This window comes from Pezoporus occidentalis, unplaced genomic scaffold (genome assembly GCF_034315485.1).
Source record: "Pezoporus occidentalis ecotype Australia unplaced genomic scaffold, CSIRO_AGI_Poc_V1 ctg22, whole genome shotgun sequence".
Taxonomy (NCBI): domain Eukaryota; kingdom Metazoa; phylum Chordata; class Aves; order Psittaciformes; family Psittacidae; genus Pezoporus; species Pezoporus occidentalis.
The window spans coordinates 2113301-2349602 of NW_026914072.1; the positions used below are offsets into that span (position 1 = coordinate 2113301).

Here is a 236302-nt window from a genome sequence, read left to right on the forward strand (position 1 = left end):
TGGTGAAATTTTAGGGAGCTCAGGGGTTTCTAAGAGACTCCCTCCAACTCCTAGCATAGAGGTAAGTTCTGGAACTTAGGGTTTAACCGATGTTTTACCTGGGGATGTTCTTTTCTATTGCTGTTTCCTTTGAGAATGTCCACAATAAAGGATCCAAATGTCCCCTGTACTACCAGCAAGGACAAGGGTTTACTTGCTGGGGAAATGAAAAAAAAACAATGGCAAGAAGCTTGGGGGAAAATTGCTTGTCATCTTTACATGGATATTCTTCAACTCTTGCATTTATTAGAAAGATGAGCAAGGTCACTTTGTGTATCAGGGACTAATGGATACCATATCAAATGTTTTTTCCAGATTTTAGTGCTACAGGGAACATGATAGGTTTTAAACTATCTATGAAGAGAAAACGTTTTCCTTTGTACTTTATTTTAAAGACGTTTCTCTATAACACGCAAAAGTTGCAGAACAGTTGGTTACCTACTAACAGCTAAAAAAGCGTGAGTGCAGGCAGGGTGCAGCAGCTGAGTGTGCCATTAGCAACACTGCCCTCTCGTGGACAGAATGGAAACGCTTTCTTCAGCGTGCGGCCATCGTGTTATCGCCAAGAACACAGCGGATAGCTTTGCTTTTGCTACTGAAACCAAAAAATACGGGATGCCTTATTCATATTGTTGAGGACCAAATCTTTCAGGTGTGTGAAAAGAACACAGATAGCCAAAAGGCCTACTCCTAAGAAAAAAAGATACGAACAAGTTGCCATGGAAATAACACAGAGTATGACAGAACCTTTCCACAGTCACTCCCGTGTCAGCACAGAGACACTGAGCCATGTTAACCCTGTAGTAATCCTGACGAAATCAGTGAACTGTGGTTGTGTGAAGGTTACATCTGGACTGTGATTTGGCTAATTTCTGTGTTGAATTTAAGTGTTGACAGATGAACTCTTACAGATTTAGAAAGAATGCTGTAGGATGTTACCAACTTACCTGTTGACTCCTCCTCTCAGCTAGATGTCACTGCCACAAATACTGAACTGCATGAATTAGGCATATGAGCCTTTCTAATGAGCTGCAAAGAGTGTCAGATTTTTAGCTGGAATAAAAAAAATGGAAACTAGGTCTATATGAACAAAATTTATAGATAATTAAGATAAATCAGGTATAAGTTACAAGTAGATGTAGTAATGATTCACAGAGTATCTTATTCACACAATAGCACTTACATCAGTGTTTCAATGTAGTAATATAAGCTTAACCTCCAAAATCATATATCTCCAGATATCTGTTCAATACAAGATTAGACTGTGTTAAACTGTTCCTTATTCGTAATGGTCTCATGATTTTAATGGAAATAGAACTTTAAATACTTTTAAACCACGTAATTAAAAAGCTTTTGAAAATGCTTATCTTTCACTTTTTTTAGGACTTGGGCTATATCACGTGACCCAATATATAAGAGTTAAAAACCATTAATCTATGTTAAAGTAATTTTCTCACTCTTTACTCAGTTCCTCCAGTAAAAAAACAAAACAAAACCCAAAACAACAAAAAACCAAACAAAACCCAAGAAACCTCCCCAAACCAAAACACACAGAAAACAAAATCTCTGTCATGAGAATAACATTTTACTTGTATATCTTTTATGCTAATCCCCCTGTGTAGATTTGCTTTTATCCTGAAGGATATAGTTTGATCCTTAGAATATCCTTTGTTTCAGTTATCTTCTGGAATTATCCTTCAAGCAGCTTTAAACTGCAATCCCAGGAAATTCTTAACTCTCCTCCAACATTCAAAGCTAACTTTGTCCTCTGCTAGCCTTACAAGGAGTGGACACAACTGCATTTTGTGACATTTTGTCAAGTGCCATTTTGTCGTAGCACAGGAAACTAAATCCAATCAAGCTGCAGAGAGCATATGCTGCAGGTGCTGTGTGCAGAACACATGATTTCCAGACATAAACCAAAAAGAAAAAGAAATCCCTGACCTGTTAGATTTTATTATCTTTAGCAAATACTAAGGAAGCATTAAAAGCACAAAGTATAAGAAGTATTTTAATAATAAAATTAAAACCTTCTCTACTGATGACAGAAAAGGAGATAGTGGCATTCCAAAGAAAGTAAGAGGCTGAAAAATTTAAAGAAATTTTACATTAAAAGTCAAAAGGAAACAGTTGCTTGAGATTTGACATCTCACTACCCATGTGTACAGTGCATGATCAAGAAAAGAGGACACAACTGTCTCTAGGAAAAGATTGAGCAAAACCTGATGAGGTTGGTGAAATTAAATGAGGGAAGTAGGAAGAATGTAGGAAGAGAAAGGAACTCTTTCACTTGGAAAAAAGATACCTTTTGGTTTTCCTTTAGCCAATGTAAAGAAACAAAAAATAATAATTACTTTTAAATGGCCCTTACAGTAATTTACCCCAATTTAAGTATAAAGAGAGGTAGAAGGGAATGGAGCCACAAGAAGAGAAATAGTACTAAGTGGAAAGTAAAAGGGCTGCAGAATCAGGGGACCTTGTCACCCTGGATTAGAGGAATCCTCATAACCACTGAGTATGACTGTGGTATCAGTGGGACTACACTGAATTTATAAAGTAGACTGTAATGTCTATCTAGGGCATATCTGCACAGCTAGGTAAAGTTGCAAAAGCAATGAGGATAGACACATTTAAGCTCCTTGTAATTCAGCTACTTAATATAGCAAGCATAATGGTGGCCTGGTGGCATGAGCTTCACCATGCTGTGGCAGCCCAAAACCAAGCCCTCTGAAGATGTTGTTATTGATGCTACTGTAGCTTGAGCTAGTGATAATAAAGCTGGTGTGGATGTGTAAAATGACCCCTTCTCTGGGCTGGATAGGCATAGGTAATTGGTTAAGTGCAAATCTCAACAGGATTGATTGAGAGTGTTTATTAATTTGGGAATGTTATTAAAAGCATGATGAATATGACTCTGAAAGCACTTAGAATAGAATTCTGACAGAAAAAAATAATTACCCAAGGAACTGGTATGTATACTTAAGCTAAATATGTATTATTAAGTAACAGCTATTTTATGATAATTTTTTCAGGGTTTTTGCATTTCCTCCATAGAATCATAGAATAGTTAGGGTTGGAAAGGACCTTAAGATCATCTAGTTCCAACACCCCTGCAATGGTCAGGGACACCTCACACTAAATCATCTCACCCAAGGCTTCGTCCAACCTGGCCTTGAACACCTCCAGGGATGGAGCATTCATAACCTCCTTGGGCAACCCATTCCAGTGCCTCACCACCCTAATAGGAAAGAATTTCCTCCTTACATCCAATCTAAACTTCCCCTGTTTAAGTTTTTACCATTACCCTTGTCCTATCACTACAGTCTCTAATGAAGAGTCCCTCCCCAGCATCCCTATAGGCCCCCTTCAGATACTGGAAGGCTGCTATGCGGTCTCCACACAGCCTTCTCTTCTCCAGGCTGAACAGCCCCAACTTTCTCAGCCTGTCCTCATACAGGAGGTGCTCCAGTCCCCGATCATCCTCGTGGCCCTCCTCTGGACTTGTTCCAACAGTTCCATGTCCTTTTTATGTTGAGGACACCAGAACTGCACACAATACTCCAAGTGAGGTCTCACAAGAGCAGAGTAGAGGGGCAGGATCACGTCCTTCGACCTGCTGGTCACGCTCCTTTTGATGAAGCCCAGGATACGGTTGGCTTTCTGGGCTGCGAGTGCACACTGAAGCCAACTCATGTTCATTTTCTCACCGACCAGCACCCCCAAGTCCTTCTTTGCAGGGCTGCTCTGAATCTCTTCTTTGCCCAACCTGTAGCTGTGCCTGGGATTGCTCTGACCCAGGTGTAGGACCTTGCACTTGTCATGCTTAAAAATATCCTAGATCTAACAGGCCAAGGATGCAGAACTGAATGCAAATGTGATTTTTCCATGATGGAGATGTAGTTATAGAATCATAGACTCTAGAATAGTTAGGTTTGGAAAGGACCTTAAGATCATCAAGTTCCAATCCCCTGCCACAGGCACGGACACCTCACACTAGACCATGTCACTCAAGATTCCATTCAACCTGGCCTTGAACACTGCCAGGGATGGAACATTTATCACTTCTTCAGGCAGCCTGTTCCAGTTCACAGTTTTCCACTCACTTATACAGATTGTAGCATCTTTTGATTCTTTTCACAATGTGCAGATTGCCCAAGATGTGAAACATACGCAAGTCTTCCTAAATATAAAGTTAAGGACATGGGGGGCTTGCTCTATTTCTAATTCATTACATGTTTGTCCTGGGTTCAGCAGTAGCAGTCATTTTTCTCCTTTGTGGTAGCTGGTGCAGTGCTGTGTTTTGACTTCCAGGCTGGGAACAGTGCTGCTGAAACCAATGTTTTCGGTTGTTGATAAGTGATGTTTCCCCTGACCAAAGACTTTGTGAGGCTCACGCTCTGCCAGGGAGGAGGGGAAGCCAGGAGGAATCAGAGACGGGGCGCCTGACCCAGGCTAGCCAAAGAGGTATTCCATACCACAGCACATCATGCCCAGGGTGGGGGGTAACTGGGGGGGTAACTGGGAGTTACCTGGAAGGACAGGGGCTTCTGGGTCGGACTCATTTCTTGGCAAGTGGTATTGTATTCTCTTCCCTTGTTATTTTCTCTTGTCATTGCTGTCATTGGTGGTAGCGACGGTGATTTGTGTTGTACATTGGTTGCTGGACTGTTCTTGTCTCAACCCGTGGGAGTTGCACTCGTTCGATTCTCCTCCCCATCCCTCACGGGAGCGGGGAAGGGGAGAGCCCCGGGTGGGGGGCTCGATTGCTCTCAGCCTGGCACCACTCACTGGCAGTGAGTGGAGTGAACAAGCTGTCTGGCTAGGGTATAAACCACGACAATGTTAAACCAAGGTACTCTAATAACCGTAATTTTGTCATTTTGTTTACGCAAAAGAGCTGTCAAGTCATGTAATACCTAGCAATTCCAACAATCCTCTATCAGATACTAACTAGATAAAACACAACCTTACAAATTATCAAAATGGAAATAAATGAGGCTTACTGCTTGCAGAAGGATGTCTAAATGTACTCAGGTGGATGCTAACGGTGGAGTACTAGTACAGATTGTTGCTAGTAGAAACGCTTAACACCTGTCTGGGGCACCCAAATGTTCAAGCATGTACAGCAACTGTAATCATGCTTCCAGAGAACTGGAAGAAAGACTGCATCGTTCTTCAGCCATAGGTGTCACAAAATGATTATACTTTTTTGACAGTTGATTTCTCACATCCTTCTCTCTGCAAGTCACTGGAGATTTCATACCATATTGCAATAATTAACAGTGTAGGAGAAAAAATATCCCTTAATATGGAGAAGTTTGAGATAATTTTTTGAAAGCATTCTCGAATTCAAAGTTTGTCAGTTTATTGTGATCTTGGGTGCGCATAGCCTGGTATGGGGCAGGTTATTTGCCTCTAGATGGTGCTGTCATGTTGAGATTAAAGAGTTCCATTAACTTTTTCATTACAACTTTCATAATTCTCCCAAAATCAACATAAACCCTCTCAAAAGAGCAAGGCACAGAACTTGCTAGAACACATACAAATGTACCATATGTCAGTTTCAGATAACTGATATCCCCCAGATTGTATAAGAAAGTGATAATAATTCTAAGAAAATTAGCACTCAAACTATGCAATACTCTCCAATGATGTTGTGGTTTAAGCCCAGCAACTCAGCACCACACAGCTGTTCGCTCACCCCCTCCACACCCCCTCCAGGTGGAACGGAGAGGAGAATTGGAACGTAAACCTCACAGGTTGAGAATAAGAACAGTCCAATAACTAAAGTATAATACAAAACTATTACTACTACTACTACTACTAAGGGAAATAACAAGGGGAGAGAATATAAAACTAAAAGGGAAAAGGAAAAAAAAAACAACAAACACAAGCAATGCAGAACACAATTACTGACTACCGGTTGACCAACACCCAGCCAGATCAGAGCAGCGATATCTTGCCCTAGCGCAGCAGCCCAGACGGGTTTACTTCTTTGTTGCCAGTTACTCTGCTTCCATTGTTGCATTGCTGCAACACCCCTACAGGGTATTTGCCACCATCCATTAGTCAGTATAGAGGTAAAGTATTGGCTATTTTTGTCTTTCATCAATGTCCAAGGGCAGCTGTATGGTTTTCACCTCTGCAAATTGACTCAATTCACCCTCTTCTTCAGCAGTTTCTGCAACTTGTCACTGGGGACTCCATACAGCTGCATTCCATCTCTGATGATTTCCCAGAGTATGGCAGGACCCATCAGTAAACACAGCATATCACTTGGGGCATGAAAGGTTGAGATAATGACAGATCTGACCAGAGTGTGTAAAAATGAATGTGTTCTAAGCATTCATTGTTTTGGATTAATAGTCATCCATCACAAAGTTGATTTATTTGCTCTTGAAGTTGTTGCGCTTAGTCTCAGAGTTTCAGCATGTCATACCTTACTTGCAGCCGTTATTTGTTGTTTTAGTGTTTATCAGCTTTGGGGCCTGGGTTAAGGTTCTCCTTTTGTTGTACTTTATTAATGGCTTGTGATACATTACAATTACTGATCATGCAGCTGATCTGGTATGAGTTCTCAGCGTGACCATCACCTCTATACTTTGGGAGCCATGTAATGAAAATTATTACCAATTACATCTCTTTTTTCCCCCTCTTCTCCCCAGAGGGCCAACCTATGAAGGAGACATCCTCCCGCATCTTCCACTCCCTCAGAAGGCTATTCACAGCAGCATCATTTGAGAATTTTAAAGATTTTGAATATCCTTTGTGTACCATTGAAACCAGCCTGCTCCTTTTGCTAGGAATCATCATGTTGAATATGGTTCAGGTCTTGTTCAAGGTCAGACAACTATCCAGAATACCACCAGGAGATATTCTCTGAGGCTGGACAGTTACGAGTGGCAGGATGCGTGGGACAGTATGGGCAAGTACTGAGGCCAGTGGGCCCCTCCAGTGCTTTGGAACTTCACAACTGAACAAGTGTGAAATCTGGAAAAACTAGTAAAATATTTGGAAAAAGTGTGATGTCGTTCTACCAATACCAGAGAGGGACAAATCACTGACTGCAACATGGTGGGGCTTGGACTATACCAACAGAGTCCTGATCAACACTACCCAGTACCTTCAAGGTGAAAAAGATGTCCTGGATCTGATGGCAAAGCAACACATAATGCTGCTACTGTGTCCCTGACCATAAGCACAGCAGCTACCCCAACTGCAGTGACAAGCACAACAGCTATTCCAACTCCGGCAACAGAGACTGCAGCCACTCCAACCCCAGTCACAGGCACTGCAGCTGAACCAAAGGACTGATGCATTCTGCTATCAGCTTTGTGTAGTGAAGGAAGATGAAGAAGGGTCAGTGCCAGAACTAGAAGGGGCAACACCAGAAAAACAGGAATCAGTACAAGAAACAGGAAGAGGCAGAACAAGAGGTAACTTCTCAATCCCTGTCTTTGACTGAGCTGCACAGTACGTGAAAAGATTTCACCTGTCTTCCAGGTGAGCACATCACCACCTGGATGTTCTGATGCTGGGACAATGGAGCCAAAAGTCACAAACTAGAAGGTGGGGAAGCCAAGCAGATGGGATCACTTGCTAGGGAAGGAGGAATTGACAACAGCAATTGCAAAAGAGAAACGCATTCTCAGCCTTGGCAGCTGTGAAGGAAAGGTTTCCCTGCAAGTGCAATGTTATGAGTCGCTCAGACAAGTGGACCATGATAGAGAAAGGCCTCCAGTACCTAAGGGAATCAGCCATTCTAGAGATGATGTATTGTAGGCCAGGTGCCAGGATGCACCCATAGATTCAGATGAAGCTGAATCCATGTGGCAGAAATTTACACGGAGTGCGCCATCATCATATGCCAACTCACTGGCATCAATGAGCTGGAGGGATGCAGTGGCACCAATAGTGGATGAAGTGAGTCATCAGCTCTGGGAGTTTGGAGATTATCTCACCCCTTCCATCATTTCAGCTGTGGAAAAACTCCTGTCCCAGGAGTTCAAACAACTGAAAGACAATCTCTCCAGCTCCCCACATGTACAGACCCACATCTCAGCTAGTAACAGTAAGTGTCCTGTTGCTCAAGAGGATAGATATAGGAGGTACACACCACAGGGCACTCTATGGTTTTACTTGCAGGGTCACAGAGAAGACACAAGAAAGTAGGAAGGAAAACCTACCTCAGATCTGGAGGAACGGGTATGTGAATTGCAAAGAACAGTGAATGGGGATCCTCCCAAGAAAGTTGCTGCCCTCTTGTGGGCAATTTACCAAATGGAGTGGAAAACTGATTTTACAGTGATTCCTATGAAAAAGAATCCTAATCCCTTGTACAAGAAGTGGAGAATCTTACTAGCACTGTTTGAGGGGCCCTGCCTCCAGCCAGGTGGAGGTAGGGAACAATCAGATTTACTGGACTGTGTGGATCAGATGGCCTGGCACATCAGTCCCACAGGAGTGTAAGGCTCTAGTAGATACTGGTGCACAGTGTACCCTGATGCCATCAAGCTATCAAGGGGTGGAACCCATTTGTATCTCTGGAGTGACAGGAGGATCCCAAGAGTTGACTGTACTGGAGGCTGAAATCAGCCTAATTGGGAAGGAGTGGCAAAAGCACCCTATTGTGACGGGTTCAGAGGCTCCATGCATCCTTGGCATAGACTACCTCAGGAGCAGGAGAGGGTACTTCAAAGACCCAAAAGGGTACTGATAGGCTTTTGGTGTTGCTGCTTTGGAGACAGAGGAAATTGAGCAGCTGTCCACCTTGCCTGGTCTCTCAGAGGATCCTTCTGTTGTGGGGTTGCCAAAGGTCAAAGAACAACAAGTGCCAATCGTGAACACAACAGTGCACGGGTGGCAATATCGCACCAACTGAGACTCCCTGATTCCCATCTGTAAGCTGACCCGTAGTCTGGAGTGCCAAGGAGTGATCAGCAGGACCTGCTCACCCTTCAGTAGCCCCATATGGCCAGTGCAAAAGTCTGACAAAGAGTGGAGACTAATAGTAGACTATCGTGGCCTGAATGAAGTCACACCACCATTGAGTGCTGCTGTACCGGACATGCTAGAACTTCAGTATGAACTAGATTCAAAGGCAGCCAAGTGGTATGCCACGATTGATATTGCCAATGCATTTTTCTCAATTCCTTTGGCTGCAGAGTGTAGGCCACAGTTTGCTTTTACTTGGAGGGGCGTCCAGTGCACTTGGAACCAACTGCCCCAGGGGTGGAAACACAGCCCTACCATCTGCCACGGACTGATCCAGACTGCACTGGAACAGGGGCAAGCTCCAGAACACCTGCAATACATTGATGACATTATTGTGTGGGGTGATACAGCAGAAGAAGTTTTTGAGAAAGGGAAGAAAATAATCAAAATCCTCCTGAAAGCCATAAAACAGAGTAATGTTTTTCAAGGGAACTACAAAGGAACTCTGCCCTGTAGTGACAACTATGCATGGTCTATCTTGTCCCTTTCATTCTAAACTCACATTAGAGTAAGCTCTGTTGTGACACAGAATCATAGAAAGGTTTGGATTGTAAGGGACCTTAAAGATCAGTCTTTAGCCCTTCCCTTCCTTTTCTTAAGGTTAAGTCTCTAATCATACAAGCTCTTCTAGTTCTAGGTAAAGTGGAACAGCCAGTTGTTCATGATGAACATCAAGATGCCAAATTCTTTTTCAGCAGTCAGTGTTCCCACAGGTAAAGAGTGCATTTATTTTCAGATAGCATGAGGTCAGAGCTGTAAACTGCCTGAAGATGGTGTTTAGTGTGCCCTTTACCTTTAACATTGAACAAAAGGAGCTGAGACTCTTAATTTGTGCTAACCCTTGTTAGCAAAGAAAAGAAAGCTGAAACTTGGAGGTTGCAATGTAAGAGATTCTAGAAGGTACTGTCTGAGGCATTGTTTCATGACCTGAATGACTCAACAGCTGCTTTGCTAGCTGTAACACTGATAGGGAATAAAGCTATACATAGGCAATGCTCAAGAATATTTGTTCACTGTGCTTCGAGTATTGGATTTTTTTTCCTGTAAGACCTGATACTAGGAATAACTTAGCTTCTGTTCTCTAGGATCTGTTCCATTAGCCACTTTTAAAACAGATTATTTTTGCTCTAAGTTTTCCTGCCAGCAATAATTTAATATGCTAAATCATTTAAACATAGTAAAATTGTAAAAGCAAAGTCCCAGACAAAGTTACCACTGCATTAAAAGGTATATGCTTCTTATGAGCATGACAGACATCTCCTTAATTCACCATACACAAATCTTTTTCATTTTTCAGGGTTCAAAAATGTCAGGAAGTCAGTGCACACAGAATTGTGAAAGTCCACACTCCAATATCAATATTTCCTCTAGCAATGACTGATGTCAGAGGAACTATTACCCTGAATTCTTTGTTTGAAAAAAAAATCAAATGGAAGCTAGAAATCTATTGAAGTATTTCCACCACTCATAGTTTTATCTGTAGAATTACAGATTTCATGAACCAAGAAGTCTTTTTTAGAAAAACATCATTATGAGAAATGGCTACAGATTGGATTATTTTTAACAGTAATGTCTTTAGCATAACATCAATCTATTGCAGTATCGTCCATAACAGTAACTTTATTAATCATCTTTCCAAAATATTTTCATAGTTTTCTTTACATGAAAAACTTAGATGGCAGACACCACTTACATGATTGAAACGTTGATGCCACTTCCTCACCATGCTGCTTCCCAGATTTGCCTCTAAACTGCTCCACACAGTACTATCCCAGGTTATTCACTAGCATGGCTTTTCTTGTGTTCCAGGCTGGAATTTGTCCAACATTATGGCTTCTCTAACAGTGGTTTCTATTTTATTAATGCCACTGTTTTCTCTGTTCTCACATTCTCTCTGTCCTCCGTGTCCTCATGGCTGCAGGAAAGACTCACAGACATCATGGAGTGAAAGAGTTAAATGTCAGTCACACATTTCCAATCTAGCAAGTAGTCTGTGTGCAGAGGGAGCAAGTAGGAAGAAAGGGAGTAGAGGTGAGAAGTAAATCGATACCATGAGACTGGTTCTGTACGGTTGCACTTGCATTCACCATCAAAAGTGGTAGCTCAGAGCCCATCACAGAGGAGCTTTCCCTAGTTGGGAAAGACAGCACAGGTCTGAAGCAAGTATAAAGTTCATACATATAAGCCAGATGTAAAGAGGTAAATTAATGACTTCAAGGTTTAAACTACAGCAAAAACTCCTTGCATCCCTCTGCCTACATATGGACAAAATGCATTAATGAGTAAACTTCATGCTAGAGTTGTTCCTCTAGCTTCTTGCCTTAACGTATCACATTGGGCAATGTATTTATCAAGGCAAAGGCAATGTGATTCATGTTGTCAGTGATAGTTTCTTGCAGTTAACTGCTGTTACGCTAACAAGTTAATTTAAAGGCAGTGGGAAAGAAGGAGCTGAGGCCTATAAATCATGTTAAGTGTCGTATGAACATGCTTTATGATATGCATAGCCTTTTTCTGAGTCATCTTTGTGAATGGAAAGATACTACTTTTCTCCTTTCTAAGAAAGAGGTTCATAATTTCCTTGAGAAACATGACATTAGTACTTGGTATTTAGCATGACTCATACAGACATTCAGGTAGCCATTTCATTGGATTCTATTTTCCTATCATCAGTACATAGCACAGAGCATAATTTATTTTCATTAGCATTGAGTTTTGCCAACAGTAACAATCCACAACATACATTTTGCTCTACATGTAACTAGCCTGTTCATGAATATGATTTATGGTATTCCTGTACCGGAATGGCTCTATCAGGTATACCACTTCTTGTCACTAATAAATTCGACAGATCAAAATTAATTAAGGAAAATTGACATTCCAGCTACTTTTCTGGTCTCTGGACAAACCCTGCCCTACACTCTGTTGGCTGGGAGAAAGCAAATGTTTTCAAACAGAATCACCTTTTAGACTGAGGCAAACAAAACAAGATATGTCTTGTGTGAGAGGACACACAGTCACTTTTGGACACACAGAGCAAAAACAACTCAGATGCTGCTCCATCTCTACTGAAGAGTCCTTAGACTTGAAGTCATACTATTAAAATGGTTGAATGTGCACTCAGCACACTAAGTTCAGTGGTGTGACAAAGATAGTCCATTTGCACAACTGATTCAGCTCTGCTTTTCATTGATGCGGAATATTTGGAGAGATAACCATAAAACCACTACAGGAGCCTGTGATTTTACAAGCCCAAATAATTATCACGTATCTAAAGTATGGAATCTCACTGAAGCTACAGTCACTGCATGCTATTTACTTTCATGCAGAATGGATGAGTTAATAGAATACCATTTATAGCCCTGTTTAGGCGTCATTCTTTCATCAATTTCCCGAAGTTCTTTTTTTCTTAATGCCTAAAAGAAATATTTCATCCTTGTATGAACATCTACAATTAAATCGGTGTGTTTAGATATCCACAATGAAACCAGTGTTTGCAATACGTGCAAACCAACTGTCCTTAGTTCAGCTGTAACAGTTATTTTTCTCTGTCCTACTAGCTGGTGCAGTTCTGTGTTTTTGCTTTAGTCTGAGGACAATGCTGATAACACACCAATGTTTTAAACTGTTGCTGTGTAGCGCTTACCCTGATCAAGGACTTCTCTGTCTCTCATGCTCTGCCAGTGAGGAAGGGCACAAGAAGCCCAGAGGCAGCAGAGACAGGACACCTGACCCAAACTAGCCAAAGGCTCTGTGCCCAGTATATAAACTGAGGGAAGCACCTGGAAGGCCCAGATCGATGCTCTAGTTGAGCTGGGTATCAGTTGTTAGGTGATAAGCATCACTTGTGCATCACTGCCATTTATTGGGATTTTTTTTCCCTTCCCTTTTTAGTTTTATTTTCTCCCCCCTTGTTACTTCCCTTACCATTATTATTAGTGGTAGTAATTGTAGTTTTATATTATACTTCATCTATTGTACTGTTCTTATCTCAACCTGTGGGGCTTATATTCTTTCAATTCTCTTTGCCATCCCACCTGGACAGGGTGAGGAGAGGTAGGGGTGAGCGAATGGCTGCGTACTGCTGAGTTACCAACTCGGCTTAAACCATGACACCAACACACTCTAAAATGCAATATCATGCTTTTTCTTGTATGTAGTATTTAATAAGTAGAGATGGTAAGTTTGATTATACACAGACACAAGCACACACATATATCTGTGACTGTGCCATGGCACAGCAGAAACTGCTCTGTAAAGTGAAACAGCTGATTCTGTGGGCCTGACTTCACTCTACATTTGTATTGGGAGGGTTTACTCCAGCCTAACTGCAGTGCTGTCAACTGAATTAGTTGTTGGGGCACATCAGGAGGGCTCCCAGGGTAAATTTCTCATTTCACATTCCTCCATTGCATAAACCCAAGCATGATAACAGGAGAGGATCGGGAGATTTACTTTGGAAGTGCATGGCTAGTCAGAGGTAAAACGCTAATGTAGCTGTACCCTACTTTATCACAACTCCTACTGCTTCTAGGTGAACATATGAAGGCTGAGCTGAACAAGATTTGTTTTGATCTATACTCTCCAGAGGAAACCTAAATATCACATACCATCATACTTCGAGTTATGAAATTATGCCTTCAGTTCTAAATAAGAAAATAGGTTTCCAGATATCAGAAAGGTAAGCGCTGAGATCTAGCATACAATAAGCAAGTCTTACTCAGTGTGGTTCCAAATATGCAGTTGGCTTTCTCTATATGCAGTTGGCTTTCTCTATTCAGTTTGGACTCTGGAACATGGCTTTGGATATGGCACATCATTCTTAATCAATTTTGGTTTGTTTTTTTTTTCTCCTGGTGGAAACAGTCAGCTTACTCTTATTTTCTTACATTTTAAGCCTGCCAGGAAAATCAAGAATCTAAGTCCTCCCTAATTTTGTCACTTCTTCCACCACAGAAGGATTTAGACAACTTTTGTTAAAGAGAAAATATTCTGTGAACCAAAAACCTCCTTATCCTCATGCAAGAACTGGAATATCTAAGAAAATAAGTTCCATCAACTCTCTAGGATCTTTTATTGTTTAGAGCTTCCTGTATCAATTGTTTTCCACAGGGTACTCTGTACCAAAGCTACATGTGTATACCTTCCATTTGTAACTGGCAACACTGAGAATTTCTCTGTGAGGGGCAAAATTTTCTTCCTTTCACCTAGAATCAGCCTTAACTTCTTTATACTTCCCTCAGTGTGGACTAGGCAAATTCCATCACAATGCCATGTGCAAGAAAATATACACTGACGCATGACAATTTTCTAACTTGCCTTAATGAAAAGCTCTATGGATTTTACAAGAAAATTAGACCAACTGTTTTATTGAGAAACTTTTTGGTAAGAATTAGTAGAAAACTGTTTTCCTTCTATGTAACTCCATTCAGCAGTGATGAATCTTTTTCTGTGTTTTATGAGGCATTTTTATAAACACAATATTATGTATTTAGTATTTACCAAAACTGGCAAGTAACAGCTTTCTGAGAGATCTGTCACCCTTAAAGAACAATATCCCCTATTTCAAGGGAGGAGTGCTTTATTTAACATGAACAGCCACCTGAAGTATTTCAATGATACTTATATATTTTCAAATGAAATATTCATTATTATTTTCAAAACACAGCATTTTCTGTTTTTATGTTCATTTGACACAAGTGAGCCACCACTGTGAAAATTTTAAAAGAAGCCATCATTAAATATAATCCAGATGTGTGTTTTCTAAACACAGGATTTAACAAATGGGAAAATCAGTATAAATGCTTCTTTAATGTGTTTTAAAATGTCAGTGGGAACAAATGAATATTTTATTACCTGAAACATAAGCTCTTCAGCATTCAGCTGGGATTATATAACTTTAAACTGCATCTGAGCAAAAGTCTTATGCTACTGTCTAGGCAGTAGAAATAGCCTAACTTGGGAATAAAAAAGACAGACCCCAAATCCCAGAAGCACTGTATTGCCTGTCACAAGGAAACCACAATCAAAAAAGGGTTCAGGAGATACAAATGAAGTGGCTTTACAAACAATACAGTATTCTGGAGACAGCTCCAGGGTATGGTAAATGCATCTGAAGAACTCGAGGAGTATGCCTGGAATAATCAGCCTGCAGCACTTATTAAAAGAGAGTATGTAAGAAGCTTTGACATTCAGACAGAAAGACACAATTCCTAAATAACACAACATCCTGGAGAAACTGAAGATAGCAGCTCAGGCAAAGACTGAGGATGCTAATGTGCATGGAGAGATTCCTCCAGCAACTGGAGTAAATGAAAGTGTACAGGTTGGTAATTTGGGTAGTCTGGCTAGTTTTGAAAAGTGAGGCTGACCTTATACTAAAGGATAAGACTGAAGATATCAAATATGGTAGCCTCGACTACCCTGAGAACTGCAATATAAAAAGGTAGCCACTAATGCACCAGGGACTACTAAAAGGATTATTACAGCTAGGACAAGCAAAGCAAGCCTTGTGAAATAAATGCACTGCTACAGGATAAATTCTTCTAGAACCCCCAAAACAAATACTTTTGATGAGGAACTAGGATACGGCCCCAGATATAAATTATAAGCAAGATTAGCCTGTCAAAAAGTAATGCAAAACCAACAAGCAGTAGTACCTTTGACTAGAGAGAAACAAAGAACACTCATGAAGAAATACTCTGATGGTTGGGACAAAGAGTAACTGCGAGTTGCCTCAGAAGAAGATTAAAGAGATTGATGAAAGACTATGGGTGAAATCGTATGTTGCGTATGATACGTGAAAGCCAAAATGAAAAATAAAAAAATCCAACTGGTTCTCAGCCTGGAAAAGCTGAAGCATTGTAACAGAAACACAAATTTTTTTGTGTTACAGTAGGGCTAAAAATAAAGAGGTTTTTCACTTTGAAAAGACAGACCCATACGCATAAACAAAGGAAGAAGAATAAAAGCAGATTTTCTGTTGTCCATCTTTGGACAACTTTTGGGTGCATGAAGACTGGAAATTGGTTTTCATAAATATTCTGAAAAACTGGAAGTTAGTAAAAAATTCTAGAAAGGACCTTCTCTGTAGGAACTAAAAATTTTAAAAAAATGTAAGCAGAAAGCCATGGAGAGTGTTTATCTTCAGTCTATACTGAAGATGTGCACTGTGGTGAACCTCAGAGTCCTGTACCTTGACTGCACAGATAAAGAAGTTACTGAGTGCTGCAGCCTCTTTCTAACGCACAGCTCCCAATTTTATTCCCATGTACACCAAGGCATGAGAGAAAAGGAGAGAAGTGATGAAGCACAGCCAAGTCATACCCTGATATGGAATCAGGATATAGAGCTCACAAAGGCATTCCCAGACCATCAGTCTACGCACAGATAGAAGGACTGAGAATCAGCCAAACCTTCTGTGTGTCTAGAAGGCAGCAAGTTTGATCAGTGGAGAAAGCCTAGCACCATTTCTTAGTCCCATTATGACTAAACAGCTAATTCTGTCATCTATTTTTTTCCAGATTATGTCATATTGAAATGAATATGCAGCTTTGTCCAGAGCACAGGGTTTGGGGAGTTCATTATTTCTGCTGCAGCATTTACAATTAAAAGATTGCATTGAGTGATCAGTGTTTTTCAGACTTTCAGATAAAATGTATTCCTTCCACTGAGTTAAAAATTGTGAAGGGAGGTAATTAGGCCAGTGTCCCTTATAAGGTAACTATACGTCTGTCTGTTCCAGACTACTGAGGTATCAGGTAGCCCAGCTGGCTGTGCTAACCTCAGAAATGGAATCAGTATCATTGCATCCTCATGGCACTGCACTCAAACTAATTAGCTGGGTGATGAGAGACAGAGCTTTTTCAGCTTTGCCATGTGTTTTATATTATACCCTAGCTTAAGCTAAATGTGTCCACTCTGCTTGCTTCTGCAACATGTGTTTCAGCCTCCTGGGAGTTTGCTTAGGGTTCTCTGCATGCTGTCTCCTGTGGGGTGCAGACAGGCCCTGAGCAGACAACCCTGGGTGATTTGGTACCCCCTTGGAATGGAAAAAGACCTCTAAAGGGGAATGCAAGAAGAGCACAAGGTTGCCTGTGTCTTCAACTGGAGGCACAGCTCCATTTAATGACACATCTAAGGGAAAGTAGGTATTGATCTGCTTGGAGCTCTCAGCATAGCTGGCTATTGTCTCCTAAATCACTGACAACCATCTGATCCTGGTAATAAGGCCACCAGGACAGTGCAGTTGCTATGCTTTGAAAACTGTCTGCATTCTTATCTTCCCCCTGTCAGTGATGTAACAGAGAAGCAGAGGCAGTTCATGTTGCTACATGAAATTTAACCAGAGATCACAAACCCTAAAATGTCTTTGCCTGCCACTCCCATCATTTTCGCCTGGTATCACCACTGAGTGACAGAGCTGCATTGCTCTACCCTGACATAGTTTGATTTTCTTTTCAACATAACTTTTGTTCTGAACTTTCTTGTTTCGTAATACTTGGATTGAGTATTAATTTCAAGATCTCTGTAGTGTATTTTGTCATAAACTACTGCTGGGTGCACTTATCTGCATTATAATATAGGATTTGGAAATTATGGAGCCCTACAGTAGTGTGGTTATACACTATCCTTTGTTCATAAATCCATGGCAGAACTCACTACCTACACACTATGGCAAAGAACAAATTGAAACACTCAAGCACAATGCTTATAGTGTGCCTAGGTTAATTCCAAACCAAATACAGCTCCTTTACCGTGCATTTATAAACAACAGAGATCAGATCAGTCTAAATTAGTGTCCAGGGTTCAGCAGTAGCAGTCATTTTTCTCCTTCTTAGTAGCTGGTGCAGTGCTGTGTTTTTGACTTTCAGCCTGGGAACAGCACTGATAACACCAATGTTTTTACTTGGTGCTCAGTAATGTTTACTCTGACCAAGGACTTTGTGAGTCTCAGGCTCTGCCAGGGAGGAGGGGAAGCCGGGAGGAAGCAGAGACAGGACACCCGACCCAAACTGACCAAAGAGGTATTCCATACCACAGCACATCATGCCCACTATATAAACTGGGGGCAGTTACCTAGAAAGGCTAGATCACTGTTCGGGTTGGGCTGGGTATTGGTTGGCGGGTGGTGAGTGATTGTATTCTCTTCCCTTGTTATTTCCCTTATCATTATTGCTATTGGTGGCAGCAGCAGTGGTTTGTGTTATACCTTAGTTACTGGACTGTTCTTATCTCAGCCCGTGGGAATTACATTCTTTAGATTCTCCGCCCCATCCCTCCAGGAGCGGTGGGGAGTAAGGGGGGGAGTGACAGAGCAACTACGTGGTTCTGAGTTACTGACTGGACTTAAACCATGACAATTAGATAACAGAAAGTGGGGGGAGGGGGTTGCAGCAAGAGCAGACAGATTTATCTTTGAAGTTGTTCAAGCCTTGAAGTTGAGTCTCCTTTGAGTTGGGGGTTGGACCACATGAGGTCCCTTCCAACTGCGATTCTATGATTCTAAGAGATTCCAAAAGATTGTAGCACCCAGTCAAGTAAGCTGAGGAGGAGAGAAGTGAGTAAGTAAATAAGAATGGGAAATGGAGGAAATAAAAGGTTAGCCTCTTTAAGACCATATGGAAGCTTGATTTATTTCAAATTCTGTCTATCAAATGCATTGCTATAGTTCAGGCAAAATTAATGTAACCAAGTGCTATAGTTCTCATTTCCATGAAGTACTAAGGAATGTGAAGGCAGAACTAGTTCAGCTAAATGCAGCTGACATAACATCTGGGAAACCAGGATTCTACAGAACAAACTCACAGTAAAAACCAATATTTTATGCCATTAATAGTTTTGTCAAAAATGTGTCCTGCATCAAGCAGGAGAAAAACAAAGAAGAAAAAAAAATTTAGATTCCAGCTGCTTCCCAAATGTCAGATCCAGAGTATAGCCAAAGGCCAGTCAAAGAAGAGTAGCTATTAAAATATCTCACATAAGAAAAAATACTCACTTTGACTTCTTCTACTCTTGAACCTCAAAGTTCACCAAATCAATGACCCTTAGGCATCTGAAAGCTTCAGCTTCTAATGGGAAGCCCTGGATCTCTAAGCAATGCATTCAAGTCTAATCCTACTAGATGGTCCTGCCAAGAGGAGAGATAAATGTAATTATACCAAAAATGACAAAATGCTGCTTCTCTCCTTAGGAGAGTGGGATCAGTTTTCCCACTTAGGAGTATCCTTAGGAGGAGGGATGTATTTTCTAAGCCACATTCTATCTCTCACCCACTTCCCTGTTCTGAAGAATCTGTTACTCAAAGTGAAACAGTGCAAGTAGGAGATTTCAGAACATTGACACCCAGGGTGTACAGCAGCCTGCTGTCGAGGCCATTCTCGTGGGCCATAGGAGAAAGAATTAACAGTGAAGTTCCTAATCAAGCAGAGTGAGGACTGAAATCAGGTCTATCAGCACCAGAATGAGTGCCTTAATTGCCAGATTACTGTATCTTTAGAGTTCTCCAAAATGAGATCATGGCTCAGAATTATTTCTGAGTCCTTCTGTTGGAGTAAGGACTATAGCATTTGGACTGATATTCTTAGGTTGGGGCTCTTCTGTATCTGCCTGGACAGAAGTAGATATACATCCACTAAAAAGAGAGCCCAACACATCAGTCTGAGGTAGATCACCTCTAACTATTATTCATGGGCAAGCAAGGCATTTAACTCCAGCAAGCATGGATTTGCTAGATTTGTTGGGCATTTGCAAACCATTGCTAGGGTACAAGCACATAATGTCCCATATCCTTAAATTCTGCCCAGCTGAAATATCTATAGAGTCATCTGCAAAAAAGAAGCTGTATCCTTGGGAATGTGAAGACCTGATTACTCTGCTTTAAGAGTCAAGTCCTGATGGAGATTGCAGAAATATTGTAGCAATACTACAGCTGCAATCAAGTATAGATTATAAATTCAAGTGTTTCAAAAATAATTTCATGGCAGCAAGTGTTACAACAGTACACTTGGTAGAGTTTAAGTTTACTGTGTTGCCAGAAATATAATATTATGGCATAATATTAATGTTAATATGAAGATTAGGCAGCTCTGTAGTATGTGACTCCACTGACTACAATTTACCTGAACAAAGCATTTTTCTGTGTTAGAATTCATACAGTTCATTGCTTGATGAGAAATTAATCTTAACAGAGGTGTCTCAGCATCAGCAGCATCTTGCAGTTGTGTTTCATAAGCTTAGATCACATTATTCAACAGCTGTAAAACTGCCTAGTGGATATTAGTGAAGATAAGTTAGCTGATAGTTTGCCGATGACACCAAGCTGTGTGGTTTGGTTGATATGCTGGAGTGAAGGAATGCCATCCAGAGGAACCTTGACACGCTTGTGAGGTGGGCTGATGCCAACCTTATGAAGTTTAACCATGCCAAGTGCAAGGTCCTACATCTGGGTCGGAGCAATCCCAGGCACAGCTACAGGTTGGGCAGAGAAGAGATTCAGGGCAGCCCTGTGGAGAAGGACTTGGGGGTGTTGGTTGATGAGAAAATGAACATGAGCCGGCTTCAGTGTGCACTCGCAGCCCAGAAAGCCAACTGTATCCTGGGCTGCATCAAAAGGAGCGTGACCAGCAGGTCGAAGGACGTGATCCTGCCCCTGTGTGCAGTTCTGGTGTCCTCAACATAAAAAGGACATAGAACTGCTGGAACAAGTCCAGAGGAGAGCCATGAGGATGATCAGGGGACTGGAGCACCTCCCATATGAAGACAGGCTGAGGAAGTTGGGGCTGTTCAGCCTGGAAAAGAGAAGGCTGTGTGGAGACCTCATAGCAGCCTTCTCTGCTATAGTATCTGAAGGGGACCTACAAGGATGCTGGAGAGGGACTCTTCGCTAGGGACTGTAGTGATAGGACAAGGTGTAACAGGCTAAAACTTAAACAGGAAGTTTAGATTGGATATAAGGAGAGAGTTCTTTACTGTGAGGGTGGTGAGGCACTGGAATGGGTTGCCCAGGGAAGTTGTGAATGCTCCATCCCTGGCGGTGTTCAAGGCCAGGTTGGACAGAGCTTTGTGTGACACAGTTTAGTGTGAGGTGTCCCTGCCCATGGTAGGGGGCTTGGAACTAGATGATCTTAAGGTCCTTTCCAACCCTAACGATTCTATGATTCTATGATAATGACTCCCAAACTGAGCCAGTATTCTTTTCTCAATGTTACCTTAAGTAGGGTGAGTAGCAGACACTCAAGGAAACAGAGTGTAAGAAACAAAGGCAGGGTGTTTCTCTTCTTTTAGCATCTTAATCCTTATATGGTCCCTGGTTTGTACAACTGATAGCACAAATTCATAAATATAGTAAAATTCAGACAAAAAAATATGCCACAGATGAGTTAATTGCAAATACTAATCTCACACTCAGCATTCACAGGCCCTCACTATCTTTTTTTGTTACTAATGACTTGTGGCTCTATATAAATAAATAAGTACATTACAGGAAGTTACACAGTTTCTGAATGTGATCTCTCTCCTATTGCTACCACCATTTTTCTAATTTTTAATATCTAAACATGTTCCAAGTCATACCACTCAATGACTCACTTGTGATTCTAAAGCCAGTTTTAGGCAGGTGGAAGTAACATAAAAAATCTCAGAATGGGTACTGAGACCATGCCTAAGAGCCAGAAGATGAGCATATCCCGCATTGATCCTTCTTTGTGCTGCTGTACCTGCTACAGTACCAATTAGGGATAGTTTCCACGCTTTAGCAGAGATGCTGGCAGAGTAAGCATTTCACAGTAGCAATAGGAATCACTTTTACATAACATTTTCTTCATTGTGATGTAGTTTCCTGAGGTAGGATTTGCATTTGTAGATACTTTAAGGGTGTTATAACCTGGTATCTTCAGCATGTATCTTGTTCTTATTCACCTGCTGAAGGTGTAATTTGCCATGAGTCTGAGGCTTCTCTTACAGACTTTTTGTATTATGCCAGGCTAAAATCCTTGATGAAGAATAACAGAACATTGCTCAGTAGCATAACTACATCACAAGTGCTGACAGTGCAACTGTGAGGTAAGACCTGTATTTTTCCTCATCCCATTCAAGGATTCATACTCAAAATAAAGGAAAGTTTCTATGATTCTTCATTTCCATGCGTGGTGGCTTTTCTAAATATTTCTCCCCCTCCGCTGCCTGAAAAGTCAATGGCACACAACAAATATGTTCAAGTGTCATGTCAACAACTCCATTTGCTGTTGATGGCCAGTCTTCAGCTCTTCCTCATATATCTACACATCTTCATCTTTGAAATCATTTTCCCTGCCCTACTTTCTGTTGCCATTCCTCCCTCACTGATGCCCTTCTTTCTTTTATTACATTTCTTTTTTTGCTCTTTATCTACTTGCTTCTGTCATATCAACAGGTATCTTCCCAAGTTTAGAGAAATTTCAGAGAGGTGCAACACGGAGCCTTAAGAAAATGACACTCCTTGTGAATCTGTGTCAAAAGAAAGCCATGTTTCTTAGGTAGCCCAACTACTCCATGGCAGTATTAGATGGTTGCTAACCACACAACAACTGCTGAGTTTGAAAAGACTGTTGTCTCCATAAATTTGAATGAACGAATGCAATGATCTTGAAGACCAAGAACGGTAACTACACTTGGGGCCACACAACAGATGCATCAATAACAGAGAGCTTGAAGGTGTTCTCAGGTGGGAACACCCTAGCAAGCTAGCAGCTCAACTGGGCTTCTGCACTCTAAGTCCTGTGGTAACTACACAGGAAAATGTGGAAGAATGTGCACCTTCCCATATCACTTCTGGGCATACAATTCCTAATCCCACAGAAAACTCTGCAAGGGTTTTCTCCCCACCAAAACCAGCATCAGCAGCTGCTTATATCAGCACACCTGTCTGAAAGGAAAATAACTGTAATACTTTTTGAATGTGTCTTTAGGGTGGAAAGCATGGGGCTTCTGGTGGAATAACAGCAATTAGCTCAGAGCTCTGGAGAAGTGATATACATTGCTGAACTGTTCACAAGACCAGAGCTCTCTGTGCTATCCCAGCAGCACTGAGTTTGCATAGGCAGTAGCATCGTAGAACAAACTGATGGCCAGCAGTCATGATACACCTTGTCTATGCCCAAAGACCTCACCCAGTAACTATCGCTGGGGTCAACTGAACAAGCAGGAGATTTTGACCTGCTCTTCATTCAGTGTGGGCTGCAAAAGATAAGGGAGCCCAATTCCCTGCTCTCTTTCTCCTCCTTTGCAGATGCCTTTTACCATTTTTTACCATTACCCTGTTACAAGCATCCACAGGAGACAGTTTCTTAAGTCACCATGCTGCCAACAGCATCGAGGTCACTTATCAATCTAGGTGGATCATCATCTTCAGAACTTGACTTCACCCATCCCTCTCATCAGACAGTCAAGACAGAAATAGTTCTGTCCCAGTTCTTCCAATACTGAAACTTGTTCTTGAGAACCTGGGCACTGTGGGGATGGAGACCATGGGCAACAGAACAGTGCCCTTTATTTGATAGGCTTGCTTTTCCCACCTCTGCTTATTCCTTTAAGGAAATGAAGAGAGGCCACACTGAGTGCTTCAGTCTTCTGATCAGCCCGTTATGCCAAGTTGCAATGAATATAATGCAATATTATCAGTCAAAGACTAAAAGATCCAATAAACACCAACAAACTCCAAATTTTTTAAAGATACTATTTTATTTCACAGCTGAAAGCATGAAATGGCTTATTTTGAACAGATTGAATATGGGAAACATTAATTATTTTGAACCTATGAAATCAGAAACACTAACCTAAACCAAAATTACTTTGGAGAAAATACCATTGTGGCAGGATGTTCTGCTTATATTAAAGGATATTATTAAACTGCTTAATAGAACAACAGCAAAAATTATGAAGTAATCACTGTGAGCAGTAAGACAAGAACTTGCATAGTTTATATAATTATATGGGTGGAGAAATGACTGTTCGTTATGTGAACTGGATGTTGATTGTGCGTAATCAGTCCTAGAGAACAAATTATGGGGCTTATTCAAGAAAAGGGTAACTAAAACAGAAACAGAAGGGAGAACTGACCATGAATTCAAAGGTATCAAATCTCAGGGTATGTTATGTAACTGCCAAGCAAAAGAAGTAAGCACATTTCATCATTTTTATATGGAAAACTAGTAAGATACACAGGAAAAGTGAAACATGAAAGGAGCTGACACAAAAGGAAATGGCTACAAGTATTGTTGATGTATGGATATATGCTAATGAAATTCACTGCTAAAGTGCGGAAACATCATCAACACAAATAAATAATAATTACCAATTATAATTAATACCAAGAAAACCTATAGCCTAGACTAAGAGAAATGAGAAGAAATGTTATTTACAAAGAAATATGTAGTTTTGTGCTTGGGAACAAATAGCAACATTATGTGCTAGAACCTCAACTGTCTGATATGACAGAAGACAGAAGAGGAAAACAAAATATACTTATCTAAGTCACACTTTTGAATTGACTGTCAAGTGAAACTTCATCTGGCATATTGTATAAAATTATTAATTGGATCTAAAAAAGGTGCAAAGATGGGCTCCTGGAATGATTAGGAAGAGCTTCTCTACACAAAAGAAACAGAATATGGCTGCTCTAGCCCAATAAAATGAAAGCTAAAATGGGGTAAGACTGCTTTCTATAAATGTATCACTACGGGAATGGATTATTGAATAAAAAGGCAAGTCCTGGCAAAGAAACAAAGGCGTATATTGGTAAATGAATTTAGTCTGAAAATTAAAGGACAATTAAGAGAAGGTTAGAAGAAGTACAGCTGTGTTTGAAATGGAACACAATCATTTTACAAAGGGAATTCTGTGACCCACTGCCTGTAGTAGTTGGGCAGCAGCACCATGTGGCTCCCTTTAATCCTATGTTCATAACAGGGCTACCTGTCTTAGAACTTTTTTCAGCCAGTCTGTTGTTCCTAATTGAGCAATAACTTTCACACCTTTAATATGTTTCCTTTCAATGAGTCTATCCTGTACACAAGTCGTTCTTTACTGAGCTGGTTTAGTTTAGGCATATGATCCAGACAGCCACATTTCTTAAATGGTGTGACGACCTAAGCCTCACACAATCAAGTTGTAACTAAGCCTCTGTCCTTCCTCTTAAAGGATCAGTTCACCCTGGAGCATGCCTCACAGGTAGCACTCATGGGTTTATCTATATACTCAATATAATAAAATGTAAACAAATGGATTGATATGCAAAAATGATTCCACATACATATACATCAGAAAATTTCTATAACAAAGACGAGAACATCTGTGCAGTATTTTTTTGTGAAACAGCCTATGGTGTTGCTCTTTAGCCTATTTGTTAACAAATGGCAAGGGGAGCGCAATGATTTTTGTAGCACAGACACGTAATATGCTGATAATATTGACGTTGCACATGCAGCACTGCTCGGGGTCCCCAGGCATTTGGCTTGTAATTAGAAGCTGCCAAAAACGTCTCCGGTGTGGCGGCTGTGGCAACGCCAGCTCCGTGGGAAGGGCTCGCCCTAGCCCGAGGCGTTCTGCTCCCCTCACGACAGGGCTCGCTCTTACGGAGGCCGCGGTTGCTTTCTACATCCTCGGTTGGGTTTGGATCTTTTGGCTGACTGCAACTGGCAGGGACTTATTATCTCCGAATTTCAGAAACGCAACCGACGCCACTGAAATCCGCGTGGCAGCTGGCGTTGGGCGTCCCCCTCGGCTGCTACACGCACGCACACGCCAGCGTGCGGGGCCCCTTTGGTTCGCGTGCGGCGTGCTCCGCAACGCAGCCTCCAGCAGGCCCAGCGGGGTCCGCGAGGGGGCGGCTGCGAGTCACCACCACCGTGGCGGCGGGTGGGCCGGCCTGGGAACGCCGCGGGGCTGGAGGCCACCACCGGCCCGCTTTGGTGCCCCCGCCGTGGGCGGGCCGCATGGCGGCGGTTGCCGGGGGCACGCGCGGGCCCTCAGGCGGCGGCGCAGAACTCGCCCCCCCCTCCCCGCGGCACTGGGCGGGGTTCCTGGCAGCCGCCAGCTCCCATCTTCCTCGTCCCACCGAGCGGCGGAGCGAGGAGCCAATGGGAGGGCGGGTGCCGTGTGCGTAACGGCCAACGGGAGCGGCTTCTTCAGCACCGCTGCCCGAGCCCCTCAGAGCAGCGGGGTACGCCGCCTGGAGCAGGTAACGGCAGCCTGGGCTGCGGCGGGAAGTCGAGGCCGGCTCGGGCTGAGCCGCTCTATCTCCATCCTCTCCTGCGGGTCGTGAGGGGACGCGGAGGGAGCCGGCCACCGTCATGCGTTTTCGGGAGGCTGCCGGAGGGGGAGGGAAGGAGGGGCGCATTCGCTGGAAGCGCGGAGCTCTGAGGTGGGGTGGTGGCGGGCAGACCGCCAGGCCGCAGACGCGTTACAGGGCGGAGAAATCGATGCTTGGCAGAGGGGGAGCACCGAGCGGCCGTCAGGGCCCCACCGGGCTGCGCTTCGCGTGGGTGAGGCTGGAGGCCCCGGAGTCCGCACCAGCCGCTCCACCTGCCTTGGGGCCTCGCGCCAGGCGTACCACCCATCTGCCCCTGCCCTGCCTCGCCGCCCGCCTCTGCTCCCTGCGGCGCTGTATGGGCCTCTTCTGAGCAGCGGCTCGGCCGCTTTTCCTGCGGAGCAGCTCAGACTTCCCCTAGCTCCGGCCGTATCCCCACGGCACTTCCCCTTTCCCAGAGCCTGTATGGTTGCGGCTAGCGCAGAGAATAGTCTTACAAGAAAAGGTCACAAGTTTTTCTCTCCCGCGCAGGAGAATGTGCGGGGAAGAGAACCGAAGGGGTCCGTTTCTTTATGCAGGAGCCCCAGTTGAATGGGTCCGTGCGTCAGGAAATCGTAGATTAAGAACTGTCGTAGCTCTTGGTGTGTGCAGCCGCCCGTGACTCTGGGTGGGGGCTTGGGAGTCCTTGTGGAGCAGGAGCCGCGTGGGTCTGCAGAAGGAGTTCATTGAGTGGAGTTTAAAGTGTGTCTAATCGCAGAGATGTACTGATAGGTAGCAGACTTGTAATTGAAACCAGCTTGAATCCCGTGGAAATAAAAAACGTTAATTTGATTTAACCTACTTACACTTAATTACATTTAACCTACTATGGCTTTAGCTATTGGAAGTTTTTGATATTTTCATAACAGCTTCAGTAATAATTAAAGTAGAAGTGGAGCATTGTTCCATTATTAGTGGGAGTTGTATTCCACTGTATTGTAGCAGGCTAGAATTTCTTGACCCCCAACTTCCCCAGTTTGTGTGTGTATTCATACCATTATTTTGGCAATCCGGATATTAGGTATATAATTCCAGGATCTTCACTGCTTTTCTACCCTGTTTTTGAGCCCTCCTCAAATATAGATGGCTTGAAAAATCCACCATTTCCCCATCAAAACCCTCCCACAACCGGATATGAAAGGTTGACTTTGCAGGTGTTGGGTTTTTTTTTCTCCTAGCTATTACAGAATTATAAAGCAATATGCAAATCTAGGTGTAACTTTTTGTTGCAAGTACTTAATCTTTATTTATTTACCTTGTGCTGGACTGCAGCTCTAACAGAGTTTTGCTAGAGACAGTTTTAACAGTAAAAGCCCAGTGTGGCACTCACATAGGCTAATGTAGAGGTATGTTTTAGAAATTATCAATATTTTCCCTTCCTATAGCTACAAAATCCCTAACCTGTTGATATCTTCATTATCCTAAGCAGCCAATACTCATCAATAAAAAGTTAGTATTGAAGCAGAACTGTATCTGTAATAGAAAAGGGGTTATTTTTATTTGGCATTTATATTGCCTCAGACTTTGAAAAGGTACAGGACATCTACTAGCCAGAGGTGGTTTCTAACACTAACCAAGTGTTGGTTTCACAGCGCAAGTCCTGACAGCAAGCCATGTTTCTGCTTAAGAGAAGTGATCTTTGACAGCTGAAGTAATAGACTCTTGAAATACCTGTATTAACATTAATCCTGCAGATGGAGAATCACGCCCTCCATAGAACCTCTTAGCTCCTGAAAAGCCAAACTGAATCTCTTCCTGACTGCTATAAAGCAAAGGGTCCTTTATCATCTTGCTGAGTTCTAGCTCTTGTAGGAATTCACAGTTCTGCACAAGCGCTGTGCTTCCAGTGCTTGGAAGGGCTGTACAACAAAACGGTTATCCATCAATTTGGGAAGTTTAATCAAGCGCTAGGGAATGTAGAGATGTTGCTGAGGACACAGCGTTATCATTGCAGTGATTTTGGGTTTGGTTAACGTCTCCAGCTAGAAACTGTATTTTGTGTGCACGTTTGGGGTTTTGTCTTTTGTCACAAAATAGTGTTTGCAAGAGGGCCTGTGTTCAGTATGGTATGCCTGTTACTTGTCTGCAGGAAGCAGAGCTGAAGCAGCAAAACTAAAGCAAGCAAACAAAATCTTCTGAAACAGAACCAGTATCATCGAAACTTGTACTTGGGTAGTTTGGTACTTTGTCTATAGGTGGAAGACTTACCTTATGTAATCATTTAATGGTTGGGCTTGATTAGTATCTTCATATATGTCCATATTGTTTCTTCCAGTTGCAAATTCTGAGCCTTGAAGTAATACAATCCTCCAGCTATTCTTTATTTAGCCTCAACACTTCTAAAGTTTGGAAGCTGCAAGCTGTGCTAATAAATACCACCTCCCTGAATAGGGTATTTGCCTTTTCTTCTGAGTGTCTTCAACCCAGGGTTTATAGTAATGCCCTTTTTGTAAAATGTCCTTTGCCTTTTTTCAGCTTTCTCCAAACTTTCTCAAAGAATGTGTGACTTTATTGATGTACTTTCTTTCTTAGGGTGTGGTTAGAAAGGCTGTGTGTAATAGATCTTGCTAAGCTGCCGTTTGGTAGCTGTGTCATTATGCCAACCTTTTTCCATGTCGTTCAGCTTCATGTTTGCAAATTTATAGGGTTTCTTGTGCAATAGACATAATTGAGAGATCTAAATAACGTTCATTAGCATAAACAGGACTTAAGATTGAAGCCTTCAGCATCTACATCATCAGTATCAGCTACGGGAGTGGAGTGAATACCTCTGCTCTTCCAAGAGAGGCTTTAGGCATCCTGCTTAACTGACATTCACTTCTGTTTGTTCTGTTTGTAGGACAGATTGGCAGTCTGTTAGTAAAATTTGCTTTAACTGTCTGTATTTAAGCTATTCTTAAAGTTAAGAAGATTGTGAAAATGGGGTTTTATTTTTTGACTGTTTTCCCCCTACATTTGTGGAAAGTGTGTGGGTGATGATTCTTTTTGTTTTAAAGAAGGTGGTTAGTCAAGTACAACTTGATAGAGCAGTTGTCAGATAAATGAGTTATTTTTAGGTTTCAGAAGAATTACCAGTAATTTCTGCAGGAACGTAATGGGAGAGGAAATATCTGTATCAATTTGCATTGGAAAGCCATTGAATTGCACCCTGTTAAGCAGCTGTATTGTTTGCAGTTTTGCATGAAGTTTTCAAGTGGCTCACTTAAACATTAAGGCATCAAGTTCTTGGTTATAGTTATGGAGGACTTAAGATTTAGAACTCTTAAATTACAGTTAACACTTTTACAGCTGACAAACAATTAGCTCACCAGCTGTAACTGTGCTTACTATAGGTGTCCTTTTCTGGGGTGGCACTAGAAGTTGGGATGTGGGGAAATATAACTGGGGTATTTGGGTATTTTGTTACAGTATTATAGTGAGTAAGTTAGTATTAAGCGTTCACGTGTATGTGTCAAATATGCATTATGGGTTCTTTTGTGTTTGTTGGGGGGGGGGGGGGGGGTCGTTGTGTTTTTTTTGTTTTTGTTTTTTTTTTTTCTTCCCTGTAAATCTTTAGCTAAGAAACTCTTTTAGAGGAGCTGAGAGGATCAGCAAGGCTGATTTTGGATTTCCTTTTTCAGTTGTAAAAGGCATGGGCAAGTATGGTAGGAGTCTGGAAATGTTGATTCCTAGGATTTTAAAATCATTGTGTAACTAACATGTGCCATAAAATATGGCTCAAGCCTTCTAACTCCATAACAATGTAATTTAAAACGAGGGAGAAATGTGAGTTTTGGGTGTGCTTGTGGTGAGGTGTTTTGTTTTTATTTTGTATTATTTTGATTGTAAATGCTTAAATTTAATCATACATGCTAAGGCAATTCTAGTAAAGACTGGTTCAGATGGCTTATTTTGGCCTTCTGATGTTTTAAAGAGAATGCAATTGCATGTACAGTTTTTGGGTACCTCTCTTTGTCCTGTCTGATCAATGAGAGGGACATGAATCTGGGTTTTTATTACCTAGATTTGTGTCTTAACAGTGAAACTAGAAAAACTGATGAACCACTTGGATGTTTGCTGTTCCCCATCCCCCCACTCCCTCCCTCCACTTGGGTTTTGGCTTTTCTCTCCCAGCAAAATGACAATATCACAGTAACAACTGGAGGAATAATCCTGCTGTTGCTGCTAAGGCTTTTTCGAGTGGCAGCCTGGACTGGATATTGGCATGCTTCTGTCAAGGCCGAATTGGTGCCTTTGACTTAATGCAGTGAATAAGAGTTGAGTGATTTTTGTCGCTTCAGCAGTTTACGCAGTAGCCAACTGTGTTACTCTCTGCATTATGTTGTAGGTAAGATCTTCAACCAGGTTTTGTTCTCCTTTCAGGGTTAATTCGTGTCATGGTTTATGTAGCTGCCTTGATAAACAGTGAAGCTTTATTTTGTCCTTTCATAACTAAAAGCACAGGTGAGTTTTCAAATGCAGATTTCTAATTAACTTGGATAAAATGATCTGGAACTGTGATCCTATTCAGCAAATCTTGAATCTGCCTGCTTCTTGTTATCTTAAACGTGTTTGAGAGCTGTCTGGATATGTGTTAAACATGTTTTCACATGAAGTGGGGATGGAGTGTAGTGAACGTTCTTGTGTGGTATGTGGCTTTACTATAATAGCTTAATTTCTGAACTGTTTCTGTGCTGCTTGGAGAAATCAGATTAATTACACCAAAAGAGATTTTTTTTTTTTTATTTCCCCCAGTGTGCGCTTAAGACTAAGTTTGAACAGTAAAAATTCAGAAAAATGTCAACTCATAACCTAATTACAAAGGGATGCTAATATCCTTTTACTTTGTTTTAGTTCGTTTTCAGAGGAGGGACTTACTGTGGAAGGCATGTAATTACAGTAAAGCAAGGGGCTGCTCTAGTACTTCGAGAGCAGATGACTTACTACTCAAAAGCAATGTTAAGTCATCTGGAACAGAATGTCTCAGAGTAGAAGCGTAAGTGAATTGCGATTTGTAGTAAAATCAGAATTTTGGCTGAAAGAGCGTGTCTGAACACGTACGTAAGAAGTATCTGTGTAGCCACATTCACTGAATACCTCTAATAACAAAGTTCTACTGGGATCAACTTGGCAGTGGCTCACACTGAGTCAGGTTCCCCTCAGTAAGACTAAAGGATTAGAAAAGGTTAAAGACACCATGATTTCAGGTGCAGCTCTGACTTCAAAGTATCTTACTTTCACAAGGGTGTCTTCAAATGGCAAATGAAATAGTTTCTGGGTTGGGCTGAATTCTGCTAATAAATTATTGGGTAGTCATGGGTTAGTTGCTCCAAATTCACCATCTTCTTAAAGCAGTTGAGTGAATACGGTACTTTGATATTGTCATTTTGGTCTTAAAGGAGGTTACAGAACAGCTTCTGCCATCAGTCTAGGTTTTGGTATCAAAATGCTCTAGTGCTGTTAAATAGTTAATATGCAGTATTAGTTAAGTCTCAGCTGAATTTGATAATGCTCCCCAACTTGAATGTATAAACTGCCAGAGATAGTATTATATACAGAAGTAATGTAACTGGAGCCTACTGCAAGGTTGTTGTTTTTTTTTTTTTCTCTTTTTTTTTGACTTTCTGGCTTGTTTCAGTGGTAAGAATAGTGAGAACAGTTTTTTTTTGGGTTTTATTAGTTACTCTACCTGGTATTGTGTTTGAATAGATGTGACTTGAAGTGGACAAATCTTTTCATTGGTAGTAATCTCACTGAACATCTTCAAGATTGAAGAATATAGTTTGAAAAGTCTGTTGTTAGTTTTAAAAAATTCTCTTAATATACTGAGTGTTGGCCATATTCCACATACAGCTTTGGGTCTTCTGGTGGTATTTATGCTACTGTTGTGATGACTTGGGTATAATCTTTCAGATTGATTTAGTTTTGTTGTGTTTCACTTGTCTTTATCAATGATCTCTACAAGCATGCAGGTATACATGTGAGAACTTGCTATAACCCTGAATACACTGTAGTTAGTTGTCTAGAACGTGTGTAGTGCGACACTTGTGTCTGGTGTACTAGCTGGCATAAGCCAAAGTCTGGCTAGCTAATAAATTAGTGGACTTGCTTTGATTGTTCTTCAGAGCTTGGTTGTTCTGAGTAGCTTCCAAACCTGGCAATGTGTTTTCCAGCTCCTGGAGGTGTGTTGAATTTTCTGAGGAGGTTTGTCTTGCAGGGGAACTGTGTTTTACAGCTAGTAAGGAAAATGACCTTGCAAAGAGTAGATAAGAATGTAGATGAAACATGGATAAGCTTGTCTTTCTGCTAGATGTGGGAAGATTCCCAAATCTTTCATGCGATTGTCAAGTTCGGAACAGGTATGCTTTAAGGTTAACTTACACCAAAAGCAGTTTAGAGCAGGAAATACTCTGTTGAATCATTTCAGTCTCTACACATCTTGTAAAATGGTATCTTTTGTAGATAAGGTTTCTCAATGGATATAACCTTGGACCGTGAAGACAAACAATCATCTTTTGGTGATATGCTGAATAGGTATTGTCCAAATAGGGCAGATCATTGACCCTTGTGGTGGTTGAAAATGTGGACATTCTACTGATAGCATTCATCGATTTACTTTTGTGGAAACAAGGCATCAAAACAAAATCGGACATGATATGACCCAGGCTTGACTTTCTGGCAGTAGCCTTGTTTAGATGAGTTAAAGGTTACTTCCTTTGTTGCCTGAATTCTTCAATCTCTCCAGTTCTTATATATATATCTTTTTTTTTTTTCTTTTTCTGTTTGCTGTAGTGTCCATGTAATGTGGCAATTGAAGCTCTGTATGAGGGACTTCTATAATGATTTTTGTCTGGTGTGGATGTGTGCCTGTGTGATGTTTAAAACAAACGAGCCACCACCTGTGATTCATTCAGGTTTGGTGTCTAGATGGATTTCATCTCCTGAATATACATAAATGTTTCTTCTGCTGTTTAGACTTTTTTGTTCTATTGCTGCTAGTACTAGGTTGAAGCTGGTGGAAGGAGAGGGGGAAACTGGTGTGTCAGATTGTATTTTTGCAGAACTTTGTGGCTTATTGCTGATGCTTGAGAGATTGGGAAATACATGTTTTCTGTTTCCTGTGAGTGGTAGTTGCAAATGATTGAATTTGGAGGGAGCATCTTGTTGACCTAATGTTTGTTAGTGATAAAATAGAAACCAGACCATTTAATCTCTAACAAGGAGATATACTCATTCTTTCTAGTTGCTGGAGTTAGCATTTAAGCATGCGATAGAACTGCAGCAGGCTTTCCTGCCACTTGGAAAGCAAATTTTTAAGCATCTTGATTTGTGTTTGGACAAATCTGAAAATTGGTCTTTTTCCTTTTTAAAAGCAGAATTATCTCTGTTTTGAGATTTGGGCCTCTGAAGCAATGAGTTAAATATTGCTGCAGTAGCTCTGAAGGCAAACAGAGCTGCTGTTGTTTGCTCCATAATAGCACTTGCTCAGCTTTGAACACTAGAATTTCTTACAAGATGCAGAATGTTGGCTAAGATCCTAGAGTGTGGGGTTTTTTTTTTTTGGTTGTGGGCTGGTTTTTGTGTTGGGGTGTTTTTTGTTGTTTAGTCAAGTTCTTAAGAACTCTTGATTTATCAAAGGACAGCAGCCTTCAAATAAGCTGTATCTTATGAGTGTCACTGTTGATTTGGCCGTGAACCTGTGAATTCAGAAGTAACTAGCATCAGTTTCTCTATAGCTGCTTAATAGAAGCTTCCTCTACCAAAGGCTGTTTATCCCTAATCTGGTAGTTTCAGTTATCCCTCTTCTGGAGCAAGAATCCTTTACAGAACTTCTGTTAATTCATTCTACTGTCAAATTTCTTTTTTCATGGCAGTTACTATTTGCTGGGTCAAAGAAGTAGCTATGGTATAGGGATTCAGATATTCTATTCCAGACAATTTTGTGATTGCTAAGAGTTACCTGTCTGAATGTTTGAAGAGACAGCTGTTAGCAAGACATTGGATAGCTAGCGGAAATACGTATTGCTGGTTAATAGCTACAACTCAGCTGTTGCAAACATGCAAAAAGATGCTCTCCAAAACTAGATAAAACAATTGCTGACACTTAAACATCAACCTTCAAAAGCTAAATTTGATTTTACTGTAGGTAGGTCTTTATTTCTGGATTTACTCAACCTGTTACGTGTTAAATGTAGTTCCTAGTGGAAATTTAGTTTGACCTTTGACATTTGTTTAACTTCTTTAAACACAATTATGAAGTAGTTCTTTGGTAATTTGCCTCTATAAAGAACTTGAAAAGTTGACACAGTTAGTATGCTGTACCTGTAAAATAAGTCCCTTCTGAGTTTGAAATAAGGGGTTGCCAGCAATGCTATGCTACCTGGCGTGTGGAGCTGCCTTCTCAGAGAAGGCAGGGAAAGATAGGTGGAGAATGGGAACATTCTTTCCTTTTTCTTCAATTGAGATTGGTTTTGTTTTTTTTTTTTCCACTGCTAGAAACACAGGGTGTTGATTTCAGACTTTGTTCACACCTAGATTCCATGCGTTGTTTTCGTCCTTGATTCACACTTGGTGCTGCTAGGCAAACCCCTCATAATCCAAGTGTTTGTTGCTGTAACCTTGGCAGCAATGTATATATCTGAAAGGGTCTCCAATTCTGTTTTCTAGCTAGAATCTTCTACAGGAATGGAAGTAGAACATAAAATTAGTATGGAAAATTGCTATGAATAAAGTCTGCCAGAGGTTAGTTGTTGCAGACCAGGGTAAAGGGAATTGGTGTTTTGTTTCTCAAAGGAAACCTTTTTGTCTATCATGTAGGTGTTGCTGCCACTCTAATGTGAACATAAGTTTGCTGTGTATGTTTGTGTTTAACTGAACCCATTTCATCATTGTACATAACCATAGCTTTTGATCTGGACATTTTGTAAGTCTATCATTCTGTAAGAGTTTCAGAAGAATGACTTTTGGTCAGGTATCAACCTCATAGTTAAAGGAGTATGGTCAGAAATAATTGAGCCAGGGAAGTTTCTGATCTCTTCTAGCTGTTTTGTTTATATCTTTTGACCCTAAATACTGTCAGATTTTTCAGCTGAAAAGCTGGACCATAGCAACACAGATATTTCCACTGACAGCATAACTACTTTCATTTTTTTTGACTTCTAGAAACAGATGTTGGCCTGTAGCACATGTACTGGGTGTTGTGGCAAGGTTCCTGTGTTTCCGTAGCCAAAGGCTGTCCACGTGAATGGGTTTGCAGACTGAGGACGCAGTATTGTGTCAGAGGTAGTATTAATCTTTCCTTTGAAGAAGGGCTAGTGAACTTGTGCAAAATAGTGTCATAGTCTTAAGGGGTAACAAATATGAATTATGGCTAATCAGGTAAATTAGTGACAAGATTATGTAATAACTGTAACAAAACTGAATCTTGGTTACAAAACCAGTGCAGTAATGATTGCATGAGTTCTCCCTCTTTTGAGGGAACAGTGGTCCTATCCTCTATGTGGGAGCTAGCATGCACGTTTTTAGGAGGAAATGAAGTTGAATGGTCTATGCAAAGTTTCAGAAAATGGAAGTTGCAGGGAGGACGTATGTGAATAAGCAGAGGGTGTTAATTGTGACTTTAAGAACCACAGGGTCTGTATCTGATACACAGGGCTGTATCTTACATTGAACAGGAAAAAATGATTCGTAAGCATGCTGTATCTTGCTGTCTGTGCTTTATTGCAGAAGGTGTGCTTTGAAATTTACGTTAAAGTCTTAAGTATGTGGTGAAAGTGGTTTAAGGTAAACAGCTTTTTTCCCCTCCGTCCATCTCTAAATCTTATCAACCTTCAGAGAAACCATTTTGGATGATATATTGTGGCCGATTTAGATGGTATGCTTGTTCTTTTCTTAACTTGGAACTGTATCGCATTATCAGTTTTTAGGTGCTTCACTAATAAATTTGGGAGCTAATGTTGTCAAAGAAGGAAGTCAAAATATTCAGTGTGTTGGACCAAAAAATGTAAGACTTTGTACCCCAAATCCTGAAATGGGAGCTTGTGCAGGTGATGACTTCTTTCTGGCAAAGAATCATTTAGAACTTGTTCAGAGGCTTTGTTATGGTACAAGCACACAAAAAGCACAGCCCAATTACTTTAATATGATTGGTACCTGAGATGTTGACAAATGTTCCAAAGACTTTTACTTACTTTTCAGGCAAAAAATGCAAATTAAGCCTGTGGTTCTTTACTGCTAACATAAATCCTGTGTATCCCCTGGTAAGTTCCTGCTTGCAATAGGCTGCCATTTCAAAACAACTAAGCATATTTGGAAGCTGCATTTCTTTTTCTTCTTGGGTAGTACATGAAGAAAGGCTCTCTTCCTGTTTAGATATTCAGTTTTGTAATTCTTAAGAAATGCTACTCATCTGTTTTAAGGGGACTCATTTTTCTGGGTTTTCTTAGTATCATGGTTTTATGGAATAAGCCTCTCTTGGTAGTGATTTCAGTAATGTGTTGCTTGGGGATCTGCTATAGGAGACTGTGGTGAGACTTTCAGTACATCAGTCTTAAGTCTAGACAGATTTGTAAAGCATGGCGGAAGTATATTCATAGGCTACAGTCTATTACAGTGAAAGTAAGCTGCTTGTGGGTTATAGTAAAAATTGGTATATTTTACTTACTAGAATGGGTTTAATTTGGTCTGAGGCGCAGGTTTAGTTCTAAAGGCCTTAAAGGTCAAGGTCCAAAGTCTGCATTAGTGTGAGAAATAGCAGCATGTTTATGCTTAGAAAGTCTTTGTTTCCAGTAGAATTGGACATAATATCCAAGAGGTTGATTAAGGTAGGGGAAAGAAATGAAAATTCTTGTAGTTAACTTAAGCAAAACCTGCAACACTTCTGAGCTTTGTGCTGAATTTGAGTAACAAATTTGAGTAACAAACGTTTTATTAGGAGGTGTATTTGTGTCAAACTCAGATTGTGTGAGACTTTGAATCCCTTACTTGGCAGGGAAAACCTGTCAGACTTAATTGATGACTAGGTTGGAAACCAGTATCATCTGTGGAACTGCATGGTGTTTTTTTCTAATCAGTATAGAACCAGCAGATCTCATAGAAAGCAACTAACTGTACCTCCTCCTTGGTCTAATCTAATTTGTAAGAAGGCTCAGCCTAATACTGACAGGGAACTTTGCTGACACAGGCAAAATACCACGGCCAGCAATTGGCAGGTGCCTCGCTCGCTGTCTTCTGTCAATGTATTTGAAGTATCTGCTTGTGATTACATTTTACTGATATGACCTTTGGTTTATGTGGAGCGGCCACTTGAAGTGGTAAAGAGGTAAAAACAGACTGAAGTTGTGATATTTTCCTAGACTGAGTGGGTGTCTAATTCCCTAAAACGCTCTTAAGAGGAGCAGCTTGCAAGAAGATCTGGGATGACTGTAGTGACCCTGTGGAACTTTTCTTTGAATGCAAAAAAGACATCTTAAAATACTAGTTGTAGGTTAGGGAAGGAAAAAAAAAAGCAGTTAAGCATTTCTTTCAGGTGTGAGGTTGGGTGTTTGCATCTGTGTCACTTACTTATATCTTTTGCAAATCTGAACTCTTAGAAGTTCTTTAATATCCTTTTTTTTTTAATATATATAAACTTTTATTAAGGTCATAATGGTTTCCATCCCCAAATACTATGAAGGAAAGAACATCCTCCTGACAGGAGCTACAGGCTTCATGGGAAAAGTGCTTCTGGAAAAGCTGCTCAGATCCTGTCCTAAAGTGAAAGCAGTGTATGTCTTGATAAGACCCAAAGCAGGGCAGACAGCTGAAGCACGAGTAGAAGAAATTACGAGCTGTAAGGTATGTGTCATTCTCAAAGTACATTTTTGTCCTTTTTCATGTTCTCATTTCATTTTGAGAAGAACTTTGCTTTGTCTAAAGTAAAATACTGTTTTTGAATATTTGTCTTTGTTATTGTTCTAACAAATATACAATCCAAGACCTGGAAGTGCTTTCATAGCTGTTTTTCAAGCTGTTAGCCTCTAGCAAAGACAGTAGTGAAAATTATCCTGTATTTAATTTAGGTGGAGGATGGGAAATAGCCCTAGAGGGCAGGGAGGCCCAAGACTGTTGGTTGATATTCAAGTATCCCCTTCTACAAGCTCAGGAATGTTGCATCCCAACTAGAAGGAAGGGCAACAGGAGGGCCAGGTGACCTCCTTGGATGGATAAGGAACTGCTTAGGAAACTTTGAAGGAAAAAAGAGGCTTATAAAAGGTGGAAGCAAGGGCAGGTGGCCTGGGACGAATACAGGGATGTTGCCTGGGAAGCTAGGGATGAAAGCTAAGGCCCAGTTAGAATTAAACTTGGCTAGGGATATGAAAGATAACTGGAAGGGATTCTATAATTACATTGCAAATAAAAGACAGACTAGGGACAATGTGGTCCCTCTCCAGAAGCTATCAGGAGAACTGGCTACCCTGGATTTGGAGAAGGCTGAGGTTTGGAATGACTTCTTTGCCTCAGTGTTCGCTGACAAATGCTCTAACCACACCACCCAAGTTTTGGAAGGCAGACGCAGGGACTGTGAGAACGAAGACCTTGGGCGCGCTGTAGGAGTGGATCTGGTTTGAGTCCATCTTAAGAACCTGAATGTGCACAAGTCCATGGGACCTGATGAAATCCATCTGCGGGTCCTGAAGGAGCTGGCAAATGAAGCTGACAAGCCACTGTCCATCATATTTGAAAAATCGTAGCAGTCAGGTGAAGTTCCCAACAACTGAAAAAAGGGAAATATAACCCCCATTTTCAAGAAGGGGAAAATGGATGACCCAGGGAATTACAAACCAGTCAGTCTCACCTCTGTGCCTGGCAAAATCTTGGAGCAGATTCTCCTGGAAGGCATGCTAAGGCACATGAAAAACAACAAGGTGCTTGGTGACAGCCAGCATGGCTTCACTAAGGGGAAATCCTGCCTGACCAATTTGGTGGCCTTCTGTGATGGGGCTACAGAACTGATGGACAGGGGTAGAGCAGTTGATGTCATCTACCTGTACTTGTGCAAAGCATTCGACACTGTCCCACTTGTCTCTAAATTGGAGAGGCATCAATTTGATGGATGGATCGACCACTTGGTGGATAAAGACCTGGCTGGATGGCTGCACACAGAGTTGTGGTTAATGGCTCAATGTCCAGCTGGAGACCAGTACCGAGTGGTGTCCCTCAGGGATCGGTGTTGGGACCAGTCTTGTTCAACATCTTCGTCGCTAACATGGACAGTGGGATTGAGTGCGCCCTCAGCAAGCTTGCTGATGACACCAAGCTGTATGGTTCGGTTGATGTGCTGGAGGGAAGGAATGCCATCCAGAGGGACCCTGACACGCTTGTGAGGTGGGCTGATGCCAGCCTCATGAAGTTTAACCATGCCAAGTGCAAGGTCCTACACCTGGGTCAGAGCAATCCCAGGCACAGCTACAGGTTGGGCAGAGAAGAGATTCAGAGCAGCCCTGCAGAGAAGGACTTGGGGGTGTTGGTTGATGAGAAAATGAACATGAGCCGGCTTCAGCGTGTGCTTGCAGCCCAGAAAGCCAACCGTATCCTGGGCTGCATCAAAAGGAGCAAAGGAGGTGATCCTGCCCCTTTACTCTGCTCTTGTGAGACCTCACCTGGAGTATTGTGTGCGGTTCTGGTGTCCTCAACATAAAAAGGACATGGAACTGTTGGAACAAATCCAGAGGAGGGCCACGAGGATGATCGGGGACTGGAGCACCTCCCGTATGAAGACAGGCTGAGAAAGTTGGGGCTGTTCAGCCTGGGGAAGGGAAGGCTGTGTGGAGACCTCATAGCAGCCTTTCCGTGTCTGAAGGGGGCTTATAAGGATGCTGGGGAGGGACTCTTCATGAGGGACTGTAGTGATAGGACAAGGGGTAATGGGTTAAAACTTAAACAGGGGAAGTTTAGATTGGATATAAGGAAGAAGTTCTTTACTGAGAGGGGGTGAGGCACTGGAATGGACTGCCCAGGGAAGTTGTGAGTACTTCATCCCTGGAGGTGTTAAAGGCCAGGTTGGACAGAGCTTTGTGCGACACAGTTTAGTGTGAGGTGTCCCTGCCCATGGTAGGGGGGTTGGAGCTGGATGATCTTAAGGTCCTTTCCAAGCCTAACTCTTCTATGATTCTATATTCAACTGTAATGCAGAACTGAGAAGTAAAACACCTGAGTTAAAACTTGCTAAGAGAATAAGTTACCAAGTGAAAGAGTGTGGACTGGAAGTTGTAAGGTAGAATCACAGAATAGTTTGGGTTAGAAGCATAACTTCATCACTGATTATGTCCATAGAAGTCGGTAACATAGTAGTATTCCTAATGCTCTTTTCTAATTTCCTGTATATCTTGAGAAATACGATGGTATAACTCTGTAGGCAAATAGTGTTTCCGAACTGAAATGAAATGTGTATCTCTTCACTTCCTATTAGTTTGAATTTTTTACTCCTTTTGTTTGACAGCTCTTCGACAGGTTGAGAGATGAGCAACCAGACTTCAGAGCAAAAATAATTGTTATTGAGAGTGATCTTACACAGCCTGAACTGGACCTCAGTGAACCAATCAAGGAAGAACTTATAGAATGCATTAATATTATATTTCATTGCGCTGCTACAGTCAGATTCAATGAAACACTAAGGTGAGTCTAAAATTCTGTAGCCTCTGCTCTGGTAAATCAATTGTGCTCAAAGGAGGGGGTAAATCAGGTGTCTACATAATCTTGCAAATATTCAGCCTGTCAGGCTACTTTATGTATTCTGGTATTTGTGTGTTTGGTCAATTCCATGATGCCCCTTAAAGTAATAATCTTTTCCTCAAAAGTTATCTTAAGCTTTTAGGTTTTCAGTTTTTCTTTTTAGGAAGGTGGAGGCATATTATAAGACCTGCTTTGCCAGAGGTTAGAATTACTCTATTCAACTTGGAAAAGTTCTTATCTCTTTAAAGCTGTAGGCAAAAAGCCAAATCCATTATTATGACTTAGCAAAACTACAAGAGTATTTTATTTAGTTGCTACAGCCCCTCTAGGTTTTGTGTGGTTGGGTTGGTTTGGTGTGTGTGGTTTATTTGGTGGCTTGTTTTTTGTTGTTTTTTTTTTTTTCTTTTAAACTAAATCCCATTGCCTGAATTTCAGTCATTTTGAAGGGAAGCTGTTGAAGGGACTAAGGAACATGTTGCTATTCTGAGTCTTCCTTACATCATGTGTTGCTCTGATATCTAGGATGGTTAGAAAGGATGCAAACAAGCTGTAGCTATATGTGCTGTGCAAACTGGTAATATTAGAGCTTTTTTCCTAATGTGCGAAAGGGAACGCAAAGTATTCCTTTAAATTACCTTATCAGAAGGGGAATGCACCTTTCAGAGGATAACTTTTGGGCAAAACTGTATGCTGAAGTACAAATTCTCCCAATTCGTAATTGCTGTGTACTTCTTTATCCTGAAGTGGTGCATACTGATTATGCATGCCTTCCTTTGACCTCTTGAAAGAGGCAGTGAAGGCTGAGAACAATACTTTTATCTAAAAAAACCCCAAACAGATGAAAGAGGGTAAAAAAGAAAAAACCCAACCAAAAAACCTCAAAATACCTCTCCTCCCCATTTCATTTAGATGTAATATTTTCCATTTATACTAACTGCTTTGGAATAGTGGCCTCCTTCTCCTGTCACCCCAGTGCTTCAGTAATAGTGTATTAAATCAGACTTAATGCTTATTTGGGGGAATCAAGAGTGTTTTTGTGGGTTGTTTTGTGTTTGGGTTTTGTTGTTGTTTTTTTTTTTTTTTATGTAACACTTCGTTGTAGAGACTTTGAGAATACAGCCAATAAAGTTTTATTAAAGCTTATTGGATTAGTAAAGTGTATACAAGACAACTAGCTCCCATAGTAAGTTTTATATGCTGGAAAGGATATCTGAATTATATAAAATAATCATAGTAGTTAATCAGTAAGCTGTGTTCTGGTGGGGATTGTAGGGAAATGCCTATTCTTCTACAGTGTCCTTAAGTATTCTATTTTAATAAAAAGTTGTGAAGTTGGAGGGTGAAAGTGGGGTTCTTCTTTTCTTGATCTAGGAAGTTGAGGTGCATCTTATGGCAGCTGGGTGATTCATTGCATTATTCCCATTTAGAATTAGGATTTAGCTTGAGGAGAATCAAAGGTATGCTGACTGTCCCAGTCTGGTATTTGAGTGTGAAGAAACCAGGGTAAAACTTGGGAAAGTAATACTAAATATTTAGAGATGCTCTAGGTAAGGCTGTGTAGCATGTTGTTCGAAGAGGGTTAGGATGCTGTCCGTACTGCTTTTTTGGGGAGGGTGTATTTAGGAATATTTTATTTACCCATCACTGAGGCATTTAGGAGTGAATTGAGTAGTTGAGCTTTTGTGGCTTGTTTTTTGTCTTGCGCTCTGCTAATCAAGTTTCTGTTTAATCAACAGAGATGCTGTTAAGTTAAATGTGACTGCCACACAAGAGCTCCTCTTCTTGGCACAGCGAATGAAGACTCTGGAGGTGTTCATACATGTTTCAACTGCATATGCATATTGCAATCGAAAACAGATTGAGGAAGTAGTATATCCACCTCCTGTTGATCCCAGGAAACTGATGGATTCTCTTGAGTATGTGTTGCATTTTATGAAGCTATTGCAGTAATCTGTAACAACTTGTTTCCTAGTAATGAAGTACTAAAAGGTGCTTAGGAACCTGAAAGACTAAATACGCTTACACTGACCTGTAAGTCTGGCAGCATGGCTGACGCTTCTGTTTTCTGTTAAGGAGATGGTTTAAGGTTTTATTGTCCATTCCGTGTAAGAGAAGTGTGAAATTAAAAGGAACTAATAAAAAAGTAAATATCTTTTAGCTTGCTATTATAGATGGAAGAGCACTAACATTAAAAGCAAATGAGCTACTACCTAGAATGCACGTTGAACCAACCACCTTATTTTTCTTTTTTTTTTTTTTTATAATGTTGACTTTATATACGCTTTTGAATGAGAATTTTTTTTATTTTCTCTTCACAAGCAGGCTAACTAAAACTGGTTGGTTTGGGTTTGGACAGCTGTCTCTATTTTAGAACCCATGGCAATGAGGGGGGGCTTTTCTAAACTTACAGGAGAGTGATCTGTAGCCAACAGCTGACTGAAACACATAGAAACAGATCTGTTGTGTCCCTTTCTGGGTTTTTCTACCCCTCTTCCTAGCCCAGTTCATATCATGAGGTAGTCTGCATGTCATCTTTGATTATAAGAGAGCACTGGTGAATAACAAAGTTGGCTAAATTCCATTTATGTAATTAAGATTTTGGGTGACTGAGGCAGATAAAATCCAAGCCTGTTTTGAAGTAGAGAACACCAAAGTAGCAATAGTTAGAGGCACATCTCTGTTGTGCTTGTGTGCTATGACAATGTTGTTGCAGTTTTAAGTACAAAATGCTGAATGAATTGGGAAGCAAGCTGAATTTGCAAAACTTCACTAAACTAAGGGAAGTAACAAGATGATCAGCTTGCTTCAGAGATGATAGGTTAACACCATAAAGGAACAGGTGATGCTTGTAATGCAGCCGAGACTGACTGTTTTGCAGTGGCATCACTTTCTAAATCATGTAATGCTAACTGAGAAGTGGTGTGCCTGTGTTCCAAAGACTAACTTGCTGTGTCTGCACTTCTTGTTTGAGAACTTGGTTGATAGAATTAGTATTATTGTAAAGGAATATACAACTTGCTCTATAGTTAATGTGTAACAAATTATTTTGCTTAAGTAATTAAGTAATCTGCCCAAGAAATTAAGGAAGTAAATAGTAGCATACCACTCTTAGTGGACACCAAAAATGCAATTCTCCTTTCTTTTACTGAGAAACTTGTTTTAATTTCACTCTGTATCCCTTTTTATTTAAAGGAGAAAGAAATTTGTGATAACTAACTAATTACGTGTGCCCTCAACTGAAGTAGCATGCAGTAATTTATACTTGCCTCTTACTTTGTTTCTTTAGATGGATGGATGATGGCCTGGTGAATGATATTACTCCAAAACTGATAGGTGACAGACCCAATACTTACATATATACAAAAGCCTTGGCTGAATATGTAGTACAACAAGAAGGTGCAAAATTAAACACAGCCATTATAAGGCCATCTATTGTTGGTGCTAGCTGGAAGGAGCCTTTTCCTGTAAGTCATTTTCACCTGACCATCTTGCTTATGAACTGTAGTACATACTGACTATTTATCCAGCATTGTAATGGAAAGTATTTTAGACTATGAAGTTGTGTCAGTTTGCTTCTGGATAACACCTGTACAAAAGCTGGCAAGTACGGTATTGTTATGTAAGAAACTTAAGGGTAACTTACTTCTAGTCGTAGAACGCCTGTCACAGTGTGAGATACTATTCTACCTGTGAACTGAATCGTCAGCTTTTTTTTGTTGATGGTTCTGTATATCTTCAACTAATTTTCTCTTCAAGATGCTTTGGTATATCAGTACCTGCAAAGGGTGATTAAGAAAACTGAGGACTGCAGGATGTAAAGATGCTTTGGCTCCACTTTTAGTCAAACTGTGTAGGCTTGAGTTATATGACGTAAGTTCTAAGTACTGTGTGCTATACTGATAACACATATACTTCCTTCTGTAAGGGAGGTCAGTGTTGGAGTAATTTCTCCACTTCAAGACTGAATATCTCTCAATGTCTATTAAATAATTGCCTTTCATACCTTTTTGAGTAGTACAGTAAGTATATAGCATCTAAATGCTGTCGTTGAAGAATCATAGAATAGCTAGGGTTGGAAAGGACCTTAAGATCATCAAGAAGAATATCTCCTGTTTGAAGAATGAAAAAACTAATGAAAGATAGCAAAACTGCTTATCTGTTTTCTAGGAGTTGCTAGAAGCTAGTCTAAAAAACTTGTAAGCTTGAATACTTTCAACATAAACATGTTTATACAGACAATGCCCTACAATTTGCTCACTAGGAAATAAACAAGCTAGCATCTCTCTTAAAAGGACCTGTGAATCTACAGGTAGATCTTTTTTTGAATCATAACAACTTATTATACCACCAAATATTGCCAGGGAACAACTTAATTTAGAGATATGGAACTTGGTATCTTTCTCCTCTGTGTTCTCTTTTCTTTCCACCCATTAAGCTTGTAGAAAGTTTAGGTTTTCACTTGAAACTCCTGACTTCAGTAATCTCTAACCAAAACCTTTCCCTTCCTGCTGTTTGTAATAGGGATGGATTGATAGCTTCAATGGACCTAGTGGTGTCATCATTGCTGTAAGTACTGAATGTACTTAAATTTTTTTCTTCCTTTTGAAAGGCGAGAAAGCTTCATATGTTTTATTGGTGGATCTTCTGTCTCTTTTATTTTTCTTGTTGCTGTTTTTTTTTCTTTAAGGCAGGAAAGGGAATTCTTCGAACAATGAGAGCTTCCAACAATGCGCTAGCAGATCTTGTTCCAGTAGATGTAGCTGTTAATATGACACTGGCCGCAGCCTGGTATTCTGGAGTTAATAGGTATAACTATATATACACCTATATAGGTTTAGCTATATAGGTGACAACAGAGAGTACGAAGTATTTTGAAATTATATTGTGTGTGTGTGTGTGTGTGTGTTAATAAATCAGTCTTTGAACTTATAATCAGTGTTCTGCTGTTCCCCCAGGACAAAGAAATTTAAGTTTCTAACGCTGTTAGCCCCTCAAAGTGTAACTTCCTTATGGCAAAGAAGACATCACCTACTGATACTGTTGTACAAGCTATGCCTGCAAATTTCTTCCTGGGTTTTGTATTCAGTACATTTTACAGTAAAGTAGGTGATGATTCTCCGAAAGAAAAGAAATACAGGAGTTAAAGGAGAAAAATACTGGATGATATAGAAAGCAAAAAACCCAACATGATAGGAGCTTTCTGCTTTATGTAAATGATGCTGTTGAGGGAAAGGGTAACTTTGATAAGGGATAAGTTGTATCTTGCCTCTTTTTTCAAAAGGTAGGTTGTCTTCTAACTTCACTTTTGTCTTTCCCTCCAGACCGAGAAATGTCATGGTATATAACTGTACAACAGGTGGCACCAATCCTTTCCACTGGGGTGAAGTTGGTATGCTATGTTTCTTTTTTCATATGCTTTAATAGAAAAGTAAGGTTGAATAATACAAGCATGGGCTATAATCAGTAGGTGATAGTGCTTTTTTATTATTGAAATCAATATAACAGGCATACCTCTCAATTTTGTAGTGTATTGTGCTTTTTCATTATCTTCCACTGTTAATTCTCTCGCCTTGCAGCATTATCACATTTTCATTTTGTTCTTGATTGTGTGTGTGGGTTTTTTGCTTGGTGGGTTTTGTTTGGTTTTTTTTGTTTTTTTTTTTTTTTTTTTTGTTTTTAATTTCATTATAATTTGAATTACGGGATCACTGATTTTTGTTTGGTGCCATGACATAATCTGCAGATTGTGGGTAGTGAGCAGAGTAAAAACATTGCACAGAAGAGCGATAGTGATGTTGGGTTTAACGTTGACCTTAACAAATGCATGTGGATAAACAGCCCACAATCACATGTTATGTATATCTGCATAAATTGAGAGGTATGGGAAGAATAGTTTTGCACTTGTGTAGCTCTTTGTTTTTGTCTTAAGTTGATTTAATATTCAGATAGTTACATGAGACTTCAACTGTTCATGTACGTGGAAAAGTAATTTTTAAGAAAGAATGGCTACCTATTTTCAACTCTTGGATATGCTGACTGGAATGTAACCCAGATGCCAAAAGCTTTGAAATAGTTTTCGTTATAAATAGCAATACAAGCTATCTGGCATGGTAAATCTGTTTTATTTGCTTTCAGTTTTTTAGAAATAGAATTCTTAAGATCAGATAATTATTTTTTTCTTTAGTACTTAAATCTATTTTACTTCTCTCTACTACTTTGCTTTTTACTTGCTTTTACCCATTTTATATGTATTTATTTGCTATTGCTTCAGCCAAACTTGGAAAATTGCTGACTTAATTTATATCCCAATTTGAGCTGGGTGTTTAAACACAGTCTGTAAACAACAGCTTGATGTTATAAGCAGTGGATTTCAACAGGGCTTCTTAAGACACTGGTCCTGCATATCTGTTGTGAAGTATTTTCAGGTGTCGGCAGGAGTTTCACATGGAGTCCCATCCTGATTGCCTTTTTCTTAACAGTTAAATATGGATAACTTGTTTTAAATTGCTGTCAGTTTTTTAAAACAACTTCTGAGATAGGGAAGAGGAACAGAGAGAGAAGCTACAAGAAAAATATGATACTGAAGATGAAGACATAAAAGACCTCTTGATTATAATAGGAACCAGTACAACAGCCTTTCAAGTTAGGCTTATGACTTTGTTTTAGTTTCTGAGAATCTTAGAGAAGTTAGGGTGGTTATTTACATGTTGTACTGACGTAAATATTGTACACTGTAATGTACTTTGAAAACCATTACATTTTACATGGTTATTATCAAAGCTGTTACGCAACTTTTCTTTCTCAGAATACCATGTAATTTCTACTTTCAAGAGGAATCCTCTCGAACAGGCCTTCAGACGGCCCAATGTAAATCTAACTTCCAATCACCTTTTATATCATTACTGGATTGCTGTAAGCCATAAGGCCCCAGCATTCCTGTATGATATCTACCTCAGGATTACTGGAAGAAGCCCAAGGTAATGGTGACTAGATCTGTCTTGTCTGTTCCTCTGACTTTTAAACAAAGCTATGCTTACACTATGATTTATGTTGATGATTTTTAGGTTTTTTTTTTTCCTTCCCCTGAATGCTTTGTGACTTAAATTTTGGCTTTTTTCTCCTGAGAACAGGTCCTTGAATTCAAAGTGACTGAATTTTCTAGGAAAAATGAGGATATCTTTGTTGGATAGTTTGGGGGTTTGAATAGTTAAGGTAGACTAAATTAAAGGATCTAGAAAGTGATGTTTATTCTTGAATAATAAACAGTCAAAATATGTTGATCCTTATTTTTTCCCACAGGACGCCACATTACTTTGAGTTTCCAGATAAATCCATTAGAAAGTGCAGTAAGGCACCCTAATTTAACTTTTCAATCCAACCCCCTCTTGTATCAGTACTGGACTGCAGTCAGCCATACAATGCCTGCATTTTTGCACGATCTTTTGCTCAGATTGACAGGTCATAAACCATGGTAAGAAGGACAGGCCTAAAAATACCTTGCTGGCAAGGTGGTGGAGACATGTGAAGAAGACATGGCATGAGCACTGTCTAGATTTACTAACTGCAAGCAATAACAATCCAATGGCTGCGTTTCGAAGAGATTAATGACTGGCTCAACAATGCTGTTCAACATACATCTTGGTTTGGTGTCCCAGTCAGTCATTAAACTCTAGAAAGTGGCTTGCATAAAGATTGTTGTTGCTCTTATAAACTGAAAATGGAACGGGAGATGGAGTTAATTACAGGTTATTCCTGTAGATGATACAATTTGATCTGTTGGTTTGTATCATCTTGACATTCCGTTCAGTTTATAATATTTACGCTAGTATCTGCCTAACCTCTTGAGTGGTGAAAATGACATAGTTCTGTTAAATAGGCTAAATGAAGTTATATAGAAGGAATATAAGGTGTCACTTCAGTTTGTTTCAGATTTGCCAAGCCATACGATTGTAACTCATTACATATGTTTTCAGAAGTATTTGTCTTCAGAGTCTATAAAAAAATCTTCACTCTGGTGACAGTGTATTAACACAAGTGAGTATTCATTCACTGTCCTGTAGTTCAGGTCAGTTGTTCTGTAAGAACAGTCAGTTCTCTAAGAGGCTTGGCAGTGGATCAGTAGAAGGAAGCCATGTAAGTGGTTTGTAGGAGAAAGCTTCTCAAAGTGCTTGGGTTCTGTTGTTCAAATCCTGCTCAGTAGTGTCATACAGCAACAGTAATGGCAGGAGGCTGTGCTAGAGGCTGTGGGAAGCTGTGGGAGGCTGTGGGATATGTCCAAAAGATGTAAGCTTTTCAGAACAAAAGAAGGTTTTGAATGTACAAGTTCCTAGCTTTTAGGTTCTTTTGAAATTTAAAGTTATTCTTAATAAAAAAATGATAGGAATTCTGGCAGATGTAGAGACCATTAGTCACTAAAACCAGTTACAATATAAATGCCAACCCTGCTGACCTTCAAATGGTTAGGAAGTAGAGCTTCCAGAATCCTATAAATCTTTAAAAGGTGTTCAGTCTTTTAAGTATTAGACTAGTAGGAGTAAAACAAGCTGAGAATAATCATGTTGTTTAGAATGCTGTTAGCAGTGGGAATGTTGAGTCTTGTTTTTGCTTTTCCTGGAGTTCTTGCTTGATGTCCGAAGATGGAATTTAGGACTTTATCAGTACTAGTACAGTTGGTGGCATTAAATATGTATTTTCTAGCCTATGAATTATTAGTTAAGATTATTTCAAATTAGTTTAATATAACAGTGGGTGGGTGAGTTTCCTATCATGCACAAGATTTCCAGTTTGGAGGAAATGTGTGAGATTCAACTAAAGCAAGCTGTTATTCATTCACAAAAGTTACTCAAATGCACTTGAAAGAAAAGGTTTCAGTTTGATACCCAACCCACTTACAGGAATGTACCTTTCATTATTACTCTTTTTTTTTCCTTCAAGCATTTAAAAAATGGGAACCTGCAATAAAAGCAGCAGAAGAAAATACATAGACACAAGCAGGACATAGACACAAGCAGTGTTAAACCCTAGTGGGCTTTAATAATAGAATAAATTTGAGACAGATCTTACCTACTTTTTTTTTTCCCCTAGTCTTCTGACTCCAACTTTGAAAGCTGCTTTAACTGATGGATTGAAGACAGTCATGGTATAAGGATGTCCCACTGTTGCTGTGGTCATTCTGTCCAGTTGGCATAATGGTCTTAATTGCCAGGTAGCATGTACTGAGAAAATTCTAAAGACTTGGAAATGCTAGTGGCAATTCTTAAACTCAGTACAATGCTGTTCTGAGAGAAAAAGGGCTGGCGTAATCTGAAATATGATGTTTTCCATCACTATTTAGCAGAAAACTTGAGCAGTATAGTAAAAATGTAGAATTAGCCAAAACTTAACATCATGTGGTCAATGGCCTGCCCTCTCTGTGTTGAGTCAGAATACATTTCTGAGGTGTTTGTGTGCAATGTAGGAAAACCTCTAGGTAATGCAATTACTGAGTAGGTTTAACTGCACTGTTGTCATACTGTCACAATACTGTGCTGCAACTGAGTAAGAAATTTTTAACAAGTAGAAGAAATAGGTTGGGCCTATGACTCTTTAGAACTAAAGGCTCATAATCAAAAAGTCTTCCTGTTCAGGTTTTTTTGGAAACTTCCTGTTAACTTTCTGCAATATGAAATCATTCTTTTGCACATTACTTGTGGAAACAATGTTTGGTTTTTTTTTTTTTTTAGTGAGGTGGAAAAAGTTCTGCCTTTTTTTTTTAATCTCATTTAAGTTCCTTAAATTTAACAATTCTGTGATAGGAAGAAGTAATGAATATAATCTGAAATTTATAGGAAAAACAGGTACAATAACGATTGTCATAATGAAGAGTTAATATTTTGTACTGAATACTGTTATAGCATTGTGCAGTTACAGATATAGTGGTGATAATCCTTAACATCTAAGTTTAAGGATAGTATTATCAGTTGCTTGCCATGCATATACATAATTGCATAGCAAAGCTTGCTGATTTTCTAATTACCTTTAATATTAGGCATAGATCTTGCTTTTAACTTTGCATAGAGCTTAGCACAGCAGAACCATGTTATTTAATACTAATCCCGTATATTTGAAATCTAAAGACCTCTAAATATACTCCCAGCAGTGGGGTATATTTACTGGAAGAACAGAATGTGGCATGAAGTATTTAAATTTGTAGTTCGGTGATTTCTCCAGCAATTCATGTTCTGTTACTCCTCCTTAAAAAGCAAAAGGAAGGGTGTGGATCATGTATGTAGAATGATGTCAAGGCCATAATTTCTTATCTGTCAATTTAAAACTGCTTCAAACTTAATATAAAGCATCTTTTAATCATTTCGGATCTTTTTTTCATGAGAAGAAAGAGGCATTTTTCAGTATTCCTTTAGATACTGAGATGCCAGCCATTAGTGACAGTAGGGGACACTAACGTGATACATAATACTTCCTTTAGACTAGAGTTTCTGGAACAATGTGCTATATCACTTCTGCAAGTATCCTGGGCTGTATCAAAAGGAGTGTGACCAGCAGGTCGAAGGAGGTGATCCTGCCCCTCTACTCTGCTCTTGTGAGACCTCACCTGGAGTATTGTGTGCAGTTCTGGTGTCCTCAACATAAAAAGGACATGGAACTGTTGGAACACGTCCAGAGAAGGGCCACGAGGATGATCAGAGGACTGGAGCACCTCCTGTATGAAGACAGGCTGAGGAAGCTGGGGCCGTTCAGCCTGGAAAAGAGAAATCTGTGTGGAGACCTCATAGCAGCCTTCCAGTATCTGAAGGGGGCCTATAGGGATGCTGGGGAGGGACTCTTCATGAGGGACTGTAGTGATAGGACAAGGGGTAACGGGTTAAAACTTCAACAGGGGAAGCTTAGGTTGGATATAAGACGGAAATTCTTTCCTGTGAGGGTGGTGAGGCACTGGAATGGGTTGCCCAGGGAGGTTGTGAATGCTCCATCCCTGGCAGTGTTCAAGGCCAGGTTGGACGAGGCCTTGGGCGATATGATTTAGCGTAAGGTGTCCCTGCCCATTGCAGGGGTGGTGGAACTAGATGATCTTAAGGTCCTTTCCAACCCTAACTATTCTATGATTCTATTTCTGCACCAAGGCAGCTTTCAGAGAAAAATCGGTGGTTTGCATTTCTTCTATGACTCTTGCTAAACAAAACTTACCTTAAGAAAGTCATTTCTTGTTAGTGCTGGGTTGTTCTGCTTTCTTTGTTTCCCCTCCCTTCCCCCGACTCTGCTTAAAATGACCAGTGTGTCCTGCTGTAAGGATCGAATTGGAAGCAGATCTGTGAGATGGAACTACCTTGAGCACCCAAAGCAGGAATATAACAGCATTAGGTTATGTGATGGTAACTTAGTACTTACTAAAGTTGAGTGTCCATTTCTAGCAGTGTAACACCTGAAACAATTTTCTTGTCATAAATGTGGGGCTTTGCATCTGAGTAGCTGGATGACTCATGTTTTTTGGGTGCACTTCAGATAAGTTTCTATTTTGATCAGACTGCCCAGATTGGTCCTTACAGCATGATTTTTCTGTACTTCAAGTGATGATTTTAAAGAATTGCTTCCTATGTGTAGTAAAGGATGATGGAAGGTATTTCTGCGTATTTTGAAGTAGCATAGAACTGATCACCTAACTTTTAGGAGCTGCTATTGTTTATCTGTGCTCTTAAGTATTTTCTTGCCCTTTGCTGAAGAAGCAGAGGGTTAAGAGCCTAAGCTGTATTTCTGATGGCTTTAAGCCTTTCTCTCTTAGTGACCTTAATAAACCAATTTTGGTTTGTTAGAGATCTGGTTTTGCATAGTGTTCAAAATGATCAGGGAAACTTACTTCTTTGCTTAAAGTTAGTTATTGTGTGTATTTTCTGCACTGTGCAGTTTAACACTTGTCAGGTAAAATTGTTCAGTGCAGTCATATTGTTCAGTACCAGATATTCCGCTGTGCTGAAGGGAAAAGTGGTGTGTGTGTGTGCAGAACTAGGGATTACCAATGGAAAACAATGGTTTTCTTCCCTTTAAAAAAAAAAAACAACAAAACAACAAGGGGGGGGGGGGGAGAGGTGGTAACTTACTATTGCAGTGTGAAGTATGATGAAGAAAAAGGGACTTTCCTGTAATTTCTGATTCTGTATAAAGATTGGACAGCCAAGATCCATTTCAGTAACATGCAGAAATACCTTCTTGATGGAATATAACATCCTTTGGGTACAGAGCAAGATGGGATGTGTTAACATAGGGGTGTGGGGTTGGAGGGTAAAAAAAATTACAATCTTAGTCTGCTGTTCTTGTTTGAACTAATTATTACTACCATGTAACCTGTACATTCCATGCCTTGGACTATAGGATGATGAAAACAATAACACGTCTTCATAAGGCCATGATGTTGTTAGAATACTTTACAAGCAATTCTTGGATTTGGAATACTGAAAATATGACTATGCTAATGAACCAGCTGAGCCCTGAAGACAAAAAGGCAAGTTAACTGTGTGATCTGGGCATGGAGACTGAAAGTAAAATATAAGCTTGTTTATTCAAGATTGAAAAAGGACATCTGTTGGGACTGCTGCTTTACTGTACCGTGGAGCTATCACTAGTACTAACTTGGCACTAGAGATTCCTGTCATATAGAACAGGACTGTGTTATGTGCTAGATCATTGGTGTGATCAGAGACAAGGAAAGGCAGGACCCCCTGGAAGGAGGCCTGATATAAAAGATGGTTGTCTTTGGAGTTGCCTGATCATGTAATCTGGTGTTGCCCATATATTGAGCTGTTAGTTTTACCTACATCATGAATAAAACAAGGCTTTAGTTCTTGACAGTTAATCTCTTCTGAGGAAACAGGAAGTGGATTTTGAGGGACTTTCTTGCTTGTTTTTAAACTGATAACAAATTTTATGTACTGTTCTCATGGTTTGGCCAGAAAGCTGTGTGTAAGAAATATAAGTGTAAATTCTCTCACTTCTTTCTGAAGCATGCTTTTGCTGTGTGACTGAAGCTGCCCTGTGCAGGGGGAGAAGTGTAATGGAAGCAGCATGACAGAAAAGCCCTGGAGGATCTTAAGGAGGAAGGAAAACTTGAGTGCAGGGTCTGAGTAAGAGGGAATGAAATACCTTGAATGAAAAAAACCTTAGTCTTCCCACTGTGTGTGGTTGATTATGATAGTCTATTTTTGTACCGTATTTATCAAACACCTGTGTGGTGGGTTGACCTTAAAGCTGTAGTAGCATTCTCCCTCCTTGGCAGGACAGGGGAGAGTAAATATAACAAAAAATAAAAGAAGTCAGACATAGTATGTATTCACTGTGGTCCCCAAAATTCGATTAATTTTATTGGATTTATATCTCCTGAAGATACATAGGTTTTGGTGTTTGGTTTTGTTTTTTGTTTTTTTTTTTTAAATACAGCTGTATAACTACAAGCACATCTAAAAGTCCTGTTTTATCAGTGAACTTGGCAGAGAGCAGTCTTTGTTCTGTAGCATATTAGAACTGTCTTGTTGCTTAAAAGGAAACAAGAATAGAAATAGTTATTTCTAGAGTGGAATTCCTTACAGACAGATGAAATGGGAAAGTGGTGCATTTTGAAGTGCAGGGAAGAATATTACCACTGAGGAGGAAAAATAAGACATGAAATACTTGGAGTTTGGAAGAGAATATGTAAGAAGCTGGCAGTTGAGTCAGAAATGGGATCTAAATCTTGTGATTAAGGAAATGATAACTTTCTTGCATCAAAGACAAATTTGAGTTATCTGGTAAAAGCATTTTTTCTTCTCCTTTAAATTACTATATATAACAACTGAATTTTTAGGCAACTAACAGGGAAAGCTTTTATTTTATGCAGGTGTTTAATTTTGATGTTCGACAGCTACATTGGGCAGAATACATGGAAAATTACTGCATGGGAACAAAGAAATACGTGCTGAATGAAGAAATGTCTGGCCTTCCCGCAGCTAGGAAACATTTGAACAAGTAAGTATATATTTTTCTTCATTTGTATTTTGTGTTTTCCAGCTCTTGTCAAGTCCTATTTTTCCATGTTACAACTTAATTGTTCTTTATAGCACCTGCTCACGTCTTCCAGAATTTTTCTGTTCCAGTCCAGTGGCCTGAAGCGTTTTCTGAAGCCAGATGTAATCTTTCTTGTTTTATTTGTCACTCCTGAGTCGCTCTCAGTACTGACAGTTACAATATTAGTCTGGTATTAGGGTTGGAGCTCCTACTAGTGTATGCTGCAGTCCAGATTTCTGATTACCCAAGTGTCTTTTGGAAGTTACAAAGGTAAGCAGTAACTCAAGGTCAGAATGGCTTGTTCAGTTAGGAAGGTTTAATAGAACAATGGTTATTTCTTCTGGGAGTGAGACCTTTGCCTCCAAGAGCAGGCGAGTAAACAGTCATGGACTCTCCACCTCAGAGCTGAAAAATCTGATTTTGGTGTTCGAAGATGACTTTTCTTACCACTTCCTCTGTAGCTGCTAGTGTCCGGAGTTTTACTGGCACAGTTGTCCCTGGTTTATTTTTGGCTGATTTATAAAGATGGTTGTAGACATTTTCTTTTTACCGCATTAAAGAGACAAAAGTGATTATTCTTGTCGTGCAACACTACCTCACATCTGCTATCCTGACAGCACAAAGAGAAGTGGTCAAGGTCATTACTTGTGTCATTCTTCTAAAGACAATGATTTGCAGTTGTGGATTGGATTGGAATGATACATTACAATCTCAAATACGCTTTTGGAAGATGGTAATCTTTGATAATGGTGGGAATAGCTGAGGAGGTGTTCCCTTCTGGTTTTGCTTTAAGTTTATTCAGATGCTGCTAAATGGGACTTAGTTTACATTCTCCCTACAAAGGAGTGTACCAAAAATAACATGAGAAATAGCCTTGTATTTGAACAGTATCTGGTTGTCCTCAGTGCTCAGTTTATAAGTGGATTATTTTAGCAAGAGGTTTAGGTTCTCACCTATATTCACTCTGAAGTATTTGGTCTCTTCTGTTAGCATCTAGCTTTTAACTCTTTAACTCTTTAACTGAGTCCAGTGCTTCAACATTAGCCAGATCTGGTAGGCTAGGGGATGTGGCTTCTCTAGGAAGCTACTGGGTGAATTTTTTTCTCAAATAGAAAAGTGAGCTTTACTTTTGTAATACTGAAATTTAGACTATTTTTTTTTAGTGCAGATAAGGTATGTAGATGAAGGTCTTGCTATAATAACAGTGAGCCTACCTGTAAAACAATGGCAGTGAGCATTTCCTTAGATCGAGTTGTCTCTAAAATACAAATGGTCATAATCTACTGAACCAAAGAGATTGCTCTGGTTCTAAGAAATCAGAGTAAATTCTGGTTGCTCTTTGTCTTGAAGCTTCCGTCTTTTCCTGTGAGATTATTACTAAAATTCAGAGTTGCCATGAAAGGACACTTGGTTTTTCCTAATCTTTAAAATACAGTTCGCTGAGAAAGAATGAGTTTAAAATTGCAGGGAAGACTGAGCTCTGTGGCTAGAAAATCCTATGATGTTTTTGTGTGTTGTCAACAGCAGTTGGAGTTACTTCTACATATATATCAAGTTTTACAATCTGGAGGAAAGGAGGGGATTTCATAGTGTTAAATATTTCCTTGGTTTTGGGGTGGATGGCAGCCTTCCATAGCTAAGTAACTGTGTGTGTGACCTTGGCTTTAAGAGGCTTTATCAACCAACTTTAAAGCAGAAATACCTGTGGTTAGCTATACGGCTGGCTCCATTCTTTAGGTATCGTGTGTTTCACTTTTCAGCAGTGAACTATGGAAAAACCTTCTCTGATCCTTTGCTTGCCAGCTTACTTCAATCATTCAGTTAATACCACTCATAGTACATTTTGAGATGAATAGATGTACAAGTTAAATTCTCCATTAGAAGTTAATTTTTGAGTGTTCTTTTTTTTTTGCCACAAGTCTTGGCACCTTGGCTTTTAATTATTATTTTTTTTTTTCTTCTTAGGTTAAGAAATATACGTTACGGCTTCAATACAATTCTTGTGATCCTGATCTGGCGTATATTTATTGCAAGATCACAAATGGCACGAAATATCTGGTACTTTGTGGTTAGTCTGTGTTACAAGTTCCTCTCGTACTTCAGAGCCTCCAGTACTATGAGATACTGAAGAAGAGAATTTAGCATTAGGACATCTATGCATATGGTGGTCTAACTGCACAAAGCCTGTAACATGTAGTCATCTCACATTTTGTAAAAGCGTAATGTCATCTTACATTGACGTACAAAATATACAGTATGGTATATGTAATGTTAGTTGTGTGTCTTCCTGGAAACAGAATAAAATGGTCAAGTGCCAGGATGAATTGGCATTAGGCAAATGTTTAAATAACTTTAACTCTTTGACCTGGGGAAACATTTTAAACCGCTGACCAATGTAACTGTGCAATTTGGAACGTGTTTGTTTGAAATCTGCCTTAACTTTTTTTTCTTTTAAGTTTTACTCCACATTGAGCAAGATAAATATTGTGACTTAGTAGTTGTTAGTTTCTGTAAACCTGTTTATTTGAAATTCTTCTAAATTACAAAGGGATTTGGAAGTTGCAAAATCATATAAATGATGGTAGATCTCCTGGGGAAAAAAATCTGAGGACTTTTGTAATTTGCCTTTTTGCCACTTCTTCCCTTCTTATCAAAGTAGGGATGCAACAATGGTGCCTACTTTGCTTTAAAAAAAAAAAACCAAAACAAAAAAACAGAAACAAAAAAAAACAAAAACCAAAACCTTCCTTAATTACTGAAAGGCCTTTTGTCCAGTCTGGTTTTCAGAATACACTTGGTGATTCAGTTCTGTGCTTGAAATTGTCTGTGTCTAACTTATATTTATGTCAGCATGAGCAATTTGCTTCTCTGAAATCAGAATGGATCCTATCATAGAGTAGATAAAAGGAAATATAATCCCATCCCCCTGGGGTACAAAAGGTGTAGAGGGCTGGGGGATAAGACTGAAGTCATTGACCATCTGTTTGGGTTTTGGTGTGGGGTTTTTTTTTGTTTTTGTTTTTAATGGTTCTTATTGGCAACACAGAGCCAGCCTTTTATTGTTACACTTCTGACTTCAGAAGGTATTTGAAAGGAATTTATTATGCTTAGTTGCTATTTATATTACTGGTAATAGTAGTTGGACAAACTATAGGCTTTCATTGAGGTATACCTGTTTTTAAATTCTAAGCAATGCTAGTGAGTGCTTCATGAATTAATAATGTTTTAAATCTCTGACCTATGAAATTTGATATACGGAAAACACCAATGCATAAGCACACTCTCTTATCCCTGCTCCAATAAACTCATTTCACTGGGCATGCAGAGCAAGATGTACCTTGCTTCAAAATGAAACTTTTAACTGAAACTATTAGGTTTAATTATGAAGAAACCTGTTTTTTTTCTCTGCATGTTACTTTGTTTCAGTAGGGAAGATAGTTAAAAAACCTAGCAAGTTGTAAGAAAAGATTGAATCCTTGTTTAAGGCAATATATGACGATCCCTTTAAATTTTGATTGCACAGAATTCTGAGAATACTGTAATGTTCCTCTTAACTGATGCACTGACTGGCACCTTTGCCCAGTGCTTGTTCATTAAAATCAGTTTATACTGATGAATATGTCTTGAATCTGCTTGGAGAGGCAAATAAAGACTTAATTACACAAGAGCTATGTTATACTTGCCCTTGGTAGTTTTTTGGGTTTTTTTTGGCCTATTTGAATTATGTAAAGAACTTATTTTGCTATTCCTGTGAAAACTCTTACTTTAAAAAGAACGCCTTTTGTGAAGATGTATATCTCTTTTTGGAAAGATAAATGGCTTCCTTGTTGAAGCAAAATATTCTGTAGTAAGTAGTTAAGTTGTAATTCCTTTTTAAAATTACCTGTGTATATATAAAGGTAGTGATGAAAACCCTAAGTGGTCTAGGACCACACCTTGTGTGAGAGACCTCTGACTGTGGCTGAAAATAAATTATGGCTTCTGTGATTGAAGATGTTACGCTTTAACAAATACATTAGGTGTATTACATTTTTAGTTGCCTGCCCAAATATCTTACTAGACCTGAAAGTATGCTTAAGCATTCCTGAATTGTAAACTCTTTTTCCAGAGGTGCCTACTATCCAATGACACCCTTTGTCCTGTGTTGGCATGTGGCTGAAGTTTGCAAAAGACAAATACATCATATTCAGAAAATGATTCTGTGAAGCAATTCACTTAGGAATTTTAGTTGTTTATTAAACATGATATTCTTAATGTTGATTTGTTAATACTGAAAACTATGAAGCCAATGAACTGATTCTGGTCCAAAACACTGCTTAGAAATCTATTATTTTGAATAAAGAAGAAAAGGATTGCTTTAAACATACGGATATTTAGCCTTTACTCTTTAAACATTTGCCAATTAAAACCCCCAATTTTTTCTCTCCTTAAAGACCATGGTTCTGTGCACTATTGGTATCTTGCACAAATTCATCAGTCATCCTATTCAGCTAACAATAGATTCAGTGTCACATTTATACATTAGTTTTGTCACTTCCTGTGGTCAACCTGTGAAGTTCTATCTGAAACTACTGGGGGTTTTTCCATATCAGAACCCTGTGCTCTTGCAGTTCTTCATACCAGTGTTTGCACATAATGGATGTTGATCAAAAATGTATGGGAACTGTATTTTGATACAGTAAGCTAGACTCTACTGACTAGCAAGTTGCAGGAGGTATTCTAGTTAGTTAAATAGGGGGAAGAGCAGTCTGAAACAACAGGATCTCTTAACAGTAACTGGTATTTAAATTTGGGACCAGGAAAAAAACATGTTTTCCTGTAATGTCTTTCTCTGCTGTAGGAACAAATGTTTGGAAAAAAATGCTAAATCCGTGAGCTTTTATAAGACATAAACAGAAATATCGGGTGCCTTTGTTTGTAAACCAAAAATAAACAAATCCCTTGAAAGTGGTGTTAGTGTTTTGTATTTGTACATGTTTTCAATCAGATTTGTGGAAAAAATCGTGTAGTGTAAATGCCATCTCAGTATTCACAAACATGCTCTTTCTTTTGTGAAAGACTTTGAAAATTGAGTTGACTGGTGCTGCATTTTGAAAAGCAAACCAAAAACCTTCACAATCACACAACAAAAAACAGGCCCAACAAACAAAACTGTCACAATCTCGAGGTCTGTGAAGTGATATCAAAACACATGCTTGGTCATGGTGACTTTCTTGTATGTCAGCTAGTTTACTCCTTGCTGTCATTTCCTGTTCATTCCTAGCATTAGTTTCAAATTTAAATAGCTGGGTGCCCTTTTGTATGGTTTAAAAGGGTACTGTGGATTTGCAGTTGCTTTTGGAATAATTTCAAGCAATTGCAAGCAGCTTTAAAGTTATTGTTATTACCTACATTTTGTGGTGAGAGAGGAAAAGGTAACATTCAGTGTATCAACAAAATTGCTTGGTTTTGTTGTTTGTGGGGTGTTTGCTTGTTAGTTTTTTGTTTTCATTTTTTTGTTGGTTTGGGTTTTTTTGTTGGTTTTTTGTTTGTTTGGGGGAGAGAATGGTGATTATTTTTAACCATAATTTCTTGGAATCTTCAGATTGCTTCTTTTATCAAGAGCACAGTGCTAGAGATCATGCGTGATCTGTTAAGCTGTGGTTTGGGGTCTGTCAGATTTAAAGCATAAATTGTCTTTTACTTGACTTTAAGGCTTAAATTACTAAATACAGATGTTTTGTTGGCATCTTTAGTTGATTCAAAACCAGAAAGAACACGAAGTTTTAAGATGTTATATCCCTTACATATCTTGCGCTGTTAAGCATCTTGCACTTTCTTCATAGTACATTATTATGTTATAACCTGTTCAAAAACAAAGAACAGATTTCTAGAGGTAGCTTGGATCTGAGAAGCACCCTTCACAGACCTGAGAAGTATAATTTTGTCATAGTATTTTGACATATTTCACAATCTGCTGAGCAGACTTTAAATCAGAAATAACAGTCAACACAGAATGGCTACTCTGGAGAAATGTAAGTAGATTGTATACTCTTGCTGTTTGTCAGTCTTTTTGTGCTGAAATATGTGCAATTTATTTTGTTTAGCCTGGTGATACTCACTGTGTGAGTAAATCTCTAGAAACTGTAAAATAGTTTCAGTGAAGTTGAGACAAAATATTTGCTCTTGCTTTTATTGAGCTGTACCATCATAAATTTAGAAAGCAAAAATTGAATTGTCTTGCTTATTATCACTTTAAATTCTAGGTTTTCTTGCTCCCTTCTAGAGTGTTCTCCAGAGCTTCTTCAGACAATGCTGTCCTGCTTTCTGTCTGTAGATGACTGCAAGTTAAAGGTTACATAACGAAACTGTGAGCTGCTTCTTTTCCATCTCAAACTAAATTTAACCTTGCTTCCACTTTCAGGATATTTATAAATGCTTTCCTCCTTAATGTTATCTTAGTACTTTTCTTCACTGTAGAGTTGACGTTCATTTTGGCTTTCCCTGCTCTGCAACAAATGATTCACTATCGATAATCGGCAATTATGCAACCGTTCTGGAGTACGGAACAGTGACAGCTTTGAGCAGCTTTTATTCTTATTATGAGAAGCAAGAGAAACCGTGACTAATCGGTGAAAGCAAAAAGTTCCAGCACATTAATGCACTGAATAAAATTGGAATGCTTGGAGCCACGCGCTCGAGGTAGGGTGAATGGGACTATTTTTATTCTTGATTCAGTTACATGCATTAAGTACAAGTGTAGTGACTATTATCAGAAGCTTTAATTCCATTCTAATTGAATTGCTGTACCTTTTAAGATGGTAACTGTAGCCACTGTCACTTCTGAAAATTAATATTTTGTCATGAAGAAAGGAGGTGTCTTTTGTTTCTTTGTGAGCATATGAAAAAACTAAGAATTTATAGTAAGATTCTTTGAAATAAGAAAATTAAACTAAACTGGGATATAGAATGAACATTAAATCTGAAACGGCCCCTGTCTGAGGTGGTTGGAATTTCTTCTACATCCTTTGTGTATGCCCCATCCCTATTGTAGAAACATCGATTTTGTCTACCATGAGTGTGGAAAAGTAGTTGTAGTATTCATATTTTAATCAACATACATCTGATTTACTATTTAATAGTGGCTAAGTACCGAAATATTTTCACTTTTATGTATTATGTCAGACTGAATCTTGATTCTAGACAGTATCATATGGTTGAATATCTTTATGAAACAAAATAGCTCATTCTTTCTGTGGTTCCTGATGGAATTGTTCCAGAACTAGATGTCTAGGGACACAAATTACATTTACTGCTTTAGTCACTTCATTGGAGTTCAAGAATCTAAACTTAGGCTTGATTTCCTCTCTACAGTTTTCTCAGTATGATTCAGAATCATAAGGCAAATACTTAAAATAAGCAGGGACTTCTCAAAAACAGTCACATTGTGGTGTGGGGAGAGAAAGACCTGTGGAAATGATAGGTAATGGTTAAAGTGTAAGAAGAGTCTTAGTATTGTTAATACTTGTTTTTATCTTAGTTTGTAGGCAGGATTGGGGCTGTATTGACACTGTTGTGTCATGTGGCTCATGATCTGCATTGTATATAAAGCTTGTGGTCCAAAACCATAAATGAGACAGGAACTTTAAGTGAGCAAGTCTGTCATCCAGCACTTCTCACTTAATGTACTCTCCTAGGACAGTGCTTACTCAAAGATTCAGATTCAGTTTGGATCAGGACAGCAGCTGAAGAGATGTTTGAAGTGTGCTTGACAGTATATGAAAGTTTATGGAGTCCATGGAAGATGAGATTTTTCTTTGCAATTTACAGGATAGAAATCTTGGGAGTTGTTTACATGACATGAAGTGCAGCTGTGTCCCACAGACATACATTAATCACTCCCATGATTAGATTTCCATGAACAGACTTCAAAAAATTTCTTGTACTTTAAGGAGGTAACTAATTTTACACAAACTTCATAGGCTTGAAAGAGAGGACTTGATAGAAACTATAAGGCCTTAGCAGGAAGAATGGAAATTTCCTGGTCCACTTGCTGTGCTGTAAAATTTCTTGCTTCATGTACCTTCAAGGACTCTTTATTTGATATGCTTAGCTTTCAAGTTGTGCTTACTAGTGGAATTCTCCAGTTGTATGAAGTTACTTTTACTTTGTGAGGCTAGTTGTTTTTTGCTTGCTTGTACATTTCAAGTCGATCTTACCTTTCCTGTTTCATAAAGGCTGTCCCAATTTAGGTCAGATACCTGCTATTTGTTGCATAAAGCAGATGGCAAATACTTTCAAAAATCTTGTGCCTAGTAACTAGGGTAAGGGTTGGAGTCTACTTCAGGCCAGAGCAGCACAAATCTGAAGCTTCTGAGCTTTCACTGAGTAACTGTGAATTAAGAGCATAGGCTGTTGTGACTGTTAATGCAACCTTCAGGCCTGCAAATGAAAGGCTGTCTTCCAACTACAACATTGGAGGACGCATAAATGGATTTCCCCCTGGCATTCTGTTTGCTGACAGAGCACTTGTCTATAATCACCTACTTAACCCAATTTAATAAAGCCTCATAATAATCACCTCTTTCCTCTGTATCGTGTTGCAAGAGTGATGCTCCCTTTTGTATTTGGGTCTTAGGTTTAATCTCCCCTTGCTGAAGAGACTTTTTTTTTTTTTAATTTATTGAAGACCAGAGCTCTGGATTTAACTATCACTATGATTTAGCTATGATTCAGTAAGATCTGGTATCTTTGGAGTATTTTATGGCAGGTTAGTTTGCACTGAGCAAACAGACTCTTAAAAACTGTTGGCTGCTTTGTTTGCCTCCTCCACCTGGGTGCTACCATTGGTTCCCCTGCTCTTGCCACCCACTCAGCTCACTGTAGTTAGAGCTAAGACTCTTGAGATGAAAAGATTGTATATTCTTGGTTGTAAACACTTTATTAATGCCAGGCACTGTAGATATCAGGGAAATAGCAGCTTTGCTTTTTAAGAATACTGTATTCTGATTCTTGGAAGCAAATGAAAGGCTTCTAGTTCTTCTGTAACAAGGTCCTGGGTTCAGCAGTAGCAGTCATTTTTCTCCTCCTTAGTAGCTGGTGCAGCACTGTGGTTTTGCCTTTCGGCCTGGGAACAGAGCTGATAACACGAATGTTTTTGGTTATTGCTCAAATGCTTAGGCTGACCAAGGACTTTCTGAGCCTCATGCTCTGCCAGGGAGGAGGGAAGCCGGGAGGAAGCAGAGGCAGGACACCTGACCCAAAACTGACCAAAGAGGTATTGCATACCCACAGCACGTCATGGCCAGGATGTAACTGAGAGTTACTGGGAAGGGCTAGGGACTGCAGGTTTGAACTAGGTATCATTTGGTGCTTGGTCTGGCTGGGTGGAGTGAGTTACTGGTCAGCAGGTGATGAGGTGTTGTATTCTCTTCCCTTGTTATTTCCCTCATCATTACTATTATTGGTGGTAGCAGCAGTGGTTTGTGTTATACCTTAGTTACTGGCCTGTTCTTATCTCAACCCTTAGGAGTTACATTCCCTTCAATTATCCTTCCTCATCCCTCCAGGAGCAGGGGGAGGAGTGAGAGAGCGACTGTGTGATTTATGGCTGACTTTGTTTAAACCATGACAAACAATATGTTACCGGTCTTAGTATTGCATTTGAAAGATTTCTTGGTGGGCAGAGCATATCTTGCTATTCTTCAATCCGTAGGTGTGGTTTTAAGCCACAACTAATCTTTCCTTGTCTGTGACAGCCATGGTTTTCCTCTGTTAAATATTTGATCTGGAAAGAAAAACAGGCAAGGTAACTTCCACTTAATTTGCACCAATACAGGAGTTCAGAACCCGTGAAATGTGACTTGAAATTCTACAGAACATTGGATGGATGAAGATATTTTAGGGACTTAGATTCCAGTGGTATTCTGTGAAGGGTTTCCTTGTAGCAGACCTCTCTGGTTAGATGTTGGGTGACCTTGTTACATCAGTCTCCAGTTTTACTGTAGAGAAAGAGGAAAGTACTGATACGATTTAATGAGTATTTCTTACCAGTGGTTTATGTCTGAATTAATGAGCTAAATTATTTTTAATAGACTTGATAGAACAGTATGGGAAAAACTCAGAGCCACAGAATATAAGAGCAGTAAAGCTTGGGCTAATACCTATCAAATAACCTTGCTTCTCATTAGCATTTATTGCTTACAGAAGTTCCAGTAAAGTTCTAAGATGAGAAAATAAGTGCAAAAAATCAGCCAGTTCTTTTTGGCACTTCTTTTTTCTTTCTTTCTTTTAGAATTAAATGCAATCTTGTCACTTTAGTCAGTCCGTTGGAAACTCTTTAGTTTTGTGCTGCTTGTTTGTCTTCTGTTGAAATGTCATGAGTTATTACCCTGGGTGCCAGCAGTGATGAGTGTAGCTGAGTAGAAGTTGAATAGGGAATCTGGAAACAGATGCTCCCTTCACTCATTGTAGCTTTAGAGGTGCTTGGCATGCAGATTTTGTAATAGAACTTTTAATGTCAGGCACCTTTAAAGCATGAAATATCCTTACAAATCATCTTTTAATTCCTTGTCCCCCCTATGAAACATTTGCTAGCCCCTCTTTTTAAGATCCCCCTCTCAGAAACCCAGGTGGGAGAGTGTAGAACAGGTAGTTATTAGCATGTGGTGCTGCAAAAAGACACAGGTGTTGCACATAAACTGCCTGGGGCTTTGGAGTAGAAAAACAAGCTCATTAGGGCCTCCAGCGATCATGCAACCACTTAGCTTGTAAGCTGGGAGCACCTGGTGTCAGTTGTCTTGCCCAGTTTGTTTCCAGTTCCTTTCATGGGACTTTTGAGGGTTGATGCTGCTGCATCTTCTGGAGCAGTCTTACAGAAGTTTTTGCCTGTTCTCTGCAGCAGCAGCAGCTGTAGGATTCCTTAGGAAGTTGGTCACAGATGGAGATGGACACAGATTTCAGGTAAGGGAAAATGAGAAATGAGCAGTTTCCATAAGGAGAGAACAAGGAAGGCTCAGAGGTTCCTCTAAATAGTTGCTTGTTTGAACTGACCCACAGTGAACCTGTTGTTCTACTTATTCATCTTTTCTGCGTTATCAGTGTGCCCTTCCATGTTGGCTTGTAAACACTTCCAGAAGGACTGCTTGTAAACACTTCCATGTGCACATAGTCAGCACTCCAACTTGCAAAGTAAAAAAGTTACTTTTATTTATTGCTGGCTGTATGAAAGAATACTGTATGGTCAGAGGAGAAGACATGAAGCTAGTCTAGATACAGCATTTGAGGTTCTTGGAGGCTGCCGACTGGTGCTATGTTTTAGAATTAAATGCTGTTAAGCTTGTCCTGGTGAATTTGTAAAGGAGGCTCTTGAAGTATGCACTGATGATAGATACTAAAATATAATAGATTTGACAAGCTTGTAATTTGTCAGGGGGCACCAGAACTCAAGTGTATGACAGCTGTCAACAGTGTCTCTGCATAGATGTGGGAGATGGAAAGAAACATTTCACCCTTATTGCAGAAATTACTTCTTGAGGTACATCTAAAACCTTCTGCCCTACAACGTTTTGAAATCAAGCAGTACATGTGCATAAAAGGAATGGGAAAGTGGTGAAAAGTGTCAAATTTTGTGTAACTGCGTTAAATAAATCTTGCATGGCTTGTGGTAGTATTTGCACCTGTCTGAAAGAGAAATGGAAAATGAGAGTTAAAACAGAAGGTGGATGATGAATCACTGCACTAAAAATCTTTGTACTGTTGCCCTTTAGGGTGGAAAGTGTAACTGCTTTTAGAGATTGTGTGTTGAAAGTAAACACTTTTACTAAGTTAATTGCGGACACTGGGTTTTGTTTTGTTTTTTCTCCTTCAGGAATTGGTTATAGTTTATTGGTGAAATTGCTGTAGGATGATATCCCTTGGGCTGTTTAATTCTGTTGTGCTAAAAATGAAGTATCTGAGAAAAGATAAAAGATACAAAGGCTGAAACTGAACTATTGGTTGTAGGGCAGGTTTTGAACAGCAGAATCCTAACCGCTGCCTGGGATGTCTTGGAGGTAAAGACATTAAATACATGTGATAATTGGTACGCTCTACTTAGATTTAAGTTCTGCACTAACATTTTGAACTGTGCATTAGTAAGCTTACTAGAAAAGCAGCAATACTTACTGTTCCGAAGAAGTGACAATTACTCTTTCTGTACTCAGACTATAACGTTATTGTCCTGGGTTCAGCAGTAGCAGTCATTTTTCCCCTTCTTGGTAGCTGGTGCAGTGCAATGTTTTGACTTTCAGCTCGGGAACAGAGCTGATAACAAGCGATGTTTTGGTTTGGCCAAGGACTTTGTGAGCCTCATGCTCTGCCAGGGAGGAGGGGAAGCCGGGAGGAAGCAGAGACAGGACACCTGACCCAAACTGACCAAAGAGGTATTCCATACCACAGCACGTCATGCCCAGGATGTAACTGGGAGTTAGCCGGAAGGGCCGGGGACTGCAGGGTTGGAGGAGGTATCGGTCAGAGCTTGGTCGGGCTGGGGGGGGCGAGTTATCGGTCGACTGGTGGTGAGATGATGTATTCTCTTCCCTTGTTATTTCCTTTATCATTATTATCACTGGTGGTAGCAGTAGTGATTTGTGTTATACCTTAGTTACTAAACTGTTCTTATCTCAACCCGTGGGAGTTGCATTCTTTTCGATTCCCTCCGAGAGCAGGGGGAGGGCAAGAAAAAGGGGGGAAGTGAAAATTACCTGACTGGGTTTAAACCACGACAGTTCTTTTTGGCGCCCAACGTGCACGAAGGGTTGAGATCACGACAGATCTGACCGGATTAATAGTCACTCGTCACAATGCTGATTTATTGGGTCTCAGAGTTGTTTTGCTTGATCTCACAGCTTCAGAATGTTGTAACTTACGTAGAGCCGGTATTTGCTGTGATAGTGTTTATCAAGTATGGGGCCTGGGCTAAGGTTCTTGTCTCACTGTGCTTTATGGCAATGGCTTGTAATACGGGCGGGCTCCAGCAGCAGGGCGGGACGGACGTGGCCGTGGACTTGTACCTGGCCGTCCGGCTGCTCTTCACCGTCCTGGCCCTCGCCCTCGCCTCCATCTTTGTGAGGCTGCGGGGCGCCGAGGGGGAGCGGCCCCGGGAGCCGGCGGCAGCCGAACCGGCCCGGGAGAGCGGCCCCGGGGACCAAGCGGCGGCGGGAGCGGGGCCGGAGGCCGCGAGGGGACGGCTGCCGGTGGAGGAGGTCGGGGCGGTCGAGGAGCAGAAGGAAGCGGCTGCCGAGCAGCGGGAGAAGGCGGCGGAGGAGCCGAGCCCCGCGGCCGAGCCGAGCCCCGCGGCCGCGCCCAGCCCCGCGACGGCCGAGAGCGTTTCCCGGAAGCCGCCCGCCGAGCCCCAGGAGGATGCAGGAGACCACGCAGCATTTCCCAGCAAGGCAGAGGAGGAAGAGCTGGACTCAGGAAAAGAGAATGGGAGAGCCGGCAAGCACAGCAGCTACACCAGCCCCAGTGACAAGTACAGCAGCTACACCAGCCCCAGTGACAAGTACAGCAGCATCGTGTGAGAGTTCTGAAGGTTTTGAATGGCCTTTGGGTGTCCTTGGGACCTGCCTGCTGCTTGTGATGGGGATCAGCATGTTGGCACACACACAGACTGTGTTCTACCCACAACCATTTTGTCTGATCTCAAAAGTTAAGCAGAGTCAGGTTTGGATCTTGTCTGGGGTTAGACGACGACATGGGGGGACCAAGAGATTTTCCCCAAAGCTGGACAGTGATGAGTGGCAGGGTGTGTGGGACAGTATGGGCAAGTATCTAGTCCACTGGGCCCCTCCAGTGCTTTGGAAGCATCGGAGATGGAAGGCAGCTGTATGGAGTCCCCAGCAACAAGCTGCAGAAACTGCTGACGGAGAGGGTGAATCGAGTCAGTTTGCCGAGGTGAAAGCCATCCAGCTGGCCCTGGACATTGCTGAACGAGAAAAGTGGCCAGTACTTTATCTCTATACTGACTCATGGATGGTGGCAAATGCCCTGTGGGGGTGGTTGAAGCAGTGGAAGCAGAGCAACTGGCAACGCAGAGGTAAACCCATCTGGGCTGCTGCACTGTGGAAAGATATTGCTGCCAGGGTGCAGAACCTGGTGGTTGTCATGTAGATGCCCATGTACCCAAGAGTCGGGCCACTGAGGAACACCAGAACAACCAACAAGTGGATAAAGCGGCTAAGATTGAAGTGGCTCAGATGGACTTAGATTGGCAACGTAAAGGTGAATTATTTTTGGCCCGGTGGGCCTATGGCACTTCAGGCCATCAGAGCAGAGATGCAACACAGAGATGGCCTCATGATCGAGGGGTGGACTTAGCAATGGACACTATTGCCCAGGTTATTCACGAGTGTTGCACACAGTCTCTCCTGCTCTGGAAGACTGTTAGAAGAGATGGAGCCTGACATGGACCAGATGGATGCAGCAGCTTTATAGGGACTGGTCCATGCACTAAGTTAAGAGTGCACCGAGATAAGAGTGATGGTATATTGAAAATGTGGGCTCTGAGCATGACGTGAATGGTATGGAATAAGGGGTGGATAATGTCCTGGGTTCAGCAGTAGCAGTCATTTTTCCCCTTCTTGGTAGCTGGTGCAGTGCAATGTTTTGACTTTCAGCTCGGGAACAGAGCTGATAACAAGCGATGTTTTGGTTTGGCCAAGGACTTTGTGAGCCTCATGCTCTGCCAGGGAGGAGGGGAAGCCGGGAGGAAGCAGAGACAGGACAACCCAAACTGACCAAAGAGGTATTCCATACCACAGCACGTCATGCCCAGGATGTAACTGGGAGTTAGCCGGAAGGGCCGGGGACTGCAGGGTTGGAGGAGGTATCGGTCAGAGCTTGGTCGGGCTGCGGGGGCGAGTTATCGGTCGGCTGGTGGTGAGATGATGTATTCTCTTCCCTTGTTATTTCCTTTATCATTATTATCACTGGTGGTAGCAGTAGTGATTTGTGTTATACCTTAGTTACTAAACTGTTCTTATCTATTTTCCTCTCCGTCCCTAGATAGGGGGAGGGCAAGAAAAAGGGGGGGAAGTGAGCGAACGAATTACCTGACTGGGTTTAAACCACGACAGTTATCATAGCAGATTTTCTGACACTACTGTTCTTTCACCTCTTTTATCTTTAGAAAAGAATGCCTGAAGATTAGTTTTTTGTTGGAAACTAAGAAACAAAGAGCCCAGATCATTTGCCTGAAAATTAACTTCTTTAGGAAAGAGGCTTGCCTCAGGAGACTGCTTGTAAGTGGTGCATGTCTACCAATTTAGCATTTTGAAAAGTATTGACTGTATGGATTGTTTACACAGTACTTTTTAATTTAAATTTAACACTGTGCAGACAATACCTGCTGTATTGTGATACTTAGCCAGGCTATTTCAATTGTAATAGAATTAAACATTTTCCATGTCATTGAATAGAATATTAAAAATACTAGCCCCAGTTAAGTATTTCCAAATAAAAACGCTCTTAATAATCCTCTCTACCTAATTTTTCTTTGTGTGAGCTCTACGAGCATATGTGGGTATATACACACGTGTTTACAAACTGTGGATGGCTTTTCATGTCAATCTCTAGCAAAAACTTAAAAAATCCTCTCACACCTTGCACTGCAAGCATTTATCACTTTATAGAACTGAAAGGTATATCATCTCCGTTTCATCACTGCAATATGCAGTATTGGTGGATGCTTTAAATGAAGTATGCAGTTTGCAGCCTTAGAGTTCTATTTCTATGAAGTGATTAGTTACTGCATATAGATAAGCTGGTGCATGTATATCGTCAAGAAGTTATGCTCCAGAAGAATTGAATTTTGAATAGAAAGGGATAATAGAGACTGAAAAGTTAAAAACAGTGTTGTAAGAACTGTTTTTGAGTGCATTAAAGCGTGTAGACTCTAGCTTGTTTACTGTTGGGTTTGAAAGCTTGACTCGTAAATGAACTTGCAGAGAGATGGTATCAGTCTTAAAAATACTCTGCGCATGCTTGAGCAGGTAGCAATACATGGAAAGGTGAAAAAAGGAGCAAGTTCAGTTGCATTCCATGAAAGGCACTATCTTGCTCCCAGGTTGTTTTCATTAACTGGAAGGTTGTAACTGCACACATTTGGAGTGGGGTAATAATTTTACTTCTACAGCTCTGTAGAAGCTGTGTTTTAGAGTTAACTTTTAGAGCAAACTTGAATGCACAGCTAAGCAGCAGTTGAGTGAAAGAGCTGATACACCATTAGTAATGATGTTGTAGATTCTGTTGCTCCAGTGAGTTTATGGACTGACAGTTCATTTGAATAGAGAGAGTAAGCCAAGAGAGGAGGCTTTATAACAGGGGTCATACAATGGACTGTTATTGCATGCAGACAGTTAGGTAAGCAGTGATAAATAGAGTGGGTGTTGATGGCAATTACTGTGTGCTCTATTTCTGAAAACTTGATTGTCTTCTGACAAATAGTGGTACTACTGCAGAGGCTGTTATTGGCCCATTGTCTAACTTGTGTAACATAATTGTGGTTAGATGCCTTGAAACAGATACCTAATCTTTTGTTTCACATGCCTATTTATCTCTCTTGTTACATGGTAATACTGCATGCTGTCGGCATTGCTCCGAGTGCTCTTTGTGCAGAGATAGGAAGCATGTGAAATGCTGATGGCTAGCTCTAAGCTGCTTGCATTCCTGCAACATAACTCAGAGCCCCTGTTGTTAGGAGACTGTCCGTGCTTCCATAGTAAACTCTTGGTTTGCAGCCTGAAGCCCTTCAGGGTGGAACTTGGCAAACAGGCCAGGCTGGATTTTGCTGCCCTTGGTCTCCTTCACAGGTTGACCACCCAAGAAGAAGAAAAAAGATGTGTAATTGCTAAGCACTTTTATTATATACCTCCCAAAGTATAAAGGTGGTGACCACACTGGGAACATAAGCCAAATCAGTTTCATGATCAATGATTCTGTTGTATTACAAGTCATTGCCATAAAGTACAATGAGACAAGAACCTTAGCCCAAGCCACACACTTGAAAAACACTAATACAGCAAATACCAGCTCGAGGTAAGGTGTGATATACTGAAACTGTGAGATCAAGAGGAACAACCTTGAGAGCCAATAAATCAGCATTGTGATGAGTGACTATTAATCCGGACAGATCTGTCGTTATCTCAACCCTTCATGCCCCACGTTGGATGCCAAAAAGAAATGTCGTGGTTTAAACCCAGCCAGACAGCTCATTCACTCACTCCCCCCCCTTTTCCTCCCTCTTTCTTTCCTTCCCCCCCACCTTCCCAGCTCCCAGAGGGATGGGGAGGAGGATCGAAAGAATGCAACTCCTACGGGTTGAGACAAGAACAGTCCAGCAAACAATGTACAACACAAATCACCATCGCTACCACCAACGACAACAGTGACAAGAGAAAATAACAAGGGAAGAGAATACAATACCACTGGCCAAGAAATGAGTCCAACCCAGAAGACCCCATGTCCTTCCGGGTAACTTCCAGTTACCCCCCACCCCGAGCGTGATGTGCTGTGGTATGGAATACCTCTTTGTCTAGCTTGGGTCAGGTGTCCTGTCTCTGCTTCCTCCCAGCTTCCCCTCCTCCCTGGCAGAGCATGAGACTCACAAAGTCCTTGGTCAGGGTAAACATTACTTAGCAACAGCTAAAAACATCGGTGTTATCAGTGCCGTTCCCAGGCTGAAAGTCAAAAACACAGCACTGCACCAGCTACCAAGGAGGAGAAAAACTGCCTGCTACTGCTGAACCCAGGACATGCACACACACACACATACACACACAAAATGTTTTGTTGGGGAAGATAATAGTTCTACTTAAAGAGAATTTTGCCAAAAGGGAAGAATGTCTGAACAGCAAACTTCCCACCTGTGCTGCAGCAAATGATTTCGTATGCAACAAACCTCAATTCTAAAAGCAGCATTTCTTACTTAGAGAATCATGAACTTTCTGTAGTGCTTTACACTAATGAAGGCTGCAGTGCTTGGTGGGGAGTTTGGGTGCCAGCAGCATTCTAGCCCTGGCAAAATGGAGCTTCCTCTAGTCTCAATTGCTCTGCCAAAAAAAATGAAGATTATTGGCCTCAGCAAACCAGGTATTTCAGAGTGTGGAATGAATGATTGTAACTTAAAAGAATAAAAAGAAATAAAAATCTAAATCTTAAGTTTAAGCTGAAGTGCACCAAAATTTTATTATCAAGGATTTTCCACTTTTATGAAGTTTAGACAGTTACTTTGTGTGTAACAACTTTTAATCTGGGAAGTGGGAGAACCTTGGCTGAATGCGGATCACAAGTGATAAAGGTTGTGAAAGCACAGAAAATGGGGCTGTAACCAAAAGCTTCTTGTGCTCAGTGAGTCCTGGCCCACAGGACAGGCTTTGTGGCACTGCAGTGTTAAACACTGGTTTATCTGCTATTTTAAAAATGACTCGCGTTGAACACACCTATTAAGTAACTACTAGTTTCTTTCATGATTCTTTCCTGCCTGTAACAGTGACAATATTGGAGACTACTTGAATTATTAACTCCATATAGTCCTCAATCTGGCAGCCTTCCTGTAAGTTCAGAGGGTCTGAAGCTGCAGAAACCTTTTGGTTTGTTTTCTTGCCACATGGGAGCAGTTCAGGATTCTAAAGATGGTGTGAGGCCCATGGAAGACCTTTAACATTGCACATAGAAAAAAGTGCAGAAAGAAAATGGGTCTGTCTTGGTGAAGAAAAGTATGCAAAAGATGCAGAAGCTGCTAAACTGAAGGAGTTGCCCTTTGATAAGTTCCTCCTGAATGTCAGTGGCAGTGCTTCCATTGACTGGCTTGTGATGTTAGTCCACAGCCCTGTAATGTCTCTTGTTCTCAACACCGTGCATAGTTTCAGCTTCCAGAAGCTTCTTTTTTGTCTTGTTTAGGTGGGTTACTCTAGAGGTTAAGATGTGTCGTACTGAAGTTTGCTGTACTTGGGTTGTACATTTTTCTACCCTACCCCATTTCCTTTCACCCATCTGTCCATACACACATGTACCACTCAGGCTTTGTATGTTGGGGCTACTTTGAATGAAAAGGTATCAAAACCTACAGTTTACCCCTGACCTTTGCCTCTAGAGAAGGTAGAGAGTTCTTAGATCATGAATTAGTAATGCAACCTCATACATATGTTAGGACAAGCAACAGTGCAGCAAGTGATGTGTAGTAAGTCAGTATAAACTAGCACTGAGTGGCACAAAACTATAGCATTCTGCAGTATTTGTGGACTGCAGTGTTCTGAGGGCTTGACATGGCACTTTCCTACATAAAAAGGGTTGCATTGTGCACAAAGTTGTGAAAGAATCACTGCTGTTCAATGTGTTTCAGCTTTTTTTTCTGTAGGGAGTTAGTATTTGCTGTCTAGTTTGTTGGGCTTTTTGCTTTTTGGTTTGGGGCTTTTTTGGGGGGGGCTGGGAGGGGTTTGTTTTGTTTTGATTTTTTGTTTTTTTTTTCAGAACTGGCTAAAAATGTTGCATGATCAGCATGGTGCTGCTCATAACTATGTGGCCAACCCCCATGGCAATGAGATCTTAAGCATGTATAGGATTTGTAGGTGGTTTAGTTCTATCTCCTGTTTATATCAATAAAGCTTATTCATTTTAATATAGCACTATGACCATATTAATTGAAATCACATGTCTTTTTGAGCCACAAATTAATGTCAGTCTCCTAGTGCCACATACAATTATTTTTATGTTTATTTTAATTTTATATTTATTTAATGGTATTTTGATGAAAGAGGGCCAACCTTAAAACTTGCTTGCTTGGCTTAGGTGGACTATGGCAGTTGTTCTGGTTGAAAAGAATTCAGTAGCTTAAGCTAATGCTCATTTGTGTGGAATATTATGTATCTGAGGATGAATAGCAAAAGCCACTTCCTGTCTTTGAGCATAATATGGTTTTTGCAGTGTTTTGGGATGTTCGTTAAAGGCCTCTAATTTTTGACTGAATTGCTGCAGGAGTTCACCAGTGGCATGGTTTTCTACCTACTAAAGTTTTACATCAGCCCTGAAACTCTTTTAAATTCATTTTCTAAAGCTATTAAGATTCTTCCATGATCATTTTGTTGTGATGCGCTGCTTCGAGGTTGCTCTGGCCTGTCTAATAGATATGATAGCAGTAACCTAAACCCTCAGGCTCTGTCAACTTTGCCAAATCTTGCTGAGCCAGTTGAAATTAATTTCTTCCAAAGCTTTACATCCATGTCTCCACAGTATGCATGATCACATTACTTAGGTACAAAAATGGGGTTGGTCGGGTTTGGTGGGGGGGTTTTCTGGGTTTGTTTTTCTTAGTAGCTCCATTATTTAGCTTTTTTTTTTTTTTTTTGCTTTGGCTCTTTTTGACTTTTCTCTTTGCCACAATTATTTTTAGAAAGACTTCAGTTGTGGTGGCACATTCAAAGTACTGCATATTTTGTAAGGCAAACTTCTCATGTGTTCCTTACTATTTAGTGAGGCTACATCTGCCATTGCACAAATGGGGAATCCCCTCAGCTTCAATAGAGAAGTTTTCTACTTAACCTCTTTTGTCCTGCTGTAGCACAATGTATGCTAGGAAAGAGCTAGTAATTTCACTGCTGGCTGATAATACCTAAGCAGTGAGTCCCCTGTGGCAGAAGATATTGCAGGTAGTTGCATTGATACAAGCTTCTTGCAGAGTCTTTGCTGCTTGGAGGCAAGAGGCTAGTAATGAAAGTGGGGAAAATAGGCATACTAATTCAACTTCAGAATTCTAAGCTAGCTAAAGCTTAAACCCAGATGATTTTGTATCAGTGCGTATACCTGTACTAGGATGAATCCTACTTAGGTCTGCTGTGGGGCAGAAAGGGTTTACAAATTAGTGTCCCTTGTGCACTCAACATTGATACAAAAATGAGAAGCAAAACTGGAAAAGCCACACAAAAATCATGCAGCAAGATCTGTGCTGTGTGCCGCAGTTACTCATAATGTGGTTGCTTATTAGGAGTAGATAATGTAGCAGATTTCTTGGTTTTAAGCCTTCTCTGCAATCATGAAAGCAGTTTAAAATTTATTTCTGCAGTCTGTTAAGAGGTTTATGAAGTAAACTTTCCGATGTGACTTTAGATATCTCACTGGATTTGGATGAGGTTTATTTTGCAGTACAGAGAGGAAACAGTTGGTTTTTATTTCTACAGCTATTTTTTTGCATGGCTGCATGTTTACTATACCTGGTATTAGCCGACTTTCAGATGTGGATCAGTTTCCCTGCATGACAGAAATGGCGTTACTCTGCCATCTTATGGCAGAGCTGAAAACGAAACACAATGCTTCCTCACTTTCAATGGATGTTACTGTATGCATATTAATGTGGGGCAGCTATAAGAATAAAAATGAAGTTGTTTCTGCTATTGGCTGCAGTTTAATTATAAAGAAACAAAATATTCCATCATTGTTTAGTAATCTAGTTTGCGTTAGCTTTCTCCATCTCTCTGAAATTGTATTCTCCTTTGGCTTGGGCTGACTGCTATGCTGTGCTTTTGCTCTCGTAGCTGTGTAAGTCAGCAGACAGAATGCTAAGTTCTGTTTTGAACTTGGTTGCAGTATTTCTTTCTGGCTCTCTTTCCTCGGTGTCTCCATATTGCAATCTTTCTTTCACAAACTCAAAACCCACTATGCAGATTTCAGCCTGGAAAGTACCCCGAAAGATTTTAATTTCACCTTTCTACAGTTCTGGCACAATATAAATATCTTTGTGGGCATGCTGAATTGTCACTGTTCTCTCATGTTTTCTGGCTTGACCTCTCAGTCTCAACCAGTAGCTGAGGGCTGTAAACCTGCTCTCCAATTTTCCCTGTGCCGATTGTGTTTTCCCCTGGGTCCTTAATACAAGTTATTGAGCCCATGGAGACCAAGCCTGGCCAAGAGCAAACAGACTATAGTTATATGCCATTTTTCTGTAACAGTGGAAGCTGGTCTCTGTTGACTGATCAAGAGCAAATACATTAATTACTTTTGGACTTCCTTCTCCTGAACTTCTAAGCTAGTTTGACAAATAGTTCCTCTCTGATCACCTACCATTTGGACTCTGGTCTGTCTCTTCAGGGTACCCTCTGTGAAACAGCCTGTGCAATGATACCAGAAGTTTTGGACTTAACGTGCTCACCTAAGCAGGCACCTGCAGTGCTGTTCTTTTAGTTCTGTTCTTGATGTGATGTGACATACAGATGCTCTGTTGGCAGCATAGCTGTGCTAACAGAATGCATTTTTATCTTACATATGCTTCTGAAAAAGCACACAAGAATTCATATCACTACTGTTTGTCTACCATGTTTATGTATTTCAAGCGTATTCTCTAAGCTTTGGAATAGTGCGAGTGGTTTTCCCCATGTTAAAATTGGACATTAAAATGTATTCACTTTGGTCTCCAAAAATCACATAATTGATTGAATTTAGTTTTGTCCATGTGTCTTGTGCATCTATTTATTTAGAGTTGTGCAGTTGATTCAGTGCAATTATTATGAATGTCTATGTGGCAGACAAATTCTCCTTCTATAACTTGCTCTGTTACTCTGTTTTGAGCCTTCTTGGAAGATGACAGTATTGTGATGGGTTGACCCTGGCTGGACACCAAGGTACCACCAAAGCCGCTCTGTCACTCCAATCCTCAGCTGGACGGGGGAGAAAATACAACAAAAGGCTAGTGATTTGTGGTAAGGACAGGGAGAGATCACTCGCCAACTGTCATCATGGGCAGATATTGTGGTTTAAACCCAGCCAGCAACCAAGTACCACGCAGCTACTTGCTTGCCTCTTCCTCCTCTCCACCCTGGGCAGGATGGGGAGGAAAAGCAAAAGAATGTAAAACTGACAGGTTAGATATAAAACAGTTTAATAACTAAAATATAATACCAACAATAATGATACCAAAAGGCAGCAAGAGAAGAAATGAAAGTTCAGAAAATGCAAGAGATGCGCAAGACAAATTGCATACCACCTGCTGACAGATACCAGTGTGACTGATACAGCGATCATCTGCCCTTCAGGGTGACTCCTCTCAGTTTCTATACTGGGCATGACGTGCTGTGGTATGGAATACCCCTTTGGCTAGTTTGGATCAGGTGTCCTGTCTCTGCTTCCTCCTGGCTTCTTATGCACCTCCTCACTGGCAAAGCATGAGAAACTGGAAGATCCTTGATCAGGGTAAGTGCTACTGAACAACAACTGAACTATCAGTGTGTTATCAGCATTGTTCTAAAGCCAAAACACAGCACTGCACCAGCTACTAGGAAGACAATTAACTCAATCCCAGCCACAACCGGGACAGTAAAACTGACTTCACTTGAGGAAATTATTACTGATCAAATCAGAGTAGGGTAATGAGAAATAAAACCGAATCTTAAAATGTCTTCTTCCCACCCCCTGCTTCTTCCCAGACTTAACTTTACTGTTTCTCTACTTCCTTCCCATCAGCAGCATGGGGGGGATGGAGAATGGGGGTTGTGGTCAGTTTATCACACATTGCTTCTGCCACTCCCACACTGCTACAGTGTGGATCTGCCATGGGGTCACAAGTCCTGCCAGGAAACCTGCTCCAGTGTGAGGTTTTTTCCCTGCAGGACCACAGGTCCTGCCAGGAGCCTGCTCCAGTGTGGGCTTCCCACAGGGTTGTAGCCTCCTTTTGGGTATTCCCCTGCTCTGGCGTGGAGTCCTCCCTGGGCTGCAGGTGGAGATCTGATCTGCTGTGGCCCTTTATGGGCTGCAGGAGAATCTCTGCTCCAGAGCCTAGAGCGCGTCCTGCCCACCTCCTTCACTGACCTTGGTGGCTGCAGGGCTGTTGCCTTCACATATTCTTACTTTTTTTGCCAGGTGCAATTGCTTCTGCACAGTATCTTTTTCCTCTTCTTAAATACGTCAGAGGCACTGGTACCGCCTTGTCCAGCAGTGAGTCCATCTTGGAGTTGGCTAGTATTTGCTCTATTGGACATAGGGAAAGTTTCTAGCAGGTTCTCAAAGAAGCCACTCCTTTAGCTCCCCATGCTACCCAAACCTTGCCACTGAAACCTAATATAAGTTTATAGTAACGGCTTGCTGGTAAATGTGTATCTGGGACAAGATTACCTGAAGTCGTGAGGTAGACAGGACTGTAACCTCGCTCATGTTTCTTATCAGTGGCAGGGAAGAGTTTGTACGGCCCCTTCTCCTACTTGATGTTCCTGGTGCATCTGTCACCAGTATATACCTCATTTATAGTGCCAGGTGTAAAAAAACAATGCAATTATCAAAACAGCTATGCCAGAAGTGGTTCCTTATGTTTAGCTTTTATGTTCAGGAGTTGTTTGTGTTTCATGATGAAATGCTAATGCCATATAAGAAATGCTTAACCAGAATGGATGTTTAGTCTTTGACAATGTGGCATGTCCAGTTACGATTTTATAGTAACAGGCCAGAAGATGAGAGAAACTGTAAGTAAAGCACTTAAATGAGCTGGAGATTTATTCCTATGAGGTGGTCAATATAGACATATCAGAATGATTCTTACCAGGAGGATGCCGAGGTGACAAATGATCAATCTTAGTAGGTGTATATATATTTTAAGTGCTTTAAGTAGTTACTGGAAAGCAGTCTGTTCTTTATTGTTGGTTATGCTTGGAGAAGAAATTACATTCTTGGAAAGAAGGCTTCTGTCTCCAAATCTAGAAAGCCTGCTTGATGAACATTTGTTCAGCCAAATCGTGCGGATTGCACTGGTATCATTTCAACTCTCTGCGTTGAAATGTGGTATGATATAAAAATGTGCTGGTTAACTTGAGTACTTGTCTTGCAGCAGTTAGCTATATAAGGCATTCTTAGGGCTTTTCTCTGTGCACGCTGTACTGGCAGTGGGAGGGATATTGAGGAAGAATGGATGGAATCTGTTTTCTGTGCACAAAGCAGTGCAACATTTGATGGCCTGTTTCTCCAGTGCCTTACATATCGTGTGATCAAGGTGCCTGCTGAGTGAGAAGAGCCAGGACCTCACACCTTTCTGCTTATAATAACATCTCTGTGGTACAATGCCTCATGAACTCAGGTTCATTGCATTTCCGGATTTATTCTTTTGGATGTGAGAGAGTGCTAAATATAGGATCTAGATACCTGCAAAACAAACCCAGTAACTTCTACAGTATTAGCATAAAATAGTGCAGTCACACAACATGAATGCTTTAGTGTTCCTCTACTTTCAATGTATATTTACACTGGGGAGCTGCCCCTGTGCTAAAAACCATAATTTCATTAGCAACAAAGCATTCCTGAGGGAATGCTGTATGTTTGTGAGCTAAGCAAGCAACATGCTTCTGATTGTTGCTGATTTTCTTAAAGTATATGCCAGAATTCCCCTAGTATTGATATTTCCTTACAAAGCAGTTTGAGATATTCAGGCCAAAAACCTCAGCTAAGCACTAAGTATTCCCTTTCTCTTCCTTCGTCTTTTCCCAGTTAATCGGTTATGCTGTAGATTCAAAGCTGGGCTCTATCCGGGGAAGCTTTGGCCTGTATATTATTAACACATTTTCACAGCCTGCAGTATTTTTAGTGTTCATCATCTTGTTTACTTTGAAAGGTAGAATTTTGGTCCATGAGAAGACTTTGCTACAAAAGGAAAATGTATGCCATAACATAAATCATTACACATGTAAGTAATTGAGCCTCTATCTACAACTCTCATATTGGGGAGCTCTGAAAGCAGGAAAAATAGAGGAGTTGTGAAGAGTGGGGAAAACGCCAGCAGGTGTTGTTTCTTCTAGTTCTTGGTTACTAGTTGCTTTTGGCTAATGTAGCAGCTATTGTGCTTTGCTTTACGTAATGAAAAAGAGCTTAGGTCATTTTCCCCTAAAATTGTGCTCCTTTTTTGCACAGGAGACTCAGCTCTTGATGCATATCCAAAAGCTTGAATGTCCTGGGAAACAGTGTTGTGGGGGGTTCTGAGAGTTCTTATTCCACCAAGTACTCTTCTGAACATTCTTGCTATTGTAGGCTTTGTTCTGTGCCCTGAGAGGTCAACTGAAGAATTTAGGACGATGTAGCAAGTTGAAGTAAAAACATTACCAAAAGCCAACTATTTTACTGTTCCCTCTGAGTTCCTGCTTTAGTTAATTAGAAGCAGTAAAACGTAACTAAATATCTCTGTGAGGCCAGAACACTGTCCTTCTCAGTTATGTGGAGGGCTGTAACGGGAACACAGTGGTAGCGGGGGAAGAAATGCTAAAAGCACGAGGTCCCATAAAGTAGACTGCATTAAGGGAAATGATACATTAGGGTGACTCAGGAAGATGTGGAGTGGACTAAGTTGTGTCGCAGTAGTGGCAGCTATTTGAACTATGGAGTTACTAGGAGACTGTATCTTTTAACTTCTGCAACGCTCCTAAAAGTCTGTAAAGATACTTTGCCCTTTCAGGGATCTTCACACCCTAAGAAAAGGGGCTTCATAACCCCCAGAATGTGATAGTTGGTGCTTAAATATTGCAAAACATTTGGCTGAGACAAGTTTACTAACCAGAACCAGACTGGAGATTGGAGCAAAGATTGGAACAGAACTGAAAAATCTGGGCCTGTTGTTAGGACAATATGGTGTATAAATCCCTGTCTGGATGAGGTTTCATGATTGCTTTAGACACTATAAATAGTAAGTGGAGGCTGCAAGCAAAAGGAATGGACTGATCTGTCTAGTGCATGCATGCGTTGATTCCTCCTCCTTTGTATTTGCACTAGCATTCAATTTTTTTATTGACATCATTAATCAAGAAACCAATCTAGCTATAAAAGCAAATCCAGCTACATTAAAAAAGCAGAGTATTCAGCTCTCCACACAGCCTGACCAGAACTGAGGCTGGAGCAAGGGGAATAGCATCAACAGGCACTTGCATGTGAGATGAGGCACAACTGCCCTCTTGGTAGCAGCCTTAACTTGGGTTGTTTAAAGCTATCATGAACCTACAAACACTGTGGGGTCATGCATCAGTTTGCTGGATTACTTGTGAGGCATTTGCCTTGTGTGCTTTCAGAAGTTTGTTCTTGTATAGTAGCAATCGTCAGCACTGTTTTATTAATAGTTGGATATTAAACATGTTCAAAAGAGTACTGGCTTAAAACTTTCATCTCAGAACTTCCAATAAATACTATTTGCTTAATTTTCAGGCAGACATTTTTCTTCCCCGAAAATGTCTCAGCAACTGAAAAATCATGCATACGAATACTTCTGGAAAATTAATGGATGGCATTGTGAGCATTATTGCTGCAAAATTTTAGTTTGCCAATCTTTTTTTGCAGCGATTACCTAAACCTAGCTGTAATCCTAAACTCTAAAACTAGCTTAACCAGGATTCATGCGGGAAGGTTTAGGTGAAATTCGGTAGCTTACATTCTGCAGGAGGTCAAGCGGATTTGTCAGTGATCTCTGCTGGTCTAAAAAAGTTCAATCATACCAGCTAAAGGCATATAAAACAGCAGAATGGCATGGTTCTGCTGAGACTATAGTTGTAGAGGGGGGGAGGGAAAGTAACATTTGTGAGTTGAAGAGTTATTTTTGGTTTTGGTGCTAGGAATTGAGAATTTCAAGGAGATAATTTCCCTCAGCTTTTCAATACACTGATCTTAGCTATAACAGGAAAGCTTTAGATAGAACCAGTGAATGAATCTCAATACGTGTGTGGTAGTGGTGGGGTTTAAGCATTTTAAAACTGACGTGGCTTTTGTGCTGCTGCTATTCGGGGTCTTTTGTATACGTCACAATGTCTTCTTTCATTTTTGGGAAACGGGCTTATCTTGAGAACTAAAGTTGAATTTCTTGTTACATCAAGCTTGGATATAATTTGATTCAAGTCACTGGTATTACAATAGGTAAAAATTGGTGAAAAATTAGTTTGTTGGAAAATAAAAATTCATGTGCAATTATCAAAGTATAAATACCTTTAATCCTTATTAAAACTAAATCTGCTTTCAGGTAAGACCTGGATTCGTAAACACAATAGATGAATGATATGATTTATGAACTTTATTATTTCAAGACATCGCATCTTGTTTAAAATAGGAAACTGTTGATTTTATTGAGCTAATAGGTTTTCCAGCAGTTTTCCAACCAATTCACATCCAAACTTAAAAGCAACAGTCAAATTTAAATATCTTTTCTACTGATGTAACAGGTTGTTTACTAACCAGAATTTGCAGCTTGTTTTACCTTCTCCACCCTCTGTCTTTCACTCCTCCTTCCCTCTTTTAAACTTCACATTGTCACTAGGTGCATAAATTTTCCACCTTTCTTCTTCCTCAGTCAGGAAGAGCAACATGAAGCAACTTTTCCAGCAAGAACAGAAAGTGTTTTTTCTTACCTTACAGTCTGGCCATTTCAGTGGTCCACTAGTCACTGAAAAACCACCCAGCAGCCCTCAAACCCTCTTTAGAAACTCCTCAATACCAGAAGAACAGAGCAACTGTTCTGGAAGGTGCAAAAGAAGGGACAGGCCAGACTGGCTAGCATTGATTAGCACTGATATTTTGGGGCTGGCTCTACCTGCTAAAGCGTGGATCCAGCCATTTTGACCAGTTAGTGATTTAATGGCTTTTGGTTTTTTTTTTTCCAACCACACAGGCACAGGGCACTAACAGGATACACAGCCAGCTCTTCATTGACATTCAGAGTAAACCCGTGAGTGGAGATCAAGTTGTAAGATTTGACCTTTGCCAGCCTTTAAGGGATGATGCTGGCGGTGCTGTCTGCCAAAGCTGTGAGTTTTAAGAGCAATAGCAGCTATCCAGTGGGAGAAGTAGGTAAGGTCGTTAGTGTCTGTCTGCACAAAGTATAAAGATAACGGCTTCAGGAGAATACGTAGCAGAAAAAAAAAAGGAGAACAAAGAATAGCAGGACAAGGAAGCCTGCGCTTCTGTTTTGCTGTCGCAAATAAAGAGCAGGTTGTACAGAACATGCCCTTCTGTGCTTTTTCTTTCTGATCTCTTTGGCTGCTGCACAGTAAGTATTGCCTCTGTCATAGGTTTGTAATGAGTTGATTGTTTCTCCATTTGCCAGTGGGCTGGATGTTCCTATTTCTCATGGGTAATGTGACAGATTTAGTTTGCACAGCGTCACTTATAACTGCGAGGTTTTTTATTCTTGGTTTTATTTCTTCCTGTTGAATGGAATCATTCCAAAGGAGGTCATTGTGGTGGGTGATCAGCTCTACTGTACATGGAACTGATTTTGGGGATTTGGGGGTTTTGTTTGGTTCCTGCAAAATAAGAATTAATTCATAAAGGAAAGCAGCTTTCCAAATCTTTCATTAGAGAGGGGATGATATAAATGATGCAGGTATTGGAAGGTGCAGAATTAGGGACCTATAAAGGACCAGTAGGAAAACTGCAGACTTAAAAAGTTCTGTATGTTTATAACAAACAAGTTTCTTGGGCACCTTGAAGTTTCTAGGACACAAATTATATTCAGTTGTTTGTTTTGAAACTGCATATTTAGAGTAAAAGCTGGTTTTTGTTATCCTCTGACCAGCAGAGGAGAAGAAAAACAAAACCCTAGAATTGAATAAATAAAGAAGTGATTTTTGGGATGTTGACTGGTGGTGGATTGGGAGGTTATTGTGAAATCCTTGGCCAAATAATAGAATGTATTTAATAGACTGGAGTTAATGAGTCAAATACAAGATTGTTTTCACTGGGAGCCTGAGCAGAATTAAAAAACATGAGTCTTGTCCAGTTGCGATGGCAACCACAGAAAGAGAAATTGTTTAATTACTTTTGCTGCTTCTTTCAAAAGAACAAGTATTTTGCATTTACCCATTGGAATCTTGGAAAAAAAAAAAATGATTAGTTTTGGTAAGTGTTCAGGACTCAAATTTGAATTAACACGCATGTGGTGTTTACTCTGTGTTTCTGCTTCAAAGCTTGCTGCATTTTTCGTGAAAACTGTGGGCTTTGTGGAAATATTGAATTATTTTTTACAAAGGCTGGAAGCTGAGGATCTCAACCACTTAAGCCAAGGGAAAAAACCCACAAACAAATGGTGGTTTTCCCTGTCTTGTGTAAATATTTCTTTGTTTCCAGGTATAAATGTTGCTTGCCCTTTCTGGTACAAGTGAATCTTGTGGCTTCTGTTATCCACAGTAAATCTCTTGTTTCTCTTGATGCCTCAAATGTATCTGTGCTTATTTCGAATAAATTTAAGAGAGTTCATACAGTATTTTAATTGTATTTACCACTTTGTTCAGTCATTTCCAAGCCAGGCCAATACTTGCTAGAACTGATAAGATGAAACTTTCAAGTGGCAAATTTGCAGGGTAATTTAACTTATGTTTTCTATTTTGTGAACTCTTTTAATTCAGCTGATGAGTTCCTTATTTAGGATTTGAATAGCTTTCTATGAGACTTGCACTTAAATTGCTATTAAAAGTGGAGTTTAGTCATCATAGTGACTTGGAACTGGAGGTGCAGCAATACTGGAATACTTAGAAAGCTGAACCCTGTTCTCCTTAGTTGCCTTTCAAAATTGGGATGCAAACACTGGGCGGCACTTTGATGCACAGAGAGTTATCTTTGTCATGTACAACACTGAGCATGCTGCCAACAAAATGGTCAACTTTTGGCATGTCTCTCAGATCTGTAAAGCTGGGTAAATATAAAATGTGCAGAAAATCTAAAGTGTTGCCCCTTCAGAAGCTATGTCAATTGCTGTTTACCCCTACAATTTCCATTCTGTTCATGTGTGTTCAATGTGTGCATCAGCCTGGGTAAGTGTTGCTAGCAAAGAATGCAATGTTAACTTCATTTTCTCTGAAGAAATAGTAGTCTAGGCAGGGCTTTAGCTACTATTTTACAGCAAAGACTTCAGTAATGGCATATAAAAGAATCATGCTCCATTAAATTTGGAAAACTTACTTGTGCAGGTAAGTGCTTTATGGATGGATTAATGAGTAACTTGTACTTCAATTAGTTGCTGTTCTCCTGCAGTGGTGTATTTGGGTTTCTCTTCCCCTATAAAACCTCTCCTTGTTTTCACTCAGTCATTTAGCCCTCCAAGATGCACATTGTCCCCAGTAAGCTGCAGTTACTCCTGATGGGGATAGTTTGTATTACTGAGTTTCATGCTGCACCGTCCACTCTTCAGAAAGGTAGGATGAAAATTTCACATCTAGCTTAACAGATTTCTAAATTTTGTTCTTCGGCAGTGACAAGCATGGGAAAGAAGTTACACTAATTTTACCCTCTGAAGTTTTTTACTCGAAGAGTTCGTAGACCTAGACACAAGGTAGCATTAGAATAATTGGTTTAGTTTTTCATTCTTTACTTTTATTACAGTCCAAGTCTGAGATTTATTTTTTAATGAGTAATTCTTAGGAAACTTTTGTCAGATTCAGAATAAATAACATTAAATATAGTTTATAATTAAATAAAATTAAATACACTTAGATTTGCAGCAAGGTAAAGATGATCATGGTTTAGCATGTTACACATAGGCTGCAAACAGAACACAACAAGTCTTCTCTTCCATTGTCTGATATCTCTTTTTTTCCCGGAACTGTTAATGATTGCAATTATTCCTGTTTCCTTTATGAAGATCTACTGATTTATGACAAACTGGTATGGAAATCAGATTTGGCTGTTTGCATAGCCTGTTTGCTTCTGTTTTAAATATGCAGTAGTAAAAAAGGAAATTTACAGTCTAATTTCCAAAGTGCTGCAAATAAATTGTTTTCACTGTAAAAACTCTTATTTTGACTGTCAAAACAGGTGTGGTATCTAAATCATCATAACAAGTTGCCCATGTAATCAGTAGAAAGCGTAGTATTCTATAGAACTGTATTCACTGGGTTCAGTGTTGTGCCGTGCAGGTGGATGTGGTGCAGTTTGCATAGAAATCTGTCATTGAATAACATCTGTCCTGAAGCAGTCTCTAAAGCAGTTGGGAATCTCTTTGGCTTACAAATGCCAAAGAACAGAATGTTTTAGAGTTTGTCAAAATATAGATAACATAAATTTGGTATAATATTACTATAAATATCAACTTGTAACTTTTAAATGATCTTGCATATGTTATTCAGTGCTGAAACTAAAAAGGAAAAGTTTTAGTTTCTGAATCTGATTCCCCCACCAGCACCAAACTCCTTTCGGTAAAACCTAGATCCTAGTTTTTAAAATTTTGTCTCTGTTGCATTTTTCCCCATTCTTCACTGTATCTTTGCACATGGGAAATAGGTGGGTGCAGTGAGAATTAGGGAAGAACAAAAAAATCAGATAAATGAACTAGAACATTTCTATATAAAGCCCTCTTGTTTTAAAAGCTAGGGTAAGTAGCGCTGTGTCAGCATTATTGTGACTCTGTAATCACTTCCATCAGCCATGCTAATCCTGAGGATAATTGCAAAACCCTTTTTCTAGGTGTTGTAAGCTGCATTTTACAGTTTGCAGGTTTCCATGTTTTCCAGGCAGTGCATACAACTATTGGTCATCTATCCTTTGAATGCGGCCACTTGTCCGAGAAAACAACAATAAAATATTCCAAGCTTATGGATGCTAAATTTTTCTCAGTTTCGCATTGAAGAGAATTTGTACTAAAATGAGTTTGAGGTACATTTGAATTCACTGAGTTTTCATACAGGGAAAAAATAAATAAATTGTGCCCACTGTTGAGCTTGGGAAATGCGCTACACAGAATCCCTCTGGTACGATGGGCTGCTTTGCTTCTTTTCCTGACAATACTACCAAATCAGTACTTACCCAATTATTGGTACTACTGATTTTTGTTTCTAGAAATATACTCCTTACCAAACACATAAATATTATCAGCTCTACTTAACCGTAGATGATGATAATGATGAGTTAAGAAGAAACAAACTTGGCACAGTAACAGATGTTCTAAGAAATTAAGCCACTGTCATTGGCCATCCAAGTCTGTATGTTGTGCGTTTTGACCCTGTTTGTCTAACCAAAGCATTCTAAATACAAGTGCTGGGTGTGAAGGCATTTCTAAAAGCAATAGTGAAACTGTGATTTAGTCCCCAAATAATTTCAAAATTTGCTTTAAAGAGAAGGCTGACATTCAGAGAGCTCAAGTAAGCATGGACTTAATGAGAATATTAAAATATGTGTACACACACACACATTCACTTATGGAAGGCAAAATTTGTATCTGTGGTACAATTGGTCCAAAAAGTGCCCATTTGGAGAACTTCCACAAAATAAAGTACATTGCCTTTTTCCTGGCCCAGTTTAGCCTTATTTTTTGCAGTTTGTATTAGGAACTATAAGATGTGGTTGCTGTCATGGCAGAGAGACTGCCCTAACTTCTGTGCCAGACCATGCCTTCCAATTCTGTTACCAAAAGAGTAGAAAAACTTAAACCCAGACTGAATCCTTCCTTATTTTCCCCCTTTCACTCCTCAGATCCTAAATGTGGGCAGAAATTTCAAGAAACAAAACCGTGGAGTTACCTTAACCTTTTCACTCGGATTGTTGGGGGAAACCAGGTGAAACAAGGCTCGCATCCATGGCAGGTTTGCGCAAGCAAATGTGTTTTCATCTTCAGAACTAAGTCCTGACTTTTCATAGAAAGTACAAAAGAGGAAAACAAGAATACTTTGTTCTTACTGACACTTGTGGTGTATTGTTGAGCTCCACCCTGCTTTTATGAAAAGCAGTGAAGCAGGACATGAAACCTGTCTTGCTCCCTGACAGCTTATAATCTTTTATTCTGTTTAGCATTATTTCTGAAAGAGCAGCTGTGAGTATTTTAAAGAGGCATGAGTGAAACTATTCAAAAATGAAGCACCTAACCAGGCACCAAGTCACAGCTGAGGGAAGAAGAGCAAGAATTAGGAACTCTTAGATTCGAGGACTGTAAGAATGCTGTGGAAGTGTGTTTGCTTGAAATGCAGTGTGTACTTTAGCTATGAGAATCTTCAGAGAGTGCCTGCATTTAGTCTCTCCTTTCTTCCTCACATGCAATCAGAGCAGATAAAAAGATTTTCCTTTATTTGACATGCCTCTTTATATGATGCAGGTTTCCTTGAAACGGAGGCAGAAGCATTTCTGTGGAGGTACCATTGTTTCTGCTCAGTGGGTGGTCACGGCAGCTCACTGCGTCTTAGACAGGTATGAATGTGATATTTCAGTAACAGGCTGCAGGAGCAGAAAAGCATAGATTTTAAAAGTGTACTGGAGCATCTTTTTATGGTGATTACTTATAGGCTATACCCTTTTGGTTTAACCAGTATTTTCCATGTTTTAATGGAAAGGGAGAAATAACAATACCTTTGAATATCTCAGAAATTAAGAGTAAAATGAACTTACAGGGGTTGGTGGAGACTGATTTTGGGAGTGTAGGTAAAAATCTGTACCCAACTATAATTACCAGGTGACCAATTTTTTTCTTTTAGCAGTAAAAACTGGCAGAGTATGTGCACGTGCAATTAAATGGTGAATGGATATAGTACTGATCTCTCGCATGCTGATGATTTCAGCCTTAGCGCTGATAAAAAACAAATAAACCCAAGATGTCTGTGAACGTTCTGTTGAAGGTTTCAATTCTGATGCTGTGGTGGCTTCACTGAGGTTCTAATTCCCATATAGTTGATAATGAATCTTCATACTAATAGATCACCTGCAGTTATAAATTCAATCTGTATCTGGCATTGTGTGTGATCACATCTTGGTTGAATTAGCCAAAATCTGCAGAGCTTTTGTTAACTACAGAAGGACAGGCAGTATTTAAATCAGCATAAAGCCTCCTGACCCAAAAGTGATTCTTCAAGTCTGGGGAATAAATTTGAAGCAGAATAAAAGAATCTATAATGATTGCTTTTGTGTTATCTTGCTGCACATCTGATCTGGTACTAAAGCAGAATTCACTATGTTTGTAAGGTATAAACTGAAAATGCTTGAGAAGTGGTCTTATTTTCTCTGTATTTTTTTTTAATGTCCAAATCTTCTGTCCTGCAAAAAGCAGTGTGACTGAACATTTTTTAACGTTTTAAAGTAAGAGGGCCTGGTTCCTCAATGGACCCAAAGCACAGTCAGGAGTGTAGCTAAATGATTTTTCTTCTCATTCCTTTTAATTTCTTGATTTCTACTGCATGGCATACTCAGCTCTTGCTGACTGTATGTATTAAGTGTTCTAACATCTGAAGATGAAAGGTATTGGATATTATTAGTCAGATCTTCTCTGTTTAAAAACACCGATATTTTTTCCTTTCAAGATTCTGTAGCTGAATTTTTATTTTTCTGTTCTATAGGAATATCCTCCAGTATTTGGATGTCACTGCAGGAGAGCATGATTTGAGGATCAGGGAGAATAGCGAGCAGACACTCCCAGTTAAATATGTCATTAAGCATCCAAATTTTGACCCCAGAAGGCCTATGAATTATGACATTGCCCTTCTGAAGCTGGATGGAGCCTTCAACTTCAGTAAGGCTATAGTTATCTCTGATCTTTTGCAGTGGGGAGATGTAAAGCTTTGCTTCTCCCAGAAGCTGTGAAAAGTCTCGAAACTCAGTTTAAACCCATTTCACAGCTGTCAGTTATACCATTTCCAGAGTAATTTGCAACAGAAGTATTTTAAAATACCAGAGGTAAGTCAGAGAAATTTATCAGTTGAATTAAACGGTCGTATTCAGACTTAATACTCCCTTGAGGAAAAAGGTATTGTGCTTTGTATGCAGGAGATTAAAATTTGAGATTTCTGCCTCTGGTGAGCAGTAATGCTAGTCAAAGCAGACCAGAGCTTGGAGTGTACGACAGTACTGTCTGTACCTTACTAACACCTGCTCTGCTGTTTGTCCTTTCTCTTCCTGCAGGCTATGGAAAGGAGCATGGAATTACCTTCAGTAGTGGCAGAGTGGTCCATCTGGGGTTAAAGGGGAAGGGGAGGGGAGTGTAGCCATTGCCTCTCTGTTCCCTGTCCTGTGAGCCAGCCATTTCTCAGCTGTACACTAACTTTGCCGTACGGTGAGGTTTTCTGGGAGGTTATTACACACAATTTTTACATAACATCGAGGTGCACAGGAGAGTCCACCCCAAACTTTGCTCTTCCAAAGACTCCAGCTCACTTCATTAGGTTGCTCTAATAGCAGATAAATTTAAGCTGAATGGCAAGGCCTGGGCCTAAGTTTGTGGTGCTCATGGCTTTCTTTTTCCATTCCAGAACACAGAAGTGGAGGCACAGATAAGTTGTCAAATGCCAGATTATTTTTTCAGATGCCAGAAAAATAATACTACTTTTAGTTTAAAAAAAAAAAAAAAAAAGAAGAAAAAAGAAAAAAAAACCCTGATCTGAGAAAGCAGGCTTTTCGTTGTTGTTCTTTCAAATGCTTATCAATAAAATTCATGTCCATGTGTGGCAGGTTCATCAGTTTTGCCAGCATGTCTTCCTGATCCAGGTGAAAAGTTTGAAGCGGGATATATCTGCACTGCTTGTGGCTGGGGCCGTTTAAATGAGAGTAAGTGACTCCAATTGTCCTTTGACATTCGGGCTTCTCAGTGTCTTTATTTCTGAAGCAAAGAGCTTGATCTTGTAGGTCATAGACAGACCAGAAGAAACCGTCAGCTGGTCATAAGAATTGTAATCTCAAAATGGAATCTCTGCTAGCTTCCATGCCTACCTGTGAATTACCTCAAAATCGATCATTACAATATATAGACCTGCATTTCAATTTTGAAACATTTTGAGATTTATCAAAGTAAAACTGCTTATATACACAAAACTGGACGTTTATCAAAACATGCTTGTGACCATATGTCTTGGAGCAAGTTTCCAAGTTAATTTTTATTGTGTATTAGGTGTGACATTACGTTCGCCTTTCAGCATTTCTTATTAACAATTTTTTTGTTTGTTTTTCAGATGGAGTACTCCCTCAGGTCTTATATGAAGTCAATCTACCAATCCTAAACAGAAAGGAGTGTTCAAGAGCATTATCAACTTTAAATAAACCTATCCAAAGTGACACTATAATGTGTGCTGGATTTCCAGATGGAGGAAAAGATGCCTGCCAGGTCAGCTGAACAGAGGGTCTTGTGTACTTACAAGTTTTTCCTCAGAAGCTGAAGGCTCTGTGTGCCTAAGTGAATATACACACTGTAAACTGTGATATTTGGAATTAATATATTTTGATCTGTGAATTTCAGAGGTTCTGTATGGGCCAGTGCACTCAATTACATGATTCCATTTTAATTATTGTATGAAATGTTTGACAGGTTCCCAGTATTGAAATGTATCCCAGTATATGGGTACAAAAGAGACCCCAATAAACTCTTTAAGGCTTGCTCAGTGGCATTCGCATACTTGTGGGTTGCGGACTTTTACTTGTTTTCTTACAGGGAGACTCGGGAGGCCCTCTTCTGTGTAGGCGTAAGCATGGTGCCTGGACGCTCGCTGGTGTGATCTCCTGGGGCATGGGATGTGCTCGTGGCTGGGCAAGTAATAACAAGAAGAAACATTATAATAGAGGGTCTCCAGGAATATTCACAGACCTCAGCACTGTGCTTTTCTGGATTCAAGAGAACATGAGTGCGGGTATTAAATCTCCACAGTAATGTGTCCCATGCTTGTGACAGCTCTTCTGTCTCATAGTATTTCATTTAATTTTATGCTTTTCAAGATACAGCGCTTAGATCTTTCCTGTTTCTCCTGGCAAAGCACTACACCTTTTCACAATGCCTTCAAGCATGTGGTACTAATTGGTAGTTGCCATAACCAAATTGAGAGCATTGCAAATGCTTGCTTCTCTTACACTTTGCTTCCTACTTTGACTGTGTGTGTGTATGTGTAAGTATATGTATATGTATTTTTTTTTTTAACTTTAAGAATGGTCCTTTTATCCAGCTAGTGAGTTAGCTTTGTTTTTAGGTGGAAATTCACCACTGAAAGTTGAAAGTGTTGAAAATTCCATACCTGATAACATAGGGAAAATGCTCTCCAGAGTGCTTTTGCTTACTTTGCCCAAAAGGCAACATATATGCCCTCTGTGCAGGGGAACAGCATGAAAATTATCCCTCACTTCCAAACTTACAGAGGTGGAGATATAAATGACAGTCTATCCAGAGATGAACTTCACTGAGAGTATTAAGAAACTAAATGCATATTTTCCTCCATTTCAGGCTATTTTCATTAAAAGGTCAGTTGCTCAGACTGAGTAGTGGCCTGTCAGTGTATGATCAGTTCTAGAAGTGGCTACTCCAGAATTGTCAGTCAGCATTGCCTGAACTTGCCTGAATTGTGTTTTAATTCTGATCCTACTTTATTGTAGTCACTGTGTCCCCAAGAAGCATTTGAATTTGCCTCAGTTCTAGCTGTATAAAATTACCATTTCACACAGATAAAAATAAAACCTATGTTGTGAATGTGGAACTGCAGTTATTTATTCTTCTTTTTTCCACCCCCTTCCCTATCCCTCCTTTATTAGATCTGAAAATGAAAAGCTCCCCAGGTGAGTACAGTATGTTTTCAGTATCTTCTGTCTGTGTTGGAGCATTAAAAGACCCCCCAAAATAGTCAAATACATAATCTATGAAAGAAGAAATGTGAAGAAGTTTGAATCATCAAAGCACTTTTAAATGTATACTTTAAAGATCTGTTTATTTCCATCATGGTTGTGTAAAATGAAAAAAAAATAAAATTACTTATGTAGAGTAGTACTTATGTACTGGTGGCTTAAAAAGGAATTCTCCTCAGCTAGCTACATATATAAAGCTGTATTTTTATTGAAATGCAAATAAAATGAATGGGAAGAATATAGGGCAGAACCTCAAGCAGTGTATGAAACCTAGTTAGTGGTGTTCATTCCGTATGAAAATATAGATCTAAATAGAAAGTTTGAGCTAAATTACTAGAACTTTTGCACAGTCTATGATGAATCTGCTTGTCTGCTGTGTATTCCTCTGAATAAAACAACTCCCAACAAAACATGAAATCCAACCCTAAATGTAATGTATTTTAAAACCAAAGCCTTACTTTGATCTTGCCATCTTTATGTTCTTGTTGTACACTTTTCTTCTAAGTACAAGTTCACAAATACAAGATACTAGAAATAACTCTAGCGAACTAGATCTTAAAAATTTAATTTTAGTAATCTAGAGTGAGATTTCTCAGATGATGAACAGGCTTGGGTACATGATCAGTTTGGATAGACTTGCAGTGGCCAGTGAGAATTGGGTATTTAAGTGCTGTTTGCATCTTTGAAGTTGTTTAGTGGTCTTTCTACTAAGGTAAGATAATCTTGTAAGTACATGAGTTGTTAAATCATTGTCATATACATAGTTGTTAATAAATGCCTTGTTTGCCTTACTTACCTTGCTAGGAGAAAGAAGGCAACAGGGGTTAATTTTTGTAAGTGTGTTTCTAGAAGTACTTGCACTGCTTCATCTACTCGAGTATCTCTAATATCCCATTGTACTGTTGCAAAATTCTCCTGCTGTAACATGGCTGCAATGAATATGTCCTGAGGCATGCATTTTTCCTCCCTGAAAAATGTTTATGCTGAAATACTCATTTAACAAATAGTTTATTTGAGGTGAAAAGCATTTTTACCATAACAAATGATAGCGCATTGGCGGTACTTCATTTCTGCTCCCAAATTATGGGGTTTAAAACTGACTTATCATAATTCCAAAAAAGAAAGAGAAGACAGAGGACCCAACATCAGTCTGACAGCAGAAACAGGGTACAGCTGAGCAGTCTTCAGTCATGCAGTATTCTCTAGATGTTTGAGACTTTTGGTGGAACAGATGCTTGTTTATGTGTCAGACCTTATCCCTTCTATTTTGTTTTAACTCTACAATGCAGCATTTTGTAGCATTCAGGATGGCAAACTTCCTGACAGTGAAGGAGATTTACGTTTTCCTGGCAGTCCTGAGCAGTTCTATCAAAACCACCAGTAAGTAGACAAAACACAGTCTTTCCCCAGAAACTGTTCCCTGTACCAGTGTAGTTGGGGTTTTTGTTACAGGTTTGTAAATGTGAAGTAATTTGTTGTTCCAGATTGTGTGTATGGACTCTATTTGTGCCAGAAGGGAACTATATATTGCTTCGTTTTTCCCACTTTGATATAGAGCCAGAAACGTTTTGTGACTATGATTCTTTATCAGTCTATTCAAAAGACAACAGACTTGTTGGTGAGTTGCCATCCCCTTCTTCTTTGACATATTCTGTCAGTGTAGTCTTTCATTCTAACAGCAAGTACACTCGATGAGGACATTGTGTTTGATTATGTCTTACTTCCACTTTCATGCTGAATGCATTGTGACATATGACTTAAAATAAAAGAGCATGGGAGTAGAAAAGAATGGAAGATGCCTTGTAGGGAACTGTCTCAGCGCACAACGTTCTGTTGTCAAGGATTTTTAATAGTGTGCATTCATTTGGGCTAATAAATTAATAGGGAATGTAGAGGAATGAGTAGGTGATTTCATCCCAAAATTTTTATAGCTAAGGGTTTTTTTTAGCTATATATATTTTAAGCTGTAATTAAAAACGGTGCATTCAAGTTTTCTCAAGCGACTAAAGACTTGAAGCAGTTATTGTGCTCTAACACTATATTTCAGGGAAGTTCTGTGGAGGAGATCTTCCGTTACCTATTTTGATTGGCTCCAGTAGTGTAAGGCTGAAATTCATTTCTGACAACAAGGATTATGGAACTGGTTTTTCCATGACCTACAAAGCTATTACACCAGATATTCTTCCTGGTAAGTCTAAGTCTGGTAATATGTGTCTGCACTCTTGGGTGGTGACCTGAAAAAAATTTCAGGAGAAGGCCTAATCAGAGGGAGCCCCTTTGATATTTCTGTGTGGATGATATAAACAAGTGAAGTGTGGTTAGGCTGCTGTGTGACATAGTGCAGAAACTGGGATGCCAGAAGGAGATACGATAGATGCTGTTGAGAGAAGCCTTCCTTTAGCTTTGCCTCTCCTGCATCCACTTTATGCAAGATCTCATTTCCTTCCCTAATGCCAGAATGTTTTAAAGCTCAATTAAAAGATAATCAAATGACTAATTTGCAGAATTTGCAGATGAAAGTTGCTTTGCTAGTCCCAAGCCTGCTTTCGTGAAGGAGCCCTGAGGGAGGCAGCTAATGCTATGAGATACATCATGGAGGACTGCTTTCAGTTTTGCTGTGCAGAGTGGTTCATCATCAGGGAGCAGGCCCAAGAGCCAGCTGCTGACTGAATGATCCAGCTACAGGCACCTGATGTTCCTGTTTCTGCAGCTTTTCCAGATAGTTTCTTTCCTTTGAAGAGCGTAGGGAGGAATCCCCTCCGAGGGGCCTTGCCACTGCATAGCCCATGAGGAAGACATGTCCTTTTATGTCTCAACTTCCCAGCCAAGGAAGGTTGGCAGATGTTCTGTCATGCCCATGTCCTAACCCCACAGAAGGACCTGTGCCTGCAGTGTACTGCCTGTAGCCACAGGGGAATGCTATAGTTATTCTTAAATTGTTAAATTGTTAATTGCGTTAAATTGTTGTTCTGCCTTATTAGAGAATTAAAATTCCAAATTTTCTTTGCAGCTCTTTCCAACGCAAGGATCTGCTTGCTGCCCTTGTCCTATTCTGTTTCTCAGCTGTGTGAAAGCGCTACAGGATTATTATGTTTTTCATTTACTTTTTTTTTGTGTGTAAATGATTTAATAGGAAATCAGAGTGCCTCCATTTTTGTTTTCCTGGATTTCCAGATTCCGGCTGTGAGTCCTTAGCTGTCCTTTTTGAAGAAGGGGTGTTACAAAGTATGCACTATCCAGAGCACTACAGCAACATGGCAGATTGTCAATGGATTGTTTGTGCACCAGAGAGCCATGTAATCAAGGTATAATATGAGCCTTTCTTGTGTCTATGGAATGGAAGTAAGCACCATTAAGTAAACAAGAAATTGTTTAGCTAAGGAACAGCAAGATCAAACAGCATAAGCTTGAATAATGCTCCTGGGTGCAGTTAGAGAAATTTCTTTCCATCCCAGAAGCCAGATAAGTTTTAATTTCTCCTTTAGATTACAGTAAAATAGAACTTCTGGCTTAAAATTTTATCATGACAGGTTCTTCTAGCAAATGTAATATGTGATGTATCACCTGTGAGAGGCTGGAATACCACAGAAATCAAACCCTAAAGGAATCATTGAGAATATTAAAGACCTTATTATAGATCTTTGGTTTGTTTTGGTGGGTTGTTTTTCTTTCTTTCTGTGTGAATTTAACAACAAGGTTCACTTTTTAATTGTTTTTTTTTTTTAAATTTCTGTTTATTTAAAGCTGACATACCAGTCTTTTGAAGTGGAAGAGAGTGAAGATTGCTCTTATGATGCTGTAACTCTGTATAAAGATGTGGGGAAAGAAGAGGAACTTGGTGTGACTTTTGATTTTTAACATTTTTTGGGCATGACAATCTTTTTGGTTTTAGGACTTTCACTAGCTGTGTTTTACAGTGTAAAATAAAGTTTGCCTCTAGAGTCTCAGGTGTGATGTTTCAGGTACTAGTTTCAGTAGCTTGAAAAGAATACTTTCAGATATTGCTGCATCTGTTCCACTTACAGAGGCAAAAGCACATTGAACAGAACAGTTTTGTGTGTGTGTGTGTTCGAGCTCTATATGAAATGCACTTCTGAAATCATGTAAATGAAGAAGAGGGCATAACACAATAATCGATTTTTATAGTAATGATCAGACACAGAAAGCACCCAAGATGTCTCCTTTCCAGAGTCCAGTTCTTTAGATGAACATTCATGTAATTCTTGCTACCTTGCTGGAGATTCCCCTGGCTTACACTGAATGAGAGGAAGACCTGTCCCAGTCAACTAATTTCAGCACTTGCTAAATACTGGTGCTTAGATTAGTGCTAGTGCTGAAACATTAACAAGGGGAAATCAGGTTTCCAGTGTGTTCAGTATGTAAGGGCAACCTGTGAGGGTGAGTGCTATAATAAGCTCTCGCAAAATGCAAGAGTCTCCTTGTTCTTACGAGACTAATTAGTGAACGAGGACAGACTGTCAGGGATAATAGAACAGTCCTTCAGCCTTAGTCCACTTATCTTTGCTCCTCTCTTGTGCACAGTTATTTTTTTTTTAATCTTCTTGTGTGAGCTGGAAATACTCTGTTAGAGCATGTGTACCTACTCTTGAAAGAGAGAAGGATGAAAAAATACACGTTAAACTGCAATGACCCTTTCCTTTTTCATCTTCAGCTAAGTCTTGTGGATTTGATCTACCAGCACCTGTTCTAAGCTCTTCTGCTGTGATGCTGGTTGTCTTTCACTCTGATGAAACAGAGACCTTTGGAGGATTCAGAGCTACAATCTCTTTTGTTCATGTAACAGGTAATAGAAGTAACTTGGGAAACTGCCTCTTTGGCACAGCACAAAAGGCTCTTTGGTGAAAATGACTATTCAGAATTATTTTGCTCTAGGAGATTCTAATCTAACAAATTGTTTCAGTCAAAAACCTGTATTGTGAACCTATTGAAGCATTAAACAAAGGGCTTATTGAGTGGGTGAAGAGGAACAATGAATCTACCTAAAACCTGAGAGTTTTATTTTGTGTAAGAGAATTCTGGTATATTTTAAATGGCATACGCTATCACATGAAGATGTAATAGCACAGATCTCTACTGTAGAAATCTATTCCTTTTATAAAAATTATAATAAAGGAAATAAAAGTGATTTTGTAATCAAAATATCACACAAGGCAGCCTGGTAACACATTTTCTATTTTCATTTGCTAGATTTAGATACTTTAACTAGTGAAGAAGAATTTCAAGATAAGGAAACAACTGAAGAAATACAAGTTACAACAGGTAAGCCAATCTGAATTTCCAGTCCTATTCTTCACGGGAATAAGGATTAACTTCTAAACTATAATTTAAATGGTGTTTTCTTCAAGTATTTGATGGATGGAATGGTAACACTTCTATGCTCTGGCTTTAGAATAGCAGAACCTGTTTTCTTGTTTCATTTATCTTTTTAAGTCCTTTACGGTAATGCAGTGGCATTATTTCAGCTTGTATGTCAGTTTACACCTACTTGCTTTGCAAAGTGTGCAGAGTAGTTGAAAATAATAACCAGCATTTTAAAACTTCCCGTTTTCCCTTCGGTACTTTATGGAAAACAGGGTGAGTCCATATTCATTGCTAAAACTTTTGCAGTTAAGCAGTTGATTTCATTTTGGTGAAGCTGTTGTTGCTAAGATTATCTCCTAATGCTATTTCTAAACATTTGGTTCCATTGTAATGAGGGAAGGTGAAAGATTTGGCAAGAAAGGGGAGGGAGGAAGCTTTAGAAGCTGTGGGGTAGCTTGTAAATAGACTATTCTTTGTTTGTCCAAATCTTAACTTTTAAAGACTTCTTGAAACATCAGAGCTTTCTGTTTCAGATGATATTTGTGGAATGCCTTCAAATCAGCCCAGGTTCATCTTCAGTAGGATAATTGGAGGTGAAGAAGCTGTACCATACTCATGGCCTTGGCAGGTCAGCGTACAAATTTCAGATGAGCATATCTGTGGAGGAGCAGTTCTTGCCAAAGAATGGGTTGTCACAGCTGCTCACTGCTTTAATTCCAAGTAAGTAGTCTGGGATGAACCCTTCCCTGGAAATGTATGTAATTGCATAGTGCATCTCTGCAGCATGGTGGTTCTGCCCAGGGTGGCTGACATAGTTTCGGCCACCGCCTCTTTACAGCTCACGCTGGCACTGGATTCCTTTGCTCCACACACAAGTACTAGGATTGTAGTGGTTACTAAGGAACTAACTAGCCTAGGTTTGGTTTTCATTCAGTTCTGTTTTCAGGAAAGATAACAGGATACTAATTCCATTGTGATCTACCACTTCCTCTTAGGGAACTCCTTTGTGTTTGGGTCATTTATAGATCATGTTTTCATCCAGGCAGAATCAGCCTATCAAGAAATTTTAAAACTAGTGTATCTGTGTTGATTTTGGAGGACATACAGGAGGCTTTTGTGCATAGTGTTGATGCCATTCCGTCATTAAGAACCTATCAGTCTGTTAAATGAAATTACATGGAAATTTTTCTGTCTTTATTGAGAGGGGATAAAGGGATAGTATATGTGACTTTAAGGTTCTTTAAAATACTTTCTAAGTGCAACTTCTTTATTCATCTCTTAGGCTGGACACCACCTATTTGGAAGTTCAAATTAATTACAATTATGTTAATTTAAAGTTCATGTACATTGGGTCATTAAAATGTGTTTAAAAAAATCCTCCCAGGATTGCTGATAATTTGGTGTTCTGGCTGGTTTTCAAGTAAAGTTGCAATTACTTGAAAATGCGAATAACCTTTCAAAAGTCCCAGATGTCAAAGATGCTCAGACATCTATATTCTCAATTTCTTTGATTCTCTTCCCCACCCTCACAGAACTGGGGACCTGAAATGCAAGTGCTGGTTTGAATTTTGGACTTTGGCTTTTAAGTTTCTAAATATTAGTTTGAAAAATTTTATATCAGGAGCATTGTTGTGCTGTGCTGAAGGTGCTGTTTTTAGAGCCATATTAAGGAGGATTTCTCTATTGCGTGTTGCCATCACATCAGAATTTGTGTACATGGCTTAATGATCTACACAGCTAATTTCATCAGGGAGTCATGACAGGTTTTCAGGCAGTGAGAGGCTTTGGCTAAGAAACCAGAGTGAAATGAAATGTTTCTATTGCATTTCTTTGTGTCATTTGATAGGCAGTAATGTTTTAGAGGTCACACCTTTTTCATTAAGAAGGTAGGGGCCAGCACTGTCCCTGGGTGATATGGACCATGCAGGCCTTGTATTCTCCATCAGGCACCCCCAGTCCTTATAACATGACTTTTCTCTCAGTTCATTGTGTTCAAGAGTTCCTGCTGTGCCTCATCATGAGACTATTTCATGCTCCCTAGAAGTCAGTGGGAAGATTTCCATAGATTTGTATGGGAGAATGCCTCAGGAGTTGTTGGTCCCAGAATATGTAGGGTCCTAGTATCTTTTTGGGTGGGGGAGGTTTCAAGATGTGCAGGTTTCAGGAATGCTGTTATATCAGTCTAGGAATGTACTTCTCTTTTTTTAAGGGAACTGTACAGAGACTTATGGATGGTGGTAACGGGACTTCATGATCTTACAGAGCAAGAATACAGACAGGTACTATAAGTTCTACTTAATAATAAAATAGAAATCAATCTTGCAAGATAGTCTTTAATGTAAATGCCTCTCCCAAATTGTGCATGATCCAGAATTCTAATAGCCTGCATGCTGACTTTAATCTGCATTTGCACAACAGCTTTTGTGTGACTGACAGAGAAATTGTATCAGCACAGGTCTGTGTCTTCACCAGTAATGAACTCCAACACTCGGTATCCTGGAGGATGTGTGAGTGAGGAGTGTATTGTCTCTCTATTCCCTGGTGACTACTGCCAAGACAGAAATAATTGGAGCACAAGTTTCCATTTTGCTCAGACTGGACAAATGTTTTTCCAAGACCTTCTTCCTGCACTTGCTGGATGGAGTTTCTGGCATGTTCCCGGACCCATGTCCAAGAGACATAATCTTGATTTGCTGATATAAGAAAGCTAGTGATTTCAGTAGGTGCTTCTAAGTGTGTACTCCTCTCAAGGTGTCTTGCATATGGCCTGAATATTTATAACATCAAAATTAGTTTGACTCGAATTCCCAGGTCATTCAGAAAATGTCCATGTCCTTGCTTTCCTAGGAAAGATTGGTAAAGCAGTATATTATACATCCAAGCTTTAACAGGACCACTATGGACTCTGATATTGCCTTACTGCAATTGGCTGAGCCCTTAGAGTTCAGCCGCTACGTGCGCCCGGTGTGCCTCCCTACCAAGGAAGAGGTGGTGCAGCCCTCCAGCATGTGTGTTGTCACAGGATGGGGTGCACATGATGAAGGTATACAGTCTTTGCTGTTTCCAAGTTGAGAATACTGTAGCTGTGCTTTAACTACTATGTTCTGTGTTGTAACATTCATTCCGTCTATACACTAGGTTCTGGAGAGCAGATGTGTTAAAAAAGTTTTCACTTGTGTAAGCTCAGCTAGACGTGCAGGGAAATGGGTTGGAGGAAAGAAATTGGATAATTTAGATGAGACCACTTGAAAACGGGAAGAGTAAAGCTTCTTTCTAGAATCATTAATTCCTGCCTCTACTGGTTTCTGAAATGTCTTTTACTTCAAGACAGAGAAAAGGGGAAAAAACTGCATCAGCTGGAAGTCCCCATCCTGGTGCTTGACACATGTCAGAGTTATTACGTAAATCTTCCTAGTAAAGTGACCCAGAGGATGATCTGTGCTGGATTCCCACTGGGAGATGGCAAGGACTCATGCACTGTAAGTTGCATGCTTCACCTTTGCTTTCTGACACCTAGAGTATGGCCAGGTGGGTTCTGAAAAGGAAGGGGAATGTTAAAACTATTTTCTTGCAGTTTTGCAAACAGGCTGTAGGTGCTTTACAGTAAGTGACTCCTTAATAGTAGGATTTTAATTACTCTTATTACAAAACGAGATGCTTCCCTTGAACAAGAGTTACTTCTTTCTCTGCCTTTTAAGAACAGAAACCCCCAAACACATGAGCAGCTGGGACCCCTTGTAGCTGAACTGATAATTTAGAAACATAGGGAGTGATGACAGCTTATAAGAAGATTCTTTTATCCTTGTGCAGGGTGATTCTGGTGGCCCATTAGTTTGTCCTTCAGAAGATAACTCGGGATTTTACACCCTTCATGGAATCACTAGCTGGGGTTTGGGATGTGGAAGGAAGAGCTACCCAGGAGTATACACAAATGTTGGTGTTTTTGTTGACTGGATCAAGCAGGCAGTTAATGGTAGTGGTATGTATGAAAAAAATGATTAAATGAACCTTCGCTATTGCTAGATGCTTAACTTCAGGACTTTTCCAGGGTGCCATTTTTATATTTTGCTGTCCAGCACTTCCTGAAATCTTGGCTGATTAGGTATTCAGCTAGGGATACTTTAGAAATGATCAAATGAAATGAAATCAGTAGTCACTTCTGAAAATCTTATTTCTTCTGGATGTGTTATTCCCCTCTCTGTTGCATTTCTCGTGCTGATGAATATTTTTTCCTTACTGCTTCTTTGCTGCTTTGTTTCTTAGGGTTGGGAGAAGGTAGGGAGGCACAAACTGACACATGGTGGCAGTTGAGCCAGCTTTGACAAATTTACAGCCTGACATTGATGATGATCTTAGCAGAGTTTACTCTGTTCTATTTTTCTCCTTTTAGCAGGTCTCCCCATTTTCATGGTGTGACTGTCAAAAGCATGGTTCTGATGGACCACACTGTAAAACATTTCCAAAGCACAAATGTCACTGAAAGCAGAATTTGATGAGAGTGTGTTAGCTCACAATTGCTGAATAGATTCCAAAGTAGCTGATGTTTCCCCTGGTGAATTTACTGCTGATTTACATGAATTGAGACTTTGGCTTTACATATGTGTGCTTGAGGCAGACAGTTACTTGTAGGTTTCTGACTGTCTATCTGTCTCTTCTGTTAGTCTATCTTAGAAGGAAAGAGATGGAAAACCAGCCACTATATATCATATGGCAAGCATATTTTAGAATAGTTTGGGTTGTAAGAGACCTTCCGAGGTCAGCTAGTCCAATGCCCTTGCAATGCCCAGAATCGCATCCAGCCTGGCCTTGAATGTCTCCAGGGATGGTGCATCCACCACCTCTCTGGGCAATCTGTGCCAAGATTTTACCACCCTCATTGTAAAAAAGTCTTTTCCTCGTGTCCAGCCCAAACCTCCCCTCTTTTAGTTTAAAACCACCACCTCTTGTCCTATCACAACAGGCTCTGCTAAAAAGTCTCTCCTGTCTTTCTTATAGGCCCCTTTTAAGTACTGAAAGATCGCAGTAAGTTCTCCCCAGAGTCTTCTCCAGACTGAATAACCCCAAGTCTCTCAGCATTTCCTCACAGGAGAGGTGTTCCAGCCCTCTGATTGTTTTTGTGTCCTCCTCTGGACCCACTCCAACAGGTCCCTGTCTTTGCTGTACTGAGGACTCCAGAGCTAAATGTAGTACTGAAGAGGACATAAACACTGCAGAAGCGAGATCAAATAAGTGCCTGCGTAAAACAATGGAACAGGCAGTCAGTCATCCTTCCATTAAGGGAGTGTTACCTGTGGCTCTGACAGGACATAGGCAGTGGCAGTAATAGAGCATCGCTGAGAAGAGGAGAATATTATGTACTCGTTAGTGATGTGAATCAATACAATTGCATGGGAAAGGATAGTTTTAATACAATTCCTGTTTTACCAAACGCGTGTTGTTTAAACAGTAGTGTTTGAAAAGACAGGCCAAGGGCCTTTGGCACCATGGAAGAGCTGACAGCTGTCCTAATTAATCTACACATGTAATTAAAGAGCTACTTTAATCCACACACTGCAAACTGAGCATATTTACTTGTAAACAGCAATTTGCTTAATATCCAAATGTCTGCTTAAACAAGAAATTGTGGTTGTGGGCTCCAATTATCTTTGCAGGCTGTTCTGTACACAGCCTCAGTGTTCAGAAATTGGATCAGTATGATGGTACAATAGGTAACACAAGTATAATCCTTCTTTGACATAATAACTAGAAAGTAAGAAAGATACCTCATTTTGATTCCGTTTATATCAACGGCAAAAGTCATTAGAGGTGTGTTTTCCATACATGTGTTTGATGTCAGTAACCCTGTTTTTTTGATGACACTGGCTTAGAACTTCTGGGTTGGTTTTGGTTTTTTGTTTGTTTGTTTGGGTTTTTTCACAAAATACAATTTTATTTGTAGTTGGGAAAAAAAATAACCCCTCTAACTTTATTCCCCAATGAATACAGTAAATGTTTTTCACCAGTTTCTTCTCTTCACTGTAAAGTTTTAGGCAAAAGCCCAGAAAATAATCTGGAGCACGAGCTTTCTGTGAAAGTATGGCTATGCTTCATGGTGGAAGGACTATGGACAAATTGAGATGAGGTGTAAGACACAGCTGTATTACATTATTGATACAGTATGCTTGTTCTGTTTTGGATAAGCTCCCTGAACTGGTCTTTGGAGAGCAATGGAAGGAAAATATCCTTTCTAATTTTTAATTGTGGAAGTCTGTTAATGTTCAGTTATGGTGGAAGTTGCTATGAGCTGACAATACCAGTTTAATTGTGCTGGGAGCAAGCATGTCTCATCACTTCGTTGCTATTTTATTTTGCTTAACAGTAACAAGGTGGCTTAAAATACCTGTAAAGTTTTTATCTGCTCATTAATTTAATACAAGGATATCAACTGGGTGTGTTCAGAAAAATAAAAAGGTGGGGGAGAACTACAGGTGGTATCAGCTGTGCCAGCCTTATTGAATGCAGGGGCTATATGCTGAGAAATTGACAGCTCCTAAAAAAACTGCTTTCGTGTATTTGAAGTGCTGTCTTAAATTGTTTGTCTTTGAATTGATTGTTAGGGTACTTTTTGTTTGACTGTATGATACAGACCTTTTGTGTTTGCCCTAGTATGGTTTTACAAATAGTTTAGTTTTGTCTTTGTTTGTTGTATCTTTTTAGTCTATTGTAAGCTGTCAGTATCTTTTAGCAATATTGTGAACTGGTTTGTGGTGTAAATGAATTTTGATTTTTAAAAAATAAAAAAATACTTTCAATAGAGTTCATGTAATGGAATTGTTTTTTAGTTTTTATAAAATTTATTAAAAGCCCACTTTAATTCTTGACAGTTATATGAGACTTTCCTGAACCCTACAGTCAAAAGGTAGGATTCTGGTAGCCTACCTGAGTACTGAGGTAGGCTTGGGTTCCCTGGTGCTTAAGACCTGCATATAATCCTTCTTCTCTTGGCATGTAAGTAAAAATGGCCTTGTAATGTTATATGAAAGCGAGTGAAGACTCATCGCATTGTTTATTAGTACTGTGCAAAACATTTAGAATAAAAGTCTGTGACCAGAAATACCTTGTTCTGACCTTTGGTTAACAGGAGTATCTGTGACCATAAATCTTCCTGGTTAGCTCTGAACTGTAGTCCTGCTGGGGGGGGGGCACAGCACATGTGTGCCAGCTACACTGCTGGTGATGTGCCAAGGCAGTCTTTTCAGAAGTGGTTATTAAAGTGTGTTTGTAACCTTTGTTGGTCTTCTTCAGAAAACAGGAAGTATATGTCCATTGTTAAAGCTTGTCTGGCAATAGTACAGAAGAGGAAGCAATTGACTGAAACCTGGGTTCTAGCTATATAGATACAAAAGATGTTAAGAACGTTACTGATCTCTGACTCTATGACATGACCCCTGTGAATTCTTGGTTCATAATTCTTTTTCTTTGCCACTTCCTTTTCCAGCCCAGGGCCAGCAGAGTGACTTGCTTCATCATTCTGTTCCTGGTTGCTTGTGCTCCTGTGACATCCCCATTAGACACAGCCAGATGACATCCTTAGCTGTACTCTGTCTGAAGGTATGCATTTCCTGGCCCTCCTTTCTTCCACAGTGGGTCTGCCCAAAAACATATGACAGTCATATATTTAAGTGGTAGTGCAGAACTACATTCTCATGATCTTCCCTGTTTTCTTCTCTTTTTCCCAGTCTTTTTTCCTTTGTGCTTTCTGAGGACAAGTGGCACAAGGGCAGTTTTTATCTCATTTAAAAATCCATTTATTGGCATGTATTGGATGCACAAAAGGAGTTATTTCTTCATCTGAAGTGACTAGACTTGGTTCTTTGCGTTTCAAGGAGTAAATTTAACAGTAACAACAGAGGAGCTGTGGATGTTATGTCTGTGTAAGACAAGTTTATAAGAGGAAAGAATGAGGCTTGGTTTCTCAAGCTCTACAGAATCTCTCTTGCTTTTGTCTCACTGAAAGCAAAAAAGAGTCTTGTTCTTGAGAGAAGATGAATGCTCCCATCAGTAGTGCAGAGAACTACTGGTAATTGCATAGCTGTGCACATATAGTAGACAAAGTCCTGTCTTGAAAATTAAAAAAAATAGGATAAATTTACTATTTATCCTTCACTTGTTCCTATTTATCCTTCAGGATAAATTCTGGCTGAGCAATATGAATGTTTCTTATTTGGTGTTTTTATTCTGCCTTATTCTGCTTGAGTTTAAAGCCTTTTGACACATGGATATATGGTAGATCACTGAAAGCAAAATACATAAAAAAATCCTAGCTGTACGGTGTTGCCAGAAAATAAGAAGTTGCAGCAACTATGGGGGGAGAATCTGGCTGCTTCTTTAATAGTAGAGAATGGGTCATTCAGCCTGAAGGGCCTGGGCTCAGTTACAGTATGGTTGCAGGATGGTGGCTGTGTGTGACACTGGTAAAGGAGTTAATCTGTTTCAGGAACAGAGTAGTAATATGTAGCGTTTTGGTAGTGGTTGCCCTGCTTTTGAACTCAGGTGTGGAAAGCTAGTATTAACAAAGAATTAAAAAAGTCTGGTGAAGGTATTAATTCTCTGGTCTTCCAGAGTCAGTACTTCAGTAGCTGAATGTCTTTCTTTCAGTCTTTTTGCAAGTCAGATAAATGACAAGCATTCCAAAACCTAGTAAAACAGATCTATTGTCTTCTCCTTGTTTAACCATCCACAGCTTGGTGGACTGTGACGTGATTTCTGGCATTCCTTCCTTCCCCATAGGTTTCATCATTTTGTTTTCTTCCTCCTGAAAAAGACATCTGTGTGATATGGGCATGCTCCTGTTTTAGATGAACTACTTTGACCCTTGTGGCACAGGCTTGGACTTCAAAGATGTGTGTTTTCTTTTAATTGACTTTGTGGCTGTCCCAAACTGTGTCATCCTGTCCTACCCTCTGTAGAGGGTAATAATGATACTTAGTCTCTTTTGTGTTTTTTTTTTGTTTGTTTGAAAGCCATTTGAAGCCTATAGATACTAAATACTTTGTTAGTGCTGCTTCACAGTATCACAGTATCACAGTATGCTAGAGATTGGAAGTGACCTCGGAAGATCATCTAGTCCAATCCCCCTGCCGGAGCAGGAACACCTAGATAATGTTACACAGGAATGTGTCCAGGCGGGTTTTGAATGTCTCCAGGGAAGGAGACTCCACAACCTCCCTGGGCAGCCTGTTCCAGTGTTCCGTCACCCTCACTGAGAAGAAGTTTCTTCTCAAGTTTAAGTGGACCCTCTTGTGTTCCAGTTTGTACCCATTACCCTTGTCCTATCATTGTTTGCCACTGAGTAGAGCCTGGCTCCATCCTCGTGACACTCCCCCTTTATATATTTATAGACACGAATAATGTCACCCCTCAGTCTCCTCTTCTCCAAACTATAGAGACCCAGCTCCCTCAGTCTTTCCTCATAAGGGAGATGCTCCACTCCCTTAATCATCTCTGTTGCCCTGCGCTGGACTCTCTCCAGCAGCTCCCTGTCCTTCTTGAACTGAGGGGCCCAGAACTGGACACAATATTCCAGATGGGGTCTCACCAGGGCAGAGTAGAGGGGAAGGAGGACCTCTCTCGACCTACTAACCACCCCCCTTCTAATACACCCCAGGATGCCATTGGCCTTCTTAGCCACAAGGGCACAGTGTTGGCTCGTGGTCATCCTGTCGTCCACTAGGACCCCCAGGTCCCTCTCCCCTACACTGCTCTCTAACAGGTCGTTTCCCAACCTATACTGGAACCTGGGGTTGTTCCTGCCCAGATGCAGGACTCTACACTTTCCCTTGTTATAGTTCATCAAGTTATTCCCTGCCCAACTCTCCAGCCTGTCCAGGTCTCGCTGGATGGCAGCACAGCGGTCTAGCGATGACTTCCGCCACTTCCCTCAGCACCCACGGGTGCATCCCATCTGGACCCATGGATTTATGGATGTCCAGGTTGCTCAACTGATCTCTAACCCATTCCTCATCGACTAAGGCAAACCGCTCCGTCGGCCTGACTTCATCTAAGGTCTCAGGGGTACAGGGCTCTTCGGGACTGCCTGCAGCAGAGTAGACAGAGACAAAGAAGGCATTCAGTAACGCTGCCATCTCTGTATCTTCTGTCACCAGGGCACCCATCCCGTTCATCAGTGGGCCTACATTGCCTCTGGTGTCAGTTTTGTCTGCCGTGTATTTGAAAAAGCTCTTTTTGCTGTCCTTGACCCTTCTCGCCAGGTTTAATTCTAAGGATGCCTTAGTCCTCCTAGCTGCCTTCCTACATCCTCTAGCAGCAGCCTTATATTCCTCCCAAGTGGCCAGCCCCTCCTTCCATGACCTGTAAACTCTCCTCTTCCACTTGAGCATACCCAGCAATTCCCTATTTAGCCACGCAGGTCTCTTGGCCCTCTTCCTTGACTTCCTACGTGTCGGGATGCTCCAATCTTGAGCATGGAAAAAGCAATCCCTGAATGTCAACCAACTATCTTGGGCCCCTTTACCTTCAAGCAGCCTTGCCCATGGGATTTCCCCTAGCAATTGCTTGAAAAGGCCAAAGTTTGCCCTGCTAAAGTCCAGGGTTGCAATTCTACTTGCTATTCTACTGGTCCTACCACACAAGATCCTGAACTCCACCATCTCGTGGTCGCTGCAACCAAGGCAGCCCTCAACCCTTACTGCTTCGACCAGACCCTCCTTGTTAGTGAGGATGAGATCCAGCAGCGCTCCTCTCCTGGTTGGAGGAGGAAGTTATCATCCATACATCCCTGCTTGTCACAAAGTAAGAGAAAGTCACAGTTGCAAAACCCAGCAGGCCAGCAGTGCACCTTGCTGGGTATACTGGCGCAGTAATGCAGTCTTTACCTGTAATACTGGTGCAGCCTTAATGGCCTTCTGTTAGGATTGTACCTTTTGCAGGCTTGAGGGACGATGAAAAGGAGCGATGCCCTCTTCCCCTGTGAACCTTGTATTGTTAGATTGTAACGTTGCAGTCTATTTCTGCCTGTAGGACTTGAACTTTGCTGTTTTACAGGACACGCTGTGGCCACCTGGCACAGGACTAGAATTCTTGCATCACCGTTTTATGTTGCTGAACATGAAGGCAATGAGAACTGAGGTAGGGAAATGCGCAGGAGGAACAAGGGCTGCAGCCAGTGAGTGTCCCCTCAGGGTAACAGATTGTGTTGCTGTTTTGTGCACGGTGGGCTGGTCGCTTGTGATGGCCCATGGAGGTGCGTGCTTCCACCCTGCGAACCAGCACATGCTGTCTAGGAGGAGCCCGCGGCCCTTCCCGTCAGCAAGGTCTGCGTGCGGGATACTCCACTGATACCTCTAAACGGGCTTTAGCTTTACAAAACACACTTCAAACGGGAATCCAGACCGGGGAAACCCGTCCCAGCGCGGGCTGTGGGAGGAGCGCGGTTTCGATCCGGCCTCGCCTATCCAGTGCTGAGGTCCCGGTCCCGGTCCCGGTCCCATCCCCGCCCTGCCCCGCTGGGGGGCGCTGTAGCTACCGGCGCTGTGGCTAAGCTCGGTGGGCGGGGCGGGTAGAGGACGCAGGTGGCGAGGTGCGTGCTCGCCGGGAGCTGCCATGGAGGCGCTGGCGGTAAGGGGCCGGGAGGCATGCGGCCCGGGGCCGGGGGCCGGGCTGCGCCCTTCACCGCCTGCCCTTCTCCTTACAGGGTGCCCCTGTGGCTATCGCCGTGGCCGTGGTAGCTGCATCCGCCCTGCTGCTGCTGCTGCTCAGAAACACGCGGCGGAGGGACGGCGGCCTCGTCACCCTGCAGGACCCGCTCGCTAAATACCCTCTGCGGCTGGTGGAGAAGGAGGTGACCGGAGCGGGCGAATGCCTGAGCCCCCTCCCTGGGGCCCAGCCGTAGGGGGTCCTGCTGGGTCCCTTCCCTGTCCGTCGGTCTGGGGGGGCGCTCGGTCCGTGGGCTCGGGGCAGTGTGATGGGAGGTTGGCGCCTCAGCCGGAGGGTGTGAGGGGCGGTATGTCTTGCGCTGCCCCTCTGCACTGCAGTGGTTCTTGTGGGCAGAGCAGGATCCTGGAAAGCGTTGGTGCCAACGCTGCCGTGTTACACTTGTTCCAAGAGGAGGGTAGGCTCAATGTCTTTGTGTATGTAAGTCCTACTTTGGAGCTGCGTTTCTCCCTTAATTTCTGCCCAGCGTGACTCATCAGCAAGAGGTAACCCTGACAGCCAGTGTTGAGGCGCGTAGTGACTTGCCTGATCTTTGGCCACAGATGATGAAATGTGCTCATTGGCCTTGGGCGATGGAGAGTTTCCAGATTCTCTTTATGTAAAGGCTCTGTAGGGATTGCGAAGACAGGAAGACGCTCCTTGTGGAATTAAAGAGGAAAAGACCACTTAGAAACTTCTGATCTATTTAAACTTGATTTTCCAAAGCCATTTCTGCTTCCATTCCTAGCATTTGGCTTGTGTGCTAGCCAGGAACAGGCTTACTGAAGTGCATTGTGTTGAGTAGAGTTTGAAATTCAAAGCAGTGGTGATGTTGACCTCACTCCGATTTCATTTGCTTTGTTTTTTTTTTTTTTAGGAAATTAGTCATGATACTAAGAAATTCCGATTTGGGCTGCCTTCTCCAGATCATAAATTAGGATTACCTGTAGGTAAGCACTGAAACCACATCATTACATATATTTTTTGGGTTTAGGAGTTATAATTGTACTGGGAGTTCTGACTGTTTGGAAAATTAAGGCTCAGCAAAGCAAGGAGTTAAAAGCTGCATCTGAATGCTGCTGTGTCAGAGAGAAATGCCAGATTTCCCAAGGGGTTGTGTTTCTGATCTTTTGTGTGCTTGTGTGAAATTGTGTGGTGTAGTTTAGAACAAGAGCAGTGAAACTGAACTGGGTGTGATGGAGTTCATCACCAGTGAGGATATAAGCAAGAATGGTATCTGTCAAAGTTTTTTCTTATTTCTTATTCGCATTCTACTTCCATCTAGTACCCTCACTTTATTGGTGACTGCCCTCAGGCTTTTGGCAAATACAGTTGCACTTGTAAATGAGAATGAGAGCAACTCTGCCTGGAAGCTTGTAACTATTCTGTGCAGAGCAAAGGGGAAAATACAACTACTCTACATAGAAGATGCTGAAATACTCGGAAGCTTTTCCGTTCATGCGCTTACCTTTGGTTTACATACATATGCGTCTAGCTTCCTCTTGCTTTCTGTAGCAAGAAGTTCATTTCAGACTAGGATTGTCAGTCTTCTTTCCCGTACCCGGCAGAACTGATGGCATTAAACCTTGGACCTTGAATTCATGGCGGTCTGTGCGGGGAAAGTCTCCCTTTCTGATCTGCAGATGTTGCCCTGTTTGTTTTGTACTATGTTTTCACAGTTCCCCGTGCTCTGTGGCAGGTGTCAGGGTTTGTCCATGCCGTGCTGCAAGCACAGCCTTCTGTTGCATCCTGCCTGTCAAGGGCAGCAGTCTTTCTCCAGGTTCTTATCTGGCTTGTATGGGAAAGTGTAATTGAACTGTCTGGACTAACTAGACAAGTGATAAATGAATTGAGAAGTGCCCCCAGGCGCTTGTGTTTATCCAGACTGTATTCTTAAAAATTCAGGATTAAGATCCTGAAACTGTATGTGCCAGATTACTTTCTGGGAGATTCCTGCCTTCTGCTTTTTTACCAGGATCATTTGGCTAGAAGTTGAAGTGTTTTCTGCCAGCACTGTTCCTGCTTTTGTTTTTCCATGCAGCAATGTAGATCAGTGCTGTCTGGCTGAGGAGATTACTCTTGCCAAGGAGTTTCAGTTCTTTTAATCAGCAGGTTAAAAGGGTGCCTTTTAGAGTCTGCGTTTTGGAGCATTAGGTTGCACAAAAAGCTGTCCGTGGACAGCAGTGTCCAGTGCTGTGGCAGCTGCAGCATTACGGACGTAGGAGTTACCGAGCAGGAGCATGACCCAAGGCTTTGTTCTTGATGTCTTGGTGCAGAATCTCTGGGAAGTTTGTCCTGAGAGGCTGTTGCTGTTAAACCGTAATACTTACTCCTTTGTGAGCTGGTATACCCTTACTTGCACTTCACTGATAGATGTGAGAACAGCAGAACCCAAAATACAGGGCACTTGAGAATGAGCAACAAACTTTCTATATCACTGTTTTATAATAAGTTTCCTACTTTTCTTGTGGCTTATCTTTGTAACATAGCAGCTGTCCTCAGTTACCCTGTGCTCCAGAAACTTTTGCTGCAAAAATAGACTAAATGTTTTATACGGCATTTATTTGGTACAGGCTTTCTCCATCATTGCTTGTGTTTAATGGTTTACAGTACCTGCTTTTCTCTCCCATCTTTTCTTCCAGGGGTGAAAAAATAAATAATGAGATTGTAATTCTTTCTCCCCAGGCCAACATGTTTACCTTTCTGCAAGAATTGATGGGAATCTGGTGATTCGAGCCTATACCCCAGTTTCCAGTGATGAGACAAAAGGTTATGTTGATTTAATTATAAAGGTAAATTTTGATTTCCTTTAATTTAGATAAATTGCTAGCTTGAATGACTTCATTTCAGGAAAGTATAGAGTTTATTTTGATTGATTGTCTTTCCAATAGCGTGACTGCATGGCAGACAACTCATTTCACATTATCCTTGACTAGTGAGTTGTATCCTGTGTATCTGCTGTATGTCACTGAGAGACAGCAGAGGTAGGGTAGATGGAGAAGGGAATCACTTCCTTGGCAGTTCTGCAGGAACCTCCCTACTTAACTTTTAACTGATAATGCATGAATACAAATCGCTCTCCCTTGAGATGCGTATGCTGCTACTAACTGCTAATAGCTGGAAGTAGAAAACAAATCAATAAGAACTGTAATTTTTGGCGATGCTAGAGAGATCGTAATTATATTTCTGTAAGTGTCAGAAGTTGTTGCTAATGTGTTTATTGATTAAGAAAATAGGATACAGAAGAAAGGGAAATCATGTAAGCTGGGGAGTGCAGGATGATTTGATCCCAGGACTTCTGGATTCTCTAATTCTTTTCTATGATAGAGTTTGTCCTTAGGCAAAAATCTGGGCTATTTTGTGTGCTCTGTTCTTCAAGTATGGTGAATTGTTACTAACTACGTAATACTTACTATGTGCTTTGAAACATGAAAAACTTACAACGTGGCTCAGGTCTCTGGGAAAGGCTTGAGAAGATGCAGCAATGCTGCTGTTTTCAGGAGTGATTACAAAAATGGAGTAACATGAGGTTCTTGCTGGAGCAGTAGTGAAGTGAGGGCACCAGTACATAATCTGGCTGCCACTGTTCCTATTAGCCTGGCTGTTAGTAGAGAGCATGGGGACATGTGTCTGACAGAGCATTTCACTTATTTTGGCTGCTTCCTGTTGCAAGGCACAACAGGTAACTGGGAGCAAAGAACTCAGTTTCTTTCTCAGATGCTCAATTTCAGACCTGCAATACTGTGTTCTACAGTCTTGTAATACTGTCTGCATGAAAGGTAGTGGGTGATATCATGCAAGTTATTGCTTTTACAGGTCTACCACAAAAATGTGCATCCCAAGTTTCCAGAAGGTGGAAAGATGTCCCAGTACCTCAATGACATGAAGATTGGAGATATTATTGATTTCAGAGGGCCAAATGGGCTCCTTGTCTATAAGGGGGCAGGTAGTGTGACATGAAGGTGGGAAAGCAAACGGGAGGATTTTGTGCTGGTTATTTTTAGTTTTATAAAACTTGATGACTTTGTAGCAAACCTTCTTTTTAAAAAAGTGTAAAAGAGAAAATCCACCTTTCCTGGTCTTGATCAAGAGCCCATCAGAGTTCATATGATGGAAAGGAGTACTTTGTGTTTACTTTGTGTGAGGAGTAGCTGGTCTCACTCCTGGGACCATATCATGTCGAGAAATCACTATTGCATTGTACTACTGAGAAGGCTGCACTGGAAATAATACCTCAGCTATACATATGGAGGGAGATGTTCCAGATGCTTCTTAACTAAGGGAGGCTGTGGCCTAAAATGCCCACTGAGACTCCCAGTGTTGTAACTGAATAACCTGCTGACTGAGAGCCAGCTCCATCTCACGATTAAACCTGTTGACTGTGAGGAAATGAGTTCAGAGAAGTAATCCTCTTTCACGATGCAAGTGAAAGATTTTGCACTGATGCTGGCTGAAAGGGACTGTTCACTTAACTCTTACTTCAGGGGGATGTAAGTGCTCAGTACTTCTCTGGATCGTGACCTTTCATGATGAGTAATATACTAATGAATCTGTTACACCTCAGGAAACAAGCGATGCATGTTTTGCAAACATTCCTTTCTGCTCTGCTTTGGCTGCTATAAAAAGTAGTAGCTAGGGAAGCTTGTTACTAGTTACTTATCTCTTAAGACTGGAATATGTCAAGTGCTTTTTGTATAAAATGCTTTTGATGGGCTTTTCATTTGGCTTGGTCCTTGGAGATTAATTCAATCACAATTCTATGGTAGCAATGGTGTACCCAGGTGTAGAGCAGCAATGGCCAAGGTGGTCTCTTCACAGGATAGCAGGAGTCACCCAGCTTACTACGGGTGTCATGGGGGATCTCAGTGACTAGAAGTGAATTACAGTAATGAAATACTAATCTTTGCAGGGGTTCCTGCTTGATGCTGATTTAATTACAACTCCATTGAGAGTGTACACATGCAAATGGTGAAATCCATGGTGCAAGTGAGGATGAAGATGTCTTAAACCTTTTTCTCTGTCGTAGGGGTTGTGGTTACCTTTAGCTACCACCAACGTTCACAGATGCCAAGTTGTGTTCTAGGCATGGTGTGGGACTCTTCTTCAGGGACTGTAGCAATAGGACAAGGGGTAACAGGTTTGAACTTAAACAGGGGAAGTTTGGGTTAGGTATAAGGAAGAAGTTCTTTCCTGTGAGGGTGGTTACCCACAGAGGTGGTGAATGCTCCATCCCTGGCAGTGTTCAAGGCCAGGCTGGCCAGGGCTTTGGGTGACATGGTCTAGGGTGAGGCGTCCCTGCCCATGGCAGCGGGTTTGGAACTAGATGATCTTAAGGTCCTTTCCAACCCAAACCATCCTATGATTCTATGTGGGAATCCTGGAGTTTATTATGAATGGTGTTGTACAGCAGGGAAGGAGTAGATCAGTTGTTCAAAGACTGGAGTTTTTAGGGACGAAGAGGTTTTTAACTCTTTGTGCTCACTGCTGTGGTGAGTCCATTCAGCATTTCCAGATCTGTCCTAATAGCTAGCATATAGCAATCCATGTTTGTTTTGGAGTTAATATACCTATAGGTTTTGAATATTTCTTCTAGGTACCTTTCTTATCAAGCCTCATAAGAAGTCTGAAGCAGAGAAGAAGTTCGCAAAACATCTTGGGATGATAGCTGGAGGAACAGGTAAAACTATTCACATCCTGTGGAATGTCTAGAGAGCAAATATCTTTATGGGTGTGTGTGAGAAGTATCAAACATGGTACCTCAGCAGCAGAGCACTTACACGTGTATTTCTTTTCCTAGCAACTCTGACGCTTTCCAGTGGCTTGAGCTCAGTCCTGGGAGCTAGAAACTTCAGAGTTTTAATCTTGATTTACAGCGTGTCCTCAGAGAAGTCACTGTCTCTCTGAGCATCAGCCTCAATCACCAAAAATGTTTTAGGAGAATATCTTGGAGGCAAAAGGGCTGTATGTGATAGAGAATGCTGAAGAGGAAAGCCCCAGATAGAAGTACTGTGGGCTTGGATTGGTTGGGTGGGTTTTTTTAGACTATTTGTAATAGTAGAATCCCCCAAGCTCTGCATTTGTCCCTGTGCAGATTAAGCTTCCACTGAAGACTGATGGAAGGCAGCTTTAATACTGAAACTGCAGCTACAGAAAGAAGTACCCAGTTTTTAACCACTCTGTTTTTTAACAGGAATAACTCCGATGTTGCAGCTGATTCGTCGGATCACAAGTGATCCCAAGGACTCCACTAAATGTTATCTTCTTTTTGCTAATCAGGCGAGTGTACTGACTCATGTGTTTGTCCTTCTTTAATGGCCTACCTTCTCTGCTGGCCTCTGAGCTTTCTGAAGTGATGGCCATTGACCCCTGGAGAAAATTCTGCTTTGCATGTTTAGTACTCTTCCAGTGTCCTTGGGTTCGTGAATTTCACCCAACCATTTATGAGAAAATTTTATCTGAGATGGGACATTTAAAAGTGATCAGCATGGGGAGGAGCAGGAGATGGTTAATATTTAAGGTCTTAATATAATGTCTTTGAGTAAAGCAATTTAAAGAGAAACTGAATAAAAAATGATCCATAAGACCCTTTATAAATACTTGCATGGTGCTCTCACAGTTCGCATGATCATCTTCTATTTGTTTTGAAGATCACTCCTTATAGTTTCACTTGTACTCCCTAAGTCCTATATTAGGGAATAAATACTGTGAACAGATCCTGATCCCTCTACTCATTTTACTCCTTTGCTGATTCCACGGGAAAATTTAGTTTGGTTAGTCTGTTTCTGCAGTTAACCATCACCATGCTGGTACACAGGGCCACATTTGCCAGGCTCAGAAACAAAGTCAGCTAATGGTGATTTTTTTACCCTGAATTTAAAAGTTGTTAAAATTGCCATCTTTAAGTCAGTGTTTAGGTGGCTATTAAGTCTCATAGGTTGTTGTTCCTAATCTGAATTTACAGAAGCCTTTAATGATAATAGCTATCGTGCATGGGGGGGGGGGGAGAACCCACTTGGTTTTGGTTTGAATGAATTATTACTGCCTTTGTCCTGTAGAATGCCAGATGAGCTCACCTGAGAGGGCACCTTGAGGTGGGTTGGACCTAAACTGCGGTCTCATTTTGCAGACAGAGAAAGATATATTACTGAGAGCTGAGCTAGAAGACATTGCTAAGAGGCATCCTGATCAGTTCACTTTTTGGTATACACTGGACAGACCTCCACAAGGTAAGCTGCTGGTACACACTGGAAGTGTGTTTGCTGGTCACCGTTTCGCTTGTGTTCAAGAGGTCATTAGTATAATACCAAATCCTCTTGTTTTGCACTTCTAAATGACAAAGATGCCCCTCAGAAAGGAGTCTTACCATAACACCTCTTTTGAATAGTGATCTAAACCAGGTGGGTCTTAGAAAGTGAACTAAAATTAACTCCTCTTATGTCAGACGAGTTATTCCGTGGATCTTTTGATGTATTCTGGGAGGTGCCAGTCTGGGGGACTTTTAAAAGTTACAGCCCTGTTTTGAGCTATTGCTCCAATCAGGTTATGTTAGCATTTTGTAGGCATTAAATTGCTTAATACCTGTAAATAGTACAGGCACATCTTTGTTTTGCAGCAGCTCTAGATTAGATTCTGGTAAAACAAACAGCTGCCATGTGTATAGATAAAGGCATTAACTGTAGGCTGGTGTAGCAATGAATTGGAAATAGAGGGAGAGGTTGAATTTACTGAATCTTTTCAGACACTTGGGTAGTCATGTTTGCTGCTGTTGTAAGTGATCTGAGCTTTTATTTAACACACATAAGAGCCAGACTGAGTCAGATTGAAGTTCTGTGCCTGATGTCAGCAACAGCCATGAGTAGAAGGCCAGAAAATGCTTTGATACTCTTCCAGTCTTTCATATTTCTCAGTTCTGAGCCAACTACAGCTACAGTAACACTCAGTGGACTACTTCTGTAAGAACTTAGCATGTCTCATTTGGAGCCCACCTGAGCTTTTTGGCAGTCTGTTCATTAGTGGTTCCACAGGATTAGCACTTTTGTGTGAAGAATGACATCCTCTGGTTTGCATTTGCCTCCTAATTCATGTGTTGGAAGAATATGAATAGGTGCCTATCTACTGTCTTCACATTACTAATTTTACAGACATCTGTAAAAAACAACAACAACAACAAAAAACCAACATCAGTTGCGCCTGCTGCCCCATCTCCTGTACACTGACAGCTGCTGGTATCCCCACGCAGCAGTGATTATGTACCTTTGCTCATCCTTGTTCTGACAATCTTTTCCAGCTCTGCTGTGTCCCTTTTTAAGCTGAGCAGCTCAGCACTGAACAGTGCCAGTCAAGATGCAAGCAAACTCAATTTTTACTTTCCCTTACCTGATACTCCATAACATTTTACATGCCTTTTGATTACTGCTGTTTTCATAACAGCAATATCTTTTTCCTGATGATCTTAAAGCATGTAGTTTTTTTATGTGACGGCAGGATTATTTTACCTACTTGGCTCACTTTGAATGGCAGATGCATTCAATTTCAGTAATATTACTGCTTAAGATAATTTAGCATTTCTTTCCTCTTCTTTTTTCTTAGCCCTTTACACAGGAGGACTTTTGTCATCATCTAACTTTGTCACCTCATCGCTCGACCTCTTTTCTATTTTTGTATTTTTTCACGTGTTGGATGGCACAGGTCTCAACCTCTCTCCCTGCACAACTGTCCCAGGTGACCTCTCTTCACTGGAGAAGCTAATTTAATTTACTCTTCCTGTTTATTCCTACCTGCTGTCTAATTTCTTTTAAATCTATCATTTATTGAGAACTTCCATGTCTTATCAATGAGATCCTTGTTACCCACATGCTTCTTGTTCCTGTGGAAGGGGACCGCTATGTTTGAGCTCAGTGAGAGATTTAACCCTCTTTTGGCTTGCACAGTGATAGTAGCTTAACCTCACTGATTCTACAGCTACTTTGCAAGTACAACACAGGCAGTTTTAGAAGGCTTCAGACTGTTTAGAGATTCAAATTAAAAGTTTAATCTCTCTGTTTCAGATTGGAAGTACAGTTCTGGTTTCATCACTGCAGAGATGATTCAAAGCCACCTCCCTCCCCCTGGCAAGGAGACACTCATTCTCCTATGTGGGCCACCACCCATGATTCAGTTTGCCTGTCAGCCCAACCTGGACAAACTTGGCTATCCCAAGAGCAGTACATTTTCTTATTAACGCTGATGTCATCTGATACTTTTTCCTAAGTACTGTGTGTTTTCCTACAGGCACAACTGGTATATAACTGCAGTGGTTTTTTTTTTGTGTGTGTTTCTTAACAACTTAAAAGAATTCCTGTGGTTTATAACTTCACAATTACCTTCGCATATTTTAAGAAATTGAGAGATCATCTTGAATTGTGTGGAAGTAACTTAGTTTAACCTCTTAAGTTAGTATGAAATGTTAGTACTGAGGAACAAAACAAGAGTAATTGGAGAGGTAGGACAGAGATAAAACCACTTGTTTGTTGACATGGGTATGGAATTTGGGAGAGGTCTGTGAAGCAGGACTGGCATGGTTTGACTGTGCTCTGCAGGTAGTTAATTTAGGAAATCCTGGGGAGGACAGTACAAAGAACAGTCTGTTTTCCTCCCCTTTGTTTTTTTTTCATGCTGCTTTAAACCCTTTCCCAGGACTAACAAACTGAAATACCAGAGACTATGTTATTGAAGAAGTGAATAGACTTTGGGCAACACGCAAATTGCCTATTATTGTAACAGAAATTCTCACTAGTGTGAAATTTATTTGGGAAGATTAAAATAACTTCATGCTGTCTTCTAACAGCCTTAGCTAAATCACTGTCAAATGCATGGAGAAGTTCTGGGCTACATATGCAGACATGACTACTGTTGTGGTTCCATTTGAATGTCATTGCCTACATGCACTGCTTGCTCTTCTGGCAGCTTCAGAAATCTCCTTTGCTTACAAGAAAACATTGTTTCTTACTTTCTATTGTAAGCTATGCTGAGGTGATCTTATACTTAGATAATCATCTTAGTGTTTTTACCACATACACAGCGTTTAATTCTTAGCCTTCAGCACCTGAAGTACTGTACTGCATGTTCGTCTCCAGGAATTAGTTTATCCTGCAGTTGTTTCAAGGTCTGCCAGATCTCTGAGTCAGAAGACTTGTGATGTCAGGGGCTAATGAATATGTTTACTAAATATTTTTACTCATATAAAACAAAAGGAATCTACTAGGTAAAGGTTTTTTTGTACTTCATCGGTTATGTCTGTAGCAGTGATGAAAAGACAGACACAGGGTTTCATACTGTTGATTCTGTCCCAGGTAAGAGATCAACAACATGTGTGTTTCTGTTAGAATCATGCCACAGTCAGAAAGAGATGGAGGTACACTCAGCATTTATTCATAACAGTCAAAAAATATAAGCATTTATGCCAGTGTTATGCTAGTTAGGATTTCTTGCTTAGATACATGTTTTAAAAATACCAATAACTTTATAGAGTGACTATTTACAGCCAAGTTAGCAGAACACCACACTGAGTTATAAATATATCATCAAATATATCATCAGGGCTGCCTCTGTTAGAGCAGCTTACCTTATTTGTCGTGCTGTACCAAGTCTGGTGGCTAATTAACCCAACAAAGTATTTCAGATGCCCATAGCACATGGCTACTAGTGGTGATTGAATTGTCAGATGGGAGAGGTACTGGACTGGTACATTCAGTACCTTTTATTAAGCATTTTTAGTTGGCTGATGTGTAGACTGATTTCTCGTTCCTTTGAATTTTCCGTTATAATTTTATTGTTCAAGTGATTGAAAAATAATTTGCTTTGGTTTTACCATTTTGGACAATAAAATTGTGTTTAGCTTCTAAAATCTGTACAGTGCAGAGTCTCTCATGAGAGGCTCAGGGAGTGAGGAGCAGAATAGGTCACCTTTAACAAGTGCCACTGACAGCTCTAGAAGAGCCGTTGCTGCATAGCTGGGACAGTACCAGAGATTTCCCCTTTATCTGTAACATGTAAACCAACACCCTGCAGGGGAAAGAGTAACACACATCAACCATATGCTTGCTAGGTCTTTACAATTGAGGCAATTTCTTTTCTGGTATTTCCCTGTTAACTAAGATAACAATTTAATTCCTTATTAATACATAAGAGGCACATGTCAACTGATGCCACAAGTAACTGCTGCTGTAAAGGAGACACCTTCACCTGTGAACTGCCCCTCAAGTGAGTAATGAGAGGCTGTGTTTTCCTCTTTCACATTGCTGCAGTCCTGCCTAGCTCAGTAGAATAGCAACAACTCTCTTTTGTCAGCTGTTTTAAAGAAACAAATATTTATTTTATTAAGGTGCTTCTCTGATGCTCCTTAGTGGCATTGTACACTTCACAAAGCAATAACGTTTTGTCTCCTATTGCTAAACAAAGTATTCTATGAAAATCTAGATGTAGCCGGAATGAAAAGAGTGCTGTTTACTTTCAGTTCTATCATTTACAACATTGTTAGTTGTCATGCAAGCATTACAGAAGTGTTTCTACTATAATCTGCAGTCCTCAGGACTGTTTGCAGCTATACATTTAATTAAGAAATAGGTTTATTACCATTCCTGTCTTCCTGAGAGCCAGCACTGGGTTTCAACCAGGTATGGGGCTCAAAAAACCTGGTCTGAGCCATTTTGACTGTTCAGAAGGCTCATGAACATCCTGATGCTTGCACACGTACATCAGTACTAGCCATTTGGGACAAAACGTCAATGTACAGACGGAGCCCATTCAGTCATTCCAATTAAGGAACTGTCATGTAAAACCAGGCAGCAGATCATGCTGGAAATTCTGTTGAACTCACCCTACAGAGTGCAGCAAACACCCTTCTTAAAGTTACATTTTACATTAATTAGATGTTGTGATTTCTCCTTGATAGTGACCAGCTCAGTGCACATATAAAAATCATCATGTGAAATGAAGCACCAGCTTTTGAGTACATCAGTTTCTCTGGCAGCCTCAAAGTCACATATCCTGCTGGAGTTGTTCAGCATCTTTTTGAGTTAGGTCAGGATTTATGAACATGCTGTCTTGTCATCATCCTGATAAAAGCAAGGCCATTATGTCCTAGTCTTCCCTTTCTACACTGCACTTACTTATTTAGATAAAAAGAGGGCAGGACATGTGCTAATGAAAGGGGTGAGAGATTAAAATCCTTTCATGGGAAGCATTCTCTGGCAGGCCTGTAGTACTAGTTGGTGAGGCAGTACTCACCAGCATCCATCTGAATGTCTAGGTAGCTCTGATTAGTCCACATGGTACAACAGAGTATTAATGATTCCTGCATTACAAATCAATTATAAAAATAAAAAAATGACAAAAGATCTTCCAAATACAGTATGTAAACATACCATGTAAAAGATGACTGAATAAAAAGGTGGTGCCAGACAGCTTTCCAGAGTCTGCTGTGAGTATTCTCTCTCAACACTTATTTCACATTATGCAGTAAAGAAGATTGTGTGGAGGAGAGTTACCTGTGTCGCATTGCTACATTGACAGTATTAAATTCTCTGTGGTAAGTGTAATTGGCAGAAAAGAGGTAAAGCTTTTCTGTAGACAGCATCAAGCTGCTCCTGGCCACCCCTCTGGACAGGCGTGAGGTATTAGTAGTGTTCTTGGTCGCACCGAAACATCATCTCCAGTCTTCAAAGGTAGGTGTTAAAAATCTGCTGTCATTCAGCATTTCATCTTGGCTTAACATCGTCTGAAAAAAACAAGGTATGAATGAATAAGCATGTTCATTTAGAGGCCTATGGTTAAACAAATCCAGCTGCAGTGAGATGAGATTCACAACAGAGGGGGTTAGAGACACATCAAATTAAAAGGAATTTCTTAAATGTAGCTTTAAATGAGCTATTGTTTGCCTTAGGGGACTCTCTCAAAGATCTTGTGTTGCATGTTACTCTGCTATGTTATGTAATTGTTCATTATACCTTTCAGTTAACCTTTTAATTAGCTGCTAATTAATTAAGTCAGGAATTAGTGGTAGTTGGGATTTTGTTTTTCATTGAGTTTTTAGCTCATGTAAATTTCCTAGTCTGTATCTCTTTGTGACTGAGGCATTCAATGGTGGTTACTTAAAAAAATCCTTTGAAGAATTGTTTTCATTTAAGGGGATGTATATCTGTCATTGAGTTAAGAGATAGAGGAGTCCATGAAAACTTAAAATAGGCTTAAAGGAAACTTAATTTCTAGTGGAATTAATAAGCAGTGTGGTTTTGGACTGTGAATGTGCAACCAGGCTGTAAGAGGTTAACTTACTCTTAACTACCACCAGCAATGACCAGCTTGCACTGAATTCCAGCAGAATACATTTGTTACTTTAAAACAAGAATGGATTAGTACATACCGTAAGATGGCTTATGCCTTGAGAAAGAGCCCCTATTTGCGTTACTGTTCCTTCTGAATGTTCCATCTGTAAAAGTATTCAGGAATGAGTTCAAATCAGTACATGCAATTTTATTCACTCTGTGCATCTTTGGGAGGTATCTGTGCCTGGACAAGTGAAGTTGTGGGACGTTTAAAAGTTCCGATTTCTGCACGGTCATTAAAAAGCCTCCATGCTAAAAGGTATGTGAGACGCATTTAACTGTAGGAAGAGTGAATCCTGGTCAAGATGATGGACTGAGTTTATGAAACTTGAGCTTTAATTTGCAGAAGGAAAGAAAAACCTTAACTGATACTGTCAATAGAGAATAATGTTTTCCTGATGGTGTAACACTTCTTACATTTCTGGCAGTTGTCTCTGACAGGCAAGAAGCAGAGTCCTTCATGATGCAGTCCCACCTACCCCTTGGATAAAAGGTTACCACTTATAGGGAACTGAGATTTTCCCTGCATGACTGCATGCTCAGAAGTCCCACTTTATTGAAAGACCATGCTCCTAGAGGAAAATCCAGGATTTTGGTACTGCCTGAACAACTGCTTAGTGTAAGCTCTTGGCTCAAAGTTACTGCAGTCACTTGCAAAACTCTTCACTGTGCAAGCACAAATCCATGCTCAGTTACATTCAGGATCTGGTACTGGCCCTCCTGAGGAACAGTACTTCATTTTACTATGGTAAAACTTTCAATTAATAAAGGTAATGGTTAGGTGAAGAACACAAATGATGAGATGTTAGATGCAGGAAACCATGCAGATGAAAAATAACCTTCACAGTTAGTCTTTTCAGTTTTGTGACCATTCTCTTATCTGTCTTAAATTGTTTTTATCTATCTCATGTCAGGACCACTGGAGATAGGGCAGTTCACCCCAGCTGCCCCGTCTGGCTCTTGTGTGTTGATGAAGTTCACACAAGGCTCCACGAACTCCATTTTTCAGGGTTTACATCCCTTTACACAACAGCAAAGTTGAACAAAATTTGATGGGTTTTAGTCTTTCTCATTAGTCTGTGTGATGTCTGGAGAGTTTCATGCACAAGTTCACTACTACATAAGAAAAGTGAATTATTTCAGTACTGGTTTATTAATAGTCTTGTTCTATGCGTTGTTTTCACATACACCTCTTCTAGCAAAACTACTCCCCGCTGTACATAATGAAAGAAAAATTCAGTTGGATTCTTTGAATAATGTCCATTAAAAATATACAGTCCAGTTGTTGTTTAATATATAACTTGATACCTTTGTACAAACGAGTCCAAAAAACTTTATTACATTTAAAAACCACCCATAAAGATCAGGAAAAAAATAGTGTGCCATATTGTGATTATGAAAGCTAGAAGTACAAGTCGTGTGTTTCCTGCCACCACCACCTTAATTGTCAAAATACATTAATCGTCGTAGTGTAAAGGTGTCATATACCTGAAAAAGGGCTTGAAGATAGATGAGTTTATATGATATTGATTAAAAAAATTAACCTGACATTCTTAGGACAGAACTCTTTTTAGTGTCCACCGCCAGTACTTTCTCAGTAAAAGTTCATGCGGATGCAGCAAATACTTTGTTACATGCTAACATTTGGTTATTTGCAAGCTTTGGAATGCATGGAGAGGATGAGATGAGATGAGATGAGAATGGCATCAGTCTGTCTGTCCCACCTGATCCAGCTCCCTGTCAGTGATGGGACTAAGGCCTTTGTAGCCACCATAGTTTTTCTGAGAACCATTTGTAGCACCTGGGTTTGTATCCATAGGACAAATGTAGTCTGTTGATTCATCAAATTTCTTTTTCCTTAAATTTCCAAAATGTGAAAATCCAAGTTTCTTTGGCTAAAACAAGAAGACAACAGAGTAAGTTTTGAACAAGAAAAATAAGGTTGCCCTTTAAACATTCAACACCCTCTTTTTTTTTTTTTTCTATCTATTGCTATACCCCTGTAGTCCTTGAAGTATGTAGATTCTGAATTAAATCAATTTGGTTTCAAAGCCGGAGTTATTTACAGTTGATGTTAAGTACATTTAGGTAGTGTTCCTTCTAAGAAAAGATGGAAGGTAAAAAGAGACAGTGGGATTGCATGATTATTTCAGGAGCTGATTTAAACAGATAAATATAAATTAAATGCTTCAGTATCTAGAATTAAGGAAAACATAACACTACTCCTTCTAGAGCTGACCTCTCCCTGGCCCACATTTGTTCCTTATTTTCTCTACAAGACAGGAGAGAGGAAGTCTGAAATTCCCAAGTACCTCCCTTTTGAAAGCAGGACATACCCGGACTTTGGCAGTGGTGGTCAGAGGTGTGTATGCTGTGGACTCTGTTATTTCTCTCTTTTCTTGTTGAGCCTCTGGTCCAATTAACACGTTGAAATTGGTCGTCAGGTGGCGCCGCAGCAGAGTCTTCTGAGGGGGAATATTCAGCAGCATCGCCAGTGTGTCACCATTGAAGCGAGGTTCCAGAAGCTGTTAAAATATTGGCAGAATAGGGATTTTTACATGGTTAAATATTTGCAGTAATAAGCCATTACAGTACTTGTCAGAGGAATTTGTCATTGCTAAGCTGTCTACATTAGGCCTTTTATAACTCATACAATACTCACTAGGGTTTGAATGGGAAATACATGAATGTGGACACTAAGAGCTGAGAACTTGATCGTATTTATATTTATCAGCAAACCTTATATTTGATTGGATTGCATGAGTTTTCAGAATTTTCTGCTCTACTCAAGAGTATAAACTGACAAAATAGCACATATTTTTCTATTTCATTTTTGCAGAATTTCTACAGCACTAGAATCAGGGTATTTCAGAAGTGTGACTTTATTAAGCTGCAAACAGTTCTGAATATTTGGAATTAAACCCCATCATTCCTGACTGCCAGCAAGACTGCTGTGAGCTCAGGACATTATTTACTGTGGCACAGAATTCTAGTAATACCACTCCAAGAAACACTTGATGATGCTTTATTAAATAAGTAACTTTCCCATGGTACAGTTTGCATTTTGGTTGGTTTGCTTTTTAATGTACTGCTGTTAGACACTCATGCACAGCTCACCTTTCATTATAAAACTTGTTTTAGCAGTTCCTTTTTATTTTAGCTTTCCTTTATAAAATTAAGACTCATGGATCAAATAGGCACTTCACAAGGCCTGATCATGCTGTTGTATCACAGATAAAGCTATTTCCTCCAGCTGGACAAACACCAGGTAAAACATGTTTTATGTTACAGTCTGTCAGTTTTCAGTGGATGTGTAGTAAAATGTTAAAATAAATGTGAAGAAGTCTTACAATCAGGGCACCATGCACTCCACTTCCTCGAAGGTTCGGTGCGTATTCTGCCAGGTCGACTGATCTGAGCCATTCCATCACTCTGTGGTTGGACCACTGAACAACTTCAGATGGTGAACCGTTACTCTGCTGAAGTAACCAGAGGTCATGATGACACTGTAGCCTGTATTATCACTGCGCATTCACAACATGTGCCCTTAGTTCAGATAAAACCATTGCTCCTTCTCTCCTTCAAAGAAAGAGCAGTGTTTTTTTTCCCTAGATTCTAAGGTATTGTTCTGGATCAAGCTGAAGCCCCATACATTGCATCAAGTAATATAACAGTAGAGACCACAGACACCAAGTATAAAAAAGGGAGCATTTTGAGCACAATATTATTGTCAGGCTTTAATACTAAATGAACAAATTACGCTGACTTATTGTCAGGTTTTAATACAAAATGAATACGACTGACCAGGTAAGGCAAAAACCTTACAGTCTTTGAGAGTTAAAAATTAGGAGAGGCAAAGAAAAAACATTCCAAATTACGATCTATCTCAGAAGTTGAATTAACTTCTAAACAATGATTTATCAAGGGAAGTGCATGAGATCAGCTAGTAAGTGGCTCAAGCACTTCAGGACTGAGTAGATTTTTCTTAATGCCTCATCCCTGGCGGTGTTCAAGGCCAGGTTGGACGGAGCCTTGGGTGGCATGGTTTAGTGTGAGGTGTCCAGGCCCATGGGAGGGGGGTTGGAACTAGATGGTCTTAAGGTCCTTTCCAACCCTAACTGTTCTATGATTCTGAGATTCTATTATTGGTGAGTACATGTTACATTCCGGAGCGGGAAAGCAAGCAGCATAACTACTGCTTTAGGCGCAACTCCCTATTAGCAGTGATCCTACTGTATCCTTGCACTCTTACCTCTTCAACTGGTCTCCTGCGTAGACAGTGGGGGTTGAAACCATTGATGTGCAGCACATGAATGGCACATTTAATACTCAGGTGATGCAGCTGACTGGTGACTTTCAGAAAGAGAAGGTCGTTCTGTGAAGGGGAGAGCCCTTTAAGTGGCAAAGAATACATACCAGGACAGGTACTTTCCCCAGGAAGAAAGACATTAAGCTTGCTATGTAGTTTTACGTAGAGACAAGGCTGTACTTCTGAAAACAGCTATATTAGGCATTTTTTTTCATAGCACAATTAACAAAAACAATTACCAGCTGTAAGAAAACACTGGATATGTGTGGTGCTGCTCATGTGATTGGAGCTGTACCATTTACTGGATTTGCTGCTTATCTTTAGGTTATTTAATATTGGTAACTGACTTGGTGAGGAGAACAATGAACTCCTGAAGCTGCATGTAAAATAAGTCATTTTTACCTGTAATCATGGTGTGATACATGGCACTGAAAGAAAGACTCTGGAAGTTAGCTGTAGCATATCCTTTGACTTATTTTGTGTACCTTAGGAACAGTAATTATGCATCAGACAACACAAATGAGCTACTACCGGCACTATTTCCATCTTGCAAAAAATTCTTTAAGTGCTCACATTCAAAGGAAAATTGTAAAGTTCTTTGCTTATTCTGAAGTTAAATTTGGTTAAACTGAGGGAAAAAGGATTTTTAGCTTACCACAGTTAAGTACTGCAACATTCTCCCATCCACTCTGGCTTCATGAAACTGGTCTTTGTACTGAGGTAAACCAATGTCATCGAGCCATCCTGCAGGTAGAGGAACAACAGTGTACCCAAATCCAGATAAGGGAGAATGAAGCCCTTCTCCCCTTCCTGTCTTGGCTGGCTTCTTCTGAGGCATTCAGTTAGCTCCTTCTACCTGTTCACCCTTCCAAAGATCAGCCTCTCCCCAGAAGCCTGAAAGCATTCCCATCAAACAGTTCCATCCACAATACCCCCATGATATTCTACATACAGTGTGTGAGAGATTGCAGGGAAGTAAATGTGGGGGCTCAATCTAGTGACAGAGTTCCCCTTGGAAGATTGTACTGTAGGGCTGTATATTTGGATGTCAAAAACAACACAGAATCATTCTACCATGTTAAAACTCTGTGCTCTTAAAAAGATACCTGGTAACTACTTAAACACATACTGGGCAGCCCTTCAGTAGGTGTGAGGGAAATTGCTTTCCAAACCAGTCCAGTTCAAACACTTACGTGTCACCCAGATATGATCAAGCTGTGCAGACTTCTCATCTTGTTTTGCATTTATTGATTTAATGGCCAAAACTAATTTCTTCCTGTGCAGTGGATGCTTTATTCCCATTTCCTGCAATAATAACCATTAACAAATATTTTGCCTTGTCTCTTGCTCTTTTCATCTCATTAGGTATCTACAACTATTGATACTACATATCGATACGGTAAAGCTGCCAATTGTTTGAAGAAGCCTGGTTGTACAGAATCAATATGTATGGCTGCTAGAGGGAAACAGTTATAGAATATTACCTTTTCCATGTCCTGAGGTGTCGCAGTCAACAGCATATGGCCTGAAGTCACCCACTGCCGTGCAAATATGACGTACTGACCAAGACCGAAGTCCTCAAGCCAGTTACAAACTCTTTCAGTGCTCCACTGAGCAAATGGAGCATTGTAGTCACTGAAAAGCACAAGAAATGTGTGGAAAATCTTGAAGAACAGGGTAATAGTTAGTGTCAGAAAGCTGATTGTGTGCCAGGGGCAGTACTGCAGCACATGTTTGTTACCGTGCTTTGGCTTGTGCAGTACTGAAAGCCAACAGCCACTCTCACAGCATGGGTTGTGGTACTAGTGTCCTGTTAATCTGCCTGCTCAGCCTCAGCCTGTGAATGACGGGGGGGGGGGGGGGGGGGGCGGGCAGTAAATTTCTATTTGAAAAGAATTGGAATTGCTGAATCCTGAGCACTTTACAGATATTCCCACAGGAGATGATGACAAATTAGTTTTCTTGTTCTTTGCCAAGGTGTATTTTTTGACACTCTAACAGCAGCTAGCGCTGCAACCTGCAGCTGAAGGAGCACAGATGGGGAGTGACTCAGGATGCATTTTCTACCAAACAAATTCTTTCCGGTTGTGTAATGAAGCACATTGGGAAAAACGTGTTTCACAAGGGCAGGGTCTGGCTGTTGAGCACATTTAAGAATACCACGTGATATGCTGTGAGAGGCAAAGAGGAACCATTACCTTTTCTGGCCTTTGGTTTCCTTTGATCTGGACAACCGAGGCCCAGCTGTTGCACGGAGGCCACCTCTTCGAAACTCTGCCAACCCCAGGTCGTCTGCAGGGAAGTTACCTGACTGAGTTCTTCTTATTCTTTCAAGACAAGAGTGCCACAACAGTAGTATTAGCTTGCAACAGAGAACATTTGGTTGTATGGAAACTATAGTGACAACTAGAAGTTGTATTAATCTCCCTGTAAACCACAACCACCCAGTTCACATGGTAGATGCAGAAATTCAGGCAAACCCTGTCTAGACCTAACTCTGAGGAAATAAAAGAGCTCTGCAGAGCAGCCATCTGATTTTTAAATCCAGTTACTGATCCACCCTGCAAGCCAGACCTGTAAATAACTGTCTGCTGTCCTGAAGCAGGAAAATTGAACACAGTAACCCTCAGTCCCCCTGCTATTTGTTTCTTCTGTTCTCTCTCATTTTTTTGCCCAATGCTTTCTGTAATGAACAACTTAATTTAATTTCTCATAGCTAATGAAACTGGTGGCGTATTAAATTATTAGCATTAAGATGACAGCTTATTTCTTCAACAGCACAATGTTGAAGACACTACCACCCACATGTACACAGAGACACACTGGTACAATCACACAGCTGCCTTCTCTCCTGTTCCTAAATCTTACTTTTGCAGCTCTTGCCGAGAACTGTATTCATTCTCAGCCAAAATGCTTTTACATGGAACTAAAAGAAAAAATGACCGTACTTTCCCCAGATTTTCTTGATCCCTTTTGGACTCTTTCTGTTTTCTGGCGACAATGGAGATTGTGGGCTTGAATCCGTTCCCGAAGAAAGAGGTGAAAGGTCATCTGAGACCACTGTACCATCCACGTTCTCTGTGTCTCCTGGGTTAAGAACAGCAATATATATAAACATTTTATACAGACTGTTAACAAAGTTGTTATCTGGCAAACTAACGTTTAAATGCAGAACACAAAAAAGGAAAGACTTCTAGAAAACTTCATGTATAAAAGCCCCATGCTCAGAAGGTGAAAAAACATAGCCTGTATATTTGATACAAACAGAAAGTAATAAAATATTGTACACCAGTATTGTTAGTTCAGTTGTTTGTACTTAATTCCATCATTTTTATTAATTTAAGGTCTTCAGACTGAAGCAGGCTCTTCAGACTCTTGCTTTGCCTATTCTTAACACCGTAACTCCTCCATCAAAGTTGGAATTTTTCTGTCAACTTCAGTGAGAACAGAATGAAAGCAGGAATAAGTATCTTAAAAAGAAATCCCATCCAACTGCAATGCAGCAAAAACTGTTACTTCCATTCAGCACTGCACTTCAGGAATTCAGTGTGGATGGCCCACGTGGTGTTACTATTTCATAGAGAAAGGGAAGAGGAAAGGAAAAAAGCAAGCAGCAAAATTCACATCAACTTTAATTCACATTAAAGTTGCATCTTGTTTGGATACGGTACCTAGCACTGGTGCACTGACACTCCTGATGCGATCTTCAGTCATCCCAAGAAGCAGAAAGCCAGATGAAGAAGCAAAGAAGATACAAAACACCAGCAAAATAAAGTTACAGAAGAGCAAAGAAGTCAGCTAAGCATTAAAAGCAGAAACGAAAAGAAGCAGTTATGCTGCTTGATGTGGAACTGAATACGCATCGGTGTGCACAAGCACCAGTAATTCTGTACGATCACCTAGAATAGATAGGGATGATCATTTATCTGTTGTTTGTGGAGTTTTTTTTTTATGAACTATTCTGAGACAATTTTAATGCATTAAGCATGACCTACAGAGCTCCACAAAACCTGCAGAATGTCTGAAATGAAGCAATGTCTAAGGTTACACCAAATTCCTCTGAAATACAGAATTAGAGGTTTAAAGGTTTGCTTCACATGCAAGAAACAAACCAACCTGCATAAAAAAAATGTTAATGGATAATACTGCTGTTAAAGATATAGTAGCATGGCTCCTGCATTGCCTACGATGTTGCAATCACAGAAAAAACCCTTTCAAACAAACCCTAAACAGCCCACAGCCTATTGCAATCTTGAACCTACAGGCCCTGGCAGCTTTTAGGACCATGGGGCCTTAAATAAAACCCAGCAAACAAAAAGCTGCCAGCATAATTTTTAAAGTGTAGACAAACTTCAAAATCACAAGTGATGCTCTTGTGTTCTTCAGCCCTTGGCAAATAAATACCTGGCTCTCTACCTTGCTGTAATACTTTCTATATTGCAATATATCCATGCTCAAGATGTCAATGAAAACAAATTAACACAGGCTTCCACACACAGCTGTGGTTGTGAACTAACAATATACTTGCATTTCGAAAATCCGCCCATGATTTCCTATACCTACTAAGTCAGTTCTTCACTTGTGGGTCCCCACAAGTTCCAGCAACCAACAGTGCAGACACTGGGATTTTTGCCTGAAATGTGCACGTCAGTGCTAGATATACTGTGAAGTTTCACCCACTGAAAGGCAGCAGAATCGCAGGGCATGGGTTGGTTTGTTTCACTTAATCCATCAATGTAACATACATTTGTTAAAAGGATTGATGGTGTGCCTGGCTCTGCATTTGTGTTTGCTTGCTTTTTAAGAAAATGTCAGCAAGCTCAGGGGAGCATTGGAAGTGTGATGGAAAAAAAACACTGCTTATTCATGTTGCTAATATATTTGCATCTCTAGAATTTCCATTTCTTAGTTACAGATATGTTGTCTTTCAGAATGCTCTCCCCACAATCTCCAAAGCAGTCAGTGTCTCTTCATTACTTATGCTATTAATGATGTCAGCAAATTCTAACATCAAGTGCAACAGAAAAGAACATTCTAAATTTAAGCCATCCTTTAACCTCCAAGTAAGCTGATGTGGTATATATTAGGTACAAAAAAGAAGTAGAACTTTCCTTAAGTACATCACCTGAAGGTCACAGTTTACTGTTCTGGTATAGCAGATTATACACCATATTATGTCCTAGCTTCCCAGTCAGTTTGCTTTTCCCCCTCTCAGCAAGGTGTAGATACATACTCAGGCCCAGAAAGCTGCTGTCCTCAGAGTCGTTCACAGCAGACCCATCTGATGAATTACATGTTCCCTGCTCTCCATTCTGCAGGGGTCGAGGCAGCTTCCCTGGCAAGGTTTGGTACTTGCTGCCTTTTGCAAGCGGCTTACTCTGTTGTTTTTTAAAGAGGGAAAAATAAGTAAGTACAGAATCAAATCACAGCATTCGCAATCCAGTACACAGGAATTTAAAAGTTGAGGAAAAAGTACTTGAACCCAAAATGGCATCATCCACTCCACGTTCCTGCTTACAGGTCACTCATGTTGAATCTCAGTTACTTGGCCGTTTTCTTGCTAAGACACTGCCTTCTCTTCCCCCATCTGCCTCTCTCCCCCCCTTCAGCCAGACTGTCTATTACAATATACAATATATGTTGAATGTTACCTGGTTTCATCATAAGGACCCAACACTATATATAATACCTTGGTCCTTCCACTTTGATAGTGCCAGAAATGCATTTAGTCACTTCTCAGATCATTCTTTGTCCTATCAATTATTACCCCTCTTTTTCACCAAACTGTCTGTTTCTGCCTCACAATTGTATCTTGCTGGAATTTAAGCCAAAAAAAAGTATTTGTGCAACTCAAATTCTGTCAAATACTTTTGCCCACCACCACTAACAATGGCAAAAGAATCAACAATGAAGCTGGGGTACAGAAATTTAACTCTTGTAAGAACCAAGATCTCTCTGTATAGATAAAAAATAGTTAAAGCTATAGTTGCCAAATATATAGCTAAATACATAATTTATTATAGAACCTAAGCACAAGGGATACTTTTGATATTTGATAAAAACATAGGCTGAGCTGTATTTTAGGGCTAGTCTGAATGGCTGCTCACTGACCCTTTTGTCCATGTCAGGCTAAAATAAGTGTCTAACATGTGCTTGCCTTCATGTATTGTAGGTACACAAACACAGTGCTACTAGCATCAGTGAGATTACTTATGTTGGAAGGACCTTCCCCCAGTCACACAGCTCCCAGGGGGTGGTCCTCAAAGCCTCAGCATATCATATGTAAGGGGAACTGGTATGTAGGCTTTGCTAAAAAAAGAATATCTCAATTTTCCTTGCATTCAGTTTTTCAGTGATCAGTTACTTGGGATCTTGATCCTTGTACCAGGGTAGATGAGAACTTGCACATAAATCTGGGAGTTCTGAGCCTAACGAGATATGTAACAGCATTGAGAGACTTTTCCAATACTGAATCCAAATTAAAAGATACATCCCACAACTGTCAAAGCAATAGTGATACAGAAGTTTTTCCAGAAGAGCACTGAACCTGCAGCTCCAGTCAAGGTCAGTGGGAGTGGTGTACATTCAGTGTGTGTTTGGAATAAGCTCATACTGGTAAATGGTTCAGTATCAGAAAGGAGGATAACTTTGAACTGAAAATACTCAAAACATACTTAGTATACAGAAACACAGACTATGCTTCTACTTAGTAACCCCATTCTAACATAATTGTTTTAAACCATTTAAAACATTGTCCAGGAAAGGATGATATATGAAATATTTAAACAGATAACCACTTGTTTATCTATTCTTTTTTCCAGGCTTAGAGGAATCTTTGTGATGCTGTAATTGCAGGCCTCAGTTCTCCTGTTTTGGCAGCTTCAGGAGTACATCCTGACTTGTAACAAAAACTATACAAGTACAGAAACTGCTTCTTACATTAGCCCGGTATTTTCTGAAATTGCCTGACTTCAGCTTCTAGCCAAACATAAAAGCTTTTAGATTAAAAAGAAGAGTTCCCTCTCAAATTCTTACCCCTGTTCTCAGAGTCTGTCAGTACTGGAACTATGCAAACGTTTTAAAAAGTAAAATGAACATAAAATTAAAACAGCATACCGTCACAGCACGCCACAACAGACAAATGTTAAGAGAGTTGACAGTTAATATACCTCTTGTTCTACAACACGCTGTACTGGTTTTCCATCTACAAACTATGGAGTTGCAGGGAGGGTAATTTCAAAGTTTTATGGAAAAAAAAGCAACAGACAAATGTTAGTATTAGCATACATACACAGAACATCAATTGTAGTCTTTTTGCTATAGTGATGCTACTTAATGCATTGCCAGCATATTACAAGGTCTGTTATCTCTTCATTTCATTTCAATAATATATTTAAATATTAAATGTGGTTGTTCAAACCACTCTACAAAATTCGGGCTGGTTCTGTTGTGAGCAAAGGAATTTTTCTACATTTTAGGCTTCTGGGTGATTCCTCTAGACTTAACTTTCAGGTGGGAACATGACAGCTGTTTAACAGTTCAAACAATACGAAAACGAATGATAGAAAGAACAAACGCAATACTTTATGTATGGAAACCATAAAGAGCTGAGATAGAAAAGAGGGGATAAGAATATATGACATGGCTGGTCAGAGACACCAGTGTGCTGTATTTTACTTTATTTTACTTTAATTTACATTTTCATTGCTCTACATAACTGCAATTTGAGCTTTGTGCAAAACAGAACAGCTCCAGTAAGCAGTGCTGCTTGCACATGTTCTCTTGGATTTAATGCAAGGAAGCGAGAAGTCTCGCTGAGTCAGCAAAACAAGTTTCTTCTTGTGGTTGTAACTAATTCACATTTAGCCACTCACTCCTAGGCACAGGGAGGTCTCAGTTATTTCACCAAGAAGCCTCATGCCTAAATTAGAATGTGGGCTGGCTTGCTACAATTCTCTCATATCCTTGGTAGTTTCTTGCTCCCCGATGGACTGTGATTTAACCGACAGAGCAGCTTTACAGCCTAAATGCGTAGGTACAGCCTTATCACACCACGGCACAGAGACAAATTAATTTTTTGAATGCTGACAGGAAAATAAAAGTTAGGAAGAGAAAACAGACCTTCATAAATTCCACATGGAATGAATGTTAGTTCTGAACTGATCTGTCACATGTATAACCACAATCAAATGGATGCAACACAAATTTCAAGCATTCCCTTTGGTTACTGTCATCTTCACAGATTTAAGAAAAAATTAAGAATTTTAAGAACTGAAACAACCATCATTCTAGTATCTGTTTTAAATGGCATTACTGGGTGTGGGTAATCCAGTATTAAGCCTAATTTGAGTACAGACAGAATCAATAACAGTCTCAACGCATAATTACAAGTGCAGAGAAATTTCGGGTTAGAGAATGACAAAACAAACCTCTGGACCATAACGTAATGAGACTTTTTAAATTGGAGACTCATTATTTTGGAATGGAAGTAAGCCCTTGAATTAATAACAGCGCCCCTCCTGTTTTAACCAAGACAGCATCACTGCCGTCTTCAGGAATGCCATTTATATCAGAAATCTGAGTTAGGGAATGATACTCAATATTTACATGCAAACACTCAAAAATTCAATCCTATGTGGAAATACCCTGTCCCAGTCATTAATTACTTTCAGCATTTGTTGCCTTAACATTTTTAACTATTTGGAAGTTGAAATTATTTTTAAAACTCTTACCTATAAACAAAATACTACTGCAAAAGACTCCTCATTATTTCTTGTATTTCTCTTAAGTATTCGTCTTCTCTTTCAGGTGAAAAGCTGAATTTGAGGATGCGTATGTATGGTGTGTCAATCTGAGGATGCGTATGTATGGTGTGTCAACTTGTTTGTTTATTCTAAGCTTGAATATGGGGTAAAAAAAACCCCAACCTGAACTGTTTGATCATGAGGGCTTTTTCCCCCACATACAATGTCAGTGGTGGTTAGGGCTACTGTACGTGAAACAAAAATAACATTTATACTTGACCTTTACCTTTCAGTCATGACAACACCAGAAATCATTACTGTAAATAAACCAACCTTTTCCAGGGATTCGCTCTGCAAGTCTTCTAAACTACTTGACTTTTTTTTCTGTGGAACCCTTAAAATAGTAACAGGCAAAAAAAAGCAATAGTTGGTACAGCACAGTATGTTTGCATATGCCCCTACTGTATCATATGGCAGCCATATATATCGTATGTCTGCGTATAACATAATGCTGAGCTAGGAGATTCAGTTGTTGCATTTTTAGCCTAAAACACATGGTATTGGGAATGGCAATAAACAAAATCAGAAAGAGCATCAAGACATCCTTTGGTCAACAAAGAAAGGCAACAATGTGCAGTTTTAAACCTTTTATCTACAGCTGACTTTTTAAAGGCTCTTAACAGTACACAGACAGTAGTGACTCTGTGAACAGTGTGCAACATTGAAGGGTTTTAAAACTGGAGAAGGGCAGAAATATAGATATAACATGCAGCCAGAATTTTTTTTTATACATTTCAATTAAAGTTACTCATTCTTACCTGCTGATGATTTCCAGAGATTCTTCTTGTGGACAGGTTAAATTAGTTGAAGATACTGGAATGCTTCCACTTCAAATCAGAATAAAACATACTGTTTTAAGTACTACAAGTATCTTTGGATATATAAAAGTGCTAATTTATTCCTGCAATTCAGACCTTACACAATTAAGTACTGCAAACTCCCACAGCAAACCCTGCTTTCACAACTACCCAAAAGTTCTTGCAAAGCCAAGAACAGGGAACACAACATGCCAGTTAATCAGATTAAATAATTCAAATTTAGGACAATCCACATAAAACACACAAAAAATAAAGCTCTTGCCTGATTTCCGTAGCTTTCTGTGGTGATGGAGACAGCACAGCTGGTGATAATTCTCCTGAAGATGCCTATGTAAAATAAAACATACATAAATTTACATTTATGTAAAATAAAGCCTGTAACTCTAGAGCTGGATTCTGGATCTATCATGCCTATACAAAGAACACATACAAAAATTCAGGCAAGGCTAAACCCACATTACTACATTACTTTAGCTACCACAGAGAAACCAAAGCAAACAAATCATATATATAGAATTTGCTTCTAAAACATCTTTACTAAGTACCTCTGTTTTCAGTAATTCTCCTTGAGGATTAGTCAAAACATTCCACTTCCTTAAAGTTGTCTCAAGTTCCTCTTCACAGCCACCAGAGACAGAAGAGCCTGCGACCATTAAAGATTAGAAGTAGAAAGGGAGAGAAACAGGCCAAAAAATAACATTTTAGGACCATATCAGACAGTCTATGTATTTCAGTCTCACAATTCCCCTTCAGCCTTCACCTGATGCATGTAGCTTTCCAGCCTCTCACTCCCCACCCCTGATTTACAAGCAAGCTGATTTATAACAGCAACAAATTTACCACTTCTAGTTATATGACAGGCTCTGCTGTAAGTAGCTGAGCTGATTGAGGCAGCTTCTGAACCACTCTAATACACAGTTTGATGTTCTGAGGCAAGTTCAAGTTGGCACTATTTTCTTACTCGTAGTGTATTGCTTTATAGGTAGTGTGCATGTCTGTATCATAATACAATGCCCCATGCTCTGTTCAAGGATGTACACAGTAAACATGCCTCGGGTTTTTCTGGATATCCCAGATCTAAACAGACACTGAAATACTCCAAATTCATTATTTAGTAGGACTTCAATTCCTGAATTGCCAAAGCTGCAATACTAAATCAGGTTTTGAATATCCAGGGCTCAGCAAAGTTTTGGAGTATTTTGGATAAGAATTTTTTTCTGGAGCTCTCCATGCATAGGATTGCAAACAGGATGTGGAAGGGCTGCTATGCCATGATGGAGGAATTCAGACTGACCTTTAAGCATATTAACAATTCCTACTTTATATGATAGAAGTGCAGCGGGTCTAGGCAGTTTCAAAACACACCAAATCTTATGGTTAAGCCTTGGCACTATTAGCAGAGAGATCACTTGAAAACTCATTAGAGACCAGGTATCATGCTGTTCGGTTAAGAAGACTGGCAACAAAACCCATACTGATTGCTGGCCCTCCAGGATATGGAGTGAAACTTATGCTATGGCTGCTGGTACACAAAAGAGCGACCTACAGTCAAGTTCAGGGTAGCTCCTTTATATTTTGCTCAACTTTCTGTGGCTGTTTCAAGCAGTCACCCTACTTTAATCCCAGATAATGATTAGAAACAGTTATCAGAGACAGAAGATTTCAACCCTCTGATTCTACCAAGGATTTTCGGCAGAGATTACACATCAAAAGGAACCTTTAAAATACACGTCTAGAAATAATAATAATAAAAAAATAATCAAGCGAGATATTTCTTAGCACCCTAAATATGAGACTCCTTCAAGCACATGTCAGGTAACAAGCCCATTTGGGCTGTGGTAATATTGTAGCCATGACAGCATGCACCTCAGTGTGGACAGTCTCTTACACACTCTACTACCTACACAGGTTTGGGGGTTTGGTTTTGTTTTATTATGCTAAGCATTACCGGTTTTTTTTTAGACATTAGACTGTACTGAACTAGCATACATTGATTATACTAGCATACATCATACTCCCTGCAGTACCAACTTGACAATCCAGAGCATCATGACTTGCTCATTGCTCATGCACACAAGTGTCCTCCAAAAGCCATGTCCCATGATGTTACTGGGGCTTTCTGCTGAGAGCACCTACTCTCAGGGTAACAGTGGTGAGTTATCTTGGCGGTTAACATCATGAGGTCTCCAAAAGCTACAATCACACCTTTGGATTTCCCTTCAAAACACTTTCAAGTGAGAGACTTTCTTTTTAAAAAGAACATTCAGAGAGAGATTTACCTGACTCTCGTTCCCTGTTCTTGTGTGTTAAATACAAGTGTCCATTCTGGCGTACAAGACCTGAAAACATCGTGTTTGTTAATGTGATGATGTACGTTTAACAAAACTGTCCTTTCTGAAGGTCTCCCAGAATAATTTTAGTACTGAAAACTACATTGGCAACTTCAAACAAGATTGTCCTAAAAACCTACTCCTCAGTTATGCTGCAGGAAGTGAAATGGGACAAAGATTTTTTTCCCCAGATTTTGAAGTTAAATATATAATATTGTGTGCACCAAAACAACTTTGGGTTTTCAGTTGCTTCCTGCACACCAGAACTTTTCTAGTCAGCTGTCAGAATTTTTCTTAGTGGAAGGAAAGTGCAAGAGAACTTATTATACTCATTGCAACTTTTGGGTTTTTTTTTGCAAGGGGGGTGGAAGGTCCTCCTATGCATCAAATTGCATCTGAGATCAGCTTCCTTTTCATGAATGCCATATAAAAAAATAGGACATAAAAGGAAAACTTTGTCATTAACACTAGCTGGCTCGTAGTTAATCATTACTGCCATTCCTGAACTGAGCTATGACTAATCTGAATACAGGATGTATTCAATAGATTAATGTTTGTAATCTGCTAAATTCTCCTGATACCATTTTACACTGTAAAAGGCAGTTACTAATGACAGATCACAGGAAATACCATACATACTTATCTGTATACTTTATTCATCTCCTACAGAGTAAATCATTTAAATAAAACTGAATATAATTTTAATTTTGAATAATAGATTGAGAGGGCTATAATGCAATTTAATATAAATACTGTAAATTTATGCTTTTAGCAAATTTAAATGAACTTTCCTAACTGCCCCTGTGTCAACAAATTCTATGCCTGCACTAGTGTCCTGCTGTTTTCTCCCTCATTTAACACTTTTTGCTATAATTCCTTTTGGTCTGGCCTCTACAACCCATGTACAACCAAGAAGTAGCAACCTGAAGCAGTGAAAAAGGAATTAGGAAGCTTTGAGCATGAAAGACATACATCATAGGTCTGCACTGTGGAAGAGACCTACAGGAGTCCCATCAGTGAGGAGGGGAAGGACTGCATGAAGTAGCTGGCCCCAGCTGTCCACCCACAGCCACCACTACACAGATATAGGAGTTCTGCCACCAAAGCTCCTGCCCCACTGCAGTATATAGCAAAGCATTCTAAGAAGAGCAGTTGCTGACTTCAGATTGCCTTGGCACATGAGGAGGTGAACCACAGTCTTTAGACCTAACTGATGAGCAGGTCACACAGCTGTACAACCATAGCAGTAAGCTCATCAGTCATCCTTCCTTATCAGTCAGGATCCTTAATGACACTCTCTTAAAAACCACATAGCACCAAAGTTCAGCTTCAAAGAGGGATTTACTATTAACTTAAATTTTAGATTATGATTTACAGAGTCGAGCATAAGATTCAGTCATAGAAGTCTTGCTTAATAGTAATGTTGCAACTAAATCTCCCATATATTATAGACCCTATTTCTTTTTTTGCACTGCCTACAGTATAGAAAACAAAAAAGAAATCTCCACACACTACAGGCAGTAACACACAAGCCTGGTCAAGACATGCTGTGGTTTTTTTCTTCACCTGAAGGACTGTATACTTACTTTCTTAGCACTCCAGCACAATACATATGCGAATATTACTATGCACATACATTGAAAACAACAACAAACAGCAGTTTTAGTGCATGCAGTTTGAAAAATACCTGATATCAGGAAATTATTCACAAGACATTTTACCGTGAGCTGCAATCATTATCTCTTTGACCCTCCTGTACTGGCTTAGCAACAGTGTTAACTCTTCTATTCGACGGTCCTGTGAGAAGCATTAAATAAAATCCTATTTTAAATCTGACATTTTAAACCAGCAGAAACACTCTATTACACATTTCATTCTGTGATTTTGGACTGTTTTTCCAGAAAGCAGGATCAAGTCTCTCACGTGCCTTGTAAAGAACATTCATTAGCTTTTATCTGCCATTGTACATAGTATTTTCTGTACAGTGTGAAATTATGGATATAGGGAAACCTGAGGAGTTTGACATTATTAGTAAAGTAGCTATTTAGAGAAGCATAATTTGGAAATCTGCTTTCACTTCTAAGTCAAGGGAATACTCTGGAGTTGAACCCCAATGGCCTGAAGTGGGCAGTGTTTGGGTTTTTGCTAGCACTGTACCTGTAATTGCAAAGTAAATCATGTTTATGTTTTAGGTTAACAACCTAGTCACATTCTTTAGAATTCACTTGTAGGATATGTACTGCATTCTGACCTCTACACTTATTCCTGTTTTGAACACACCTCTTTGAACTTAGGGAGCCAAACTTGTTGGTTTTGACTTAGGCAGTCAAACTTGTATAGAACCAAGGAAATGAGGTCTCGTGAATGTCTGCTTCATTTATCCAACTCCACTCTTTCTCCAGCACCTAATGCTTTCCTATTATGTATATAGCATCCTGATTAATGTATTCAGGGAAGGTGCTTGCCTTTTGCAGCTGTAACACAGGGACGGGTAGTAATCATTTAGTTAGACATTTCTATATACTATACTGTGTCCCAATGATAAGTTCTTGCTATCATCACTAAGCGTGCAATTTTGAAATTTGTACTCTTAGAATTTGTCCTGTTTCTTTGACCACAGTTCTAAACCATTCCTGTGTGATAATCTTGCCCAGTGCTGTGGTAACAGAGCACCAAATGCAAACCCAAGCAAGTAATAAAGAACGAGTTTTCACAAGAAGGTTCAGGAAAGCCACAAAAGCAGAGAAGTGGGCACTAGGAAAAAAAAATAAAAACCTTGTGGGGAAGCTGGCACCTGCCACGTATTTAAGTGAACAGCTGACACCGAGCTGCTGCACTGACACGTCTTTGATTTTCCAGATGTAAATTTTGGCTTTTTGATTTTTTATGAATTGAATGTTGTTATGAGTCATATTAATGTTCTCCAGAATCAACACTGCCTTGTTCAGATTCCCTAGTTACTAAAGAAAGTTTTTAGGGATGCATATTATCATCTATTTGATGATGACAATATACAGAGACAAAAAGTGATGAGACAAAAAACATATTTACCATTTAAATAGGTTTAATTTCATGTCTCCTGGCCTTTAGTAATCTTCATTTTTTTTATCCTTGTCTCTCTAAATTCAGGTCCCTTCCAAAATTTGAGCCTGATTCAAAGACCACTTTGATTTTCTTTTAATATAAAAATCTAGACTGGGGATACCAATAAACTTCAGATTGTGTTGGAAGATGAAGAGCTATCAGAGATGGCCAAACCTTAATGACCTTTTCAATAGCAGAAGCCAGGAGATTCTGCTCATTGCAGTCTTGGCTTTCTACTCACCTCTGGAATCTAATGAGCCTTCCAAGCTCTGCAGCCAGGTTAGCAAGGTCAGCCACACTTTCTATTTAAAAATCAACCTCCTGTCACAATCTCATGGGATAATCCAAAAATCAGGGCAATACCAAGCTTACACAAAGTAGGTTATTCAGAACATTTCAGAGATTTAAAACCACCATTTCATTCTTATTATGTAGAATGAGGATTACTTTCTCACCTTTTCCTCATTTGCAGCCAGTAACGATTCCATTCCTATCTTCAACCTTTGAACTTCTTGATCTAAAAATGTTTTGAAAATGTTATAAAGGAAAATACCCTTGCTACTTTTGTGTAAACAATAAGTGTTTTCCGATACTTTCGTTATCTTCTTATGAGTAACCAAATCATGTCAGTGGCATGGCAAACGCACTATCAAACTACATTTAACTTGGAGTTTTTTAAAAGCTGACCTATTGAAAGCACTGCAGAATGAAAACGTGCTGGTTTTGCTTATAAAAGGCTATTCAGTACTATCTTATATTTACTAAAGTCAAATAATGACAAGAAAAAAAAGAAACGCTGAAGCTTATTTTGCGAAAGATGAGAGTGTGTTTGCTGTTATATATTTAAGTAAATGAAGTATCATTGAAAATTAATTACATTCTGAGAAAAATATTTGCCACCTTATGGGAAGTAGTTCAAGGACATTCATGTAGCTTGGAAATGCAAAATAACTAGTTTGATATGAAGAAAATGTGTTGGGTTTTTGTGTTTTTTTTAAACTTTCTTAAAGCTTTTCAGTATGAATAAGTTAAAATCTACATCAAGAGCTAATGAATTGCTGTCAAGTGCCTTGCACACAATTTAGTGTCACAAGATAGAGGTTATTCAGGACTGTTATAGTCAAATCAATTCAAACACACTCTCTGAAAATTTGTAAGATTATCACAATCATCCTAACTTTGTGAACTAAATGTTATTTCTCCTCTACACACTATTCCTAGCGAGTCCTCCCGTACCAACCTATACTAAATTGAGTGTAGATGATGGAAACGGAACCTGAAATAGTGTATCTGTTGTAACTGCCACTCATGGTATTTGTGCTTTGACATAAAATAGAGCCACTTGTTTCACAAAAGACGATGAAAACCAGATGCAGCAGGCATGAAGTCAGAGAAGAAAGAAAATCAATACTGCTAAAGAGCATCTTTTAAAAATTGGTTTACAACTTGATGTTGAACATACAATGTCACAGTTATTTGCAAAAACAGTTATTAGATTTTCTGTAGTGATTCTGAAAAATACACAGTAATGATTAAGTTTTAAAACATGTAAATTAATCTTGCAAACATTTCCTCTGCAAAAGAGAACACTTACTAACACAAGACATACACACACAGAGCCAAATCAAAAACTAAAGCCAGCAGGTATTAGGCAAGCAATTGAAGACTTAAAAAAAGCCATTAAAATCACAGTCCTACTAATTCCTTTTTATAAATAATAGACTTCAAAAAGAACTGTTGTCAAGGTATTTTTAAGCACACTGAAGCAAACTTTACTCATGATATTTATACCATCATCAAGTATGGAAACATTTTTATTCAGACTGCATTTTTCATTTAATTTACTGCTCTGATTAAAAAAAAAAAAAAAGCCCAAATCCTTCCCCTCTAAGGAAAGATGCTTTCAAACAAAGCTATTTTTCCAGATATTATATCAATTGTACATATGTACAAATAAAAAGAGGCAAAGGTTAAGTTTTGGCTCTGTTAACCTTAACAAAGTCCCTTTGAAGTCCACCTCTCTGATTTGTGAACCTCTATTTTTTCTGAAATGAAATCTTACTAAAAAGGGCAAGTAGCTGTCTGCTTGCCACAAGCAATGAAAGCAATGTCTCACATGTATTACAATTTGACAGCCAAATCTAAACAAACATTGAATTATTGCTGCAGAATGCATCTGAGTTATGATTTGTGTAAAAGGAACAGTGAGATAAAGCCAAGAGTGAATTGCAAGGCTTACGTTTTTCTTTTAGCCTTCTCCTATAAACTTCCTCTACGATGGTAAATGGTGAGGGTCAAATAAAGTATGCAGAAAAAGCACATATTAGATAAACTTTGCAATTTAGTTAGAATTTGCATTGTAGCACACTACAAGTACATTGACATTATTTTTCAACTTTATTTGATAAGACCACTTTAAAATCTGATAATTCAGTTTTGGTTTTTTTTTTTCCAGAAGAATTATTACTGCTGCATATTCTTTCCATTCAAATAGAGTCTAAGTGGTTTTCTTAAATGCAGCCTAAAGAATCTGTACAGGGTTTGATTTTTTTTCCCCACACTGGAACCAAGGACAGTTTTACTCATCTTCAATCTGAACAGGAACAGACACTATTAGAAGTTTAAAGGTGCTGAGCTCTTGATTTATTCCCATACCACTCTCTTTCCTTTGAAATTCCATAAATCATTTGGCAATCTCATAGAAAATACAGAATGCTATCAATAGAAGAGTTCCTATACAAAACACTGCTGTTATGCAAAGTAACTTTCTAGTTAGACGTGCAGTTCTCTACATGCACAAGTGCTGCAGCTGAGTGAAATCAGCACCAAGTATATGTTAAGTCACTTCTTTGGAATAAGCAACAGTCAAAATCCAGTCTTCTAGAAAAGACACATCTGCATTAATCCCTTTAAGGATATTCTTGGTAAGCCCTGGCAGAAAGATAGCACAGCACCAGAAAAGTCACATCTCAACAAGGTCACTCTTTGGAAGCATTAGTTTACACCCACAAGAGAAGTTAGTGCAGCTAAACTGATGCACTGCATTAAACTACACACAAGTATTTCTGCATGGCTAGGTGGCAGGATATAGAAGAAAAAGGTCACTAATATCATGTTGCTCACAGCCCAGCCATTGACAGAAGCTCAGGGCAGTCAGTATTTCAAGGAACTGAAATTCCATTTCAGATGACCTGCTGAGACCAAAGGCTAAACAAGCTGATTTGCCATTGACTCGTATCAACAGTGCAGTTTTAGATGAGAACCCTACAGTATCATAAAGTTATAGAACAGCCCCTGAAAGGGACCTTGAAATACTATCTGGTCCAACCTTTAATGGGAGAGGGAGCCTAAATAATGTATAGACTTGAAGAAAGAAAAGACATGTATCAGTGACCATGTTTTAGGATGTTTGGACATTTAAACATTATGCTTAGCTACTACTGTGACAATATTTTTTTCCTTAAATATGGGAACTGTAAAGATTTTTCAAAGAAATTTTGAAGGTATGCACAAAAATAAATTCTCACTAAACAACAATAAATCTCTCAAAATCCAAATAAAATTCCACTAGAAAAAGTTTCAGTGCTGTTGGGATACATATTGCAATTTATCACTGCCTCTAGACTGGGATAGAATTTCACACATTAAAGGCCTCTATCGGAAGACAAAATATATTTGCACTATTTTTCCTCCCAAAATAAATATTCTGGTCTCTCCTTGTATTCCTTTGAAATACTGAGCCAAGCGGCCACCAAAGTGAAATTAAAGTAGGTTTTGGATTTTAAATTTTATTTCTCCTTCTCTTACCTCTTTCTGCCACTTCATTATGTGATGAGGTCCTGGATAGCTGACTTTGTAAGCGTTCTATTTCTGCATCTTTGAGAGCTAATTGCTCCTGAAGCTGGGCTATCTCAGCCTGAAACAGAGTAAACAAATTCAGAACAACATTGTCACCAATGCTCTATGATTCTTTTCCATGAACTAGAAGAGTTCTAAGCATAACGCTTCACTTTGATGTCCCATTCCCGATTCAGGACACTTAATAAACACTATAACAACTGTACATATTTCATGGTATAACTATCCTATTCCTTCTACAGCAGCTCACTTTTTCCAATGCAATTAGCTCTCAAAGAACAGACTTACAGAAAGGTAACATTTTCAAGGAGTCATGCGGGTAAAGAAACTCTGGAAAGCTCTCAGTGCTACAATGCTGGTCATATATTAACGACTATTACGGGGCAACTCCTGAGTTTTGCATGAAGACCAGTAAAAGATAACAAAGCATTTTTTGAAAGATCCTGGGTTTTTTATCCTTGTACTATTTATTAATATAACTGAGAATCTACAAATGCTAAGCCCAATTCTCAGCAGGGTAACAAAATTGTTCTTCCTCACGTCAGATACTACAGCAAATAGTCTAGAAGCAAAGTATGGCTTGGAAAACAACACCACATATACCACAAAATACCAACAGTTCATTTACACTTACTGCAAATTGTGCTGCCACTGGAGTGGGATAGAATATCACACATTAAAGACCTCAACAATACAGAGGGAGAAGAATTCTGTGACTGTCCAGCTTGAAATATACTGGCTCTCAACTCTTTTTCCTATCTGTGAGAAACACTGTCAACAGCATACTTTACTAAGTTAGTAGTTTCATTAAGATTTTCTTCAGCAGTCCTAAAGCCTATCTATATCCACCTTCTGCATTTCCACAGCAAAAGCATAAAAAGCTCCTTGCAGAAAAGAAAAAAAAAAGAAAAAAATCAAAGAAAAAAAGGAAACAGACAAACAAATAAATCACTTCCGTGACCAGTTACTCAAAATACTAAAGGAAAGCAGAACACCAAACAATGGGGAAAAACATGGACTAATTTACTCTAATACAAAAACTTATTTTCACCAGGAAGCAAACAGCTCTGCCTGCAATTCCATATGAAATAGAAGAATCTGCCTTGTTGCATCTCTGAAGGGCTCCTACACTTCCCAGAGACTAATATGCTTTTTATATCCAGTCATGGAAATATTCCAATTCCTCATCTGAGAAACTGGAGCAACAGGAAGACAAAAGCTGAAGACATTTTAATACCAGATTTGGATTTGGCTCCCCTGGTCTATTTGATCTCATAGCTCCTTTAAATGCTGTCTTTTCTTTAATGTCTCATTCCAGTCATCTCTCAAATTATTTTTCTGCTTCCTCTCTCTTTCCCTGTACTTTTCCTCCCTTCTAGACCTGCATCTTCTCCTACTCTTCTTTCTTACTTCACTCCTACATTTTCCATAATCTTTATCTGTCTTGGCAACTGGCCACAGGCCACAATACTTGAGAAAATATTTTCCCAAAGACTGTTCATATCCCCCACTTCAGAGAAAAAATTTTCATGGATACAAGAGCTATGATCTTAATAGGAAAAAACCATGACAGCAACATTTCATAGAACATTTCAATATTCATCCGAGAATTCTCAGAAGACATGCTAATGCAAACAATAGCTGTCTGTCATTTCAGGATCAAGCTATCAAGTATTAAAAAGAAAACTCAGTTTAATAATTCAAAATGTTTTTCCAAGATCTAACCACAACTCAGAGTCAGTAATTCATATGAACAGGGATTAAAGTACTACACAAATCAAAGGAGATGCGATTACAGCACGAAAGCGTACAGGGAAAAACAATGAGGCTCTTTTTAATCTAAAAGAATTTTAATCTAAAAGAATGGAAAAATTCAAACTAGAAATAAAGTTCAATGGTTTAACAATGAGAATGTTGAACTAGAAAAAATAACGATTGGGGAAAATAATGAAATGTTTCAGATGTCAAGCTCTTCCAGATTAGGACCCAACAGCTTTCCAGGATTCAAGGTCAACAGAAGGGTAAGGCAGCTATGCACTTTGTTACAGAGGAAGTCAAAGCAGATGATCTAATAGTGTATTTTGGGCTTAATGTCTATTAAAATAAATTCCACACTAAGTGAACACCCATATTTGCATATCTCTTCAAACTGGAAAGCAAATTCCACAAAAGCTTGTCACCAATAAACGAATAAAAGATGGAAAATTTTCAAAGATTTTAAAGATTCAAAAAATTTCCTTACAACAGGTCTTTTGTAAGTCAAAAGGACTTCTTTATTCATTTTTTTTTTTAATAACAGCTACTAAAAGGTAGAATATTGGAAACTGATGGGAGGAAGCAAAAAGCACAAAAAGAAACTACAAAAACTTCAAACCTAAATACTCATTCCAAAGATGGCTTAAGAAAACTTGACTCATAGTAGGCCCTGACATAAGGCAATTGTAAGAAGAGTAAATATTTCCCTTTCCAGCTGAAATGTCTGTCATTAGTAAATGCCAAGTATTCTGCTTACTTTAGTTGCTTTTAATTTCCACTCATATTGATTTCTTTCATTTTCCAGTTCTTCCACTTTAATTTTGAGGTGTCTAAGTTCCTGAAGCAAACCCTGCAAAGAAGAAACAGCAGGTGTAAATAAGATTTCTCTGGTAGTTAGTAATTTTTCATAGTCCTGAACTAAAGATCATGCATGAACCACACAGTAGTGAACACTGAACCACCACATCAAAAACCGTGACCTAGTCTTAGAAGACAAAAATCTATTTTGAATTGAAAGATAAGGAATACTTTCTCAAACCCTCCACTTGAAATTATGAACAAATTTCCTATCTGTATTAAGGAAGATAGCTGATCTTGACGAAGTCAGGCATATCTTGGTGAAAATGAGCCAAAAAATCTGCAACTGCAGTCTCATGTAACATCAATTATCACGGTTTTGTTGCAGAGCTAGTTTTATTTGGTTTGTTTTGTGTTTTTAAGTCTCATTTTGTTTTTAAGCCACCTCATAAAGTAAGCAGAAACATGCAGTACTAAAAGACTACCGGACTGCCAAGTTGACAATCCTTGCCCCAAGCAGGTGTTTAAACTGCTTACCAAAAAATATAACACTTAGACAAAATAGTATCTAGCAAGTTACAGGCATTTAATACAATACACATACAGTCAAATACGACCAGAAATATGCTACTTCAACTGTTAATGTTTGCCACTTCGCAAACTGAGTTGAGGTAGCCAAGGGCTGCACCCAACCAGGGTTCCTAGCCTTCTCTTCTATTCCTCTACTCCTGAGAGATGAAGTTGTCTCTTAAATATCACTCTGACAAGACCAAATGTCTTCAAATGAACTCAGGAAAAGAAAAATTTGGAAGCTTAGCCCAATTCGGAATGCTGTATAGCATATATGTTGAACAGCCATACTAATATCTTGGGTTAAATTATTTTGAATGACTCCCAGATTTGACCCTCATGATTTTTCCAAATGCGGCTTGTAGTATAGTCTAATAGTTCACTAATCAATTCTGGACAGAAGCAAGCCCAGAAAAATAGCACTATTTTCAAAATAGGCATCATGTCCAAATGAATTACTTTTGTAAAATAAACCTATGAGAAAAGTTACTGAAAAACTCCCTCACAATATAAGCAGATTACTTATAAAATGAGTTCTGGGGATCCAAACTGAGACCAAAGAGAGGTTGCAACTAAAGCAAACCAATTTAAAAGCAAATATTGAAATGGAAATTTTCAGGCATTGTTAAGTGGTTTAGGCAAAGTAGCTTTTGTTTTGACATGTGACAGTTTTGGTCAAATACAACTAGGATCTGCAATGTAAATTCAAAAATGTTTTCCTGGTAACTGCTACTGTCAAATAATAAAGAAAAATGTGCTGGATTTGCTATTTTAAAGGTATTTTTATTATGGCTCCTTCCATTCATTTAGCATTATCAAAGGCCACATTTCAGATACTCTTACCTAAAACTGTATTTCATACCTGTGTAAAGCTTTTAAGACAGTGAAGAATTAATAATCTGTGTTTAGAGAACTAGTTAGGATACACCACCATGCACAGCTAGGGTGACTGTGAGGAAAACTACCAAACTACCAAACCATGCTAGCATGCTGCATATCAAACAGATAAATCTCAACTATGGAAAAAACCCAGCCACTCAAATAATAAATTAAAATCCTCCAACCTACACACCACACCAGCACTACAGACTTACAAGTACAGTTAGATTCATAAAAAAACTGAAAGTGCTTAGCTCTTACAGATACCTGTGCCTTAGTAGACAGACATCAATGGTGACCCAGTTTATTAAATGGGGTTGGGGTGTCTGGGTTGGAGAGTTTCTTTTTTGTTGTAATTTTTAAGACCACCTCACTCTTTGTTAATGAAAGCCACAAAAGTTAATGCCAGTAATTCACAACACAATCCTGGTTAGCAGAATTTAGTTTCTGCAAGAGTAGAGAAGAGGCAATACACAGGCTAAGGTGCACTTCTCGTACATTGCACTGAGAACAATTCTTCTGGCTGAGAGTCTCTACCACTGATCTTGGACTAGACTGAGGACCATTAGGTGTCAAGTCTGGTTTCCTATCTTGAGAATTTCTTTCTTGGATTCTACTATTAATTTCCAGCTGCAGTCTACACATCTGCTCCTGTAGCTCACTTATTAGGTTCACTACTGACTGAAAACATGGGAAGAAAGAAAAAAAAAGAGACAAAAAAAGATTTAAAAAAAAGTGAGAAATAAAATGATGCAAAGAAGACTTCTACAATTGCAGCACGAAGAAACACATGAAGCACATCAAATCAAACTGAAAAAAAACCCCAAGAGATTACATATTTTCCTTTTGTTATGGTACATGTGAATGGATTTAAATCTGGAATATTGCACAGAGCTACAGGTTACATAGAACAGAGTCTATATTCTGCACTAATTCATGATTCTGATTCTAATATAAAGAACAAATTTGGCCCCTCAGTTTTGGAAGCTTTTACAGTCACATGAAGTCTGATATCAGGAAGAACTGCAACAGAGGCACACTTTTGCTGAAATGGGAATTGATTCCATTAATTTATATAGCCAAACCATTCACTAGGAAGAAATTGCTAAGTACTCAGATGGGGCCATAACCTACTCCTCACAATTTATACACAGAAATTACTAGTAAAGCAATTCTGTTTCCAGGTCTAGCATGGGTCAGAAAAATAACCCCATTACTAGCTTGCTAGCTAGGCAGTATTTTGACATGGAGAAAGTTAAGCAACATGCGCAGGAGAAATCAAAGGATACCACATAAGAAAAAGTAATTAAAGTGCACCAATTTGCTGGCCAGATTCTTGGATTTGTGTGTTTCAGTGATACAAACAAAAAATCCAGCTACAGAAAGCAAACCAAAGACAAGTTTTAAAATGTATGTAACATTTCACTTAAGTTCCCTAACTCAGTAGTAAATAGTGCTGGGTAATTTCTCAGGTATTACAAGTTTGGAGTGCTTTTCTCTTAATTTTCACATACATTAACAACATGTGTTTTGTGATTTCTCAATCTTCTCAACTGGAATAAATCTGAGGAGATTAATCCATCTCCAAAAGGGGGGGAAGATTTTAGTGGACAGGGCAACAGAAGACATGGCATGTTTCTTAGAATTTTCTTCCTTACAACACACAGAAGCCCTCTTGCCATCTCAACCCTCTGGTGAACCAATAATCATACAGCTAAAGAACAGCTACTGCAAGGACAGGATGCTATTCCAACCAGGTAAGTGTATAACACAACCAATCTCAAATTGCATCAACATCCACAGTCAACTTCAAACATTCACAAAGATTTCCTTTCAACAGTGTATGCGCCAGATACAAGGGTTTCACATCAATTATTTTTTTTTAGGGCACTGTGCTTAAAATGAAATTCAGGAAAACAGTTGCATATATTTAACTAACTTACATATTATTCTTAGTCAGGATCACAATGTCTGATGCTTATACTCTTTCATCCAATCAACTCTTAATGTATGTAAATGAGGATTAGTTCCATAAACAACCAAAAAACATTAGAAAGAATACCGGCTACACTGGCCACTTTGCAGCAATACAGTAGGACACTGGTGGGGAGAACCTCACCTAACTCATCCTCTTATTAGGAGTACTGCAAAGTAGAATACCTGTAGTACTGGCTGTATGTACAATCTAGATGCTATCCACAACCCCTCCACCTTGCATGCTCTAATCTTGTTTCTTTTTTACCATCATCTCCACAATCTGATACCTCATTGAGCAGTACCAACTGGCGATGACTGGAATCATTAGGACACACATCCATCTTCCTTGCTTTCTTTCAAGCACCAAGGCTTTCGTTTGTCTTTGACAGAACACTGTTAACCCACACAAGGTTCTAAAGGACTGCTCTAACAAGATGCACAGACATTTGAGTACAAACTGACAGCTGCTCCAGTTGTGCCAACCTGGGAGAGATCAGAAACACTTTGGATGCAACCTTATCATTCTTTTCCCTATCACCTCACATTAAAAACAGGAATTGGAAACACTCTGCATCCATACAGACTTCCCCCAGGGCAAACTTGACAGTACAGAAATGACAGAAATCCTTACCCAGTGGAGGATAAGAAATCTATGGAGGAGAAACAGATTAACTTCAGCTGCAATATGTGCCCTTACAACTTTTTCTAGCTTCAAGGTAGAAAAGGTTTCTCTTTTTGAGATTCCTTTACAGCATGAAAATATATTAACATACTATATCTTGAATTTGATTCAGGTGAGACAACACACCAGACTCCCCAGTGGGAGTCAGTGGCTCACTAAGTTTCTTCGAAACCGCAAGTAACTATGCACTAGATATTTAACAGCTTACAGCAAGCTTCAAATCCTTAGGAGGAAAAAGCAAAACCAACAAAATTTATCCTATGCCAAAAAAGAAAGGCTGTTAAGCAAAATGAAATGGACAATCACTTCTGCAGTCTCCTGGTAGTGATAGGAGGTCTCTTGTCTTCTGTGTTCAGGTAAGGCAGGCATTTGGGCTGCATTAATCACTTGATAATGCTGATCATTCATACCTTGCTGCGTTAAGAAAACACATTTCCAAATTTTTTAAGGCTTCTCAAGTAAGAGAAAAGCTGCAAAAACTCCCTTAGGTGGGGTTTCAAAAACCTCCACAGAATTGCTGTGGCAAAAATAAACATTATTCCACAATAAAGGAACTAAAATGACAAAGTCAACAGTGAGACAGTCCATTTACAAGCAGCTATTCTCCTAGCCCCTGTGTTAGATATATAAATAGATGGCACTTTAAATTTAGCATGTGCTTTCAAAGAGCCAGAGACAAGTGGCATTCAGTGTGAAATTAATACCTTTGAGAAGAGGTTAGAGGCGCTTAATAAACTCCTTGCTGCTAACTAAAACCAAATTTAAACAACAGCTGCATAAGATAAAGTGAAATGAACCTGACACATTAAAACTTGCTCATATTGAGAAGGATATCTTAATTTGCTTTGTTTCCCCCCAACTCAACCAGACAAATAATTCTATAGCTAAATTCCATGTGACTGGAAAGAGCTGCTGTGAAATAAGCTGACATAAAATTAGAGTACAGAGCAAACATGTTTGAGCTGAATTATTCTGCAATGTCACATTTAATTTTAAATTTTTTAAAAGCCATTATTATACTTAGAAATGGCACGGTCAGCCATGGAGTATAATTAACAAGTTGTCTGAAAGGGTTTCACTACTGGATACCTCTATAATACGTGCACTAGTGTGAAAACTCAGGACTATTACCTTCTGATAGTAGCATATCTATCAAATCCCTGTTCTGCTCACTTCTGTCAATCCTAAACTCAGTCTTGAAAGCACGAATTGGCTGGCTGCAGTCTATAAAAACAGATCCAGCACTGTCACCCATAGCTGTATTCCACTTATTTAAAAACACTAATTGCAATTTCATTTGAGGTACTGTACCTGTAGAAGAATGCTGAAGTACCTATAACATTCAGAGATTCATTTCATTTGGTCACTGTCAGTTTGGAGAACTGTCTCATTCTGAAGCAAGTAGGTTATCGCAACACAACTGCGTATGTGTAAATGAGAGCAAACTAAACATAGACTGAGTACCTAAAAGTGGCTTACTCACTTAGATAGATGTAGTTGGGCAGAGGAGACAGGAAGTTCAGGAAGACACTCAAACTATTACCAAATTTAAGCAGCAGTTGTAGTCTAACATTATAAAGGAAACATATCAATAAATTTCATTCTTATATTTGAAATAGTGTTTGTATTGAAAAATTAGTGAAATTTACAACAAAAGAAGCTGTAACAGGGTTAAAGCATTAGAATTCAAGTAAGCATCCAATCTGACTGAAAGCAATCCCTGTTTATCTTTACAAATTAGATTAATGCTTATTTAGGACAGTCTGAAGTAATTTTTTAAATGGCTCAACAATTAAACTAGAAATGATGTTTATTTCCCACAGCTTTACTTACTCATTTTCCCTGCACTGTATACACAGGTTTGCAACTTTGAACAGGCCAGAAATCTAATCACATCTTGGCATAGTTAATAATTCAGGGCATACTTAACACAATGATTCTCAACTTTTCCCTCAGATTAGAAGCCTTCTCCGTCTCAGCAGGAACATTTCCTATCACTCAGCAATACAGCAAAGGCTTCCAGGCCCAATAACGCTGAGCTTTTCCATCCAAGGGGGTCACCCATCTTTTTGCAGTATCAAAAGAATTTCACAGCTCATAGCCTCATCCTTACCACAGGCCCAGACCTACTTAAAAGTTCTATCAATGCAAATGCACTCAAAACCACTGTTGCCTTCCAGAAGTCGGGCTGACTCTGCATGTCCTGCAATAATTTAGGCACCCTCATTCCATTACATGTTGGACACCAGGAAGAGCTGAAGGCTTCTCAGAAAGGTGGCTACTGAGAGTAGGCTGCAATCTGTAGCAATTACGTGCTGCACAGACCTGTTTAGATTTTCAGGTAGTAAGAGACAATTATGGGTGAAAGAGCACAAGGTGGCCATAGATGGTAAAAACAGCAGCTGGTGCCTCCCTGGCTTGCAACCTCTGCCAGGGATTGCTCTCTTTAAGCTATCTTTTGATCTCTAAAGAAAACTTCTGAGGATAAATAAGTCAAAAAACAAACACACTCCAAACATATTATGTCACTGCAGGTAAATTACTTATGCATGCTTCCCAAATATTCCACTAGTGACATTATGGAGATCAAACAGTTTTCTAACACTGCCTGGATTTCAAATTCTCCTGTGTCAACATGGAAGTTTTTTCAGTCAGCAATGTATGAATCTTGGACCTAGCAATCCTCCCTTGCCAGTTGGTTCCTCCTTCTGTCAGTTGGTTCCCTTACAGGACCACTGAGTAGAGCAATACATGGCAATTCATATGAATTACCTTCTTCATAATCGCTTTCCTTCCCAGCTCCCCTCTGCTGCTCATTTCCAGGATTCCACATTCATGTTTCTCTGTTTTATATTCTTTCTTAATCAATATGGTAAAAAGCAAAGCTTTTTTGATGACCAGAACTCTCCGCATATGAAAGGGAACAAGGATTAGAATTGCCTCCAATGCATGTAATTTTTTTTTTTTTTTTTCACTATTTATTCTGTAACCACAAGGGGAAAGGCTCATTTGAGGAATATGCCCTGCCCCTTGTCCTTCCCTCCCAAGTGCCACGAATGCATTGAAATCACCAAGGGTGATCATCTACGTGTTTGTGGCACCACTGATACTACGGGGCTGACAAGTCTTCTCTGCCACATAAATGAGGAAATAGAAGAGCTCTCATAGGCTGCACATGGCCATGCCAGCCAAGCTTATGTGAAAAGGAAAGGGTTAAGTGAATGGCAACTGTAATGTATGCTTCTGGAAGGGACTTTGTGCCTTGATTAAAGCCAAACAGCAACCTCTGGAAGTATAATGAGAGAGGAGAAAAGAAACCAAATCCCAAAAACGCATAATCATATTCTTCACTGAATTCACATGATCAATGGCATGGACGGAAAATCCTACTGCATGCCAATTTCAGCTTGAATGCTCAGGTGCATGACAGCATACCAGAGACATGATAAAAAAGGACAACAGCCTAAGGAAAGAAACTCACCTCAGCTTTGTTCTGTTTCTCTTCATATTCACTCTGCTCCTTTTCCATACCAACCAGTTTAATCTTCAGGTCTGAAACTTCAGCCATTAAGTCTAATTTTTGAGTCTCTAGTGATGTTCGACTTAGCAGCTCCTGAAATCAAAGCAGAACATTTTCTCTGGTTATTTAATTGAACACTGACAGAATGCTACATGATTTATTGGCAGATCCATACTAAAGCCTCTACCCCATTGTTTAACGCTTTCAATACAAAAGCAAAATGATTCTCTTAAAGTCACAATTGCTATTGCTTTACGATGGAAAAAAAAAGCAGCAAGACAGTTCTGATGTAAGCATCTGCTGCTGGCCGAAAAAGTAACTAAAACAAAACAAACAAAAAAAAAGGATTATTGGCAAATTCATACTAAAGGACATTTCCCTACCTCTCTTCACAGCATCTATTTTTTGACCTGTTTGAACTGCATGTTTCTCAGGTTTTCATGTAAACAGTCTCCCATGTTAATGGCTATGCCGCTGTGGTCTCTGCCATATTTCAGGAAAACACGTGGCAAAGTTAATCCCCACGCAAGCCATGAAATCAGAAAACAATACTAAGGCTAGGCAAACACAAACCTACATAATGCCACATAACACATTACAAAAGAATTGGCTACTTCCTAAAATACTCATCAGAAAAAGCTATGTTTTAGTATTACAATTAAACATTTTAGAACTTCTTACTATGTGTTGTTTGATAAAGGATATTACAGAATAAGCACCCTAACCAAAACAGAGTGCCAAAGACATGCAGCAATTCAGCAGTAATACTAGCAGTACTTGGAAGTTTATATCATGTGGTACTTTGTAACTTCTGAAGACTGTACACTGTGGAGGGAACAGCAGTGAATAAAAAGTGTATCCCCAAACTGGAATCTAAAAGGCAATATCTAGACTGAGTAACAGTGTAGAAACAACTGGCCATGAGTCTTGCTTGTGTACCCTGAGTTTGTTTTTGAGGTTGCAAAGAGATGTGTACTTTGGACCCAGTGATACCACTGTGTTTGGAAAACATTCAGTAATCACCTTCCCTGCATCTTTCAAAACATCTTCCAAAATATAACAGAGTTTTATGTTAATGCTTCTATTGGTCTCCATTTTCAAGCAGTGGAAAAAAAACCCTCCAAACCATTCAGGACTTTAAGCCTTACTGGAAAATCAATACTTACAGTGCCTAAATAATTTTTACAAAAGAACACTGGTTTCTAAATGGTTAAAAAATTTTTGCTAACTCATAACTCACATTAGAGTTTTCATCATGTGAAACACACGGAGGAATCACAGCAGATTCTGCTTTGAATTACATAGAAGTGACTTAACCGAAGTTGCCATAGCTATTCTGGATCTATGCTGATGTTACCGAGCAATCGAAACTGCCCTGTCCGTCACGCTTTTCTTATGTCTTCCTCTCCCATAAACTGCACAGTATGTTGTAGACCATTTCCTGGAGCCACAGAGCCCAGAAAGGTTATTAAAAAAATTACACAATTAAAGTGTATTTGGAACCTAAATCTACTCTACAAGTAAATTGTTTTAGTCTGGTGGGGAATACTGCTCAAATTAAAAATAGTACTGAACTTGCATCTGCATTGCAACACCAATTATCTAAGCCACCCACGATTCCCAGTGCCATGGCCATTCCTGCTGACATTGACAATGATATTTGTGTATGGGTGGGAAAACAAACAGAAATGTAGTCTCATGATTTGGTTGGGTTTTCTTCCTCTAAATGAAATAAATCAAGCACTGACGAGGAAAAGACAGTGCACTGCCTTTTTTTACTGAGAAACTCTCAGAGGCAGTTACCTAATGAAATTTCTCTAGTAGCTGCTTTCTACAAAGGTGAGTACAAATTACAATTCTAATTACAAGTAACTCCTCTATCTTCCAGAAAGATGCTAATTTGCCTAAGATCCATAGCAGCACATTCCAATCCAGACTGGAACAGGCTCTGTACAGCTGTGAACATATCAGACTTCTGAAAATAAAGACATACCTATAAATGAGAACCTTAATATGAAATAAGGCTACTGAGCACCAAAAAGGTTGTCAGGGTGAGGTGACCTTGGCCCGGTCAGACTCTACTCACTGTTGAGCTGAAATATCATTTAGAAGTTGGGGTTTTTTGACACTGACATGGCATTCCATGATACAACAGGAAGATTTCTGAATAAGGCAAGGAGACATGGCATCCCTCTAGAGATCAATGAAAGATCTACCCTTCCAGCGCACCACCTGGCATTACTCCTTATTTTTTCTATAGACCCCCAACTGACACTTAGTTATGCAATAAGGACTAAATCCTCACTCCTCTCATGCTGAGTTTAGTAGCTCCATGTGAACACTAGAGCGCTGAGTAGTGAGAATTAAGGCACCTGATATTTGGGTTTTTTTTTCAGTCAACTCAAACGAAATTTTGTAGTTTGATCTGAAGATAGAGAACCAGACTCCTCAGCCAGTGTGAAGTGGCATAAAACTCTTGCCTTAAAATAGACAAAATAGCTAACTATCCCTAGCTTCTTTTCAGTGGAGCTACACTGATTTAAAACAGCTGACAATTTCTCTTGCATCTAGAGAGTCTAACTTCTGCTTTGAAAGAAAGTGCCGTTTAAAGCAAACGTCCCTTCTTGAAATGGTAACATCTGGAAGCAATTATTTTCATCTTCAAGCAGATGCTCACAGTGAACAGCTCATTATGAATGTGACCCATTTTGTTACAGAGAAATTATGGTGTATTTCAGTGGTATGATGCAATTTGAATTCAGCCAGAATAAATATGCAATTGTAAGAAAAGAAAATACAAATTTATGTTATTGGTTTTAAAGCAAAAATGATACTATAACAGGCAAAATGGTAATTTGGGCTGAAGCAGCTTTAGGAGGATCTTAATGAGCTGAAATATAGAACAGAAATAGAACATATCCTAGGGAACTTTATAAAACAAGATACCTGGTTTTAATTTTAATATGTGCTATAAGTATAATTTCATTACCCAAAATTCTCTTTTCAAAACTCAACTTTTAAATTTAAAGGGAAAAACCTATTTTCAAGTAGAATAATTACAAAGACAAGTCATGCAGAAGCTACAATATGCATGTGCCAGACAGATCAATCAACAGCAAACTATTTCAAAACACCACTGTATTTTTAAAACCTACACTGTCTACTTTTAAAGTATTTAATCATGTTTTTCAATATTCCAAATGAAACTGAGGCGTATGCTGTATATATATAACTCGCACATTGTGTTGTCTTGGAAATACATAATTCTTATAAAAAAGACATGACATAAAATAGCTTAGAAAGAGGACACTACGCTTTTCTAGGCTGTCAGCTGCAAGCACAGAAAATTCCATGATATTTAACACTCCGCAAAACAGAAGGAACAATCATGCCATACACTGATTGAGAAACCATAAGTAAGGTTTTAGTCAAGTGGGAGGAAAAAAAACCCCAAAAATCCCATTTTGCACTTGTGCACTGTACAAAATACAACACTCAAAAATTCTGTAATTTTCATCCTTATTAAAATAAAAAAAAAGAAGACAGAAAGACCGACCATGCTACCCTACCTGGTAAGCAAAATTCACCAAGAACCACTGCTAAGGAGGACTGCCCATTTCAAGTGCTGTGTGTCAGCTGTGGTAGAAATAAGATATTTGCTTAACTGAAAACACAGCTGAGAGCAATGTACATGTGTAATCGCCATGAAATGATGCAAGTTAGTAGCAGAGAGTAAATTACAGCCCTCCAATTCATCATTTGTCCATTATATAGTTAAGCAACAAAAAAGGACAGAGCTTCCCACAGCACTGCCAATTTGAACAGCATACACTTGGACCAGCAGATTCATGCCTACATTAACTGTAAAATAACAAAGCAGTGTAATGCTCACCTGTGTAGATATGCTGCACAACTTGGGAGCACACACTGAAAATCTTATGCCTCACCCCAGAGCAGCACAGAGCACACTTCAAAATCTGAAACACTAAGCTAGCTTCTGGCAAGAAGTTACTGCATGCTATAAACAAGTGCTGAAATTCATCTAAGATCAGATAACTCAGGCAACTGAAAGCTGAAGGAATGATCTTTGCTGGCCAGCAAAGTTTCTGAGAAGCAAACAGATACACACTAGGTTTATACCCTGCAACCAAGACAGGATTCTGGCTCCCCCAAATATAAGACAACTGCAAAACCAGAACAGGTACACAGTAAACTGTGTTGGATTCAAGTTTCTACTTTCAATACAGCTCCTCCCTGCATTCTTTTAATCCACGGGTTTTTTAAAGATTCTCCATTGTGCCTCACAAAGGGCATTCTCTGGCGCACTTCCCCCTGCTCCGTGCAGCCAGGCAGAAGCTGGCTGTAAACGGACCCGAGAAACAGGAATTCACTCCTGTTTGCAATCAAGCATTTCAGTTTCTGTGTGTATTTTTTAAGGCAGAAAGAATCCTAAAGCCAAATACTTTGTACATTGCAAGAGTATTTACTTGACAGAAGACACAATCATACTTACACAATGCAACTATCTGACAAGAGTCCCCTGGATTGCTTCTTGCACTTCTGTGTCAGAAATAATTTGGAAGGTGGAAATACAGAGTCAGACCACATCTAGGATTTCATACAGGTCAGGTACAGGAAAGACACTGCCACACAGTGGGAAAGCAAACTAAACTGCATGCTTTTTTACTTCATGCCAGACAACTTCCATGGGAACTATGATCTGTTAAATAAATCAAATGCAGCATGGGGATAGCAAAAAAGGTAACTAACAATATTCTTACAACAATTACCATAAGAAATGCACTTAAAAGGGCATTTGTGAAGGTGAAATCTTTATGTGCAGAAAATTCACTTTTCAAACTGACTTAACACAGTTGTCAAGATTGACAGCATGGATTCCCTACCATGAGAGGTTAGGCGCATTTATAGAGTAAAAGTGACTTATGCTTCCCGATTCTATTCTACATTTGTACACAGTACAGATGAAAGAAAAGTTGACAGCAAGTTGATAGGAGGTTCCCCTAAGCTAACATAGCAGACATTCAGGTCCCAATCTTCTCTTAAAAAAATCTTAAAATTGACTGAAGTACTTGAAATTCCACAAACTAACTGGGAGCAAGACACACACACATCATTGTTCTCTAAAATTGGCTGTAATTGTACATTTTAAAGCAGCTGAAATGCTGGGAATAGACTGCCACAGCACAAATTGTTTTCATAGGATAATTCTAGAAGTTCGGGTTTGTTTTTTTTTATTTCAAAGGCATTCATTATTACGGGCTAAGCGGCAAGGCAAGTAACTATTCACACATGCTGTCATTTCCATATCCTTTACACATTTGATGTCAAAGCCAGAGATACCACTGGAAGGAAATCCAGTGAGATGAAACTGGTGTCTTGCTCTCAGTCATGCCCCAGAAAATTTTCTCTTATCATTTACAATGAAGGATGATCAGGGAAATATGTTCCTTGGCCCACATCGGAATCATACTTCAGGACAGATTTAAAGTTTTGCCCTTGACTTTCATGAGTTTTCAAACACCTTCTTTGTTTTTAAAGAAAGAGAATGCAAACACCTTCTAAGTAAAAAATGCTTTATCCTGATTAGTAGTGGAGCAAGCATCCTTACCAAAGCAAAATGTTGAGTTTGACACTATAAGCATCACATCTCATGAAAGTATTATCTGTAACTGTGCACACTAGGGCATTTCTGCATCTGCCACATAGGATCATCCTGTTTCTCAGACACTGCTGAGATGTATTTTCCTTGGCTCCTTTCATAAACAGCTAGGTCAAATGCACATCTCACCATCACCTATATGCCGCACCTTAACCTTTTCAGTGAGCTGTTTCAACTCAGTAACGCAGCAGAAAGCATCCCCTTCTTTTTTAAACCACGTTAGGTTTGTTTGACTCATTGAGGAAAAAGTCTGATGAGCATGAAGTCAGTATAAGTTGCAGAAGCACATGGTTAGGAACAGGGAGAAGAATGAAAGAACAATGGGGACCTCTCCTTTTTGTGGCAGGAACCTTCAGACTGGCTCAACTAATTTCTTAAAGTTCACATTTTGACTAAGGGAATGATACCGCACCGTTCTCTGAGTGATAAAGAGTTTTCTGCAAAGAAGCAGCAGTATCTGTTGCTACTGTTCCACATTCAAGATGTCCACCCTAAATGCTGAACAGCCATTTTATGTAATTGGTATAAAGTTTATTTTAGCTGCTGTTTCAGAAGCGTTTCCACAATCACTTTGTAGCAGGGTTCAAAACAACTTTTGCATAAATCATAAGCCAGAAGGATTTGAGCCAGTAACCCCACCCTGAAAAAATGGACAAGTCTCTGCTAGCATAGATTCAGCAAAAATGATTTTGCAGGGTAGCATTACAAACCCTTTTTGTTGCAGAATTATCAGATACCATAATTAAATTACCTTAAAGTGTATGATTTTTTATTTTAGTATTTGGGGCACAGAATCAAGACACTCTTCTTACAGTTCCCGAAATCAAAAAGACTTACCCTGGACTCAGTTATACTTCTCCCAGATAAGTAAATAATATGCTGATCCATATTGCACTTAGCTTAGCTCTACTAATATGTATTAAAGATTTTTCAAGCTAGGGCAATTATCTTTATCATTCCATCTTCCATTGTGAAAAAGCAGTTGACTTAAGTTCACTAAGGTAAAAATCAGTGGAGTTTAATATACTGTAAATAAGCAAGCAGAACCATGAAATCAAACTGGATTTGCATACACCTCAGGAATATAATTGAAGTCTTTCCGAAAAGCAAGAGTATTTATATAGGTACATAGAGCTGATGATTTTTTTCTTATTAGAAATAAGTTAGTCTACTGTAAAAAAAACCAGACCAAAAAAACTGTCTTGAAAGCCCACTAAACAGTTTTCACTGAAAAAACTTAGTGACAACAGAAGCATCTTTCATTTCTTTGCTAAGCATCATGAGCACTTCTACAGTACACTGGCAACTGCTGGCTGAGAAAGTCTGAACCTCTCCCAAAACCTGGCTGATCCATCAGTCTGTTGAAGTCTCCGAGGCCAGACACTCACTCTACTTTTGACAAATTGACTGCAAGAAGGCCTACTGGCCACATGTCTTACATGAATGTCATAATCTTCACACGATCAGGTCATTCTCTTGTCTCCAAATCTCAACTCATTCCCTGTAGAGGGTAATCTTTTCAACAAGGTGAACTGCAAAAAGAACCTTCAAAATAAATTACAGACAAATAGGGTCCTCTTGTGAGCCATAATAAATGTACAATTTCTCTGACTGTTGGGCTTTTCAGAGATCTAACTTGGGTTTCCCATATGCTACTGTTTACTGGGGGATCTAATCTCTCTCAGAAACACACAACTACCATTCCCTGATCACCCTCTAGTATTTAATTAATTTGTTCTTCTTTCTGTTCACAAAACTAAAAGGTTAACACAATTTTTTTTTGCATTCCAGTGAGAAAATAAAATTTAAATATCTCAGTTCCGCACTGAATTTATTTTTTAATTTTGGTTCAGCTATTGAAAGCACATCACTCACTAAAATTAAAATACTAAGCATGTGTTTGTGTATGTGCATCTCTCCGTACAAAGTTCAAAGAGACAAACTCATTGGATTAAATGAAACACAAATGCTTACCAAGGTGTGGCCTACATAATTCTTCCTCTTGAAAAAACAAAACAAAACAAAACCAACCCAAACTTGAGCTATCATATATGCTGTAAACATAAGAGATCAGTCACTTAGAAATTTAGTGATCCACAAGCAAGCTTATCAGCATTTCTGTAAATTATGTTCAAATGCAAGATCTTGAAAGTACGACACAAAACAAAACAATCAACAAATTTGAGCTTATTGCCAACTATTCAGTTACAAAAAAGAAAACAAATTTGAAGTTACTGCCATTTGGCAACAGTTACAGCCACTCAAAGTGATCTCACAATTTAAATTCAAGGGTTATATTAAAGGGTTATATTAAATATATTTGGAGTTTCTCTGATTTCCTTTAGCTTTAGTACAGACTTTTGCAGCTTATCACTTTAGGATCAGCTTCATAAGCAATTTGTACAGGTGCCTAATGCCACATGGGTAGATTAAAATTTCACTGAAGTAGCAATGTACATCTCAGTAGTATATTCTATTTTCAGATGCCTCAGTGTTCTGTTAAATCAGGCTTTAAATTCATGGTTTCCTCAGAATACTATCAGAGCAGAAAATTTTAAGTTACAGAAACAATAACCACTTTTAGCAGAAGTCACAGAACAACTACCTAGTTTTAGATTAAAACAGTAAACTTCTTCCCATTGTGAATGCTTTCCTGAAGTTTAAAAACAGATTTTCATAATTTAAATAGTTACTGTTCTTTGAATTTCACTTCAGATCTCATGGGAAAATGAAATACACTCACTAGCTGCATTTTTAAAAACATCCCCTCATTTACATATGAGAACATAACTTCTATAATACATCATATTTTGGGCTGCAGAAGTTGTGTGAGTCCGTGCTCTTTTTAGAGAAGCTTCGAGAATTATAACTTAAAAAGGGTTAAGATACAAGTTTATCTTATAGAAACTGCCACTGTTAGCATACATATTATAGGGATCTTTATCATAATTTAAAGCTATGATCAGTTCATGAAAAAACTTGTATATTTAACATAGATGAAAATAGTAAATTTATAACACAACATTTCGGGTAAGGAGAGGAAGTAAGTTCTATCTATCTACCCTTGCAAATTTCTGGCATAGATTTTGAGGGTTATTTGCAGTTTCAAATCTATTTTTGATAACTATGTACTGTACTACCAGCGCATGATCTGCATCCATAAAATCAGAAAATTGCATGGGGAAAGTTCTTTTGCATCAACAGACCTACCAGCTCTGCAGTAACACATGACATGTAAGGTATGTAATTTAGCATTTCTTCTGCTCCCTCAACATATAATGTGAATAAGCAAAAATTAAATCAAATATCCTGAAACTGTCAATTCAAATGTGCACTAAATTTTAGTGCACTTTATGCACTAATTTTCTTTCAAAAATAAGTGGAGAGCTCCTAAATTAAGCTAAAATGGTTATAAAGCCAAACTTGATACAGTAACTCATTTCAACTTACTACATGTTCAACTTCAAAGCCATACAAAACCAGACAATATTTAAATAAAACTTCTTAATTGTATAACTCCTACATACATTAGATACATTTAACCTGCCTAACCAGTTACTCAACAGTCATGCCCAAATGTAGTTCGTCAACACAGTACAAATAAGACACAATAGTTTCATTTTACATGCTGCCACGTACAGTATTATGCAACCAGCAGTAAAACATTTTTGCAACAGGAAAACAAAGAAACATTTATTGGGGGTGGGGGAAAAGGTACAAAGCAGCAAGAGAACAATAAAAGAGACATTTTTTCCCCATTTTATCTCGTTGCTAAACGCACTCACACACAGAGACAAGCTGACCATGTATGTTCACCCCTCTGCTGGAGGTTATGCAAGAAGCTTCCCAATCCAGACTTTTACCTGTTGAAGCATTTCTTCTGTAGCATTCAGTTTCAACTGATGCCCCTCAAGACAGATTTCTAAGTCCCGGATTTTCTCTCCTTGAGCTTCCACTTGGTCTGTAAGAACACTCACCTGTAATTTGAGAAGAGAAGCACAATGCTACTGAACTGACTGTAACTAAGTTTCAATTACCTTATACAATTAACATCCAAATGCACACTTTAACAGCCAGTTCTCTTTTAAAGTTCTCAATGGTTTAATATTCTTGTGCACTGCAGCAACCTGCTCTACCAAGATAGACAATTTTCCAGCCTTACCTATATTTTGCTTTAACCCCGCCCTCTCAGCCCTCCCCTGATTTTTTTTTATTTTAATATAAAAAGAAAGGGTATTTCTAGAAGAGGTGGAAGACTACCTATAGGTAGCCAGAGTCAGTTTATGGAAAAGTAAAAGTCTTGAAAAATTAGAAAGTTCCAAACAAAAACAGAGGATACTGAAAATATTTTCAAGCATGCATTGCCATTTCAGGTTCCATTGGCATTGGCATTTCAGTCCTTAAAACAGACGGACAATAAAACTAGTCATTCAGAAACCAACCAATTACTTTACTTCTTACATGAACAGAAAAAGAGCTTACTTATCAATAAAGCCTTCTGCAGTTAATAAAGAATGCAATGAGTAAAAGGCATGTTTTAGCAGCAGCAAAGATCTATTCCAAGAAAAATTCCCAGGCTTTGCAAGCCAAAACATGAAAGCAAAAGACGCAAGATACAGACAATGAATCCCAAGAAAAGCAACAATAAGTAATACTGCTAAGGAGCTGTGGGAATGGTGTTAGAGACCAGTGAGTGTCTAACAAGAGAAGCCCAGCAGCCTAACTCAAAGATCACAAAGCTGAAAAAACTCAGGATAACATTAGAAAGATGTGGGGGGAAAAAGCAACAGTTGAATTCCTATATTAAGCAGCACATACACACTGTATATTCATTTTTACTACTTATTAATATGCCTTGATTATACTAGAAAAATGTTATCTCAACAACAAAAAAAAAACACCCCCCCCCCAAATGAACTTATCTGTGTTCTCACATCCAACCCTGCAACACCTTTATTAAAAAAAATAAGTACAGTCTGTGGAAGTGAACCCTTTGAGATGTGCCCTCTATGCAGCGCCTCTAAATCCCAATGAACCAACAACTGAGTTCACTTCAGGGTAGCTGCAGAGGGATTGACTGAGTGAGTGATTTTTCTTTGCTTTGCCTGCAAACATAATGACAAGCATGCCTGGGAGAGGAACATAGAAAAAGAGAAAAAGAGGACTTTTTTTTTGTTTTTGTTTTTGCCTTTAAAGTAGCTGGCTGTAGGACAGAGTACAAATGAACGAAGGACAAGAGAAAATAGGAAGGAGTAGGTGGAGGCAAATGGCAGAGGGATACATCCAAACCTGAGCATGGGGAGTACTCCCTGCAAGGAAGTCTGCTGCTTGTCTACTTTTTTGTTTTGCTCCCATTAAATGAGTGATGGCACACACAGACATACAAAACCCAAACCCCTCTGAGGTCAGAAAGCAGAAAGAAAGAAACAATCCTCTCCTTCAGTCTGATGTAGGTTCCAAAGAAAACCAGTTGCACTTAAATGGTCGGGTTAGGTTCCAACTAGCATTGCAACCTGCAAGGAAAACCGTCTGCTAAATATGACCTGCAAAGGAATTTAATAGAAACTTAGCAGCTTTAGGAGCATGTGTTGGATGTTCCAGTAGTTAGGCTGAGAAGCACATTAGCCACTTTGAGCTCATATTTTCCCCTCTGTTCAGGATCATATCTGCCAGACTCTTCAGAGACTCAGTAGGCTACATACAGAATGTAACCCCAGCATATGCTATGCTGGCAAGTCCATCTTGCCTTAGCAGTGTAACACCTGCAAAAGTCAGTCTGTGGATAATGTATTTTCTGTAAATATAATAAGAGTGAGGCATATTGAAGAATTAGCTAAAAATCAAGTGGTATAAGGGTTTAAAATATCTTTGTGGGAAAAAAGAAACAACAGCCAAGCACCGGAAGAGGTACATTAGCTCCTATACAGTCACTAAACTATGAGAAGGTATCCCAGATGCTGTAGCATATTCAGTCTCCACTACAGTCTAAACACTGGAAGTGGGTCTCAATGTGCACTGTTTGACTCTGCTTTGGTGGACAGAGACAGTGGGCACTGCCTGCCTTGAGCTGCCTCTTCTGCAGCAAATCAGATGCAAGACTGGAGTGCTACCAACCTCATATTCCCTACAGATTACAGACATGGATTACAGTCATTGGCAACTATTCCACATGAGCTACAGAATAGAGGTGCTTTATTTCCCATCACTTTCTCATCCTTCATGCCAATGGTCACACCCAAGAGGCAGGTTTATACCAGATGACTTCCTCAGGCCAGTGTAACCTCAGCAGGGGCTCGCCTGCATTCCCCACATTTGATTGCCTAGATAGAATATAGAGAACTGGTGTAAACCAGGTTTTAAACCCAGCTCTATCTTGGCACCTCTTTTTTCTGTTGTTTTTGATGTTCATCTACCAGAGTGAGGTTTTCACCTATCTTACTTGCCTGGGGTTTTAGGAGTTCTACTGCAATACTGCTCAGCGGGACAGGAAATGCAAAAATATTGACTAAGCCTCCTGATTTGATAGGGGTGTGATGGGAGTCAAAAGGCAACAGAGTGGCAATTCCTATATCTGACTTTACTACATTCCTTTTGAGAAAAAAACTCTAGGCAGGTCTCCAAACATGTCATAAACGCCTCTTCTTCGTTAGTAAACCATCCATTGAGCAACCAACGGCTGGTTGCATTCTACAGGTATCTGTTTGTGTGGATGAAGAAATAGTTACTAAAAATCAGAAGGATAAGAACAGCAAAAGTACATAGTAAGCAGTAGCCTGGAAGAGTCTTCAAGAATTTACAAGCTCTGGAGACCAGCGGTCCTGTTAAATCCACAAAAGCTGATATACTTTGAACATCAAGATTCTGCCAAATCTGTCCAAGCCCACCAGGACACATGACCATCAACAACTGGCTGCATGAACCACATCCAAGAAAACAGTGGCTCCTATATGTAGACAAAGATTATGGGGCTATACATACAGGTGATGAAACAACAGAGGCCTTTGAGGACAAAGCCACAGGTGCATCAGTACAACCCTCTGTTTCTGAGTAAACAGCTGGGATTGGCCTCCTAATTGTTGCTCCAATTATGATTGCTCATGTGTGAGAGTGAACTGTCTGGGAAGTGAACGTACTATGTGAAAAGTTGCTGCCTATTATTAGTAGAATCAAGATGTTAAAGTTAATAACCACTTGATTAATAGAAAGTATTCTAATAAACATATGTTGCCTCCCTGGACCTGACTGACAGAAACTTGGTTTTCATTCAGGAAATTTATTTCTTTTTCCTCTAAATTTGGTAATAGCAATTTTAGTTTCACAGGAACAACAACAAAAAAAGAAAATTCCAACCAAGCCTAAACTTATGTCTCACAAACCATTTACTGTTTATTTAACAACAGCAGTAAATTAACACAAGTGTGAACAGAACATACAGGATAAAACATGCTTACAGAAACTAGTAACTGAAAGTAGGGAGAACACCTACCCAGTGTAGTTTTGTTCGATATAAAGAAAGATATATGCTTATAATATGCTTTTGTAAGCATAAAGAGAATGGATATGCAAAGACCATTTAAAGAATCTCCAGCTTCAGTTTTAAAAAGCAATTAATGTACAGTTTAGTAATAGCAAAAATATCCAGGAAAAAAAAAATGAGTTTTTTAATTTGAAGTTGTATAAGCTGTTTTCCCAGTAGGAAGATTAACATGTGACAGCAGATCTGTTTGAAAAAGGCTTGGTAACTGAGAAACAGGAAACCTAGAAGAACTTACGCATCCATTTTACTTCCTAATTTTCATCATCACACCCCCCAATTAAAGATGGCAGCAGAGAGAACCTAAAAAAAAAATCAACTGGTACAACCTTGCAAATCTGGAATGAGAATCACTACCACAGTACTGTCCTGAGACTCCACAGCGTTATTTAAGTTGGTTTTGTTTTGTTTTCTTATCTTTTCCCCTTTTTTATTCATCTCCCTCTTACTCCTGCTGTTCCCTTCCCCTTTACCACACTATCCCACCATGAAATCAATCAGATGGATTATACATATTATAAATTAATTCCTGATTAAATATTAGTTACATTTGGTGACCTGCTACCACTTGTTTAACAGAAAATACTGTCACGTCAGCTTTTATTCACTGAGTATCGACTACGTAGACAATGCTCTCTTTAAGACATACCTGCAGTATGAGTGACTCTTTATCACCTTCTAATCGTGCCAATCTTTCTTGATATGTTTCATTATTAGATGAATGATGATTCACCTGTGACTGGGGGGAAAAAGCTCCTATGAGAATTATTACAGTTAATATTAGAATTTCAAACAATAGTTAATAAAAAAATTTATATTGAGTCATTGTTACAATATGAAAAACATGCAAAATATATCTGTAGACAAAAACTGTTTATTTTATATTCATGAAACCTTTTGAATACATCTTTCTTTAGCTGGATTTTGAATACTCTCATTTCCAGCAAGCAAGAATGGTATAGGAATAGATTTGGTATTTTCCAGCAAATTACTGTTTCATTGGTAAATACCATTTGAAATATCTGGTCTCAACAGTCTTTTTCCAAAGTCAAGGAACCTTGGTGTTTATTTTTAAATGATAAAAATTGTGGTATGGATTATACTATCCCTAGAAATTACTGAAAGCATACATTTGTTGATAGCAATTAACAAATTACTGAAATTATGAAATTCTTCTCAGCAACTACTATATACTAGAGATAGATAATCACTTAAGGATTTCTAAATGGCTCTAAGGAGCACGACCTTCTAGAACACACTTGTTCCTAACCAAAATGTCCCATTTCCTACGAATTTTAATCCTCCAGAGAGAAAAAACACTGTAAAAAAATATATATACAGATTAATTTTAAAGATTTTAGAAGAGTCCCATTGCTTCTAACCTACTAAAACATTGTGTAACTGTGGGAATGGAGCTGTTTGCTTAGAACTTCAAAAATAACATGAACCCTTACTGGTTAATTTCCCGGTTCCACTGAAACAGCTAACAGAAGAATGCAGCTTCACTGAGTGCCCTTCAACTGCACTAGTCTGCAGATGACTGCTCACTTGTAGTTGCTTGTACAATGGCATCAATATAATTACAATCCTCCTCCCTAGCTCTCCTTTCATTTTCAACTGAAGATTTGTCAATAGGTTTCTTCTTGATTTACACTGAGGTCTACAGGCCCAAATGTAAAACAGATGATGAAAATAAACGTGGTGCTAACTACTGCAAATCAAGAAATCAAATATTTACCCAATGAAAATTACGCTTTCCAAGCCATGAAGTGCTGAACTAGATGTAAGTATGGTACCTTCATGAGGTAAGAGGACCTGCACACCCTTGTCTCTGATATTTTTTGAAAGAATTGAGAGAATCACAGAGACACCAACAAATAGGACTGAGATGTGACTGAAGAGATCATCTGGTTCATTACTCCATCCTAGACCAATAACTATTTCCAACATTTTTATATTCCTACTCCTAAAAACCTCCAGAAATGTACTGCACAGCCCCCACAGGTAATCTACTTAGAATCATTAAAACAATTTTTTTAGAGTCTAACCTGAATCATTACCTCTTCAACGTCAACCCACTGGTTATTATCACATCACCATGTAAAAAAAAAAAAAAAGAGTCCTCCCTGTCACTTCAGAAAATTTTTACCTATTTGAAGACCATCTGTAGATCTCCAATTAGCAGGTCCCTCTCTTTGGACTAAAAAAACCCACAAGTTTTTCTGTCTTTTCCTCACAGGATAATTTTCCAAGATCTATTTTGTTGCTTTTTTTTGGTTCCTCTTCACCAGTTGTTCCTTAACTTCTTCTGAAATTAAGTGCCTAAGAGGAGAGACAGGACTCCAGCTGAAAATAGCTAGAGTGGAGAAAACCTTTTCACAGACCCCTGGGCCATATTCCTTTTCATATTAGCCATACGCTAACACTGATGTATATTCAGCTTAGGACCCATAACTTCCAGATACTTTTTTAATCCTCTTTAATGCTATTTAGCTAGCATCTTGTTCTTCATCCTGTGTTTAGTCACTGTTTCTGCTTGAATAACCTTACACTAGTCTATACTGAACTGCATCCTATTATTTATATTGCTTTCCTATGCCTCAAGCTCTTATCCTTAATCATGTCTTTTAGCATGGCTGCAAAGTCCCTAACTAGAATCATCCATAAATTCACTAAGCTTGGTCCTTAATCCCTGGTTTAGAGGGTGAACAAGAACACTGAAGAACAGAATGTGCAGAATCTCACTTATCAGCATTCACTGTCTGAATAATATTATAGAATAATAGAATGGTTTGGGTTGGAAGAGACCTTAAAGCTCATCCAGTTCCAAACTCCCTGCCATGGGCAGGAACACCTTCTACCAGACCAGGTTGCTCCAAGCCCCATCCAGCTTGGCTTGAACACTTCCAGGGATGGGGCATCCACAACTTCTCTGGGTAACCTGTGCCAGCGCCTCACCACCCTCACAGGGAAGAATTATTTCCTAGTATCTAATCTAAATCTCCCCTCTGTCAGGTTAAACTCATTCCCTCTTGTCCTGTCACTACAGGACCTTGTAAAAAGCCCCTCTTCAAATTTCTTGTTGGCCCCTTTAGGCACTGGGGGCTGCTCTAAGGTCTTGCCGTAGCCTTCTTTTCTCCAGGATGAACAACCAAACCCAATTCTCTCTGCCTGTCTTCAGAGGAAAAGTGCTCCAGCCCATCTCACTTTCCTGCACCTAGACCATACAAGTAGCAAGTACACACTGCTAGGCAGGAAAAGATTTTCTTAGTGACAAAACATACTGAAGTAGATTTTGTATCCTTTCTCCGGCCATTATTTGCTATTTTTTTAGGCTAGATATAAGAAATATACCTGTAACCATTTCAGTAACCACTCCCCCTGGCCTACAGGCACAGGGAGTTAAATTACTGCCAACACACTTTTACATAAACAATGCCATGAATACAAAACAGAATTCAACATTTTTTATAATCAGTAATTAAGAAATAGGTCAACATCAAATCACACATAAGGTATTTTACTACACTCACATTTACCAAATGTACAGCCTCTGATGATGTCTGCTGCACTGAGTGTGAAATATTCTCTGCTGGAAGTCCAATACTCAATGCCCACGTAAAACTTAATGAATCACACCCATGTGAACATAAAAGGGGGAAGAAAAAGAGAATCAACCCTGCCGGCAGGTCAGCTAGAGAGTGCTCAGATAAGAACAGGGAAGTAGAGTAGGCATAAAATGAGCTGCTAAATAAAAGCAGCTGATTGACACACAGCAGTTGTTTAAGACTTGGGAAATCTTTGTGGCATACATAAAGACAAGATAAAATAATGTAATATGAACCAAGGCCATCTGTGGATGGTTGGAGTGCATTCTGTTGCAGTTGTGAAAGTCAGTACTGAGAGGAAACTGAGCAAGTATAGTTAGATATCACATATATCAGCAACAACTGAATATAGGACCTGTAACACTAAAGCAGTAAGACTATAGACAACTTGAGTTGGTGTAAGGGCTCACAAATAATAAACACTAGACCTGTGTAACCGCATGACCAGAAGGCTGAATCCCCAAGATTTTCCACTGAGATGTTATTTCAGCAGATGTAGCCTTAAAGACCAAAAATCATTACCTAGGCTCCACAAATTATAGGATAAATATATTGATTATATTTCTTATAATGAAAGAATGAGTGCAATAGCATAAAACATATAAAAAAGTTTATGAGAATACATGACAACAAAGTAGAAAGAGAGATATGCTGAGGCAAGATGGTTGAAATTATGCTGATGACAGTACCACTGCAGATGAAAAGTCAAGTGTATATCATAAACATTTTGCCTAAGGGAGCTGCAAAGCAATTTCTTGAAGCACCTGTATTATAGACTCCATAGAGATTTTGGATATAGTTTAATGCCCATCAGATACTAACATAAAACGTTTCCTGAAAAGAGTTCCAAATCAACTGTTTATCCCTGTTCTAGAAAAATTAAGAGTGTGTTGGGGGGGCAGAGGGGGGAAGAAAGGAAAAAGGCTTTGCATTCCATCACCTGCTTCAGCTTCTTCATCTTTAGTTTCCAAATCTCTTCTCTGGAATGTGCTCTTTACTCCAACCGGGACTTAGTACTGGTAGCTGCTGGAAACTTCCTGAAGTATCACTTACATGATCCAGTTGTTACAGAGCCCTTTTCCAAGAAAAAGGCTTAAATATTCCTCCAGAATAAATGACACAAAAAAGGAGACTTTAGAGTATGACTCAACAGCTTTAACTTAAAATGGGGATAATCAGCAAGAATATAAAAGGGCATGGCAAGAAAGGGAAGAAACGTTTTAAGTGACATAGTTCACTATCTTAATTTTCACCAGCCTTCTCAGAGCCTAGTAAGCAGGAGCGTTATGTTTTTCTTCATTTTATTTAATAGGAAACAATTCAGAATGTAGTTTATTGTCAGAACAAACCACCACCATTGTAGAGAGCTTCTGTAGAGATGTTCTGTTCAGAAGCTTCTGTAACAGAACTTCTAGCTGAATCTTGATAGGCTGTACAAGTAAGCCCCTTAAAGCAAGCACAAATACAAGATAACAAAATTGAATGCAAGCCAATTTATGTTCTTGTGTACTGTTTCCAACACAACTCAATTTAAAACAAAAGATACCACGACTGAAATTTATCAGCAAGCAGTTACACAGAAATCTGTCACTAATGCCACAGATCTCATACTGGGCTGTTCAGTGAGGAGGAGCTGGGAAAAGAAAACTGGCAGTCGGAGTGGTGATTTGTAAGCTTTTTCAACAAGTCAGCCGCCTTTCAGAAGACAGATTATGTCATAACCTTCCTCTCTTCTTATTCAGTCACATGAATCACCTTCAGTTCCACTGATAATTGAGTAAGATGCCTGTGGCAACTATAATACTTGTATTAGTGGAGAACATTAGGGGCATGCTTGATATACTGTCTTCTGTTGTAGTTTAGTAGCTGAAAACAAAGAGTACAGCCTGCAGAGATCAACCAGTCAGTTTTCCCGCAAACTACTAGCAGCAAACAGACTGTAGTACTATATTTCAACACAAGAAAGTATAAACCATAGACTTATTCCAGCCTATTTGGGGTTGATAATATCTAGAAGAGTGGGGACTTTCCATTTCTTACTACTCCTTTGGGTCAGCAGAATTGATGTTATGAGTCACAATAGTTGCTATTGTGTAGTGATGAGCGAGTGGCCTACATAGTAAACATTTTTATTTTGGCATATGACTATGGATGTAATACAGATTTCATCTCTCGTCATGTTAGTGCTGCCTCAGATACACACACATTTGAATATATGCACATTCACTCAGTGTACCTGGGGAGGAGGAGAAGCTGGAACATGATTTCTGGATCTGTAATTCTTGCCTTTCATCTGGTGGCAATTAATAAATCAGCAACAGGATTTTCTGTTTGCTGTTTTTTCTTGGTGGTTAAGTGAAAGTGGCAGCCACTTTGAAAAGGTTACCACCATATAGTTGGAAATCAAGTAAAGACAGAGGTAGGTAAATTTCTGTTGTCCTTAAAGTATATACTCAAAATTCTTTTGGTTTAGTTTGTTATTTTTTTCTAATTCTAATACCTATTTTCTCCTTCAGACAGTTACATTACTTAAAGGAAGATATCCTCAAAGAAGTCATAAGATTCGCCTTCAATATTGAGAGCTTAATGGCTATAGCATGGGTTTGATTGCTTCACCTCTTGCTAGTAGAGCTTATCAGTAGCATCCAGAAGAAAGGAAAGAAAAGCATAAGAAAAATATATACCTGTTTCAGGTCAGCCATGAGCTCTATGCTCCATGCACTTCAAAGGTAAGTCTAAAACAAGTTACAAGAGTAATCAGACACCTCCACTTCATATGAAGATGTCTCCCTTTCAAAATAAGACATCATGCCAGTGTACAAAGTTTTCCAGTGGCAAAAGACCTTCCATTTTGCTACACTCTATCCACTACAGTACAAATAGGTCAGAAAATTTACAATGCGCTTAGACAGTCCATAATACCGTCTGTAGTAAAAATTAGCATTTATGCTCTTGATGCTTGTTAATAATTTGTAGCTATACCTCCATGACTATGTACCAAAATGGGGGTTTTGCTATTTTCATTTGGAATGGTGTATTCCAATTAAGGCCAAATGGAAAGATAAGAATAAAGCAACAGGACAACAGACGAAATTGTAAGTGAACCCTCCAACTAAATCCTTTGGGAGAAGCAGATAAAGTTTTCTAAAGATGAGCCACTTTCAGCTTCAGGTGTGTGTGCGGGGTCTCAGGTTTCCTAGCTTGCAACAAAAACCTAACAGTGACACATTTATGCTTAGGCACTGTAAAAGAACTCAACATCAGTCATCTGCAAAACACTTTCCACAAACTGCTCACCAACTGCTTTATGAGAACTATGGTGCTGCCTTAGCTATAACAGCGAAAATGCACTTTACATACACAAGAACTTTTCCATATCATTCTAGAAATAGGCTGCTGAGAGACGTACCTCCCTTAATTATTGTGACCTCCTTATCCAGGCTTCATGTATTACTAACAAGGTATCCTCAAATATCAGCATTGGTACAAACTCCTATACCACTGCATCTTATGGTACTATGTGCCTATGTCAGCTTCTGAGACAGGATAAACTAACTAGGAGAGTTCTAAAATTGCCGTCAAATTATTACATGCTAAGAAGTACAGTATAGCTGTACCTATTGCAGAGTTTTATCTTTCTGATATTAGATAAGAGATTATCAGAGAAAGTTCTTTCTCTTGTGAGAAATACTACTGCAGACTAATATTTTTTTATTACTGACAAAATGGACAAAAAAGCGAAATAGAGAAAAAACAGTAAACAAAGGAAAACACATTAACTGTGCTTCATATACAAGTGAGACAAGGCTAAATTGTGTTTTGGCTTTGTGCATCTGCTCTTAGATTTTGCTGTCCATGCTTATGGCCATTCTTGGCACAGCATTTTCACAAGGTATTTTAGCATCAGGAAAGCCAGTGGAAAGAGCTCAAGTGTGGTGACACCTTATTCCAATTTGATCAAAATACTGCTTTGTTGGCTGTGACGCTACTATACACATTATGTTACTGCTTAAAAACAAATCCTCTATTCTAAGCATATGAAAATACCAGTTGTATCTGTCATTTCGCCTGCCTGGATCTCGTGATTTTTGTATTTGTTTGCTGCCGTAACACAGTCCAAGCCACAGATACCATGCAAATCTAGCTTAGCCAACCACTGCAACATCAAAACTGATCCTGATTTCTGCTAGCAATGAAATTTGACCCAGCTCCGGCACAATTCACCAAGGGTTTATGGAAGTCTATTGCAGTTACTCTCTGCTAAGTGCCATTTGCTACTCTGGAAGGGGCTCGTACTTTCATTATCAGCCAAAAAGCAACACTTTATGATTGCAGGGCCTGAAATCTTTATGTGCTATCACAGTCAGTGCCAAACATGTGACATTAGGAGTCTCAAACATAAGAATTTAATAAGCAACTTAGATTGTTTAAACTTTTTTTTTTTTTTTTTACATCACTTGTCAAAGGAATTTGGGAGCAGACTGCCTAAGTTCTCCTGGGAACAATGCAAGATCATGTTCAGTTCCCTTCCCCCACATGTGCTCTCCCCCTTAAAGAGCTTGTAAGAAAAAGCAACAGTACTGATATTCTTCTTTGAGTACCTTACCTAAGAGGATCGCATGCAACAACAGTAACAGCATTATTAATTTCTGTAAAAGCCTGTGCTACATTTGAACACAGTATCCTTTCTGAACACAGTACTTGAAAACCTTCCTGAAGACACCCTCTGTTAACCCTTCATCTGTGAACATTTTGGTGTGAGGCTTTCTTCACTGAAGCTACTTCTTGAGCCCTTTCTCTATGTTATTGGCCTCAGTGTGTTCACCGAGGACACACACAACCTGATAACAGCACACTGCAAACCTGCCTTCTAGAAATTAGATTTAAACCAGGAAGCAGGGTGGCAGACACACTGTATTCAAAACCTCATTTAAATAACAGATCTAAAAACCCAGTAACAAGGTATTTAGCTTTAACTACACAAAGCACAGGTTAAACTCACAGTATAACATTACCCATTGCTACTTCCTGCTGTCTCATCTCCTTCACTATTCTACTCACTTTCTATTTAATCCCATTCACACTCCAGAAATGTAAGTTTCCAGAACCTGATGTAAATGTTTTGTAAACATTAACTTCAAGACTCTCAAGCTGTTATTAAAGACTGACATTATAAAATGAATGTTTTATATTCATTCAAGAAACTACCCAGATTAAAGCCCTTGATCGTATTTCACTTAAGAATTTACCTACATTTTGTTTATACTAGTAGAAAGAAAAATAAAGTGCATGCACATACGTATCCACATGTGTTTTAGTCCAGTGCCATGCAGAAACACTAACATTAATGGAGTGCACAGAATTTGCAAGAAAATTACACACAAGTTAAAATTGATTTTAAAGGTAAACAAGAAAATGTGCTGTTTATATGAGACACCAATTAATATTGTAATTAAATATAGTCCACTGTGAAGGATTTATTCACATCCTATTAATGGATTCCAAACATTGACAAATAAATACTTAAAACTCTAAAAGCTGACAAGACAACTGTACAAACCTACTTTTTTCTTTTGGAGGTAGACAAAAACAATTTCATGCAGTTAATCCCTATTCAGACAGTTCATCACAAAATCTGGATTTAAAAAAAAAACCCATCATTTTGTCAGAGTAACATGCAGAGGAAAAGAGTACCACCCTTTTTATCCAAAACAAAGGCATTCTAAAAGGTCTCATACAGTTACCCTGACGAAGAATTTATTAAGTAAATAACTAGTGCAAGAAAATTTTTTTCATTTTAAAGCACAATATGGTAAACAACATAATCTCCTTTTTTTTTTTTTTGCCAGATTCCCATGTAGGATTTGCTTTGTTGTATTACAATCTCAGGAAAGCATGAGCATTTGCTAGAGAGTATTGAAATTTGTTCAAAGTTTGATCCTGAAGTTTCATTTTTAAAGACAAAGACAGCTGACTCTCTCTCCCCCCCACTTCTCCCCCAGCCTCCTCCTCCTACATGAAGAAATGTCTTTAATTTATTTCTCATAAAGAAACTTACAATATTTTATGTCTGAGGCACTCAGTAGGTTTCATTTTGCAAAGCTGAGAGTTCTGACCAAGATTTCTGAAGTGCATTTACAAAGAGAAAACAAAGCCCAGCAGATCACTTACCCTCTTTAGCCACGTGAAATGCTTGTAAATATCAATCTCACCATCCATGCTTTGGGCCCATCTCAGCAGTCACATTCCCAGGGTTAAAAGAAACTTTTGGAAGCAAGAACAGTGCTTTGTTCTACAGGATATAGCTGTGACTTCTTCCCTTTTCAACCCACAACTTCCAAAATCTCAAAAGCGTGCTCACATTTTAAGATAAATCTTCTGCCTCTGTCCCAGAGTCTTACCCCGAATGCTTCTCCCAGATGTATACATAACGCACGACTGTATAAACTTCAGGCTCTCCCCCAAACATCTGGGTTTCTTAAATAGCAGATCAGTTAGCAAGAACAATGCAACTTTAAAAATGTCAAAATACAACTTGCTAAATGATCTTTAAAAAAAGGATCTTTCAAGAATAGTATATATCTGCAGAAACTGTTCCCGTCTAATGCTGAATAACAAGCTAAAAATGATTAAGCTGTCACTGAGAAACTATTTGCAAGTAATGCTTTCTCTGGCTTTCTGTTTTAAGAGTGGCTGGAACTCATTACCAAAGACCCCTATTTCCTGTCTCTGTTTTACTCCCACTTTATCATAACACTACTCAGACTTCTCAGTTTATTTCAGGATCAGACTAAACCTAAAAATAAGTTCTGCTCTTTGAATTACTTGCCTGTCCTCTCAAAAGACATTACAGAAGAAGAGGAATTCAAGGACGATCCTGTGGATAAGTTAATTACCCCATAAATACGGCTATTGCCAAAGAGGCAATTTTCCATCTTAACAGAAGATGATGATACACTTTGAAGACTTTTGTTTGTTCCTGCTGAAGCTGAAGTCTCATAGCACAGCAACTTTTCAAACTTGCCACACCAAGATAAATACACATGCAAAGCAATGCTCTGGCATGAAGGGAAGTTTAAAAGTGTTGCCTGTTACTGTGGTGTCCTCTAGTGCCTCCACACAGTAGTTATTATTAAGTTCTAGTTTTTCCCAATAACCTCCAGTTTACAATTTTTTATCTCCCAGAAGATAAAAGTGGGTTTGGCCTTAAAATGAACAACTGATTGTTGCACACACAAGGACAATTTCTTGGGCAATGCCTACTGAGACCAAATGTGATTCACGAGAATCACAGCTGAAATTCTTGTGACGATCTCAGAGCCTACCTCCCCATTTTATTCAGTTTCTATAGCCAAACCCACTCCTGCATTTAAGGTGAAGTAAAACAGCATTTTGGAAGAGCCAGTATCAAAGCTGCCCACCATTCTAATGATATATAAAAAGAACTCAAAGCTTAAAGCTGTATAGTGCCCTGAAAAGCAGTTCTTGTAGGGACCTGCCTGACCTAGTCATATACTCACATTCCAAACTTGTGGAAGTCACAGATATGTGAAGGAGGTTCTGCAAGGGATGCAGGCTTTTATTATTTCAGCCATCCTTGATATTTTTGATTTGATGGATCTGTTTTTAGAACCTTCAATAATATAAATTAAGAGGGAAGGATATAAACCTAGACTTCCAGCTGTCTACATGTATTCATTACCTGTTGTTAATTAAAGTCACAACAATGACTTTTTTAGTTTTTAGGAAGTTAGTGCTATAAGTCCTCCCAAGGTGCTAGGATTTACTGAAATCACCAGTAACTGTGACAAAATAAATGGCTGTTTCCAAACTACCATGCTACAAGACAGATCTGAAGAGGGCTTGAGTTGCTCTGTTCATACAATGTACTTTATGCTGGGCGGAGAAGTTTTTATGCTGTCTTAAAGTTGACAAGAGCAGCTATTTCTTGACTAGCTCACACCATCTGGCAAAAGCCTTAGTACGTTGTCCATTAAAAAAAAATCATAAAAATTATGATGCACTTACTATAGTACACTTCTCTACGCATGACAGCCCCTGACATGGCTGACAAACTAAAGACAGAATAGGGATTTTCTTGACATTAAACATGAACACCCTACAGCTTAAGACATTTTTTTCCCCAGAAAACTGGTTATCTAATTACGGATAAAACCAAATACATCAAACTTGATCTCAAAGTACTGCATATCCCATAGTACCATCACTTCCAAGACTCAAGTTCCAGATTTCACCCATTTCAAAACACAGGGTCTAAGACTATCACTTCAGGCTCATTTAGCATACCCTCTCTTAAAACATACCACCCCACATCAGCTAATGATTTTGGGTTTCATTTAAAAAAAAAAGTACAGAAAAACTTTATCACTCCACTTACTAGTGCCTCAGTGTAGCATCGGCAGCTAGGTGAATATCCGTTTCCCCTCTTAAAAGGATTTTAAACTACAAACATACTTTATTTCTGCCTTGTCATTCCTCATGAATTTCATGCAAAGGCTTCTAGATTCTGCTACAGTCATTCTTCCTGATTAGAAGGTAAACGTGTCTGAATTTTCTGCATCTTATCAGCCATGAATGTTGACAACATACATTCCAGGCAGTCACATGTTCCCTTTTAGCCTGTCACCTGCATGCTGAACTATGTATCCTGCTTGAGCTTTGGCCTGAAAGAGTTTCAGGCACCAACTGAATGCGAATCGATTGTGTTGTTTCCCCCTTCCTCCCCCCAGATTTGCTTAGAATGCTTTTCCATTTCACTGGAAAAGCAGGTTAGCTTCTCCAGGCAATGTGAAAATCAGGGAAATATGTTGCAATCTGAAGATTGCTTCACCGGGTTTCCACCGTATTTTTTTCTTATTTTCAAGAAATCCATGTCCCTGTGTAGTTCTTTGCCAAACACTAACTTCTAGTTCAGCGGAGAATTAAAAATCATACAACTAAAACCACCCACGATCACTGCAGTACTACTACACTCGAGTGTACCCTGAGAAGGACCTAGCTATTACCCCCTTCTCCCACCATACTGTTTATTTCTACAGTGTCATCTTCAAAAATGAATGAAAACACTCAGCACGGCAATATAAATGCAATGGAGGGCACTAAAATGCTTAAAATTAACAAAGTTTTTATATTTCACAAGCTGTATGAAAATTCATCCAGATTTATTTGCCAATTCTGTACTTTCATAGAAAACTGCTGAGCGCTGCCACTGTTGATAAAACCAAAAACTCCATCTGCAGAACACCAAAGGTGCTAGGCACATGAATGTCTGCTGATCCATAACCCATAAAATCTTCTCATCTAAGTGATCCATTATTTTCTTAGTCAGAATGTCAAATATTTCAAACAAGATTTTAAATGTTTCAAATGGTAAACAGACACATCATAACAGCTTTGAAACTGAAAGTAACAGAATGCTTTAAACAACCAGTTACACTTCTCATGTCCCTGCATTCCAGACATATGATAAGGCAAAAAAACATTCACAAATCCTATTAGAACTATGGAGGCAAGGAGTCTGGAGTATTCTCTCTTCTGCTACCAACACCACAGCTGAGGAAGCAGAGAGTTCTTTGCCACCACTTTCCCTTCTCTCTCATCCATCTGAGATCATATGAACATAATAAAACTATATTTATTACTGCTATTTTAGCAATTTTGATTTTTATATAATTAATCTGTGCTAAAACACAGGGTTTTGTGATGTTTCAGAGCAGCACAAACGCAAACTGTCAATAGCCTTCTTGTATTGGCATGGCATTGCCTGGGAGGTCAGAGGCCACAGGAGTATGAAGCAGGGCAGAAGTTCCCCAGCCTCCATCAGGTCCCGATCACTGGAGCATAGTACCTCTCTTCCTTTTCAACAATAATTTTTAGATCATTATGGTTTCAAAACCCATCAGCACCTGAAAATACTGAAAGAATATACACTCAGTTTTTCAGGCCAAGAACTGAAATGACCAAGCATGCGTCTTCCCAGCCTCATCAGAGAAATCTAGCTGAGTACAGACCTGCAACAAAAATTTTCTCATTCCCAAGAATTAGTATAAACTTTTCCTACATCCATTACTCTGTGCTCTTTCCAGTTCTAGCATTTGGGCTGCCTTGGAAACAAAGGGATTAGGACCAGATTTTAAAAGGGAAAAACTTCCTCAGCATGCCAATTCACACACCTGCGATTCTCATGCTGGAAAAAAATGCAAGAGCTTTAGAGTGAAGAAAGAGAGAATATGAGAATATGCCTGCACAGGAATACTTATACAAAATAAAGTACTTTAAGTATTATAAAAAGTATTTATAAGTATAAAAATGCTTATAAAAAAAATTCAGGCCACTTGTGCAAAAGATAACAGAGGAAGAAATCTTCATTTACATGATGAGGAATGGCTCCAGAAATATTGATGAATCATTTCCAACAAGATAATTTGTCTTGGAGTCATGACTAACTGATACAGAGGAAGGCCACAAGGATGATCAGGGGACTGGAGTACCACCCATATGAAGACAGGCTGAGAAAGTTGGGGCTGTTCAGCCTGGAGAAGAGAAGGCTGCGTGGAGACCACATAGCAGCCTTCCAGTATCTGAAGGGGGGCTATAAGGATGCTGGAGAGGGACTCTCCACTAGGGACTGGAGTGATAGGACAAGGGGTAATGGGTTAAAACTTAAACAGGGGAAGTTTAGATTGGATATAAGGAAGAAGTTCTTTACTGTGAGGGTGGTGAGGCATTGGAATGGGTTGCCCAGGGAAGTTGTGAATGCTCCATCCCTGGCGGTGTTCAAGGCAGGTTGGACAGAGCCTTAGGTGACATGGTTTAGCGTGAGGTGTCCCTGCCCATGGCAGGGGGGTTGGAACTAGATGATCTTAAGGTCCTTTCCAACCCTAACTATTCTATGATTCTATGATTCTACATCTAAGTGACAGAGAAAGATGAAACTCTTGGAGCAGAAGGGAATGAAATACTGCATTCTGTACATGAGCATATTTGCTTTACTTGTTACAATTAAAAAAGAAAACAAACAGGTATCCTGGGAAACAGACTAGAAATAATATCATACGTTATGTTATATATAATGCTATACTTCATGTATGTTAGCACATACATAAACAAATAGTTCTTTCCCACCACAAAATGCACTCAATCCTAATGGTTGAATTCTTTGATTAAAATCTGTATTTCAGAACTTATCAGGCTTAGATGGGCATTAGTTCCAAGCCAGCATGGTTAACCCTCATGCTTACTGCATATTCAGGGAAGGGGGAAGGTAATACTTTAAACAGGTGCTGACATCTTTGGAGTCATTCCCATCCGCAGGCTGTATGATATTAGGTATCTCTAGCAGTACTATGTTTCTGGTTACTGCTCAAGTAGTAACTAAGCCCCCTTTCCTTGCCTTGCATAAAGACTGTATTACCAATATTTAGATGAAGTTACTGTTTATTAATTCATTCACAGACATTTGCATTCTTGGCAGTTTCAAACATTCTTTGCCATATGCTAAAATGCCTTTTCCAGCCCAAGTTCCTGTGACTTTTTGCATTAAACTTATTTAGAAGAAAATGTAGACACCCACCAAATTTTCTCTTCTACACAGAAATCTTTACAAGGCCTTATTTCTGATAAAGATTATACAAATGCTTGTTATTTCCTTCTTAAGTATTTTGTTATTTCAGGAAAATGTTTATCTACTTGTGAAGAGTAGCAGCATGCCAACATGTTGTACAATATGTCTAAAATAAGCATAACTTGTTTTCATTTTTGAAAGATCACAAAACCTGAAAATATATTTAGTTGCACTTTAACTAAATACAGGTCTGTTTATTACTAGTCTACTATTCTAAAACATAACAAAATAATGTTGCTGTGAATTATATTACTGCTACGTTTGTCATAACTTAACATTTAGCAATTGATATATGTCAACCTACCCAAAATCTGTGAAAACTGAACAAAGATTACCTACAGAATTACTTCAAACTACCTTCAAACTGCCGTTCCTCTGACATTCCAGTAATACCTTTTGAAGGACATGTGAAAAGAAAATTTTGCCTCTTTGCCTCTGGCCCTTATAAATAAATAACTTATCTGTCAGTACCAATGTTTAATGAAATAATTCTCCCTTGCTGATCCCTTTGTTAATTACTTCATGGAAAACACTTTTCCAATGTTTTCTCTAGCTACAATTAAAAAAGCAGGTATTTCATAGCAATTACATTTACACATTAATATTTGTTAAATTAATACATTGTATCACATTTAAATGAGTGACTAGCAGTGCATCTGCAAATTCTAGCAGCTGATCACAATCTACAATGAAAAGGGACACCATGCATAACATTACACACAAAAGGAAAGATGAACTAATGTGATATTCAACCACCTAGTGTAAAGGAAGGCACCAAAACTAACAGCTGAGTTAGATAAACAGAACTGAATGAATCATATTCATGCTTTTGAAGGCTAACCTGCAATTTCTGTGTACAATCATTGCCTATTATATAGTCCTCTATTTCCTCTGACAGTATCAATGTGTGGATACCTGTGTAGGTGAGGATTGCATCCAAGGGCTAAGCATCACAATAAGTCAGTAGACTGCCTTGAAATCTTGGAAAAATTAACATATAAAAATATAGGCCTTGCTATTATAACCAGAATGAAAGGTGGTAGCCTTTCTTCCATGATTAGTCTAAGCCTAAGGCTATAACACAATTCTGTTTAATTACTTCTGGTCATTGTAGTTCAAAGATGTCTCTGTTGAGCATTACTGACTATTACAAGGGTGAAAGAAAATGCCAAAAACTAATCTCACCATGTCATTTTAAGAAAGAGAGATCTACATCAGCACTACTCACTGCAAAGGTATTTTAAGCTTCTATTAGTTCTTCATGCAGAGAAGACACTCCTACCTGTGCTGACAGCTACTGCAGCGAGCAGTCACAGTCAGAGATGATAGGGTTGACTCCCAGACAAAGCAACCACAGAACATGAAAAAAAAAAAAAAAAAAAATCAGGCCCGACTTAGAAGCATTCCATGCAAGCTGTGTACATCCCCTTTCCACTAGCTCCGAGGCACTGTCTAGTATTTATATATAGCTGCACACATTAAGAACACTGCTGTTTCTTGTGTGCTGTGAATTGCTCTAACGTGCTTGGGGAACCCTGAGAGGACTAGATCTTCCACTCCAGGGCTTCCTTGCATCATTAACTCATTGAAAAAGAGCGGGAGCACAGCAGAGGACTGGGTCGTATAACTTTTCAACTCTGACTACTGCTCAGAAAACATATCCATCTAATGTTTCAAGCTGGCAAAAATAAACATGAATGCTTTTGGAATGACAGCTTTCCTACACTGTCCCAAGTGGGCTCTACTGGTCCATTTTCAATTTAACATGTGTTAAAACCTCTTGGCAATGGGAAGATTCGGCTATATATATCTCCATCGTGACTCTTAACAGTTGAGTTCTACAGTCAAACCTACCAGCAGATAAATACAGTGGCTTTAACTGGCATTGCTCAGAATATAATATCTTCCCGCTCAGCTGTTGCTGAAAAATTCTATTGATACTTTTATAAAAACATGTTTTCAACAACACTGAAGTGCCCTGCATTGCAGTAATTTTCTGCCTCTGTTCTAGAAAAATAACTCTGTAAAATGAATCTTAAAATGAAATAAAAAGACCTGTCATTATGTTTCGTCAGAGCACTAACACATGCTTAAAATAAAACTTTGAAGTAATTTCAAAACTTCACAAACTCCACCAAGTCAGAATTCTGAACCGGTGTTTACTGCTTAATCCATGTGTCTGTGAAGACACCAGGGAATTAAAAAAAAACCACCACCATCCTTGATCTTAACACACAGTGGAAATAATCTCTCCTGAATGTTAATCATGACCAAATGGCAATCAAGACTCTAAGAAAATTCTGTTTCTGCTAAAAAGTCTGGTTTTACCACTACAAAAACCACAGAGCACGAAATGAGTCAAAGCACAGCATTCATGATACTATTTTAACAAATCACCTTTACCACATATTCCTCTACTATTTCTTCTGCTCTTCCCCCCTGTTTCTTCAAATTTAGAAAATTTAGAAAGATTTTCAGAATTAGGCTTTCAAGAAAAAAACATGATGAGGAAAACACTAAGAAGTTTTCACGAATCAACATTTTAAGGGTCAGTATATGAAGCTACATGGTGAAGTGGCTTGCTTTAAATATAGATGTTCCACTGGAAGAAAGATAATGTTTTGTCATCCTGGAAATGAAGCTTTCAGTTATGCTTAAGTTTTTTTAGCACCACTGTAAGAACACTAGGGTTGCTCCTTACTCAGAAATGCATTCCATAAAGATATAGAGAATAAAAAAAGCCAAATTAACAAAGCAGCAGCTCATTTAGAGCTATGAAATGAAACTGTAACTAAATACATTCTCTCACAGCTCACCAAGTCAGTCAGTTGCTACTGAAGCAGTTAATTTTTAATGCTGAAATTACTACCTGCTTTGTGATGTCATGTGGTCACTAGCAATACTAAAATATTTAGCAAGAAGCACTGAAACTATACACAAGATTGTTTTATATGAACTGTCCATGATAATCTTCCGGACTTCTTATTCTGTTTTAAAGGCCAAATAATTCATAATCACAAAACATGTAAAACACTCCCAACATTCACTTCAAGGCAAAAAACTTTAATACATTTAAGTCTATGATTAATGATGCTTTGTTCCATTTTAGCTTTGCCAAAAAAATTGTGCAGTCAGAGCAACTATTAAGTCCTCATTCTATGATACATGGTAAAAATCTTGCTAAATTAAGCCCTAACTTTGTCAAACCTATTTCATCTATCTCAAAGAAGTGGCAGCACAGTTACTGTGCTGTAACACTGTCAACTCAGGAACCTGACATGTTCACAGATGCCAGACCACAGAAATGTAAAAAGGAGCCTTTTCAAAAAGCTTAAGTTATATAAGCGGTGTGCTTCTTCCTTAGGGAATTGCTGAGGATAAGCGCAAAATACAACTCCACCAAATCACTACCAATGGTTCTACAAAAAGGTAATAAAGCAGATGCTTTCAAAAGAGGAAGTAAGCAAGGTATGACAAGGTATGAAACATGATGTCTAAGTTTTCACACTCTAGGCACATCTAAATTTCCCACATCTTTAGTATTTATACCTATATCAGACAGACCAAAGAACAGAACAGTTTCAGTAAGGACAACGCCACAGACAAACAAACACACAAAAGCAACAACAAAACCCACCCTAAAACCCTGAATGAAACCAGAACAAATCAAATTAACCACAAACCACAACTTAGTGATATTTAATGTATGATAAATTCCATAGATTGATACTTTAGAATTTAGGGAAAGTAAGACTCAACTAAGACCAGCTATAGGATCTATAACCATGTCACAAGCTTCCTGACCGATCAGTAATAAACCAATATGCCTCAAAGCTGACCAAAAGGCTAAACTCCAGTCTTACTTATTTAAACACCAGGTGTTGTTCAGCACACTAAGTGGCAATTACCAAAGCTGCAAAGCTACTAATTTATAATGCTAGGGGAGCAATTTTTTACAGGTGTTACTTTCTAGATGATATTCCAATACTAACAAACAATACAAAGAAGGTTCTGGCACTTCTGTCCTCTAACCTGCAATCCCACATCCTGCTATGTGACACAAACACAACTAGCAGGGATAGCCATAACTCTGCCCAAGAGAGCTTTCAGGTTCTGATGATTGCTAAAGCAGAAGCAGCATACAAAAAAATAATTGGGACTTCTATTCCATATTTCTGCTAAAATGCAGAAGTTTTTGCTAAAAAACAAAATGCTATCTGTCAAATGCTATTTGATACTATCCAGCAGGAACTAGCCTTGAATCATCTTTCTGATTTTCCTTTCTGCAGTTTCCCATAAAAGCAAATACAGGGCAGTGGCAAAACACGAATTCACATTATTTCCAGCAGGCACATTGCTTAAACAGGGTAAGTTTAGATTGGATATAAGGAAGAAGTTCTTTACTGTAAGGGTGGTGAGGCACTGGAATGGGTTGCCCAGGGAAGTTGTGAATGCTCCACCCCTGGAGGTGTTCAAGGCCAGGCTGGACAGATCCTTGGGTGACATGGTTTAGTGTGAGGTGTCCCTGCCCATGGCAGGGGGGGTGGAACTAGATGATCTTAAGGTCCTTTCTATGGTTCTATGGTTTGCATTCTCGATTAAGGATGGCAGCTGCAAGGATTTTTAGTGCAATTTTTCAAGCATGCATGTAAGAAAAATCATAAAATAACACTTCTCTTGAAAGGAGCATGTTTATCTACATTTAAAATAAACATCAGATTGCTTTTTGTATCTTTAGTTTCTAATGTATTCCTAGTCAGGATTAGCTGGGAATACTTTTGACCTCACCAATTCCTGTATAATGTTAGAAACAAAGCAGAGGCAGTGGTTTATTTGGTACATGCTAGAGCAGCCCTCCAGCTCCAAAGGAAGGTGCATTGACCCCAAAACCAAACAAGTACGGAATTAATTGTCCACAACAGAAAATCCTCCTCCAATTCAGCCTACAATAGCTCTAACAAAAAAAGCTCAAAAGTTCACCATCCACTCCAAAGTTTGTTACAATTCAGCTACGGCTACTGTTAGCAAACGTTGATATAACATTTCACACGAATGAAACAATTAAAATACACTGCAAATATCTGTATGGAATCATTACCCTATGCTTTAAAGCAAACAAATACACCTCATAGCAAATTCCACTTGAGAGTATCTGGATTTTCTACACAATCATGTTTTACCTGATTATTAACAGTTGCAACATCTAAGAATCCACACTTGGGGGTGCCTGCGTGAGCCTCTGGGGCTCTTGCTCCCCAGTGCATGGGTTAGCAGAGCGCAGGGTGCTCCATGGGTAAACACGAAAGCAAAAGCACCCACATATTCATTAGATGTGTGTAAACAGGGGAACCCATATCCACAGAAGAGGCTGTTCATGCTTGTAATCAAGCCCAGCTGTGAGAGGAAACGTTTGCGTGTACCTGTGAAGGTGGATGTGTGTGTGTCTGTGCGATTCTAGCTTTTTGGAATTAGTTATAGAACTGCATTCAACATTTGTAGGTGTTTCTTAACACTCCTTAAGCATCTAGTATTCTGGTTTATCTCTTCCATTGCTGATGTTGATCCTAAATATATAGTTCACTGATTTCTAGTTAATTATGCCTTTAATAAATCAACAAAATCTTTCATTGTCAATGTGTTTAAGCCATGGGCACTGAGAAGGGCTTTTTTCTATGACACTCCAACATTCCTCAGACTAATGATTACCAAACTTTCTTTGAGCTTCCAGTGTGAATGGATTCACTGAGCTACAGAGTTCTCATTCTCTATAGCTGAACTATCCTTTTTAACATCTCAAGTATCATGTTTCAGAGCTCAAGGCTGGAATTAAGTAATTTTCAGTATGGCACATAGAATCATAGACTCAACTAGGTTGATTCACCCCCTCTGTGAAGAAATTTTTCCTAATATCCAATCTAAACCTCCCCTGGCACAGCTTGAGGCCATTACCTCATAATGGCCATAACTATGAAATACATGTTTAGATGATCTTCAGGTCCTTTCTAACCCTAACCATCTATGATTCTATACTCCATTCCACTGAACTGAGCTGAATTTCTTCTTAATTCCCAAGTGAAACTGCTGCTTTTCAGTGGAGAAAGTCCTTCCAATTTTGACATCCACAGAAATTGTGCGCATGCTTACAAATTATTTGCATTTTTAAAAAATATGAGAAAGGTCCACAGATGCACAGATTACTATCTATTTTCAAATAACAGTCACAGCAACTGTGCACTGCCCTCTGTTTGCATGTCTTTATAGGAAGTGTAGAATTCATTAATACAGAACAGTGCAAAATATTTTAAAAACAGTGATCTCAACATACTGCACTGGAGATATGCTACCAGTTTCCCTGTTCTGTTGGTTCTGAATCCAGAGTGCCCAAATGAATGCCACTCTTGATGCACTGGACAAGATTTCTGGGACATCAGTAAACTGCAAGTCTAAGAGGGAACTGTGGTTTCTGTTTTGGCTGGTTTTCCATGGAAAAGAAGAAACAGGTTAATAAGAGGAGTCAAAACATCAAGTGTTCCCTACATTGCAGAGCTGAAAAGCTAGCTTAATTAATATTTCTGCAACAGAAGGACCAAAAGCCAGACCACCAGATTCAAACTGTTCAGTTTGGTAGTTCAGGGCCAACTTTACTGTGAACAACTCTGAAAATTGATGCCTTTTATGCATTAAAAATATATTTTAGCTATTACAAAGCTTTGAAAAAGCATTACAATTTCTGCTATATCAGGAAGTCAGTAAGAGCTGACCTGAGGATATGGGCTCAAAATCTAACACTGCACATCCAAATTAATCATTGCCGCCACCTTTTGCTTTCAAAACTGGTACCAAAATCTCATTCCTTTCTCTCATACAATTCGAAACAGGACTTTACAGCCATAGACCTGCACTCTGCAGAGAATGCCAACAAAACAGCAGTTGACAAGTTCAAACAAAAGCACAATCACATGAAAGTGACAAAGCCAGAAGAAAATCCATTCATCTAGAAAACTTTCCGGAAGCTGACAAAGTGATAGGTAGGTTTAACTCATTCAGAAACCATCATTCACTTGCAGTGGCAGGCTTGGGGAAGAGGAGTGTTCTGGCACTGCTGTTTCTCTTCCTTCACATCCAATGGATCTCTTCTTTTAATGTCTGTCTGAAGATGTGCTCCTCAAGTGGTAAGCCTTAATCTTTTCCAAGACAGTCACGTTTATTCCTTATCTATCCCAGTATGAATGTCTCACATTCAGAAGCTAGAGCTTTCCTACATTTACCCCCACCACCTGGAGTACAAGATACTTCAGAGGTTCATAATACTTAATACTTAAGGTAAAGGAAATGTACTGAGGGAAAGTTTAGAATAATCATCCAATTTGAATCTGTCCCTTCAATAGGCAATGCCACCATATTCCAAATTGGTGGTTTAAAAATTGAAAGTTTTATGACTAGTTATAAACTTGTTTGTTATCTCCAGCAAAGAACCAACAACAACAAAAAAATCCCACAGAAAAGATAGCTTTCTTGGTAGTTCATTTTTACTTTCTCTCACCAAGGACAAAGTAAGTCTTTTTACCAACTTCTTATACTCCTATATCTGTATGGCTTTAGTAATCAGCACATAAAGTGCTTTCTTTTCTAAAGAGCACATGAATTGTTCACCATCCCTTGTAGTTCTCTAAGTATGCAGATTTCAGGTATTATAAAAATAACTGAAGTATAAAAATACTTGAACCGATGCTGTTTGCAAACAAAACGGAAAAACTATAAAATAACCACTCACCAGATTCTCTTCAAACCACTCCCGTATACACACTGCTGTGGCCCCTGGAATTTGATTTCGCAATGCTTCTTTCTCTTGAGGATCCTCTAGCATTTCCAGTGCCATCTTTAGATCTTCCAGGAGATGCAATATTTGAAATGTGCCCAAGTATACTGATGGAGCAGGTGACACAATATCATAACCACCATTAGCATATTCTGTAGCTGACTTTGTACCTGAATCAAGTAAAACCAGGAGAGACAATAATGTTTTGTAACTATTTTGTAAATAATAAATATATACATACTACACATTGCAACGTTTGGACTTCAGATGCTACCAGACAAGTATCAGTATTTCAGGCTTACCAATACTTGAGTTAGTCTTTAGATAAATAACAAACACTGATGAATTAAATATGACAGGTATGTACAAGCATATTAAAAAAATTCTGATCTAGAAAACACTTGCAATGTCTATTAAATTATAAATGCCAAAACCTATCACAAATCACTTGTAATTTTCCATGGGTACCATGAGATGTCACTAACTTCTCAGCTACATAGAAATCCCCACACATAGCAGTGTTAAGCAGTTTATGAAAGACTAAGGCGGTTCTTTGACAAGAAACTTACATGAAGACAGAATGTGTTACCAGAACTAGAAAAATCTGTGACCTTGAGCATGTCTAAAACCCTCCCTCAGAGAAAAACCCAACAATTTAGCAATAAAAATTACTAAAGAAACTTTGCTAGCTCTCTAAATTACAAAAAGCTGTTTAAATTGCAACACCTCCCTCCTGCCAGCCCTCCAGCAACAATATTATTTTCTCAAGAACAATAAGCACAACAATAAACATATCTCACTTGATGGAAGAACTATAAGTAATACAAATTCTAGTATCTCCAAATCTTTTTGTCTTGCTACTATGCTTCAATGAGATGCACATTAAAATGAGCTGCAATTTCTTAGTCCTGAATTTCAGACCTTGATTTCATTTACTATCCCTTTGTTTCTTTCAGAACTCATCAGATGGAAAACTTCCACTTGCTCTACTTTTTACTTTTTTTTCCCTCCTCTTTTTTACAATTCATTGCCTCAGGTACATAATAGACTGTACTCATGTCTTCATTCCTTTTCTCTCTGGCATAAACAACCACATTTTCCCCCACCATGGAAGATTTTTTCTTAGGCTTTTGATCATCTCTGTGTTGGACCCACATAGCATATAGTATTCCTTAGAAGCCTGCATCATTGATCTACATGAGGGGATTATAATAATCTCTATACTACTCTTTGTTTTACTCCTGTGTTTAACATAATTTACATCTTAGTTAAAAAAGGACCAGAAATCATCACTGGGCCTTTGAAAATTAGATTCTAAGTTATTTTCCTCAAGCAGATGTATCTAATTTGAAACCCAATGTTTAACTTCACTCAAAGCTTTCAGGAAAATTCTAAATAATATTAACTAGGCTTTTTCAACCACTGCTTTAATGACACAAAGAATTCTGTCAGATCTGTGCAAAAAATTGTGTGGTTTGAACTCTACTGTAGGATGTATATGGGTTGTTTGGTTTGGGTTTTTTTTATTATTGTTTTAAACAGTGCAAAACAATCCACAGAAATTTGTAAAGTTTTGCAAGGCTCAGTAGTAGGGATTTCATATATTTTTTAAAGCAACACTCATTTTCACTACTGAAGCATTACATATACCTCTTTTCAAACTTGGAATATTTGCTGTTTGGTCCTGCTGAACCTGCTGCTTATGAGTTTATTTTAATACCTCAAGAGTGAGATCTCATCTTAATTTCTGGCTAAGACCATGCCCAAGATAAAGCTTCTTCAATATCAGCTGCTACAAAGACTGCTACACAAGACAATTTCACCTCATAAATCAACATCGTCTTCCTGAATTATTTCCTATCAAGGAGAGGATCAGCTAACACCTGTGCTGGATTTGAGAATTCTAATCATGAAGAGATATTTTCTTGTGTATTTCTATACTCTCAGCTACTCATGCCAGCTTCATTATTTCTGTTTATGCAGTTGCTAATGCAGATTATTATTCAACTCTAGCAACTAAAGATAGCAGATTTAAAAACTGTGTAAGAGCCATTTGGGTCATATAACCTCCTAAATCTTTTCATTTATCCAGAGTGCTTCACTACTCATTTTTCAAAACGGATACACACACAATGTAGCACTGATGGTACTTTTAAAGATCCAGCTTCCAGGTTGGACAGAGCCTTGGGTGGCATGGTTTTGTGGGAGGTGTCCCTGCCCATGGCAGGCAAGTTGGAACTAGATGATCTTAAGGCCCTTTCCAACCCTAACTGTTCTATGATTCTATGATTATTGTATTAGGACTTTTAAAGTAGTTTTCTCACTCTTTCTTTTGAAAAACTCCATGCTAATTTTTTCTGTCTTTTTGCTTAGCAAGTACTTCTCACACCAGAACCACAGACAGGATCCAAATTTAATTCATAATCAGCTTTGGTAGCTACTCCTTCAATGAACTGACAATTTAAAATAAACGTGGAATGGGAAAAACTTAATGGAGCACTCTGTTACAGCATTCTTCATGTTATTTATGTGCATACTTTTTATATACAGACAAGAGAGAAACAAGCAAACAGAAATCCACACAATCCAAACAAACCACACACTTTCAGGACCACAACCAATACTTTAATTGTGAAATAAATCCATAATCGTTACGCTGAAGCTGAATAGAGATGTAAATCAATTGTTCAGGAGTTCAGTTATACTTGGTAGGTAATTTACACAGCCTAATACAAAGCCATACCATACACACCACTGTAACTTTCTCAACAGTATTGGCAACATCTTCCCTCACCAATCTAAATGCCTCACTACGTATCACATCTTGCCTCCATCCTTAGATTATCATGGCTACAACATTACTGGTAACGTCTACCTTCTACAGAAAATAATTTAAAATTCTGTAGGAAAACTCAATCACAATGAAATTCACACAGTTGGGCATGTCTTTATTTGACTTGCCTCTACTGAAACACTGGGGGAAGAAAAAACATATATGCACACTCTTTAATCTTGGCAAGTGGAAGAACTGTTGCCCTTGAGAAATGCAGTTTTATAAATGTAAAATATATGAAGTGCTGGAGTACAGGAAGGGCCATCCAGGGATGTGGATGTCCTGTGATTTCCTGAGACTGGGCATACTCAATATGTATGTTTCATTCATCCTAAGCTCTTCAACTGACTGTTCAGACTATTCAGCCACCTCAAAGTTTCTCATTTTACACAGTAGTGGAAGGTCATAATTTCTCAGAACTCTCAAGAACTGGGTACATATGTAAGGCCTACATGCCAAGTCTCCATAGTTGTAATCTAAGGTGGGCCTTGACAATAGTCCTGTCCTGTGCAGGGACATTAGGAAAGTGGTAACGTGTTTTTACCAGGAAAGAGTATCAGCTTGACATCTCATGATTGAGATAGAGTCAATTCAAGAACTTTCAGGTGTTTTTTCTTGCTGCTATTTTCCTGCCTCAAATTTTCCTCCATTTAATTTTGCATGAAATAAGAAACAAAATGAAACATGAAGAAGGAAATATTTTTCTATTTGTTGCTAAGAAAAACAGGACGTGACAAAATCATCAAAGACATCTTTATGGCAAACTCATGTTCCCTAAATTACCTAACAACATACAAAAGCTGGTATATCTTATGACTTACCACATACCTATGACTGGGAATTAATTTTGAGCGTAAACAGTACAGGATTTTAAATTGAAGATGACAATAAAGGCACTTGGAAATTGTCTTAGCTAGTAACAGTAAACAGACAGCATAGTATTTGTTTCCTTACATGAATAAAGATGTAATGATCTTACAAGTCTGTAAATTCCTATATGCACTAGTTCCATTAAACCTTGAAAAGCAAAACATCTCTGATTAATACCAACTAAAGATAAATGAAGGAAGTAGAGACTGAAAGACTCAACTTAATTAATAATTTTAAATCTTTCAACTTATGTTATTGTGCATGAAAGAATTTTATATATATATATATCAATATATCAGTACTATTCAAGGTTTGTATTTAGACTTTAAAAAGCAGGCACTGTTGAGAGAAGAATGTACCTGTGTTTGATACCACCAGAAAGACAAACAAAAAACAAACCATATCTGTACTCTTACCATGCTGAGTATATACAGGGCATAATTCTTAGATATGCTGAAGATTCTAGTCTTCAGCAATCAAAATTTCACTAGTTTCAAATAACTGGGATCACAAATATTAAGCAGGGACTTAAAAGTGCTTTGCTTGGCTGGTTAGGGGCCAGAGTACTCAAATCAACAGAGGTTACAAAGCTCTCCCATGAATACCTCTCCTTGTCCAGAACAAGAACTACCCAGATCTCAGTGCATCACTAAGAGAAAATGACCTTTCACACCTCCCCATCAAATACACTCCTCCACTGTGAAATTAATTTTAAACTTGTTTGCTATGGGTTGCACTGTAGTACTGTCTATGATCCTGGCTGAAACGGAAAACAAAGAATTCCTCTGAAAACAACAACTAATGCACTTTATACTAGGTAAAGAAATACAGAAGTGCAGTTTAACTCAGCATTTAAACTTAGAAAGCTTCCTAGCTTAATGCCTAAATTCAAATCACAGGCTTGTGATTCTCTTGTTTGCTATCCATGTAGTTTCACATTAAGTAGTATATATATTGCTCACCAGATGAACACACCTTGAAAAACAGAAGTAAAAGGGCACGGGAGTAAATAATTATATTTCTTTTCATTAGTTTAAACCTTTAAATCATCATGCTGCAAAACACTTTAAGTTTTAGCAACAGACAGTAAGAATTTTGCAGACTGATGCAAAAAGGAGATTCCATAGTGCAAACAGAACACTACATGTTATCAGTATATTCTGCCAACAATAATTAATTTGTGTGTAGTTTTATTATAGACAGCTGAAGTGGGGAAGAATGTGGGTCAAGCATGAGAATTTTACAGATACCCAGGAAAAATAAGAGCAGTTTTGAACTCTTCAAAAAGACTAATTTTGTATAACCTTGAGCAAATCACAATCTTTCTCTGCCTCATTTTTTTCCCAGGGGTAAACAGGACACAGGGGAATCTTTTGTCCTATATGTTTGTATAATACTCAACACCAACAGTACCAGAGTACTACTGGAACACAATCACCATAAATGTCCACCTTAGAGGAGTAGGAAAGGAAGAAAGAAAGTGAAAAGAAACATTGGAACTAAGACATTCCAAGCAGCTCAATTCTGACTTCCACATAAAGAGAGAGTGGATGAAGGAGGTTAAACATTGCTGCCCTGTACATGCATAGAATAAAGAATAACATTAAGTAATAAAGAAAGAAAAACCACTTGTAAGTTACACATTTCCTACACCCTGACCATGCAAGCACATTTTCAGTTCAAAGTTCCTTGTAATTAGCTGAATGGCTTCAAAGAAACATTCCTTTTGGGCAAATACATAACGTGTTCAGAAAACCGCACTACTGGTGGCTTACAAAATAAATTACTAAGCAGAAGAAAGAAGCAGAAAGCCTTGCCAGTTGAAAATCAGCTCTCCTCAGCTAATACTCCATACATTCATCCATCACCCAACTTTCATCACTTGTAGCAGAAGATCCTCTTTCTGATCTCTCACTTTTCCTTGTACTTTAACTTCCGATCACCTGCATTCATTCTTACTAGCTCATTATTTTTGTTCTAAAACTGGCTGAGTTTTGGAAAAAAAAAAATCTGGTAAGACACAGCTTAACCATCAGTGGTTAAAAAAAATATTTTCCTAAAACTGCTGACTCCTTTAGTCCAGAACAGCAAAATTCCAACAAAAGCTCCACAACAAAACCCAAAAGTTACTTCTATGCTGGGATAAGGATGACTTCATAGAAAGCTGACCTAATCAAGGGTACAATTTTGAAATATGACCAACAGTGGTTCAGAATAAAATTACAAACATACATTTTCTCTGGCCTTTGAGTCCATCATTACACTGCTAGAGAACTTTGGTTTTTTACCTTAGTTTTTACTCAGTAAGCATATAGGTTGTCCAAGCTCTTCCTCTCTCCTTCAAGACTACAGAGTGTAATTTTCTTTGAAGCACAAGTCTCTTTTTCCTCATGAAGACAGTCTTGAAAATGTGAATTTATGTAAACTAGCAGTAAGGTCCAGATGGGACATAATTCAGCCTCCTTGTTCCTAAGCCTACTCTCAAAGGAATGAAGTAGCAGCTCACACAATCCTTTCCTCTAATACTGCAATGCAAAATACATCACAACTGGTGTGTTTTGAATCATAGCTCATATTAGCTTCTCCTCAAATCTCTGCTTTTAGATCTTTAACTACAGGGAACAACTGTTAAGCTGGATTAGCAGGAAGTCCTAGGAAAAAACTTCCAAGCCTAGAAACTTTAATGACCACATTCAGATGCAAGTTTCAAGAAGCTCAAATCACTTTCAACTGAGCTTTATTTACAACCACACATGGAGTCCTTGAGACAATTTTCAAGAACTGTCTATAATTTCTTATGCAAATTATGCAATTACGCAACCATTTTCCTTTTACATGCTTACAGACTAAACTGTGATGTGCAGCACATTAGGTATTGTATACTCAGCTACAACAAAAAGATCTCTCCTATCCAGAAACACAGGCTAAGCAGCCTCACAGCTGGTGAAAAAAAGATGATGGATTATGCAGCTATGATGGAGATCTGAGTCTCCATTGCACAAGAAAAACAGGATCAACACATTTTATTACAGAAGAACAAATATTTGCACCCATTCTCTCTCTTTTTTTTTTAATTTACACACAAATATAAGTGAATTTAGGGCCTGTGAAACCAGTAGTCTAACTAATACAGTGTTGTGAGATAACAAATACATCTTTTTAGTACAAAATCCATAACAGTTTGTAGTAAGAAGTAGTAAGCTACTGGTAACATCAATACAGTTTCATGAAAAAAATTAATCCCTGAAAGTATAGGGAAAAGAACATTCAGTTTGTGAGGAAATAAAGGCATCTTGTTTTATAAAAATTACACGATTTTTAAAAAGACTCCTTCAGATCCACCTCATTGCCTTAAAGTAGGAAGTTGAGAAGCTCTGATTTTAAATTTAATGAACTCCCATGTTTCATAAAACTTGTTTAAATTTAGATCTTAGAAATCTGTTCAGTAGCATGTGAAAGAATTGACTCATGTACTGGAAAACAGATCACATCATATAAACCACAAAAGAATCTTTGTGTCTCAGATTTTCAATCCTATGGCGTTATGGCCATTACGGTTTAACTGCCTCCCTTTGCTACATGTTATATCTGAACCTATTTACAATTCTCTTCCCCCCCCCCCCCCCCCCCCTTTTTCAAAACTTAATACAAATACCTATGGTGTATGGTTTTCATTTTGCACAAACACAATGCAGTACTGCATTTTGGCAAGCTGATGTAGGTGTCTAGGTCATGACTTCTTGTTACTTTATACCAACAGAACTGTTTATCTATAGTCAGAAATAGAGAATTTCAAGTAGCACATTTCAATTGCAAAGCTCTCTCTATTTTAAATTAGATTTAACCTTATTTTCAAGAAAACTAATTTTGTTGTTTTGCTGAAAAGGCAAGAACACATTCAAGAGATGTAAGACACCAACTTGATCAGTAGGTCACCATTTGAAGTGAACCTTCAAAGGACAATTTTGTCCTAGACAAAACAATTTTAAATGCCTATTTTTGCAAAAGATCATTAAGTGTTTATAACAAATTCTCAAGGCTTTCAGTTCCGTAAGATTCTTTACTACCGCTCTGTTTACAGAGGGAATCCATTAGTACCACAAACAAGATTCAGAAAGTCTTCACTCTAATTTGTGCTCAGAGCCCCACTATCTGTAAGAAAATATGCTTAGGATAGTAAGAGTATGGGAAACATGTTTCAGGACAGTAGCACAAATAGCTATAGTGCTTAACCTTTTGCAAGGTTAAGCACTCAAAATTGAGGAAATTCCAGACTTCAGGTTGCTCTGGCAATCTGGAACAAGGAATGCACTGACAATGCCATGCATGTGCAATCAACCTTCAAATTGCCATGATTTTCATATGCTTCTAAAATACAGGTCAAAACAGCACCTGAAAAGTTACGGAAGGTCTTAACTTGAAGGCTACATGATGTATAAAACCCATACAACGTATATTATCAAATGGCTGCAGTGGTTATTCAAGCGTGCGCACAGTTTGTGAGGCCATGTCCGAGATGTTAACAAACTTAAAAGAAAAACCACAGACAGATAGTGTGAAAAATATGGACTAAATAAATAGAAAGACAGTGAAATGCTTTATCTTTAAATTTATAAAAGATTTTAGATTGTTATAAATCTGTTACTGTTGATGACATCTAAGGAGTTAACTAATTAGCTTTTCCACAGTATCAAGTTAATTAGCATGAAGCTAATTGTCAGCACCTAACAAGCTACAAGAAGTGTTATAAAATAAACGTTGAACTACAAATTATAAACCCTAAAAATTTGTGTTAAGCTTTTATATTTTCCCCTTTAATGTCTACAATAGTTAAAGGTCACCATTTTTATCCCCCCTCCCCCCCCCCTTCCATATTCGTGTCACATCATTTTCTGCAACTGTTATGCCAGGAAGTTATCTATTTCTCTATCAAAGACCTGCTTTCAAGTAATTTACTATATAATTTCCTTTCCATATCTCTATTGTATCTCTATTGAGATCTATTCATAAATATGTTCTACCTAATGGTTTCAAAAAGCCACTGTATACCTTGTGTAGTACACTTCACAAATGATCATCTTAATTAATGCATAGCAGTAACAAGATAACAAGTGTTGTAGGTACATTATTCCTTTTGTTCAGAAAAAAAGCCTAAATTCTTGATTGGTAAAGAACAGAAAATGAAAAGGAAATACACTAATTATAACTGAAGCACAGCCTTTTAACACAATCACAGAATCACAGAATAATTAAGGCTGGAAAGGACCTTAAGATCATCTAGTTCCAACCCCCCTGCCATGGGCAGGCACAATCACAATATTTTTAGAAAATACAAGAAAACCACCACAACTGCTGTTGTTCAGTTATTCTGACGTATAAAGAATTTTCATTATGCTAATTAATCTGTTTCTCCCATTATTATTTCAACTATAATCTGTGCCAGTTCAGTGCTCTGAAATAAATGCTACAAAAATCTGTGTTAAAATTCTAAAAAGTTGTACACCTTTACTACAGAGCCTAAGTTTTTAATTGGAAAATACTGTGAAACTTGAATAAGACATTAATGATAAAAATATAAAACCATTAGGAAGTATACAAATGAAAATGAAAAACAGAAGCTATTCTTTAGTCATTCTACACAATCACAAGGGGCTCGTACTGCCCATCAGCTGCATGTCACTCAGGGTGCAGCTCAAGTAAGATCCACTCCCCTCCCCCCCCCCCCCCCCCCCACAAAAAATAGGATTAAGTGCTTTCTGTCTGGTCTGGAAAATTTCAATCCCTTATGAAGCAGAACAGAGTTGTCTATCTTTTTCTCTTAAAGTGCTGTGAGAGTAGTCCTTGCATTCTGAATGAATCTTCTGATAAGGTGTATGCGTATTCATGGGTAAAGGATAAGGTCACTGGGAAATATTTTGATTTCCTGTTATTTTTGTAGGAAGTTAGTAAAAAACCTTAGTCCATAAAATCTAAACTTCATCTAAAGGGGTTCAAATAGAAATGTTAGTATGTTTTGTCCACTCCTGCATTTTTAGTCCAAATTCTAATCATTTTAACTAGAGGTGATTTAGGAATTTAACACATCCAGGAACATAGTGTAGCTCTAGAACTTGAACTCTATGGATTTCATAGTAAAATTATGATGGGGCAGAAAAAGAAAAGAAAAAATGAAGGAAACACACACACACTGGTCCTCCTTCAAATTCTGTCAAATAGATGCCATGAAGAAAATATATTAAACTTGAATTAAAATCCTGTTAATCTCTTATGCATAATTTCCTCTAAAGGCCCATTTTTCAGCAAGGGTGAGTGAACTGGTTGGGTTTGCAGCACACAGCTAAAGCAATGAACTGGCCACCAGCATTCTGCCACCTCAGGAAAAGGGAATTTAAATATGCATACTTCCTGGACAACTTCTTTGAAGTTTTTAATTGTTTATATTTTTTAATCTCTGAGTACTAATACCGAAATAGCAGTAGACACCTATGCGATAACACGTTTATAACTTTCCGATTATTTTTCAGTAAGCAGTAATTGTAGAAACTGTGGTTAAAAGAAAACTCAATAATTACACTGATTAGTTGGTGAATTTGAAGACAGCAGCAGACGATAATATTGTGACAGGAGTTTGGTCATTACTCACAAAAGGAAATCATGGATTTCCAGACTGTTGACAGAGAGAAGCAGTTTGATACAAAATTAAAATAAAAAAAAATATTTTCATTCATTAGGATATATTGCAAGGAGAAAATAATCAAAATCTATAGTCATATAAAAAAACACATTTTAATAAATGGGTAAAAGCTGAGCAAAAGGGAAAGTAATGCTGTGGTTAATCCTCAGAGGGAAGCAACCTCAAATAAACAATGCATAGACAGATCTGACATATGTGCGCTTTCTTTAGAGAAAGCCTCTGTTATGAGTGCAAGTCATTCCAGCTAATGGATGTCATGTTTATTGACAATCACATTAGTCCTTTCTGTTATTTTAGTCAAGAAGACTAATCATCTAGCATGCCTAATTTATATAGCTATGAGGGTGGGTTATCAGTGCAGATGTACTGAAGCATAAAAGACTTGGGAACATTGACCTATCTGTCAAATTTGATCAAGCCCAATGAAATTCAATTTGTTAAATTTGCTTCACAATCCTACCCTCATGCACTCTAATACATTTTGTATTGCACTGAGATGCACAGTCTACAGTGAGACTTTTTATTTGGATTAATGAGAATCATGTATGAGCTACGTTAACATTTGGAGTAATGGACATGACTTTTAAAAATAGAAGGCTAAAAGTAGGAAGTAAATCTGTAAATATCTGTAACATGTATTTGCACGCCTAGTTCTTACCTTAAAGGACAAGACCACAATCTAATATTTTAACAATAACTACAGCTAAGAAAAGAAATTGGGACTGTTTTCTCATTAAACAGAAAGAATGCTGGTTTTGCATGCGTATATATACACATATACTCAAGCTTCAAAAATAAGCCAATGCAAGTTACGTATCTCTGGACTTCTCGCTTCTTTAAAATAGTGATTAATGCTCATTTTGCGCCTAAAGCAAAGGTTTCTGAAGCCAAGAGAAGAGCATAGCTCTTCTAGTACCCACTCAAGCCTCATCCCAAAGGAATTTTCTTTTTCATCAGGTACATAAGGCTCCCAACAGTCATGAAGTTTAGCCTTTGTCTTTGAATCCAGTGCTGCCTAGAGATATCCACAGAATCTGGACACAGTAAACTGAAACAGCACAAGCTCTGAACAGCTGATTTTTGCTGTTTCCAGTTTACTCAACAGCAGCTACATTTGCACAGATGATTTGTCCAGTATTTCCTGGTTTTATACATAAAACTGCAGTTATAAGACTCAGTCCTGGTTTGTTTCATGACAATCCTGCAGTCTTTCTTCTGAAGGAGTTTCCCATCTTATCTGTTCTCTAACCATACAGGATGAGAGAACATTCCTGTTTTACAGTCACTGCCCAAATTGCATACAAAAGCTTACTGGATTGAATTAAAGAGGATCAAACTTGAATAATTACTATGTTTCTCAATTTGAGACGAATTGGCATAATAACCGTGTCTAAGTATAGGCTCCAGCCCTTCAATCATACCAGAATATTTAATAAATAGTTCTGGGAACACACGAACATTAGCTAGAGGAGAATGTCTAGAACAAACTTAGAATCATAGAATAGTTAGGGTTGGAAAGGACCTTAAGATCATCTAGTTCCAACCCCACCCTACCAAGGACAGGGACACCTCACACTAGACCATGTTGTCCAAGATTCTTTCCAACCTGATCTCAAACACTGCCAGGGATGGAGCATTTACCACTTCCTTGGGAAACCTGTTCCAGTGCATCATCACCCCACAGTACATAACTTGTTATATCTAACCCAAACTTCCCCTGCTTAAGTTTAAACCCGCTACCGCTTGTTCTATCTCTACAGTCCCTGATGAAGAGTCCCTCTCCAGCATCCTTGTTGGCCCCTTTAAGATATGGAAAGGCTGCTATGAGGTCTTCACGCAGCCTTCTCCAGGCTGAACAGCCCCAACTCTCTCAGCCTGTCTCCATATGGCTGGAGCCTGGGAGCTGCTCCAGCCCACTTATCATCCTCATGGCCTTCCTCTGGACTTGCTCATGTCCTCCTTATGCTGAGGACACCAGAACTGCACACAATACGCCAAGCGGGGTCTTACGAGAGCAGAAGGGCAGGATCACCTCCTTTGACCTGCTGGTCACGCTCCTTTTGATGCAGCCCAGGATAGAGTTGGCTTTCTGGGCTGCAAGAGCACACTGAAGTCAGCTCATGTTCAGTTTCTCATTGACCAACACCCCCAAGCCCTTCTCCTCAGGGTTGCTCTAATCACTTCTCCACCCAACCTGTAGCTGTGCCTGAGATTTCTGACCTAAGTGTAGGACCTTGCACTTTGTTTTGTTGAACTTCATGAGGCTGGCATTGGCCCACCTCTCAAGTGTGTCAAGGTCCCTCTGGATGGCATCCCTTGCCTTCAGCGTATCAACCGAACTCAACCTGCATTAAAACGTCTTATCTATTTCTAGTACTGGAAAATAATAAATAAGGTAAACAACCTTCCCAACCAATTGAACTTTTGCTTTATAACTAAAAATAAGTAAAAGAATAAAACAATTTGATTTTTTATTGGTACAGGTAGATATAATTCCAAAATCATACAGAAGTGTTCAGTTAACATTGATGTGACTTGACAGATGCATTGTCTGGAAAATACCTTGGTTCTTCTCCCATTAGATATCTTTATATAAGCCTGTTTTCCATATCATACTGAATATCAGTGGACATTCGACTAAAAAATATAAGTAATGTGAAGTCATAAAGTCAGCTCTCTAGAAGAGGTTACCAGTTTGCTCATGACTTATCCATGCACTGTGGAAACAAACTCTACATACATCTAGCATGCTTGAATCTTTTTGTTTTAGAGCATGGACACCAATGCCACTACGAAACAGCTGTGAATGGGAAGCGTAATCTGCCAATTCACACAGAACATTTCTTCCATTATTTGCTTCACTTCTCTGTATCACTGTTTCCACCATCATGGGCAATAAAGGCGGGGGGGGGGTGGGGGGGTGGGGTGTAAAAGCAATGCTCTTTGGAAGCCTGAGACAACTTAATTCTATTCTTTATTTATCAAGATTAACCCTAAGATGTTGGGCACAAACAATCTGAAAAAGATGTGGGGAAAAGGAAAACAATATTAAAAACACAACATCAAACCCGGCTTCTGACCCGAGCTATTCTTCTGGCATGAAACTAGAAGAAATATATGACTTTTTTTAGACAGTCATATACTGACATTTAATCAGTTATGCCAAATATCACAAGGCTATCTTTCCATACCACGGAAAAAGTACTCAACACTAAACACCTATTGTCTTACCCAGAATGAGCCTCACAACAAACATATTTCAGAGCTTACATTCATGGAAATACTGCTAAGTAGCAATGTTATCCTCTCAGTGGAAAACCTGAGCCTGTAAGTCTACAAAACTTTATTGAAGGGAATATGAAATGGCACTATCAAGTAAAACTTTCATGTTTTTTTTTTTCTCCTAAACAAAACATAGCACTGCTCAGAGAAACAAGGCAACAGACCTATTCGGTGAATACGTGGTGTTTTATGTTCATTAGAGGAGACACTGGACAATTTGACTTATGTTGGAAGCATGAATAACAGAAAAGACTGAAGCAGACGAAATCCCATGGAATTTCATCAGCCCCTCAAAATCCCATGGAATCACCCCAGCCCCTCAAAATCATTCCAAGTTTTCTAAACCTTTCCTTCAAATGAAAGCATACCACAAAGCTCTGACGACTCCTGGAAGAAAATAAATGCCTAACCGAAAAATCAATTTAAATAGAACATGTCTACTTTTTCCCTCTCTTGATTTTGCTGAAGAATTGAATCATCAGTGCATCATGGTATCACCAATGTGTGCTGGGCTATACACAGAACCATAGAATAGTTAGGGCTGGAAAGGACCTTAGGATCATCAAGTTCCAACCCCCCTGCCATGGGCAGGGACACCTCACACTAAACCATATCACCCAAGGCCTCGTCCAACCTGGTCTTGAACTCTGCCAGGGATGGAGCATTCACAACCTCCCTGGGCAACCCATTCCAGTGCCTCACCACCCTAACAGGAAAGAATTTCTTCCTTATATCCAATCTAAACTTCCTCTGTTCAAGTTTGAACCCATTACCCCATGTCCTATCACTACAGTCCCTAATGAAGAGTCCCTCTCCAGCATCCCTATAGGCCCCCTTCAGATACTGGAAGGCTGCTATGAGGTCTCCACACAGCCTTCCCTTCTCCAGGCTGAACAGCCCCAATTTTCTCAGCCTGTCTTCACACAGGAGGTGCTCCAGTCCCCTGATCATCCTCGTGGCCCTCCTCTGCACTTGTTCCAACAGTTCCATGTCCTTTTTATGTTGAGGACACCAGAACTGCACACAATACTCCAATTGAGGTCTCACAAGAGCAGAGTAAAGGGGCAGGATCACCTCCTTCGACCTGCTGGTCACGCTCCTTTTGATGCAGCCCAGGATACGGTTGGCTTTCTGGGCTGCGAGCGCACACTGAAGCCAGCTCATGTTCATTTTCTCATCAACCAACACCCCCAAGTCCTTCTCCACAGGGCTGCTCTGAATCTCTTCTCTGCCCAACCTGGAGCTGTGCCTGGGATTGCTCTGACCCAGGTGTAGGACCTTGCACTTGGCATGGTTAAACCTCATGAGGTTGGCATCAGCCCACTTCACAAGTGTGTCAAGGTCCCTCTGGATGGCATTCCTTCCCTCCAGGGTATCAACCGAATCACACAGCTTGGTGTCATTGACAAACTTGCTGAGGGCGCACTCAATCCCACTGTCCATGTCAGCGACGAAGATGGTAAACAAGACTGGTCCCAACACTGATCCCTGAGGGACACCACTCATTACTGGTCTCCAGCTGGACATTGAGCCATTGACCACAACTCTCTGTGTGTGGCCATCCAGCCAGTTCTTTATCCACCAAGTGGTCCATCCATCAAACTGATGTCTCTCCAATTTAGAGACAGGGATGTCGTGTGGGACAAGAGAGACCGAGTTAAAATTTCTGGGTGTATGCAGGTGGTTTATGAGCACATGTTCCACAGCATAATTAAAGGGACAGGGGCTTCTATGTTCCTCTGGTTCTTTTATAGCACTCAACACAATCATAACCCAAGGTTTGCAATGGCTAAGAAATTATTTTGGATCCCTAGTTTACGAATTATGGTTTGAGACTCTCTGTTCTTGTTCTCTCTTTACATATCTGAGAGATATTCCAATGACTATCTGTTTGCGTGTTTTGCAAGAGGTTAAAATCTTGTTTGAATAAGGTTTTGCATTCAAAAAAAGAAGGGAGAAGGAAATATACATCTAAATGTTCCTAATAGCCTAGAACTTGTTCCGTTGGTGTGAAAACTTATTTGTGGAGTTATACCCATCATATATTCACATTTACACTTTTGTGTATCTTAGCAGACTCTTAAAGCTTACACTTTTGGAATAAAGTGAAGACCCATATGTGAATGAGAAACAAAATATCTAGAGATCCTTTAAACTAAAAATCCTGAATAAGACTTCCTGCCTAAGCATGGTTAGTCTAATAGTTATATTTGAAGCTCTGTATTAATCTCCGGATAGAAAGCTTTACTAAAAGAGCAGAAATAAACAGAACTGCAGCAAAAACTTTGGCTGATGTCATCATCTTCATCATTACGTAAAAAAAATCTGAAGGCACAGAATGGGTGTCACTATTTAAATTTATAAAGCTGTAGTGAATGCTTTCCCATTGTGCACAAGTGAGATCATTGCCCTACCCAGATACTTCTTTTAGAAGCTCATACTGTATAGTGTGTGAGCACAAACCCCAAAGGTACGAGTCCTAACCAGAGAAATCAACTTCTCTTCTTGGAGGCTGTAATGTTGAGAGAAAAATTTTTAATTGCCTTACTATGACAGCATCAAAAGACAACAAATTCTGTCTTGCATAATATGCCTGTCTCATGGACAGCTGTGTAGAAAAGAAATTCATAGCATCATTCCAGAATATAAATTTTAACATGAAGATACACACTCTAACTCATTAGACTGTGACAGTAATTAATTGCTAAGCTATTTTAAATACATACATAATAAGCAAAGTTATATGATTATATATACACATTTTTTGTATATTTTATATATATACATATTTTTGACAGTAATTAATTGCTAAGCTATTTTTAATACATACATAATAAAATTATATGATTATATATACACATTTGTGTATATATACATATTTTTGTATATCTATGTGTTTGTGTAAAATATAGATATATACTATCTAGCTAACTGAAAACTATTTTCAAAGCACGCTGAAATAACTAACTCATGCAATATGGAATGTGAATCAGAAGGTATTTAAGTTAGAGCATTAGAGCAAAGTCAATAGTCACATGTCTGAGGTGGAATTGCATGTTTTCTTCATTCAACTGTTCAACCAGAGAAATCTGCGTGTTCCAGAGAACTTGGCAAATTGAGAATGATAATTAAAAAGTAAACAGGAAAATTGCAGGAGGGAAAAGTACAAACATAGCTATATCTCTGGACAGTTTGGTGTAAAATAAAGCATTATTATACCTGCAATGATGTCATCCATCTGCTCCAAAGCTGCTTCCAGCATATGACTAGCGTCAGAAGCCATCATCTGTGATTTCTTCAGTAGAAAGAGTAAAGGTCTGAAAAGACAGATGAAACCATGGGTATGACACTAAACCAGACCTGTCACTGTTACATTATAAAGTAAGCCACACAAGCAAAAGTCCACTTTAGCAAAAACACAGCCAAAAATACAGTAATACGGAAAGTAAAAAACTTGTTCCCATGAACTGGGATTTATAAGGATTTCATTCATTCTGGATTTTTTTTTCTTTTTAAGTGATTTTACTGTAACAAGGAAATGCAGATGGATATAAAACCAATCTCAAATACTGGAAGCTACAGATTCCTCTATGTCTCATCCTTAACAATGATTTCCTAGATTCTAAGTTGTGTACATTTCAACCTTTTGAACTGTGTGAGAAAAGGACTGACTAGGCTTCAACGCAGGAATGACCACATGGTGGAAAACATGCTTAACCTATAAGCAGAACTCTGTAGCAGCTCTGCTTTTTGATAGCTGTCTGAAGAGTAAAGACAACACAGAAATTATTTTTACTTCTCCTTTCTATAACCTCATTCAATCTTCGTATCACTTCTTTCATGACACTGAAAATACAGTTCTTCGTTCCAATAACGAAAATGCCCCAAGTATGAAGTTTCTGAAGTTACTGTTGCCCCTTTAAAGAAGGATTAAAGACACTCATGTTTCCATCTGACATTAGGGATTGCAAAGAAAATCTTCCAAAATTAGCTGCTACTTGTTAGTTGGTGTTGCTGGACTCTTAGTCAAGTAACAGTCACTGTTGTCAACAGATGACATTTCAAAGGGGAAAATAATTTAGGCTATCTATTTCACTGCCAGTGAGAAAATCCTCCCTTAAATAAGGCCCTTTTGCACATCACTTCATCACTGAAGTATGAAACGAGTGCCCACACAGAGATGAACAGGGATTGTATTTATGCATGATTTCTGCAGTGCTCTAACACATGGAACACTGACAAAGCCTTTAAAGGGTCACAGAATTAGGATTTCTCTTCCATGAAGGCTGCAATTCAGTCTTTTGACATTCAATCTTCTGATACGGAAAATTTAAAAACTGTGATTCAAAAGGGTTAGATTTTGACAGCTTTCTAAGCACCACAAAGACCCCTATCTGACAATGGCTAAAGATAGCCTTCAAATAACACAGGTTGTAGGTAAGCATATAGGCCATGGTCATATGTTTATGGGGCCAATTATTCCAATGCCACTGAAATGGCACTAATCTGTATTTATCATGTGATTGCCTATGATAAGAATTCAATTACTTTGAATTTAAACAAATATTACAATAATCTGTAATGGCAATTCACATAGATGAAAATATTTTTGTGTTCATCCAATGACAATTCAGACACTGGCCACAAGGACCAACAGCATGATTGGTAGCTAAACCACATACACATTCTCTCAGTTGGAGCCTGCCTAAACACTAGAACATAGAATCAGCAGTCAGAGCATAAAGTCAGCTTTAAAATAAAAGTTTACACATTGTTTCAGGGGGACCATGAGAAAAAAAAATAAAATCCCTAAAAGTATACTCAAGGCTGACTCCAAATTACTGTACTGTAAGAAATGTTCAATCTTAGTAATAAGCCCAGTGCAACTGAAAAGTTCTACTAACAAGTAAAAATTATTTGCTTCTTTTACAAACTAAGAACTCTGAGATGCAGGCTTTTCTCCATTGTGTATATTTCACCAGCAGTGAGTGAGCTCTGTGCAAGGTGTGCGTCCTATGTCCATTCTAGTCAATGTATGTAACACCACTACCCAGAGGGACAGCCGTAGGAATAATAGTCAGAAACTACTATGTTCTAATCTGAGGTCTGCCATTTATACTTGTGGTAGTGGGTAAGCCACTATTTAACTTCAGATCAAATTGATCTGAAGAGCGTTACAAGAATGCCTTATTAGAAAGCAGAAGAAAAATCTTTAGCATCACCCAAGGCAGAGATAATTTAAATGAATGGTTGGTTTTAGTCTATTTTTGTCAAAATAATAATTTAACATGGACAATGCTAAATGTACTGAATTTTACCAAAATGCATCTGATCCAAATATTTTATTTAATGGTATTACACAAATAATGCTCAGAATAATCTGGAAAGTCATTAAGTCAAATTGATATAAAATTAAAATTTCAGAATGCTTACACATGTGAAGTTCACAGACACTCCCTCCAATTCTGTTGCTTCAATTTGTTGGATTTGGTAGATTTCCATCTTCTGTTGTCACATTTGCCTGCCAGTAGCTTAGTAGTTTCACTAAATATTTGAGGGATACCTGATTCTCAACTGCAACAAACTTCCTTCTTTGTAATATTTTCCCTAGTTCTAAGAAATCACAACACTGGTCATAACCACCTCAGTGAAAAGAAACCCACCTACAGTAAGCAGCTGCCAGAGGTGCACATAGGCTGGTTTGCTCCTGTGGCAAACACGGCCACCAGCCACTCCCCCAGAAATCTATGGCCACCACTTGTATTGGTAAATCAGGACAGCAGACTGCCTTGAAATTAGAAGGGAGAAAAAAAGTGGAAAATACTAAAAATTGCACAGTTTCTATGGCTGCATTACACAGCAGGCTCTTACTTGTGCAGTAAGCTACCACTCTGTATGCTTAAGGCAGCTAAAGCATCACACACTTGTCAACAAGGAATCCAGAACTACCATCTCTTCTAAACATCAAATACAGTATTTCATCATCAGTAGTGAAAAAGGTGCAGAAAATGATGACAGATTACACTGCAAAATTGAAATTTTACTAATAAAACCCCCTTCAATCAAGTACTAGGCACAAAACAAAGTTTTGCCAAAAAATTACCACCAGAACTGCATCTTTTATCTCCTGTCAGCCTCCACACACTGCCCATTTTCTCACCTGTATCACAGTGTATTTGTTGCTTGACTGCATTAAGCTAGAGTAAAACCTGCTTATCAAACAAAGATTTATTAATAAATGCTATGTTCTTTGCTCCAGAGCGATAATGTAATATTACTTGTTTGACATCTTTTTCTAGACAGACCTGTTGCTTGTGCTTCAGGCAAATCTTACTTTCCCAGACACTCCCTTCTCAGAGTGTACTGTTCCGAGTAGTATTATGAAAATAGCTTGCAGCTCTCATATGCTTTTAGTTATTATTTCTGATCTAGTTCTATAGAAATATCTACAATTGTGGATTCTTTTTTTATTATTATTAAATAAGAAGACACATGTATCAATCCCATGGCATGCCAAGTGCCTCAAACAGGATCTATTTGCTGGTATTTTAATTGTAATTATTTTAACAGTTTTCATTCCTGAATGACATTAACAGATGCAGAACACCATGACTTATCTACCTCTATTAAAAAAATACATATATTTTGAAAAATAAGTTTTTTCAGCTTTTTACCAAAGTTTAATGTTTACCACATTAAAAAAACCTACCACTAACAAGATTTAATGCTCCAGTACAAGCTTTAATATCAGCACATTCTAACCTTCAGGATTTATTAGATTAATGTATCAGCAAAATACAAGAACCAATCTACTTACCTTTTCAGGTCCCCAAGAAGAAAAGAATTTACTTTTTTACCTGATCAGTAGAAATTGTTCACTATTAATAGCCACAGTTTTACTGTTAAGTAGATATGTCAAAATTATAATCATCCTTTCTAAGCCACATGCTCATACTAATTTAGAGCCCAGCCCACAGATAAAGATATTGCAACCTTCTTTGTTATAATTACCTAAGTAATAAGATCTTCCAGGAAGTGCAGACAGAGCAAACTGGTTGGAATGGTCTAAGTTTATTTTGCTTAGCTATCTTTACCTTATAAAATCCAATCCAAGATTTGCATTTTAAATCAAGTGAAAAATCTCTGACAGAAGCTATTGTGCTTAGAGCCAATACCCCTTGCAAATTTCTTAACCTGCTTTCTGTATGTAAAGTTATAGCTTACTGTATCCAAAAAGAATATAGTATTTAACAGACATGGTCATTATGAGCAAAATGCTCTTCAGAATTATGAAAAGCCGTAATTATATTTGAACCTTTCATGGCTGCCTTGAGCCAGCAGCTATCCAGAGATAAGAATGTTAACATTTAGGCAACTCATAAGTCAGCTGTTTTTCCAAGGTTGCTCCTAATACTGAGGTTGCCAACTTTATCAGTTATGAAGAAGGGTGTGGTTTTTGACAAGAACTCCTGAAATCCAGATCTTCCTTAATATCAGTGCTTTGGGTGGCCCACAAGTTCCTCTAACATTTAGAAGACACAGCTAATAATTAACTACCACCACCTTTTTTTTTTTTCCCAGGATGAATAAATACATATTTGTAAAACGTTTAAAGATTCAAGAATCACACTGCTTTGTACTTTATGGTATACTGAAATATCGAACAGCTTGGGTAAGCTTCAGAAGCCCTTCACACATTTTTCAGCTGCAAGATAATTCCTGAGCTGGAATGAACCAACGTGCACAACCTCCAAGCCCACCACTCCCCACCTTGCTTCTCCTCCAGTCGCATGCCCTATAGTACCCAGTCACCCTACAGGAACACAGCTGCTGATTTCATCTCTCCACCCTGGCTCTGTAGTTCTCATGACACCACCAAATACAAAAGTTATAAATACATACTTGGATCCTGGCCTTTTAGAACCTGGCATCCACTCTAATTAAAGTTAATCCTTAGCCCTAAATAACTATCCACAGCTGCCGGGAGCAGAAAAATTTCTGATGATTACTAGAATGACCGCCTAAGGAACACTAGTTACACAGCATCCTCCAGGACTATTCAGCCATGAATCCTGTTCATCTGATTATAGCTTAAATTTAATTTATTTGTTAATTCAGACACTACCTGCTCTATTCCACTTCATATGCTTCATTGGAATAGGCAGAAGGATAAATAGAACCCTTCCTTCGTTATTTATTACCCTTTCTTGTAATAAATGAAAACAAGACTACTGAGGGTTTTTTTAAAGAATAATCAGAATGGGAATTAAAAATAATTTTCAGCTAGAAAGCATAAAGAGTCCACATTAAGGGGAGGGGGAAGCTCTAGAGAGAAGCTCTAGAGTAGTTACAGTTGAACGAAGACTTGATACTGAACTACTTAGGTAGACGGCAGAAGAACCGATAAAGTCTCTGGTCAACATATTGCCGGGATTCCTTACATGAAGGGACATCCTTAGGTGAAGCACAGTACTAGTACAATACCTCCATGATGAAAATGAGCTAACTAAGCTCATTAACTAAATCAACTAAACTAACTTATGAGGGAGCTGGGTATTACCCTAGCAATGGAAAACCACCACATTTGTGTGTTGCTGATAAACGTTTGTGACAAGCAGTAAGAACTACGCTACATATTATAGTAAAAAAAATGATTTAAAATATGAAGGGAACTGAATGTACTTGTTTACTGCATTATGAAGTAGCAAAGTCAAAGCCAAACATCTATTTTCAAAAGTAAACTCATTAAGTTTACTAATACAAGTTCAAATTTCAATTTTAGGGGAAGGAAACAAGAAATCAACTTTAAAAACACACTATATGATCTGACTGATACTTGATGATGCTTGAAGAACACAAATCACCTCATAGTAATTACTCCACAGGACTCATAGATACTAAGTTCTAGCTGCAATTGGTATCATAACCAAATTTGCACAAAGTATCATCCTTACATATAAAAGTTGATGTTGACAGCATGGCATGTGCAAAGTGAGGTTTCTTCAGCTCCTCTCTGGAGCAATTCTATCATCTGTAGAAAGCCATTCATTCCTTCAATGTTGTTTTAAACATTGCTCATAAAAGCTTAAAAAAACACTTCATAATTTAAAAATTATGAAATTATTATCAGATTAAATTGTTAAATTTAAATTGTTATCAGGTATTTCAAGTTTTCTCTCTGTTATACACAGTATAAAAGAAAATGTTGTCGCTTCTAAATTTACAAATCTCAAAACCAAAATTGCATTCATTATGTATTATTTTATCAAGTGGGAAAAACGCCTCATTATTGAAATGCTGTCCTGGGTTCAACTACATCTTCTAAGTTACTTAGACTTCAGACACAATGCCAGGGAAACTGGCATTTAATACAAGCCACCCTGCAACTGTGAACACAAACATGCTGAATTCTCACTAACAGGAACTGATGGTATCAAGTACTTCTATATAAATTTGAGCTTCACTAGCTAGCTATTTTGAGGAATGTGTCTGTGGGAAACAACAAAAGGAAAAATATACTTCTGTTAGAAACAGCAAATTTAACAGATGTGAATCTGCTTATATTAAAAGCATTAAACTAGGAACAACAAATGGATGGCTACAAAAAGCGCCATATTCCAACATTACTCATCACATCAATGAAAATATAAATTTTAACAGCTGTGTCTATTTAACGTTTATGTTTATAAACAAATCATTCTTCTATAGATTGCTTCTTGTATATTAATGAAACTATCTTCAGAAAAAGCCATCTTCAACTTTTTTTTCTTTCTCTGCCTAAAGAATAGGTATAGCCAAGAGACAAAAATTTTCCATGGCAAGTTAAATCCTGATCTAAAATGACATATTTTATTGATTTTGCTCCTCCATTATTCAGAATACGAGACATCTTGCTCCTTTCAGAAATGGCCAGCAAAAAAGTAGCTCTATCAAACATCATGCCATAGCTGATTTCTAAATCTGGGAATAATAAAAGTCTCCTATCGTATTTACTTTACATACTTGAACCATTAACATGATTTTACAGTGATGAGAAAAAGCATCTGCAGAGAGGCCCTGCTGCGAGACAGACACAACAGTAACTTGGCATCCAAAACCAACATTTAATAGTAAGATTTATATAGGTGAGAGAAACTTGTCATATCTCCCAGCTGAATCCTAGAAGAAAAACGAATACCAAAATGACTGGAGACAGATCAAGCACCCACTGAAACCAAACGCTGACTTTAAAGGCAATGCAAAGTAGCCCATACTGAATATGTGACTTGATATATAGGTGTCCTCAGTGACCTGACCAATGGCAGAGCTGTATTTGCTCACAGAAAAACATGTTTACCTAGCAAAGGATCTTAACAGAACCTCCACGCTGAAAATCCACTCACATTCTCAGGTTTTCTATTTCACATTCATCTGTGCACTCATACTGTTTCCACCCTATCAACACAACTGAAACAAGTAAGTTTCAGGTCACTGTATATATTGAGTTTTCCTTATTTGTTGCAAATGTTTTATAGGTTTGAAAAAGAGTTCTTAAATGCTCAGTATGCTGCTTCTGTAAAGTAGATACACCTGATGTCACAGGATGTGAGAGAGATCCTGGAAGTCAACTGTTAAATATAGCGCTATGGTGGGCATTCTCAAGTTCTTAGCAACCACAAAGCCCATCATGTCATGTTAGCCAACCATTTAAACACATTTATTCTCTGTTCTAGGCAAACATAAAATGAACAAGTTTCTGTGTCAAATCATGTTATCAAGGGTAAGTCAAATCTATTTAAATGTCTTATAAAATATACATGATATGACTAAGAAAGAGATAAGAAAATGCAAAGCCACAGTTAACACACGTTAGAATGCCCATTTGAACTTGCAAAACTTAAAATGTATACATCTTTTCCAGAAACAGACTTAACTGCTCAGTAATGAGGCATGTATGAGCCTCCAAAGCTACCATATTCCACTTTAGTCATTTTGGATTACAGGCTTGGTAGGACACTGAATTCAGACAGCTTTTGGAAGTTTTACAAGTTAAAAAATGTCTTTCTCAACACAAACTAAATGCAGAAACTGCACCTAGAAATAGAACTCGGTATTCTTCTAGTTTTTACATACATATTTACATCTGGAGTATGTAGAAAGGATTGCTTTAGTTCTCTTTTAATAGTAAATGCCCAATACTTTTAGGGCATGAAAAAAAATAAAAGACATTGTCATGAACATTAACAATTAACTACTTGAATGTGAACAATGACCCAAAAGTATGTCAGTAAATAAAACTGTGGCCTAAACCTTGTGCTACTATGTGTTAACTTCCAGTTCAAAGAAAAACTCTTCCAAATGCCAGAGTATAACAGTACCTGAAGCACCACATTGTTACAAAGTTAGTCAAATTTTACTGACTCTGAAATAAATGGATTAGCCACCTTTGTACTGAAATCGGAGACAAATGAAACAGAATTCTTTTACTACTTTAAAGGGCCCGAGTGTCATTACAGCAAGGACAGAAGTACTACAGCACACAGTAACAGTCCCATACAGAAATGACACCTGAGGAAATAGTGAGGGTCAGGCTTTTGCACATCCTATATTCAGAGGATTTCATGTTAAAACTCAAAGCAGCTTTTTGGAACGGTTCTACTGTTATTTGGTCGAATCATGAATAAACCTATGGAGTTTCCTGAAGTAACAACTTAATCATGTATTTTACTGTTTGATAACAACTCCTTTATCAGACTTGTTTATTAAAAAAAAAAACCACCAAACATAAAATTGAATTATTTCAGGCTAATGACTTGCAAAGTCCTTTAATCCCTAACAGCAACCAGCTGATTTGTCTGTATGAAAAACAGCTCAGAAGTTTCCTGCACGTGGGACCATGTGACAGTGCATAAAAATCAAAATTAAAAAAATGATAAAAAATAGACAGAACTAGTCAAATGGTGGTCCATTGGATGAAATCGTTTCTTCTAATTCAGGAAAGAAAAGGAAATCAGAGTTCACTGCCAGTTTCTTCATTTCATTTTCCAGACACATTGATCAAAGTCTGCTCCCATGTCAGTGATAGTGACATCATTATACTTTAATATTAAGTTTGTAAGTAAAATTTAATATGCAAGAGAGATTTGGTCCCCTGTGTTTCATTGGCTTTCAAAAACTCCAAGTGGAAATATTCAAGACAGTTTCATTAATTCTGAAAAAAAAAAGAAAACAAAATCCAAACCCACTTCCAGTCTTTTCCTACTTGAAAAACATGGTCTTGTTAACAAACACTGAAATACTGCTCTATCATGAGGAAATTACTTCTTCTCTATTAGTCATTATTGATAAGGGGTAGTTTTGCTCCATGACATAAACAGTACTATTTACTTCATTAGTTAAGAAGAGAAAAAAAAAAAAATTCACTGTAAAAGGATTTACAGACATACTGCCTGGCAAACTAGGCAAGCTGCCTAGCACGGCAGTTTTATCAGTCTCAACTAATTTGGAACCTCTGCTTCTAAGTGCCCAAATCTCAGTTTCCAAAGGAAGCAAGCAGCTGCTGGTCCCATTCTTCACAATTAGTCCCTGGATAATCAGAAGCTTTGATTAATAAAAACCTGTAAATGACTGCTGAATTCAAACTACATTCATTCTAGAGCATGAGCTCCCTGTGTATCAAATCATTTACTCTGAACACAAACTCACCTCCCCATGTTAAAAAAAATAAAAAAAAACAACAAAAAAACACTAAATGCAGTCTTCTAGAATCCACCCTTCTGCAAGTAGTCTATGTCACATGAGAACCACCTGGGATTCACAATCTACACACAAAACTGAAATGCTAATAAAATTCCTAATTAAAATGGAGAATAAAATCAAAGCAAAACAGATTTAGACCACAATTCTTGCAACAGTTTTCTAGTCCTCAGCCCAATCTACAACTATTACGCAATGTTGCATGCACTGAACAAAGTATGAGTAATTATTGTGGACTATTAACTATTTTTCACAACACTACAGTATGTTCTACAAAGCAGGCCAGAACAGATCTCACACAAAAGCCTGTTGTAACAGCTCTCTTTTTTTCTAGTAACGAAAGGGTTTAATACGATTTTCCTTTTGTACATATGAAGTTTGCCAGATCAGGCCATAAACTGCTCTTTTCAGTTACAGGTAACATTACTACTTTGGATACATTCAGCTTCTTATATTGAGAAACATTTTAATTCAAGAAATATTTATTTAACAAATCATTTATAATGTTTATGAATGAGATTTTCAGGTTTAATATAGTCTGTACTAATACTAAAATACTTTGTATATACACTTTTCATTACAGAAGACTACTTTCAAAACAAGAAATACTCACTTGACTCGTTTTGATGTTTTTTTCAGATGCAATGAATGCATTTTTTAAGAAAATCATATATCCTGCTTTTGTTGACAGTTTACAACCAGTTTGTGCTTCTAGTCCATATAAGTAGCTTCTGAATTTTAAGGTTTGTTCTTCTTCCCTTCTTGAAGCAATAATTACAAGTATTACAAAAGAGCTTAAAACAAATGCTTTACTTCTATATGTATATAAGCTTACATAGCATTTACATGAACATACTTTAAGTTCAGCTAGAGGAGGGTTTTTTTGTTTGTTTGGGGTGTTTTTGTTTCATTTTGGTTTGGTTGGTTTTTTTTTCAGTAGTGAGCCCATTTAATGCACAATTAAGGGTAGCTGGGGTCCATGCCTGATATCTGGGTTGAAGCTACTCCCACATTTCCTACAGTCTGACAGTTTCTGCAGCTTTTAATGCATGGCCTGAACAAATATCATTCAGTGACCTGTTTTACCATTTTTTCTCCTGGTCTTCTGGGTGACCATAAATCTGCCAGTGAAACTGTTTAGGGAATGATGGTAAAGCCACTGGAAGAAAACTCATTCTTACATGATTTCTCACTTGTACTGCAAAGTATATAGACAGGTTACAAAGCACAACTTCATATCTTATGGTAGGCATAAAAACTTGAAAAAAAAGTTTTCTGCATTAAAGAAGCAAAGGGAATCAACACTATAATTCAGGTAAGAGCTGATGTTAACTGCATTGTGAAGACTTGCGCTTAAACCTAATGAGAACAGTTTTATGAAGCATATGGGAGTGTTATCACAAAAAGAATTAACTTCAGAATAGTTGAGTTTGGAAGGCATCTCTTTGGATCATCTACTTCAATTCCTAAGACCTTGTTCTTTATTAATATATAGGTTAACATTGTCTGGAAGTCACCAAGGCACTGAATGTATAGGTCAAAGGTGATTTAACAGATAAATCATTATGAACTACAGAATGATAGAACATTTTAAGTAAAAGATGAAAAAGTCTTATGCAAAAAGATCTTAATACATCCCCTGCCTAACACTCCACCCTGCAAATACCATGCAGGTGACACCCAAAAACTTTGCTTCCCAGGATGGTTCTTGCTGGTTTTGTTTAAAATATTGTATTTACCTCCCCAAGGTCTCTGCTAGAGAATTTATTTTCTCTGGAGTGAAACATTAAAATCCTTCTGTATAGGAGGCAACTGAATTATATGCATTAGCTTATCACCATCACAGAAACACACTCATAAACCTTTCAGAAATGTCATTATAATAAGAAGTTCTGATATTGTGTTATTAAAGCAGATGCTACCAACTGCATTGTACTGTAGTGGAATAAAAATATGATTCACTCTACTCAAGAGATGCTTGGCAAATATTTTTCCCATCAAACTAAGATTTCTGAAGGGAAAAAAAAAAAAACAAAAAAAAAAACCCTGTGTTGAAAATGGTGCAAATTTGAAAGAAAATGACTTCTCTGTATGAGCAGTACAGACAGAAGCAAGGCACCAACGAGACTTGTTTTCAGAAGAGAATAAAGTAAAACAGCAGTTCCCATACTGTCAATGCTTGAAACCCAATTAGAAGTCAGCATCTTAGGTTTATCTTCAGTAATTAACTGGCATACTATCTGTTGATCCTTAAAGAGTATGAAGATATAGCCAACAAGTGAAACTTTCTCTATGAATATTCATACACATTGCAGAGTTACTCTCACGAAAACAAGACTCAGTCAGCATTTGATAAGGAGTACTTGTAACAGTGCCAGGCTTTGGACCTGTCTTTTTCTTCCATCTAGAATGTCTTGACTTTGAGCATTCAGAGTTATTTCAACCCCTCAGCCTAATTCAAGATTTGCTGAAAAAGAACCAGGCTTGCTGATGTTTTCTCCAAATTCACATCTGCTTCAGGAAACCCTCATCAGCTTAGCACTTTTGGGTGATACACAAAAGACTCACACAATCAGCAGTTCATGCTCTGTCATGGCAACTTTTTGGAAGTCAGATCCATCCACTACCATTCCAGGTATGTTGTCTGCCACATACTATCTAGTCACCATCAGGTTTCTTATCTTTTCCCCCTCTCTAAATCACAAATCACTCTATTTGTCCCCGTATTCAACTCTCAACTTTTATCTTCAGTTATTTCAGGTTTTACCTGGAAAATTTAGCTAAACAGATAAACACACATAGGTCCCCCTCAGTTTGTGGATCATCTGCCAGAGAAATAATGTTCTCTCTTACGCATGTGAAAACAGCAAGTTTTCCTCTTTGATCACTACAAAAATATACAGCTCTTTCCCCTCAGCAGCTTTGGGATACAGGTCTTCCAGAAATACTAGTAAGCTACATAATATTCATAACAATCTTGCTTTACAGATTATCAAATTAAGAATTTAAAATCTAGATCATGCTTATAGTCCTTTAAACCACTACACTGTAACTTGGCAGATTCACAATATAAACATAATACCCACAGAGTGACCTAGACTGGCAACAGTGCCATTAGGATTTACTTTATATGTTTCTTTCAGAAAGAAAATATCTTTGTAATTTAACTTCTTTGCTCTCTGCACCAACAAATTGCTGAATTCAATTCCAACTAAGATGATAAACACCTCCAGAGATTTGAACTATGCAACTTCACTAACAGAAAAGTGACTTCTGAAGGTTCTCACCTACTGCCCTAAACAATGACATATTCTGTTGTATTACTATTTCTACACTATTAGGTATTTCTGGAAAATGAAGGAAAGCCTTGCCTGGTACAGTACATTGCATGGTAACACATTTGCATCTATACTGGGTGATCATTACCACAAACAGATTTCTTCTGCCTCATTTCTCTGCTTTGACAAACACTAAATCCTCTGAATCATATTATGGGCATCTAAAGCAAGAAGATTATTTCATCCTATTTCTGTAAATACCTTTTTTCTGGAGGAGGAGGGAAGGTGGATATTTTGCTAACTAGCAAAGCCCCACCAAGGCTCTGCATCACCTGTATGAGCATAGCCCTTTGCTAATCTTACCTGATCAAGGCCCTCATTTGTTTGAGCTGAAAGGCTCAAACCAGTCCCTAGCTGTGCGGAAAGTGAACAGAGTTTCTGATCTGCCTGTGAGTAGTCTAATATAAGTGAAAGCAGTGTCTAGGTACAAGTGCTTTATAGGTTTTTGTGGGTGCTTGTTTTGAAGAGAGAGAGACTGGAAACAAGCAAACAGGAAACAAAAGGGGGGGGGGGGGAAGGTGGGTCACTATCTTTAGTTCTTTTTCATTTTCCCATGTTTTGCACACATAGCACATTCTCCCTCTGCTATCCCCCCTTGTTTGCTGACCATATGAAAATATTCAGGGAAAGTTATTCTTAAGGTCTTCACTTACTCTTTTCAATCTGTTCTCTTCCCATCCTCCGTTCAAACACACTCTACTGCTATAAGTCACACTGTGCTGCCTTAGAGTCTGCACAGGCAGGCTAAAGTAGCAGAGAGACTTGGTGTTAACAGAAGCATAACAGAAGAAATTGATTCAAGAACCCAGAAAGCACTTCTTTATTCTATGTCGATGTACTGTCTCTTTCTTTACACTCCCCAACAAGCCCCGGGTCATTTTTTCACACTGCTGGTACCACGTTAACACAGATGAAGTGAAATCAGATATAGTAAGAGTGCAGGGAGGATAATGTTTATTATCCCATCTCTACTTACTGCTTCCCTACTTCCTTCCTGTCCTCCCTGCTTCTGGCACAGTCCTCATATGATGGGACTGCAGGGTGAAATCAAGATAGTAGCAGCGGTGTCCTCTGCCACCATTCCTCTAATTCCTCAGCTTCCTGGGACAGGAGATCAAGGCAGCAAAGGAACACAGAATCAGGGAACAATGTTCCCAGCCCAATTCCTATCATGCTTCAGCCACCCAGATTAATCAGTTTCTGTCCCCTCCCTTTAATCTGGTGCTTTCCATAGGGCAGTCCCAGATGTATGATAGATAAACTGCTATATGTTTTTCCAAGACACTTAATTATTACCTGGCTTAGGTAAATAAAGCATTTAAGTTCTCAAAAGTGATGCTAACATTAGTTCAAAACAGCTACATCATGTACGTCCATAACAGATATAAATATCAACAGTCAGTGTTTTGAGCTATATTCCTCAGTTTCAGTTTTCTTACTGGTGACTTGAAATTATTTTTTATATTACAAATAATTTAATTTTTTTTTTTTTTTTACGTCCCCCCCCCCCCCCCCCCCATTCTGGCACCAAGCTATACTTTTCCCAAAGATAACCTAACATTTTTTGTTTACCCTCTGCTCTAACTTACACTGGGTTTCCTTTAGGTTTAAGAGGCCCTTATAATCACTTCCAACTGAAACTACCAGCAAATGGAGGGTAAATCAATATCATTTAAAAACAACCCATGTTTGCTTAGGTTTGTTCCAGTTTGTCTTTCACTCTCCTGGTATACTGAGTTCCATTCCGAGCATTTCTCCATTAGAAAAATACAAGGAAGCATAATGATTTATTGGCTTTAGCCAAGTTCACACAGCAGAGCCACGTCAAGTCAGGAACACAAGCAAAGTAAATCAATAAACCTAGAAAGCCTGCTTTGCTCTCCCATCTACTCCTGAAATGCAAATTTCAGAATGAAGTCCTTCATGTACCTGTTCCTGTTGGGAATATTTCCTGTTTAAAACACCAAACAACTAACCAACCAAGCAACCAAACCAACCCACAAACCCAAACAAACAGAGGAAAGTGCCCCTCGCCGTTCCCCCTCCCACCAAAACTCTGCAATTAGAATCTGAAATTGCAGATGGCCTTTATGACTACAGAAATACAACACATTGTCCATGCAAATCTTCAAAAGCACATGCTGCACTTCACCCCACACAAACCCGCGGTTAGTGACCTATCAAATTAATACTTAACATCTTGTTCTGCCCCATGCAAAACTGAACAGATGATCACACACGAAGGGGTGTGATTCCTTATCCTGCTTGTAAATGTTAAGGGGGAGGCATTTTTTATCATAGCAGCATGATAACACGAGTGGTGAGTGATGAAACTGGAGATCACTTGACATCTCTTCATACTCTTACCTCCCTTATCTCTGTACCGGTAAAACAGCCCATAAAAGCCACTTGCATCTTCCAGCTGTTCGTTTCTGAACATCCTTTTAACTACGCTATTGCCCCCACAGACCTCTTTCCGGGATTAATTCTCAGTTACAGACTGAGGGGGGAACATCTCGGTTTTGCTTCAGAGAACTCGGCTGCGACTGGATGTCACCGCTGGCGGCAGAGCTCCCGAATCGCCTGTACCATGCCTACTCGCCGGTTTGTTTACTGAACTCCTGGCTGAACTCAAGTTTCAAAGCTTCGCTCGCTGCGAGAATAAATATTTAACTTACAAGAGCCGCGTCTATTTAAAAGTCTTCTCGAGAGCGTCCTTCAACTCCCACGAGAAGGGCAAGGTGTGTTAAGAAGGAGCAGCGGCGGGCATTGCAGTCCTGAAGATCCCCCCGTCGGGCACAGCCGAGGCTCCGCGGCAGCCCCGCGGACCGGCCTCCCGCTTCGACGCTGGGCACAACGGGGCCCCGCGCTCTGCCACCTCAGCCTCCCGGGGACTCCCGTCTCGCCCTCCCCGCTGAGGCACGACCCTTCCGCCGCGCAGCCCGCCCCCGGCTCGCACCGCCCGCCCGCGCGGACCGACTGCGCGGCGGCGGCGGCGGCAGCGGCTCCTCCCTGTCCCGGCTCCGGGCCGCCCTGGTGCCAGGTGCGCCACACGGCGGCAGGCGCGGTCCCCCGGCTCCCCTCACGCCAAGGGACTGGCTGAGGAGACCGGACAAAACCGGCGGCGCCGCCACCCTCAGGTGACAGCGAGCAGGGAGGCGGCGCGAGGGCAGGTGCTGAGGGGCCGCGGCAGGGTCCGCTCCGGCCGGGGTGGGGTGGGGTCCGGTCCGGTCCGGGACGCCGGCAGCAGGCCGCCCCCGCGCAAACCCGCACCCGCAGAGCGCGGGCACGCTGGTGGGTACCCGCCGCTTCCCCTCGGCCCGCCGGGGATGCCGCAGCAGCGCACCTGTAGCGGCATCAAAGTGCCCGGCACCTACTGCCAACCCCTCTTGTTGGAGCAAAACCAAGGGTACCAGCTACGGAGCATGGGCTGGGCCTTGGCTGAACAGGTAGTGGAGGCAAACCCTGGCTTGAGGGTTCCAGCCTGTTCCTGCCACGCAGTATCTCAGTCTGGCTAGGCCAAATGTGTGCAGCCTTGTGGATCTTGGCTCCACAGAAACTTTCCCATCATCACCTCGTTGTAGAGGTGGAAACTGGGCATGATTGGCCCCCCAGTGAATTTCAGTGTGAAAGGAAGGGACTAGAATTCAGTTGGAGGCCTGTAACCAATGATGTGCCACAGGAGTTAATACTGGATCCAGTCTTATTCAAGTTGTTTATCAATGACCTGGATGAATGGATGGAGTGTACCCTCAGCCAGTTTGCTGATGGTACGAATCTGCGGAGAGTGGCTGATAACACCTGAAGGCTGTGCTGCCATTCAGCAGGACCTTGATAGGCTGGAGAACTGGGTGAAGAGAAACCTGATGAGGTTAAGCAAGGGCAAGTGTAGGCTGCTGCACCTGGGAAAGAAGAACCCCAAGCACCAGCACAGGCTGGGGGCTGACCTACTGGAGAGCAGTTCAGCTGAGAAGAGCCTGGGAGTATTGGTAGATGTTAAGTTGCCTATAAGCATGCAGTATGCCCTTGGTCCAGGAGGGACAATAGTGTCCTGCGGTGCATCAGGAAGAGTGTGGCCAGCAGGTCAAGGGAGGTGATCCTCCCCCTCTACTTGGCCCTGGTGAGGCCACATCTGAAGTACTGTGTCCAGTTCTGTGCTCCACAGTACAAGAAGGACAAGGAGCTACTGGAGAGGGTCCAGTGGAGGGCCACAAAGATGATCATGGGTTTGGAGCATCTCTCTTATGAAGAGAGACTGCAGGAGCTGGGCCTGTTTAGTCTAGAGAAGAGCAGACTGAGAGGGGATCTCATTAATGCATATAAATAACTGAAAGGTGGGTGCCAGGAAGGTGGTGTCACTTTTTTCACTGATGCCCAGCAACAGGATGAGGAGTAATGGCCACCTGTCACTGGTGAAACACAGGAAGTTTCACCTCAATATGAAGAAGATCTTTAGGTTGAGAGTGGCAGAGCACTGGAACAGGCTGCCTGGGGGGTTGTGCAGCCTCCGTCTCTGGAGGCATTCAACACTCACCTGGACATGTTCCTGTGTAACCTGCTCTAGGTGGCCCTGCCTTGGCAGGGGGCTTGGACTAGATGATCTGCAGAGATACCTTCCAACCCTAATGATTCTGTGATTCAGTTTGGACAACCTGCCCTCTTCTCCTCTCCCTTTTTCTGAGTTTTATTCTTTGTATCACTATTACTGGAAGTAGAACAATTGATTAAAACTATATTAAGTAGTGCTACCAGGCATATTTTTGGTGCATATTTCTACATACCATGGATTTTATAGCTTAACAAAACTGTTAACTGAGAAAAGCAATACTCTCTCCAAAGATTTATACTTGAAGCACCTCTTATATCTTTAATTCTATTAGTAAAATAATATCATAGGCCATTTATATTGATATAAGTGGTTTATGTCGTATTTCTGGTGATTCCTGTCTTTAAAAACATTCTCCAATGCTGTGTTTATGATTGCAAAAATCTCATGGGGATCCAGGAAGCCTCCAAGGAGGCAAACACACGTAAAAAAAAAAAAAAGGCTTACACTCAAAAGGTGTAAGTTTTCCTTATGTCTGTAGAGATGCCTGGATTACTTCCAGAAATATGAAAAGTGCTGCAGGTTCTGGTCATTGGGAGTTTACTGTCTTTTTTGGATGCCTTGCTGATACAAAATGTGATAAGGGTTTCTGTTGTCTTGTTTTTACTGAAACAGTTCACCCCACATGTGTAATACTGACACAGCTCTTTCACAGCATGCATGCGCTGCAGGAGTACTTCTGATTATGTCACTTTTCCAGGGAGCTGGCTAAACAACAGTAAGTATTTAGCAGACAGTGAGATAAAGAGTTTGAGTACTTGTAACAGTGACAATGTTATTAATTAAAACACATACGTTTCACTGCTTGTGGGGTGGTTGTATTTTCACCACCACAGATTGCTGTATCCTTTCTGTGATGATGTTGACTTCTATCTGAATAGTCTAAGCATGCTTAATATGCATGATGTTTCAATGTAATTCTACTACTTGGAATAATTGTCTTCAATTTTAGAATTTTCTTTTGCCTAGCATAAGCTTGTATTGTATTTGGAATGTTGAAACACGTTGTTCCCTGTTAACCAACCTATGCATTCTCTGACCCTGTGAAGAGTTATGTATGATTTCAATTTTCTTTTGAACTTATGCGTGAGACCAAGATTATGAATCACATGCCAGATATTCTAGATAAAGAATTGGACCTCACTTACAGAGCAAACATGCCCAGGGTGGAAGAGGGAGAAAATGGGAAATGAAGTAGAACATGTTTGAAACATCTCTGAACATGCTAAAGAATAATTAAAACTGACAAGAATCCACAGGCTGTGTATTAATTTGGCTTGCTTTTCAACTTTTCCTGTCTTTCCTCTCAGCTTTGAGGTAGTCATCTTAAATAGGTCACGTAGAGGAGTGGTCAAAATTATAATGGTTGATAACATTTGCCTCTTTCGTAATACTGATACCAAAAAGTATACACTGGTACCAAGCAGTATACACTGCTTGTTGCAGTATTGGTAAGCCATTCCAGAAAGATTGGTGGAATTTAGAGCAGTCTGGGCAAAGCTGGGAGTCTTTTTTCTACCAGCCTGGTTTTCCCCTCATTTTCCCCAACCAGCCTCAATGGTGGTCTAGGACAAGTGTCTGGGTGACTTTTCACATGATGGAAGCAGCATCTGGGACCTCATTTACTCCTTTATGGCCACACAGGATTGTTACCTCCTTTCTTGTTTATTCAAGAGCTGGAATTGTCAAGACTCTGCTGCTACATGCTGAACTCCAGTGTTTTGTTAGGAAAAGTGGTGTCAGCCAGTGCATGGGAAGGGAACCATGGCCTTGCCTTAGGGCTGTGAAGGCAAAGGACCTGGAGCTGAGAGGCTGTGTGATTACTGCCACTTCCATGGGAAGCACTGGCAGAAGCAGAGGGAGATTGAGCAGCACAGGCTAAGTACAGAACACAAACCACTGTCCCTCTACTGCTGAGGGATTCATGTGTAGTCATTTTACTCTTCTGTTTCTGTATTGTTTGTTATACAGAGTGCTGGTTTTACTACAGTATTATTGTACCACCAGAAAGCAGAGAGAATTCTAATTTTGGGCTACATTTAGGTCATTGATCCTGCCCTGTTTAATGTAATTTTAACTGAGGTGGATTAATTCTGCATCTCTCTTTCTCAGTGTAGCAGGTTTCAGAAATACTCCTTCAGCTGTCCTGGCCTTTTGGCTAATTACCATTCCAGAAGTCCCCCCTTCAATAAGAATGGTTTGTTTCTTTTCTGCAGTAGTGCAGACACATGACTGTCACAAAGCTGGCATTGTGTTAAGCCTTTGCCTCTCTTATGTAACAATGAAGCTTATTGAGGGAGAGCAGAACCATCGTTCTTCAAAGAGACCTATGAAAGAAAACAGCTAGGAACCCCAAAAGAGAACACTGCTGGACACTGCTTTACTGACCATCCTTATTTCTTCCATCTCAAAAGTCAGTGCAAAGTTACCTGTGAGAACCCACCTGTTCATCTATAACTGTTTATCTCAAGTAGGTATGATAACCAGGGTATATTTTTTATTTTGTCAAAAATTATTGAGCAGAACTGTCAGAGTTTCTCTTCCTCAGTGTCACAGTCACATTATAGGTCATGCTGATGATGCTTAGAGGCCCTGTATGTGAGTTCAGGCTGTGTTCCTGATCCTGCAAGCATGCCTGAGTGGTGCTTAGGTTTATGCATGTCAGTGGTTCTTCCATAGGGCACTGCTTGGTCTGTTACTGGATTGTACAGAAAAGTAGCAAAATGATTCATAGTCACTGAAGGGTAAGGACCAAAACAGACAGGTGAAGGCTCTACTATGCTCCCTAAATAGAAAATTATGGCTAAAAAGCAGGAAAAAACATTCATGTTTTCATACATCAACTTACGGTATGTTCCAAATTGCTGTTTTATTTGCTGAAAAGCTTTTATAAAGCTTTAATTTTACTGTTTATGAAGGAGAGTAAATGATATGCAATGAATGTAGTCTAAATTCAGACCCAACCAGTCTGATTTTTTGTTATTAATTTACTCCAGAAGTCTCACAAGAGATACCTATGATCTCACATCCTTCTTTATCAAAAGTTTTACTCCAAGAAAACTGAAGTAAAGGTTAATGATTTCACTGTTTTGCCCAAATCACAGTACTCATATTCATAGACTGTACAGGCTGTGAAACACCAGAATTCCAACAATGAATAAACACAGTGATGCAAGACTATGAAAGCTGCAAGTGCTGTGTAATCTCTTGTTTGTGAAAAATAAAAAGTCCCATCTAAATGTTCAGAGATTTCCTTTCACGTAAACTTGGTTAAATCACCTGTAGAGAGGAAATAATTCATTGGAGAATCCTTCCCCATTGACTCCATACAGTTAATCCATTACGTCTCACAAGAAAGTTTAGCCTGCCTTACATTTAAAAGAGATGTGTGGCCACTCAAGTCACCGGTTTCCTTTGGTGAGGTGCACAACCTTCTCTTATCCTTTGAAACCTTTTTTTACATACGTGATAATGCTCTTTTTTTTTTTTTTTTAATTGGTAAGGTGTAGTTGTATTTTGTTTGATGGGGTTTTATTTTCCCTGTTGTTTTTTGGTGGTGTTAATGTGAAATATTCTGGGTGAGAATTTAAATAAAGATATTTTATCTCTATATAAAATTACGCTTGAAAAATTTTTTTGGAATCTTGCAGGACAGCTACAGCTACTTGATACTAAACCAAAACTTACTCTCTCGTACTTTAGAGCATCAACTGTTCTGTAGCAATGATCTCAAAGTCTTCTTTTCATGTATCTCTTAGTATGAGAGATGAAATATTCTTTTTAAAGTATTCCTTATTAGATAGTTTTGTCAGAGAGTGCTATGCTTTTTGAGATGGTTATTTTCCCAATCTTCTGTTTATATTCCAGAAGTTTTCATTACACTTGCAGTTCTTAAAAAAAAGGCTTTCAGGAACGTACTATTACTTTTGCTCAGCATTTTTAAAGAACAAATTGGAATTGCACCTGAGACAGCTGTAACTCTGAATTTAGCTAGTGGTGCCACAAGGACATAGCCCCATCTAGTGTTCAGCTCCTAAATAAAGCACGAGTGAGCCGGAGAGTTTTTTTTAATCGGCGTTCTTGCCTCCACGGTAAATAGTAGCTCCATATGTTGATGCATTTTATAAATTTTGGGGTTGGCAAGCCTACCATAGTAAATTAAAAGCTAACGGATGGCAGCTGCAGTCTTTTCAGGCAGACACAGCTGTTTAAATCGTCTGCATTTGCTCTAACCGTCAGTCAAAGGCCTTCTTACTGAGCTTGTCCTGTAAGTTATTGCATGTTATATAGAGAGAGCATGGTACTATATAAGCTGTTATTCCATCTCCTTTACTGGAGTTAATTTTGAGTCATGGGGCTTCTTTCTGTCAGGCTGAATTCATTACACTTGGGGATTTGGCATTTGTCTAAATTCATTGCATTAAGAAGCAGTAGAAAAAATACATGCTAGGAAGTACTGTGAATTATATAATACATTATTAAGATGTTAGTTGACTCAAAAGACATCCATTGTTCTATTATGTTTTTGTGAAAGCTTCTAGCCAATGTTTAGGCTTGATACAAGTAAGGTATATTTTTTGTAAGAACTTTTTTACAAATTCCAAATTCATCATACTTGCAAGGTTTGAGACAGGAGACAAGGGTTTATGTCTGCTCTTTTTCCTAGATGACATTCTTGATTGCTTCTGTCTTTGATTGTTGGTTGCTATCGCACAGTTCTTTTTCTCATAATCATACATATAGATGCAATAAGTCATGCCTTCACCTTTGTTTCAGAGGCAGGCCTTAGGCAGCTCCAGCTGATGTTATTTGGTACTATGATTCAGTTAGTCTGTTATAATAAAATACTGCTTGCTTGCTTAGCTGCAGGAATGAGCTGTGCTGTGTGACTTGTTGCAATTCTCAGGCAGTGAAGGTTAGCTTAAGCCACTTTCATCCAATCTCTGCATTAGCCAGAGCAGGCAAGGTCAGTTATTGTGACTCAGCTCATGTGCAGAAGCCCAGTCACATGCCTGAGCTCTTAATTTGTTTACTGATCAGCTCTCTTTTGTTGTTTTCTGAGGTTTTCTAAGATGTCTTCATAAAGGATGAATGACACCTTCTGTGGAGACTGAAGAAGAGTGGGCAACAGCATAACTGAGTCTTTTCTGATACACATCTTAAAATTATCTTAATGGTCAACTTGCAAGCAGTCACTAAGAACTATCACAAAACAAAAACACACACACACACACACAAAAAAACATCAACCCAAACCCCAGTCTCAAAAAAACAAGCAACAACAGAAAAAAGCAGCAGGTCCCTATCTGTAATGATTGTCTTGGATCCAGTAGCCGATGACCTATGTATATGTACCATAGCATGCATAGCTGGGAAGTGAAGAGTAATTGGCCATAATTGACAAATGCAACAGGAACTCCTAGATTTCCAGGTTTCCTGGGATCATGTAGCCTATTAATGCATAGTCCTGTTAAAGAGGCCCTCTTGAGTCTTTCTGTAGTCTGACTTAGTAATTTTCCTGTTGCTTCTGTTCCTTTCTCTGCCTTCAGAGATAAATTTATGTTTTACTGAAACTTCATCTAACACCTAAGACCTGTTTTGTCTTTCCACCAGACTGTAGGTTTTCAGCAATTCTTCACTCTTAGTTTTTTTCTAAGCTAATGCCCTGGCTTTGAGCTGTAAGTCATTTGCAGATGACTGCCCACATCCTTGTCACTCTCCTTTCACTGGATTTTAGAAGTAACCAGAAAATGTCTCCTGGTGGGATTGTTTGTTTGTTTGTTTGTTTAAATTAACTAGTATACAGGTCTAAAGACTCATATCACAAAACCTGACTACACCCATGTTAATTCATTTTCCAATGTATTGCCTATAGATTAAAAACTAATTATCAAGAAAGCCAATATAAGATGATGAATATCTGGCTGTGGCATCAGACCTGTAACCGTTTGTTGATTCAACTGGGGCTTTCAAATCCCTTTGCTTTGACTGGGAGGGTTGATAAAAAAAACCTACCTGCATTCCACAGTCCCTTACCACTGCTCCCAGGGCTCTGTAATCCTTCTGGATGCTCACAGGACAGCTCCTGGCTGTCACTGATGCCCGTGTGAAATAAGAGAAACAAATGGAGTGTATGAGGCTTGGCAGTCTCTTGGTGATATCCCTGATAGGAGACTCCAGTAGGCAGCATACTCTCTGGAGAATATGTCAGGTCGGCAGATGGGTGCCTCTGTACCTCTCAGAAGAGAGTCACCTCTGACTATCACCTGCTGCCTTTTATTGGTTGTGCTAGTTGTTACACGGGAGCAGACAGGTCTGCCTTAGTAAGCTCCAGCATCTCTCCTGATGTGATGGGTCTTTCCTCTTTGGTTGGCAGAGAGGTGAAGTGGATCTGCAAGGGCACATCAGGCTTCAGGGCAAGTCTCTTCCTCCTGCAGGTCCTTGCCATTGCAAGCTTCCATTATTCAGTATTGTACCCCCTCCCATCTGTGTGTGCCATTGTGGGAGGTTTTGGCTGTTTGGCCGTGGGCTGTTGGTCCACTGCAGACTGCACTTTGATCCGGCACATTCCTTTTAAAAAAGTATTCATATCTTGTTTATGAACATTCCTGACTGTTTTTTCTTGGATAGTCAGTCACGTGAAGTTGTACATTCTCACTAAACAGCCAAATTCCTTAAGTGTAGACTCAAACAAGGGTGAAATTAAAATGTGATTTCTGTAAATACTAATGCTTACAGTGTTGAACTTAATTTGATGTTGTGAGTAACATCAGACAAATATACTGACAACAAATGTTAATGTAATATTTCACTAAAAATTTTACTTTTGCTTGAAGGATATGCTAAGCAGCACCTTCTTTGCCTTACAGCTCCATTACAGAAAGACGCTAAAATCATAGCTAGTAAAATCATCTGCCACAGAGAACCAGTGCAACCTGGAAAACTACAATGGCATATGGAAATTGTTTTATGTTTGCATAGTCGTGTGCCCTTATTTTTTTCCTGTTCATGTAAGTGCATCTGTACATTTCAAAACATAAACATGCAAATACATAACTGTTGCCAACATATTTTAAATTGCTTAGATAGAAAAAAAACACACATCCTTTATAGCTATTGGTTAGAAAAACAAGCATTGTTTTCAGTACAAATTTGGTAAAGAAAAACATTTACTCAAAATATGTATCATATAATTTATGGTATTAGAAAGCTGGAGAATTATATTTATTTGAAATTTAGTAAGGAATTACTTTTGACAAGACTGACTAGGAATGTAGTTGCATCAAATGTGCAAACAAGGATGGGAATATGTTATTTTTTTTACACTAATGCCATGAAAAGAAAAGGATGCAGAGTAGCCTGGAGGCTGTTTCAGTTTGTCTACATGCTGGTCCTGTAAACTTAGAGCAATACATTTTGACTTTACTGCTGTCATTAATCCTGAAAGTATGTTTGCATTTTATGGCAAATTGAATAGGAAACTAATTTTTTCTGGATGTAGTAATTAGCTTCCAAACTGGGGGAGAAAAAAAAGCAGTTCAAAACATTCAGCAAAATTGGTTTTCCTAAAAACATTACTGAAACGTAAATGTCATTGAGCTTCTGATAGGAGATAATGTTTTTCATATGATACAAGTTTTGTACACACTTCAGAGCTGATTGCTTTTGAGAATGAAAAATCTGATTTCAGGTCATAGAATCATAGAATAGTTAGGTTTGGAAAGGACCTTAAGATCATCTAGTTCCAACCCCCCTGCCATGGGCAGGGACACCTCACACTAAACCATGTCACCCAAGGCTCTGGCCAACCTGGCCTTTAACACCTCCAGGGATGGAGCATTGACAACCTCCCTGGGCAGCGCATTCCAGTGCCTCACCACCCTCTCAGTAAAGAACTTCTTCCTTATATCCAATCTAAACTTCCCCTGTTTAAGTTATAACCCATTACCCCTTGTCCTACCATTACAGTCCCTAGAGAAGAGTCCCTCTCCAGCATCCTTGTAGGCCCCCTTCAGATACTGGAAGGCTGCTATGAGGTTTCCACACAGCCTTCTCTTCTCCAGGCTGAACAGCTCCAACTTCCTCAGCCTGTCTTCACACAGGAGGTGCTCCAATCCCCTGATCATCCTCGTGGCCCTCCTCTGGACTTGTTCCAACAGTTCCATGTCCTTTTTATGTTGAGGACACCAGAACTGCACACAATACTCCAGGTGAGGTCTCACAAGAGCAGAGTAGAGGGGCAGGATCACCTCCTTCAACCTGCTGGTCACGCTCCTTTTGATGTAGCCCAGGATACGGTTGGCTTT

General features: G+C 39.3%; 4 protein-coding genes across 5 annotated transcripts; 3 read left to right on the forward strand and 1 right to left on the reverse strand.

The window, feature by feature from the left end:
• Window positions 1–26191: 26191 nt before the first annotated feature.
• FAR1 (fatty acyl-CoA reductase 1) lies at window positions 26192–57820 on the forward strand. Of its 2 annotated transcripts, none has more exons than XM_062620199.1 (12): window positions 26192–26248; window positions 37976–38170; window positions 40815–40990; window positions 42784–42963; window positions 44334–44511; window positions 45569–45613; window positions 45735–45853; window positions 46369–46436; window positions 47853–48024; window positions 53411–53540; window positions 54909–55036; window positions 57041–57820. In XM_062620199.1, the coding sequence occupies exons 2-12, from the start codon at window positions 37982–37984 to the stop codon at window positions 57201–57203; spliced, it is 1548 nt and encodes a 515-aa protein (XP_062476183.1). In that variant the 5' UTR covers window positions 26192–26248; window positions 37976–37981; the 3' UTR covers window positions 57204–57820. The 2 variants fall into 2 exon arrangements, with proteins under 2 accessions (XP_062476183.1, XP_062476184.1); XM_062620200.1 differs by lacking the exon at window positions 26192–26248 and adding an exon at window positions 36571–36594.
• Window positions 57821–85181: 27361 nt separating this feature from the next.
• On the forward strand, window positions 85182–103551 carry OVCH2 (ovochymase 2). Its single transcript, XM_062620201.1, has 20 exons — window positions 85182–86217; window positions 88490–88599; window positions 89106–89197; window positions 90337–90509; window positions 91445–91540; window positions 91942–92093; window positions 92418–92613; window positions 93503–93526; window positions 94882–94972; window positions 95077–95210; window positions 95640–95780; window positions 96767–96897; window positions 97337–97430; window positions 98265–98396; window positions 98801–98872; window positions 99448–99634; window positions 101124–101193; window positions 101762–101957; window positions 102242–102393; window positions 102725–103551. Exons 1-20 carry the CDS (start codon window positions 86127–86129, stop codon window positions 102914–102916), a joined length of 2526 nt encoding a protein of 841 aa, XP_062476185.1. The 5' UTR covers window positions 85182–86126; the 3' UTR covers window positions 102917–103551.
• A 6894-nt stretch (window positions 103552–110445) lies between these two features.
• LOC134164450 (NADH-cytochrome b5 reductase 2) lies at window positions 110446–121172 on the forward strand. The gene is made up of 9 exons (XM_062620202.1): window positions 110446–110530; window positions 110607–110753; window positions 111483–111555; window positions 113291–113397; window positions 114422–114551; window positions 116199–116282; window positions 116796–116885; window positions 117736–117831; window positions 119653–121172. Exons 1-9 carry the CDS (start codon window positions 110516–110518, stop codon window positions 119823–119825), a joined length of 915 nt encoding a protein of 304 aa, XP_062476186.1. The 5' UTR covers window positions 110446–110515; the 3' UTR covers window positions 119826–121172.
• Window positions 121173–121391: 219 nt separating this feature from the next.
• PPFIBP2 (PPFIA binding protein 2) lies at window positions 121392–210632 on the reverse strand. The gene is made up of 29 exons (XM_062620203.1): window positions 210537–210632; window positions 193594–193808; window positions 171217–171306; window positions 166897–167010; window positions 157315–157446; window positions 149685–149777; window positions 147122–147230; window positions 145554–145586; window positions 143770–143831; window positions 141952–142027; window positions 140180–140239; window positions 138446–138543; window positions 138163–138227; window positions 137841–137909; window positions 137356–137416; window positions 135448–135489; window positions 133512–133656; window positions 131950–131982; window positions 131227–131365; window positions 130477–130605; window positions 129763–129913; window positions 129472–129583; window positions 128934–129022; window positions 128222–128344; window positions 127320–127448; window positions 126306–126494; window positions 125694–125864; window positions 124008–124073; window positions 121392–123362 (listed from the first exon to the last, which is right to left on the reverse strand). Exons 1-29 carry the CDS (start codon window positions 210601–210603, stop codon window positions 123291–123293), a joined length of 2934 nt encoding a protein of 977 aa, XP_062476187.1. The 5' UTR covers window positions 210604–210632; the 3' UTR covers window positions 121392–123290.
• Between the last annotated feature and the right edge of the window lie 25670 nt (window positions 210633–236302).

What these genes read in the sequence shown, in the direction of transcription:
- PPFIBP2 (XM_062620203.1), bottom strand. Translation starts at nt 210,603, where the DNA reads ATGATGGCTTCTGACGCTAGTCATATGCTGGAAGCAGCTTTGGAGCAG. An exon ending in TGGCTGCAAATGAGGAAAAG is followed by an intron (nt 142,028 to 143,769) that starts GTGAGAAAGTAA and finishes TGCTTCTCACAG; the next exon opens with GACCGTCGAATAGAAGAGTT. An exon ending in CAGCAGCTTTCTGGGCCTGA is followed by an intron (nt 131,983 to 133,511) that starts GTATGTATCTAC and finishes GGATGACTGAAG; the next exon opens with ATCGCATCAGGAGTGTCAGT.
- LOC134164450 (XM_062620202.1), top strand. An exon ending in ATGTTGATTTAATTATAAAG is followed by an intron (nt 113,398 to 114,421) that starts GTAAATTTTGAT and finishes TTGCTTTTACAG; the next exon opens with GTCTACCACAAAAATGTGCA. An exon ending in ACTGGACAGACCTCCACAAG is followed by an intron (nt 117,832 to 119,652) that starts GTAAGCTGCTGG and finishes TCTCTGTTTCAG; the next exon opens with ATTGGAAGTACAGTTCTGGT.
- OVCH2 (XM_062620201.1), top strand. Translation starts at nt 86,127, where the DNA reads ATGCACATTGTCCCCAGTAAGCTGCAGTTACTCCTGATGGGGATAGTT. An exon ending in GCTCACTGCGTCTTAGACAG is followed by an intron (nt 89,198 to 90,336) that starts GTATGAATGTGA and finishes TCTGTTCTATAG; the next exon opens with GAATATCCTCCAGTATTTGG. An exon ending in CTGGGGCCGTTTAAATGAGA is followed by an intron (nt 91,541 to 91,941) that starts GTAAGTGACTCC and finishes TTTGTTTTTCAG; the next exon opens with ATGGAGTACTCCCTCAGGTC.
- FAR1 (XM_062620199.1), top strand. Translation starts at nt 37,982, where the DNA reads ATGGTTTCCATCCCCAAATACTATGAAGGAAAGAACATCCTCCTGACA. An exon ending in GCTGGAAGGAGCCTTTTCCT is followed by an intron (nt 44,512 to 45,568) that starts GTAAGTCATTTT and finishes TGTTTGTAATAG; the next exon opens with GGATGGATTGATAGCTTCAA. An exon ending in TTTCCACTGGGGTGAAGTTG is followed by an intron (nt 46,437 to 47,852) that starts GTATGCTATGTT and finishes TTTCTTTCTCAG; the next exon opens with AATACCATGTAATTTCTACT.